The sequence below is a fragment of the Neodiprion fabricii genome, chromosome 6, assembly GCF_021155785.1.
Source record: "Neodiprion fabricii isolate iyNeoFabr1 chromosome 6, iyNeoFabr1.1, whole genome shotgun sequence".
In the NCBI taxonomy this organism is placed as follows: Eukaryota; Metazoa; Arthropoda; class Insecta; order Hymenoptera; family Diprionidae; genus Neodiprion; species Neodiprion fabricii.
In genome coordinates, this window is record NC_060244.1 from 6,952,955 (window position 1) to 7,209,743 (window position 256,789).

At 44.4% G+C, this 256,789-nt stretch overlaps 2 protein-coding genes and 3 long non-coding RNA genes across 8 annotated transcripts; 4 read left to right on the top strand and 1 right to left on the bottom strand.

The window, feature by feature from the left end:
• Nucleotides 1–2,311: 2,311 nt before the first annotated feature.
• On the top strand, nt 2,312–3,440 carry LOC124184691. Of its 2 annotated transcripts, XR_006871240.1 has the most exons (4): nt 2,312–2,383; nt 2,625–2,699; nt 2,940–3,022; nt 3,373–3,440. It is a non-coding gene; the product is annotated as an uncharacterized LOC124184691 (long non-coding RNA). The 2 variants fall into 2 exon arrangements; XR_006871241.1 differs by lacking the exons at nt 2,312–2,383; nt 2,940–3,022 and having other exon boundaries at nt 2,599–2,699.
• Nucleotides 3,441–15,684: 12,244 nt separating this feature from the next.
• On the top strand, nt 15,685–18,362 carry LOC124184551 (DNA-directed RNA polymerase III subunit RPC3). The gene is made up of 8 exons (XM_046574367.1): nt 15,685–16,082; nt 16,181–16,299; nt 16,389–16,519; nt 16,612–16,867; nt 17,180–17,388; nt 17,531–17,684; nt 17,752–18,112; nt 18,206–18,362. The coding sequence occupies exons 1-8, from the start codon at nt 15,936–15,938 to the stop codon at nt 18,344–18,346; spliced, it is 1,518 nt and encodes a 505-aa protein (XP_046430323.1). The 5' UTR covers nt 15,685–15,935; the 3' UTR covers nt 18,347–18,362.
• A 539-nt stretch (nt 18,363–18,901) lies between these two features.
• Nucleotides 18,902–158,237, bottom strand: LOC124184549 (transcription factor Sox-5). 3 transcript variants are annotated; one of them, XM_046574366.1, is made up of 10 exons: nt 155,722–158,237; nt 126,317–126,416; nt 56,324–57,112; nt 52,764–52,968; nt 30,992–31,270; nt 30,004–30,376; nt 28,801–29,019; nt 27,483–27,533; nt 27,078–27,230; nt 18,902–26,775 (listed from the first exon to the last, which is right to left on the bottom strand). In XM_046574366.1, the coding sequence occupies exons 3-10, from the start codon at nt 57,103–57,105 to the stop codon at nt 26,294–26,296; spliced, it is 2,544 nt and encodes an 847-aa protein (XP_046430322.1). In that variant the 5' UTR covers nt 57,106–57,112; nt 126,317–126,416; nt 155,722–158,237; the 3' UTR covers nt 18,902–26,293. The 3 variants fall into 3 exon arrangements, with proteins under 3 accessions (XP_046430322.1, XP_046430321.1, XP_046430320.1); XM_046574365.1 differs by lacking the exons at nt 126,317–126,416; nt 155,722–158,237 and adding an exon at nt 74,226–75,181 and having other exon boundaries at nt 52,764–52,965; XM_046574364.1 differs by lacking the exons at nt 126,317–126,416; nt 155,722–158,237 and adding an exon at nt 74,226–75,181.
• LOC124184552 lies at nt 125,305–141,674 on the top strand. The gene is made up of 3 exons (XR_006871214.1): nt 125,305–125,456; nt 140,921–140,997; nt 141,628–141,674. It is a non-coding gene; the product is annotated as an uncharacterized LOC124184552 (long non-coding RNA).
• A 9,144-nt stretch (nt 158,238–167,381) lies between the features above and the next one.
• LOC124185165 lies at nt 167,382–168,064 on the top strand. The gene is made up of 3 exons (XR_006871347.1): nt 167,382–167,448; nt 167,723–167,810; nt 167,978–168,064. It is a non-coding gene; the product is annotated as an uncharacterized LOC124185165 (long non-coding RNA).
• Nucleotides 168,065–256,789: the final 88,725 nt, after the last annotated feature.

Genomic DNA, 256,789 nt, shown 5'->3' on the forward strand with positions numbered 1-256,789 from the left:
TTGGAAGCACCATGTTCGACACAGTGTCGCTCTGTGTCGTTGCTGGAAAGCTCGCAGAGTGAGATGGCATATGGGCGAAAGAGGAAGAGACAGAGAAAGAGAGAGAGCATAGAAAGTGAGAGATGCACTCGTAAACGAGTTAGATAAAATACTTGGTCATAAACGAGCGCGGGACTTTGAAAGTTACTGGACGTAGAATCGATTTGTGTGACCCTATCCTGACTAATTGGACGCCGAAAAACGCAAAATATGCATCTGATGGAGTGTAGCACCAATAGTAGAGAAGTTCCGAGGAGTACTCACTCGTTTTTTAGCTGTAACTCTTGATCCGATGCTCGCAGCATGTTCGGGCTGCGACCAATCGATTTCTATCGTAGAATTACGTCGATATGGTACGTGAAAAATTGATTCCGAAATTTTTCGAATACGCCACAAGTTTTTCTATAAATCCAAACAGGTTAGTCTTACCACGGAATGTAGTGGCTTGGGTGCTAGTATTCGTGACTGCGGAGCCAAAGGACTCGGTTTCAAATCCCCTACCTTACAATTAGGTCCTGAATGGCATCTTGCAAGATTGTAAGACGGGTCGTTGACTGAAAAATATAAAGACAGTTGCCCTAATGGGCTTTGGTGTGACAACCGGAAACCGTCGTGCGTTGAGAACTTATTGCAGAACATCAGAGAGTTACCGATTTCGATGTGATGCTGGCTGCATTCGCCTTCCGAGTAGCACAGTTTTCGCTATGGTAAGCCTAAGCCAGTACTTAGCCTGTGTGTACTTGCCGGCTTGTCGGCGATACAAGAAATTAATAATGAGCACAAATTTCTTCCAAAATTCGTAGCGAAACAGTGAATTAATTAAGGTAGTGGTACCCAAGAGAAAAATGTATACATAGATCATAAATAATATATCAAATGTGATAATGATGCAGAGACCAAAAAGTATATCTGTACATGCGGTCTGCAGTGTATTCGAGTTGGCATGATTGTTTTCCCACTTGATGATCCGGACTCGTGGACTTGAGAGCTCAGTCTTTATTTAGCCTGTATACGGTATTCGTGTTCGAATAAATCTTGAGTAATTAGTAGTCGACCTTTTATTAATTATTACTTCCCCAAGACATTACACGGTGCATGTACGATATTAATAAATATGATCCGTTTACGATTAATACGTAATGCACACTATAATTTTTATAATTTTTCATGAGACAAACTAGATTGAGCTAGTCACAAGTGAAGTAACTACGTTGGATAGAGGAGCAGAATTGTTTTTCGATAAGTGTTCGTATGGAAACAAATGCGGAGTAACTCTAATACATCACGGATGCGCTAATTTTAATTGAAATGAAATGGATGCTCTGTATATGAGACAGTATTTAACGCAGTGCCCTGATTCAAAGCCTAAAAAGGTGCAGATTGTCGGCGATTTTCTTTTTTTGATAGGGTGAAATAGAACGAAGCTTCTTGAAACTTTGAGTGGATTTCAACACATTTAAAATGTAGGAGCAAACATTTTTATCATTCAACTGCCGCAGAACGGTAGCGTTGTTAGCTGACCCGTTAACTGAAGAATATATCTTTAGTCAAAGGCTGACCATCGAAGGGCCTAGCCGCTTGAGTCTGGAATCGGCAGGAAAGATTGAGTGCGTATTTCTTGTCTGAAATGCGAATACTAAAATCATTATACATTTTATCATATCATCATACATCACATCATACGTCATCATATCATACATAGCATTAAAGTTCGAAACCAAAGTTTGGATGTCGGATGTTCAGAAAGTGACGTCACCCAAAATTTTTTCTATTTTGACGTCATCGATCTGTAGTAATCAGTTAGCCGAATTTCTCAGTCTGGAAACAACCGCGCAGTAGAGCGGACGGATGAGAGTCGCGCTCCGCAGATTTCCATTGCCGGGTTCTCTACCTCCTGGATCCTGCGCTCCGGGTCCGCTTCCTGGTATAACTCGAGTTCAGGACAAGCGGTACGTAGTTTTTACACTCTAGGTCCACTACCTGTTGAAACTCGACTTCCAGGAAAAGCGCTACGTATTTTCTGCGCTCAAGGTCCACTACTTGCGGAAACTTGACTTCCAGGACAAGCGCCCGATGGTTCCTGCGCTCCAGGTTCACTACCTGGTGAAACTCGACTTCCAGCACGAACGCTCCGTGGTTTCTGCGCACCAGGTCCGCTACCTAGTAAAACTCAATTTCAGGAAGAAGTGCTCCGAAGTTTCTGAGCTCAGGTTCACTACCTGGTGAAACTCAACTTCCAGGACAAGCGCTCCGTAGCTTCTGCGCTCCAAGTCCACTACCTAATGAAACTCGACTTCAGAGACATGTGGTGAATAAGGAGGAAGAGGACGAGGATTTCTGCTGAGTGAGTAAAACATTTCTATGATATTTAATGGCTATTGTAATTATATTTTATCTGAAATTTTTTGAATCTTGTCATGTGTACAATAAATCATTTCAATTCATTTTTCACGCAAGCACAAATTCGGTAGCTATGAATGCGCTAATGGAATTAATAATATTGTTAATTACTTAACTGATTATATTAATCCTTACGTAATGTTTTGGATGTGTTCTTATACTGAAAATATTTATTGCTATTTCAGGTAAAACCCGAGGTGGTTAACGGTGGTTGGAAGTGGTCGGAGTTGAACGAGGAGGAGGATGAGGACTTGTGCTCGGTGAGTAAAACATTTTTATAACATTTTATGGCAATTGTAATTATATTTCATCTGAAATATTACAAACTTGTCACGTTTACAATAAATTATTTCAATTCATTTTTCGCGCAAGCACATGTTCAGTAGCTTCAAATGGGCTAGTAAAATTTATTATATTATTAATTAATTAATTAATTCTATTAATCCTTGAACAATATTTTTGATGTGTTCTTATACTAAAAATATTCATTACTATTCAAGGTATAACCCGAGGTAGTTCGCGTTGGTTGCGGGTGATCGAGGTGGGCGAGGAGGAGGACGAGGATGACGAGGACTTGTACACTGTGAGTATAACATTTTTATCATATTCATTAGAGTAGGAGTAGGATCAGAAGTAGGAGTAGTAGGAGTAGAAGTAGAAGTGGTAGAAGTCGGAGTAGGAATAGGAGTAGTCGTAGTAGTAGGAGTTGGAGTAGAGTAGGAGTAGAAGTAGATGTATGCGGTGAGGGGCGGGGAGGGGATATTATCATATCAAGTTATCAGTAATAAGCAATTGCGGGTAAAATATTAGCTTACTTTTGTAAGTATTTATGAATATAGCCTCTATGAATATTCATTGTTGGTGTATAAGGTCTGGCAACGTACCTACCTTCTGTAAGAGATTTTGAAGATTTTCAACATAATTATGTTTCAGTTCTGTGCCCCACGTGGTGATCCACTAGTACACATCCTCCGATGTGACATCGCTGTGCTACGTATAAAGGAGAAAAGATTTATTAAGGTGCAAATTGCTCCTCTCTTCTTGCCATTGTGCTTTCAGCCATTGTTGTGTTGTGTGTTTAAAATTTAGGACAGTACATAATATAGAATAACAGGTACAGCTACGAATATAGCACTGCAATAAATCTTATAGGAATGAGCTCACATTGAGATTTCTCTGTATTTATAACTCGACGCGAGAAGGCAAAAATCAATGTAATGCCATCTGTAAGGTAATTGGACTCGTATTTGCACTACGAGAACTCGTTGGGCATTTTGCAGTGAAATTTGAAAAATTGTTGTACAAGAACTTAAATAACTATAAAAATGGATAAAAAATATTATCTCTAATAGTGAATGTAGCTAATACAGCTGTAACCGTATATTGATTATGTTAATGATCTATTGTGACACGATCGGAATTAGATAAGCTCTCTGAATACTCTTTTCTGGACTATTAATTTATATCATGTATATGTAAATGTATATTTCTTCAGTTTATACAATCACTGCACTAGGATTACCCTTGCCGTGTTTTATGGTGTACTTGTGTAATTTGTATATTATTAACCTTACGTTTTACTCTATTTGCGACAATTTGTGAGTGTTTCTAATTTCTTGGCATATATGTATATATATACTTACGCATGTGTATATACATATATGCACATATTTGAAACTAGACTTTTACAATAAACACAGAGGTTTTAGTATATTCACATACGGATTTCTGTGTATAGGTATACTTGAATTAAAATATCCTTATCTCTAATACAGAGTTCTTAGTAATTCGCATTTGTTTTTGTAACCCAATGTCCTACATACAATGGCAAAAATCGAGATCCAACTTCACTGAGTCTCAAAGCCCTGTTGACATAAAAGCAGCTATTTGATAGAAATTATAGTTTATAGTTTACACAGCCCATTGCATGATATTTCATTATAAATACATATGTTTCAATGTATTTAGGAATAATTTATCAAATATACAAAGGTCATGTGCAAATAATAAATGAATTCGACCGCAGATTGATGTATTCATTGGAGCTTTATCAATAAATTTAAGCTTTGTTACTTCTCTTATTTTATTATGGATAATCAAAAACATTTCCGACTATTCGTGCTGTGAAAGCATGGGGATTAAACCAAATGTAGCAAAAGATTAGAAACAGTGTATGTAGAGTACGAGTATTTTTCTAATGATGCAAATAGAATAGAATACCACGCCTTGCGAATTAGCTTTCCAGATAGAGATGAATGATGAATTTTGAGGACTGCATTACCGTTGTTGAATACTCTATGCCTCATAGGAAAAGAAAATCTGTAACGATAAAATTGATGCACTGGATCATCGTCGACTTTAACTTTTGAAATGTCCTACCATTTTCGAACACCTCTTATCCCCCCCTGCCACCTCCGACCATCAATGACCACTTTCGACCACCCCCTATGACCTTCTGCCAGCGCCGACCTCCTCCTACCATTTCCGAACACTTCCAACCATCCTATTTACCTATATTACTAGATCAGCTATGATATGAAAAGAGAAGAGTTATTCATTTCGAAATGGGATTCTATTCGACGCGCGCTCGATGTATTCCATAACATTAGTATTCACAATTATTCCAACAACTTTTCATTTGCTCTCTCGATCTTGAATTTTCATAGGCATAGAATCGAAACGCTGTTTCAGCTGGTCGCAAGTGAAGTATCTGCGTTGGGTGGAGGAGCAGAAATGTTTTTCGAAAAGTATTCGGATGGAAAAAAATTCAGAGTAACTGCAATACATCACGGATGCGCTAATTTTGAACGAAATGAAATGGATGCTTCGTATATGAGACAGTATTTAACGCTGCGTGGTGATTTAAAGACCTAGAACGGTGATAGGGAGAGAAAGAACGACGCTTCTTAACACTTCGAGTGTATTTCAACACACATTTGCAAGATAGGAGCGAAATTTTTCATCATCCAACTGTCGCAGAACGACTGCGTTATTAGCTGACCCGTTAACTGAAGGATATATATTTAGTCACCGGCTGACAATGGAAGGGCCTGGCCGCTTGAGTCTGGAATCGGCAGGAGAGATGAAGTGTGTATTTCTTGTATGAAACGTGAAAACTAAAAGCATTATACATCATATCATATCATCATACATCATACATCATACATCGTACATCATACATCATCATACATAGTATCAAAGTTCGAAACCATAGTTCGGATGTCGGACGTTCAGAAAGTGACGTCACCAATTCAAAATCAGCTAGCCGAATTCCTCAGTCGGGAAACAACCGCGCAGTAGAGCGGACGGGTGAGAGTCGCGCTCCGCAAATTTCGAGTCTCGGGTTCTCAACCTCCCGGATCCCGCGCTTCGGGTCTGCTACGTATTTCGAGTACCGGGTTCTCAACCTCCCGGATCCCGCGCTTCGGGTCCGCTACGCGGTGAAACTCGACTTCCAGGATAAGCGCTCCGTGGTTCCTGATTCACGTTTACAATAAATTATTTCAATTCGTTTTTCGCGCAACCCAAAATTCGGTAACTGTCAGTCCGCTAATAAAATTTCTCGACTTCCAGGATGAGCGCTCCGTGGTTCCTGGTTCACGTTTACAATAAATTATTTCAATTCGTTTTTCGCGCAAGCCCAAATTCGGTAGCTGTCAGTCCGCTAATAAAATTTCTCGACTTCCAGGATAAGCGCTCCGTGGTTCCTGGTTCACGTTTACAATAAATTATTTCAATTCGTTTTTCGCGCAAGCCCAAATTCGGTAGCTGTCAGTCCGCTAATAAAATTTCTCGACTTCCAGGATGAGCGCTCCGTGGTTCCTGGTTCACGTTTACAATAAATTATTTCAATTCGTTTTTCGCGCAACCCCGAATTCGGTAGCTGTCAGTCCGCTAATAAAATTTCTCGACTTCCAGGATAAACGCTCCGTGGTTCCTGGTTCACGTTTACAATAAATTATTTCAGTTCGTTTTTCGCGCAACCCCAAATTCGGTAGCTGTCAGTCCGATAATTAAATTTCTCTACTTCCACGATAAGCGCTCCGTGGTTCCTGGTTCACGTTTACAATAAATTATTTCAATTCGTTTTTCGCGCAACCCCAAATTCGGTACCTGTCAGTCCGCTAATAAAATTTCTCGAATTCCAGGATAAGCGCTCCGTGGTTCCTGGTTCACGTTTACAATAAATTATTTCAATTCGTTTTTCGCGCAACCCCTAATTCGGTAGCTGTCAGTACGCTAATAAAATTTCTCGACTTCCAGGATAAGCGCTCCGTGGTTCCTGGTTCACGTTTACAATAAATTATTTCAATTCGTTTTTCGCGCAATCCTAAATTCGGTAGCTGTCAGTCCGCTAATAAAATTTCTCGACTTCCAGGATAAGCGCTCCGTGGTTCCTGGTTCACGTTTACAATAAATTATTTCAATTCGTTTTTCGCGCAACCCCAAATTCGGTACCTGTCAGTCCGCTAATAAAATTTCTCAACTTCCAGGATAAGCGCTCCGTGGTTCCTGGTTCACGTTTACAATAAATTATCTCAATTCGTTTTTCGCGCAACCCCAAATTCGGTACCTGTCAGTCCGCTAATAAAATTTCTCGACTTCCAGGATAAGCGCTCCGTGGTTCCTGGTTCACGTTTACAATAAATTATTTCAATTCGTTTTTCGCGCAACCCCTAATTCGGTAGCTGTCAGTACGCTAATAAAATTTCTCGACTTCCAGGATAAGCGCTCCGTGGTTCCTGGTTCACGTTTACAATAAATTATTTCAATTCGTTTTTCGCGCAACCCCTAATTCGGTAGCTGTCAGTACGCTAATAAAATTTCTCGACTTCCAGGATAAGCGCTCCGTGGTTCCTGGTTCACGTTTACAATAAATTATTTCAATTCGTTTTTCGCGCAACCCAAAATTCGGTAGCTGTCAGTCCGCTAATAAAATTTCTCGACTTCCAGGATAAACGCTCCGTGGTTCCTGGTTCACGTTTACAATAAATTATTTCAGTTCGTTTTTCGCGCAACCCCAAATTCGGTAGCTGTCAGTCCGATAATTGAATTTCTCTACTTCCACGATAAGCGCTCCGTGGTTCCTGGTTCACGTTTACAATAAATTATTTCAATTCGTTTTTCGCGCAACCCCAAATTCGGTACCTGTCAGTCCGCTAATAAAATTTCTCGACTTCCAGGATAAGCGCTCCGTGGTTCCTGGTTCACGTTTACAATAAATTATTTCAATTCGTTTTTCGCGCAACCCCTAATTCGGTAGCTGTCAGTACGCTAATAAAATTTCTCGACTTCCAGGATAAGCGCTCCGTGGTTCCTGGTTCACGTTTACAATAAATTATTTCAATTCGTTTTTCGCGCAACCCATAATTCGGTAGCTGTCAGTACGCTAATAAAATTTCTCGACTTCCAGGATAAGCGCTCCGTGGTTCCTGGTTCACGTTTACAATAAATTATTTCTATTCGTTTTTCGCGCAACCCCAAATTCGGTACCTGTCAGTCCGCTAATAAAATTTCTCGACTTCCAGGATAAGCGCTCCGTGGTTCCTGGTTCACGTTTACAATAAATTATTTCAATTCGTTTTTCGCGCAACCCCAAATTCGGTACCTGTCAGTCCGCTAATAAAATTTCTCGACTTCCAGGATAAGCGCTCCGTGGTTCCTGGTTCACGTTTACAATAAATTATTTCAATTCGTTTTTCGCGCAATCCTAAATTCGGTAGCTGTCAGTCCGCTAATAAAATTTCTCGACTTCCAGGATAAGCGCTCCGTGGTTCCTGGTTCACGTTTACAATAAATTATTTCAATTCGTTTTTTGCGCAACCCCAAATTCGGTACCTGTCAGTCCGCTAATAAAATTTCTCGACTTCCAGGATAAGCGCTCCGTGGTTCCTGGTTCACGTTTACAATAAATTATTTCAATTCGTTTTTCGCGCAACCCCTAATTCGGTAGCTGTCAGTCCGCTAATAAAATTTCTCGACTTCCAGGATAAGCGCTCCGTGGTTCCTGGTTCACGTTTACAATAAATTATTTCAATTCGTTTTTCGCGCAACCCCTAATTCGGTAGCTGTCAGTACGCTAATAAAATTTTTCGACTTCCAGGATAAGCGCTCCGTGGTTCCTGGTTCACGTTTACAATAAATTATTTCAATTCGTTTTTCGCGCAACCCCAAATTCGGTGGCTGTCAGTCCGCTAATAAAATTTCTCGACTTCCAGGATAAGCGCTCCGTGGTTCCTGGTTCACGTTCACAATAAATTATTTCAATTCGTTTTTCGCGCAACCCCAAATTCGGTACCTGTCAGTCCGCTAATAAAATTTCTCAACTTCCAGGATAAGCGCTCCGTGGTTCCTGGTTCACGTTTACAATAAATTATCTCAATTCGTTTTTCGCGCAACCCCAAATTCGGTACCTGTCAGTCCGCTAATAAAATTTCTCGACTTCCAGGATAAGCGCTCCGTGGTTCCTGGTTCACGTTTACAATAAATTATTTCAATTCGTTTTTCGCGCAACCCCTAATTCGGTAGCTGTCAGTACGCTAATAAAATTTCTCGACTTCCAGGATAAGCGCTCCGTGGTTCCTGGTTCACGTTTACAATAAATTATTTCAATTCGTTTTTCGCGCAACCCCTAATTCGGTAGCTGTCAGTACGCTAATAAAATTTCTCGACTTCCAGGATAAGCGCTCCGTGGTTCCTGGTTCACGTTTACAATAAATTATTTCAATTCGTTTTTCGCGCAACCCAAAATTCGGTAGCTGTCAGTCCGCTAATAAAATTTCTCGACTTCCAGGATAAACGCTCCGTGGTTCCTGGTTCACGTTTACAATAAATTATTTCAGTTCGTTTTTCGCGCAACCCCAAATTCGGTAGCTGTCAGTCCGATAATTGAATTTCTCTACTTCCACGATAAGCGCTCCGTGGTTCCTGGTTCACGTTTACAATAAATTATTTCAATTCGTTTTTCGCGCAACCCCAAATTCGGTACCTGTCAGTCCGCTAATAAAATTTCTCGACTTCCAGGATAAGCGCTCCGTGGTTCCTGGTTCACGTTTACAATAAATTATTTCAATTCGTTTTTCGCGCAACCCCTAATTCGGTAGCTGTCAGTACGCTAATAAAATTTCTCGACTTCCAGGATAAGCGCTCCGTGGTTCCTGGTTCACGTTTACAATAAATTATTTCAATTCGTTTTTCGCGCAACCCATAATTCGGTAGCTGTCAGTACGCTAATAAAATTTCTCGACTTCCAGGATAAGCGCTCCGTGGTTCCTGGTTCACGTTTACAATAAATTATTTCTATTCGTTTTTCGCGCAACCCCAAATTCGGTACCTGTCAGTCCGCTAATAAAATTTCTCGACTTCCAGGATAAGCGCTCCGTGGTTCCTGGTTCACGTTTACAATAAATTATTTCAATTCGTTTTTCGCGCAACCCCAAATTCGGTACCTGTCAGTCCGCTAATAAAATTTCTCGACTTCCAGGATAAGCGCTCCGTGGTTCCTGGTTCACGTTTACAATAAATTATTTCAATTCGTTTTTCGCGCAATCCTAAATTCGGTAGCTGTCAGTCCGCTAATAAAATTTCTCGACTTCCAGGATAAGCGCTCCGTGGTTCCTGGTTCACGTTTACAATAAATTATTTCAATTCGTTTTTTGCGCAACCCCAAATTCGGTACCTGTCAGTCCGCTAATAAAATTTCTCGACTTCCAGGATAAGCGCTCCGTGGTTCCTGGTTCACGTTTACAATAAATTATTTCAATTCGTTTTTCGCGCAACCCCTAATTCGGTAGCTGTCAGTCCGCTAATAAAATTTCTCGACTTCCAGGATAAGCGCTCCGTGGTTCCTGGTTCACGTTTACAATAAATTATTTCAATTCGTTTTTCGCGCAACCCCTAATTCGGTAGCTGTCAGTACGCTAATAAAATTTTTCGACTTCCAGGATAAGCGCTCCGTGGTTCCTGGTTCACGTTTACAATAAATTATTTCAATTCGTTTTTCGCGCAATCCCAAATTCGGTAGCTGTCAGTCCGCTAATAAAATTTCTCGACTTCCAGGATAAGCGCTCCGTGGTTCCTGGTTCACGTTCACAATAAATTATTTCAATTCGTTTTTCGCGCAAGCCCAAATTCGTTAGCTGTCAGTACGCTAATAAAATTTCTATAACTTTATAATCTTCTCATAATCTTTCTGGTAGATTATATCGATAATAAAATTATATCAAACCTAACACATTATTTTTGATTTGTTCTTATACTGAAAATATTTATTACTATTCAAGGTATAACCTGAGGTGGTTGAAGATGGTCGGAGGTGGACGAGGAGGAGGACGAGGAGGACGAGGATTTGTGCTGGGTGAGTAAAACACTTTTATAATATTTGATGGCAATTGTAATTATATTTCATCTGAAATATTACAAACTTGTCACTTTTACAATAAATTATTTCAATTCATTTTTCGTGCAAGCACATATTCAGTAGCTATGAATAATCTTATACAATTTATTATATTATCAATTAATTAATTAATATTCTTATAATATTTGATGGCAATTGTAATTATATTTCATCTGAAATATTACAAACTTGTCACTTTTACAATAAATTATTTCAATTCATTTTTCGTGCAAGCACATATTCAGTAGCTATAAATAATCTTATACAATTTATTACATTATTAATTAATTGATTAATTACATTAGTCCTTACACAATATTTTTGATGTGTTCCTATACTAAAAATATTCATTACTATTCCAGGACTTACCCGAGGTGGTCGGAGGTGGACGAGGAGGAGGACGAGCTGGACGAGGAGGAGGACCAGGTGGACGAGGCGGAGGCGGGGTGGGTCGTGGGAGAGGACCTCTCCTCTCCTCAGAGGAGAGGAGGGGGAGGGGCGGGTCGTGGGAGAGGACCTCTCCTCTCCTCAGAGGAGAGGAGGGGGAGGGGCGGGTCGTGGGAGAGGACCTCTCCTCTCCTCAGAGGAGAGGAGGGGGAGGGGCAGGGAAGGGGGAGAGGTGGGCGGGGAGGGGGAGGGGGAGGGAGGGCGGGAGGGCGGGAGGGAGGGAGGGCGGGAGGGCGGGAGGGAGGGAGGGAGGTTGGAGGGAGGGAGGGCGGGAGGGTGGGAGGGAGAGAGTGGAGGACGGATGTTGATGCGAGCCTGTCAGAGTTAATAGAGCAGTACCGCCCCCCTACACGCCCGCCCGCCCACCCGCCCGCCCCCTCCCCCTCCCCCCTCCCCCTCCCACCCTCCCTCCCCACCTCCCTCCCGCCCTCCCCCCCTCCCCCCTCCCCGTCCCCCTCCCCGCCCACCTCTCCCCCTTCCCTGCCCCTCCCCCTCCTCTCCTCTGAGGAGAGGAGAGGTCCTCTCCCACGACCCGCCCCTCCCCCTCCTCTCCTCTGAGGACAGGAGAGGTCCTCTCCCACGACCCGCCCCTCCCCCGCCTCTCCTCTGAGGAGAGGAGAGGTCCTCTCCCACGACCCACCCCGCCTCCTCCTCGTCCACCTGGTCCTCCTCCTCGTCCAGCTCGTCCTGCTCCTCGTCCACCTCCGACCACCTCGGGTAAGACCTGGAATAGTAATGAATATTTTTAGTATAGGAACACATCAAAAATATTGTGTAAGGACTAATGTAATTAATCAATTAATTAATAATGTAATAAATTGTATAAGATTATTTATAGCTACTGAATATGTGCTTGCACGAAAAATGAATTGAAATAATTTATTGTAAAAGTGACAAGTTTGTAATATTTCAGATGAAATATAATTACAATTGCCATCAAATATTATAAGAATATTAATTAATTAATTGATAATATAATAAATTGTATAAGATTATTCATAGCTACTGAATATGTGCTTGCACGAAAAATGAATTGAAATAATTTATTGTAAAAGTGACAAGTTTGTAATATTTCAGATGAAATATAATTACAATTGCCATCAAATATTATAAAAGTGTTTTACTCACCCAGCACAAATCCTCGTCCTCCTCGTCCTCCTCCTCGTCCACCTCCGACCATCTTCAACCACCTCAGGTTATACCTTGAATAGTAATAAATATTTTCAGTATAAGAACAAATCAAAAATAATGTGTAAGGTTTGATACAATTTTTTTATCGATATAATCCACCAGAAAGATTATGAGAAGATTATAAAGTTATAGAAATCTTATTAGCGTACTGACAGCTAACGAATTTGGGCTTGCGCGAAAAACGAATTGAAATAATTTATTGTGAACGTGAACCAGGAACCACGGAGCGCTTATCCTGGAAGTCGAGAAATTTTATTAGCGGACTGACAGCTACCGAATTTGGGGTTGCGCGAAAAACGAATTGAAATAATTTATTGTAAACGTGAACCAGGAACCACGGAGCGCTTATCCTGGAAGTCGAGAAATTTTATTAGCGTACTGACAGCTACCGAATTTGGGGTTGCGCGAGAAACGAATTGAAATAATTTATTGTAAATATGAACCAGAAACCACGGAGCGCTTATCCTGGAAGTCGAGAAATTTTATTAGCGGACTGACAGCTACCGAATTTGGGGTTGCGCGAAAAACGAATTGAAATAATTTATTGTAAACGTGAACCAGGAACCACGGAGCGCTTATCCTGGAAGTCGAGAAATTTTATTAGCGGACTGACAGCTACCGAATTTGGGGTTGCGCGAAAAACGAATTGAAATAATTTATTGTAAACGTGAACCAGGAACCACGGAGCGCTTATCCTGGAAGTCGAGAAATTTTATTAGCGTACTGACAGCTACCGAATTATGGGTTGCGCGAAAAACGAATTGAAATAATTTATTGTAAACGTGAACCAGGAACCACGGAGCGCTTATCCTGGAAGTCGAGAAATTTTATTAGCGTACTGACAGCTACCGAATTAGGGGTTGCGCGAGAAACGAATTGAAATAATTTATTGTAAATATGAACCAGGAACCACGGAGCGCTTATCCTGGAAGTCGAGAAATTTTATTAGCGGACTGACAGGTACCGAATTTGGGGTTGCGCGAGAAACGAATTGAAATAATTTATTGTAAACATGAACCAGGAACCACGGAGCGCTTATCCTGGAAGTCGAGAAATTTTATTAGCGGACTGACAGTTACCGAATTTGGGGTTGCGCGAAAAACGAATTGAAATAATTTATTGTAAACGTGAACCAGGAACCACGGAGCGCTTATCCTGGAAGTCGAGAAATTTTATTAGCGGACTGAGAGCTACCGAATTTGGGGTTGCGCGAAAAACGAATTGAAATAATTTATTGTAAACGTGAACCAGGAACCACGGAGCGCTTATCCTGGAAGTCGAGAAATTTTATTAGCGTACTGACAGCTACCGAATTTGGGGTTGCGCGAGAAACGAATTGAAATAATTTATTGTAAATATGAACCAGGAACCACGGAGCGCTTATCCTGGAAGTCGAGAAATTTTATTAGCGGACTGACAGGTACCGAATTTGGGGTTGCGCGAGAAACGAATTGAAATAATTTATTGTAAACATGAACCAGGAACCACGGAGCGCTTATCCTGGAAGTCGAGAAATTTTATTAGCGGACTGACAGTTACCGAATTTGGGGTTGCGCGAAAAACGAATTGAAATAATTTATTGTAAACGTGAACCAGGAACCACGGAGCGCTTATCCTGGAAGTCGAGTTTCACCGCTCAGCGGACCCGAAGCGCGGGATCCGGGAGGTTGAGAACCCGGTACTCGAAATACGTAGCCGACCCGAAGCGCGGGATCCGGGAGGTTGAGAACCCGAGACTTGAAATTTGCGGAGCGCGACTCTCATACGTCCGCTCTACTGCGCGGTTGTTTCCCGACTGAGGAATTCGGCTAGCTGATTTTGAATTGGTGACGTCACTTTCTGAACATCCGACATCCAAACTTTGGTTTCGACCTTTAATACTATGTATGATGATGTATGATGTACGATGTATGATGTATGATGTATGATGATATGATATGATGTATAATGCTTTTAGTTTTCACGTTTCATACAAGAAATACACACTTCATCTCTCCTGCCGATTCCAGACTCAAGCGGCCAGGCCCTTCCATTGTCAGCCGGTGACTAAATATATATCCTTCAGTTAACGGGTCAGCTAATAACGCAGTCGTTCTGCGACAGTTGGATGATGATTGCGAAGACTGTGTTACTCGGAAAGTGAATGCACCCAGCATACGGCCAGCATCATATCGAAATCGTTAACTCTACGATGTTCTGCAATAAGTTCTCAACTCTACAATTGAAACCTCTCAGGGAGCGCAAGCGCACGATGATTTTCGGTTGTCACATCTAATTCCATTGGGGCAACTGTCTACATATTTTTTAGTCAACGTAGGAGGTGTTAGGAGGTGGTTGGAGGTGTTCGGAAATGGTAGGCGGTGGTTGACGCCGGCCGGAGGTGGCAGGGGGTGGTAGGAGGTGTTCGGAAATGGTGCGAGGTAATCGGAGGAGGTTGGGGGTGGTTGGCGGTGGATGCTTCACGCTTCTTGTCACGGGGATGATCGTGCTGATCGACATTTCTAAGTCGCAGTGGACAAGTAGTCTTACGTACTAACTTTGTACCGACTCATTCTCACGCTATCACATCTACACTGCTTTGGCTGCTACGAATGTTGGCGCGTGCCCGTTAGGTAGAGTTGATAGAGCAGAACCCTCTTACGCTCCCAGGTCCACCTGGGCCCACTCGCCCAGCGAAAACTGTTCACCAAAATTTACCCAGGGGTATCCGTCTTCATATTCTTTAGTCAACGTTGATAATACGTGAAACTGCTAATACCCCCAAACCCGCCTAAACCCGCCCAATTGCTACAAAAAATATCTCAGAGCTGTGTGTCTGTATATATCTTCAATCAAAGCTGATGTTGCGTCTAACTCTATTTTCGTGATCAAATTCTGTTTAAACTCGAGGCTCCATCAGACAATGTTAGTCACACATTAACTAGGAGTGTATTCCGAAATATACTTGCAGTACTCATAGACATATATGTCTATGGCAGTTCTGCACGTACTGGCAACCGCGTTCCGAAATCACGCGATAGCGTACTGCCGCCAGTCAGTGACGTCACCAAATTTGTGACGTTCTTGACGCTACTGCGGCTGGGACGTGAGGTAGTTGAAGTACTTGAGAGATGGCCACGTTCTCGGTGTAATTGGAAAGTAGCGTTCCGATTTTACTGCGACTGGCTATTCGGAGTAAAATCGGAAAGCAGTTCGCAGTTGACTGCGTGACGTCACGGTCGGCAGTACCGAAAGTATATTTCGGAATACACCCTAGGGTTTTTCGAGACTAGGCTAGTGCTGCATGATGTTGGCAGCTTTGAAGTTGTTCATGACCCAAAATTCGGCTACTTTCAGTCGACGCTCGTTGTAACCTCAAAACATTCCGATTTGTTTAGAGTTAAAAGCTAAGTTATGTTTGAGGTTGGACCCATGTTTATACCTCAAGTTTATGTCAAATACTGTATTTAATGTGTGAAACATGTCAATCTACCTTTGTAAATTATGTTCCGTTTTATTGCTGGAACATTTTGGACCTGTCGTGCAAACTGTGGGTGACGATTTATTGAAATACGATCGAAGGTCACTACGAGCTATAAAAGCAGCTGTAAATCTGCCGCTTAACAAAGTACGGCGTCGTCAATTTCAGATAATTTGGAAAGAAAGAACGTATTAATTGGAATTAAATCTTATCCCATTAATCTAAACTCTTCTATTTATATACAGATCAAGGAGGTGATGTGCGTTCTTATAAAGTATGGATTTGTTGAACACAGCAAAAATGATAAACTCAACGAATATATTATTGTTCACGAGCGAATTTTGATGATCCTGCGATATCCAAGGTATCATGCTCAATGCTTTGATTAAAATAGCTTCAAGTTATATTCGATTTATTGTCCTGTTATTCTTTTCAAACTAAACTTCCTTCAAGGTACATGTTTTTCGTCAAAAGTTTGCTGGGTGACGAAGCTGAAATTATGCTAGAGGAGCTATTAAGACGAGGCTATGAAACAGCTTCGAAAATAATAGTCAAAACTTACCAAAGAGAGAAGCAACTATTGAGTGAGCGATTGTTTTTAAAAGATTTATTCAACTCTTCGTTGTTTGATTGCCATATGTACATGTAAATTCTGTAATTTTTGTCAAATCATCAGGTGACCGCCAACAACCGGTGGAAATATTGAAAGAAAAATTTGAGTCACTGGTCAAGCATCAATTTTTAATGCGTTCCATTATTACGCCAGCTGCTCTAGAGGACCCTATAGATTTAAATGTAGAAAAGCTTGACTTTAGTTTCCCAGATCTTAATCTCCTGGCACTTTCTCGAATGGCCAATGGCATCGCAGCAAACCCTGGAGACAATAATATATATTGGCGCATTAATTTCGACAGATTCACTCAAGATATCAGGTAACAATTCAAAAACCGCGAGAAATTATCAACTTGCATGAATAAAGTCATTTGCATTCATTAACTTTCTAATGAGACTGAAGTTAGTAATGTTAGAGTAACCAAATATTGAAATAAACGTCCACATTTCACAGCTTCATATCAACTGACGGAGTTCAATTTACCAAATACAAGTTTGTCCGTCTGTATTATGGTTTATTAAATTCCAGAAAATTTCAATATTGCAAAATAACGAGTTTTTATGAAACTGCGTTGTTACGATAACGCTAAGAACTTCAACCTCATACTTTATCGTGGTATATTACATTTCAGGGATCAAATCATGGTCTCTGCTATCACTAAGCGTTTTGATGACAATGCCGGAGAGCTAATGAGGCAAATGCTGAATCTAATGTACTTGCGCACAGCTGAGTGGAGGGCAACGTCAAATCCTATACCTTACGTGGAAATAAAGGATGCAGTTAGAAAGTTGAAATATCCCATGTTAATTCAACACCTAGATCAATATTTGTGCCTTATTGGTCAGTAAATTATTTTGATTATTGACCTGATATCAGTCATTGACAACGACCATTCAAATAGCATTATATCTTCAGAATCTTGAATCTCTAATTCCAGAGATATTAAATGAAACGAAAAAAAAATGAAATCGTGTAATTGCAGAGGAAGATACTTGCCAGTTTTTAAAAAGGGTTGGAGATAGCGGAGGTGGACAGTTTAGCATAAACATGAAACAAGCTTTCACACAGTTAACGTGGACTACTCTGGAGAATATCGTCCTTGAACGATTCGGATCAAAGGCTGCAAGAATATTTAGGTCAGTATTCAACATATTACCAAACAGCACTCATATAACGTGTAAGTAATAAGATGTTCTGTCGCAGATTGGTACGTACAAGAAAATACGTCGAGCAGGAACAGATCCAGCAGTTGGCGATGATACCTGCTAAGGAAGCTAAGCATTTAACGTACACGTTGCTGCAGGAGAATTATATCCATGTACAAGAATTAAAGAAGACGACGGTTTCGAATGCCCCGACAAAAATATTCTTCCTTTTTCACATAGACCTTGATCAGGTTGTCGGAATGGAAATAAGTCACTGCTATCATGCTCTTTATAATACCATACAGCGGCGGGATCACGAAAACACGGTGAATAAGAGGATGATTGAGAAACACTTGCGGGTACAAACGCTCACCAGTAACTTGAAGGAACATGGGGCCACAGAAGAACAGTTAAACGATGTCGGTATTTTGATGGATATAATTAAGTCTTTAACCCGATTTTAAGGAATGCTTATTAAGCTGAAATTGATTTGTTTCCCGTTATATTTACAGATAGCGGAAATGATGACCCCGTCTGAAAAGTTAGAACTGGGTAAAGTACAAGACATAATTAAAAAACTTGGTGCCAGCGAACTACAGATAGATGAAACGTTATTTTTGTTGACAATGTATTCACGGTATCAAGAAAAATAAAAACTTTGATATTCAATCACGTTGTTTGACAATGAGACAAGAATAATGAACAAATTTCATGAAGCCAGTGACCTCGGCGATCCAAGAGAATCTCGAAAGATGACTACCATTGGTAACATAGAGAAAACTAGGAGTTCTTCGATGGCATTCTCGGGATCCAAATATTTTTTTGTTTGTAAGGGCGTTCAAATAAGATTCCAACCCAATGAAATGCGCATAAACACATAAATACATTATACTGTAGATCAAAGCGATGTAAATAAATGAACAAGAACGCTGGTAAGTTTCAAGTAAGTGTGAGAAAATAAATATAACTGTTCAACTGTTCGTTTTATAAATAACCAAGAAGTTTAGTGACTTCATAAATTTCAAGACTTATACGCTATAGTTTCGTTTACGTACCGTTTGTTTTTCGGAAAATCTCGGAATCGTTACATTATTGCATCACGAGCAGACACATCATATTGCGCGCACAGACATATTATTGCAGAAAAACTTTGGCCAATAACTGAAGTAAAAAGGTAATAATAATTATTTACGACAACCGATATAACATATTGTTTATTTCATACGGGTATTTTATTAATATGTAATAATAATAATAATAATAATAATAATAAAAATAATATTAATAATAATGATTACGCATCTAAAATACTAACAACAAAGAGTACCTAACTTTTAAATTATTACAATAAATATAATGATATATCTGTGTGTTTATTATTATATATATATATATGTACACATATATATATACAGATATATATATATATATGTATGTATGTACCGATAGTACTGCTGGTACTGCTCTCCTAAATATCAGGATACAACAGTTCAGCATTTGAGTGTCGCTATTAACTGCTGGAAAGGTCGTACTTTTATATAAGAAGTACCCGAGATTGGGGTGGAAATCTGTTAAAGATTTTTCAACGATTTCATATAATTGTGACTGATTGAAACAAAAATAATAATAATAATAATAATAATAATAATAATAATAATAATACATTCATCATGGATATGTGAACCTTGTCGATTCGGTAATTGAGAAACATAACATTCGTAAGTGTAATATTATTGTTAATAAATCTTAAAAATTGCAACTCATGCGAGAACCGCGTATAATAATGACTTTTATACATCGCACCGTTACAGGCAAATTATCATAAAAATAACGTCTTGTTGCACAATTAATCGGCACTCTGTGAAACTAAACGAGTATAAAACGATATTATGGGCAATCAATGCGGATAATAAACGCTGTGCGTTATGGCGTTTATGATTATCATACTCGACTAGGTATTCGTCGCAAAACGTGGATTTTTTAACTATACTTCATGATAAAATATAATTATAGGTATATATACATCACGAATCTCATCACTCGCCTGGATGCAGAAGCGATTATTTTTCCGGCGTTTTCTTGGATTAAATAATATTCATTATTATATCGTCCACCCAAACACTATTTTACCGGACAGTAATTAATACTCCCGTAGGAACAAATCAATTGTAAATTCTATCTATGCATTATGTGTGCGCAATTGTATGCAGTGATGAAAATCTAAACATGGGTTTCAACAGATATCAAGATTCAATTAGGATTAGCTGCGTTTCACATAAAATCCGGATGGTTCAACATATTATATTAATAGTAATAATAATGGCAATAGTATTAATGGTAATAATAATAATAGTAATAATAATAGTAATAATAATATGTTTTGATTTTGTGCCTTTGATTTATTCGTTTTTTGTTTTTTGCTTTATTCGTAAATATATATATATATATAGATAATAATATATATATAATGTTCTTTTCTCCCTCTACAAGTATTACAGAATTGTAGATTACGAGTGAATTATTATAGTTTATCGTAGGTGTGCAGTGTTTAGATGAACGTTGGAACGTAGGTATAGATTCCTTACACGGTGACCAAACTCAACAAAAATTAAAGATGGATCTGATGCGTACATACCTATCACGTTATTACTATTTATAATAAATGTTCAGTATTCAATTTTCGTACCTCGACGTTATTTCCATTTATCCAGTCAGACAGCGTCTCTATTTACATATATACCATACGTGATTACTTTTTCTATTTTCCTCTTTTCCCCTCTCTTGTACAATCCTCCGCGCAACTGTAGATATTATAGATCTATACGTTTTTAAAGATAATTATTATACATCCTAAAATTAAGTCTGATTTTAGATGAAGCATCATTACTTTGTTTCGTTTTATATAGGTACGTATATACGAATTATTGGAATATCGAGATGGTTGTTAGTCAATTTTTTCTTTCACGTTAGTTTATACGCACAATAATAACGATCAGTACTGTAATTGGATTTAAAATTTATTACGAGATAGATTCTTTTACATTTCGCAGTCGCGTCTGGATATTTTCATCCGTACGCGATATTATCATTACAAGCTGACCAGTTGAAGCGATAACCTGTCATGCAGGTATAAAATTGTGACGTAAATTAATAATATTAAAAAGAAATTACCGATGTAATTGTTGCGCGACATTTTACCGCCAAGAATTTAAACGAAATGCGATCGACTCAATTTTCATAAATTATCTCGTCACTGATCGAGATGAGATAGTAAGTATATATATATATATATTAACAAAATTTGAGGAAGCAGTGACAGCAGTTGGGAAGTCCTATATAAAGAATAATCCATTAGCATATCATCGGATCTATCAGCCCGTGGACGATATTTATAAAAAAATATGTATATGGCACATTGGGCAAATAAAATGTAAAGACGGGCGTAAATTCTGTTCTTTACTGTATCCATCGTGTGACTACGTAATTATTTAGTTTATAAATCAATTACCGTTCCGTTCATTCGTTTCCTCGACTCTTAAACAATGTCAGTTGGTTCAAATTTTTCAATGTTTGTTTGATTAACTATAGCAGAAAAGGAAAAGAAAAAAACAGAAATAAATCTCCAAATGAGTCGAAGATTACTAAATCACAAAATTGATAAAGGATCTATAGATGCGTACGTAAATACTGTATAATGAAATGAAACGGTTATCGCTCATATTAGCAAGTAAAATTGGTCAATATTTATATACCTCTAAGTACATGTAAGCTATGCGCAAGTGTGATTTGTTTTTCTTTTTTCATGGAAATGAATAATTAATAGTAATTAATTACAGGTATAATTGTGTGTTAGTTAGAGGAGGGGTCTAATAGTTAATCGCGGTTACCCGTGACATACACACATATATTATTATGTCGTTTTCTGCGATGAGTTTGTAAAAAAAAAAAAAAACAGATTGTTTTCTTCTTCATTATTATTATTATTATTTTTTTTTTTATTTATTGAGTATTCGAGTATCATCGAGTCTGGCATCTGACCATCCAACCTTTGCGTTGTCGTCTAGACTGGCACATATACAACCTTTTCTACCCCTAGAGTTATTAAAAGACTAATTAATAGCTTACAATAACAACAATGATAGTAATAATAATAGCAATAGCAATAGCAATAATAGTAATAATGACATGACTAATAATAAAAATAATAAATGTAATAATAATGGGTTTCGTATTTGAATTAACGATATATTCTATGAACTATATGTATATATGTATCTAAAGTACTGTATATATATATATACATACATACATATATATATGAATATGTATATGTACATATATATATACATATATATTGATAATTACACGTACGGCTACGTAGGTACATCACAATTAATATAGTTACACTGTACATTAATGATATTGACGCTAATATCGCGATTATATTTTTATATCTGTATATAATATAATATCCGTATCATTGTAACGTGTTTCCTTACGGATGAAAATGCGAATTTTCATTATTTTTTTTTTTTTTAATATAGATGCATACATACATGTATATTTATAGGTATGTCCGTACATGTATGTACGTACCTGTAGGCATAATAATTATGAGTACGAATCCGTTATATATATAAAATAAATATTATTATAAACATATTTTTAATTTTTTTTTTTTATTTTTTTCTTATTTCCTTTTAAGCTATCCTATCTGTCGACCCAAAATGTGCATCCGTGCTGCGGCTGATCCGAGTGTTTTTGACACGAACCGGCATCAGATTGGTTACATCTTGGGGTACAGATATATCAAGGATACTGGCTCTCTTTGTAAAATTATATTAGGTACCTTGTATATAATTGCACTGATTATACATGTATATATATATATATAATATATAATAATATATAATATATCATAAATAATAGAAATGTACGAACGAAAGAAAGGAAGAGAAAAATAAAGGAAAGAGAGAAAAAAATTGGAAAAAAAAAATTAAAAAAAAAAAACAGCATACATTTGTAGTTAGAAGAAAAAAGAAACAGAGCTGAGAATTAAAATTTGTTACAAATAGTAAATGGATATTAGTTTTTCATTCGCCAACGCGATCAGGGTGGCACAGTATGTATTTATAGTGGCAACAAGAAGATTTTAATCGAACTTCAACGGGATTACGGGTGATTATTGTGAGCGATTCGACCCGCCCCACATGCAAGTTCGTTTCTTCTCGAAAACTGTTATTTGGCACATTAGTATTAGATATCACATCAAGTTTCCGTCGTCGCCATAATCCGCCGGACCTTCTCCTTCGAGGAAAAAAGAGCCGCCCGAATCGAGTTTACCTCTACGTAACACGTGCAGCAACGGATTTGCGATTTTTATTTTACGCCTGGTTGGGCTTCTCTTGAAATTATCAGACCGTTAATTTAGAAATGGTAATATCGTCTATCGGAGAAGTGGTCGATGTTAGAAAAAAATAAATAAAAAAATTTTAAAACTGGAAGAATGTCCTTTGAACGGTTTCTGCTTTTTTTGAAACTCGTCGATTCGTCGCTGAGGTAATTTTTAAAATCCGTTATTGCATTGTTCTGGGTCATTGGCCGGGACGCGAATACGATTTGATCGAACGAACGACAGTACATAGGTATGTACGGGTAAGAGTTAAAAAACACAAAGAAAAAAAAAAAAACGGAACAACAAAATATAAGTAAACTAATAAACAAGAAGGTACGCAAAAGGAAGATCGTAAAAAAAATACACACACATATATATAATATATATATACATACAAATTAAAATTGTAAAAGGGTTCGCTCGCAAAGATAGAACGATACAACATCATCATAATATTCAACAGATAATAATTTGAAATTCATCGATTGTTAGTCTATACCGATTAATAAATAGCACTAATAATAATATCAATAATAATAATAATAATAATAATAATAATAATAATAATAATAATGACAATAATAACCGGGATAAAAAGAATAATTTAATAATAACAATTTACTAAAATTCACACAACTCATCTCTCTATTTTTCTTTCTCTCGTTCTCCAGTTTGTTTCTATACATATAACCTGCCTTATAATTACAATAATTACCTACTATTACATAGTTTAGAGTAATATTAAAGTCAATAAATTAATGATGCAAATACTATAAGTACTAAGTGTGCGTGTGCATGTGCGTCAGTGTGTGCGTGTGTGTGTGTGTGTGTGTTTCTGTTTATATTATTATTAATATTATATAATAGGTATAATATTATAGCGTATAAGCCGTTACAGGCTGTAAACGCGTGTTTGTGCTAGTACGGATCTGGCACGCTTTGCTCGGCGTTAGACCGATTCACATTAACCTGCCTTATTACATGGAAACTGTTTAATACATATACATATATAAATATAATACATGTTCAACGTCGATGAGCGATCTCCGTCAAAAGTATATGCCTATTCTCCTCCCTCTCCGTTGAAAGAGAGAAAGTGAGAAAGTGAGAAAGAAAGAAAGAGAGAAAGAGAGGAGAAAAAAAAGAAAGAGAGCGAGAGAGACAGAAAAGACAATTGTTAAAAGTAGATATACATACGTGTATGGCGTGTATTAGGCAAGTGTGCGCAGATTTGAAAGTTATATAATACCTAAGATGCGCGAATGAGGAGTGTGACGATGTGAAGTGTTATAGTTACAATGCGAAACGATAACGTGTCGCTTATCCGTCTGTAGTTTTTCATCGATTTATTTTCATGTTCATTCAATATGTGCATGCAGCCCTTTTCCTTTTGCCAAAGTTCAAACCTGGATTAAACGAATAAAGAAGGGACGCTTGATATGAGACCGGACTCTTCTGATCCGTCATCAAAATCGTACAAGGTTATTAGTCAAAATGAATCATCATTACGAATAGGACTGGGAAGAATTAGGAACAAGATTTTTCTTTTTCTGTACGTGATCTATATGGAAACCCGGCAAATATAACATTCTGGGATACAAAGTAGTGCGCTTTGGCAAACCAACGGAACGTTATATTACGATTACCAATATTACTACTACTATTATTATTACTGTTTTTTTAAGTTATTATTATCATTACCGTTATTATGATTACCAATATTGTTATTATTATCATTATTATTATTATTATTATTATTATTATTATGTATTGCGCGCACTTATTTTTTTTTATTAAAACGCCTCAAAGTGCTAATGCTAGGTACCCGATGCAGTACTCTAGATTAGGCGATTGATGTGTCAAGTGATCTTATAACGTTAAATGTTTAGAAAACTCAAATAAACGAACCATTCTATTTTCAAGTTAATGTTATGCGTACGTTTCTTTCACCTCCCGCTCCATTGGCTACCTTTTCCTGGCTTGAGATTGAATTCTTCAAATATTGCAGTCGTTTTTGAAGGCAAAAAAAAAAAAATTTCAAGTTTTTAGAAAATTATCTATATCACTGCCGATAAGCCAAAGGTTTCGAAGTATAAGATGTCAAAGTAATGGATTATCTTTCTAACCAGTTTGTTTCTATATGAAAAAGACAAAAAAAAAAATGTCAAAGCGAAAATTTTAAAACACTCGTCAACTTTGATTCCGGATAAATGAATTTGAAACCAGACACAACCATGTTCGAGAAACGGTAGGTGAAAAAATATCAGGTGCGCAGTGTTTCTTTTTTCACTCTCATTTTTCTCTCTTTCTATTATTTGCCTGACAATCTGTAACGCTCGGAAATGTTTCAATTGTTTTTCTAAATTTCATTGTAATAAATTGCGTGTGTTTTATTTGTATGTATGTATAGGTAGGCGCGGATCGATATTCGATATACTTATAGCTACGTTATAAAGATGATTTTACATCGCCTAGGTAGTACGTTGCGTGACATACAGTACAGCGCGTTGTGTGTAGCATATACGTATACGTAGACGTACATACAATATATAAATATATTATATATATCTATATATATAAATATATTATATATATCTATATATACGTCTCGAGACGACGTCGCGTTTGCCATTTCATTTCTGCACCTTCTTTCATCGGTTTAGAAAATTGGTTGGAATTTGATTATCGATACCTATACAACGGACGTCGCGACGATGTAGTTCTTCCGTCCAGTCGATACATTGCACATATTCACCTCGTCGATGATGTACACCAAATCATACTTTGAACGCGTTACGATACCAAACTTCCAGCTTCATACTACCAAAGCGAATGGGACCGTTCCTCAAATTCGCACGCAGACAACATACCTATCGTACAGTCATACCGTTAAGTAATCTTTGCTCGCGACCCTGCGTGCCATGTAGATGCAAAATATGCGAAGAAGCCAGTTCTCGATGGCCAGTTGAATAGCTTCTTCCTTCCTACCTTTCTTCCTATCTTCCTTTCTTCCTTTCTTCCCTTCCTATCTTCTTCTCCTCTTTTCCGTTCGCCGTGACACGTTCATACACGTCCTTCGGCGGCGGGGTTGGCGATAAAAGAATAAATAAACCCGGCCCCAGTTCGAACCAGGTTACCAAAAGAGTTCGTGGGCAAGTCTTGCGTTAGCTCCGGGTGGCCACGAGGGCTGACCCGGAGCCGCGGCTCAATCCTCGTCGTGGTGCCGCGGACTGACGTCGTAACCGCCAACGGACCCCGGGTTCTCGGGGGAAAAGTTCATTATGTCACTCGGGGATAGACTGTCCTGGGGGTAGTAAAAGGAACCGTGGTCCGAACTCGGACCGGGGCCCCCTCCGTTGAGGAGCGACGCCGGCGGCGACACCGACGGCCTCGCCGAGGGACCAGGGTGTGGTGACGTCATTTCCGATCCGACCGGCGACAGGAAGCCCATGTCGGGACCACCGCCGTCTCGGTGACACCAGAGCTGCCTCATCTCCTGCCGTCGCTGTCGCATCAGCGACTTGTACTCGGAGATCCGCATCTTCTTCCCGTCGACTATGCATGTCCTTTTCGGACGCGGTCTGTATCTGTAGTCCGGGTGCTTCTCCATGTGCAATTTCGAAAGCCGAGACTGCTCCTCGTAGTACGGCTGCTTCTCCGAATTCGACATCGCTTTCCACCTCGCACCTGTAACGCCAAATTTACACATTTTTCACGCACGGGAAAGTGGCTGAATATTATGAATTTCAATCACGAATGCGAAGAGGATGTAAACTATCGAAGAGAATCTGTCTCCAAATTTAAAGTGCCGTGTAGATTATGCGATAGCCTTTTGCATCTCACAATCAGTGGTCAAGTATAAATTTGCAGTAATCGAAGAGTTTCGCGTTTTCACTTTTACCCGTCGCGGGAAACGACGAGACTGCGGAATGATTCTCGAATGACGAAGAAAGTAAAATTAAAATAGGCAAAAGCGCCGTTGCACTCACCGAGTATTTTCGATATGTTCGAATTGTGCATATCCGGGCACGCCTTGAGGATTTTCCTCCGTTCGTCCTTGGCCCATACCATGAACGCGTTCATAGGTCGTTTAATATGCGGCTTGTTTTCACCGTCCCGTTTCTGCTGCCTCACCATTTTCGCTAAATATAAACGAGTAGGATTATTTTTAACTCGTCGAATATTGAAAGAATTGCCGAAGAGCGCTTCGATCGCACCAAGAGACACGAGAAGGTGAAAAATAAATAGCAAAAAAAAATAAAATAAAATAAAATAAAATAAAAATGGACCATGAAGTTTCTTTCGATTAGTTTTTACAGGATTCAAATATTAGCACGTTCAATCGTCACGTTATTTTAATTTAAAAACAATAGTTTTCATTATCGACTAATCACCTTTTTCTGTTATATCTTCAGGAACCTTGTAGCCTTGCTCTCGTCCCCACACTGTAACAAAATGAACAATTATGCGTTTCGACGAGATTTAACTAAATTGCTGTTAACCGTTGTGTGAAGCGATCGTTGATCAACGAGAACGAGTAGAAAAGCGAAACGAAAAGAAAGAGGGAGAATGAAAGTATAAAAAAATATCTCGGTCCAATTCACGTCATACGCAATAATTTTTCTTTGAAAATTAAATGAACATATATATATATATATATATATATATACAACGTATGCAATACGTTATATGCGAGGATGGCTGCAGAGATAATAAATTGTAAATTTTGTCGTCATGCTGCAGGAACAAAGTTATGCTGCAGTGAATCATCCCAAACAGGCGATCATATACAGACGACGTTACAACGCATGATGTTTCTTCGACACGTGTGGTCCTGATAGATATATATTTCTTTTTCATTTTTATTCTCCATTTTTTTTTCCTTCTTCTTCTTCTTCTTAAACTATAGATAGACCTATCATTGGCTCTAGTTCTCGTTCGGTACGAATCTCGTACGTAGAAATAGACGTTTTGATTAGAGCCAGCCCAGCATCATCCTGACGCCCTGTCCTATGGTATATTTCAAAAGGCAAGAGAATTAGGAGAACGGTACAGTTTATTTTTAGATCACTGCGACTACAGTATCAAGTGGTTAAAGGTCGTAGACCTTATAACCACAATCTTGAAATTTCTTAGCGAACTCGAGTCGTTACACGGTTAAACGACCACTTTCAGAGGAAAATAAACAAGGAAGAAACGGAGAACGAGTGAGAAAAAAAAAAAGAAAAAAAAAAAAGAAACGCGGAAAAACACCTTAATATACACAAATCAAGACTGTTGTTCATCCCGTATGTAACAATCATAAATTTGCTTAATATATAACATTTGCATAAGAATCGCTCGATGACTTTACTGGGCTGCGAAAACAAAACAAGGAACAAATAAGATTTTCACCTTCGTCTTTAGATTGAAAAAAAAAAAAAAAAATATGACGCATTCTTTTTCTTTCGAAACGCTGAGTTTGCCGAAAGACACCGCCCGTTTCGTGATAAAAATGTAAACCTGCAGCTATGATCGGTGACGCCATCGCTCACGGTTTAGTCACTGTATAATATGTATAAGTATACGCATATGCATATAATGCGCATACCCAACTCTTCCATAACACATACAACGTGAAAAAAAATGAAACAAAATGAAAAGACGAACAACCGAGTGTAATAAAAATAGGAGAGAAGGGATAAAAAAAAAGTGACTGAAAACAGCACTCACTGTGCGGAGATGAGAGGAAGTCCTGCTCCTCCTGCGACGGATCCTCCCGACTACCCGAGTGTTTCATACCCCTCTGAGATTGCGGTGATGGAGGCATGCCGCCGGCACTAGACGGCATCCCGTAGATTCCGTGCATGGCGAAGTGTTTCTCCGCGGCCGCCGCGGCCGCCGCGGCGGCGGAACCGCCTCCGGATTCCTCTTTATTCATCACCTTGCCCACTGAAACGTCAACGTCAGAACGTTGCAGCGTATATCGATACCTATGTACAATGTGTACATACATCCATCTCGAATAGAGAGTTAGAGAGAGGTAAGGCAAGCCGACCGTCGAAAGTTGCGTATATCACAGGCGGTAATTTTACATACATACATATATATAAGTGTAAGTAGTAAAAATAATTATAATCAGAAGGAGAAAAATAAGAAGGAAAAATATCAGGATGACCGTCTTGCTCGGAACGACGTTCGTAATTTCACAACGACGAAACCACATCTGGAATCCCGCGTGCCGAGGTTCCTCAGAACGGAATTCGTTCGCTCATCGGACATCGGCGTTGTTTTATCATTATGATTATTACTTCCTTTACTCTCCTTCTTTTCCTATACATTTCACAGTTTCGCCATCCTTTTTCCCCTCCTCTCTCTCTCTCTCTCTTTTGCCAGATTCAAAGTGGCAAGTAACCACCTCTTTGATCTTGAGATAGCACGTCAAAATTGTATACATAAAAGTGGTGGTGGGCCTCCCGCACCCGATATACTATACCAAACCAAACCGCACACCCCACGTTATCCTCAGAATTTTCCAGCTACAGCTTGCGCACAACTTATATAAATTCATTTCGGCTTAATTCCGTCGCGTACTTTACGCAAGTATAACGCATAATAAACTACAAAGCCGCAGGATTAACCGGAGTAATGATATGTTGCACGTAAATGACTGTCTTTTCTGTAAAAAAAAAATAAAAAAAATAAAAAAAACTTGAGCTTTGATCGAAGCCAGTAACATGGGTAACCTGCTATAATAAACTTAACGCTTCTATCCGCAGTTGAAACAACAGCTAGTGTAGGTTCGGTATATAGAAAGAGCAATACCATTAGCTAATCGAACCGAAAGCAACCATCGACCATCCGAAGCCAATGCGTGCACTCCGGCACCCAAGATACCTTACATGCGGATTCGTCAAATCGTAAATTCGTACTCACTGGAGGAGAGGGTGCTGAGATGCGGCGGAAGTCCGCCGTAAGGTAGACTCGGCAGGTATCCACGGGGCATCTGGAGGCTAGAATGGAAGAGTTTCGGTGCCGTCGCGGGCAAGGGTTGCTCCTGATGACCGCTGCTCCCGGCCCCGGTCGAGTGGGAGTCGCTTCCCGGCGAAGAGGAGGCCGTCTGTCCCGAGGACTTTGGCTTGGTAAGGTTCAACGGGGTGTCAGGATCCTGGTGCGTCGGTGCCGCCGGCTGCGAGGATCCGGAGCTCGGCGTCGGCGTCGGCGAAGACTCCTTCTCCATCTGCGTCGTCATCTGCGCCAGGTGCGCCGTCGCCCAGGAACTTGGACCGTCTCGATGCCCGCTTATCATCTGAAACAACAAACGTTCCAAGTTGTTTATCTGGTTTTCGTTATTCGCTCTGAATCCGGTGTTTTTCATTTTGCCGCGCGACGCGGTGACACGGACACACATGGAAACCACCCTCAGGATGAGTCGATCTCCTCCTGCGCTCTCGTTTCAATATTTGAATCGATTTTTCCAAAATAAATTTTGTTGCATCGCGACGATTTATCGTTCGTAGCTCGTCGGCTTGATCGATCGAATGTATTAATTCATCGGTGGAAATTGCGTATCGCGCGCATCGTGCATCGCAGTTACATGAGTTCACATTGAGAGAGGAGTAGATGTGGGTGTAACGATTTTGAAACGCATCTAGGGTGCGCACGGCGGCGTCGTGACATCTGGAGATCTTTTATTGACACAAAAATACCAGCGTAACCGAGTCGGCCTGACCTACTCGTTCGGTAGGAGGCGGAGGCGGAGGCGGAGGAGAGTCTTCCTGTTTCAATATTATCTCGGGAATACCGTGCGTGCAGCGAGCGCGTCGCGAGAATTATTAATCCCCGCCGAATATACATATGACCGTGTAGGACTGTGGAGGAGTATCAACCGACCACGCGGGCCATACGAGGTCGTCATACTCACGTTGGCTATGGAGTTGATATGCTTGTTTCCCGTCATCGCCGTAGAGGTTGGCGGCGGCATGGAGGTCACGGGTAGTCCCCGAAGCTGCTCCTGAAGAAAGGGTAGGAACATGAGGGTCTGAGGCCCCGGCATCGTGACCTGGCCCTTGCTGATTTGCGCCTGAAGCTCCTGGATGTTGTGCTGCATGATGTGCTCCTGCTGGCGCTTGAGGTGCTCGGTTTGCAACCGTTGCATGTCGATCTGCTTCTGGGTCTCGGCGTTCAGGTGCGGAGGGTAAGACTGAAAGAAGGCAGAAGGAGAGACGTTCCGTGAGTGAGAGACGGCGAGAGAGAGAGAGAGAGAGAGAGAGAGAGAGACTCGGACGCACCATGAATCACCTGAAAGCGTGATAAAATGTAGCCGCACGTCGTTTGCAGAAGTACCCGGATGCACGCGGCTGCAACGCTCGACCAAAGTTCCGGTCATCTAACGGCGATCAGAGCCGGGCATACTTCATTATTCATTTGCGAGGCTCGCAGTTATGCCGATGATACGTATCCGTGACAGCTATACCGCCCACAGTGGCTAAATTTAAATAGGCTCACTGCCAGAGGGTTTCATTCACATCCACGTCCACGTAGCCGGCACACCGACGCGCGCATTCGTGGACCGGCAGCCTCGCCGAGTTTGCGTGGATCTCAGTATGCGAGATTCCGCCGAATATCCACGCACACCGCAATGCCGCTCCGCTCGCGCATTCACGCCAACTGCACCGGCACTGCGCCTAAATTTAGCCAGGCAATTACCGAACCGGTAGGTATGCCTCTCATAATCGTTGCCCGATGCCGTGCCTACTCCGACGGCGAAATGTATCATCCTTCCACGACCCGGGTACCTCTGCCCGACGTGCGATTCATTTATCACACGCGCGGGTCCTTCTTATTCCTGCTTCCGACCCAATCCGAGGTCCTTGGACCGCCTCGCGAGCTTGCGCTTTGCGCGTTGCACGCGGACAGGACCAAGGATTGGACTCCAAAGGCTCTCGTACATCTGTATCGTACACCTACGAGCAGCTCTGCGATGCCGAGACGTGAAACGGTCAAAGTACCCGGAAGGAGGATCTGGACTGACGCGACTTTGTGGAGGTGGGATGATCGTCGTCCGGGCGACTAGTGAGGGATGAGTTTGCGCGAGGTTTCGCGTATACACCCTAGGCGTGGTATATTTTCGGACATATCTTTATTAGATGTTTATTATCTGTTTACGGACCGTCCGTCCATGGTCGCCTGTACGTGCCTCTAGTATACCCTTTTGATACCGTGGCACCGTCAGAGTTCACAGATAAACAAATTGCATGTTCGCTAGCAGACGGGTTTCTACCGAGCAATAATATTAATAAATAGCCGCGCGTGTATTCCCGGTCCGCCGGATATTGTACGCTGGAAACTCGGACCCGTGCGTCTCATTCCTCGGACTCTGTAATATATCATGCCGTCTCTCTTATTCTTCGCTCCGTTCGGCGTTCGTCAGGGTCCTCTGCTTCGCCACAAAGGCGACTTTGTCTCGGATATCGTCCCCGTCGACGTGCAGCGGCAGCTTCTACGTTTGTACGCCTGGAGTTATCCTCCTTATCGCCGATTCTTTCCCGCCGCAGCTCGATCGTTCAACCTTTTATAAGAGACATACCGACGCCGTTGTCGTCGCCCGGATATCGCGGGCTTCTGTACAGTATCTTCCCACCAGACTTTGATACTCGGAAATCGAAATCGAAGCCCTTTAGTGCCGCCGGTACCGTACGGATTATACGCGACGACGTTTCGTCTTGATCAAAACGATTATGGATCGGTCGATTCGTTCGCCGCGATAACTTTCTTTCCATCGTCGTGTAATTGGGAAAAAGAAATGAAATTGATCGGCGTGGAAAAATCTTTGTTCCGAAACAACGCGGTCGCGTATTCGCTTTGGAATACCATACGACGAATAGGAGGAACGACAAATTCGCAAGATTATAACTATTGTGGTTTAATTTTGGACCGTAAAACGCGAAGCGGCCAGTTGGCCGGCTCGCAGAATATCCTGCATCTGTTCCCGACCGCCCGAGTTTAACTTGTAACGTACGTGCGTACTTTGGTCCATTGCCTATCCTCGTACAGGGTTACAGCTTCCGTTGCGCAAGATATTTGTCATCTTTCGTTTCTTAATTTCTCACTACTTTTTCCAGCCATTAGGTACCTCGTGACAGACGATAATATCTCCGAGATTCTAACAGCGACCGAATGACTGAATAATATTACACCGCGTGTTTTCTCTTCATCTCTTTGTCATTCTAACGCTGCAGGCCTTAACGCGCTCTTCCATAATGCGAAATGAAAATTTCAATAGGGTATTTATTATTCACTGTCAATGCTGAGGGCTGGCTGTGCGGTAACAATGCGTGCAGCAGGAGAGCATGAAAGGGCCAAGAGCAAATAGAGTTGCGTGAGGGGGAGAATCAAACAGTAGCATCTGTGACCCGTACGAGGTATTCGATACAGTTGGATGATGGTCATAGGAATTCATTTGACACGAAGCGCGGCCACGTGCATTGTAAAAACTCTATCCAAGTACTTACTTACATCGGGGTCAGTAAAAAGGAAAAATATTTATACCGGTACATACTAAGAATATACATGGATTGTCCGCAGAAGTGAAGAACCTTTGTAAATGTCTTAGTTTGCAGGTTTGCACTTTTTGCCGAAGAGCATATTGAAATCGACTGTAAAAACTACCGATCTTCGTGCCCTAATTTTGTCTATTCTCAACGAAATCGAACTTTAATTGTAGATGCCGGCGATCAGAGAATTAAGATTAAGGTAAAGTGTATCGGTTATTGACACGTTTAGACACAATTATTGACCCTTTTATTTGCCAAGGCACAAATTGTGAATTCCTCGATGAATAGAATCAATTGACAAAGGGACGATGCAAACTTATTTTTTTTCGTAATTTTAGAACTAAGGATCGAACAAATACGATCAAAAAAAGGTCAATAACTGGTACCGACACTTACCTTACACGCATGTATATGCATGGTAGACAAGAATTTTTTAGCATCAAGGAATACGGACAGGTGATTTATTTGTGTCTTTTTTTCCATCCCGCTTACGGGCGACCCTTGTTCGTCGCGAAATTGAACGTCAATATTACTTCCGTCTGAAAGCAATTGAACACATCAGGGGTTATTCCGTTCTGCGCCGGAATTGGTGGAGGAAAGTTTGATAAAATTGGGACTTCGATCGACTCCCTCTTCCTTCTATTCCCCACGATCCCAACCCTACGGCGTCCCACGAATCGCGCCACTTTTTATGCTATTCAGTAACCGCGGATCCCACGATAATCCTTGGCTTCCTGGCTCGAGAGAAGGCGGGAGGAGAAGCTCGTGCAGTTGGTTCTTCTCATTGTCGTTTGACGTATCACACGTGCGGAAATAAGTGAAAACAGCTGACTGAAGATCGGTTTTCGCCTAGCTATTTTCATTCAGAATCTCGAAAATATCCGAACAATTATTGTTCAATTTGTGACTTTGGCGTAAAGTTTCAATAAATAAAACCCTGTCTTTTCTTCTCTTTAAATTAAAATTCCCGTTACTCCAAGACGATTTTGACCCCGTTTTTCCAACAACCCAAGTTTAAATACTCGAAAAAATCCGTTCCTAGTCCGCTGCGCCACAGCTAGAGTTGGTTCGGAAATTACCGGAGGATTGTAGTAGACATAGTTCCCGATGTGGTTCCAGCTCGTTATACGAGCTCGCGACGACATCCTCGTAAAAATGTTGACGCGTTCCTCTGTATTCGTGACACAACAAAGCTTCGAGCCTCGGCGCGTTAAAGCTTGAAAGCTCGGAGAAACGAATCCCGCTACACGATTATTCTAGCTGCAGACACAAACTGTAGCTTAGGCAGATGGGCCGGTCTCCGAATCTCTCACACTAAAACTTGGAGTAAGAAAAGCACGTCTTCCTTATGAATGAGCGTGCATAATTCTCCGACTCGAGAAGCCATTCACTTAAGGAAGTCATAAATTTAACTGTTGGAAATCAAATCGTCGATTTCGAGGGACTTGAATGACCGAAATACTTTTTAGAATAACGAGGAATCAATCGAGACAACCGATATCATTAGAATTATTAAAAATTGTTGATAACTTTTGCGGTAAGCGTTAAGTGGTTTCAATTCGTCAACGTTCTATTGCAAATTTCTCATCATATTTCTTGCAATTCTCTGTGATTCTCCACCCTCCGCTGAAACTCGCCTAGAACGTTGAGAAATGATTGAAAATCAACGTTACCGAATCGACATCGTTCATTTGGCAATATCGCAGTTGCACCGTCCCCTCAAATTTTTCTCTCCCAATTGTCAGAGGTACGATGAAAGAAGCGTTTATTATTTCGCCGCATTAGCAGCGGCGAATATTTCCCCGACAGTCAGTCGCGATTCGATTATCTTCCGCTCCGTGATCGGACTCGACGAGGAAAGCCAAGAAGCTCTCTGCAGACGGTACGTGCCTCTGATGCCGGGCGTCATATATCCGTGGTATATTAATAGCGTAAACTAATGCCGTGCGAGGCGTGCACAGGACACCCGGAACGAAGACGTCGCTACTGTGTGTGCACCACCCTCTTAAGGGCTCAGAGTTGTAGCCCGGCGGCGTTCGCGGATCGAGTAGGAATAAGCCGACCTACCGAAGAGACCGACTGTCAAGGGGATTATTGTCCCGGGTTCTTATCTCCGGCGAGTAGCTATATCCCGTCGACTCCGCGGGCGTCCCGCGGGACCCGGAGACGTCAGGACGCGTCCGCGCCGAGAGCGTCACCTCTATTTCCTTCCCTTTGTCCGCACCCCTCGGGAGCCGTCGTCGGAACGCCCGGCGTCGACGTACCGACCTCTTCGACGCCTCCGCGATCGGAGGAAAAATAAAAAGACGAGGTGGAAGACGAAGAAGAAGAAGAAGAAGAAGAAGAAGAAGGGAGGGAGGGAGGGAGGGAGGGGAAAACAGACTCGGCTCCTTATCTCCGTTCACTCTCTCTCTCTCTCTCTCTTTTTCTCTCGCGTTTCACGCCATCGTCGACGTGCAGGCACTCGACGACTATAAGGTGGCGAGAAACGAGGCCTGTTCTCACTTTTGGCACCCGGACTCTCCTCCCACCGTTTTTGCCGCGCGGTGTATAAGTACGGGTATTTTTACCGGGTTTTCACCGGGTCTGTGTTTACGGAAAAATTAAAACAAATATCACCTAGCTACTCCCGCGTATATCTCTTTCTCCCTTTTTTCCCATCGCCCCAAGCACGAAGCATTCTCCTCTCGACTCTTGCTCGCGCAAGCTCGCTCTCGTTCTCTCTTCGTTCGAGTGTTATTCGAGACAAGCGCCCCGCCGTTCGAACCTATATGAGCGATGATCGTCAACCAACGCCACGTTCCGCGTTTAATTTAGCGCACGTGTTTCGGGTATAACGCCGAAGGGTGCAGGGTGTGCACGAGGTATGAGGCACGACGACGAAACGCGTCCCAAATTTACAACAATTTTTTCCATTGCTATTTCACAGGGACATCAATAATTTCATTCACATTCCCGCACGCTACGATCCTCCCTTAATATTCTTTTTACGAGTAAAATGCCTTGTTTCCGTTCTGTCGCGAAAATTGAAACTCAAGCAGGCGATCAGAGGGATCAAGTGCGTGGAAAAGGGATTCGACGATAGTTTAAAATTTTCGCGACTTTCAATTTCGAATATTTGTTATACCTACTCGCGGCGAAGTTTGAGGTAAGCGGTTGAAACGAGAGAGGCTTGCGTCGTGCGAACACGACACAAGAGATTCCTCTTCTTTGCTTTACATATCGAGAGTATTAGTTGGCATGCGGTTGGTTGCTGGAGGCGCTCTTTTTCTTCTAGGCTACCTCTTCTCTCGTCTCTATGCTTTTCTCTTCTTTTTTTTTCGATTCTTTTGGTTCGTTTGTAACAACCTTCCACCGAGACGAAAATAAATGTAATCGTTTAATTTGATTGACTGTGTAGCATATCATATATACACACGCACACATATATATATATTGTATACACCGACCAGAATTGTACTCTCATATACTGATTATAAAAAGTCTCGTGGTTTGTTTATTTCCTTCTCTTATCGGGTTCACTCGACTTTGTGGCCCCAAGCCAACACCGACGTAGAGGGAATAAAAAAAAAGTAATGGGCTTACAATAGATACTTGCCAAGCCTTTTTCCTATCATTCCACTCCGAGGCAACGCAACGCCACGCACCGCAATATCGAAATTCATATTGACACGTAATAATTGTAAAAACAGTTATACCAGAATAATTCGCGCTATTGCTTTTATGCAAAAACTTACAAGGACACAACAGTACGAAGTACAGTATTTTCTACATTCAGGTACACTGTCCCATGTGTATCTCCTGCTGCAGGATTGTCTGCAGTAATTTTCGATTGTAAAATTCCCTAATTTTCCAGACACACTTACCACCTTTAGCATCTTTGTTACAATTAAAGTAACGCAGGGAAACCTCGAATTCGCAATAGTGTTAAGTTTGAGTGAAAAGTTGAAGTTTGAAACGTGGGTATTTACAAAAACTAGATTAATTTTCCACCAGGTATCCGTCACCAAGATTTTCCCACGTAAAACAAAAATCGCCGACCAATCCAAGTGCCTATACGCAGAGACGACAATCGGCCCCTCCGACCCGCATGAATCCGACTTTTCGCCCAGCCGGATCGTCAAGTCGGCTCCTTAATAATTCGCAGACAATTAAAATAACCCGTCCCGCCCGGCCGCGCTACCGCACGAGCTAGAAAGTGATTAATTCTGAAGGGGTGGTTTTCAGGGGGGGGGGGCGCCTACTTGAGCGTCCGCGCGTCTCCTCCTCCTCTTCCTCCGCGGCGGGTGGCGTCGGCGTCGACGTCGGCGTCGAGGGGCGTGGGGCGGAATACAGCTTGTACTGCCGATTACAATGCACGCCACAGGGTTATACCTCAGCAACCGCGGATCACAATGAAGCGCCTCCTCGCCCTCGGGATTCACTGACTTTAATTAATTTCGCGTATGCGCGCAGGCATAACGGGGGCATAAAGTCACCGCGCAACTCGAACCTCTGCTTGCGCGCACACGGACACACACACTTGCGCGTAGGTACGCGAAATATTAACGTGCGTTCTACGAGCAAGGCGGGCGATGTGTGTATAACGTTATAATAATCCCGATACGACCATCGCCGTGCACGGACCGAGCAGCCAGGAGCTGAACAACCACGCGGTGCTCGACGAACCGCATTCAGAGATATCTACGCTGGTCCGAAGAACCACTTGAAACGAGAATAATGCGCCCGTGCACGTGGCCCTGCCCTCCTCCCCCCCCCCCTTACCCCCCCCTTTTCCCTCTTTTCCACCCCGAACCCCGAAAAGCGGATACACGAAACCCCGGCTAGCTGCCGATGTGCAGGACTCGCGTATCGTGCCCCGTCTAGAAATATTTACGACGGGCTTATTTTTCCCACTTTTTAGTTTGCATCCGTATCGCGGTTGCAGGCCATCTCCTTGTTTTTCTTCACAATTTCAAATATATATATATATACACGTATCTGTAAACATGTATTACAGTGTACGGTTCCATTGCAGGGAGGGATGAGGGGATGGACCGCGGTGCAGCCATGCAGACACACGCTGAGAGAATAATATCGGCGGAGGAATGAATAAGGTATAATAATACAAGATGCAGGTTACACCTTGAGCGTAAACTGATACATCGGTGGTTGTCCGGCACCGAGAAGAATATGCGATACATCTACACCTACTTGCGTACAGGTGGAGAGATATTGCTATGGGAACGTTTCGCGAAACGTGAGAAGAACTCGTAGGGGACTGCGTGGCAGCCACGAGAATACGAAATTCACTCATCCGTGATTATTTTATTGTTTATATTGTGTTTCGTCGATGGTTGAACGCACCGCAGTTGCCGTACGATTATTCTGTTTAGGGGAGGAGACTTCGGTAAAATTTTCAAAATCGTTACTAGCAATCGTGTGAACAAAAAATCCTTCCACCAATTTTTCGATTATGCTGGTGTAGACCTTGAAACAAGGTTTCAACCTCCCGTGATGAAATTGTAGGCGCAAGGAATTCTTTGCAGCAGTGGCCACAATCTTTCCTTGAAAGGTTCCTTGTGCATAATATGCATTCTCGTTGCAGGATTTTGAAATATTCTTCCAGAGCATATGATACAGTAACCTAAAAATCAGTCGAAGAACTTTTTTATAATCATGTCGGAATAAAAAAAAAAAAAGAAGTTGATTTTTGTTCGAAATTTCGATGAAGTCTCTTCTTAAAAGTATCGTCATAATTTTTCTATCGGGATCCGAATTTTCTGAAAAATAATCACGATATGACGTGTCGTAGATCTTGCAAGTGCAAAAGATATTTGTAAATGATTCCTGTAACTTGTGAGGTGTTATGTTGAAATTAAAATTTTCTTTTTTCTTTTATTCGTCACGAATTGAACAATTCTTGTAGTTTCGTTTACGCTATTCCACCGATTCATTACCGTACCATCCCCTATTTCCAAAGACCCAATATTTTCCACTGCACGAATAAATCCTTGCGCTTGTAAATGCTCAACTCTCGTATACATCGAGTTTAACAGCATCTCAAGACGAATCTTTAATATCAAACTGTTATGCACAAATCGAAATCTGTGCATTGCACCCCCATAGCTGCCGCAAGAGTTAAACCAAATTTTTGATTCTCCTTCTCCCGCGTACGTCCGATTTAATAAAGCCGAGTCAGTTACTCGAGCGAAAGTGAATTCGGTCTTTGTGCGGGGGATGCGCGAAAAGAAGTGTTTGGCGACGGTGGCGGAACGGAACGAAACGGAATAGAATGGAATGCACAGCTGCGGCACGGGTCCATTCACATTCGTCGGAATTCCTGTGCCATGCATGCCTTCGGGCACAGGTCCGCGGATGCGGTCTCCTCTCTCTCTCGTTGCGGAGCAACCGCGGCCGCCACCCACTCTGCACGGCAGCCGCGGCTTCCCTAAATATAGAAAGGCGTACGCAGAAGAACAAGAATCGCGGAGAGTTTATATTGTCCGCGGAGTCAATTGTCGCGCGTCTCTCGGCAATAATTATTGCGATACTCGTCCGCCGTGCAACGATATTGTACGAATATTGTATAACATTTATAATTGTATTGTAACCCCTCGGACCGATATCCTCATCGACGCCTTTGTCGTCGAATTATATGTGTATACATAACAATGGTGTATATATTGTATAATCTGACTAACAAGAAGACGACGAAAAGTTCGTTCCTTTTCTCTCGTTGTATGTACAGGTATTATGTATGTTATGTAGATATAACAATAATAAAAGCGAAAATTTGTCTAATTAGAGAGAGCGACCCCGGCAATTCACCCGCGGCTTTGTCATGTTCATTCATTCCGCGAGTGCGAATTCACCCCGATGACGATGCCGGTACTCTGTAGAGGGGATGAGGAGTGGGGCGGGTTGGTTCACCCCTCGTCGAAATTTCACACCCCCTGAACACCCCCGGATATCTTTTCCGCAATTGGATCAATTCGGGTCATCGAAGATCGCGCGCGTTAAAAATTATTTCCGCCTGACGTTCTACAGGTTACAATCGTATACAACGATTAACAATAATTTTACAACATCCGATAAACGGAACGACGCGACACGGAGCTTTCTTTTTCCGCACAGGGCGCGTGTGGGGCTTTTTAAGTGATACACTGCGTAACTGATCGACCTGTTCGCCCAGTATCTCGTGATTCTCGATAACGAATAAGGCAGAGCTTTTTAAGCGCGATGTACTTGTCAGGTGTGACATTCGTCCATTACGCAGAGTATAAGATGCATGAGGGATGCGCTCGCTATATCGAGAAGCGGCTTACTAGGTATATTATACGCTTTCCCGCGTTCCCTTTACTACTTGTAGATTACATAGCGAAGATGACTGTTGCCGCAAGCAGCGGCACCGGCATCGCCGCCGCATCAGGGTATGTCAAGTGTATATTTGGAGCAGCTGAAAAAATTGCTTTTTCACAGGGATTATCACTCATATATGTATAGACCTATAACCTATACCTACATAACTTCATCTACCTCCAACTTCAACTCTACCTACACTGCGTGCACGTATTTGTTTTAATCTATTTTCGGATGATGAGAGAGAGCGAGAGAGAGAGAGAGAGAGACGGTGGGAGGGAGGGAGGGAGGGAGAGAGTGAAAGGGAGACTCGCGAGAACGCATTATAACCCCGAGCCTTTGGCGAAGCGTGAAAAAAATTGGTATAATATTTTGTATAAACATACTGGGTGCAGGATTGGAAAAAAATAGATAATGTGAAAAAAAATAAAATAAATTAAAAATACACCGAACATACAGAGTATTCGAAAGAAAAAATCACGCTCGTCCATCTATCTATATACACACTAGGTATACACATATAATATGTATACGATGAAGGGTGAAAAATGACAACCACGGAATTTCTTTGATATCCCGTTGACGGATCGACGCGCCTACTTTATACCGAGGCGTTCAAATGATGATGATGATGATGATGATGATGATGATAACAACAACAACAAAAACAACAACAATAATAATAATAATAACAGGAATGATGATAATTATTATCGTGCCTTTTTTCACCTTTAATGATTGCGTGCAATTATCCGTACGTCGATGGTCTGCGTATACGGTAAGAATAATAAAACGAATATAGTATAATTATACGCACCAAGGCGCCTGTAGTCGAAAAATAAAAAATTGAAGAAATTCAAACTCTCGAATGTATATAATTTTTAAATCGATAAGCTGCGCAATATCGGAGGTTGGCTATTGGACGGATGAACTGCCATGTACCTACAACCGGTGGTTATTACATAAAGTGATATTACGGTAGGAGGAGCACCCGGGTGGCGGTTGATGTAAAGGAGTAGTGAGACGTCTTCTCGCGTTCCTGCATGGAGGGTGTCACAGGTATAGTTACGAGTATAGGTACAGATGCATCAGCGGCGGCAGCAGCAGATATTAATTTCTCTTCCGTCGCGCGAAGCTCATTTATCAACGAGGCGTTTGAAAATTTATTTTTCGAAAGGTTGCAGTGCAAGCGTACGTTATAAGCGCATATATATATACACATATATATATATATATGTATATATGTATACAAGTATATCTACTACCACGGAGGCAATGCCATCGCATAACTGCAGGACTGGCACTCGTTTGCAGCTTGCGGCTTGCAGCTTGCAGCTTGCACACGGCGTATATGGGATCTTCGGTATATAAGATACGGTGTATAATACTACGTACAAAATACATATACACATATAAGTGAAATATGCCATCGTGTTTCAAGAACATATTGCGACACGTCGCTTTTACATATTGGACCGGAAGTCTTGGCCCATTTTTCTCCTCGGGGATGCTGCTGCATACATGGCCAGACCGTAATAGGGAAGAATAGATCCGTAGATCTCTTCCTCCTCCCTTTCCAGTGAGAGAAGAGAAAAAAAAAAACCTACGGGACGTCGCAGCTGCTACAATAGCTGGAAAACGGGAAGAGAACCCCTCACGGTAATTAATTAGCGAGTTAAACTGATCGCGGTTTTCTTTTGATTAGCCGATGTAGATTACACGTGTACACAACAATGTCACCGTGCACTTTGCACAGCGTTGTTATGTACCATGTACCGGTTATGCGACGACGAAGACGATTCATCAAATTTTATTAGTATTGTCATTATCGCTTGTTTACTTTTCTTTTTCATTATTCTCCCGAGCTTTTGCGGTCGCGTTTTTTCCTACCGAGCGAGAAGACGCCGGCGGTTTAACCTCCGGCAGAGCTGCGGATTAAGGAGTAAACGTTAAATTACACTGCAGTCTGCGGCGAAGGAGAAAATGAGAAGTAAATGAGAAGGAACGAGAACGAGAGAAGGAGGATGGAGGAGGGTAGAAAACGGAGAAAAAGAAGCACTCTTTCTCTTAAAGTAACCGCGCGAAACGGGATAAGATTACTTGAGTATAATAATAATTATTATAATTTTTTCTTTTTCTTTTACTGTTTTTTTTTTCTCTTCCCTACCTCATGCAATTTAAACCTAAAGCACGTTATTATTTTCGTCCCCGCGCACGTCGTATGGCGCTAACGATCGTGGGAACAATGAGCACAATGTTAATGAGAAAAGTAATTATGTGAGGAATTCTTTCGTTCATTCTTTCTTCTTCCGCTTCTTTTTTTTTTTCTCTCTCGCTTTCTTTTTTCTTTTTTTTTTTCCATTACTTCTTGCTTCACTTTCATTTTCTTCTTCCTCGTCTCCACCTTCGTTTCCGAGCCCGCGGTATTTTATACGCCCACTACATTATACACATACCCTACGTAGGTATTGTGCACACGGTACGCCGCCCACTTATATTCCTCCTTTTATTTTATGCCCGGAAAATCGGCGAAGGAAATGGAACGCTGTGATGTTTCACCCCGCGAGGAGAGGGATCTTCGAGGGTCTTGAGGGGGAGGAAAACCGCGAACACCAAGTGGTTCACAGCCCTCGTAGTCTGCAGGGTCGCACCTTACTCCTTCTATAAGTCCGTATAATCCGGCGAATTGTTCACCGAACAACGGGAAAATATCACGGAGAACGGCGCGCGGTAAGATTTCCTAATTTTCAATTCTACCAATTTCGCCAAATTCAACAACCCCCTGAATCGCAGCTCGACTCTGCGCAGCTGGTTAAACCTATTGTACACAAATGACAATATAATTTAAACGTTAACATATAGATTTTTTTTCAGCTATTAATTTTACAAGAAAATTTCAACGTCAATTTCAAGTTTCGAATACGAAATTTTCTCAATCAAATTCCTTATCACTTCTACCCCGAGTGCATGGATTTTCAAGTTTATAAATACCTTGTTTACATACATAAAAAATATTTCCCGTTCGACTATATAAAAGATGGCAATACGTAACATTTGCTTTCTCTCTCTCTCTCCCTCTCTTTCTATCTGAGCTTTTAAAGTCAGCGAAACGTATATTATGTAATCAATTAGATGGGTAAACAAATAAATTCCTTATCCCATCACGCTGTGCGGAAGCGCGTAGAATCTGTTGCAGAAATTAGGGATGAAGAAGAGTCGATAAAAGCGTGCAGTAGGATGAATTAAAAGTAGGGGAGGAATCGCTGAGGGATTTTATGCCGGGGGGATGAGGGTAGTGGGATCAGTCGGCGGGTTTAATGAGGTTACCTGCAATTACATGCATTAGTACCGTGCTCGTTGACGGGAACGCGATTCACCTCGTGCGGAAGAGATACCTTATACCTCTATCTCTATAGTTATACCTGTACGAAAGCGCATGCGGGCAAAGATTGCACAGACAATCGTACGATGCGCGTATAGGTGAAGGTATATCCGCGTGCAAAAATGCGCATATTCGCATATTAACACACCGATTCGCGGAACTGGAGTGCAGATTCGAATTAACGGTGGACCTGCAAGTGCGCGAAAGCGCTAACCGCCGAGCTTTAACCTTCGGCGCGAATCGCGGGTAAGCCGTTAAGCTCTCCGAGTTTGCGAATTCCCACTGCAAGCGCACCGCAGCTGCGCGAATTACAAACGCGAAATCGCAGTGAGGGTGGGTGCGGCGTCAGGTGCACCTCAGGTTCACAAAACGCGTCGTAGATACGCCTCGATGCGCCGAGGGCGGTGCGTCGTTCTGACGATCAAACGCGACGGCGTCGCGACGGTTCGCGTCGCGCTTTGATCGCTCGGAGAGATAAACCCGCACCCGTTGCGCGCAGACAAACACAAACACACACCACACACACACACACACACGGTGGAGTGAGACTCGTGCAGGGGATGATAGCGATGGCGCTGCTTAAAAGCACAAATCCATTTAAAAGCTCGGGGTGAAAAAAAAGGGCGGCCAGATTCACAACGCGTTCATGGCTGACCCTTTGCGGCGGAACGACATCGTTACACTTTTATTTACCAACCCCTCGAAATATAAAAAAAGCAAACGTCCCGATACGTATCATTACGGGATAAAAAATCCCAAGATTTATAATTCCTGTATTAGAACTCTTCAAGTCAAAATTCTTTGCGTAGAAAAATTGATGATCCGGTATTCCAGCAGACTATGAACATCTCGACAAATTGAAACGACAGAGAACAGTAAGTAATTTCAATTTCACATCAAACTATGTTCCAAAATTCTGCAAACATCGGCCACTTTATACATGTATCCGTATATGTATACCTATGACGGCGTTGGATTCGGTACACGCTTCACAAACGCTCGTCATGGCCGATGGCCGTTGCAGCGGGAATAATAACGCTTTGCAGTCCGCATGGCCGGCGATCGTCCCCCAAGATTAATTCGGGATGATACCGCGGACGCGTGTCGGCAAACAATCCCCCGTCCCCGGTTTCAGGGAATGCATAGTTAGTCGATCGGCTTCCCTTTCCTGAACTCCTGCAGCAGCCGGGGCGACTCGTGAATCCGGGAACCGACAATACCTACCGCTAATTCCCATTAAACGTCGGGACGTGCTAACGGATGGATGAATCGTCCGTCAACGCGATCTGCGCCCCGTTCGATGTAACGTATACTACACGTGTGTATCTACCTGTGACAACGTTGTAGGATTCACGGCTTCGTACGGCCGTATAAAAATATTCATTTCAACCGAAATTATTGGAAATTTTTTGGCACAGAATCAGACGATTGTCGGTACGTAATAGAAATTACATGAAAATTGCCCTGATATTATAAGAACATGATATGGTTTATTTATGACTCGGTTTATCCAAGATGCGATAATTTTGCCAATTTTTCTTGTCAGGGTGATATTTTTGTGAACAATAATTGTTTAATACATTTTCTTTCAGATTTCTCGCGGTGATAATTACTTAATGTTGTAATAAACGAAAAGCACCCGCGATGCGGAACCTTCTGTGGGGACTTACGTGTATTACACGGCCGCCATATTTGTCATAGCTGGTTTGAGAGAGCGAGCTACTGCCGGCTACGTGGCGCCGTTCCAATACATGTCATAACTGGTTGGCGTTAAAAAATCTGGGAACAAGACAAATTCGTCCGCCGGACGATAAGGACGGTGAACAATATAATTAGTTGCGTATCGATGTCGACGATTATAGATAGCTATTAAACGTATAACGCGTGTCATCCTACACGTCTGTCGGTTTGTGGAAATTTAGGGTCTGTGGGAGCAGGCGATGATTAAGTGGGTTTAGATTTTACGCGGTTTCCATACGCACGTGTCCGTACATCACGTGTACGTTACATGTATACAATTCAAAAGCGAGAACTCTAAATTGACTAATGATACGGAGTCGATAAAAAATGAGCCGACCGATAGAACTGGGTATCTTATAGATTACGGTAGAAGAAGAAGGAGAAGAAGAAGACGGAGAGGAAGAGGAATAAGAGGAGGGCGAAGCGGGTGGAACAAGAAGAAAAGCAAGAAAGAGGTACTTCCTGCACTGGAAACTGCATCATGCGTAGACAAATGACCGACCACGATAAACCAGCTCGTAATAAACTTGCCGAGCAATCAGTCCGCATCAACATACATTTATTTCAGGCGCCATCGTGAACGCGTGCCGCGTTGCCCTGTACGATGAAATAATCTCAACCTACTGATATTTACTATGCTACACGATTCAAGATTTTGAGACCACAAAATCATGGTTAATTTTAGGTGTTGATTAATTTAAGCATTCGTAAAATACGAAACACTTATAATCGTATAAGCAATTACTAAATAACTTAGGTTGAACAGTTGTGGTAATTCTGACTTGACGTGGCGCAATCTTTTTCATCGGTCGAGAGTTCAGCTGTCGTCATTAAGTGCAGTTAGCAAAAAAAGATAAATAAAAACAGCAACTACTTTGACAATCGTTAGACACATTGTACTTTTTGAATAAAGATGTTTAGTTCGTCAGTCCCTGCAACACATTTTAATCCTAGTATCGAAAATTTTTTTCCCATTTTCAATTGTTCCGAAATCCCAGTTTTGCGAAGAGGTCTCGTAAAATTTGAATTACCAAAAAAGCTCGAAGCTAATTATCATACCGAATAACACGCGCCGAATCACGATCCTGAAGTTAGTGACGTTCGTGTATCCACGCATATCAGCGAAATTAAAGATTAAATAACTATTTCGTAACTGCTAAATGATTTTTAAGATATTAAATTGGCAAAATGTCTTCATTAGGTACCTGGTGTACTACTTTATTGCAATTTGAATAGATATAAAGTTTATAAACAAAAATCAAGGTTTGTTCAAATTTAATAAAATGTATTTTTCAAAATAATATTTTTTTTGCCATTCTTTAGTTAACGCGAACAGTTAAATTTCATATCGTTAATAAGTTTCAATAACATGCATTTCAACAAGGTAGTATGTATATATTTTTCGGGAGAAAAATCCACTTATTGGTAACTAAAAAAAACCTCCATTTTTTAAACCAACGAAATTCCTCAAAAATAACCTTTCTTTCTGTATAAAAAAAAAGCACTAATCCGAACAATTCGTCGGTTCAGATCGAACGAACGGATTCGTAAGAAAATAATCTCTTGGAAAAATAAAAAAACAAAAAAAAGAAAAAGAAAAAGAAACAATTCGTTCCTCCAATTGTACAATTATACGAACTTGAATCTCCTGAAGTAAAATTTCCACACCCACCCATATATCCCACAGACTTCTTCCCATGATTCTTCCGTATTTTCAGGTTGTATCGACGGCTGTTAGAGGTAAGAAAAGGCGATCGGGTGGCGGAAGGACGGCGATAGCGATCGATGGTCGTCGGCGATTGGAAGGCGGCGGGGCAGGTGGACGAGGCCTATAAACGGCGTCGGGACGCCGCGCGGTTACTGGCGCCTCTTGCCGGCCGCTCACGCGACTCGCTGCGGCGACGAGGACGAGGAAGGGGGAGGAGAGGAGCGAAAGGAGGAAGAGGAGGAGGACGAGGAGGAGGAGGAGGAGGGCAGGGCCACGGAAGCTCGAGGTGAAAGCGGCGAGCGCCTACCTGCGAGGCTGCTCTAGCCGGGCGGACCGAGCACAATAGCCGAGAGAGAGAGTGAAGGAGAGGAGAGAGAGAGAGAGAGAGAGAGAGAGAGAGAGAGAGAGAAGAAAGAGAGGCGAGGCGGCTGCACCTGTGCCTCGACGGCAGGTAACCCGGGGAGGACGGGGAGGGCGATCCGAGGCATAACAGGTGGAAAGGTGAGGGTAGAGCCTCGGCCTCTAGGAGGAGGAATCCCCACCGTCGGCTCCTCTACGCCCTCCGCACGCGATCGGTGAGGAGGAGGGGGTGGAGGCAGAGAAAACCGGCGACCGCCTTGCCACCTCCCACGTAGAGAGAGAAAGAGAGAGAGAGAGAGAGCGCCTCGCCTCGGCCACCGTTGGCTGTGTCGTGTCCCTCGGATTACAACGTCGTACGTGGCAGGCTCGGGGAAAATCGCCGAGAGAGAACATGATGGAAGTTTTTTCTGGCAGACCAATCGTCTCGATTGACGAAAATAATTTCTCTTCTCTAATGAATGTGATATATGTAACACCTGTCACCGCAAAGCCTAGCAGCTAAGTATTTCGTACGACGAGATTTTTGAGGAATAAATTTTTTTTACACCAGGTAACAAAAACTCTACACTGTAAAATTAGTCGTATACGTAGGTACATAATTGTTAGTCCGAAGTCAACGTTTACAATAACCTCGTGAATTTCACACGTCTAATTAATTGATATACATATATGTATAATGTGAATTGGAATTTCGAAATTTGAACAACTGTTTTGATAATCTCTATAACGCCTAGTGAATGATTTTTTGTTTTGGTTTAAGTTGCGTTCTGCGGGGTAAAGTTTCAAACAAATCTACCGGTGGTGTTGTAGTTGAAAAATATCTGACCTGCAAACTCGTCGTTAAAACGCCACCATTGACTGGTGCGAATTCGCACTGCAAGTGTGCGGATTTCAAGGGTTGAATTGCACGGAAATGAGCACGTAACCAGATCAAAGGTCGTTTGCAAGAGCTGATATTCCCCAGCTTAGAGAATATAATTGCATGACGTAAATTGCCAATATCTGAATCGTCGATCTGTAATAAAATACCTAATTCTGGAAATGATAATTATTATCCTGACACAGGCTGCCTCTGAATAACATTTTACACCGTGAAAAATTAAAATTCCTTCTATTTCCCGGTCCGCGGATGATGGATGTTGCGTTACAGTTTACAGATCGAAAATATAAAGGATCTATTCATCCGCGCGGCGCGTTCTGTCCGACCCACGGCGGTTTTGGATTGTTCTTAAAACAGTGAAGAACAAAGCGCGTTGTTCTCCTCGAAACCGTCCAACATATACATATACCTAATGCGGCGTATTAATAGGGGGTCCGATCTTTATTTCCGGAGTCAAAAACTGACGTGGGCGCAGGTAAAACCGCATGAAAACGAGTTTCGTTGGTGTAACTAAAAAAATCCGGTATAACGTGTTACTAATATTTTTTCCCGCCGCCACTCGTGACTAAATTTCCTTGTAATCGTAGCGAGAATTTGATGTTGGCGCAGGAGATAAATTAATGCCACGACTTTGTTCAATGGAAAATACATAATAATTGTAATAGTCAGAAAAATTTATACAGTAAATTGCCAACTATACTCACAATAAAACTGCAGTTACTTGTACACACATGATATACCAAAATTTTTTTTCTCCAATTCCAACGATACGTAATTTTTTACAGTAAGTATAAGAGACTATATTTCTCCTCGGCGAATTATACACGAGCTGACAAAGCAGACGGGGTGAACCGCGATTCCGCAGAAGCTGACAAGCATGGCAGGGATCAACTTCAGGGCGGTGAATCGCCTATTAATAATACACCGAGCTGCAATGTCCGAAATATCAATGGAATAGATTATACACGCGTCGAATTATAACTACGGACGAAACACCCGCGGATCAATAAATCACAGGGTGGTATATTTAGTTATCGGAGAATCCCGGCTATCCGCGTCCTTCTTATGTGTTATCTCACCGGTATTAAATGATCGGATGTGATATTTTCAGTAGGAATGGCATCGCTCGGTTGTTACACGCCTAAACGTGCCTGCTGCTATTTGTTACATCCCATATTTAACGCTCTGCTTGCTCCCGCTTCCTCTCGTCGACCCAATTATCCATCGATCGTTTCGGTAAGATCATCCGCGCGGTTAACCTGGATCCATCGAAATAAACCGAATTCCAGCATTCTTAAATCTTTTTTGCGATCTACGCAACTGTCGATCCATCCAAAGAAATTTCCGAATCTATATCAGATGACGTAAGAGTAAAACTACGCATTCAAAACCTCGAATATTGTACGATGCGCAAAAAATCCTTCGAAACCGAGTCCACTACTGGTTCAAAAATTCTAATCAACGCTGATTTTTACGGAAAAATCATCCCCTCAATTATAAATGTTTCAAGTTCTTCGCCTTTTACATTGCCGACGATCAGGTTCCGATATTACAACGATATCGCGGTGACGATAAAAATATCCTTTGCTGCGAGTACTCGGCGCACAACGATCGGCTCTGGAGGAACGTGGGTTGCAGAAATATCAGCGATTCCACCGCAGGTATTACCTTGTGTTACCGGTTCATTAGGCTGCGGGCCGTGAGGACGCCGAGGATCGCGTTATTCCAGCCAATGGCCGAAGACGACGAGTGCGGTAGTTATACTCCTGCGGACGTTGCGTGTAAATGTCGTAGAAAACGAGGTCCTCGTTTTACGCTGACGTGTCACAGTGTTCGTAAAGTTTCGCAAAGAGCAGAATATATAACGCAAACAAGAAACGTATGCGGCAAACGAACGCTACTGCGGATGATAGGTTACGATATACGAGTACCCTATATCCTATATATACTCCTCTTTCGCAAGTAGGATGTGTAAAATAGCAATGGCGACTTGCTCCTTGTCTTATGTTGTCATATACATGTTTATTCGCGATATTATTCTACGCACACGGGAATGATTTCGTGAAATTGACAAACTTTATCCGTAATATATTCACCGTGAAGGGATGAAAAAATTACGAAAGAATTATAGACAGATACGCTTAGTTTCGTAGAAGGAAAGGAAATAGTTACTACTAGTCCATACGGTTTATTACTATATATCACCGTTAGAAGAATATAACTAAATATAATGTCCCAGCAGGTTCACTTTATATTTGGGTTATTCGTTACATTTCCGTTAGTGAATACGACTCACATTTTTTTAATTTTACCATTTAAATTATCATATCAACGTTTAGTTTGTAACTTTCACTTTATTTTCAGTTAGTAACAGACTAAGAAAATTATTAAATCAGCCCAAAAATTTTAGAGGACCTGTTGGGACATTTTTTTTTCTAACCGTGTATTCAGCTGCATTTTTTTTTAACAAATTAATCAGACTTTTCCGAATGAAAAATCGGTTCTTCAAAATCGACCCAAATTTCCATGGATTCGTGCGTAGCTTTCCAAAAAATTCCATTCTCGTTGTTCAAAAAACTGTGGATCATTTTCGTTTCCGTTTTTCAAACAACTTACCGATCAAATCTTTTACAATTGCGTATAAATAATTTCGTGCAACAATTTCAATGTAAATAATACATAGGTATAACGGTAAATGTATAAACAGTGTCTCCGCGAGGTAGCTCGACGCGGTGAAAATTAATCCTACAATATCCCTGTATTCTGTATATCCGTAAATCGCGTTGCGAATTTTTCTCAATCCGAATGAATTTACGACATGCGATCGCGAGGCAGCGCGGCGATGGCCTCGACCGGTTAAGAAGTCGGGTTGAGATGACCGCTGCAGGGTGCTTAAACAGCTTGCACAAGCTCGGAATCCTCGCTCGCGGATGCGTCCGATCGGCTAGACTCCCTCTAATATCGTGAATTTCAAACTGACATAAACGTACACGGCCTGCGTAATTATACATACATAGTATAGAATATCGTGCATGAACCGGGAATGACGATGGGCTGATTGGCCGAGAGCGAGTAGCTTCGTTTTATATTCTTACCCTCTATTATACGCGTACATACCGTACAATGAATATAATATAAACGCAATGCAAAAGAGCAAAGACGGAAACTCAACGAGGTGGCAATAACATGTTGCAGCTCCGCGGACAAGCCGGTAGAATTATTTCTTACGATACCATTCAGAGTTGCAGTTTGCATGTATTATGCATACAAATGTAATAACGAAACTTGCGGAGAGAAATCAACGGCACGTAAGTGACTTAGCTGCAGGGATATACCTGCGTTACGCGTAACCTGCCTCTTATTATACGCCTGCCTGCGTACCGCACCGTAATAAGGAGTCGCTAATTGTGTGCAGAGAATTTGCGATAAGTGCAGCAGCTTGCACCTCGTTTACGCGTGAAGGAGAAAAGAAATAAATTTTTTTTTATAAATAAATAAAAATATTTTGCAGCGTGTTCGGTTCAGGAAAATCTTGCGCGTAATTATAAAGTGTACTTGCCTGTGCATAAAATCGTCGCGACGCGCGGTAAAAAGGAAACAATAACGATAATGTTGACAATAATAATAACAACGATTTCGGTACAGGTATACGTATATACGAATTGTCGCCGAAATTATAAACAAACAGTGAAATGTTGAACGGGGTGGGGGGATGAAAATTTGTCTGACCTTGGTCTGGTCCTGCTGCTGGAGCAGCTGTTCCCTGAGCATCTGAAGCTTGAGTATCATCTCCGAGAGGCATCGCTCCTTTTCTACGAAGTTGTCGGCGCATAGAACCCGATGAAGGGCGGTTGCCCCGTCCTGGTGTCCTTCCGTCGCCGTGTTTCTTCCCGCAACCTGCGACGGCGCGACGCTGTTCGATATGCCGGTGCTGCTGAAACAGAGGGTTCGCTTCGTGTGAGACAAGTTCTGTACGAGTGCTATACTGCAGCACACCTGATGTATAATCCAGGCGCGCAGCGTAAGGGTTTTCGGTCAATTTCATCCCTCTCAGGGACGGTGGCTCGGAGGGATCGAGGTGTCTCTTCTTCACGCTTCTACGGAGGGCGTCGGGACGCCGGACGCCTGAATAATTAACGACTCTTGCGGTTTGGTTGCCGCGCAATCTCGACGAGCCGAGTGTGTTTGCCCCTGGCCATTTCTCCTTCTCCTTCTACCTTATTCTACTTCTTTCACGTTTAACCTGAACGCTACTCGTTATTCCCGGACGCGGTGGTCGACTTTCCTCTCTATAGTTCTCGCGTTTTAACGTGGGGGGATAGAAAAAATATTACAACCGAAGGATTTCAATAACGCAGGTAAATATGGGATGAAATGCTTGTTAATTGCTGCAACGGAGATTCGGTAACGTTGCAATTAATTGGCTTGGAAGATTCTGTTCCATCGTACCCTTCAATTTATACTCACGGTGCATCGTTTATACGTTTTTTTCTCAAAGAAGTTCTAGAAAAATATCGTATTATAATATCTACCAATTTTTCAACCCAGTAACAATAACGGGATTTCATATACTTGGTGTGCTTTTGTTGCGTGCAAAGTATATTCAGGCACATAAAATAAGATTAGCTAAGAACGGTGATACTCGAGAAGCGGCGAGGCGGATTCATTTGATGAAATAATAAGAGAGCCGCAGGGGGAAGGACTGTGCATGACCTTCTTTGGCGGATGATATCCTATCGATGACGACGACGGTCTGCGTTGCAAAGAGCGGGATCTTTTTCTTCCTCCTCCTCCTCTTCTTCTTCTTCTTCATCTTCTTCTTCTTCTTCTTCTTCTTCTTCTTCTTCTTCTTCTTCTTCTTCTTCCTCCTCTGTTCGTGCCCAGTGACCTCATTGACCTCTCCGCAGTTGTATATCCGACTAACCGACCAGCCGTGACGAACAAAAGCCTCATTCTGTTATTATTTATTATTATATATTCAACGAGCCGACTCGCGAACGAAGAGCAAGAAATTCTCTCTCTCTCTCTCTCTCTCTCTCTTTTTCTTTCTTCGTTACTTTCTTTCTCTCGCTCTGTGAACGAACCAAAAGGGTTTATAATTCCTACGAAAAGCGGAGATAAACGCACTGCACCGCTTTATACATCGTATGCATTATATACTCGGTCCTTACAATGTCGAAGCAGTTCTTTTTCCCCTCCACCTTATCTCTGGTAATTCCCTTTTTCTCTCTATCTTTCATCGATTCTTCTCCTCCTCGACGCGCCGAGATCTTACACAAAATTTCTCCCGCACGTTTATAGTTACGATATACCGAACGACTCGAGGGCGATAAGTTATATCCGGCACCGTATAATTGTCTCGAGTGTACAACGACAATATTGTACATGATTATACTTTCATCCGCCCAGCTTATGCGTGTAATTACCTCCCATGCCTCGTGTTTATTCGCCTTTTGTCCTTTTCATACGACCACCTGCCTTTTTACCTCACTTTCATGCCTCGTAATAATACTCCACTTTCATTATGCAGCCCTATATTGTATATTATTTTATGCCTTGAGGTACATCGTAAGGAATTCTCTCCCGCAGTGCGGTACGTATAATATCATACCTACAAACCGTGGAAATACCTTCTAATTTATTCGGTTTTTCGGAACGATCGTATCGTGTGATCGATAAACCTCCGGACGGCCGACCAAGAAAACTTATCTATCGTCACGTACCGTCAACTTGATTTTGAACGATTTACTGTCGACAAATTGGGAAATTCGCGGTTCAGAAATTAATCACTTCGTTTCAGGCGAAGCGGCAGCATTTTTAGTAAATCAACATCGACATCTAAATGAATTTGTTTATATAATATGTATAGACTTCTATTGGTCTTGACATATACCTAATAATCATCAGATCTCAATCACTGCAGAAAAATTCCGTGCAAAAAAAAAGAACCAGTTTTCGATCTCGTTTTTCAGGCATGCATGAAATTAAACCCAGTTGCATAAAAATAATTTCACAAACATTCTTTAATCAACGAGACTCAATTCGTTATGGGTGATATATGTATAATAATAACGCATGGAATATCACGTAGCTACAAGCTGGAAATAAATCGAACTGTGAAATTGTGAATGAACGTAGACTTACAATATCGACCTACGCAACTTGCAAGAATACGGTTTTAAGTAGAGGCACGTGATAATCGAGACTATCGTATTATAACTGCGAGGGAATATTTATACACATATGATCGCGACGTCGAACGAGTGGAGGAATGTGTTTGAATAATTGTGGAAATTGCGACGGGAAATCAGCGGAGCGAAATACAATAATTATCGAGTAATTAACGATAAGAAGCAATTAGCACGATCCCGGAGACAACTCGACCGCACATGGCAATAACTGTGTATTCGTATAATAATGTAAAATGTATACAAGCTGGCATTACGTATAATATGCATAAATATATGTATATGTGTATGTATATATATATAGGTATAAATGTATGTACGCTACGCGCAAATGAATGTCATCGGCGGGATGCCTCTGCGATGCTTGACGCGATAGTACAAAGTGAGAGAATGACTGCAGACTGAGGCGACACGCTGTATTGTCGATTGACCTGCGCAAATACATAGGCGATGTCGATAATGATAACTGATTTCCGTTAAGGGTGGATGCATTGAAAATGGAGAAGGATGAGAAATCGGAGAAACAGCCATGTCGAATTTTCACGAACGCGAACGTTTGGTTTACGTGCGAGAACGTAAAAAAGTTGAAACGCAAAAAGCTCGGTAGAAACTTTGAGTACACAAAAAAAAAGAAGCTCGGTATATATTCTTATTCGTTCCTTACGAGATAATTGTACACTTGGACTTTTCGTGTCAACCTGTTTTCACAGATTTTAAAAATCCTATAACGATCTACAGATTCTCGCTTCTTCGAAAATCCGCTAACTACTGTGATCCTTATATTTTCCAATCCATCTGTACAATTTTACCCGCAGCCTGAGAAGTGAAGAAGTATATCGGAAAACAATTTTTGGTCAATTAGTCAAATACGGCGAGGGATATGTTATAAAATCCGACAAGAAGGTGATCGGAACAACAATCCGCGTTAACAAGTTAAAACCGGAATTCATCCGAACCAAAAAAAAAAGAAAAAAGAAAAAAGAAAAAACACTCCTTTCGCCCAACAATCTTACAGTCGGCGTATTTGGATAAATTGACCGTCGCGTGTGTATTTATAAATAAAATAATAATTCGAGGAGCATGCTGCTAACTTTGACTGACCTGTGGGAGTTGTGGGTAAGGTGCAGGGTGTTGGGCGTCGACGATGGCGGCGGTGTCGTCCGTCGCGCGGCGTCGTCCTGGAGGGATAACGATCCGCTGTTCATCTTGCACGTGAGCCTCTTTAGTACGTCGTCCATGGACCGTTTCCCCCCCGCTGCGCTCACGCCCCCGCCGTTGTTGTTGTTGTTGTTGTTGTTGTTGTTGTTGTTTGTATGATGATTGTTGTTGTTCTGCGTAACGGTGTTGTTGTTGTTGTTGTGATGGGGGTTGGCGTGGTGGTGGTGATGGTGATGGTGGTGATGGTGGTGACCGTAGTAGGTCTCCGCCGTCAGGGTGGCGGGGGGCGATCCGCACTCCGAGGAACTCGCCGGCTCGGCCACCGCCCCCGTCGTCGCCGCGGCGGCGTTCGTCTGGAGGTGGAGGTGGTTGTAGCCCTGGAGGGAATCGGCGCTCGTCTGTAGGAACACCATCCTCTGCCGCTTTGCCGCCGGTGGCGAATTAGCCGGCGACGGTGAGGGCGAGTCCCGGGGATCGTGCTCGCTCGGCGTTGCCGGCGACGAACAGCCCGACGACTCGCACTCGCCCCTCTGCAGGGGGTGGTTGTAACAATCCTCGATCGCGCCCTCGGTAGGGGCCGAGTTCTCCTCGGTTGTTACGCTCTCGACAACCCGGAGGACCGCCGACGACGCCGTCTCTTCCTCCTCGTCGGTACCACCCACAGTTCCCGTCCCGCCCCCACCTTCCGATAGCTTCGTTGGCGGCGACTTCCTCTTCGAGGACATTCTTACTCTGCGACAGAAAACATTCGGGGGGAAAAACGTAGGTATTTTTGACGAATTCCAAGCCGTGGTCAAGGATTAATTTATTTCTTTCTTTCTTTTTGTTTGTTCGTTTTTAACAACCCTCGAATACGGAACGAGTAGGTATAATTATAAGATGACAATTACGTGGAGCCGGTATTTTATAAAAGCCACTTTAATTTAATAAAATTTTACCTTCTAAACAGCTTTTCTGATTTTATCTCCCGGCTCGGTTTTTTTCAGTTTCTTATTAAAAACGTGCACATGTATTTCGGGTCCGGAGATGATACTTAAATCTTAACAATCGCGAAACAAAATTTGTCAATTGTTGCACATTGAGAATTTATCATATATTTGGTAAAATCAGTAAATATCCTTGCTCAATTGGGGTGAGTATAGTGGTAGAAAATGACGTGATCAATTGTCGGAATGATTCGTTTTTTTTTTTTTATGTTTTCGCGACACAAAATTTTGATCATCTTTTTATTAGGGATATTTTACAAAAACGAAAATCGAGAACGAAACTAGCTCATCGTCCTATGATTACCTCCTCGTACGTAAGACATTCGTGAAATATTTTCAATATGAAAATTGGTCCCCTTTCACACGCCTGACCGCGTATAATCTCCGTGTGAGAAAACTTTGGCGATGCAATAACATGAGTCTAACGAAAAAAAAAATAAAATAAAAAGAACAAAAACTAAAGGCAAATAAACGAACCCATTCCTGTATAAATTCCACTTTGCGAGGAAGAAGAAATAGATTTTTACTGAAATAACAATCGATCGAACCATTTTTCAATGTCCGCATATGACGCACATGACGCATACATATATCGGTGATTTTAAATTGCGGACCGGTTTTTCAATAATAATGCCATGGAGATATACTCGCGTGCCTCTATATTTCCACGTCTGGCTAAGCGAAGCTGCTAATTATTTTTGACGTACGTCTCCGCAGATTGTGCCTTGCGTACATTCCGGCACTCCGCGCGCCTCGAACTTCGATCACGAGAAGGCAGGTTCGATCCTGAATCATCTAGCTAAGGGTGCAGTGAAGGGCGATTTCGTAATTACGAGAGAGAGAGAGAGAGAGAGAGAGAGAGAGAGATCGCGGGTCCTCAAATTGCGAGTCGCTAGATATTGACCGGAAGTGCAGTATAAGCAACATCCGTTGCAGGTGATTGATTCCAATACGTTATGTATATAGAGAAATCCCTGCAAAGACATTCCGCGATACGTGTTATATGCGTTATACCTTATGGACGGAATAATATCGAGGGCGAGAATCTCGAGATATGCCAAACATCCGAGATGTGAGAGAGAGAGAGAGAGAGAGATATTCTCTCCGATATATATTCGTCGCCTATCCAGCAGTATAATTTCCTTTGGCAAATTAGACAGCTTAATCGCTTGATCGCGTAGTAGCTATAGTATCGGGAATATTACTCGGTAGCAAAACGATTTATGTATATAATGGTTTTGAATTTCGGTATTTTGGATCACGGACAATTAACAGCGGAACAGCGAATAATGAGAGAAAGAAGTTAGGTTCGTACACCTCAAGGGGCGATGATATTTATTATCTTAGTCGGCCGAAACCGCGGGTCCGAAAACCGATGAGAATAAGAATGATGCGATAATCGCGTGTGTCGCAAGAGGCTTCACATTCTTTATACACGGCGTGGCGCGTCAAGAAGCGTATTACATATTCCATTATCTTCGTATATCGGGCAAGACGAGGAGGTTCAGACCGGGGTCACAGCCTGCGCTGTTCGAGTTATACTTTTATTATTCTTCGTATAATAATATTAGAATCGAGATAATAGCGCGCGCAATATCCCGTCACAGAATGAGAAACGGTGGGAGAGAGATAGAAAGAAATTCAAAAATTGAGGAAAGAAAGAGACCGAGCACGCGTCAGCGGGACCCGTTAACGCGTTGTAACAAGGAACGTTGATCGTCATGCGGAGACGAGTTAGGAAACAGAGACGATCACGTTGAAGCTGGGTGTTAGCAAAGTATGAGGAGCGTGTCGCCTAGCTCCGTTCGTTGCATGTCGACGAACAAAAATCGGTGCCCTCGATTTTTAACAACGAGATTTTATCCATCCGTCGAGCGTTGTTCGTTGCTTTTTTTCTTTTCTTTTTCTTTTTTGTCACGCATTTTATTTTTTCAAATCAGAATTAACCGAAGGCTCCGTAAGCCCGTCGAAAACTCATCTTGTTACCTTGTGGTACCTGTACGCGATTTCACTCGTCAAGCGACGTTATTGATACTCGATCGTGCCTACCAAATTTCTGTATAAAGAAGATTAAACAGATAAAAAAAAAAAAAAAAAAAAAACAAACCTTAGGAATAATTCAAACGTTTTGTACGCGCACCTGACGACGAAACATTTATTGAATGTTTGTTCTTTGATTCTAAGATATAAATTGGTTCTGCTTGACGCGATGAAGTTTTTCATTTATTACATCTTCGATGTCCAGTAAATACGTAACTTATTTCGATCGTTAAGAATTTTATTTACTTCGTCAAGTTACTTCACCTAATAATGATATATAGATAACGTAATTTTTTTGACACTGTAAAATCAGTAAAACTTTCGTCAATTTGGTAACATTATCAACAACTTGGTAGAAGCGGCGATCAAATTCTTTAATCCGTATAAAATTCTTTAGCGTTGCAAAGAACAATCACGTTTATCGCTGACGTTTAAACAATCCAACATCACAACGTCTCGTTTCTTCAAATACCAAGGAAAAAAGAAATTCCCAACTTGAGCGAAATTCGATACGCGCACACGGAATTTGGCGGGGTCAAAGCGCCAGCTCCGATGCCCCCGGATTATAAGCAGACCGGCAAAAGATGTGCTTTAGGATTGTCTTTTGGGAGCCGCGGTTATATATAAGGCGTCCTGTGAGAGAATGAAGAGAAAAGAAAACAGCGAGGTGCGGTAAAAAGTTGAAATAAACAAATGAATAATTAACCGAGGAGAGGCAAAAGGATGGAGAGAGAGAGAGAGAGAAGAGGAACAACAGGTCCTGGAAGACGGAGGAGACCCGCAGCTATTGGCTACCCGCTGGGAATCTTTGGCGTTCCGAAGTCTCCGGGGTAATTAATAGACCCGACCAACTATAAGTTACGCCGGATAATGTCCACCATATTTTATTTAAATGGGATTCACCGCGACGATCCGTTTAGCACGAGAGACCCTCGGCCTAATTGCTGCACCAGCGGGACAGAATCCGCAGCAGCAATTTTGCGTGCACTTTTTACCCTCCGATTCTCTCCGACTCATACTTTAAACATTCTCTCCGATGGTTACAGCAGCTTTCGATTAATACCCCGTTCGACTTAGCAGTTTGTCAAAACGCGCTACCGTTTCACTCTCTGTATATTATACGGGTACGATGTGAAAATTAAACTGAGAAACGAATTAGGTACCGGTTCTTTTTTCAGCTTTTAACGCGATACCGTTTTCGGTCAAACGACGCGGAGAAAAATTATTCGTTTCTCCGTCGTCAGAAAAACACGAGCAAAGGATAAAATTTGTCGATACGTCGGCAGTCGGAGGTTATGATTTTTCCTCAAGCATTTAAATACCAAAATCCATACGCGTTGTACGTAATAAATGATACGACTTGCGTCGAACCCTTTCCGTCCGTAGCACTGACACTTAGCGTTAAATATCTCGTGTGTAAATAGCGGAAGCAATATTGACGTTTTGGTAAACATCATTAAGACGACGTCGAGGAAATAATTACTTTCAATCAAACGATGATGGAAGCGAGTGAAAATATTTGTGGTAAAACGCTCGAAAGCACTGTACGTATACGCATAATCCGATCCGATAGTATCTGTCAGAGCGTCGTGCCTACTTCTTCGATCTGACAGTTGTATACAAATCGTCGGACGTTTTTCCTAAAACTTTTTGCATTCGTATTTAACGAGTGTGCGAGATATCGACTTTGAGTGAGATTAGGAAAACTCGAAGATCCATCCTTACGGCAGGGAAATATCTGCAAGCGGAAACGATCCGAATGTATATATTTAACAGTAAATATACATACATGTTATAATAAATTATCGTACACCGTATGTAACAAGCGCTGTAACGCATATCGCGTTGTTGTATAACGGAGACAATATAATGGGGTTTAATCGAGACGTATAAGCGGCGATCGAGCTATCGGTGAAAGGTCAAACACATCGATCCCGCGGTGATGTTACGCTCAGATATACGTACAACGTGTACCGAATACACCCGATACATCGCGTTATATTATTATATTACATTATATTATATTAGGTATACGTATAATCAAGCAGCGATAATGCGGTATCATTGAAAGCGATGTTATGACTATATTTAAAATCACGACTCTGCAGAGCTTTATCAACAGCCTCGGTCTTGGCTGTATTATAATATATACGTATAATTTGTATAATATGCTTGTGTGCAATAATTTGTGTACACGTTAGCGATAGTACAAGTAATGCCGTAGGAATGGAGATGCAACGAGAAATGAAAAAGTTCACCGTCCTCGTCCGTCTCTCTTTACTCCATTGTGATCATAGCAGACGGACCTTTTCCTTCGGCGTGCGTGTGTTACTTATTTATTACACGGTCCAGTATGTCGTACATTCATAAATTCCGCGCACAGGCTAATAATCGCATTAAAAACAACAGCGAAGACTTATACGTACAATAACGATCAGCGGCAATTCAAGAGATTGTGAAAAATCTTTCTCGTTCAAGGTCCGCGATAAGCTGTTTATTCCGGAAAAAAAATCTCAACATAAATTATTATGTAGAATGTGCATGTACGATTCGGACAATTGAACTTGTATGTACTTATACTTCGGTCGGCTGCATCATTTTGCACAAACTTTCGTATTACAACGGTTACGCGGGGTCGGTGTTACAGGCCGACGGGTTCGATTACAAAATCACTCGAAATGTTTTGCGCATGCGCAACGCCATTCTCAAAGAATTTACATTTTTTCGTACCGATCGTACGATGAACGGAAGTCGATGACATCAAAGCCTTATATGTATATCTATAATTCTTGTTTCACTGTCAGTTTCTATCATCGTTTCTTAACGAATTAATCAAATAGTCGCGTAGATCTTAGGAAGACGGTTCATTATTTTATTTCTTCAAGTATCCGGATTAACTGCAGGCAATAGTAGCTTCTTAATCTCGCGGCAAAAACGAACTGCCTGAAAATTTTGAAAACGAATTGCCATTATCAGGGACGAACATATCTGGCAGAGAATTGTATGACACGAGAATCTGTTACGCGGTCGATGCAATCGTATATACATAGATATATATACAATTCGAGGCAAAAAAGAGAAAAAAAAAAAAAACAATCTCATACAACAGCTCAGTAACAAAATGACGAGTAGATAACGGCCGATGAAAAGAAACAGCGAAGAACGAGGGCGTAAAACCATCTACGATTCGAATGATTTTCGTCAAGAGAGGCAAAAGCACGCACCCCGTGGTCTAGGTCGCATTAACTTGAGGGCGAAAAGCCCGAAACTGGCATCTGTTTGGGTTCAAGTAGCACGGAGGGTCGAACCTCGAGTCGACTTCCGCCGTCGAGGAGGGCGCATAAACGCGGGTGCGGTGTGAGAAAGAAGCCGTTCGCCTAATTCGAGAAATAGCAATAGCTGGGTGGGGGTGGTCGGAAAGTGGGTTTGCGGAAGGCTGAACGTCGACGGAAGGACAACCGAGCGCATTGTAATCCGTTTACGCGGTGAAGGCGGTTATCGAATGACGCGGGGGCGATTACCCCGGCCCCGGATTTCACCCTTCAGGAGCCCCTTCCGGTTCGCGAACCCTTTTCGCCCCGACACCATTTTCGAACGAACCGACCCACCTTCCCTTCCGCGTTCCGCTGCGCTAGTTCTGTTCTCCCAATTCCAGTCACAGCCGCAGGTAGGCACGATGTGTAGGAAATTAAATTGGAAAGTATCGAATCACGAATGCGCGTCGACTAAAGTTGGGAAAATTTTACTGCACACAAACGTATGTGACAATTATATGTGCCCGTAGCGCAAGAAGTTGTCATATATTACACGTAATTATACAAGTAAATCGTGCTCGACGATATGTAGGCCGCGAAGAATCCGGGAGAATATAACACATGTGTAATATATAAAGCGATACATTGAACGTTGAAGTTGGATACTTTGTGGCGGGTTGTGGTTATCACCGTTTAATAAATCAAACGCGGTATAATCAGAGTGGAAAATGTTTCTTTTGTGTAGATAAGTTGCACGCGTTTGTTTACGTACACATGTCACGAAATGCGCGCGCGAATTGTCTTGCGTGATCGTTGATAAAATAATCAATCGTCGGTGGGTACGTATGTATAAAATTATACGCTTGCAATACACATGCGGCACCTCAAATCGCAGATCGATTGTCGCGTAAAAGAACAACAACATCCACTTCGTTAAGTAACAAACGTATCAAGTCATTATTCCTCAATATCTGCATATGTAATATCGTTTTAACGAATTAAAAAGCGGTAAACAATTCGTTTTTTTTTTTTTTTTAATAAAAAACAACGCGTGATCTGACCTTACTGAAACGATTACGTTATTTCGCAGCAGACTGTATTACATCACGACTATAAGATACCTTCGGTATTACATCGGTTCATTGTTACATTCTGTCAAATCACGAGATTGAAGTCAATAGCGTTATCGTAACGAAACGTTGGGGAAACAAAAGTCGCTATTTTCTTATTTTAACAATAACTTTGAAGGAACGAAGATTTGAAAACATGAGTACGTTTCGATTCCAAAATCACGGAGTAACGGTTTTATGAACGGTATCAAATCAGCAAAGCCTCGTGAATCAATGATATTCAACGTCTGCAATTAAGATCACTGCTTGATTGTCGATTTAGCGTTAGCCTGCAAAAACACTGTACCTTAAACGCATCAGACCGGTACCATAAACGGCAATAAATCACATTTCAGCTCTCCGTGAACAGGGTAAAAAAAAACAACGGAATAGGTAATTTTTTCGCACGTCACTCCCGCGCATCGGTTAATTTTTATAAACAAAAAGTCGATACCGATCCGGTGTAATCTGCAGGAATACGGTTCCCTGGAAATGATAAAAAAAAAAAAGCTCGACGGCCGTTCTTCGGCAAGAGACGAAGTTCGCGGGGGTGATGGTGGGGTCGGTGTCGTCGTTAGTATTCTTTATAGAAGACAGAGCAGCGTGGGATACGTTCTACATAATGGAGTCCCGGCGTAGCGTCTCTTCTTTTGATGCTCAAGTTCCGTCGACCGTTCTCTCTTGTTTATGTATGAGCGCGCGGACTCCACCCACGCCCTAGCTGCTGCAGCCTCCTCGTCGTCGGGAGATGATGCCGCTGAATATCCACCCTGGAAAACGCCACCCTGCACACACCCGCAAAGTGCACCGCGCCGTGCAAAACCTGCGGCTGCGTGCAACGAACTACGATGACGTCAACCAGGGCTGATTCCGAATTCTGAAATAATACCCGTCGTCTTTGCGAATTGGAATTCGCGTAACGTTGAGGGAGAAGATTGAGACTTTTTTTTTTACAATCACTGTTAATTCGCGAAAGGGTTCAAAGCTTGAGGTTTTACGAATTGTTACACGCATCTACGCTTTGCTCCGTTATTTCTGTATCGTTTAACCGAATTTCAGACGACTCCTTGCGTAACTCAGTGGTTTTTTCGATAGCACACGTTACATGTGCGATGCAATTTTGTGGGGTGATTTCTCAGCTTCTAGGATTCACCATCCGAACTCGCAATGAGAGTATCACGGTTCATCCATTGGCCCGTCTCTTCGCTCTAATTAAAACTGATTATATTGATGAATAATTTGATAAACGAAATCTGTTGTGTGTTTTAACCTGAAATGTTAATTTTCATTGCCCTCTCTCGAAGTTTCAATTACAGTTTTTCATACATATTCGAGTGTGAACGGATGTATTATTATTATCTCAGAGCCGTGGTTAAGTACAAGCTTCGGCTATTCGACAACCCTATGTATGTCTTATAAATCGAATAAAGGTCCGATGGATGCAACTACAAATCGGAAGCTCCGTAGTATAATATTTAACTCATCGCCTATCAAATATCACGACTTCAAAATCTTTCCCTAAATTTTTGCTCACTGCCAAATACTTTTTCACAAACTTGAAGATGATACCTTCATTTTATATACAATTCGATAAACGACTAATTATCATTTTCAAAAATCAGCATAATATTAAGATCGTCCATACGTTTCAATTAACTTTTAATTTTTCCATAATCATTTGTAATTACACGATGCACTTTTCCGGGGGAGTTGTCAGGTACGAAAGCGTGATGCAATGTTGAGTAAAATCATGCGTAAAAAGAGTCCCTTGATTCTACAACGACACACTGTATTATATTAAAAGTTGAAAAAGTCGTTTTGTAACACCGTGGCTATTCTATATCTCTCCTCGCCTCCGAATACGAACGAAGCAGCGACACGCGGAGTCGTCGTTCGCGGATAGGAATGCATAATATACATACGGAAGATGACGATCATTCGGGATTTTTCTAGAGAGTTAGAGGTATAATTCCGGCGTCCGAAGACCGATCGCCGGGCAGCCAAGGGGCTATAAAACCCGCGTTGTTATCTCGAGATGAATGAACTTCCGGCGTCACTAATTTGCTACGGTTTGGTAACGGTATCCGTTGACTAATTGATGGCCCCCTTAAAAACAAAGAATTTCAACAGAGAGTAGAGCAAAAAAAGGAAGAAAGAAAAAAAAAATCCCAAAAAAGAACCGGCATTTCTTTCGAGATATATTGCCTTTCGAATCAGATCCGATGTAGCCGGTAACAAACGGAAAATGCTCCAGTTCCTCCAACCTCCAACGGTCGGTTTCAAATTTCTACTCCTCGCGTCTCTTAACAGCATAAAGTCGAGTTTCTCTGCTCCTCCTACAGCCAGCAGCGGCTTCTTGGGTTTCGGATTGGGGAAACTTTCCGAAACTATATATTCCCTCGCATCTCGGAGTTTAGGAGGGGTTGTGGTTTTTTCACGGCTAATTAAAGTCAGCGGTTGAACGTATACAAGTACAGGGACTAAGCTTCTTCTGCGGAAGTTGAGAAAAAAAAAAAAAGGATGGGGGGTTGGATAATCAAGGAAAAAAAAGACAAACAAACACGGTAAAATTGAGCAGCCACCTTTGTTCTATGCATGTACCTTATTACCCGGTGCATGCACGTACGTACGAACACGCATGAAAAGCAACAACCACGTGTTCGGATAACCTACGTCTTTTCTACACCTCGTCGCTAAGTAGAAGCTGATGGATAGCTTCTCGGGTGACTTTGATTGCCCCTGCGCCTAGTTTCAATCCCGTTGTACCGAAAAGATTTATTAACTCCCAAAGAGAGTAAGAGAGGAGAAATATTTATTCGATGAAAGGAATTTACACGTAGTAGCTGAATCGTTGTGGGTGAAAACGAGTATAATAATAAAAAGATGTACGTTAGAGTGAGAAGTAGAGGAAGAAAAAGGGGCTGAAAAGCAGACCGAGAAAGCTCCCGGTCGAATTTCATAATTGAAGAGTAGACGACGGGCGAAACGGTGCAGTATACGTATATATATATATGTATGTATGTATGTATATATATATATATATATATGACTACCGAGCCGTCTACATTTTCCAGTATTTGTTTTATTATTTATGATCCCGGTAAACGGATGAAAAATTGGCAACCACGAATAATTTGCACCAGTGTCGTTCGTTCGACACTCACAATGAGCAACAACGTCGTATGCAACACCCACCTATAACAGTATAGCCGTAAGACGTTTGTGCATGTACAAATATACATACGTGTGTATATAAAGCATACGTTAGCTGTATCTCGCGTATTTTGTAATCCATTCGCGCGATGTACGAAATAAGTAGGTATAGAACTGTATAAATTTGACCGGTAAAATTGATTATCTTCCTTTAACCTTTGCGCAATCGCACGTCTCCGTGGATTCTCCTCCTATTGTTTTGCAATCTATTTTCATGTAAATACATTAATGTATGGGCATGTAAACACGATTGAGAAATATAAATTTGACAAAAATTCTGGCACGAAGTTTCGATGCTGGCAAAGTGGATACGGAAATTATCTAGAAAAGCTTGTTGTTGCGGACCGTTTCTTGCGGTTATATATTTTTTGGGATAAAGCGATAGATCAGAGGTATAACAAACACAATGCGATGCTCCGCCATGCCGTAGGTATAAGGCGGGTTATACGCAACTAATAATAAAATGAAGATTCTTCCGCAATGAATAAAAATAACCCCGCAAGCGAGCGAATGACAGCTGCTTTGAGAGAAGAGACTAAGGCGAGCCGGCGGCGATTCTTCTAAAATCCGCCCGCAGCTGATATTCCTCTTGCACAACGTTTTTGTTCTTCATCCGCATCGAATAGCTATATTTTCATCTCTGTTTTTTTCTCCTATTCTTAATACCCATACCGTTTCAACAATCGTTCCTAACGATGTGACGGCTTCGGGCCGACGCTGAATAGACGTAAATAATGTGACAAGAACTTCCGACTTCATCTCCGTCTCAATCTGTATAACGGAGAAAAATAAAGGATTAATAAAAAAACCACAATTCCCTCACGCAAACTTGGCCCGTTTTTATTATTTTTCGCAAATCGATCAATTAGCTGAGTTCTCGTACGCGCGGTAGGTACCTACATATTTTATTCATCGTTACAATCATTGTTTTTCAATCTTCGTCGTTTAGTTTCCCTTTTATCATTCTATAAATAATAATATACGTGTGTATTAATACAGCTTGGGCTGCGGTCGTTTATATTTAGATACCTGGTATCTTCCTGAACCCATTAATAGTTTCTCATCTGCCGCCGTAGCTTTGCCAACACGTTACACACACTCGCAGGTATAGTAATATTACATACTCATCCGTATACCCGATTAAAAAATGAATATCCTCAAATTTCCCACATCAACGTATTCAAATATCCATTCCGCACGATCGTCCAAGACAAGGATGGAAACGTGTGCAAAGTTCAAGGTCGAATATCCACCGTAGACGCGAGTAAATTTCCCCTCGTCAGAATATCTTTATACACATATATACACTGGTAGAAATTCCTTCCGAGATCTGGGATCGCAGAAACGCGATATAATCGAAAGGTTCATTAATCGGAGTCTGTAATATCGCTGGAAGTGCGTGACTAACGAAAAATCCTCCGAATTCATTCGCATTATATCGAAACGCCGTGGGTATATAACCAACGAATTCCGGTTGACTCAGTCGAAATCTATTCCTCCTCATTCCCCCTTACCTTTCCCCCCTGCCTCTCTCTCTCTCTCTCTCTCTCTCTCTCAGCAATATCTCCTTACCGCATCGGCGGAGAAATAAATAAATGAATCTGTTTCCTCTCGAAAATCGGTAGGACGGAATAATAGCGTACTCGTCGCACAGGGTATACGAATAAAAAAGAAAGCTTAGAAAGTAGGCCCGAAGAGAATTTCGCTGCTCTCTTGATTTTCTCTCTCCGAGAAGAGTCGATCCGGCTGGTGTCGACTGCCGAATTCTGTACCATCACCAGCAGCAGCAGCAGCGGCAGACGCTATCGGTCCGGACAGTTTCACGACAATCGCTGCATCCGCGAAGGACAAAGCTTAGCCTGTCCTAGAATTGTACGGATCAGATCGTCGTCCCGTGGACCACGAGGAGAGAGGCCTGCTGGCCGAGAGGAGAGAGGGGCGAGGGGGAGAGGGAGGAAAGAGGCGGCAGGTTGGGTTAGGCTCAGCCAAAGTGGGGCCATGTGTTCAGTGTCAAGTTGCGCTAGATGTTGGTCGAGTTGGCCGGGTTCCTCTTCGAATCCACCGTCCTCGTCTTCATCGTCTCTGCTAGCCGAGGTTTTAACCTATCCGCGTTGCGGCTGCGGCTGCGGCTGCGGCTGCACGTGCACGCGCCGCGTTTCTACCGTACTAGAGAAGAGCTTGAGGCACGCGGAGGGCGATACGCGTGCATTTCGAGACGAGACTTGGTCCACGCACGGAGGCTGCGCGCTTAGCGTATAGTCTGGGAACAAAGCTCTCAGCATCTGGAACGCGTTAGAGGTTTCCCGGCCCCCTCCTCTCCTCTCCTCTCCTCTCCTCCTCTCCGCTCCTCACCTCTTCTCTTTCCTCTTCTCTCCGCTCCGCGTCACCCACATCTGCCTTATAGCTATACGCTTTCGGTGAAACTACACACGAAACGCGACGTCGTCGACGGGTCTTTTCGTTACTTGTACGTAGACACCCGCCTGCGTTGTAATATCTTGCGTGTATTGTAACCACCGCCTTCGTCTCTCTCGACTAGGCCGGGGAACGTCGACGAAACAAAGAAATCAGAGCGCCAGCTATGCAGGCCTCCCTTGACATCGACCAACTTTCTCACATTCGTCATACTCTGGAGGCGAATGCTTCGTGCCTGATGCATCTTGGAAAACCACTGCACCGAACACTCTGGGATCTTCCCTCAAGTTGACGGGAAGAGTTCGGGATTTATTTTTTATCGTACTCGTGACTACGATACCAAAATTGTATTACTCTTGAGCTCGTAGAAACAATCGAAACTGCACTCACTGGTAGATCGTGTTTGACACAAGTTGTGTAGAACACGCGTGCGACGTAAATTTGTGTACAATTATACGAGGAAGAAAGACTTAAAGATCGAAATGTGGTTGAAGAATCAAGTTGCACTCGATATGCAAAAATTAGCTATGAAATATGTTCGTTTTGCATTGAAAATGATATCCGTATTTTAACAATTCTCACGATTATTCATCAGTCTAGAAAAATTATGTGTCACATAGGCAAGCTTTCGCTGTTATTTGTATCTTCTTTTCTAACAGTATTCTTAGAATTTTTCATTCTAAGAAATCGGACGAATTCAAACGAATTTCACGCACGACAAATCTTGAGCTCTCGTCTCAAGTACTCTCAATTATATATTTGAACACTAAAAAAAAAAGTTAGTAATTTTTGCGATCCCCTTTGAGCGTACAATTTTCATCCGTTTAAATGTGTCTAACCCAAACGCCAATGTCGTCGGTAATTATCTCACATCTGCATCTTTAAATTTCAATTCCCATGCTCAATTCGGGTATTCTGCAACCGGCCTCCTCACCCCGACATCTGCGGAACACTCAGACGAGGACTCGTACACAAGGGGGTGTCTGAGGGTGAAGGATCACCGAGTAATCGGTCAATATAGGTGGTAGAAGAGAAGAGCCCCGGATAATCACTCGCCGATCATCGGAAATAAGCCGGAGGATTAGTTCTCTTTGCAGGTTGTAACGGAAGATGAATTACGGCCTTCGGAGGGGTTCGAGAAGGGGAATGCGAATGAACGGATCCTGCGGAAATGCGAAACGCTTCGAATGTTCGCGCGCGCTTGTAATCTCATTCGTATTAATCACTCTTTCGTTACACACGACGATTTCGGTTTGTTCCAACGGTATAAAAGTACAACTCTTAGAAATTTAAATCTGTAATTGTGGACGAGTGATCGAACCTGAATATCACCTTGACCATTTTTTTTAAATTATTGTCGCACGGTCGCTGCAGTAGCGAGGAAGAAGAAGAAGACGAGGAAGGATTAGGACGGAAATATTGGTTGTGGAGGGAAGGAGGGGAAGATGTAGTTTGAAAGGAAGAAAAGAATATGAAGAGAATAAAGCCACGGTATCAGAGAAGCGAGAACGAGTCGCAGAGGCGTGTGACACCGTTTTAAGCCTACTTCGTTTGATGATGGTATGAGCTTAAAAATAGGCTAAAAATACCGGGACACATTAGGCGGGCTGGTGACTCTAATATTTACTGTGCCCTTGCAGTCAATTCCGAGATTCGCGTTTGAGGATATAAAAAAAAAGAAGAAGAAGAAGAAGAAGAAGATGAAGAAGACCATCTCTGACACAGAGTTGAATTTTCGAGACTTTATGAAAAGTTTGTGTATAATACCTACATGTATACACGTGTGTACGTATACTGCATGGAAGGAACGGAGAAGCGGGCGACGTTTCGTATACGCGGAACACCGTATAATATTTACCGGTTGACTTCTTCTTTGATTATTATTAACCTCTTCTCGGTAAGTCGAGCGAAAAATTGTCTATCCTCCTAGCTCGGATATACCACGGACCGTATAGATACGTACATGCGTACCACGGCGCATAGATACATAAATCGAGTGAAAAGTATATAAGTCGAAGTAATGTTTCCACGCCGTTCCCTTGATGATAAAACAAACAAACAAACCGCAATTTTCAAACCGCCTTGCCCGCGAGATGATTTCTTTTCCCTCCCCATCCTCTCTGACCCTTTTTTTTTCTCTTCTCTCATTTTTCACGCTTTTTCTTTCATTTTTTTTTTTTTTTTTTTTACCCCCTGACTTTAGATTCCTGACGAGACCTACCAATAATAAATATATATCTTTTACTCTTCAGCGTGGAAAAGTGGCTCTTCATCGGGTCTGATGCGTATTTGGAGGGAGTGAAGGTGAAAAAAATTTTTTAAAAAGAAACGAAACAAAATCTTATGTTTGCCGATGTTTCTTTCCTCGACGCCTAGAGCAGCGTGCAAGCTGGATTGATCGAAGTTTGTGTAATAGAATTTCTTCAAAAAACAAAACCCTCTCTGCTGCAGCAGCTAGAGAGTTGTATAAGAAAAAGCCTTAGCGGTTTTCTTATCTATTAGTCTTCTTTATTTTTAAAATATTCTTTGTAACAATAAATCTGCAAAAAGCCTGCCCGCGTTTAGTTTCATTTTTATTTTCTCCATTTTTTCCGTCTTTTCATCATCATTTTTTTTGTCGTGCTTTTTTTTTAACTCTCCGCTTCCGGAACAGCCGCACGCGTTGGCACCTGCAGCAAGATAGTATATTCGGTGATTTGCAGGACGCGGCCTGCATGTTAAATAGATTTGTTGCAATTGCGCGGGTTTGAAATACCGGAAAGTCTTCTTTACACATTTATCGAATTTTCCGGACCGCTCAGAGGTTATGAAATTATATTATTTATCGAAAAATTTACGCAACGTATAAAGGATGCGCCGCTAACGTCGTCTAGAAAAGAGATAGAAATGCGGGTCATCGGTAGCCATAATTTAATCGTAAGACATTGAGAGTTCGTAGAAAAATGCTGGAATTCTCGGAATCGCATTGGGAAAATGAAGGATCGACGACGACGGGCTTTTTTCAAAACCCACCGCCACTCCGAGCGAGCCTTCAAGTCGTCCGAGAATGAAGATGAGCAGCTCGCTCGGATGTCATAGATCCGATCTCGTCGAGGATTAGCTGACAATGTGCCCGTAATAATACGCACAATGTCAAATCCGGCACGAAGCTCAGGAATAATTGAATTAACAGCTGCAGCAGCAGCGGCAGCAAAAGCTCTTCTGGCCTACGGTCGAGTGGTCAAACGAGACGTCGTTTGTACTCGTCGCGGTCATGTGTGCAGTTCGTCGACGGGGTTTTATTCGCCCCAATTATTATCACACAGCGAGAGAGTTGATCCTCATTCGAGAATATTAATTTGGTCTGTTTTTCTTTTCTTTTTTTTTCGCCGCTCTTTTATTTTATTTCAAATTTATCCTCGCGACGATGAGCGAGGTGCAGAGTTAATGTATTAAGAAGAATATAAACGACAGGCTGAAAATTGACGATAATTGGGAATCGCGGGGGACATGACAGCGCTGGCGTGAAAAGCTGTTTGAAGTAAAACGACGGTGGTTTATGCGCGTATACACAGGCACATACACGCATGCAACCCCATTATTTGTGTACCTACATCGTGCGTGTGTGTAAAGAGACGGATCTGTCGAATTGACGTTCTTTTAATTTATAATGTCTGGGGATATGGGCGGAGGAGAAGGAGGAGAGGAATAGGAAGAAGGTTCAAGCCGAAGAAACGTGACTCGTCGTTTAAAGTTTTATACGGTTTTTCCCCCAACGTCGTGGGATCTCGGTTTGGATTGTTTGAAACACGAACTGTAAATACCCCGTCGGTTGAGTTACAAAAGTCTACACAGGAGTCATTATTCTTTTTTACGATTGCAGGGCCTATTTTAAAACAACAGCATTTCCCTTTCAACGAGCGAGCGAGCGAGTTAGCTAGCTAACGAAGAAAGAAAGAAAGAAAGAAGAAGTAGAAGAAGAAGAAGAACCAGGCTACCGCTGTCTGGCTCGAAAGAAGCTGAAGGAGAAAAAGTTCTGGAGAAGGAGAATAAGGAGGAGGAGGAGGAGGAGGAGATACGGGAGGAAATCGACGCCGATATCCGGAAGTTGTCTCGAGGGTGAAACACCAGCAGCAGTTTTACAAGGCGTCGACGAGTTCGACGGTCGTGAATTAACCGCGGAGATGAATCGCGCGCTTACGATTAGCGGCTTCGGCATGGGGTCACTGGGTCACAGAGAACGCCGCGGCGAGGAGGCACGGAGGTCCCCATTTTCGCTCCCCCCCCCATCCTCCCTCTTCCTCTTCCTCCTCATCCTCCCCTACCTCCTCCACGATCTCCGATGCCCAGAGCACATGGCCTCCAGAGAAAGAGAGAAAGAGAGAAGGAGAGAAGGAGAGATGAGAAAGAGAGAGGAGGAAGACGCGGAGGAGGAAATTGGTCCGTTCGTCACGACGCACGATCGCAGCTTACACGCGTTGTAGAGCAAAATTAACAGCCGATTGTCTCCGCGTCTGGCGCCAGCGGCATATTAAAAACCGCAAAAATTGGCACCCGAACCCGATCATCGGCGGATATAGGTGTCGTACCGAATTTTAATATACCTACACTCTCGAATCGCGTCACCGAAGAGGATCCCGTTTCCAGACTTGCGTCACTTTTCCGGTCTGCTGCCAAATAAATCGGCACACAATAGCCGCGTTCTATAATCTCGCAAATTTCTCTGGTCCGACTGACGGGGCGACCGGTGAGAATGTGAAACTTTTATCGCGAAACACGTTCGTCCCGAGGGTGCGAAATGGGGTGATGGAGGGACTCCCTCCCTCCCGAAGGGTGAAAGTGCACTTACCTGCCGATCGTGTTCATATCATGCTGCACGCCGCTTTTTGGGGTTGGCGCAGGACCGCTCGAGGAGGAGGATCAGGGTAGTAAAGCCGCGGGCACTCTCTCACCTGCACCGCACACTGCAGGTCTCACTGTTTCTGTATATTAATTTCTTTCACTGGTCGGCGATAACGTAAAACACCTGCGTGTATCTGCCTGATAATACAGGTGCGTAGGTACGGTTCACTGGGTCGCGTGTCAACCTCTCTCTTCCTCACTCCCTCTGTTCCTCTTTCTCCGTACGTACAATGGTAAACTTGGAATTTACGTTGCCCGCACGATTATCGATACATGCTTAAAAATCTCTCGATCCGTATACGATCCGGTATTTTCCCCTTCACCCCCCTTATTTAAAAATCCATACAAGGCAACTGTAACCGGGGTGTTTTAACACACTTAATCACAGGTTTATTTACCTCCTGTACAATGTAATTATCCCGATATTTATCACACTTATAGATTAACGACCCGCCCCCCGTTCGGGGAGGGGAATCCCCTTAGTGACGTGATCGCGTGTTGATGTTTCAATATGGGTATAACACTGTATCGTACGATCAACTGGGAATGTTGGTTTTTTTTTTCTTTGCTTTATTCTTGTTTCGTTTTGTTTCTTTTGTTTTTTTTTTTAATTATTTTCTCTCGTTACCACGCGACACGCGGCGGTTCCAGAGGTCCTCCGAACCAGTTGCCGCGGCGGAAGTCACTACCGAGTCTGCAGGGTGCAGTGTATCCGGTTGGCGTCGAGGGGCGCCGGGAGGGACGGGAGGGCGGGGGGAGGGGGTTTGACGGAGGGGTGAGTGGGTGGGTGGGGGGAGGGGGGAGGACGGCGAAACCGATATGCGTAACGAAGGACGTCGTCGCCGTCTGCCTGCGACGCTACAATGGGAACAATCGCGACGTCAGAGCGTCGGCTGACTGACTGAAGCCGCGAGAAGCTTGGCGGCGGCGGCCACCGTCAAACCCTCGGTTCTCCGCGACGCTGCGCGCCGCGGCGCCCCACCCGAGGCCCTCCGCTTGCCGTCGCTAGGACCACACCCCTTTAGCCCGCGAAGCCCCGCCCCCGATCACCGACACCCACGCCGCACTCTCGCTCTGTTCTCTGCCTCCCTCCCCCTCGGATCTCTCCGGCTCTCCCTCTTTCTCCGGTTCGCTCTGGGATCGAGCAGAGAGACGCGTATATACGCGTCGTACGTACGAGAACGCACACGAGCATCGCCGCTTTTTTCTCCGCATACGCGATACCGCGGCACACCTACGTAACGCGTGTATGAAACAGCAGATAGAATCGTGCCCCGCGTCGCGACGCCGATAGTAGCGTCTTGCACCGAGTTGCGGTCGGGTGTGCGAGCTGCAGGCGAACGATGCCGGGCTCCCTTTCGTTTAGTTTCGTTTCGTTTCGTTCCGTTTCGGTGGCTGATTACCCATCCAAACGAGTGTGCAGGTGCTGTGCAGGCTGTCTTTTTCTCTTACGTCGGTCCCGGTCCGGTCGGGGGCGGCACGGTTCATTGTCACGGGCGACGGGGGCGAGGGGAGGGAATCATCCCCCTGCAGGCGCCGCGGCGCCAGAGAGAAAGAGAGAGATAGAGGGAAGGATAGGAGGGAGGGAGGGAGGGAGAGAGAGAGAGGGAGAGAGAGAAAGAGAGCCGGTTCGGCGCGGGTCGGGCGTCCGGCCAATCGGAGCTGCGCGCAAATCACAATGCTCATTGTTGCCGCGGCCCACCCTTGCCGACGTCGGCGGCGACGGTTCTCCAGACTTGCGCGCATGTGCCGACAAAGGGGTTGAGGTCGCTTACCGGTCTCGCCTCCGCCCCCGGTTATAGCCTCGCCGACTCGCGGCTCTCGCTCCTTCGATATCCCGCATACCTACCTAGCCACCTACCTATGTTATACCCGTCAACCCTTCTCCTCCCTCCCCCCCGTGGCTCTCGCCTCTCTCTCTCTCACACCCTCTCTCACCTTGCGCGGCTTCTTCTTATGCACGTAATATACCTGTAACTATACCAACACATCAGCAACGGTAGCCCCGTGAACGCGGTTCGGTTCGCCTGGCTTTCCTCGCGGGTTAGATGGAAAGGGGGATGTGGATGGTGATGCTCGTTCGCCGGGGCGAGCACCCTCCTCCCCCGTAGAGTCCTTGCTTTCGCGGGGGAGGACGCGGGGCTCAGACAAGAATGGCGCCGCTGCGCATCCCTTTCATGTCCTCCGCAAACCGTTCCACCACTCCTCCTCCTACGCCCCCTCGCCCCTTAACCATCCCTGCCTCCACTCGCGGCGTCGGCGGATGGTCTCTTTGTCGTTGAAACACCGCGCGAGCGGCGCCCTTCTTACCCCCCCCCCCCCCCCCATCCCTGTGTTATACCCACGACGTGTGTTCGCGTGTGCGGATGTTGTTTTATCCCGTGCGTATAATGCAGATTATATACATATATGTATATGAATATGTGCGGACGAGCAGCGACTGCGGAATTGAAATAATAATAATGATTATCGTTGCGGTTATATATTATTACTATATCGCATAATCGTGATAACAAAGATAACGTAACACTGTAGTAAAACAGATATGATAAGCCTGCGTATATACGAGTAAAAAATTATTCATGCAACATGTAATGTGTAGGTGTAAATGCGTGCAGATTATTATATGACGATGATCCGGCATGGGTCCAGTTAGTTCACTGCAGGCTGTTATACATACATACGGATAAACTGATGAGAGAAAAACGCGTAAATTTATTTAAGATCTTTGACAACGCTAAACATTCTTACCATTCGTTAATTAGCCCACGACTAATTAATTTCAGAATCGCGCTTAGAAGATTATTTATCGAATTCGTTGTCTATCTTCTTGTAATACAGGCAGGTGCTGCCCGATCGTCCCGGGAGGAACATATTACATGGCTCTCGAGTTAATAATTTTTGCAGGTGAACCGTGTTATCGCCGCCGGTTAGTTGAGCTGAGATGATGCGAGCTGACCGAGAACTTCAAAGCATACGTGCCGCGGTTTCAACCCGCCAAGCTAAACTGTCAGATAAAATCGTTGACTTTATTGAAATGCTCGTGAAGAAGAGAACTCATTGAGCTGCGTGAGGAGGCGAGACAATATGCAGTCGCTGTGTATACCTTATACATATACACATATGTACGTACATATATACGTATATACATAATATGTATATTGTAACTGTAATACTTGCTCTCTGTGAAGGCGAAAGCTCGAGGCAATTAGGCGATTTAACGTAAGCTTGCGAAATATTGAACCGTTGTCGACATATATAACCAGCTTCCTTTTCCTTTGCTCGGTTCTGAAACAGGATTCGCGATATAATGTTACAATATGCAGTATAATAATTTTACGACCTTCGGTCGAGAATTATCTGCATGCCTCTGGTTTTCACGTTCTGTTTTTAGTTTCTGCACATTATTTGTTCGTTGCAGAATACGGGGTAATAATGACCATCGAATTTACTACCTTTACGGAAAAATGAAAAACTTGCATGGTTTTCTTCTCGTTCAAATTACTATAGCTTTCTGTTAAAGTTACTGGAAAAATGCTCCGATTTACTGGATCGACGTTACAATTAACGACGAAGAAACTTGTATGCTACAAAAAATGCGGTAACGTGAGCAAAATTTAAAAAAATAATCGCACTGGTCCCAAAAGTATTAAGTGCAACAGTCATTTCTTTTCACGTATATTCGCGTGGGAGTAAAATCATGCTCTTCTGAATCTTGTCCGGTATTCCTTTCCTACAGTCAATGCCTTATCTTCCTCGATACGTTATGTAGTTGTACCAATGTTTGCTTTCAGATTTAGGTATAAAGTACGTCTGGTATCTAAACAGATATATTACCGGGAAATAAGTATATCGGTCAACGGATCAACAAGATACCTATCTGAACGTTCCCGACTAGCAAATTACAATACGGATATTATAAACGAAACAACGGAAACTGTAACGAGAGAATCAAATATTTTCATCCATTATACAGATAGAATTTTACAGCTCCACAGCAGCAAACAATTATACATCATGCGAATAATCATACGAGATTGTCCAAGCCTAAAAAAAAAAAATTGATGACCGACAAATCGTCGAAACGGGTATTAAAAAATATTAAATAATTTACTTATATTTATTATTTTTGTCTTGCAGTTTAGGGTTTATATCAAGCTCGCAGAAAAAAAAACAAAAAAAAGAAAAACGGGATTAGTACGGTAGATTCGCGCGAGGGCTGACCGAAGAATGGTTTCACTACTGCGACGGGATATTCGCTAGTTAAGATAGGTATTCGAAAAAGCTGAGGTTGAAAGCTGCACCTTGTGCGAGAGACTGCGGGTTACAGAAGGATCTGAGGTTCGTTGTATAAAGGCGAGTGATATATATATATATCGCACTATATATTCCACTCTACATATATATATAGAGTGGAATAGAAGCAAAATAAACAGGTTGATAGTAGTGGCGGCATTGTTGGTCGGGCCGTGCTGCAGTGGAAAAAGATCGCCGCGGACGGTGCGGGAGGAACAAGTAACGTGGGCCGGGTTTCGGGATCGAATGACGAGTGTTTTCCCGAGGCGTTATAAATCCGCACCCCGAATTACATGGCTTAGCTAGACAAACAGCTTGTCTACTGCATGGCGATACGCTGGAAGGTCTGAGATCCGGGCGGCGGGTATCCATCCGTCTTCTCAGACAATGAGATGGCCCCCGGTTGTAGAAATAGATACACTTCATCCGCCTCTCTACCGCCTCCCGCCTCTCGCCTCTCGCCACGAGCTTTCTATTTACAAGCTCCACAATAGTCAATGGCGAAGCGCGCAGCCTCGGGTTGGTTCATCCTCCTCCTCCTCTTCTTCTCATTCTTCTTCCTCGGCTTCCTCATCATCATCATCATCATCATCATCATCATCATGAGCTTCTTCCTCGGAGTTAGCCAGCAGCTCGCATACCGCCCCAAACAAATGACGCCTCTGCCGTAGCACGTGTTTGACTTTGTTCCGAGAACCGGGACTTCTGCTGGTCTGTCAATCTCCTCGGCAGCCTAGCGAGGGAGAGGAAATTTACTCCTTGTTTTAACCCTCCCGTCGCATCTTCTCTCTTTGTTTTTCTTCCTCTTTTTCAACTCACCGTTTTTTATCTACTCTCGAGAATTCTTCTTACAAATGAATATGTAGACCGAGGAGAAACGTTCTCTGCCTAACTACACGAACTCCGTCAATGGGCCGCTCGCATACGGTTTGTTTGACGAACTTTGTTCACCGTCGTCCTACTTGTTTTGTACCCTCTTCGGACTTTTTTCGCACACTCGTAACATCTCGATCCGCGATCGTCTATCTCTTCGCACAGCGAAACTCTTACATACCTATCTAGTGTAATCGCTAGCCAGTCTTCCTTTTCTTTTACTTTTTCTTTATCTTCTGATCTACTTCTCTTGCACCCTTCTATATAGTACTTTACCTAATTAGGATAAGTTTTTCGGAATGCGCACCTCGATCTCGAAAATTGTTAAAATAAAAACCTCACAGCTTGATTCAGCGTACAGATGCACAGGTGTGAAAATACTTTATTCTCTGGCCCGGAAACATGCATTTTTTAATAGCGGACCGCACGTTTTCACGGCGAACCTGCGTTATTCCTGCGCCCTCAGCGAACCGCTGGAATACCCTCGAAAACTTTTGCTCGACCTTGACATCACTTATTATAGCTTTACTCTCTCCATGTTAACTAGGTTGCAGATACGTGATAGCCGGATAGGCATAAGAATCAAGTGAATTTCTTCACAGTATAGTATGTAGTTTCAGAGAAATTATATAAGAGGTCCAGATTATCACTTTTTAAAAACTGGCTGCGCCCAAAAGTTTTACCAAGTTTGACATTTTAAGATAGTCGTTAATTTACACATATTACATACAGAAGTTGGGTATTTCATTGCGGTCATTAAAATGTGATGAATTTTCGACTACGACTACCGCTCGCGATATCGAAATCGGTCGATTCGAATCCTTTCGTAAACCACGATGCAATTGGCAGCTGCACGTGAACACTGGTTACAACTGTTCTTCCAGAGAGAGAGATTGAGAGAGAGGGAGAGAGAGAGGGAGAGAGACGTACGGTGCAAGTACGCTGCACCATGTCGAAGTGTCCGGGATAATAGAAATCAACACTGTACGTACTGGTATGATACCTATACACTTGCGGTGGTATCGGCTGACGATATAATGAGTGGCAAACTAGTCGAAGCGATTGGGTTTCGAACCCGTATTGAAGAGGTGCAGTGCCGTTCGTACGTTACAGACTTACACGAAAGCCGCGTGAGTGTGTGCAGCAGGGTAATGGATCCGAACGGTGAAATTTCAGCCTCGCGGTAATAATACGTGATCGGTGCCCCGATAGGTAAACGTACGTACAGAAGTGCAGCGTAATATACAAGAAGTTGTCCGTGGTCACGTTATAGGAGTATAAGAGTACGTTATAGCTTGCAGGCTCAACACGATGAGCTGCGTTTCAGGTCGCGTTGGAACTTTCGTCTATACTGTACGTACAGTATAAATTAGAGTGGACCTTGTTTAAGGTCTTGACGAATTTTTTTCACTCCACCCCCAAGAAGCAACTTTCGAAAAATTCAAAAACAAGTGCCTAATTTTTACAGATTTTTACCACAACTCTCAAAACAGTTCGCATTGTGATCGAAGTTTCTTGTGAAAATAACGCAGGAAAAAGTTTTTTTTGCTCAGTATATATTTTATTGTAAAAGTAATAATGTTCCAAAAAATCTGTTTTAGTGGGCCTTAGTGTTACTGTCTGAAGAAAAATTCTCATCATCGTACCAGCCAATACAGACGATTTGCACTTATTCTAAATGAACAATTCAGATTTCTATGTCATGCAATCGTCTAGATTGGCTGGTACGATGATGAGAATTTTTTTTTCATATAGCACCACTAACTCCTACTAAAACCTCGCAGTTACAGATTGTTCGAATCATTGTTACTTTTACAATAAAATATACATTGAGAAAAAAAGTTGTTCCCATGTTATTGCAACAAGAAACTCCGACGACAAAGCGGACTATCCAAGAGTCGAGGTAAAAATCTAAAAAAATTAGTCAATTGTTTATAAATTATTTGAAGCTGATTTTGGGGCTTGTGCGTAAAAAAATTCGGACCGCCTTAATATATAGTACGTGTATACGAGTATGTATGTATACATATACATATATATATAAGAAGCGCAGTATGCGTATGTGAAATTATTATTCTATTCTGGTTTGGCGTACGGCGATCCGCAGACAAGAACAATGAGTGTCGGTGTTACAAGTCGTTTCTGCATTCGGCTCGGATCTCAGCAATGATCTCGGTTTCCCTCTCGATGCCAGTGCACGTCCCGCGGCAGCACGTGGAGGCGGCGGAGGCGAGAGATTTATGCCGCACGGCGTTTCGGTCCCGCAGCATCAGAAGCAGAAGCATTCGGGACGTTTTGCTCCCGCTGGTCACGGACGCCGTGTTATGTCCGCCGCGACGTCGACGACGAGGAGCATCACGACTGCAGCGAAGACGACGCGACGGTTGTGAATGAACATTGGCTCGCGGCGCTTCCGGCGGCCGAGCCTCCCCCCCCCCCTGCCCCCATTACCCCCATTACCCCCTTAACCCTCTTTCCTATTTACTCTTTCCTCTTCCCAACGCGGTGCGTCGCCCTCTCGTCCTCAGCTTCGCTTTTCATGAATGAGTCCCCGTTCCGATTACCGAAGCTAAGCGGACAGCTTGTGCGAGACGTATACCCGAGAAACTGGCGGAGAGATGCATCGCGTCGCTGAATTTAGACCATCGCGGTGGGAAGGGAAAGGGAAGGAACGGGAAGGGAAGGGAAGGGAAGGAGGACCATCCCTCTATCTCTCTCTTTCCCCTCACCGACACCTACGTGTCCAACACCTCGCAGCTTCTGCACCGCTGCGACGACGGAGAATCTACTCGAAGTTATAAGCTCAGGATTCCTCGGCCGCCGCTGCGCGCGTTGCTTCCATTATTAATATTGCCGTCCTCGCGGTCCGCGGGTCGCCGGCTAAAAACTCATTCTTTCCCTTCCTCCGCCTCCGCCTCACCCTCCTCCGCCAACCAAATTCATCTTCGCGCTCTTGCAGGCCTCACTTTGGAATTATAAATAGGTGTGCGGTTCCGTCAACCTCTGCTCCACGGTGCGCCGCGGTGCTCTGTAACTGCACGAGCTTTTGTTGCAGCTATCTCTGTTGCAATAATTATACGCGCGGTGTTTCATCGATTACTCACGTACAATTGTCACGTCGTCCGTATCGCTCCAGGGATCGTACAACCAATCGCCTGCGGACGATTCGTTCTACAACGATTAATTGTGCAACGATAGATAAATGAAAAAGATAGATAGATGGACGGATACGTAGATAGATATGGATACGCGTGACACGAGCGAGAGAGCGCGAAGATCGCGCGATATGGGAGCAGAGCAATATAGCTCTAATTCTCGCGCGCGTTTATCGTCGTCTTATGAATGAAACGGCTCTCCTCGTCGGCATGGCAGCAGCGAGCCAATTGCATGACGCTGGGGAATAATGGCTACTCTGTAATAATCCGGTAACATTTGCGCGTGAGTACTTATGCGTCTGAGCACAAGACGTATCTGGTTTACGAAATCTGCGGCATCGCAAAAGTGCGAAATACGTTATTACACGACAAGGAAAATTGAAGGGTGCAACAGCCATGCAGCGTGGGTGCAAAAGCTGCGGGTTCGCAAGCTCGCACCACCGTGCTTATAATTATCTTCTCTCGAGTCGGAGCTTCGCACATACGTACCTACTTATATAGCCCTCCATATGTATTCCGCTGAACGTCTCGCAGGCGCGACGAGGCGGGAAGAAAGGAAGGAAGGAAGGAAGAATGAAAGAGAGAAATAAAGAAAGCGATAAATAAGGAAAGAAAACGTATAATATACGTCAAAGGCGGAAGAATTTATACACAAATAAAACGAGAGGAATAACAAACCGAGGCACCGCGAAGTCAGCTCGTGTGTATCTCCGTTTGATCGAGACACTGCAGCACCGTGTATATAATATAATACAAGCTTGTTATATTACAGTGCTACTAGTGTTGCAGCAGCGATGAGGGGTCACGGAGACAAGCCGCTATCTACGGAAAATATACAAACTACGATGCACGAGACTGCAGCAAAGATTGTACATACATACATATACTCGCACGATGTGATTATTGTCACCGTTTTTAAACAACGTGGGATATTGATGCGCGGAGTCAGTCGCCAGCACTAGTCTTACACCTAAGACACAGTCTCTCAACAAAGTGGCATGAGAGACAGAGGAAAAAAAAAGTCGATTTCACGTTACGATGATTCGAATATTTTGAAATTGTTACATGTATCATCGTACGCTGTAACATTACGACGATTCTCGTATAATAATATACTCGTCAAGAGAATTAATAACGGACGAACCAGCTGCGGTACCATTTTCAAAATCAATATTATTTTTGCCTTATTACTGCGACGATGGGCGCATATGGGATACGTATCAGGAAGTCAGTCAATCGCGTGTGACGGAGAGTTGGACGAGTTAATCGTGTGCGGAAGCACAACAAACAGGGAGATAATAAACGGCGGCTCTGTCCCTCCGTATACGGTTACGATAATAATGCTCCTCCTCCTTCTCTTCTTCCTTCGTCACGGGTATCGATGCAGCTTGCAGCCTGCAGCGAGTGCAGTGCCGGTGCAGCAGGCCGGCCAAAGGCCGCGGGAACGACACGGAGCTTTTTCCGACTAAAAATAGGTCAGGATAGTGCGGTTAAGACGGTGCGGCCTCACCAGATACCCGCCGCACCTTCCTGCGCTCCTCTCGCCTCGTCATCCCGTATGCATGATGTGGACCCGCTCTCTCCTCTCTCCTCTCTCCTCTCCCCCCTCTCCTCTTCTTCGCGGACGCTCTGCAGCCTCGTCGTTCATTTGTGTTTCGGAATATAAGCGCGCGCGTCCGCAACTCTATATAACCGCGCTTTGCTATTCCGGCGAAAATGGAGAAGAAGAAAGACGACGAGGGGGAGAAAGTTGGCTCGCTGTGCATCCTCTCGATTCCCAATGTGCAGCAAGATTTTGACGGGTGCTCGAGAAACTTTCTTTTTCTTATTTTTATACGCCGAACGTCGTTACAATACCTGATTCCACGACCGGAATAAACTGTATATACAAACTTATATCGTACGAATATACTTGTATAATATATTAGCACAAATATCGTTTTATTTATTTATTTATTTTTTTTTTCTCATATTACAGAATCGAATTGTCGGTGGCAATTACAGGCACGTATGCGTCTAAAATATTCACGGATATCCTGTGATTTATACGGGAAAAATATGTTTCCAGTATATTATAGATACACGTGAAAATTTCTGCCTCACAATAATTGTGCGATTCGGGGAAATTGTTCTCTGTTGTGATAGGATTCATTTATCCTGGAGCCGCGAGCCCACGATTTGCTTTTCATTCTAATTAAGGTGCCGGTGCCGTGAATTCGACGCGTCTAAAAGAGACCGGCGGAAGGTCGTTCAAACCCTGAACTTCGCCTATTCAGTCTAATTTAGCCAGCATCACACGTTTGAAACTGCGGCGTGTTGCGTATATAGATGTAGAAACGCACCGGAAGCTTTCAGCGACTTTTTTTTTTTCCTCGAGCTTCGTTCTCTGCTAGAAGTTTCTTTTCGCAGTGTTCGTCCAACGATCAGATCTACATATTTCTCACCGTGCGCGAGTCTATCTGCGTGCACGTCTACAAGTGTGGTAAATTAGCCCGCCGATCGAATCGAATATAGAGGAAACGCGAATATGAGATGAACTGAAAGCCAATTTGTTTTTTTTTTTTTATTTTTTGTTTTTTTTTTACAAAAAACGCGGAGGTCTGCATAATGCGAAGCTCGTAGGATTACAGAATTAATTCATAATTCCGCAATTTACGATTGGTCCGCGTGCCGGAAAATATATGAAACACGGTACGGTATAAGGTAAATAAAAAATCCCGCGGTATTATCCGTATAAAAAATTATCGTACGCGGTAGACGTACGCCTACGTAATTTATAATGCGAAATTGATCCTTGAAAAAATCCTGAAGTGCGTAGGTATAGGAAAGATATACGTATGCACGTACCGATCAAGAGCGAAATAGTTTGGAAATCGGAATCTGCATTACTTCAGGTTCCCGCATTCGCGTGCAGCCGTCATAAATTACGCGTGTATGTATGTACAACCTTCACGTTATTGAGATCCGTCGATATGCATGTAAAGTGTAGGCACACAGGTCTACATAATCGCGATTTCGCGAGCTCCATTTCCCGGGGGCGGATATAAATTAATATATCCTCGTCTGATAAAATTCAGTTTTATCTTTCTCTTCTTCTTCCTATTTCGATTCGGAGGCAACGATTCGCTGCAAACCCATACGTTTACGATGCGACTCGTCCTCGTACGGACATGTTTACACCTTAATAACTCGGAACAAAAAAAAAAAAAAAAAAAGAACCGGGCTATAACCGAGCCAGCTGGGGGAACCAAAATGATCGGGAAACCTGCAACCCCCGAACAAGCTCTGCAGCTACTTGATTTCTAAGCGGAAAAAGAATGTAGCCGTGAGGGAGAAGAGGGAAGGAGAAGAGAGGAGAGGAGAGGAGAAGAGAAGAGAGGGCTGCTTTCGTTGGCAGCGCCGCGGAAGGGGGTTGAGGTTGCGGTGACAGGAACGGGCTGTCGCAATGATTAATGGGCTGGAGCATTAACAGGCTATTGACAAACACGTTTCTCATCCCCCCGGCGTCGGCTCCGTCCACCCTCAGCGGGTGGGGTGGTCACCCATCCACCCCTCCGCCCCCAAGACCTCTTCGTCTCTTGGTCTCGTCGAGCCGCGCCACTGGAGCTATATAATCCGAAACTGAATGGGAAGAAAGCCCGGAAAGAAAGGAGAAGGAGCGGCGGGGTTGGCTTTTCTTAAACGCCTCCCGCAGGTTCGCCCAGCTCGCCCGGCTCGCACACACACCCCGACACCCCCGCACCCGTGGCCAAGAGCTAGAAGGCGATGAAAGAGACGCGGGCGAAGCAAAAACGCGCCCCGAACGATCCAGGAGTCGAGATTATAGATTTTCCCCCGGTTATCTGGAACGCTCACCTCGACTTTCGATAAGATTCACGCCGTCTCTTCTCCTCCTCCTCCTCCTCATCCTCCTAGACTTCTTCTCACGTCGCCACCCTGGATATCCTTAACTCTCGTCAAAGATCTTCCTGGTACACATTATCATGCAAAACGTCCCGCCGTCGCTCGAACCTCGATCGCGAAAACACCGTCCACCTTCCCATTCGGAGGGAGATCGTTCATCGCCTTCAACGTCGCGCACCGAGGTGTAGAATATTTTCCGCACTATGCCGAAGGCGCGAGGAGTGCGAGTCAACCTAAGACGCGGCCGAGATTGATCTGGGATATCCGACTCGTTCGATGGGGAGACCTAGAACCAGGAGTTGAAAGCCGAGCGCGAAATTTTTGTGGAATTCAATTATTTACGCCATGGCTCGTTGCTCGAATCGTATCCAATTGACCGAATCAGCTTTTCGATCTTTCGCTCCGAATCTTTTCATTTATTCCCATATTCGTCACTGTCGCAGTAGCTCATTCGGTAAGCGAGAGGCGAGAACTAATTTCGCACGTTTCCAACTCGCCCGGAAGCGTAGCAACGCTCGGAAAATATTCATCTTCGTTTAACAACCTGCAGGTCTGTGACTGCAGACTCGCCACGATAACCGGTTTTTGGTTGATTAACAGCGTAAGTATAATAAACTGTTGGGGATAACGTCTCGCGTTTATTCCGACGACGTTCTTCGTCTGACCGCGAAGATACGCAGCTGACTTGTGATAAAAAATTATCAACTTGGACTACAAGATTCAATATGTCTTTTCTGACATGTTTAAATAAGTTCTCATCCGTGGTTAGTAAAGCGGTCCGGATCTGATTTCGAAATCTGGCGTTCGTATCCAGAAAACGAAAATGACTAAAGACCGATCGGTATAAGTTGAAATAGTACAAGGAATATTGTCTCGTTTCGGTAGGTATATGATACGATCTATTTCAGCTGGTTTCGTTGTGGTAATTTCGAGTAGAAGAGAGATGCCGACTTCTGGTGTGACGATTTGTCACGCGTGTGTTTTGTGTCAGCCGGTAGTCGGCAGGTCTATCTGTCAGTCATCCCTCGAGCATCGTTCGAAAGTCGCGTAGGTTTACGTACAACAAGAAGCGGAGCTTGCACGAGCTTGCAGCAGCGACGACGTCTACGAGCTTGACTAGTTTTTCTATAAACTCTCCGGCGTTGGGCCGCTTTAACAGTTCCTTTATTCTTTTTTCCTTCTCCTTTTTCTTTTTCACCGGTCAAGAAAACCGTAAAGAGCTTACGCGAAGCGTCCAGTATACCCAAAAGTGCGGACGGTACGAGCTGTTCGAGAAAAAAGGAACTCTGCCCAGCCAAGAGGGCCACAGATGAGCGAGCAGCCGGCGAGCAGATGCTTAAAATATATATTCGAACCGGGGCGAAGGTGTTTTTCGGATTTCACTCTCCGCGTTTAAATAAAGAACAACTAACTCCGGCGTTAATTGTTGTCGACACGGAAGTCATCGATAACCGCGGCCATGTTGCCCGCATTGACGCCGGAGATTCTTCGAAAGGTTGTCGAAATGAGTGCGTAAATACGATCTTGTGCTAAATTATCACTGCGCTGCAGGGAGACTCGTAAACTCTGTTTCGCGGATCGCACACACGCAAGCATTGAACGCGAAATTGCCAGAGTCTCGTCTCGTTAAATGAATTTTTTGCTGTTTCTCTATTTTTTATTCTTATTTATTTGTTAATTTTTTTTTTTTCTTCTTATCCTCATCTTTGTCACTTACCGTGAATATATAAACGAAGGTAGGTGTAGCGCTGCAAAACGATTTACTGCCGAACGACGAGGCGTCCTTCTATTTTCTCTGTTTTCACGGCCCAGCGTACTCCGCACAGCATGCACGCTGTATTCATGGATCCTCGACTCATCGGGTTCTTCTGGCTTTGCCCTCGGCTCGAGGCGAGTAGATATCGGGTTGCATCCGAAGTAACATTTCTAGATTATACTACCGCCGGTTACTGCGACAACGGCACAGCAGCAACAGCAGCAGCAAGCCGAGCCGGTTTTCGATACAATTTATGGTGGCAGCCGATTGAATTATGAACCGATAACGTCTGTCTAATTACGCCGGTAGCAGCGTCGCCGAAGCGTGTCACCGCTGGTCATTTCCACTGGCTCTACGTGTGGGCAGCAGCCCGCGGTTACTGACCAGGTGAAGAGAAACACGGGCAAGGTGTGCAACGATCTCGAATAAATGTAGGTGTCGTCTATTCGCCCGATGCCCCCGTACTCGCATGCATTTTAACTACTGTATTATAACAGATCAGCTATGCGGCAAGTTAAACGTGGGACGTCGACCGGCCAACCTTCTTGCGTAAACGGCGTACCTGCGTTAAAAGATTAAAATCTTCTCTCGATGCATTATTTATACTCAAATGGAATTTCCCATCCGTTGATTGGATTTAGTTTACACGTTTCTTTCACTTTATACGATCAATGTAGAAATACGCGCTGCGTTATCACGTATATATTCACTCGAGTCCGAGATCTTGTATTGTGTTAAAAGCATCTTTTAAACAAACGATGGTAATTTATTAAAAACAATGGCTGGTGTCAGGTATGTTGTATAGTCTCGGATTGTCGTACGGTAGGATCGAATTATCGACAACATTCGACACGACGCATTCGTCGACTCTGTTTGGCACGCTTCTTTGAATAATCTGAATTCAATATAATATCACATGCGTTAAAAGTGCGGTGAAAAAGGCAATCATCGTCACGGATCAAATAGCGATGTGCAAATATTTATACATCATAGAGACCCGTAATTATCGGTATGAAATACATGATGTAAATCCTGTTTGAAATTATCGGTAATACATCGCAACAGTCCTGAGCTTCGCAGGATTCAGAATATACGAAAGAGAGAGCTTTTCGGTCTGTACGACGTGACGTCAAGAGGTATATACATATAGTGTATAGAAACACATGGGTGGGCCACGTGTGCATGGGGAAAATCTCTTTTATCGATATAGATGCAAGGTGGTTAAGAACGCGTGCGTGAAGGTAGAAAGGATTTATCTATAAAGCCGAATCCGCGATAATATTAATAAAAATCGCGGGACGAGCAGAGTCTCAATTCCCGCATAAATAATAATAATAATAAAAAAAAAAACAACATCCCCTCCTCTACGCGTGTATACACGAACCGCTGCGGTTCAAAAGAGAGAAAGAGAGTTCCGGGGTCCAGTTTTTCGATTCATTTTTATTTATCGAATATTTTTTCTCCACCGCCCACACACGTCTACGTGTAATCCACTTTGGTATTTCGCATTGAATCGCAAGTTCGCAGGTTATAACGTAGAGAGAGAGCCGTACGATACGATGCGTGGTAACGAACCGCTAGATGCACCGCCTCTCTCCTTTTATACACCGTATAATGCGAGCGGAATCGTGCCTCCAACCCCACGCCCGATTTCAACCCCCAAGTGACCGGCATCGAGTGTCGACCACTGCCCGCTCAGAGCAGCCTCGACGACCATCGAATCCGAGGTACAAAGTCATTCCCGCGGCTGCGAGTGCCTGCATGTGCACCACGTGTGTGCACTCTCGAGTCAAACGTCATACGCCTTGCAGACAGGTATTTCGTTCAACTAGCAGGTGGGCAGGGGGAGCGGGGCGGATGCCGGAGCTTCGGGGCAATCGGTCGCGTTCGCTTCCTTGCGGGGGTCAAAGGGTGGTGGAAGAGGGGGATGGAAAAATAGAGCAGAAGGACGCGGAGGCGGCGGTTCAACTCGTTCTCTCCATTCATATCGCGGGATGAAAAGGCCGCGCGCCGAACAGACGTCGTGAAAAGAGAAGAGAATTATTATGATTATTATTATTAACGTTTCTATAGGAATGATTTTCCCTTTTCCATCTGTCTTCAACTTTCGGTACATACACCCACACCGACGTATATACATATAACCCAAACTTTCCTCCCTCGCCATTATCTCTGCAGACTTTCTACGTGTTCTCGTATTATACATACACACACACACATACATGTATATCTTCGTCTACTTCTCTGTATGTATACGTATTAATATATGTATGGCGTTGTGCAGCCGACGGATATGGTACGTATACATGTATGTATTATACGTGTAAAGGCTACCGGATCTCCCGGATTTTCACAGAAACCGGGACGTGCCCGACAACTACGACGACCACCAAGACGATCCTCACCGCCACACGTATCCCCGAGCATGGGGTGCACGTATGTGTATGCACGTGCGTGCCGTCACCCCCGAAAATTAACATTCAATCAATGAGACTTAATTTCAAGACGCATTGTTCGGTCGTCGACAAAGGTGTACCGTCATTATTTTTGCTGCTCAAGGTTTACGGAGAACAAAGAAATCGCTACTCGTTTTAACGCTTTACCGAGAGGTTCGACGTTTTTTGAATAACGGGTATTATAATATTATAACCCGATGATTCTTATATCTCGATTTCGTTGCCATCCGCAAATATGTATACCTACTTATATATTAGGATGGTTCTTATTTGGGTTACGTCGCAATTTCTTCGCACTAATTCCCAAAAAGTAATTATGTTTTATGGAAAAAAATCAGGCTAAATTCGAAAAATTTTCAAATAACCTTAACACGCTCCACCGAGGATTCGAATTTTACATGGAAAAATGCATGCATTTGAAATCCAAAATTTTTTGGATTTAGCCAGAGTTTTTTCTATACGACATAATTACGTTTCGGGAATGAGAGCGATGAAATTTCTACATAACCCAAATTCTTGATCTTTGTTAATTGTTGTCAAAACTTTCGACATAAATTCTCAGCCTCTTCCTCTTGTCCACCATTGTCGGAGCAATTTCTTACACTGTAGCTGACTTGTTACTGCATATATATAAATATACATACTATATATTATAAACGTGTCATTGTAACGTGTAGAAGGATTAATACTTATTATACACAGCGTCGAAAATGAATGTATACAACAAACAAAAAGCAGCCCGTCGACACAACGAGAGTGTTGTTTGCCTCTTTTAACACGTGTCGCGTTCCGCACACGCGGCACGCGCGTCTTTACAACTGCACTAGCTTTCGCGTATAAGCGGCGAAATTCCTCCTCGGTAAAAATTCGTACCTTTACAATAGAATAATACACACGGCCGTACTCGTGCAGGAATATTACGGTAATTTTTTCTTCTCCCTCTATTGAAAACATGTGGTCCGTATACTAGCGGGCTGCAAGGGGCTGAAAAAGAGGGTGAAACAGGGAAAGGAGGAGGTGTAGGGTCGTCGACGACGGCCGATCACCCTCAAAAACGAGAGAATGACCAGCTCCTCGGACGCTGCGGGGTGACCGAAGCCGTTTGCCCGTCACGGCAATTATAATATATCCGAGACGTCGACGTATTATAGTCGTCGGGGGATAACGAGCGAGCGCCTCTGTAGGCTCATTTTATTCCCCTTTCCACATTCTTTTTATTCTCCCTTTTTCCTCCTCGGCTCACTCCGGTAAATATATCCGCCCCCGCTCTCCCTCTCTCTCTCTCTCTCTCTCTGTTTCTCCGGTCTCTCGTCCTCCTCTTTCGCCGATCCCGATGCTGCCGGACAAAGAAAATCTCTGTGCGCGACTCGCCGAGGCGCCAAGACAACCGCGCCGAGCAGCAAGACTTTGTAATTAGCGGACTTGCTCTCCTCTTCTCTGTACTTTATACAACGCTTTACGTTGCAACTGCTTCACGTACGTCCGAGGTCTCAGATTTGTTTTTCACATACACTCGAATTGCTCGCGTGTTGCAGAGAGACGGTAAGAGAGAGAGAGAGAGAGACAGAGAGATGCTTGCGTATTATACGGACGTTAACGTATAATGAACTAACTGTTTTATTATTCTCAGCGGTTCTCAGACGACGCTAAATATCCAACAGGCTGCATACTTTATTCCACTCAACAAAGATTCGAATACCTACATTAGTCAGATTATATCGATCAAGTTTTCATCTCCAGAGCGTGAAGAAAAAAAGTTGTTTCAACGTTTCTGTTCTTAATCTCCTCATATTTCATCAAGAAATGTCTCAACTTTGGTTTTTCAGATCATTGTTCGAAGTAGATAGGTACCTACTTCATTCGTTACGACGATACGAAACGTTGTCATGGAATTTTTCTCGTTGCTTAGTTGAAGAAGAATTAATCCATACATAAGGTGTGATTACAAAACGTACGACTAACTGAATTTGTGTGTTCCATCAATTTGTCAAAGTTCAAGATAATAATATGTAGTTATACAGCTATTAGGCAAGTCGCACATATTCTAATTAGCCTCTAATTAAACACGCTAGCTATGGTATATTCGTTGTAAGTAGGCACGCCGTTTCTATATTCGTATAATAATGAACGATTTGCGACATCGTACAGCACACGTGACGGCGATATTAATTCTCGCCGTTAACCCCGCCGCTGTGTCTCGACAATTGGAAATTGGCTACCGCGCGACGAAACCTAGTCGCAGCTTCCACAACGCCGTGACGAGCGTGTCTCGTTTCGTCAAGAACAACATCGTCAATCCGTCACTTGGGGTATAATAATACACGTGGCTATTCTGTCCCGGGTCTCATTTTAGCTCGACGAGCTTTCTCTCTCCTCCATCCATCCATCCATCCATCCATCCATCCATCCGTCCGTCCGTCCGTCCATATCTCTTCCTCGTCGCAATTTTCATCCACGGAATCATGGACGATGCTGCAGAGGCCAATTAGAATCTGGTGAAAAATCTGGTCCTCGTCAAGGGAGCGGCCGATGTGACCGTTGCAGTAAACATTGTGACATCGTTCTGTTCCGCGTTACGAGCTTTCCTCCACCCCGCTCACTTTCCCCGGTATAAGAGATCGGAAATCGGTGATCTATTTATACCCCTCGAACCTTCTTTCTAATCATCTCGCGAATGGCCTGTAATTCTTAGCCCCCCCCCCAGTGTCAGCAGGTTGTAACAAGATGAGGAGGCTGCCCTCACTTCTCAACTTCCTCGCGTCGTATATAATATCGCCGCAGCCTGCGGAGAACGAGCCAAGTCTGTGTGTACGTACATAGTATATTATATATTATATATTATATATATACATATACAATATGAAGGAAAGTATGCCGTAAGAAAGTATAACGAATGACAAGGCGGCATGATGAGCTATTCCGGTCACGGGAGACGCGCGGCGAGTCCTCGGGGCTCCCGGGGGTCCCACAGGAACGGCGGCAAGGGATGAATTGCGGAGCGAAAGAAGGAAGAGGAAGGAAGGAAGGAAGGATGGAGGAGGAGGAGGAGGAGAAAGAGGGAGCCGGAGATACGCGGATCGTCTCATCTCTCCCGCTCTTCTATATCACGTCATAAAAATAATCAACTCCACTCAATGAGCCCAGGGACACTTTGATCTCGGCATTTGTTTCTCCCCAAGGTTCGCCCCGGCGTCCCGTGGCTGGCGGGATTCCTCCTCCTCCTCCTCCTCCTCTTCCTTTTACTTTTTTTTCTCCGTCGTGCGGGGACGCGGGCCGCGGGTACCTGGCCGGTGTTTCTCTGCCGCGAATTTTCGAGGGGACGCCGCCAGCAGCCCTCCTTTCCTCTCCTTTCCTCTCCTTTCCTCCTCCTCCCCGTCATCCTCACCCTCATCACCTTTTCGACATTCACCCAACTTTCACCGACCGACGTTGAATTTCATGCTTTCGCGTACTAAAAAGTTAATGAGAAAAGGGATGGCTATTTAGTCGGAGCTGATGGGTTCAAGTTTCCTGCAAGAAAATCCGTGAGCCTCTCCTTACATTGGCCACTCCGAAATTGAGTTCTCCGAAAATTTCGTACCGCATGAAGACGTTGACGTTGACGTTGTAGACTTTCATTTCCCCACATCGAGGAAAAAAACAAATCCCCTACCTATTTATGGTTGCGGTACAGTTTTCAACGTTTTTTCGTTTCTTTCCACAGCCGAGAATTGTATAATTGCAGGTATGGGTAAAAAACTGAAGAAAATGAGTTTACATCAATATAACCAGAAAATGTGGTATTGGCATCAATAAAATCAGACTCAATAGTCTACTCGTAAGAAAATTAAATTTCTTCGATTGTCAGTGTCGGGAGTTTTTCCTACGCGTCGGCAGTTTTCCCACCAGTTTAACCTTGGTTTGAAAAAACAGTCCTTAACAACCGTCCGTCAAGTCACGTCGGTACAATAAAATAAAAAAAAAAACGAAAACTAACTCGTTTCAAAGCTCCAGCATTCGGTCTTCCGTCAAAGCAGGCTATTAATTTACACAATTCGTACCGCAGGCTGCACGGATATTCGGATGTCTATAGATAGGAATAACGCGGATATTAGCAGAGAGGCGACCACTCCGGGACCATTTATGCAGTTCGTGTAACTTCCCATTGAATACAGACCAACTCCAACTCCGGCGGCCAATCAGAGCTTACTTTGCATTATGCATACCCGTGGAATCCTGTGTTCAGAGTTGCGAGAGTGCATTGCTGTTGCTACTGCATGGCGGGGTGATAACGTTCACTGTGTACCTAATAATTATTATCACTGGGACGACGGCAGAGAGCTAGGCTCGTATGATACACGCGCTTGCATCCGGTTCATTGATCAGCCGGAGCAGAGAGCGAGAGCCAAAGGATTGATCAGCGTATGACAAATTAACATAGCTTCTTGATTGACGCGACGCGTCACCGCGCTTTGGTGTATGTACGTACGTGTGTTATACATGTTGTTGTATAGGTATGGATATCGTACGAGTATGCATGCTGCGCAATCGTATCCAACGACGCAAATGTGTGGACTCGTATGGATCTCATCCCTCTCTCCGCTCCCTCGCTTAACAACTCTGCGGGTATTCAAACAAGAGACCAGGCCGCGGTACACATTCGTTTCGCATTCGTATTGCAGAGTATAATCACAGCGCGATGGCATGGCGACGGAAACCGGAGGACAAAAACCAATCACGAGAGTTCACCCGGTGGACAATGGTGGCGGAATGTTGAAAATCGTTGCTAGGTTGACGGTAGAAATATAATAATTCGACTCGCGGGCCGATGGAAAAAAGTAGAGATATTCTCGGTACCCAAAATAAACCTCGTATCTCGTTTTTTCTCTACTTGTCGCAAAAAGCTTGTTTAGTTGTTACGTCAAGCTTTTGTCAGCAAAAAATATCTTTTTTTTTACCCTTAACGATTTATACTCTACAGTTCGTTTCTGATTTAATAATACAAGTACATACATATACATATATTGAGAATCTCCTGGAACGAAACGGTGTATATTGTATACAAATTTTCTGTTTCTAAAGTTTCTAAGTTTGATCTGAAAATGATTTCCATAAGCAACAACATTTTTATATACGGAAAGATATTCATAGTCAAGCTTGATGTAGGTATTTCAAAACTGACCAATTTCATCGTAAATAACTGATTCTACTGCAACTGACTGGGAATATAATTTTCAAAATAACATGAATCATAAAAATTATGCAAAATCTTCGTGACAAATGAATATTTTTCACAGAACAAGAAAGTCTTGAAGAACGTTTTACGTTTTCTAGGGTCAACGCTTCAGCGGATCAGTGAAGAGAGCGTATTATAAACTCATCATATAATAATGACCCTAATGAAGAGCAGGCGATGGCGTAACAAGTTCCGTCGGGGGTCGGGGGATGAAAAGGGGTGGTTGGGGGTTATCAAATATTCAGACCGAATCAATCCTGGCGCGGCAGGACGGGGGGCGGGAGTTGGCGAAGGGGTGGATCATTCGCGGGGTTGCGGAGTAGGGGGCGAGGATGAGACGAGGGGTTGGGGGCGGCTCGCTTAACCCTTGAGTTTGCGGCCGGGGCTAAAGTAGTTACGTTTGTCCTTTGAGTTGATAGGGCGAGGCCACGGGCGACCCGACTAATCCTTCCGAGCGCAAGGATCCGTCCTGCTAATAGGGGTAACCTCGTCCTCGCCGGTGCCTTACGCCGCCTCCCTTCTTCCCTCTTCCCCCGTTGCCCCTCCGAGGAGGTCCTAGATAGTCCACCTGGACCCGCGGCGTCGCTGCACCGTATAAACTTGGACCCGGCGTCGGGACGGCTCGTCTTTAATATTAAACCAAAATTCAAACTCCGGTCACGACCAGAGATTCCACGCCTAGATGAAAATCCTCGAACCGCCGTCTATATCTACGAAATGAAAGATTCTTCCTGCATGGATTTCGCCTAGGTGACCGAAATCTGTGGTTCGCAACTCGGCGTCGCGTCCGTCGGGCAAATGAAACGAACGTGTGAAACCGAACTTGACGTGAGGTATGAAAAGAAAACAATTATATCATATTTGCAGTACTTTATTTACCTGAATTTTTCCGATTCCAATGTGATTATTTAATTAGATTCTTGCACTCGGAAAAATTTCATTTGTTACGGTAGCTAGAAAAAATCAGTAAAACAAGTATCATTAAAGAAAAAAAAAAAACTCTTCGAATATTGTTGAACTTACGAAAAACGAGGTACGCGTAACCATTTTGCACTATCGTCGATCTGTTTTTGGTAATTGCAACGCAAAATCAGTTTCTTCGGTTTACTCCAATTTTTTAGTTAACCAAGGCTTTAAGACGTCAATCTAACTTTCGATCCTCCCGCAGGATCGCGAGAGGCTTTTCTTCCCGAGGATTGGGTGGCGGATCACCGAGTAGTTAGGGTGAGGATCGCGGCGTGCGGTGGAGGGGGGAGGGGGGGGGGGGCTAATGACTCGCCGAATGATTGATTCGCCGGTTTGCTTTCACTCGGGTGGCTCGTTCGCTCATAGGTAGGTAGGTAGGTGCTCGGCTACACCGGAATCTCTCTTTATCTCTCCGACATGTGCTTCTGCCGTTGAGTTCATTCGCTATTCAAGACCTGTCACACACCGCCCTGTCGCAACATTCAATAAATGTAATATAATCGGCGGGATTCATTCAGCCGGAGCCAGCAGCCGCTCGGAAAGAGGCAGGATTCGCGCGTGTCTCTCGCAATTGTACGAGGTTGCGATCGCGTCGTCATCGTCCCGTATTCGCGATTATTTTTAATCAACGCTGAATATCAATGCCGCACGCTATTTTCGTACACAGTTTGCCGATTCTTCTCCGATTTATCAGAGGAGACGAGATTAAAGTTTGTCGCGGCGGAGTTGGGCGAAATTGTTTCGATAAAGCTCGACCTAACGTACAAGATATAAAGGTTAGTTTACAGTCGAGGCGAACAAGCTTGGTTCCTTCGTTGACGATTATAAATGATCCGATGAATTTGTAATACAAAACGTGCGCGACACGAGTTGACAAAAAGCTGAGTCACTTATCGGCCGGCTTTTCAGCCTCTAAAGTCATGTACCGCATGACACCCCGAGTGTATAGAGAGGATCCGCAGATATCACCCTCTTATTTATCGCACCTAAACGGGTACGGATCGATCGATTATTCATACAGCTTTGGGTATAATATCAAATTTCGTAGCGAGCGTTCATTGAATTTAATCCATCTATTCAAATTACTCTTTACTTTCACACCGAAACTCGCATGGGACTAAAGTTGCAGTAATGCGAAATTAAATCCGTACAGCAATATTTCCTTTGCGTATACTTTCGATAACTTGTCTTTTTTGTCCGTTTTATTTCTCAAATAAAAATGGTAATGTTATGTGGTGCAATTTGACATGGCAAGAGCCACGGAACCAGAGTATTAGGTACAGTACTCGGTACCGGAACCTCGTAGCTGATCGTGAATATCGTTGGGAATTTAGCGGGAGAAGTGTTTCAGCCCGAGTCCTCGGAGCTACGTTCGCAGTATCGGGACATTGTGAGCCTGTCCCGGAGAGATGGATTGCGTGCGGTAATATAATGTACCCAATGTCAGGAAATAAAGGGCATTTTGTGCTAAAGGGATGACAGAGTATTACGCCCTAAGCCGCTGCCGCTGCACAGACGAAACGCGAGCGCGGCAAAACCGCGACGAATTTTAACACAAAGAGATCGCAATATTGGCGCAAGGACTTATATTTTGTTCTATTACGTTTAAAATTATTGTACACGATTTTTTTGAAAATATATTGCTCGGGTAGTCGGGAGAACGGAATTGTTCCACTGTTTGGCAAATTATTTTTATAATTTTCCCATTACGAGTAATATTAACAGCATGCATGGAACGAAATGAGTTGTATTTGTTTTGTTGTTTTGTTGTTCTGAAAGTAGTATCAGCTTTTCATGAGGTTTGACAAAATTTTAATCACTTGGCTTTATATTAACGAGAAAATCAAATTCGGCTGCCAGCTCTGGCTGCTAGTTTTAGCGTCGTTACCTATGAAAAATCGATACGTCGCCTGGTTTCAAGCAGTATATGAGGAACCCGATTCCACGACTTTTCCCCGATTTCCAATACGCGCAATCGAAGCTCCGGACCATTTTGCTGAAACCTGGAAATCGCGTGCATCCATCGTCGACACGTGAATCCGAGTCGCGTTTGTTCGAGGACTCGTTGGCGGGGTAACTCGACCTTGATTGAACCTCGTTACCCGTTGAACCCGGTTGGGAAGTGACTGTGGAACGAGCTCAGGGGGTTGGCTGGGTGACAGCGTCGCTTAATCGGGGGCGTACATATAAGGGATGAAACCCCTGGCGGGTCGGCCGAGCCGCAATTTCTAGGCGTCGGCGTCGGCGTCGCGTCGTCAGGTCGTGACGGAGCGAAGGGCCGCCGCCTATGAACGAACAGGCACGCGACCCATCAAAGGGAATAATTCAAGAGGCGGCAGCATTGTTCGCGCGGCTTGTAGGGCGGCCTCTATACCTGCTCCCGATCCCAAATCCGATCCCTCGGGACTCGCTCGCTGGCCCCTCTCGCCCCCTTTCCGAAAACGCATTAAACAAGTGGAAATAGCGATGCGGAGGGAAACGTCGCCGTGCGGTACAAACCGGAGTCACCAAATTCGAACGGAACGTTCCGTGAATGACACTGCGGATGATCCGGTGGCAAATCGAAAGCGATAAACGCGACGTCGATTTTGATCGTACCTTTTGAGAAACGCCAGGTTTCGACGCGTGTTGTACAACGAATAACGGCCAGTCTGCGGGAAGAAACGGACGAGCAAAACACGTGTTGACATCACCGAGAGCGGCGTTACAGGCGAGTGCCTCCGGAGCTGTGATCCTTCCCCTGTGACCCCTGTTCCATTAGCCCTTTTTGACCGTTCGAATTGCATTAAAACGGAGCGCGCAGTTTAAACATAGACATGCGGGATGCCTGCGTTGTGCGGAATCAGGAACGGGGCGGTTCCCGTTTTTTTTTTTTTTTTTTTTTTTTTTTTATTACGATTTATTTATTCCCTTTTCGACTCTTTTCTACCCGTACGTGTTCGTTCGTTTGTTGTTTTACATACGTCAATATACCTACGGGATTTCTGGGAAACGCACTTACCCCGTCGTGTGGTGTATGTCGCTATGTCAATTTGTTGTACGGATGCGATCAACGTTTCGTTATGTTATACAGCTGACGCCGCGTTTGGCTAGGCTTTTTACCTCGCGATTGACCGGCACGTCGATGTTTCGAAACGAATTAACCCATTTGATCCATTCGCTGCACCCTGCTGCACATCGGTAAAGGAGGCTTTTTTTCAATCGCAAATTTCATTGCCTGCCGTGTACAAACCGCACGTCGCGAGAACGGGGCGGAAAATTCGCTCAAATGAAAAACGAGCGATCGACCGATTCTTCGGTTTGATATTGTTGATTCAGCCCACCGCTGGTCTACCATTGAAAGAGAAATGAAAGAAGAAAGAAAGTTAAGGTAATCGGCGAATTTTCAGTAAAGACATTATTTTTTAATATAAAAACTCACGATGACCCGTATCAGGGAAAAGGTGAAAGGTGAAAGGTTCGAAATTACCGTACAAAATTGTGTTCGTTCCGTGTTGTACCCTAATTTTGAGGGACGATGGGACGAGGATTAATTTCGAGGGACGACGCAAGGTGTTCGACGATCGCAGGGTGAAAAAAACCGTAAATAAATGCTTTCCTCAAACTATACACATTTTCGACTTTCGATTCGCACTCACAGGCACGAGATAATCAAAAAACAAGTGAAAGCGGCGGTAAATTCTTCTCCGACGTGACCGTCCCGCAGTCACCCCCTGTGCAAAAGTAGCCCCGTTATCCGAGGCATTCCTGCAGCAGGTTTCCTGCGGCGGTTGTCACGTCGCGCGCCGGAGTAATTGGGTGTCGTAAACCTGACCGTTTATAGACGAGTCTGACCTCCTCGAGGATTAGACGCGGAGAGCGAGAGAGAGAGAGAGAGAGAGAGAGAGCACGCGTGGCACGCCCGAATCCGATCTCCAAACCCCGTGTCGCGGAATAACGTGGCGCAATGTGTATACAATATACGTGCGGATTATAATCTCGAGTGCGATTTTACCGGAGGAGGGAAAAAAGGGGCTTCGGGAGTAATGGAAAGTGTGAGGGTGAGGGGGACGCGGATCTACTTGGGCCGCAGAAGGACTTGTCTGGAAGATTAGCACCTCGCATAAAAGTGGGTATATACGCGTACGTACCGTATAGACTGCGGGGGGGGGGGGGGGGGGGGGGGGTAGGGGGGAGGAGATGGGGTATTTTCTGTGGCGACGGTGGAAAGGGGGATGAGGAGCCCCGGCAAGCAGCTCTCCTTCCTCGTACCCTTACCGAACCCAAGCCAAGCCATCGTAAGACCGCGCCGCGTGCCCCGCGCGCGAGAACCGGAGGAAAATTAGTTTTCAGAATTTTCATGAAAGCGTTGAAAAGAAACTGTGTAAGGTTCCTTTTCTCATTGGGAGGCTATTTTTGTACGCGAGAGAAGGAACCCGCTACGGGGGAATTCAATAGCCTTTATTTTTCCCTCGTGTTAACTCATTCCACTCTCAACCCTCAGCCCTCAAACCCCCCGACCGCGTGCCGCGCGCCAACGCGAACGCAAACGCCAATGACGTCGACGACGACGGCTACGCCTTTTTATACAACCGTCGACCACGACGACGACGACGACGACGACGACGACGACGACGACGACGGGTGTCGAGCGGAAGAAAGACATCCACCCTCCGCCCGACCCGCCTAGTTTATTATACATGCTTATTTTATACATGACGATAATTATTGCGACTCTAATTACTTGGGATCAACAACGGATGCAGGCTCCTTGCCTCCATCCCCTCTTTCCGCCGCCCCTCGCCGCAGTTTAAATTACGCAATTAACTATATTATCATTATTACTACGGTTTTGTTCTTATTATCTTCTTATATACATATAATTTTCTGCAGTGCTTCTGCTTTAGCTTCAACCAGCTTCTTTGCTCAGACTCAAGTGGGCAAATATGGGGTATAAGCTATACGTCGCGTTTCCATATAAAATCGTACATGCACAACTCTTTCTTCATTCCTTTTCACAACGGCTTACAAAGGGGACGTTTTCCAAAGAATCGTAATCGCGAATAGTTCCAATTACGGTTAATTATTAATTCACATCATTTGATATGCATGTATCCCGACGGTACGTAGAAAAGTAGCCTGATATCGGCGGCAGTGAAAATATGGGTGCCAAAACTGTAAAGTAGAGAAATGGTACTTTAACAAAACAAAAAAACTCGACAATATCCTGCCGCTTCGGACCGTCAAAGTATCCATTGCCAAAAGATGAAAAAATTTCACTGGAAGAATTCCAAACCGTAGTGTTCAAAACTTAAAAAAAGAAAAGGAAGAATTGAACGAAAAAAATATCTAACGCTATGAGAAAACGTGGAATCACTAGCTTAAAATAGTAGCTAAAAGGCCACAAGCTTTGATCAACATCATTCGCCATTTATCTTATACATACTTGGATGTTGTTCTCAGACAACGAATCTGTATTTCATCTTTCATTCTCGTAAAAGCTACAGAAAGAAAATTTCGTACAAGAGCAATTCCGTATTTTCCGATAATATGAGACAGCATCGTCTATACTTCGTCACTTCAAAGAGACCGAAATACCGAACACACACCGCACAAAGTAAGAAAAGATCGAGAAGAAGTTCTGATACGTGCAGTAGGTAGGTATTGCAAGTTGACAGCTTTCATCATGTCCGAATCATCTTGATGGACTTTCGGAAACTGAGCGCAAAAAGAAACGAACAAGAACCGCGTTCAACGTCTCCCCCCCCTCGAACCTACCATCGGCGTACCGATTTCTTACATCGCCAATTTGCACCGCATTAGACAACGAATACAAAGAGTGCAGATACTCGTACATCTGTCCTACGCAACGGGAAAAATGTCTCGACGAGTTTCCGTCTTCGTCAGAGATTAAGGGCGCGTGTAAAGCAGCCCGTCGAATTCCCCTTTCCTCGCACGCGAAACAAGGATGTGCGATGAGGAGACGACGGGAAGGGGTTCGGGGCGGAGGACGGACAGGTTGTACGTATATAGACGTGCACACCGGTTCCAGGAGTGTGGCTGCAAAGCCGCGTCAATACGCTTGCCCGGACGTAGGCAGGGTCGTTGGCGAGGGTTTGAAGGGGGTGAAGGTGGGTGAAGGAGCTGCGAAGGTGGAGGCGGGCGAGCGTATAGTCTGGGCCTCAAGTTCCAGAAGGAGGTGGCGGTTGTCGGGGGCTCGAGGTGAGGTCGGAGTCGGAAGATACCCGGCTGGAGTACCAACGCGCGGGGGGTGAGAGATCACTGCTCAGCCGATATTACTGCCAGCCCGAAGATTACCAATATCCTTGAGAGCGCGCTAGTCCTGTCATAAAAGACGAAGCTTACCAAGATATTACGGGGACCCGACCACCCGACCACCAGCCCCACCTCCGCTCGGTATCATCGCCGGATTCTCGGCTATTCGCGTTCGGCTACCCGCCGGCCTTAACTTCCTTTTCCAAAATTCTGGAACATCCTCATTTTTACCTCGGAAATCGTTCGATCAACTCTCCGCTTGTCTGCGTAATCACGACGAACGTAGTATGGGTTACCGATTTCTGGTGCAAGAAAAATATTCGCTCTTCGCTCTCAATGCCACCGTACCGGCAATTTTTACGCTCGGTATACGGACTGTAATGGTCTCTGACAAGGTGTACTTACGGTACGAAATAAAATAAGCTCGAGGGCAGGACTTCGGGAGTACCGAAGTGCGGTGTAATGATTACCGGATAAACGATGCGGGTTTGAACACTTTGTAGGGTTTGCGAAGTACGGAGATCGTTGCAACGCTTTCCAAACTTGGTACAACAGTGTAACGAATACGCGGTCAACGATCTTCCGAACGAACTCGTCCGTCGTTTCGAACGATCTAGCAATCATTCCAATTAGCAGCATATCGAGAGCTTTTATTTATTATCCGCGCTGAAAATGTCTTTTCATCATTAAGCAATTATCACTAACGATGAGATCAAGAAACCGGTGGAACAATTCCGAGCGTCAAATCACTCGCGCCGAAAGTATCGCAACGAAGAATTCGCTTCGGAACCGCATCGTGTATCGTCGAAACGTGATCCTTTGTACGCGTACTTATTTTTTTTTTTTTTGTTTTATTTTAATTTTTTTCGACCTTCGCCACATAAGCGACGACTTTGCCGAGCGCTATGCCAACAGAGCGTGCCTATACCGGCTAATAATGCGAGATTGGGTATGAATATTGCGGAGCGAGATAGAGGAGTCGCTTTGCCAAAGTATATTCGCATACATAAGGTCAGAGAGGCGAGGTTGGACACAATAGCGGGGTCCATTGTGGGGACGCTTTGTGCGACACAAAGCTTTAATCCGCGACTGGGATCTGCTAATGTCAACATCATTCTACGCCCGTTTTCATAGGCCTTATACGTACCCGCACCCGGAGCACCCGTCCCACCCATGCAGCTTCTATATTTAAGCGACACGCGCACACGGGCGCAAGCCGAGCTTGCGGGCAGCCGGGTCGCCTCGTACGTGCAAAAGAAGGTGCACCGACACTCGCCTGATCGTAGCTGCAGCATTTATCGGCCGAGCTCGGGGAAAGGACAGAAGGTCGTCTCAATAAGAGGACGGTAATCCACCCCAACTTGTACGATCTTCTATCACCGTCCACCCCACTGCCGCTCTTTACGCCCGTCATCCGTTCATCACGTTCACATTATTGTGTCGCGCTTTCAGCTCGGATTCGAGCTGCAGCGCCCTTTTAAAACCTGAATCGTTTCAAGATTCGTGCAAAAATTTACGCTCGCGAATTAAAAAAAGCACCTCTATTAGAAGCTCACATTATGTTGTGAAAATTCACGAAGTTCATACAGCATAAATACCGTCAGAAATTATTTAAGATCTCAGGAAAATATTTTCGCAAATCAGCAGCCCCGCACAGACATCGGTGGTACAAGTTTTGTCGTATAATAGGTAAAAACCTTTTGCAATACCATGTAAATTGGTTTGAAAAATCGCTTCATACATCCAGCTTTTTAAAAAATTCTCTCTCCATACCAAAACGTGGGATACGTTAATTTCCTTGTCAATCACGTCAGAGCTGGGAGGAGATCGGTTTTTCCTTTCTTTTCCTTTTCTATCGATTTCTTTTTTCTTTTCTCTCTTTATTTTTTTTTTCAACCGTTACGTCAACCTGCCTTAATATAAAAGGCGGATCCATTTGACGCGGGAGGAAAGAAAAAAGACACGAGTCACGGCTGTCCGACGCGATCCGTCACCGTGTTTCATATTATAGTATAACCATGGATTGCCGCGTTGTACCGTTGACGGTCATCCCGATGATTTGCCGGGGCCTCCCGATCACTGCCCCCCCCCCCCCCCCCCCCCCCATTCAGACCTGTCGAAGTGTGGCGTCGTCGTTGTCACAATGTAATTACTCCGGTCGCTCTCGCGGGGGCCCGTTGGGGATTACGAAAAGCCGACGACGAGTCGTCGGCTTATTTCCACATTCTTATCGGAGAATCTGAGTGCGGTAATCCCCGAGGCGGGTGCGTAATCTCCCTCCTTCCCACCCCCTCCCCACCCCCCCCCCCCCTCCCCCCTCCTCGTCTCGAGACGATTTTCGCCCGTGCCTCACAGGCGGCCAGGGTTTTGCCGCCTCGCAGACGCACACTCGGTAATCTACTATTAATTGCCACCGCGAATAACATCCCATGAGGATAGAAACGAGCCCGTTGTACGTTACACCGGGACACCGTCGCGTCGCGTCTCCCTGCCGCACGCTTTCAAAGTATGACGGAACCCCCCGCTTCGCCCCTCTCTAATTTAGCGAACCTCCGTCATCGGCATCGTCATCCCTCATACCTCATCCCTCATCCCTCGGCTCTTTAACCGTAATCCCTGTTATTGTCGCCGATCTCAGAGGTCGTTATCCGGTACTTTCGGCACTGTCGCCTCTGGGATTGAAACGCCGTTTTCCGCCAAGTTGCGGTTGTCGTAACGCGGAGATCCTCCTCCCCTCCCCCCTGCCCCTCCCCCTCACGCGTTACTAATTGCAATTAGGAATAAATAGTTGATGGGTTAAAATATGGCTCGTAGCACGAGCGTTTCGAAGCGAGAGATTTAACCGTGGATTTAGAGCGGCGACATTAGAATCACGCCGACTGATTTGCGTTCGCTAAAATTCTTCAAACGCAGCTCGGTAATGTAATCTGTAAACGTCGGTCAGGATTGTCAGAAATTTTTAAAAGCGAAAAAGGTGTAGAAACATCGCGGTACCTGGATAACGAAATTCTACCTGCAACACAAAAGTAAAAAAAAAACTTGACCGCCTCGGAGAATGAAATTTTTACGATCGCGCGGTGATTAGAGCGAAATAATTATTCATATCATATCGCAAGTTGCTTGTGATACGGGAACTTGTGAAAAGTAAATAATTAAAAAAAACTTAAGTTGGTCTGCACTTTGAGTTGAGAAGTGAAACTTGACTCAACTCCCCTCGGCCGTGACGTTGAGGAATGAATACCCCGTAAAATGAAAACATGAAAAATTCATCATTTATCGCGTGTTTGCAGCGGGAGGTGTTATAAGCGGTAAATTCTCGAGCGTATATAAAATTACTGGCCCGTTGATGATAAGAGGATCGCGGATGATGCGACGCGGTTATAACGATACTTCTTGAACCTCGGTTGCGGAAAATGAACGACCTTAGCGTCATCAGCGGTGAGCAGGATCTAAGGCGTCGAATCCGCGACTGAAACGCCGGACCCTTTTTCCGTTTCCACCGGTGCAGTTTAACGGGGCGCATCGATGCGTGCATTCATGTCCTCGGTGGTTTTAAGCATTGCAGAGATCCGCCTCACGTCGTTTAATTTAATTTGACGATTGCTTGTTACGAGACGTCGTGACTTGCGAAAATCCCTATATTATATTATAGTCGAATTCCGCAAAACGTCGTCGCGGCTGATCCACCTTTTGTTCCTCGCCTGCACGCTCCGCCTAAAAGCCCAGCGTTTTTTCACCGAATGCCTCATAATGCAAGATATGCGCATGTTTCTAAATTCGACTCTGCAGCCGTGCCTTGAGTGCATTTCACCTCGTTTTACAATTCGAGTCGTAGAGAAAGATTTCTACCGCGGGACTAATTCCGCAATCGCAATGGTGGATGTACCGGAGCGAATCGCGTTTGTGCAGCCGTGAAGAAGCTGCTCTGTCGTCTGTACACGGAGGCGATACGATTTTACAGATTTATGTCCGCTCGCCGATCGGAGTTTTGGAAAACAACGGTGAAAGCGTTACAACAGTTGTTGAAAAATCAACATATCACGTATCTCTAGGTATACGTATAATATATCCGGACGATTTATCGTCAAGGATTACGAATGAAATTGGTGCGATCAACGTTTCGAAGGCTTAAAACGAGCTTGTAAGAATGATCGATGACACGTTCGAGAAGACTCGAAGTTGAGTTTCTCCTTTTCAAAAATTAAAGAGCACAATCGCGGCGGCAGTTTGTTGAATTTCGGAGAACGCCCGTGTCCGCGGAGAATTAAGCTAATGGAAGAAAAGCTATTCCAGACCCATAATCCGTAACGATGGTTTTTAAAAACCGTCCGGCAAACGATTCGATCGAAATAGAACCGACGGCGCATTACGAGATGATCCTACAAGACGCGGAAGGCGCGGCAGCCAACTCCCAGTAAATCCGCCTCTCATCTTCGAAATTGATGAGCCCATCGGTCTCTTTTTGTTTTAATATTTCCCATTTGCCTCTCGCTCCCTCACCCCTCCCCCCCCCCACCTTCCCCTCCCCGCCCACCTCCGGCGTCGCCTTATCTCAAAACCGAGAGGGATAAATAGCGTCGAGGGCGTCGCGGCGTCGTTCGTGTGCCGTCTGCGTTAATCGCCGAGCTTGCGGCTGCACTTCGCTCCCCGCGTAATATCTTACGCGGCAAGGCATCGCATCGGCCGAAGAAGTCTAAAGTCATCGTTGATGCACGAGGTGCGCCTGCGGCGTCCCGAGTTAATGCCGTCCTAATAAATATCTGGCGTACCCTTCGCTCCGTATCCGGTGATCAGAGCGGCCGGAGCACGTGCCAAAAGTTTAAACCCTTTCCCGATTCCACTTGTCCCTAATTACTGTTGCGTCTGATCGCCCGCACCGCTCGCCGCGTGACACCTCGACGTCACCGGAGCTTTCGTTCCGGCATCCGTGCAAGCTCTATTTCGAGCTGGGACGCACTCGACTTTAGTAGTTCGGAATTAGAATTAGCCCCGGAGTCGGAGAGGTTCTGCCGAACAGGTTAAGCTAGGTCAGGGCCCAATTAAGGCCCGGCAAAAAATCCACTCGACGTGGAAAAACGGGAGGAAGGGGGATGGAAGCAAAAAAATAAATAAATAAAATAAAAATGAAACGAAACTCGAGCCTATTTTGGGGGCCGCTTATACAAACATATAACCGTACAACCGAGAAGGGAACGACCATGCAGTTGCTCACCCCGATCTTCAGACGGCCTTGATGAATTGAACGGGGGTTAAAAAAGCTTTCTCAATCTTCACTCCTCACCCTTGGCTTTTCTTTCACCTTTCAAGCAACGCGCACTTGTCCACTTTTACATTTTTTATACTTGCGGTTTGATCATCTGTTTGAAACCGTCATTTTGAAATTTTGGTTTTTGCAAAAAAAATTTCATCATTGCCAATTCTAGATTTAATTTCAAGGCTTAGGTTATATATTTATAGTACAAAACAAATAGATACAGAAATAAAAAAAAAAAAAAAAGAACATTTGCCTGTTGCGCGAGATAAAAATAATTCTTACATTCACCAAATGTTTATTGAAATTTCCAATATATTCTTGGATTGTGTTCAGCGTAAAAAAAAAAAGGCAAAGAAGAGAAAAATAAAAATCAGTCAACGTTTCAAAAATAAATTGACGAAAATAAATCCACCTCGCGATCATTTTTGCGACGCTTCAAAATTCTAGTATAATGCTGCACGCGGTAATATATAACAAATGTTGTGTTAGAAAAAAAAAAAAAAAAAAAAAAGAATGAAATAAAAAGAAAAATGGCGCCCACGCGTAGTGGCAAGTGGGTATTCAATCCATATCGTCCGCTCGAGCAGAACTTGGGTAGTGAGATTAAAAATCTCGGGTCGGTGTCGCCGCCGCTAACGTAGGTATATAGCTTATACCGCATTACAGATATACGTAGATGCCCAGAAGCATATGAGATATAAATGTGGCTCGTCATATTTTAATGGAACATCGTTGTAAATTCGTCGTTTAAACGTCAGCGTGGCGTAGGAGATACCTACTCGAGTCTTGTCGAGCTATGCGCGTCTCATCTCTCGCCTGGCTATATATTTCAGACAATAATAATTCAGAGTGCACGTGTGAACCATACGCGGGCCAACCCTATGCCATCGGCATAGACACAACAGGGGCGGAAGGCGACCCGGTCGGTGCATCGCCGCAGCACGTGTCACGGATGCGTCGTCGCGGCCTGAGTGACACCTTAGCCCTTCTCTTGGTGCCCTGAGCCCGGAGCTTGCGGGGCGTGGATGTCGTCCGGGCCTTCGGGGTCCCTCTAAGCTCGATGGAGAAACGGCGCGGAATTTATATCAACGATCTCCGCACTCTCACTTTTTATTTATTCTGATTTACCGTCGGCTCTTGGACTTTTCTTTCCAACCGCATATTAAAAGCTCTGCTTTACTGCTACGTATCTGCTACCTCGAGTGGATATCTTGTTATACTGCCGGAAGATCGCTGCCCTCGAATCGTTACTCATACACAATGACGTGCAGAACCGAGTTATTATACTACCGTTGTACGAGGATCGTCTCGCCATTTAAACCGTTCGAACGTTTCCTTCGACGTGTCGAAAAAACAGAAGAAAAAAAAAAAAATTTTAAAAGGAGCGGAGAGGAAACTGGACGACATAACTTCGCTACTACGCGCCGAACGAAGACGTCAGATTTAGTCAACTTTTATTAATTTCTACCGCAATCGCAGCACCGAAGCTACGAGGCATGTACACGTATTAAATTTGGTCTAATTGTTTTTAAAAAAAATTTCCACCCACTAAATCAGTGATGAAATAAATTCTCGTAATGAAGCGTCGGAAGAAGCGTAAATAATCTCTTTCGTTAAATAGGTTAAGTGGCAGGTGAAAGCTATCATGTGAAAGGAAAAAATTAGGAAAAAAAACCGGAACATATGCCGAAAATATGATTTAGAAGGGTTGATATTGTTCATAGTTTTATTTTTTATTTGTGAGATTAAAAGTTTATCTAGTTAATCTAGTCTTGCGAATATATCGTCTCAGTTTACAAGAAAAAAAAAAAAAGAATAACGAAAATTGGCGCGCAAATATACGTCGAACAGCAGCCTCTCGAAAGGAAGGAACGATCCTGCAACCATCGAGTAGACGAAGTGGATTGTCCTTATAGCAACTGAGTTGAGTGGATAAAGGCAGGCGAATAGAATGGGGGGAAGGGTGGAATACGCGACCCGAGACGAAGAAGCAAATAAATACCCGCAGATGTAATCGGGAAAGGAAACAAGCTATGGGATTGTTCAGGGAATAATTGAAAGCACCGCGGCGCTTAGCATTGCCATTCCGGTCGTCGGTCTCCTGGAAGATGCTGGCTGGAGGCTGCCCGCCGGCTCTCGTCTCTCTCTGACTCGTTTTCCTCTCCTTCCTCCTCTCCGAAGATGCCTTCCTCGGGTGGCTGGGCCGACTCGGCTGATCGGATCGCGCCGCATAGCGCTGATCGGCAAATTCTAATGTATACGTTTATTGCCAGGCCGAACCGCGACTGGAAGCTCGCGACTTTTCGACCGCGACCCTCATTAACGCCTCTGCGAAACCGCCCCCGGGCCCCAGGGCCGGGAGACCCGGACTACGACCGGCGATATAGACCTCATGTTTTGTCCTCCGACGACCCACGGACCGTGAAAATAAAAGGACGCAACCTCCTCGACAGATTTCCGATAATATACCTGCCCGCTCGGCTCTCTCCCAGCTACACTCTATATACCTACCCATGCTCACTCCCGGCATACGCGATTTCTTATTCCAACAGTTGCGGCTGCACGCGATACTCGAGAGAAGGCCCGCGGCTCATCCTTAGAAAATAAGATAATGTAAACAGGGTTAATCAATTCTCGTTGAATCATCCTCTCGATAGTTTGTTTTTTAATAACCGCAAAATCGCAGTTTTCAAATCCTTGTGTGTGTTGAATTTTACATTCTGAAAGAAGCTTCACGTTTTTTTTTTTTTTTTTTTTTTAAACGTTATACGCTGGAAATACTTGACATATAAAATGACAGTAGCCGAAACCGAAAATTTTTGTTCAAATTATGCGACTCACTCGTCTAATGTAAAATTTCAGTTTTGACTTCTCGCATATTCGTATACAGAGCGTATAACATTCGAATAACTATAATAATTTCAACGCTGTATATTTCTTCTATTAGATGTCTGTCATGCGAGATATTGTATACCGACGGGTACCTGCACGAATACCATTCGTGTCTTCGTTTTCACTCGTGTAATGTGCAGTACCCGATACCTGTGCCTGAACAGACATGCTAAGATGCCGGGTTTAGGGGCCTGGTTTAACGCCCCAAAACTGAACCCCGGTCAATAAAATTGGTCGGGAGTTTATAACGGTACGATAGGACTTCGTTTTATCTACTTTTTTTTATCGCTTACGATCGTCTTTCGGTCACTTTAGACTCCGGCATTGTCGCAACATTTCGGTGACACGCACTGCACGTAAGTAATACGCGTTATGAGCGACACGTGCCGCGTTTAAAGCCTCAAACGGTACATGATTAATTGAAATTATCGCGTGATCATAAACGTGGAATGATCGCACACATCGGATATATCGAGTAATTGTGGGATTGGATAGAAATACGCGTAGTGCGTGCGCGTGTAAAAAATTCGAATATTTAACGGTATTTGAATAATTCATAAATCGCTCAGCTCTCGGATTCGGAACTTTCTAGTCATCCGATGTTTATCTAATCATCCTATCTTTTTTTCTGACTCTTGTTCTTCTTTTTTTTTTCTTCTTTCTGCCCTTCCGGAACAACTTTTTCTCACCTATTATACGTCCGAAATATGCCCTTTCATTCGGATTTACATGGCAGACCCAAACTCCTCGGCATATTATAGCTTAATAATGTTATTTCCGTATTTCAACGATGAAACATAATAAATGCAACACATAATTCGTCATAAGAGTGGAAAAAAGAAATTTTAGATGACTTTTATTTTTCAAATATTCTACCACCGGATTAGCTGATTATTTTTTTCCGTCCACTTTGTTTCGTTGTTCCAAAAATAACAGGTCAAATTTTTTCTTCAACATCCTGGTGAATTATATCTTCATAGACTCGAGCGATGAAACAAAGCAAATAGGTGTTAAGCAAATGAAGAAAAAATAGAAATATCATCAAGCTTCAAACGTAATTATACGATACATCTGCGGTGATTCCCTCGTGGGTAAATGGATTTAACACGTACATTTGAAAACAGAGGGTGGAATAAATAGGGTTGCGAAATATGCGAACCCCTGCGCAAAGATTGTAAAATTTTTTTCACAAAAATTACAAAGTCCAGTCGGTCGTTTGCAAAACAATTCCTACGTAGACCGCTTGATACGTTGTTTCGTCGGAACGAATCTTGGGCGTTTTACTGCGTCTATACGATCTCCCATGTGGACGAAAACGCGAACGGGGGGAAGAAGTCGGTTTTCCCCGGTTGTATACTCTAATTCATGCAGTGCAGCAGGGGCTGTCGCGGCGATGGAACGGCGACTCTTCATAAAGGTGACGTTAAATATTTTATCAACGCGACTCGTAGCCCCGGTCAGACTTTTTCCCTGGTCCGATAAAAAGCGTCTTTTATTGTTTCCCCCGGCGCAAAGCAGCGGCAGCAGCAGCGGTTTAGCTATCATGCGGTGCATGAGCGTCTGAAAATTCTCTCATAAAAGAACCGATTTGCCTCGATGGCTGCAGGGGTAAAATGGGAAGGGAGAAGGGCGAGGGGGGGTGGTTTGAGACTCTACAAGGAGACCCCGGTTGTACACGAGAGAGTACACGCGTATCCTGCATCAAGGGCCGAGCCGAGCCGAGCCGAGCCTTCAATAATACATAAGGTGGGAAATTGTGATCGAAGGATACTATTGGAAAGCAATACTTTAGCCCCGCCACCGGCTGAATAAGTAATGGGACAATATTTTTAAAACGCCAATAATTCGCGGCCGGGCAGGTCATCCTCCCCTTAACTCCCCTTTCCCTACGCTTCTGGCGTATTTATCGGCCCTCCGAGTATATACCTATATACGTACATACGTAGTAGACACACACACACACACACGCACACACACCCCAACACCGACACAATTCGCGCGTTCTCCAGCACTCGAAAGATAGACGAGGCGAGTTGCCGCCGCTGGACCCGACGCAGAATGTAGCCTGCCTAAGGGATCATGTAGGTACCAGCCGAAGGTATCGGTTCTTCCCTTTTTAAACTGCGCCTAGTCGGCTGGTCGGCCACAATTGCCAGCAGCGCGTATACGCTCGATGCTCTTCTCTCGGTTCCCTCGTTTCTTTATCTCTTTTGCCTCCCGCCCCCCCCCCCCCCCCCCTCCCCCCGTAGTCGCCAAGCTCCTCCGGAGTATACATTACACGATCGCGAGCTCATCTCGCATCGGCTGCAGCCGTCAGGTAACTCTCCGTCTTGCATGGACCACCCGTCGTTCGAATGATTATTCCCAGCGTGTCCGTGCTGCTGCAGCCTCGAATAACCGAATTACACTTGTCGCTGTTTTGATATACGGTAAAGACCGATCAGCCGGCTCCACGCCCAGCTTCAACCTCGGGAGACACTGTTCGCCTGCTGTTAGGGACGGTGCCGATTTGATCAACAGATTAGATTGCCTAATGGACACCTGTGTGTATTTTTCACGGTAGCATTTCGGCCTCGGCCGGGCTGTTCGTACACCGTTAAAAATTATTGTCAATTTACTGCAGGTTTACTGTAGAAACGAGTCGTTGGATTACGATATCGGGTTGAAAATTTACAAATTCGATGCGCCGACGTAAATCACTATACCATTTGCCTTGAATTCACGATAAAAATGTTTCATTTTCCAAATTGTGTGGTAAATTTATTCTATTTATGAATTGAATAAAACTTTCAATACAGCGTGGGAAGTTTCATACAGAAATTTTTTTATCGGTGTAACGCCGGCAAAAACAATTCGTGCAGTGGTACGTGTTCGATTTAACGAACGTAAATTGGTCAGATTCATTAGACCTGTAGTCCGAGGTTATCGGTGCAAAAATGCACAAAGCTAGACATTTTTTGTATACAATAAATTGTATGAAATGTAAAGAAAAACCCCTCTGTATAAAACTTGTTCAAAGTCGGATATGAGACGAGGAATCGAGTAACTGGAGTACAAATTAAAGGTCACAACGACAAGCCCAGCCTTTGACGGATGTGGCCAAAAATTGTGTACGCTCGCGTCTGTACCCCAAGAGTATCAGCCGCTTGCAGTGCGAGAGTACAAGAGAGTTTAGCAATCAAGAAGGGTATTCAGCAGCGGTACAATAACGTAGATCGCGAAGGATTAGGTCCATTCCGAATGATGCAGCGTTCGTTGATGAGAGTTTGAGGGGCGCGGCGGCGTTGTTCGTTAAAAGCCTGGGAGCGTGGATAAAGAGGATATCGAGTCCGGGTCACGAAGCGAGGTGACGAGATCCTAGTTCGAACAAGGTATAACTCGCCGGCTGCAGAGCTACACTTTAATGATTCCGATTGCCTATAAACACTCATCTGGCTTTCTATTCGATTGGTATGTATAAGGCGGATGGACCGGGTACTTTCTCGTGCCCGATGTGGACTGCGTGAAAGCAGGACGCACTTAATTCTTGAACAGAAGCTTAAGGTATGTCCAGGAATCATTTCTTTTGTCATCTCTCGGCCCACTCCCGTAGCCTTCGAGTTTCTCCCTGGTGCACCGGGGTCCGTTTCACGCGAGATTTATCAAAAACGAAATTCAACTTCTTGTTCGAGGGCGACTGATGAGCGGCTGAAACCGTTTCGTCGACAGGATCGGAGAGATACCTGCACACGCAACTGCGGCACCAGCATCAGCAGCAGCAGAAGCCGCGTAACTCCCGGTTATTCGCGACACGGAGAAGACGGCTTGAGGCTATATACAAAGCCTTGTAAGAGGCAAGAAAAGTTACGGAACAACAATGGTAATGCTAAACTTTCCAAGTCTGGATACCCGGTGCCTCGCGTATGTGCAAGTCCGCAGCGGATGCAGGCTGCGGGTATCAACGCGATTTGCTTTTTGCTAAGGACGGTCTTGCGATTCTCGACCACTACGGGGTGCCGGTGTTGCAGACGCGTTCGAGTTTCCCCATTAAGGTCGGAGGGGCAAAAAAGCCATCGTTTTTTCTCCCCTCTCTTTATCCCTCTCCCTTTCTCTCTCCGCCCGTCTCTTTCTTTCCATTTCCCGATCCGTCCGACGTATCCGCGGAAAAATCGAACGGGTATAAAATCTTAATGATTATGGATAGAGTGACGTAAGGAGCGCGAGTCGCGTCGAGTGGGTACCTAATTGGTCTCTTTTTCTGCCGTGCTTTGACTCTGCGTGTAACTCTTCCTATTCGAAAATGTGATGAAAAAATCGTAATATGCTGGTTCTTCGATTCACCTGGTTTTGACACGCGTATGATGAGTGTATACAATAGTATACATGTATGTACATACGCGTATCAGACGCGAAGTGATCTTGACTACTGTTCCCGGAGAGTCCGTGGAGCCCGTGGGGCATGGAAACGTACCTACTGCGCGGTACTAGACGCTGATATAGAGGTATAAGGAGAAGAAGAGAAGGCAGGTACGCAGGGCCGGCTGACTACCATTAAATGTAGCGGCAGGCTCCATCATCATTATCATCGCATCTACGCCGAGCATCAAAGAGTTCTTCTCGTTCTCTACCATCCCCCTCCCCCTGGGCGTCGACACCCACGTGCGCGGTAGCCGTCGAGCGGAGAAATGACCATTTGTAAATTACTTTATCTTCGGCGAGAATGAACAAGTCGTACACCACGGCTCTAAAAGACCGCGCGTGCAGTCGAGAACGGCCGGATTTCCTGTGCCCTTCAACCATCGTAGTCTCTGACCGTTTGGACGTAGTTTTTGAAGGAAGGAAATCGAGAGAGAGAGAGAGAGAGGGAGAGAGAGGGAGAAACGGTCGAAGGTAACATGCAGGACACCCAGTGGCTGCACTTGGCCGAAGAGGAAGCAGTCACGCAACTGTACCGTGCGGGTAACTCTAAACTAAAAATCACAAGTCGCCTTACTTGTCGAGCGCGTAAATTACATTCGAGACGTTCTTATCTTATCCTGTTCGACTATGCAACCTGCGCTGCTTCAATACAAACCTGCAGCAAAACGTGCGGATAATTCTACCTTCTCACGCGTAGGAGGTTCGCGCAATGTTTAATCCTTACCTAAAAACAACCACCGATGTCTGTATAACATTTTCAGAAGAAAAAAAAACAAAAAAAAAAAAAAAAACGAATTAGCTTCAAGACGAATCCACATGTACGGTAATTCCGAATTCGTGGTCAACCGCTTTCGAATCTCGATGATCAGTATCGTCAACGTCGTCACGATGCGGGGAAACGTTTGTTTCGATAAGAATACAACAAACCATCCGCCCGACCAATCGCGCTTTCGAGACGGTACGGAAGGCGGCCAAGAGCTGGAAGGGAAGTGGAACAAGAGATGATCCGCCACATGTTGCACACTCGGCATCGCAACGGTGGCTAATCGCCCTGCGCACAGAATAGACATTTGTCCGAGGTGGAGTCGACGTGTCCCGAGTGGCCTAACCCGTCCAGACGAAACGGTGACGACACAATGGATATAGAAGCAGCTGGTTGATGGATGCTCCAACCGGCCAAACGTAACATCTTTCTCTATTTATCTCATAGGGGGAGGAGAGGAAGGAGGATCGGATCATAACCGGACGAGGTTACAGATTATACCTTATAGAGACGGTCCAAGCATCGCCGACACGCGTTAATGATTTCTCACAGTGTTGAGCATGCCTGAAGAGCATGTTATAATACGTTGAACGCGTGCGTGCCGAAGAATCAATCGACCGTTTGAACCCCCCGTTCACCGCTGAAACCACTCCGAGATAAGAAGGAATCGAGATCTAGAGTTTTAGAACAGGAAACGCAGCTCGGGGTAGAAGGACAAACAAGATGTTTCAGCTGCTGTTTTTGTCTCACAGCCTGATCCGGCCACGACTTGGGGGTTCGCGCTGGTCTGAACACCCCTGGAAAATATTTTCTTCCCCCAAGAGTTGAGCGTAAGTTTTGCGCCAACCGACGTACCGTAGAAAGTCGCCCGAATTCGAAACACAAGGAACGAAATTTCGAGACGATATGGTATCGTCTTCGTCCTCGTCTTAAGGTTCCCACGAGTGAATTTCACGGGATATCCGTTGGGCGCCCGTGAAGCTGCATGCGCGAGGCAACATTCTGTATACGTGCATTCAAGTATCTCTCCCATTGTTGAATCTATTTATTCTTAGAGTATAAATCCTTCCTTATAATCGTTTAATGCTCACATTCACCGAGCCGGCCGAGACTTATTGTCCGTTTAAGGCCGCGGCACGCATGCGCGGCAGCGTTCCACACAAGAGGCTTATGGCGTCTAGAAAGAACCGTCGCGGCATCCCCATATCGCCCCCCTGTCCTCCTCACCCCCCAAGGCACTCGCTGGAGCTAGCGAACTACACGCGCTAAGTCCCCATGTAACTAATTAATCTCCGCATGGAAATTCTTCTCGCCTAAACTGGCCATTGTGTATTCGTGTGTAAGAGAGAGAGAGAGAACGAGAGAGAAAAAAAAACACATGCATGTGTGTACGGTATACATTTCAGTCGTAGGAGAGACGGTACCGGAGGGCTGCGCGGTGAAAAATGACCCTCTCTCCTCTCTCCTCTCTCGACTCGTCGTCTAGCCACGCAATCTACGTTTAGCTTAGAGTTTGGACCTCAGAAGGAGGAGGAGGAGGACAACGACGCTCCACGATACGTCCGGCACAATGCATCGTGTCTCTCTCCGTCTCTGTGTGAACGCGTCTAACGTATCTAAACTATCGCAAAGGCATATAAGTGTACCGGACACGTGAAGAACGGAGCGTTGCAGCCAGCCGGAGCCTGCAAGGCGAGAGAGGCTTTGTGGAGGCTCAAAGAGTACACAATGTCTATATGAGACCGGCCGACAATGGACCCTCTACAACTGGATAATATCAAGGTTGTTTCAAGGGTAGCCTCAAGCTCGGCAAGACCACTCTCGGTTCCTCTGCACCCGGACACGTTGCAAGGCTCGTTTATCTCGCGTCGAGTTAACACCTCTGATTTGTCACCTTCCGGGCTTCGCGGGTGCCTGGGGTTGAAGGTTCACCATTTTCAGGTGACGCTTTACCGTTCTCGTCGATCCGATTCAGCTCAGTAACACGTGATGAAAAATTTTTCAAGAAAAATCACTAGCGAAAATGGAAAACGAGAAGAAGATAAAACGTTACCAAGTTTTTTATGGGGCAGTGGACTCGAACGAGACGAAGAAGAAGAACCTTCGACCAGATTCGCGCTTGATATCGTCATACTTCAAAGAAATCCAACTAAAATTTTTCAAACCAAGATGATGAATGCATTTTCTTTTTCTGTTTTTTTTTTTTTCTTATCAACTGTTTTAATAACCAGAGGTTTTTTTACATGGATCCTCGTCTTATACGGTTGAGAAACAAAAAAAAAAAAAAAACTTGCGAAGCGGGTATAATGAGAATGGGGGAAAAAGAGTGAAGAGGGAAAAAACCGAAGAGATATTTTTTGTCACTATCTTATTTTCCCCGACGAAACTGAACCCCGATAGGTATACGCGTAGGATGCAGACTGCGCGAGGCGATTATATCGAGGGTGCAACCCCCGAGGTGCACGTTTCACGGATCGGCGTAATGAATTGCATACATGTGTCCTTACGGAATTATCATCCTTATCGGTGGATCTCCAAGGCAGTGAATGCATCACGCGGTGTATAATTCAAAAGGGTCGTTCTGCTGTACGTACGCTCGGGGAAAATAGAGAGTTTGGTCAGGTTTGCCGAGAGAGAGGGAGGGGGAAGGGATAGATAAAGCGACAAATGGGGACGGAGAGAGGGGGAGAGATTTTGTCCTCCGGGGAGCAGTCAAAGCGCGTGGCCCTCGTCGTGTCGGGATGATCTGAGCATCAAACGCGACACGAGGATGTATACTCTGTGTATATGCGTCGGGTTCGTAACAACGGGGGTAGCTAACTTTACTGCAGCAAACAGAGAGAGAGAGAGAGAGAGAGAGAGAGCGAGGGAAAGAGATTGTGGGTCGGCGTCTTTGTGTGGATGCACACCTTGATCCTTATCGGATAGTCTTATCGAAGCACGTGGTTAGTTTCATTTTCTCAGCGTTTGTTCAGGATTTCCGTTTCGGCGGATGATCGGTTCATTAACGGATGAATAACGCGTCGAGAGATGATCGAGACAAAAAAAAAAAAAAAAAATACCGATCCGAACGTCCTTCCCACGAGTAATTGTATAGTCGGCGGAATTGAACTGGCGAGGTAAAAACCTATACAAGGGGAAATCGAAAGTCGGATGACAAGAAATAAAAGTAGCAAGAAGAGGATGGGAGAAGAAAAAATAAATAATAAAAAAAAAATAGCCGGCGTGACACCAGACTCCGCGAATAGAGATAGTGGGTATAAGGTGTATACTATAGGTATGGGTGTAGGTGTATTATATACGTAGGCGGGCCCGCTTCCAGACGAGAAAAAACCACCCCCTGCGACCCCCGGGGGAGCAGCAATTTATAAATAATTGACCCGAGTCCGGTAAAAAATGAATTACGTCTCCCTGCGCTGCACAATATCAGGGAGTTACTTTACGGTGAAACGAGGAGAACCCCCTCTCTCTCTCTCTTTCTCTCGCCTCCGCGTTGCACGGGGGCAGAGGATACCCGCGAGACCTCAACCGGCCCCCCGGTAACATAAGCCGCATCAATTTTGCAATTGGAGAATTTTACGTCGCGTGGTTCGCCATATATTATGGGTAGTAGCTACGCTACGGTGAACCCTGTTCCCCGTTTGCCTTCTTCGCGTACTATTTTTTTTTTCTATCCTTTCCACTTCGAGACTGAAGATGTTTTTTCTACTCCCAAAAACGTTTGTTCTTTATTTTTATATTTGTTTTTGTTCATTTGCATTACCACGTGTCATCGCATCGTTTGAAACTAATTAGTGTAATTGGATCGATTTGCGGGCGAGGCTCGATTTTTCATTTCTTTCGAATATATACGAGGTGTGTATCGTATACGTAATACAGAATCAACGTGACAGTGTGTTTAATTGACTAATTAAAGGAAAGCTCTTTGCGCTCGACGTTGTGAATCCACGAGATCGAGGAACAACGATTCTGTGGGACATGAAAGACTTTTCGATGTATATATGCGTGCGCATTCATTTCGTGTAATTCCAAGGTGTTTTTGTATACGCAATTTCAGGGGGGGGGGGGGGGGGGGCGGAGGGTTTGTACAAGATTTGATATACATGCATAAATACTATTCCATCGTTATACATATTCCTTTATATCGTCCTTTCATTCGTTTTTCTCCTTTCTCGCTTATTTTATTTCATATTTCAATTTTTTATTTTTTTTATTTTTATTAAATTCATTTTTCCTCCTGCTCTCAAACGATGTATAAAGAAAAAGTAGAAGAAGACGCACTCTTCTTCTTCTTCTCCTTTTTCTTGACTTAAAATTAAGAAAACAAATACACACACAGGAGCAACGATAAGAGATAAAAGGGAGACCAAGACAGCCCTCTCCCTCATCCCCCTCGACGCCGCCACCAACCTACTTCAGAAGATGAACTTGGTAATGCATTTGAGTTTTGCGCAAACATCATTTTTACCCCCTCCCCCTCGTCCTCCTCCTTTCCGCCCGTCCGTTCGACCGTCTCCCTGCAGAAACGAGGAATAAGAGGACACAGAAACAGGAGAAAAACAAGACGAAAGGTGGGATGGGAAAGAAACGGAATGATTTCCACCGAGGCGGGTAATCAGGGAGGTACATTATTTCTTCTTTGAGTTACAAGGTACAAGGTATGTATGTATGAAAGGACGGTAAGGTGGGTGGTGGTGGGTACGTATATTTTAATGCCCCCGCGGAAAGACATCTACGCGCGTTTGTTTGCATCGCGTACACGCCGTCTCGTATAAATACAACGCGTTTTTTCATCCCGTAATAAAATAAAGATTGGATTTTTCCCCAGCGTACAGAAGTCGCGTACTGACACACGTACGAATCGACGTAATTTACTCGTTGGGATGGAAATGAATTTCTTTTTTTTTTTTTTTTTCTTGCAAAAGATACTACAGTCACCCGCAATACCGACCGAGGCAAGATTATATGTTATTATTGTTATATCATATAATATAGTTGCAGAGTATAAACCGCGAGCAGTTTCACCGCACAACAATAAATAAGCCTTATTCAATTTGTTACGGCGGATATAGTGAAAGTCACTACCGCGCGGCGTGATCGCGGTACCGGGGCGTAAAAAATTAGATCCAAAAAGAAAGAGAGACAGAGAGAGAGAGAGCGAACTGGATTACACGAGCGAGCTCGAGCATTGTTTCACAAGTTGTTGTGGCGTTATACGGCTCGTTCCCCCGCGTAACCTGCTCTCTGCCAGGCTGCATTGTTACCGCTATTGTTTTCTAATTGGCACAAGTAGAACTGCACCCGGTTATACATATCGCACGTGTGGGTGCAGCACGGGAACGTTGCACATTGCGTCGAAGGTTTCACGGAAATACTCCTCGATCTACGTGTTCTACAGGTTCGGTATACGATATGACGAAACAGGAATGAAACAACGTCCATGCTAATTGACATAAAAACTAATCCCGTAGCTACGAGTACGACAAAGTGAGACATGAAACAAATGCAAAAAAAAAAACAAAAAAAATTATCTGACGAAAGGTCTTACGCTCAAGTATAACGTTCGGAATGACCAAACTTGGCAGGTGTTTTTTGTTCGATTCCAATCTCGTTTGTCTAATTTGTACTCTTTACCTCACATCTGATTAAGACAATAATCATGTAAATCGGCGCCCAGGCTGGTATAACAATCGTCAATGTCATAGTGACGTGTTCGAGGGTGGACAATCGGTATTTCGACAAAAGCTTGCCTCTCGTGAAGATTCGCTTGAACGCGATGCTGGATGCTGTGCAGTACCTGTTCGGTATAAGCGATGAGGGTAGAGTGAGAAAAGGTGAGATAACGATGGCGAGAGAAAGAGAGATGGGCGAGAGATTGAAAAGAGGGAAAACCGTTGCGGCCAGGCTCTAACCTGATGATGAAATCTGCAGAAACTGCGAGCTTCGATGGGCGGCAACGGAAGCGCCTCCTCCCATCTACCGGATATTTCCACCGGGTCTCATATTTTATTTCATTTTATTTTATTTTATGCTACATTTTTCTCTCACATTTCTCCATTCCTTTTTTTCCTGATTGTTTTTCTTTTCCTTATTTCTTTTTTCTTTAAAATATCAGTCAACGAACGCTCTCAGGGGATGATTTCTTTCCGTTTAACCCCTCCCTCGTATTTTTCTCTTCATCCTGTAGAGCGAATTGCCGCCGAATTGTCGTGACAGAAAATGACGAGGAATTTCGCGGAGACGGAATGATCGCGGTGAATTCTAATTTTATTCTAAACACTGTCTTACCTATACCTACGATATATCTACCAATACCTAAAAACCGACGCACCGTTACGAGCTCGTAAAAATCCAGTCTCTCTTTCTCCATCTTTTTCTCTTTCTCGGCCAGCCCGAGGCACGTTTATAAATCGCGATGATATTCTCGGATGAAATTTAAAGTTCCAAACGTTTACCGAGATCGGTAGCCATCTTAGTTTTAAACGAGTTTTTACAGACGATCGGTTCAAAGAATGAATGATAACCCCGAAAAAATATAAAACAGCGGTAATAATCTAGACGTTTCCACGAATCTCGAGTTTTTGGTAATACGTAATATATTACGCGTGCAGTTGTAATTCGATAATACGAACCTGTGGTATATATAATAAATTACATTAAATCGCAGGTGCTAAATTGCAATCTGGGTGTGTTCGGATTTGCGCTAGGTACGAAGGTGGCAAAAATCTTAATCTGCGTTAGAGGGAACACAGTGATACCCGCCAACACCGACCACCCAACCTATCGACGAACCAACACAAACGTGGCCATTATTGTCGGTGCACATATTGTTGTATTTACAAATACGAGACAAGCTGCTGCTGCCGCTGCTGTGGCCGATCTCTGTGTGCTCAGCGCGTTTTGCGCTGGTATAAGTAAGTCAATATAACCGGCCTTTCTATATTGCACATAGGCGGATAGCCAACTATAGCCTGTCTATCCAAGCCTGCGATGTGGGATATTATTATACAGGGTACATGCACCGCACAATATTACGAGTTGCGCAATTTCTGTGCGAATATACGAATGTGTGCGTGTGTTTTATAGTTTGCACTTTGGCAGAAAGGTAACGAACACGGATTGACTTTCGCGTGTCGTATACACGCCATGCGGATGAAATGTCGGGAAGTGGGGGAGTAAAATGAAAAAAAAAAAAAAAATATCCATGGTTGTCTCCACACATGCACGGAACCCCAGAGAAAATAGGCTTCGGATTGTGAATTATCGCTTGTTTCCACACGCGGTAATCGCAACCCTTTCTAATCGTATTCTACAGTGAGTCGCTACGTTATAAACCGACCGACCAACGCGGTTCGATTGTTGGATTATTATTCGCGGGACCTACATTGACTAATCGAAACGGTAACCGCTTTGCGTATTGGACTATATCCGATAATTCATTGCGGTATTATTTGTCACCTGCAGATATGACGGGTCGATTGGTCGCGGCGCGGCAGATTAATAATTCCATTAGGTACCCGTGTAATGCGAGAAAATATTAATTGATCGTTCAATCAAGTCTCCCAGACAATTCTCTCACTCTCTGTCGGCTTTTACTTTTTTTTACCTCGACTTCCTTTCGTCGAGAATTTTTCTTCCTACGCGCGATCGCCTTCGCAACGGGTATGATCGACGCTTTGCGCGTTACGTTTATAAAAAATTAGCGTTAATTAAATTCTCTAAAGAGAGAATTTAATTTTATCGTAATTATATAGTTATATTATTTTCCCACGCGCATCTGAAACTGCGTGGAAAATACGACTCGCATTTTTGCACGTCGTTCATCTTCAAAGGGATTGATAACCTTCGATCACTAATATATATGCAACCAGCGTGCGAAAGATGGAAATCTGATTTTTACCTGCTCGCTTGCAGAGCATACAATTTTTTCAATGCCTTATTTTTTTTTACAGCCCTTTTGTTATTTATTGATTTACTTGTTGCTTCGTTTTTTTTTTATCACGAGGCGGTTTTGATAACCTGATAAAGGCGTCGCTACAGTTGGGTACAGGATGAAAGTTAATTCGGTGGCATAAAACGTGTGCGACTAAAATCGAGCGTTGCGCAACAGTGTTTGAAATATTCGTTAATAACCCCAGAATTAATTAACAAACGTGTTGAACTTTTACGTGGATAACAAAATGGGCAGCGTTTATGATTCGTTCGTCACAACATCGGCACTCGAATTTCGAGGCATAATAATTATTACGCAACAACAGCCATAGTCGATAACTTAAGCTCGTAAGTTATAACAGGTATCCACGTCAATGTAGAATTTTCCTTAGATTATTGATTTTATTGGTAAAAAATTGTATGTTTTCTCATTTAAATTTACACCTTATTTCTTCAATACGTTAACGAAGAAGGTATCAAAAATATTTTTAATCCTCGAACTAGAAACAGGATCTTTTAAAAATCTAGGGCGAATCGTTCGAGTTTTAATTTCACGAGAAACTCACTTCTTTTTATCGTCGAGAAAAATGATTGAAGGTGAATATAGATGTTTATTGAGTACCGCACGTTTTGACTGATTTTCAAACTTATTTCACATTTTCTGAGATAGTAATTACAACTTAAATGAATCTGCCTGAGTATTTCACACTTGTCCAATCACCTCGTTTGACGTTCAAAAATAAGAATCAGAAAAAAGCTCAGTAAAAAATATGGAATACAGGTCTGATCTGATCTCGTTATTAAACCACGGATAGCTGAAGGTTTCGCAATGGGAAAATAAATTTTTCAGTCACTCACCGGTGGCGGGGAACCAAGCAAGAAAAAGAAGAAGAAGGATCCGTTTTGGCCAAACTTTCTTGTCGCCGGAAAAATAATCCAACTGTTGCAAAATCGCTAGTCTTGACGCAGAATCTAATTACATTACAACTGCGGCACTTTGACACACACGTGGAGAACTACAAGAGCCATTGCAGAGGGAATTTGCGGAAGCCAGAGACTAATAGGTGAGTGAGTAAGTAAGTAAGTCCGTATACGAGGATGAACGAGTTTGATCGATCATAACCGGGGCCCTAACCGATCGTTGATCTACGCTCCTCTGCACCCTACATTTCCTCAAGTTTACTTTGTCGCCCGAGTCATATTTTCGCAGATTAGATATCCGCCTGCAAACAAACTTCGCTGCTCGATTCCCACTCGTAGACAGCAAACACCCGCCTCGATTTCTGTAAAGCCTACGTAATATATTTCTATATTTCTATGCATTCTGACGACCGTAAGATCCCCGATCGTAACAACGAATCGACCACCTTGTTTTACGATCATCGCGTGCAAGGAGCACCGGAAATTCACGCTTCCAATTTATTTGCAGGCGCCCACTTCGTTGTTCTGCTTGCCGATCGCAGCGTCGTTTCAACTCACGTATATCCACATGTAGCCGTAAATGTTTACTTTTATCCCGTATAATTCTTACTTTTATTCACGTTTTTATTATAGGATTAATATTCACCTTTTAATGAGTGTTTCGAGACAGCTTACAGAGTCGTTTAAGCACGCGATTAGTCGGAATTAATTCGCATAAATTTGACTACCGATTTTGTTCGTAATGAGATCCGACCAAGCTCGGCAATCGTAAAATTTTTACCGAACTATCGGAGTTTGGAACGATTGTTGTAAACTTTTGGCTCAAAAAAATCGTTCCTCAATTTTCAAATACCGCGTGACTAATTCTCCCAGCTATTTCATTCCATGCTCGTTCACAGGTAAGGAAAAGAGCAGCAGATGTGCATACGTAATATTCTGCGAAATTGATCGGCTGGACAAATCGTTGTGAAAATGTTGCACAATCGATACTGAAATAACTTACCGGGTTGGAATCTTCTGCCAGCTGATTCTCGGCTTTTTATCGGCGCTTCGTGCCCACCAACCGTTCGTATATCGGAGGGAACATCAGGACCAGTTCGTTTCTGCAAAAAACGACGAAAAAAAAACGATGTTACAAGAATATCGCAAATCGAGAAAAGATGTTAAGAAAAAGAATTATCGTACGAAAGTCATGCATCTTTGTTACGTAATCGCAAAAAGCTAAATCACACGCCGGAATATTTAATGCACAATGTCACCGAGGAATCAACTCTTGCGTCACAGTTCGCTTTCAAAATCCGTCGAGTGTGTGGATATTTCTTATTTTCCATACACGTTACAAAGGAATTCAACTTTGTAACGAGACGTGCGTCACCAGTCAGCCGATGAGGTTCGCAGTCGCGTACGACGGCCATCGGTCATATTCGCAGAAAAATTTGCAATGTATTAGTAAAAATACCTGCGCCCGTGTGCACAGGCAGGTTATAATTAGGTGTACGTATGTATTTTCTGCAGCGCAGAAGCATATACCGGGTAAATCTCACGGTTGTGGACAAACTTTTTTACCTCATCGCGTTCGGGTACAAATTTTTTACGCTCCCGGATCTTGATTGTGACAAACGAAATACAAACAGAGAAACGAAACGACAATAATTTATGCATATAATATTGCCGGTATTTTATGTACACACATATTATACATGTATATGCAATATGAATTCTACGTATGAAAGCAATATCGTTGTTCTCAAGAAACTATTAGGATACTTATAAAGATCTATGCGTAATCGGGAATTTTAATCGACGATATATATTTCGCTTCACACACGAATAAATCGGTTCTCTTCCCCGTACCATTTTCAGTATTCGTATAATTTTTTCCTTGGTTAAGAACAACGTGAATTGAATTCAGAAAAAAAATTATATCGATTTTGAATACCTATAAGATACGACGCTCGAGTTTACGTATCGGGTAAAACGATCAACCGTTTTGAATATCTATATGTGGTATATTTGACGTTAATTGCATCGTTGCAGGACTGCATAAAAGACGATGATGAAGAAGAAAAATACGCGTACAGCAGCTAAAGTAAGCCAATCACCTGCAAACGTGAGAGTAAAGTATATAATTGGTTGAAAAATCAAGAATTCGAATGGTTGATTAATGCATCATTATTATATTATATACTCTCGGCAATAAATTTATTAGCCAGATAGCTGCGTCTTCATAACAGTTACGGGTGTACAGATGTTTAATACCGGTAATATTTGTCTCCTCTTTTATTCTCAACTCGACTCGTTCCTTTCGGTCGCTGCAGTCGTAGTAAATAATAAGTCGTTGTTATAAATTATTTCTTTTAATTTCCGACATTATAACCACAGCTGTAATGATACAGATGTACGTCTATAATAGCGCAATTTATCCACCCGTCTGCAACGCGGGAAGCTGCCACGGGTATACAATAACGATTATAATCTAGCTCAAGACGACGGCTTGTAGCCGCAGATCGAATCACGCCATTCGATAGCTCGGTACGAAATCGTTAGAACTTACGAATAAAAAATCTATACGTCGTCAATAATTTATGGCTGAAATGGTGCATAATAACGTCGAATCCTGTCGTAGAACAGGTTATAATTCCGAAAGCTGTAGTCGGAATAGACGATGTTCAAACCTGATTCTTCCTGACTTCGTATCCAATTCCAAAAAATTTCATAAACTGCCAATTATCGCCTACCTGAGATTAATCATAATTAACACATTCGTGAAGTCTTTACGCGCTGGCAGTTTTAAGTTGCTATTGTTATGGAATGTAACGCATGTTCAAAAAGATTGAACGAATGACAAGGAGGCCGTTCAATGTGGTTTAGAAAATTCCCGGCTATTTTCCACTTTCACGGATCGAAACCGATCGTAAGCAAGCTTTTTCCTTGACTTATCGCTTCAATGTATCGGATTTGTCTTTTTTCTAAAAACGTCGGATTTGAATAATTCATGAATAAAAAACAGAAGGTCGCGTAAAAACTAGTGACTATGAAGTTTAGACCTTAAACACGCGTATTCGCATTGTTATTAACATCAGCATTATCATGTCTATACATAAATATTCATAATCAAGCTAGCGCAGCGAGTAAAATATAAGAATTGAAAAAATACCCGCACGAGACGTAAATTCTGAACACAGCTATACAGGATGGTCCATCTGACTCTGCGTCTCTGAAGTGATCTTATTATTCAGGGAATCAAGTTCAACCATTTCCAATAACGTGATCTCCGATTGACCTTCAGCTTCAAAATTTATAATTAAATGATAAAGATGGAAATTGAAGAAGAATAAATCTTAACGGCAAAATCGGTACTTTCTTTTTGACTCAATTTATTTCAACACGTGTACAAAATGTCGTCCACCATCCGGAATGCACGTAATAAAGAACTTCCCAGATTGCCTGGATCGGCAATCTTTTATTATATGTATGGACGAGTGGTCTACGAATTTGTGGATCCGACAAACGATCAAATAGTCCCGATATCACGAGCTAAAAAGGGTTAACGTGCAGCAGGAGCATCCGCAGGTATCAAGGGCAGGAGCTCGCCTCTCTATTAATAGCGCAAAGCCTCGATAATATCGAGGCAATTCGCTCTCGCGCATCGAGTAGTAGAGGTACGTAGTTGGGCGGGTACACAAGTTACAAGGCAGGCGAACGTAGACGAGGTCCGTTCGCGGGCGTGTGCGCTCGGAGTGCAAGTTTAACGCTGCGCTAGGATGGGGTAGGACGGGGTCGCGGCGCGAAGGTAGCGAGCGAAGCGAACGAAGCGAACGAAGCGAGCGGCGACTAGGTGGCGCGCGGCTCGCGTCCTGCGTGCCGGCTAGCCGCGGTGCTGACGGCGTGGTCAGGTGGCTGGCAAGGACGCCGGAGGACGACGACCCCGCCACGATCCGGTCACTCGCTGCCCGCTGCCCTCCTTCGTGCCGGTGCTTCGCGGGTTATACCTACGTACCTCCGATCTCGAGTGCGAGCGAGCGAGCGAGCGAGTGGAAGTTGGATTTCTCGTCTCGCGAATCGGCGCTCGATGCGTGTTGTATGTACGTATCGTACCTCTGCACAGCTGATACAACGCACCTTCGGAGAGAGACCTGCAAGTGTTTTACCTCAATCTTGGCGTTATACGTAATACCGAGCGTGTGTCATTCCCGCAGTCTCAACACACGCGCCCGCGCACTCACGCGTGTATGTTGTATGATAAATGCGGTGTGGGCTGTGTTATTGTATCTTACACCCGTATGCGTGTAACTGCACGCAGGTGCGGGATCGAGACGAATGGTTTATTCTGGTACGTTCGAGAGGATAAACGGTTGGGGGTTAAAACTTGGAAGGGTCGATGTATCGAGATTTTAAACATGCGGAGATGAAATAACGAGAGATGAATTCCTCGAATCTTAATTTTTGGTCCTCCGAAATATCGATCGTCACCTGGACAATCCTGATCGCTAATTATACAGTTTTTAGAGAGTCGACGCTGTATGAGTTACAGATACATGTACTTAGGATTATTATATCGTACCTACACAGTAATAAAGAAGATAACAGTATTTTTCGTCACGTCGTCGGCCACAGAATATATAATTTGCATATCCTGGCGGTATTGATCTATGAATTAAAGATTTCACGTCAACCGAGTTTATACAATTGATGAAACTGGTGTGATAAAGTGATTAGAAAGGAAATAAAATCGTAAAAAATATAAAATACTTGTGTCCAAATGGAACGAAGCGATTCAATGAACCATAAATTTTTTAAACCAGTCGAATCGAGCAGATCGTGAGAGCCGATTACCTAACTAGACGATAAGTAAGAGCCTCATCGATCGCGAATGAAATTTGGGACAATTAGAAAAAATGGTGAACCGATCGGATCGACGCAAAATCTTCACTCACGTCTTCGGAAGACTTTCTAAAAATACCGGAAAAGTCATATCGTGCGTTGCGTAGTGTGTACTTGTAACGAAGAAAAAACAGACGACCGACGACGACGGTAAGTGTTCGTTGCCAGGAATTATCGTGAAAAGCCGAAAGAAAGTATAGAAAAGGAAATCACGGACATCGATGAAAATGAATGAAATGAAAGGAAACGAAATGAACGGGGTATAAGAAGATTGCCGGTTCTGGCTGGGCGCGAGAAGTAAGGGGCGGAAAGGGGGCGATGTAACTGAAATAATGGAGTAGGGTGTTCGAGTGTTCGAACGGTTTTTCCCCCGGGGGCTTGTCGAGGGGCATGCGGCACCTAATCACAGGGTGAAACGAGGCTGGAACGCGGCGCTGCTGTCGCGGTACGAGAGAGACGAGAGAGAGAGAGAGAGAGAAACGCGGAGGGACCGTGTGTGCTGATAACCCGACCTGTTATTACATTTCTTCTGGTAATATTCGCCCTGTCACCCGCAGGAAATAAGAAGCTGGCAAAGTCTCGCTTTGTTACCGCTCTCTGGTCTCTCTCTCTCTCTCTCTCGCTCTCCTTCTCTCGGTTTCTCTCCCGCGCGGTGCACAAAGTCTCGACCTTCGCGAGTTTCGGGGGCGGCGATTGAACAGAAATTGAATGATTGGGGCGAGCCTGGAGGGCGCTTGATTGTTCATTCAAACAACAATCGTAATTGCGTTACGCGCCCCGAGGGTGCCGACGACGACGACGACGACGACGACGACGACGAGTCGGGACTCAATCACCGCGGACTTGACTCGCTCCGCTCCCAGGCGACGTGGCCCACCATACCATGAGAACCGAGCCGAACCATAGAGGCGAAAACCTGCCTTGGCCATGATAATTGCTGGCCTCGATAATACGCGAGTGCTCTTCACTCCGGCGGCGTAGCGCCGAGGCCGATTCTCGCCGACTCCTGCTGCACTTGACCGTCGTCGCGTCGGCTTCGAAGCCTTGTTATACCGAATCCGTTAGCTTCGCTGCGTGACGGGACCACGTGCCCCGATACTCGGGATGTCGCTAACGATCCGGGTTCTGATCTCGAGGTCCGAGTCGCTTTTGCGACGTGAAAGACTTGCTGCGGCAAAAGGCTTCTCGTATATTACTATCTTATTTACTCGTGCGTATAAGCGACTTTGAACGTATCATTTTTCAACCAAATCATTGAATATCGATCGGTAGATGCTAATTGTTCGAAGAATCAGCTGCCCGTGTGGAGGATAAATATCGAGTATTCAAGATTTGTATGCACGCGCTTATTTCGAAATTCTACATAGCGAGTGCGTATAAATGAGACGCGAGAACTTGTGCAGCATAAAATTGCTACAAGATCTTGTCAAAATTTTCTATGTTCAATGTTATTAATAATAATTGCTAATGGCGCATGAACTAAAACAGAGTTTGGTATAGCCTGAACCGTCATTCGTGTGAAAGAATTTCAATATTCGTTAGTCGAAAGAGTCAAATTTTTCATTTATTGGCAATTTTAGCCGATCGTATACATACCGGTTATCCATAAAGTTTATCGAATATCCTTGATACCACTTTTTCAAACCAGTTTTTGTTAAAATTTCGGTAAATTAGCTGCCGTTTGTTCCCCCGGCATACATTAAAATTATGTATCTATGCGGAAAGATTCGCGGCAATCATATCCAGGCTTCACACTGAGAGAAAGACATTGAGAATAGGTATATCATAGCTAATTATAGGCATTGCGGTAAATGTCTAAAAATTCAATTCCGCAGTTTGAAACAAAAAAAAAAAAGATCATTCAAATACCTAATGAATTTTAATATTCACAAAATACATCGATTCCGTTAACGTTCCATCTTAAGAGTAAAAACATTTATTCAATCGAACTGAAACTAGCTTTTCTTAAAAAAAATATCATTTGTATGAAAGGAAAGTTTTCGGCACGCAACTGTAATATTTTACTGAATATAATGATAAGCACACTTAACGTTCAATAATAACAATCGGTCAAAAATTAGCGATATCTATTATTAAAAATACTCTGTTTCATTCATTCGTATTATGCGATTAAATTCCCAACTGCAGAAAAGATCGGGTTATACACGAAAATATGGGACCAAGTCTCGTTCGCACGCGTAGTCGTTGACGTGTTGGCATATTAGAGCCGCGTGTCCGCGCGAAGCACGTGGTGCGTTTAACGTGTGTTATTTAATACGTGTGGCAATGATAAAATATTTGACCGACATATACGTGTCGCATACATACGAGCCGTAATATAGTATTAAAAAAGTTTGATCAGCGAAATTTGGCAACGATCGATGATCGCTTGGGTTTTCGGTTTCTCTCGTCCGTGCCGCTTGTTTCCAGACAAAACGCACGCGAGAATCGGTGATCGAAGAATCCCTGCAGCCTCTCTACGTGACCACGAGTAGCCGTGCGAGTAGGTGAAACTATGAGTACGGAACGATTTGCCTAGGTAGGCCAGCCGAGCAAGCCTTGCCGCGGAGTTAGGCAGGTACAACGTTTGTTCAGCTACATGAGTAAATATGTGTGTTAGTTTGAGCCGAACCAGGAACGAAATTGAGGTTGACGTATTGTCACTGCCTTTTCGTGATTAACATAATAATAATGCAAACACAATGACACGAGGCTCGTCCTCGTTGTGTTTTGTTTGACCAGGTGAAAATGGCTCCACGCTTACCGAGTAAGTCAAACACTTGCCGCCAACGGCGGGTAGGGGGAGGGGAACGTCAATGGGAACTTTGGGCAGCCGTTGCGACCTTAACGATAATGATTAAAATATCAAAAAAAAAAGTGTAGGTACACGCATACGCTCGCTGATCAATCGACGGCGAATTTTTCGCTCCCTGCATACGGGAATGGTAAATTTGGTAGTAATAATAATTTCGTACAATTATACCGAGCCGCCCTGATACTCGAATCGATATTCCAGCGTCGTCGGACAGAAGCGACGCGAAGTGTGCGACGGAGCCTTAAATCGGTAAATCCGCGAATCGTTGAGTCGAGCAAGGATCAAAGGGTCGTTTGTACCTTCCATTGAATCGTCGAGGCTGATTGTCGGGCAAAAGGTACGCTGAACGAACGAACGAACGAACGAACCAACGAACGAACGGTGGAGATTTCTCTCATTTCCAGATAATCAGTTTACAATGAGCCGGACGAAAGTGCTAGATGGGGGAGCTAATCCTTCTGTAGCGGAGTCGAGGGTCCCGCCCTCGATCCTTATCCACCCCCGCTTTCACAACGAAAATTCTCACTCTAACCCTCGGTCCCGGGATTTTACACGGTCGACCGGAGGAGCCCTTCCCACAGGAGAAAACAACGCGCACCGACTGCCGGTGACTCCCGACTGACTGATTGTGAGCCGGACAATCTGCTCGAATTACCCAAACAGCGTTTGCCTTGCCCCCTCACCTCTCCACTTATCAAAACAACAGGGGGATCATCCTTCTTTCTCCTTTCACCCATGAAGAAACAAATCTCCGAGCGGTTTTCACCTTTCCAATTGTTTCCGGGGTTCACCGTCTTCGCGACCATTGATTCGAACCGTGACGCAGGACTTTTTGCACATTGGGCCAATCATTGCTTAATTCGTTGGCAAGGTTGCGACGATTTCCGACAAACAGGTGGAAACGGTCGTGTCGCGACTGATGCAACCGTTTAGGATGTGGTTGGTTAGTCGAGATTCGATAGGCGGAGAGACTCGGCATATACTGGATGAATTTCGCCGTTGGCCGAAACCCCGCGGGATGCGATAAGATGACGCGATCGTTCGAGAAGCCTGACCATACGGAGAGATAATCGTCATTCCATTATAACCATACCCGATGAGGACGTGTGAGAGGGACCCCCGGCTATCGGTAGGTAACGACTCTAGGTTAAGATGGCGCGCTTCGGATCAAAACGTTCACAACGACCTACGAACAGCCACATTCACGGCGTTTCACTTCTCTTATTTAGCTCTCAGTCGTAATAGAAATGCCCAGAGGTAAAACTGGTTCCCCGAAGAAATGACCACGATCTCTCGTCACCTAATCGGCCGATCGCCGATCCATTTGTTGTTCCCTGTTATGCGGTGCATTGCTATATTATCATCGTAAACGCTCGCTATTACACCCCGAAATTCATCGATCATGCATACGTTATACCTACATGTACATAGGTATACATATTTTCAATATCGATTGAAAAGATTTTACGCTGCGTTAAAATTTCGTTGCATAACATATGACACGTTGGTATAAATGTATGGGGTATCTAAATCGATCGATAAATATTTGTGTCCAAGAATTCGAAAGCATTTTTAACAAATCGATGAGAATTTTTTAGTTTTTCTTTTATACCTCGAATAGAATCAAACGTCGAGATCGTCAATTAGCAGACGTGGTACGTGGTATGAGCTAGGATTTCACGTGAATTATGATAATGGCAAAAAACGGCCCGAGGTCATCGACGTATTCAGATTAACGGAAAGGGACATTTGCTTGGAAATCGAGCGAACGAACCCGATTGATTAACACTGATTTCGAATGATTTCTACTAATTTCTACCTTATCCAGTGCGTCGTCGTTGGTTCCCAGCGTGTATAAATTGATTTCTTTTTTCATCCTAATTTCCTGCTAAAACCGTTAAATTTATGACCCGATCGTCGAGTGAATAGCCCCTCGAATCGCTATAATTCCGTGCTCTAATCTACATAATTAATGTATCATCATGGCGAGACGTGTAGAAACATAAGCTTCGGATTGAAGGCTGACAGTTATACACCGACAACGAGCTATAGGTGTGAGAAAAAATCTTCCCCGAAGCTTATTCGCCTGTACCTACGTACTACGAATGTCGTGGAAACACGTTCAACTGGTTGTTTCCTCGATTTTTCAACCTTTCCACACTTTTTACTCACCGTCAGCACGCGTCGGCGGGAACGAGCTATTAAAGGAAAATACGGTAACGATCGATTACCCCTCACGGTTGGACGCGGCGACTCTCGTCGAGTTGGGGGGTTGGCTTCTGTTGTAGGGGTTCGCGTGTAATTACCGTCACAAACACCGGGACACGTGAGTGCCTGCCTATCTACGAGCGAGCATCGAGTGCCTGTAACGGCGGCAGGTTCCTGGGGCACGAAGTGCCGCGATGTATCGGAGAGAGGCCGGCACAGATGAAACTCTTAATCGTAAAAATAATTGAAAACACCCGTAAAGCCCTGCCGATGAAAAAAGCATCGTCTGCCGGAAGTTACCGGAAAATGACAATTAGTGGGACGGATGAAGCAGCGCCTCTGTGCCGGACTGTCTGACGTCAACGGCGACCGTTCCGTTCCCCTTTTTATCTCCCCTCGATCGAGGAGAATCGATCGGCGAACAATCCGCGGACACTTTCGACAAAGTCTCGCGCTTCCATCTTCCGGTGTCTCGTTCCTTCGTCTTTTTGTCCGTTTTCGTTACGTCTCTGCGGATCTGATCGCGAAACGGCGTGCAGGGGAGGGTGGCTTGCGTCGAACATGTGTCTGCGTACACGGAGGCTTAATAAGCGCAGCTTTCGCTCGACGAACGAGGGTGCTGCAGGGAGCATCGATTGCTCTTCAACCAAGGGTTTCGTCCCTGCGCGAACGATTTCCTCGTTATCATTGAACGCCGGTAATAAATAGCTCTGCTCGTGCAGTGAATAGATAGACAGGCTCGTACACGGTCGTGTTCGAATATCGGGAAGAAACTTCTGTTTTTCTCGACTAAACATTTTCTTCTACGCTTTTCCGCATGCAATTTTTTACTCCTTTCGATCTACGAATCAAGTTCCCGATTACAATTTTTGTTTTTCACATCAAACTTCCACTTCTTTAGGTGAGAAGCGCAAACTAAAACCGTCGAAGTTAACGTGTTTTTTGAAACCTCGTTTTCTCGCTCCAACCACGCGACACGCTGCACTTCTTTACAGAATAGACCAAACCCCATCTTGCGTATAAATTCGATAATTGCTTTTACAAAATTAATCACAAATCAGCTGTTAACGCGAGTAAAACTTGTAAAAGTTGTCGGATTTCCGATAGTTTTCCGGGCGACAGGAAGTCCTTCATTATTATAGCCAGAATCAAATGGCGTCGAGTGGGTGAGCTCAAGACTTCCTTTACGTACCGATTCAGAGAAGGTAAACGTAACAGCGAATCACAAACGCGTATACCTATACACATATTCGTATCCGTATATACACATATGTATATCATAAGGCGTACGTGGCACGGTTTCAAGAATGGAGTCATGCGCTTTGAATGGAGGCTTTGAATAGCCGAGGCTGCTTGTCTTTTTCGACGCAGAACGATATTGGCTTATACACGTAGTGAAGAGGAATATGAGAGTTATACAAATACTACGCCTCCCGTGTTCCCATCCTTTCCAGCAAGCCTCCCATACAAATGGATTCAACACTGCACGCGACTGCATCGAGAAGTCGACTTGCAAACTTACAACCGATACGTCTTACATCGGCGACTGCGGTACATAAGTAAAAGAGTACACCGCGCCTATCTGCAGTATATATCGCAAGCTTGCAAGCTCCGGACTGCGTCGTATTCACGTCATGGTTGCGAATCTAGATAATGTATTATACATATGTAGGTACACATATAATCTACGCTGAGTTGTAGGTAGGCAGACACTGCGAACCTTCTGTCGTCGAAGCTTTTACCCTGAAAGCCGTCAAAGAAGAGAAGAGAAAAGAAGAGAAGCTCCGCGTTGTTGCCTTTTTATCTCGTGAAAAGAATAACATTCTCTTTGAAACATTAGCGATTCTATGATCACTGGTCTTCATTCGCCAGGTTGAGTTACGAACTCTTTCGTACCTACGTCTCACCTCTTTTACTACAGATGGAATCACCGCGCTGTGCGAAATAAAACATTCCACTAGCTTCTGCGTATATTACGTACCATTGTACGTACCGTATATTTTTATACATGGGTATTTACGATACGATTGCGGGTGTAACGCTGTACGTACATGTGTGCATACATATGCATATACATGTACTTATACAATATACATATACATACACAACGTAAGGCGTCGGCAGCGGGCGCCTCGTTACAAAATACTTTAATTAATGATTCCTTGGAACAAATTTACCTTCGTTATTAGCACATTCACGCGATGGCTGTATAGAAAGCTGCACTGACCCTCCTCCTCCCCCCCCCCCCCCCAGCCACCCATTCCCTTCCACCCCGCCTACGTATCCGTATTGCACAAAGACTCCATTGTCGATTCGTTCATAAAAGACTACTGTGCTCCGAGCTCACTGCTCAAAATAATTCAATTCACCCGGTACGCTTTATATACTCACTGTGCTGCTTGTGTGATATCAGAGATGTGTATGAACGTGAGTGAGTGCGTATATACTTTATTTATAACATCGTAGAGATACCGCGGCACGCCACTCGCCTACACGTACCTTGTACGATCCTTCGAGAGGATCAAAGGAACTCGAGGACTGGACGAACCCTTTCGTCGCCGTTGCGATCGCGGTCGCGATTTACATGTCAACAAATTACCAGCAAAATTATTTATCTGCAATTCGATATCTCACGCGATATTCGTTACACCTTGGATTCGTATCGAGCACGAGTGCGGATCTCAGGTGAAGAAAATAGGAGAAGAAAAATTTCTTTGCGGTGATACGGTTTGTCATGGGATTACTGATATTTCAATCATACGTTCAATGATGCGTAATTCGCGTCAATTTCTTATCAGGGTGTCGGGAAATCGGAATCGACTTCGGAACGAGACTGAATCTTGAAACGTGCAGCTGGCACAACATTAGCTGATCCGATGAAGCAAGTTTTCTAGAAAATAATTACACACAAGTGAAATCGTGACTGAATCCGTATTTTTAAACTTGGTATTCCATTTCAATGTAGGTGCTCTAACTTCCTATCCCATGGTTTTTACAAAAAATAATTGTCCCTCGCTCTGTATAAATTCACTTGTTGGGAAGACCCAGTGATCGGTTTAAAATTTTTCAAGTATTCAGAGAACACGGCTTCGCTTTACGAAAAAATTTTAAAAACTAGAATGAAAAAATAAAATGAAAGAAGAACCGTTCAAACAGCGGTATGTGACTGTACCGAAATACTTATAAAAGCCAGGTGCCTAAGTGAGTGTAAATAAATGATATATATGTATATATATACGAATATAGGTATACGAAATCACGGAACGTTAAGAACTTCTACTCGAATCTATGCCTATACACCAAAAGTAACTTCAAGTGTAATTCTCTTGAACGTTCTATCATATGCAAATATTATTATACCGCAGATCGAAAGATTTGATTCTCGATTGAAATCACCTCGAGTAAAGGAGAAAAATTTCGTGAATAGTAATAATTTAACCGTGTATACCAATAAATATTTCGGATCCGTTTCTCCTTTGCTTTTATTGTTTTCTCTTTTTCTTCTCCTTCTTTATTCTCTTGAACAAAGATATCGTGCCTCTGAAATTGACGCGAGTTGACGCTGCGACACGTTATTTCCATTACCGTGAAAATCACCGTATGTACCGTGCCTCGTGTCTTGCCTTTCACGAATGCACATCACGTATCGGGTACTGGTATATACTATAATGTCTACATTACATATATGTACACGTGTGTATACATATATGTGTATAATATAAATGCGCGTGATATATAGATGCCTAATTATCTAGAGATAATAAATTATCCCGTAACAGAATGCGGCGGAAAAAGGAGAAAAGAAAAAGAAGTACAACATAAACGTTCGACACAGAGCCGGTTGACTTCATTTTCACCGATGTATTTAACCTGGATGATCGAGTTGATCATCGATTGATTCTTCGATGCTTTATGATCGTTCTGAGTGAGTTTTTTCGTAAACTTTTTCCAAGAAGAAGAAAACGCTGCAAACTATACAGAGACTAATTTGGACATTCTGCAGACACATTGAAATGTCGTGAGTCTAAAAGGTTTGTTGTTAAAAAATTAGTTAGGCTCTAATAATTGTTTCTTGCTTGAACAAACGACCTAAGAATGGACGTGAAACCGAAAAAGAGGGAATTGCGTGACGGAAACGGTTTTCAATTGCGACCGTGAAAATGTTTTTCTGGTTTCCCGTGACGCCGGCGTGCACTGGGAAGGAAACATATATATATATATATATATATGGATGTAACGAGATCTAAGAAGTGTAATATATATATGTACAGAAATTATTCTTAAGGAATAATAATTTCGTCACAATAATCCCCCAGACTATTCTAAAGAATAGAAAAAGAAGTAAGAAAAAAAAAACGAGGAGGTAAAATATACATCCTTACCGGTTGTACAATTTTGGTAAAAAAAAAGAGAGAGAGAGAGAGAGATATAGGATGTATAATATATTCATAATGACACAAATGCATGGATCATACGGCGCAGTATAAAAGATAATGTTAATGTCGACTTGAATGTATTATAAATGATTCAGCGATTATTATTACAGCGAAAGCGGTAAGATTAGAAGGACACTTATACCTAAACGCATTATAATAATGTACAAGGATAATTGTACAGACTAGGAGTAATAAATAGGAATAAATTTCGTCAAAGGCGTTGATCGCAGCGCAGCTGTAATAAAGATCCTCGGGGTAAAGAATATCGAGCGTTCCCCGCAAATCTCTCAACGAGAGTGTAATTTCAATGAACAGTCTTGAGAATATTCGCGAGACGTGTCCCCTTCGGTAGAGCAGAAGAGATTCTAATATTGTAAGCACAGGAAGCTATTATACATATATGTGTATGTATATAGATCGCGGCTTGATTCTCCCGCATAACTGCCTGACTAAATTTGCTCTCCCGCTCTTATACGTCGCTTCGTCGTGCGTTGAGCTTTACACTCGCGGCATAACCGAAGCTCGATTTTTTTATTTCCCTTTTTTTTCGTTTCTTTTTTCTTTTTTTTCACCAAAAAGTAAAACGCGAACGAGAACGAGAGTGAAAACTCGCTGCTTCCAGAGCCTGCGCCGTGAAAATCACCGTCGATATAAATGACGTGTGTGAAAACGTATGATGTGTAAAGTATAAAATCATATATAGGTGCGTGAAATTTGTATCAGTATTTTCAGCAGCGATACGTTTCTCCGCGGCAGCTAAATAATCACTTTTATTGACATTTATTACTTAATTAGCTAATTACTCTATCGGTAAACAGCCATTGGAGGTCAAAGGAGCTGGCGAGCTAACGTTTGGTTTGCTTCTCTTCATTATTTTATTATCGTTCCTATATACCTACGCGGGTATAACGCAATATGCCAACGAGTCTTTGCGAGTACTTCAATAGCAAGTATGTATTATGTGTATATACTCTCCGGGGTCAATTCAATCAGGTATACGTCACTGTTTGAAGGAAAAGAGAAAATGATTATTACTTTCCTCTCTTTCCCACTTCCCAATTTATGAAATCTGCTGAAGCTTGCACGAGATTTTGTCGTTTGATGCAAAATCTATATGAAAACCCCGACTATTTTCAGACTCTTTCTCTTCCTCGTGTCGAACAAATGCTGCAGTATTTGTGAAAGCATTAACTATAAGCTTCTCCCCTTCTCCTTCTTATTTTTCTTCTTCTTGTTTCTGTTTTCTGAATCGTCCATATGCCAGTCAGCATCGCCGCAGAGTGAAGTTCTTCGAAGAACGGGAGGCGGAAGGTTCGTTAGAAGGCACTCTCTAATCTTGGGGTATGTAATTAGTTGCCTTATTTCATAATGGATCGTCTTACTTGTCTTTACCGAGATTCGGTTGCTGCAGTTGGAATACCGTGCATATATATACGGACATAAATATAAAATATAAGGCACGTGTACGATTATTTTGGAGCAGTGAAACAAAAACTGTGAATCAAATAAATGTCATTTTCTTATACTTACAGAAGAATTTGAAAAATCCAACTTGTATCTACTGCTTTGCACGTGAAATAAGAAGAATCGCGGTTGGATTGGGAGATGACGGAATATAGTGTACCGATTATTTCATCGTCTCTCCAAAGAACCATAAATTCTTTCGACATGTTGCAAGCGTAATCTCAGTGTTCTTTCGCTTATTCAAATCGTAATGATATGAATAAGATTTCGGAAGATTTGAAGCGTAAAAATAATATCTGACACAAATATAACAACGATTTTGTAATCAAGTTGTTTAGCATCAATGACAGATCAAATTCCTTGACATTTTCCGATTTCCCAGACGAAAATAAATATTTCTGCAAGATTCACTTTTCACTCTAATCCCCTCCGTTCTCTCACGGAGAGTAATTTTCTACATTCCAAAAAAAAAAAAATTACAAATGCTAATTCCTCGATAATTTTCAGGTACAGCTGAAATTAAAGAAGTGAACTTCCCCCCTCGGATGCATCGGATATCAACGATGAAAATCTGTATGCAAGTCCATCTGACGAACGCGGGAAAATTTATAAAAAAGCTCGCGTAGAACGCAAATGGTGTCCGAGTATAATAACGTCGACAATTCTTCACCCCATGCATTTGTATCAACAATGCGTACATACATATTACACACAGGATATATACAAGTGTCCATAACTGAGGCCCTAATTGCAAAGTCAGTTTTAGCACATTTGTAACGTAAAATACCCACGCATCCGATACGTTATACACACGCGTCATGTGAAATTGTTTGCCTAGATATCGATACGTAAAAAAATGATACAGAAAGATGGCTTTTCCCTCCACATATTCGACCGGGAGTCTCTCTGCCCACTCGAATCAACCGTACTACCCATGGTTCGCACAATGAGCCTTTATGCGTATTACACAGGAGACCAGCAGGCCATAGAGACATCGCGTTGCGCACCTTCCCGTTCACGGGTTACACCATACACGCATCTTCGTATCGTACGTATGCGTACGTGTACGACATACGAACGCGTGAGCGTATATTCCTATATATATATATATGTGTGTGTGTGTGTGTGCGTATAGGAATAGACGGAATCGCGTCGAGGATCAAAGGCGCACGGGGGCAACGAAAGGTACCGTGTACGGCAAAGTGTGTATAATACGCAAAGGCAGCCAGCCACCAGGCACCAGGTTCGGGTTCGACTCCGCCGGCAGCCAGCCACCGACGGAGATGTGTGTCTTTGTTGTATCCTCCGTTATGGACCGATGCGATGCGACGGACGGTAGACGTGTAGAAGTGGTGGAGGTAGATACGGTAGTGGTAGACGTCTATCCGTGGCACGAAGAGGCCCCTCGGCCCGTGCTCTCCTCTCGCGCTTCCTTTTATCATCTGCTTTTCTTTTTTTCTTTCAGTTTCTGCTTTTTCTTTTCTCTCTCTCTCCGTCTCTCCGTCCGTAGGCGAGCCGCTGGCCCGTTTGACCCCGACGCAGTGGCTCCGAGGCCTAATTGTTCATTTTAATGTATTCCCCGCATTTAATTTCCGGATATATTAGTTTCGTTGAGGAGTATAATCAATCTTGTACACAGGCAGCGTGCGCGATGATGCACGTTACGATAAATACGGGGACGATATTTACACACTCGTAATACACTGTAAGTGCCGGTTGTGGCAGCCTCGGATAAATAATTATAATCAACTGCGCAAATTGTTGTATTATACCGCGGTTCAAAAATTAAAACACAACGAATCGGATTATTTGCCGTGAAAAAGCGTCACGCGGGCGAGCGGTGAATAATAAAGAGAATCGAGGAGGCGAAAAGAAATAAAAAAAAAACGGCACAAAAGTTTTTGAAACGAGGATGAGAGAGGAGAGAGGGAAAGAGGGAAAGAAAGAAACACAATTCGCGGATTTATTACGTGTTCAAGCCTTGCCGCAGGTACGGTGAACCTTTATTTTATCGCGATTACGCGAGTTTCTTGCTTGAATATTTATATCTGCGTATTACATGCGTACGCACAGGTATACGTATCGTAGGTCGAAGTAACATTGCACTAATGGACGTACATATGACAATTGTGTACGCAAAGTGAGAAATTTTTATGCTTTTTTTTCTTTTCTTTATACACACACCGACGTAGACAATTGGCAAAGAATTTTTTCTCCGTTTCACAGCGTCGCACATTTTCTTGTATACAATACGTAGGCCTATGCGTGTACGTGTATATGTGTATTATACACGTGCCTGTATGAAAATCAATCAAGAGTCAAACGGTGCCCGAGAGCCTCATCTTGGAGTAAAATCCTCCGTTCTCCCGACTCTGACGGCGGTCGCGGCATCGGAGAAGATTCAAGAAACAAGACTGAAAGAATGAACGAGAAGAGAAAAGAGAACGAGACTCGGAATGAAAAGAGAATGTAAAAAGATAAGGAGGAGGGAAAAATCAAAGGAAAGAAAAGACGCTGCAACAGATATAGTACCTGTACCATAATAATATCTAAGTATAATAAAAATGAGAGAGAGAAAGAGAGAGAGAGAGGGAGAGAAGGTAAGGTATACAAAAGAAGAAACAGAAAAATCTGAGAGAAAAGAAGAGAAAAAGAAGAGGAGCAAAGTAGAAAAAAAAATACAAGGAAAAAAAAACCTCTCGCTTCACGGAGAGTCAAGTTGTTGGGCAAGGCTCCTTATTTACTTTATTACAGCCTCCAGAGTCCAGTAACGGTATCGGGTCGGCTCGTTTCCCGCACTCCTCACCCCCTTTCGCCACTCTCTCTCTCTCTCTCTCTCCTCCCATCCTCCAGCATCTTCTTCTTCTTCTTCTTCTTCTTCTTCTTCTTCTCGTTCCTCCTCCACCATTCCCGACGTTCCTCTCTTTAACAAATTCTTCTGTATCGATTCATCCCAAAGGGCTAGCGGCATAGTGGTGGTAGTAGTGGTGGTAGTTGTACAGCTCCACTTCAGCTGTCGTCTCGATCGTTTCTGTTCCTCCTCCACGCTCACATTACACCTATATATATTGTATACGTACGTATACCGGCTCTCTCCGCCCATCTGGTTGGATTATTTGGGTATTTTAGACAAAAAATAAGAAAAAGAAAAAAAATTAAAAAAGATTCCGCCTTGCCTCGACTCGCGAATCGTTAATTTTTATCTCGTCGTTTTCTCACCTTTCGCTTCAACTGTGAGCTGGATCGATTTTGGGGAAAATATAAAATATGAGGGACGAGTAAAGTCAAAGTATGGTATCGCAGACGTTGAGGTAACCAAGTGGAGAAAGAAAACTAACTTTTTTATATATTCGTAATATGTAATCCGTGAAGGAGTTGAACTTAGAAAATATAAGTGTATAATTTTGAAATGCTTCGTGGCCAATTACTGAATTATGTAATTTCAATGGCTTCTATGGCAAGTTCCGTAATAACAATTTTTGCCAAAAATGAATCGTTACAATAACATTACGAACTTCAACCTCGCAAGGAAGTAAACCACGCAAATGGGACGCGAGAAATAAACTGTATCATCCAAGTCGACGGTTTGCGCGTAGGTGAGAATAATTTATTACGATATAATTCGACGTGTAGGCGCAGAAAATTGAGCTCAATTTTTGGCTTTCGCATTTTTCATAATAAACGAAAAAAACCATCCAGGTATACATGTGCAGATATAACAAAGTAAAGAAGCATAAAATAATCGGGTCATTTTTTTTTTCTCTAGTTCGACTGAAAGAGTTTATAATTGGGGATACGTTACAAGCAATTGGTTTTCACCAATCTTGTAATACGTATATGGAGAATTTGTTTGAGTTATTTTGATTTTTCATTTCTGGATTTTGATTGAAATTTCGTGATAGCTGAAGGAAACATCAAAATTACTAACAAAGAATTGTTAATTGGTTGAAAAACTAGTAAGAAGAAATTAGCGTTTTGCCTGACCACTCTGATTTTGGTTTCGATAATTTTGGTTACACAATTTATGTAATTGTTGAAACAACAATATAAGAAATTACGGACAAAATCCAAGAGGGTGAGGGTCAGACCCTAGTCGAATTGACGTGGAATGCCCCATATATATAACGTACATCACATTGGCGTACTTTTCTGCACTTCATTTCATCATTTTTGATTTCTGTAGGGTAATAAGCGTGGATACGAAATTTTTTCGTGGAAGGACCAAATAAAATAATAGGTGCGGACAAAATGCCGAAAGAAAATAGAGGAGGATGGCATGTTTGGTCCAGGCCGGCTTATAAGCACGAGTACATTCTCGTGGAAAAAGAATTTAGAAATCCGTGCCCAAGTTATTTACGAGCGATGGCCGGTTTGGCGGTCATCTTAACGCGTTGTAACAGGTATAATTCCCGAACGCCTTACACCTCGATGATATCCCGAGGACTGCTTATACCGAGACAGCGATTAGAGCCGTGATAATGCGATCCCACGTTTAAATTTCATGAGAATATAAAATTTCTGTCGCGTTGTATTTTTTAAGTCTCTTTACATAATTAGAAATCGGAAACAATTTTAAATTTATAATATAATAACGTTATATTATAAGAGATTTCTCTTCAATTTTTTTTTTATTTAAACCTTAACGATTGATCGATGAATAAAACCTACATCTGTTCACTTTAAAAATTCATTATTTTGGAGATAAGAATTTCTTTTCTATATTGCAGATTATATGATTCGATTTCTTCTCACCGATTTCCTGCCTTCGTAAAAAAAAAAAAACGTCTAGTTCCTTTCCTTATGTTGAAATCTTTTCTGAAATTAGATGAACGACTGGAGGCAACAAAAAATTGATACATAGTACGCGTACAATAGAAAGTATACGATTATCGATTTCATGGTATATACAATATAGTGCATTTATTTTATCATTTCATCGTGGAAATGTACAAACTTGTTGATCTTGTAGAAAAAAATTTTCTCGGAAACCGGGTTGAACGAGTTTACTATGAATAAATTTCAAAAAATTTCGCATGTTTATAACATATGATATAATCGTGTATTGATGTAACTGGATTTTTATTCGAACGTTTTAAAAAAAAACTTTTATAGTTTTGAAAAACAAATTTTTATTAAACGGTTTCAAAACCAGATCATCGATTTAACAAACGACGATACGGAAAAGAAAAATTTACTCCGATTATAATGATTGTATACTAAAGAAGAAGAGATCAAAGTCTTCGATCAACGCGAGGAATCTTATTCACAGAAAGAGAATTGAAAATTTTACTTGCTAGGGGAAAATGATGCGATAATTCTGTGAACCACAATCGGAGACAACCTTATTTGCTTCTCTTCGTCGCAATCAATGTTCCGTTTGGCTAATTGGAACCCCGGGAATTGAAAAAATTCGACCAAGACATCGTAGCTTAAAATAACAAGATATCTCCGTTTTCCCGTCACATTCGACCATCCGTCGATCTAACGGATAATTTTGTCAGTTAGAATAATTGAAAAAAATCATTTTCTAGCCTTTGCAACATCATGAAATATCAAACAGAATCATTCGAATTGTGGCGCCAGAGTTAAAAAGAACAGAATATTTGAAAGAAAAAACAGTGTTCATATTCTGCATGGAAAATGATTCGAATGGAGACGTTACTTGTGGTAACATAATTTTTGTTCTCGGAGGTGGAATTTTTGGTCGAATGATTGCGAAGACGCAGCGTTAAAATTGAAATGTGATAAATTTATACCTACGCCCGATTGAAGATTGGCCAAATTCTTGACGCGCGCGACACGCACGATCATATTCGTGCACCTATAATAGCCACATAATAACGAATTACACTGCGTGTAACAATTTTTGTCAGAAAAAGAAGGAGAAAGATAATGACGACGATGACGACGGTGATTAATTTATCACGCCTTGGAATGCCTTTGGCAAGAATGACAAGGAAAACATTAAATACATAGAGCGAAATAAAAATGACAAAGGCAAGAAGTGACAAATGAAGAAAACTAAGTCCAGCAAGACAGCGAAGCATGCAAATTATCAAATTAAACGAGGAAAACATAAGCATGACAATAAGATAGATAAGGTTGAGAAATGAGTAAAGTAAAGTAACAAATCATGAAAGGACAGCAAACTGGAACCAAAGAGACTCAAGCATCGAAAAGATAACAGTAGCAGCGTGATCGCGATGCTGGGTCCAGTAAGTAAGAACGAGAAGTCGGGGCTTGTTAAATGAAAAAAAGATAGAGAGAGGGGAAAGAGTTAGAATTTCGGGAATACGAGGCGGCACGCACGGCTCATAATTCCCTGGGTTCGCATATCGTGCATAATGTATAAAAGCGCGAGAGGCGAGATCAGCCGAGAAGAACGAATTGAAGCGACGCGCGCGCGCAGATCTCGGTTGACAGCAGCTGGTTTTGGTCCAGCGTTAAGTGCTCTCCCGCCTCCCGCCTCCCGCCTCCCGCCACCCTGATTTACGTTCGCTCACCTGTTCATCCGTTTCAAGAGTGGCCCAGTTGCCGAGTCTTTCCGGCTGCCTCTTCCCTCTTCCCTCTTCCTCCTCCCACCTCGCGCTCTCCGTTCGAGCCTGCTATCCTAACGTCCGTCCCGCTGGGCCAGGGCCGAGACCAAGACCGAGATCTTACGGGTAGAGAGAAGAGGTCGCTGGACCATCCACCCATGATTTATATCCGCGGTTAGGTTCGACTGACCGACCGGCGAACGGACGGACGAACGGAATCCGCACCTCCGTCTTCTTTCTTACACGTCACGATACACCTGATCGTCTCTCGAGTCGCGCTTAACTGCTTACTCGACGTAACGGAGGAGGCGAAAGAGAGAAAAAGAGAGAGAGAGAGAGAGAGAGAGAGAGAGAGGATTTCGGGGCATTTTATTTGACTTGGATTGAATTTACCATGGAATAGAGAATAATGCCTATAAAGTTGGTCCGTTTTTTAAAATTCATTATACCGTCGATTTAACGTTTCGCAAATAATTCATTCGCGGAATCATTTTATTACGTAATTATTTTCTCTTGCACAGTGCAATTGTGAAAGATTAACGAGGAATACAAAAAAATTATAATTGTACCGCTTTTTTTTAAGAATCATCTAGTGTCGGAAAAAATTTCACGCATACTCCCTAGACAGATAAGTATAATTATTAGGCTCGTTACGGTTGGAAACATTTCATTTCCATGTCGCACATACTATGAGGTGATAATTATTAAGTTGAGACTATAATATTCCGGGTCAGTTTACCGCAGAACCGACAGTCGTATAATAAATAATTTTTACGTTTGGCGATTATTTGCAAATTTTTCTGTATTGTAACTGTATAATGTACACACATATATATATATGTATATATGCGAAATTTCCGATTATGCGATACAAGTTTCGGAAAGCCGTAACTTTAGAAGTTTGTCAGAAGATGATAAATGTAACTTCATTTGTATGTAATATAATTAATACATTGGTTATAATTACTGCAGCTAATACTTATTGGTTTCATTTGCGACTATAAAAATGCCCGTTCATCATTCTACGGTATTCCTTCCTACGGTAAAAGTTTAATAATAAGAAGAATATCATCGGACTACGTACGTGAGTATAACACAAGCGTCGTAAAAGATATGCGAATGCATAAGGCGATGGAAGTAAGTTTTGAATAGTAAGTTCCTGATGTTTGCGCATCAATCGCAAGACGTATATTTACCGAATAATAATACAACGAAGTCCGGTATAACATGAGCATCGTCTAGGTGTGTTAGATTTTTGTACACGTATATAACGGCGTTGCTAGTCGACGTTATTATTATTAGTGTTGTTATTATTATTATTATTATTCCTCTTAATTTTTTTTTTTTACGGTAATACTCAAAGTGCAGCTACATTTCCGTAATCTGATCGTACAGGTACGTGCGTACATATACATATATTTATATCTAGAAATATAATTCATGCATAATTTTGAGGTAAGCGTACAATAATAAGCCGGTACTCTAGTATATAATGATATTTACTCGTCAATTACTCAAGATTAGTAAATCAACATATCAACGGATTTCTCGATTGCTCAAGTTTTTTCTACGCGCTGGTGTTCCCGAAAATTTCCGAAGGCTATGCCCAGTAATGCTCTTTCGAAATGACAGATTTCAGTGGTTACAGTGTATCGTGTTTGGCTCGATGCGGCAGCATAATCGTTATAGGTATGATACATATCTGCTTCGTATCACAGACGTAATAGGCATGGTACGAAAACAATTGGAGAAAATCTTGCGAAAAGTTCTACGCGTCGATATTATTTATCCATTACAGCTGGTATCAACCCGAATATGATCGTCCGCGGTGCAAAGGTTCGTTTAAAATTTTATAATAAAATACCCGCGTCGTGCATGATATCCCATAAGCTTAATAAATCGATGAGAAAATAATGTAAAAATAAGAAGATCTGCGTAAACTGAGTAAGATTAAAACGAGCAGAGAATAAAACGTTAGTATACGTGTATGTACGCGCGCATGTGTGTGCGCGTGTGTGCATATAAAGCATTAAAGCGTTAATCTCGCGGGTAGTGGACAAGATAATGCTCGCGAGTCGAAGTCGGCTTTAACGTGAGACGGCTTTGAGCCGCGGCCATTTATCTCCTCTTTAAATCGATTTGTATGCTAATCCCGGTGAAATCCGCCTAGCCGCGTACCAACCAACATAAAACTAAGGAGGCCTACAAAACTCGCCTCCTGAGATTCCAGATAATATATACCTGACTAATTAGGCTCGACCTATGCATCCCCCCCTCTTCTCATCGCCCCTTCAACACTTACGACTATTTTCGGAAGGTCCAGTCCACCGATCAACGCGCGTCATTCGGCATAATTATTGTACGAGGTGCTGCTGGGAAAATTGAGGAAACGGTGAAAAACGACACGAGTTTCGTCTTACGCTGCGGTGTAACACGTTCGCTGGCTAGTTGAATCTCCTTACGATCCTGGGATGATGCGCGAAACTTTTAACGCCGGATAAAAAAGGATCTGTCGCATCGATGGCCATTAGACCGTGATCAATCGTGATTACTCCACGTTGTACCGACGGCTGCTCTACACCTGTTACAAAAGGCAACGATTCGGCAAAAAATAACATATTTGCGAAGCTCCGATTGTTTAAATTTCGAGGTTTCAAATATTATATAGCTGTACGTAAGCGTGGTAAATTCAACTCGAAACAACTTTGTTATTTATTTATTTTTTTCACCCAAATCTTTCGTCGTATTATCCGTTGAATCTCGTTATCGGATGAAGTATTTTTCGTATAATCAAGTTCGTTGACACGCAGAGTCTCTGCAGGTGTGTGAAAAATCACGTATACTTTTAATAATTGTAATGTTCCCGTGACATTTTGAATTATAGAATTTAAGTCAGGGGGAAAAGCTTTGACACTCGACGTGGGACGATTCTCTTGGTTTTGAGCCGCAGACACGATTATACCTGTAGGTATGACTGATTTGTTTAACGGTTCAATTAACAGCGTGAAGAATTATATACACGCTGCTAAATGTCGTTTACAAAAATTACGCACAAGGCGTAGCTGCAGGTTAAATACTACGTATACATTATGACACACGTACGTGTACTATACGCGCGAGTATGATGAATAACATTCAATTATGTACGAGAAAGTTATAATTTATTGACGTAATGAAACGGGTATCATTTGTAAGTTCGTTATAAAACGTTTTAAGCTCTTTACGGTACATTGCAAGGCACGTTATTGTACCGTTTTGTTAAGAGCGCGAAACTTTGCAGTGCTAAAACTTCGAAGCTGACTTCGATTGAGGCAATTTTTAAAAATCGTAAGAATAAACGATAAATTAATCCTGTTACTTCCTCATTCATTCCAAAGAAAATAACAAGACTCAATTTACAGTCTTGAGTTTCGTTTTGTATCTGCGAGGTTTTACCACATCCAATACAATCAAAGTTCGCTGCACTTGCATGATTTGTGTGCGCGCGCGTATCATCTGTAAAAAATAAAACCTATTCTATCCGAGTAGGACAATTAACTATATTCACCGAAGAAATAAATTACAGGTATAATTCCAGCAGAGTGTCCGTGAATCGTAAAAAGAAATTCTTTTTCCTCACCGAACAACGTTCAATTCCGTGAAACTAAATTTATTCGATTGAACGTAATCTTCCTCAATTATTCCCGAGTTTTGTTGTTTTTTTTTTTTTGTTTTTTTTATTCAGCATATCGTACGTGAGGAATCAACAATATTAGACGTCTGTTCATGCGTACGATAATTATCAACCGTCTTATCGCACGTAAACGGGATGAATAGATATTTGCGAACCTCGAGAAACAAACATTCACCGAATTATGCTCAATTGTATTCGGTATTGCTCATAATCCTTTGAAAGGAAATTATTCAACTGTCCAAAGTACGGCTTAAACGGATGTAAATATAACGATAAACGGCGGGTGCTGTACGAGGGTAATGGGATGCATGCCCCGCGACCTTTGGATCGGATGAAAAATATCTCGAATCGCCTCGCGGCCTCTAATTATTACCGAAATTTACGGCGTTCATTCGTCAGATCACGAAACGGCGATGCCACTCGGCGATTGAGCAACGCGACTGACTGAAAACCTTTTGAACAAAAAAAAAAAAGAAAAAAAAAGTCATCCTCCGCTCAGGATTATTATATTTTATTATTCTCACAAATATTATTCACCGGTCCCTTGATCACTTTTCCGCCTCCCGATCGACCGGCACGAATTGAAATCGTGAGTTTTTCAAACGCTTTACGACCTCAAGAGAAATATATAATAATACAAATGTTACGTACCTACTGCATATAGGTATGTAAATGTGAATAAAAAAACAAAAAAAAAGTTGTGGCTCAGTTAGTTTTCTTTCTTTTTTCTTTTTTTTTTTTTCTTTTTAACTCTATTCCGAACCTTCTTACTCTTAGTGTCTTTCCGTGTAAGGCACAGGTGCATTACAGCGCTGTGTTTCCAAATCTTGATATTCATTTAACAAGGATCATAACGGAGATCGTTATCACGCTACACCTTTCTCGTATGCATGTATGTATGTATACATATTATAATACACGGCGCACGCACCGAGAGTTTTATAATAGTGATAAACAGAGGTAGTTTTTTAACGTCGCTTATACTGTTACCGTATATATATATATATATATATTATACAGGTAAAAATGGTGTGCTTTATTTTCGTTCTTTCACAAAAATTTCTCATTCTTCCTCCTTCTCATTCCCGGCTAGAAAATGCATTTTTTCGACGCATATATTATATTATTATTATATATTATATATATATATATATATATATAGTTGAAATATTTCACCATATTTCCAAAGTGTATGCTTATTGAATTTCTTAGCGAGTGACGCAGGCGTGAATCACTTACCGGTAAATACAATAACGTGCGAATGTTAAACGGGTAGAAGCGAGTGAATGTCTTTCGTGTGACGATAATTTTTTACTGCATATATATATATATATATATATGCGTACTATACTTAGTTCTTCCTAATCATATTATTACGAAAACGGAATTCTGGTTGCAGCATCACTCCGGTCAGCAACAGAACGAAAAGGATAACAGATATGACGAAAGTTTATACAACATAATTCACTCGCAGATATTTTCCGCAGAAAATTTCGGGGGCAGCTTGAGGAAGATTACGGATTACGTAAAATTTTCTTAGCAGGTTCTCGACTACGATATTCAAATGGTAGACGCGTATATTTTACGGACGGACCGTTGTTGTTATCATCCGTACGCGTCTTTGAGAAAATTCATCAATTCAGGAATGCAAATAGCGACAGAATCTATTACACGTTGTTATATGTATACCTAAAGCATGTACGCGTGTTTGCAGAATTCTTATTTTTACTCTCCCGTTCCATCCGAAAGGTTGACGAGAAAGAAGATCTCGATGATTTGTTCGCTCGTATAAATGTGTAAAAATAGCGATACGGACATAGAATAAAAAAGAAAATTGGGTGAAAAAACAATTTTCGAAAGATAAAAACGAAAATTGCGACACGTCATACATAAATTAGGCTCTTTTGCGTCCGGCGGTGTCACTTTGGTGACATAAGAATTCAGAAAGCGTAACGCGCAGATCAAACAGATCTGCGAAATATAACGAGAGCGGGGTAAACAAGCATATATCTATCGTACATCCTCTCCTCCGCGTATTATAGGTATGCCTACCTACCGGTACGAAAAACGCTAAACGACCGGCGATCATCACTCACTTTAATTGATTGCTGTAACCCGGCTTTGAATGCCTATCATCCCCGGCCGTGGTGTGAAAATATGACATTATTATAATATGTTACAACGTCGTCGAGATAAAAATTCCAAGCGCGTTTATACGTACGTCACGCATATTATACGAATCGCCGAGAGAGAGAGAGAGAGACGAATGACGAATTTTTCGCTCTCTGTCACAGGTACACAAATCTACGTACAATATCTATGTATAGACGATCCCGATGACGATTTAACCGTTCACAGATTCCCGGCGATCCCATCGACCGGATTTCTATTCCCATCGATTTAATGAAGATCGATGACCGCGCGGACCAAGGCTCGATTATTTTATACGTACCCGCGAAATCCGTGGGCGTAACGAAGATCCTCGATATCTAAAACACGTGTTCGACGATTTTTCCTACATTTCATGCCTCGTAAATTTTTGCTCCTCGGAAAATTATATTTTCAGTATAATAACCGCGACGAAAAAATTAATAACAAAAAGTCCAAGAAAAATCCGTCGCGACTAAACGCTTGGATTGCGTACGTCTATAATGTAATATAACGCAAAATCCGAAAATTTTCTACTACAAACGTGCTTCTCCTTTTTGTCGCACACGACAAACTTCTTTCCTTGCTGCACGGGGATAAAATAATCGCGCGTGCCCTGCGACGAATAAGTAAAATAAGAAAAAAGAAAAATATATCGCAACCTTTTACCGAGTTTGGTTTTATACCGCAGCTCGACAACGTCTCCGGCCAATTAGTGGAGGCCTAATGCCCGTCTACCTCCCTCCGGGTTTACATCGTGTATTAGAAACGGGAACTTTAACCTGGCTTACGTATCCTTGGACAGTGCGGAACGAGTATTGAAAGTTACAACCCTAAACAGGTATGATTTATGTGCATTTACTTATACACTGTATTACGGGTATGTTTGCCTCTAGGTACTTCTGGGCACATTTATCTGGGTACCTTGCGTTACAGGTTGTATACATCCACAGGTATAAGTTCTATTGCAATTTACCGCTGCTGTATAACCGATGCAGCGGCATGGCAGCAAAAGGCGGCGGCACCTGGTCGTAATTCCTCGAGTCCGCGGAATAATGTTTCTTTTCACCCTGCGCTCTTACACGTACGTACGGGATTGTTTTAACGCCGTTCAATTAACGACGTTTATCGCTCTTGACACGTTCGACTTATTATAATCTGCCGTTGTCACCGAAAATTGACTACCTTTTTATTCCAACGTTCGTGCGAAAATTATATTTACGTACAATTGTTCGTCCTGACCGAATGATTTACGTTTAACGTTGCACGTTACACTGTAAACGAATGGAAAAATAAATTATTTGACAAACTATTGCTGTTGTTGTTGTTGTTATTATTATTATTAACATTATCGGACATGAGACTCGGATTTGGAAAAACTGCTGCTGAGACCTGAATCGGTATTCCTTCTATTTTATTTGTTTTATTTATTTTTTTTTTTTTTGTAAAGAGCAATCCGGCGTATCTAATTGGCGCGATTATCTCAGTCGAGTCGAAGAGTGCAAATATCGGCGGTACAATGAGAATGACAATCGTCCAGCTTCGTCATTCGCCTCTTTTAGCTCCATGCGTAGAGAGAATATAAGGAGAAAAACAAACGTCGGCGACGTTATAGAGTCATTACCGTTGCTCCGTTCGAATCCGCGAAGCTGCAACAGCTAGAGATAATCGATTGCAGGCCGTGCAACGGAGTGACTTTTGTCCGCGTAAAGAGCGTGCGAAAACAAAGAAAATTATTATCGCCGATCTTTTGTGCACGTAGATTTCTCTATTGCAACGACAAGGCGAATAATAATATGTGGTATGGATTCGTCGCAATTGCGCGTAACGTAATGAAAATACATAGCGAAGAAAACCTCGTTTCACATGTATATTTTTTCGCGATTCCGCACGACACGTGACAATGCGGATTACGCACTATTGTAACTTGTAATCGTATAACCGTACGAGGAGAAACAAAAACGATTGCGCAACTGTTGCGCAGTCGCAAGGAGATTCTTTTTATTTTTTTCCAACCGTCTGGTGCAGGATTTAAAAATGGCGACGGAGGAACTGAATCAGGTCTCGAAGAATCATCGGGACTCGGATTCGCGCAGTTTTGAGAAGATATCGGATAAAAACGAAGAGCTGCACGGTGATGAATTTGTAGACGACGACGAATATCGAGTTCGTTGGTCGTCCTCGCAGCGAAATTGCATGACGGGTTTATCGTGAATGATGTTGTTTAAAAATATTCAGACTCACCCCGTTTCTGTGCGGCAATTTCCAAGTGAATTTTTTCGTTTCTCAACGTCACAATTCCACTTCCTTGATCACAGAACGAAAAATCGCCACGAATACACGCGTTAATATCCACGATTAATATCACGCACGCGTCGTTCGATTGGCACACAATTGGTTCTTCTCTTCTCCTCAAATTCACACACGATAAACGTTTTATGTTTCATGTAAAGATCACGTGACGGTGGTCTATGTTATTATAAGCTGTGTCGATAATACGCACACTCGTATATATATATTATTCATATAAAATTATTATATCAGCGTTACGACGATTATTTGACACCGTTTTTTTTTTATCTTTGCACATACACATTTTACACACTAATTTTAAAAAGAGCAGATCAGAGGAAGAGACAGAAAGAGAGCGAGAGAGAGAGAGAGAAATTGAAGAAACAGAATGAAGAAAAACCAACAACGAACTAGAATTTTATGTCTTTTCACAAATATGTAACGATCGTTTAATCGTCGGGTTATAACATCATGTGTACTATCACGTTATCGATATTATACGTACGGATCGTTGTGTATTAAAGGTAGGTATTATTACGTATGTATAATATATATATACATGTGTATAATATGTATATCATATATACGTTTTTTTTTTTATTATCACATGTGTAATCACAAATAGTTAAAATATCGTATTATTATACACGATCATGTTAATGATCGCGAAACGTATAAAAACCGCTCAAGTGTTTCTCATCTTCGTTCAAACAATATATACCACACGTATTATTTATACTCGTGTACCTACGTATAGATTTATTAACCACCGGCACGTCGAGGGATAAAACGTAACAACATTATCAACACGGCAGGTGAATATATTCATGCACTCTCAAGATATTGTTAACCACGTTAGACGATAAAAACTAATTGAGCAAAAAAGCAGGGTTTAAAAACGTAGGAGCCGCCGAACGATGTCAAATCGACACCGAGCCGCCGTTTCTTACGGCGTACACACACGTACATGTATTATTATACATGCATGTAATATCAAACGTTTTAATATCGCGGCGAGAAAACAAACACAACTAAGCAAGCACAGCCGAATTATTCATTACACACGTTATTAAAGAGACAAACGCTTGTGTCACAACTCTCACAGGTATGCAATGATGCATGTATAAAACATAACAGAGCGAACAACGTCGGCTGATTGTGAACGTAAGTAAGTCTCTTGCGACCGATTGCCGAAGACGAGCAAGAGAGAGAGACGCTTGCCTCCCGATATTATATTTCACTTCATCGAGACGATCGGCGAGGGCAGACTGACTGATCAGAGAGCCGACGGACTCTCAGCCCTCTCGCGTTGTATCTTGGGCGTCGTAGTTTCAAGGCGAGTGTCGCCGTAAGATCGCCGATCGGTGTATACAACAACGAGGGAGATCGTTATTATTTCCACCTGGCATACGATCCGCCGATCAGTTTCCTCCTTGCGGTGGTGGTGGTGTGCGGGTACGTGTGTTATAACCGTACGCGGAGGGTTGTAAGGCTGCAAGGCGAGCGTGGCCTTCCAGAACAATTAACCCCAAAGTCTAATCGATTTAATTAGGCGTTAGAGCCGCGCCTCGCCGTCAATCCTCGAGCCGAGAAGAGAACCCCTTGTCTGCGGGTCGACGAGCAACACCAGCCGAGTTTCCCCGCTGCCGGCTCCATCCCGTGACAATATCCACGGGAGATGCGTCGTGGAAATGGTTAAGGAGGGATGGGGGTGGTGGGAGAGGGGAGGACACCCTGCTTCCTTCCTTCCTTCCTTCCTTCCTTCCTTCCTTCCTTCCTTATTTTCTTCCTTCCGGTCTCTCTTCGTTTACGAATTTGCCGCCACGGAACCTCGTGCGGCACCGGCGAGGAGCCACGTGTTTCCGGAAAAGAGTGCGAGCAAAGATCGATCGATGTGACTCGGGTGGGTGGTAGACGACGATCTCTGGACGAGCGTTTCTTTCTATCGCAAGATTGGTCAGTTTTATGAGGAATTGTTCATATCGGTACGACGGTTGACGACACGTATCCTTGTGTTGAAATTGTCGATGCTACGACGACGTCGATGAAAATCGGGTGGGGGAAGGAGGGGCGCGATATTTGACGCGGTCGGGGGTGATTCAACCCTCGAAAAACACACGGCGCACAGTTTATTATCAACGTATGTAAACGTAAACTGGACGATCGGCACTGTTGTAACATCGAACAACAACAACAACAACGACGACGTTGATTAGAATTAAGACGACGAGAACGACGAGGAGGAGGACGAGGAGGAGGAGGAGGAACGACGATAAACGATTTATAACAATACACAATGCCGTGCGCTCGCCGCTAGCTCGGATCTTACACTGAAGTCCAAGGTACACATACACACATGACGTCCGACCGCCTCGCCAGGTAGAAGGAGTAGTAGGCCGTGCATGGCGAGAGGGGCCGAAGAAGAGGAGGAGGAGGAGGAGTAGCGTGGAGCCAGCCGAGTGCCGAGAGTGGCGGGAGTAACAGGCACACACGCACGAGGCGAGATGAGAGGAGAGGAGAGGAGAGACAACCGACGTGTGTACGCACCTCGACGTCTCTTCCTCTCTTCCGATCCGAGGCAGCAGCAGCAGCAGCAGCAGCAACAGCAGGCACGAGTTTAAAGTTGGGAGAAGAATTGGAAAACGCCCGATCCGACGATGCGCCGCACCTCACTTTGATCGTTGCCGTTCGTCGGCGGTTGGTTACTTGCGCACCGTCTATTAACGACAAGTAACGCGCCTTTGTGCAACATTGGGAAATAGAGTAAATAAATGAGCGAAAGAACGAGGAACGAGAAACGAAGCGCGAGGAACGGTGAGGAGTCTGACCACCTTCCTCCTCCTCCTTCCCCCTTGGCCAAGGGGGCACGCGGTGAACGGGAGTAGCGAAGAGAGGGGGGAGGAGGAAGGAGGAATCGGGATGAAGTGAGGCGAGGTTGCGGACGGCGGAGCAGTCATGCAAGGTATCGTTCCTTAATGCGGCGCTCCCCTCGACGCCGCTGAATGCCCGCTGTTCCTGCTCCCGCTCCTCCCGCGATCGGATTGTTCGGCGACTCTTCTTCTTCTTCTTCTTCTTCATCTTCATCTCCTCACCTCGCCTCTCCTCTACTCTCCACTTTACTCCACTCCTCTGCGGTGGGGATTATACCCACATTCATTGACCCGGGCCACTGCATCCATCCGTGCCGTGCCGTGCCGTGCAGCAGGGAGAATGCAAAGGCAAAGGCGAGGAGGGACGAGGAGAAGAAGGAGAAGAAGAAGAAGAAGATCAGGCACCGCCACCGCCGCCGTCGCGTAACGTGTCAACGAAACTGCCCACGCTCCGAGCACTTTATCGGACCCCACCAATCCTCCCTCCCTTCCTCCCCCCCCCCCCCCCCCCCCTCCGCCCCTTCACACCCGCCAACCGCGACTTCTCGTTCTCTCGCTCTCTTATAACACACACCGCACCGTGCTCGCGCGTTACACGTATACACGTATGTCACGTATGTGTATATAAATATACAACATACGTACGTATCTCATATATGCCTCTTCGTTTCTGGGATAGAGTATAATACACCCACCCGTACGATGCCGAACGGGCGCGACTACCTGCCTCGAGGAGAGATAATAACGTCGCATGGGTCCACCTGTCATCTCCCCTTATCTCAGTCCTGATCCGCCCATCCATCTCTTTCGGACCCGGTGTGATTTTAACCGCGGCATCTCTCATATATACATGTATATAATGTGTGTAGGTATAACTATAATATACGTATACGTAATATATTATATATACGATACGTGTAACGTGCGTGCGGAGTATGACAAGTGCAGCGTAGCATCTCGCGCTTTTTTATACTACACCCCTTCGTATTTTTATATATAGGTATGGGTGTAAAGTATACCGTAATGGGCGATACGTGCATCTTAGGTGGGTCGGAATGGGAAGGAAAAAAACGCGTCCTCAGTCGAACCTCGCGGCTGTTACGTAATTGACGCCTGATCGACGCCTGATCGACGCCTCTCCATCTCCTTACCTCCGAGAGTCCAAGTTTAATTTTGAATCTTGTGCCCAGCCGCAGTACCCCCTCCCTGTACCCCTCTGCTGATTTCTTGTACCATCGCATCGCGACGATCCGGTTAGACAAAACAAACAAGAGGCCGATACCTTCGAACATTTTTACAGGCAACGCGGTTATGCCCTGCATATTAAAGTCTACTACAGGCGCAGAGATACAATTGTTTCACGTGTGTATCACGTAAGTAATAAATAGAATATCCTTTGGTTTAACTTGTTCGTATAGATATATTTATGAAATTAGTTAGGAACTAGTGGATTTAAGGCCTTAGTTAACCCCCCGTCTTCACTGTGTAGAATTTAGCGCTGACAGCGGATATTGCAAGGCTTTTGTTGTAGCTAATTTGAAGAATTTTTTTCAAAGAATCAGCAAAAGATTTCGACCCAGAACCTGTTTGAGTATGAAATACGTATATTCTTCTGTATTGAGGAATTTTTTCGAAATTTTTTGACGGGGAATTCCCTGTAAAATAAGATTCGAAGGCTAAAATGTCGACAGTGGGAACCTTGTATCAAAAAATTACAGTGGGGATGAAGGGTCAATAGTAAATATGATACAGATATATTGTACAAAAGAGAGAGAGAGAGAGTTGGACAAATAGAAAGATTAGTGGATTTCACGCGTACAAATGTGTCGTTATTTTGTGACGTGCGAAACTGATCCGCGGTAATTACAATTTGCGTGGAATAACGTTGAATCGTGTTCGCAGAGAATCGAATATGAAAAAACAATACGTGCACGCAGTTATTATGAAAATAATTACACAGCGATTTACAACGACAATATTATAAGTACGTACGAGGTTGACTGGCCGTACGGAACCGGTAACAACAAAAATATTGAATCAAAGTATTTGTACGTAAACACTGGTGTGTATACTGTATTATGTTTTTTGAGTGTCGGAATAACACGCAGGACAAACAGTGTCTATAATCAAATAATTGTACACCGGGCGGTTGTCCTGCAGTAACAATCGGGTAATCGTGTTTGACCGTATTTATCACCTGTGTAATACTTGGTGTGAAAATTACAGATCGTGGAAAATCAGTAATAAATTTATTTTGCGCAAATAATCTTATCGGAAGGTATGCCGCGAAGCCTCTCGATCTCTCCTGGCAGTAATCAAAGGTGATCCAGGTAGGTACTACGTTTCGGAAATGAAGAAAATGTTATCAGCTCTAAAAATTGATCATTGTGAATGCCCAACGATTGCATGGTCCGTCGTCTGCTAAAATTCAACGCGCATGCGCCACGATCCGAGAAAAGCCTTTTGCCATGGCAACCGACTGTTTCTAACGTAAAAAATTTTGAAATTTTTCAATTAAGCTCAACCGCCCTGGCGACGACAGCTTTTCTCGGACCGTGGTGCATGCGCGTTGAGATCTAGCAGACGACGGACCATGCAATCGTTAGAAATTCACTCCGTATACACAATATTATAATATATGTCCGAGTTTCATCGGGACTTACATACGTACGTATTGTATTAACGGCTAACTCGCGTAAATAGAAACGTCTCGCGTCGCGATTCTCGTACACAAGCCGTTGTTACAATACACAGGTTGTTTTTCGCTTTCCCGAACTTGTTGTAATTCAAAACAATTCGTTCGTATATTCCTAACCGTAAAGTGTATAGACGGTGTTCCGCAGCCGTTACAGAGACCGAGAAGAAACCCGGCCTCGAAACATTTGTGCAAACACATCGAGGCCGCCGCGGCCAAATGCTCCCGTATTATGCGTGTCACAGGCGTAGGTACAACGACACACGTATGTCGCAAGCCCTCGAAGACACGATTTGACAGAGGAATCTGTATGCCGGTAAACGCGGTTTCTCCTCCGCACACGAGGGTGTATATTTGCCAACGAATTCAGCAAAATTTCACGAATCGCAACGTCCGACATCTGCGCCGTCGGCGCGCAAATATATTACATTATATTATTGTGTGCCGATGTCGCGTAGATGGTGGTACAGCGACTTGGACGTAATACAAGTTCAACGCCTTTTTTCTCTTTGTAATTATGTAACATTCGCGTAATGTACACACAAGAGGAGACGCGCGTGTGTGCGAAAACGATTCGGCTAACAGAGCGGCATGTGACTCGCTTCGGGATGTTCATGCGTGAAACGATTATTTCAGGATTTTGCAGGTGAGTATGGTTACGCGTTCGTACGTGTGTTACGTCGTACGTTACGCATCGGTCAGTTACAGATTTTCAGACGACGCATGTATCGCGCAGTCTCATTGATGGTAATTGTTGTTTAATTGTTTTGCCGATAATTTGGGAATCAACGAACGCGGGGAGTTTACTTTGTCGCATTTAAAATACACTCCCAACTATGTAACTCACTTTGGATAATCATAGAACTATTTACCACACCGACGTTTCGACGTTTCGACTCCGTTTCACTGTTTGCGCATTGTTATTACCTTTAATACATACGCGGGAGTACGTCGAGTATTTCAGCGGCAAACAAAGAATATGGAGAAAAACACCGCGACGAGACACGTGCGTGATACTGTACGGTACAATAACTTGGCTCACCAGTTTCTTGTTTTCCTTATTTTTCAGAATTTTTAATTACCTTGCGTTGTTACGCCTGCTAAAATTTCCCGAAGTATCCAAAACCGTCGTATTCCCGCTTATAACACGTCTCTCTCGTTTCTCTTTCCAGGCAATATTGTACATAAATGAACACCTTGCACGTCGACTTGGGTTCTGGATCTGCAGGACCGAGCCTTACAGGCAGGAAATCACCACGGCAGGAAGAAGAGGCGTAATTTGGGTAAGTGTTCGAAATCGAACTATAAAAATTGTAACAACCTAATTTCGTCGGCTTGTCCCGCGACGGTATAAACTTGTTGAATTCGGCTTCAGTGCGTGTGTGTCGTACCTTGTCGTACACACACACAACCGATCGCCGACTTCCATCGTATAGTATAATAATCGTAAAATCCCGTATCGAACCGCACGCAGAGTGGGAAACACGTCGTTAACCGACAATTAATTATCCCGTCTATGTGTACCAGATAACTCTCATAGAGTCAGGCCGTGAGCAGTATGGTTCAATTCTCTCACGCATTTTGAGCAACAGCAGCAGCACGAAATTCAGAACGCGGCAGCTAGTCCGAAGTAACGGTCTCTGAAGCATGATAATGTTACAGGCGCGAAAATCACACTCACCAAAGTAGGTCCACACATGCCACGAATCGGGCAAAAATCGGTCCGAGTACATAGATGGAGATATATGTATACAAGGAATCTTGCGAGAGAAAAGTGCGGCGAAAACCGATCGTTCACGAATCTCGGCGCTACCGCCTCACTTACTTCGAATCGAAGCTTCAGCCGTGCAGGGGTCGAAAGCTCTCAGTGTTCGCGGTATAATTGCGAGCGGTGCACTGAGGGCCGAGTCGACTCGCCGGCTCGTCGAGATGACAATACCGGGTTTCCTGGAGACGATCGGCTTGCAGGCCGCTGAGAGAGAGAGAGCGAGAGCGAGAAAGATATACATATGTATATATATATATATATAGAGAGAGAGAGAGAGTGTACGTCCATTAGAAAAGCAAGGCCCTCTGTCCGCCGGCGTAGCACGAAAGCGCAAAGTGTCCGAACGGCCGGGTACGACCGCATTGATAATTCGATGAAGCCTCTCCGACGCCCCTCGTCGTTACCTTATTGATTGCTGCATTGTCACCCCGCAGCATCTACCCCGGTCCGTAGCCGCGAGGCTTTCATCCGCCTCGTCTTGGAAATTGATTCGGAAATTTCTGACCGAATGGAAGTAAAGACGATCGGACGATTCGACCGATTTCTCCATAACCGTTCCCCGCCTGTGCGTTACGTATAGCTCTATCGGGCGACACTCCGGCGTATTTATACCGTTTGCGAGACGACGACGACGACGACGCGACGATGATGATGATGATGATGACGACGATCACGATGACGACGATGTTGCATCGCCTCCGCCGCGTTTTGTACGCCGGATGTAATAAGCTGAAAAAATATTATTTTTATCTCTAAGCGAGATACCCGTTTGCGTAAGCTCTACCTCCCACCCCCCCCCCTCTTCTCCCCCTCCCCAACCCCCCTGCCAATTCTCGCGACGCCGTCACGCGTATACCGAATATACATTGTGGAAGCTCGATTCGTCGGGGCTTTTACCGTCTATAATCGAACCCCGATCGATTTAGACCGTTTCTATGGCTCCGCCACCTCGTTTTCACCTTCTATACTTACCTATGTATAATAATATCGCGACACGCGTGTAACTGTGTGTATAAAATATACCCGCGGCTTGACCACCGCCCACGGGAATCCCGAACGTTCGAAATCCCCGGCGTATCGGCCCGTTTTCGCAAATTTCTATGCGAATTTCATTCCATCGTCCGTGCGATTCCGATACGCGTTTTTATCGCTCGCCCTGTGCACGTTTTCATTTTTCCAAAACCCGCACGGCAGCCTTCGACTTCGGGCTGCAAAATGAGCGGCAATTAATCAAACAATTATTATCGAACGCCCTAACAACTGGCTATTAGACAATTAGCTTGACCGGTTCACGTGTATGAATTATACAAGCGAAACGGCTTTTCTCCTCAGGCCGGGCGCAGCTAGATGCTCGAGGTTGTAGAGGAAAGGAAAAAAAGAAGGAAAAAAGAAAAAAAAATCGAGAAAGAAGCGAATAAACGAGAGGAAGAAGGAAGGAGAAAAATTGTCGGTATGTAACGGGTTAAACGTGCGCGAGGCGAAGCTCACATTATTCACGTGATTTCAAAGCAAAGTTTACTCGGTTCATAAGTTCCGCGGTTTACCAATCTCTGCGGCATTAATAATCCCGACGGTGAGACGGGATGCGAAGATGATTTACCAGGTAACGCATAATCTCGGTTATAAGCCCGCTTCGCGTCTCGCGGCCAAGCGACGCTCTAACGCCGTTTTGCAAGAATCGGTATATATTTATTTGATTATTTTATTCCGGTCGTATTCACATAGGTAAATACCTATATTCACGTGTAACTTGGGTATGTGTATAATGGTGTATAAATATATGGCATACATACGTGACGAATTTTAGTATAGATACCTAAACCGCGGTCGATACGATATTTGTTATTACAAGAGATGAATGAAAAATTATGTCACTAGCCTGTTTACCGTTACATTTATAGCGTTATTTTACAATTTCAGAACCATTTTTATTACGTAGCAGTTAAATATTCCCGTATCAAAGATCCATGGAATAATTGTATGCGAAAGTGATTATTACTTGATTTTGTTTCAAATGCAACTGTTCTTACTTCGTTTGTAATTTATTGTATAATTTGATAAATTTTCAAAGCAAGTTCCGTAATTTTTTCATCCACATCCGACGGACACTTGTCTCAGGATCGTTTTTTTTTCGCTCCATATTTACCCACCGCTAGGAAGCCTTACTTTTTCCCATAAGAAAAGCATTGATTTTTGTGATTTTTAATCTTTTTTTTACCGCTGCCCTAATTATCAGCTGAAAAATCGTAAATTCTCAGAAAATGTTGACAGTTACGTTACCTTTTTGTCGAATTTTTTGGAATTCGGTACAAGCAGTTTTGGGCTGGATCGATCACATCTTTATTCTCTGTATGTTGCGAAAAACGCGGAGAAAAGCAAAAAAAGTCACTCTGCCGATTGTTGATTGGAAACTAATTTTCACCATCTTTTCTTCAACGTCACTGTTTAGACAATCGATGAAACACACAATTCCTCACACTTTTGCAGTATCGAAAAGTTTTAATAATACTTCCGTAAGAAAACGTTCCTTCGAGTTTGGTGTCAAGTAATTTTTATTCCGGTAAACGAACTGAATTACTGTTTTATATACCGAGAAAATATCTTGGAAGTTTGCAATCCGTCACCACCGACTCGGCATCACTCAAGTTCTTCATTTGTTTCTCGCAGGTTGGCCAACCCATTTTTAATTTCAAACTGTGAAAGATCGTAAAATTATTGCATCGACGACAATAACGACGATTATGTTTCAATTTTATTTACGGGGCATTCATTGGCAAAACATAATCGTCGTATTTGTCGATGCAATCATTCTACGGTCTTTCACAGTTTAAAACTAAAGACGGGTTGGCCAGCCTGCGAGATACAAATCAAGAGCTCGAGTGGGTGTCGAGTCGGCGGTGGCCGAATTATCGAATAAGATGAGAAGAAAAGATTCAATTTATAGGCAAGCAAGTTACTTTAAATCACTTAATACAACTCGCAACCACCTCACTGTTTGAATAGAAAACAAACATGTGCGTACGCGACGAAAGTTTACGATCCATTGAAGCCGATCATAACATTGATGCGAGTCTCGAAGGACGCAGCGATGTAAACACGCTCGAAATGTTGACCGACAATCGGTGCTTCTTCTTCGAAATTCAGTGTTCGACTGAAGCCGGCTTCGAACGCATGTAGGTACCGAAAATTATTCTCGTACTACGTGACTGTACAAAAACGGGCCAAGTATATAAGCTCAACGATTTCTGTTACGTTGTATTACGTAATTAAAGGTGAATTTCGTGTCCCGAGTTTTCATTGTTTTGTTCAACTGTAAACCTGAGATGCTTCGAGAACTACTACGTGTAAAAGTGTGGAGCAGCCCAGATTCCAGGTAACGATACTCACTTTAATTATTGATTGATAATTCGATGTCGTACATTTGAAGCCGGACATTTGTTACAGCGTGCAATGCGTGAATATTAAACTAGACAACGGTAACAATTAATTTGAGAAATGAAAAGCCGATATGCTAAATTAATCCGGGCCTCCTTTTCCGTTCTACCGTGCAACTTCAGGTCTCTGCGAATTCGATTCTCGACTCCGCGTCGCGTGTCGTTTGTTTGTTATTTGTTTGTGCGGCCGACCTTCGGTGAGTGCGTAGATGCATCGTTGACAATTTCAACTCACAATCAGTCCTTTTAGGTAAGCAGCTACGACGCAAAAAGTGGAATCGAGTTTAATTATCACGCTGCAGATTTTTAGATTTTAGCGTTCCGGAGCTTGCCGAACAGGCTAACAACATATCGAAATTCCTCTCGGGCAGACTTTTGACGCGTCAGAAGCGTTTTGTGACAAGAAAATACTCCGATAATATTCCGTTGCGGTTTTCTTTCTGATATTCTTTAAAAACGGGCCTTCCGGAAGGTGAGCTTCGTTTGACAATGAGTTCGTAATGCAATTGTAACGTGTTTATCAGTGAGTGGTTCATTTAGGCGGCATTCTTTTTGTATAAAAATATATTATCGGTTCGTTAACCGAATACGGAAGTGTGTTATTATACACGCATGTGTAGCCGTGTCGTTACATGTTCGTCACTTCGGAGGTTTGTCTTTCGGTTAAACTTTATCGGTGTTCGGTCTTTGATTATGTTTTGTAAAAATGATCGCTAATTTTCAATAGAGCGTGAATCTATTTGGAACATGGAATACTAACAAAATGTTATCTCTTATCTGACTACAGGGACGAACTACATTTCAGTGTGATTGACCAAATTTAGCAACGATCCCAAAGAGTCGGCTCGATCGATTGATCTCTGGAGATAAGGTGAAAACTAGACCATCCCCTACAGTGGATAAAACCGGAAGGTACGTAATAAATATGATTCTTGATTACATTGTCGCTTTTGGTCGTAAATAGTGGTAGGCTGTTCACAGGCCTTACTCATACATATTTAATACTTGTGTCTATTTAATTAGCTTTCTATTATTCGCTTGTGGAATTCTTTTATTAACACATCGGAAACCACTGAAATGTTGTGAAAAAAAAATAATAATTATTTTGACACACGCAGTTTCTAGGGACATGAAATCTGATCCAAGTATGTTCAATGAGTAATATTCTGTTATATTCTTATCGCAGTGTAAAAAGTGCGACGCTTCACCATTCGACCAGATTGTGAGTTGTTACGCGAACTACTACATTTCAAGTGTGGAGCAACCTAAAGGAGGTAAGAATACTCATTTCAATAACCGTTTGATTGTTCAAGGTGGTACATTTGAAGCATAATTTTAACCCTTGCGTAATCTGTAAACAACGGTGATAATTAATTCGAGAACTGACAATGCAGCTTTTATACATAAATATTAATTTGGGCCTCCTTTTTTGCTTTTCCAGATTTAAGCAGAGACATCCGAGCAACTTCTCCATTACTCGGCAACGTCGGTGAGTTTGCACGTATTTAGGTTACGGGTATTTCCCTGGTATTCCCCTGTCACGTGGCGTGGCGGTAACAATTGTTACACAAATCTTGGATTTCTTAGCTGCATGGATAGGCTCATTCGCGATCGCAACGTGCTTGACTTTTGGTCGAATAATTTTCGTTTCGCAATTTAATTAACCGTAGCTTACTTGAAGTTAGAAATTTTACACGTTGCTAAAAGTGGAATGAGCATCGCGACAGGTAACCATCGCTTGCTCGGCACTCGCGAGATCGAATTGTGTTTCGCAACTGATGTAATAATCTACGTTTGAATTTACCGACGATGTCTTTTAAGCGGTGGGTTCACCTGAGGTTTCAACGTATTCAAATATTTATTGTTATTTCGATAAAATTCCAAAGTCTGGCATAACGTAACGTAATCAAATTGCATATTATATTATACGTTATTTTCAATACTTTAACATTCAACAAGTATAGATCCAATTCTTTTTTTTCTTAGCTCGCTTAGAAAAATGCTAATTGGCATACAGGATGTTTTTAATCACTTTTACAAAAGGTTGATGTACCGATAGTCTGCCAACATTTGCTAAACTGATACATACGATATTGTACCGCGATACTGTATTCCGAGTAGGCAGACTACGATACAAAAACATTTTGCTCCCGACAGGTAACCAACGAAAATGTAAGTCAGTGACCACGGCGCGAATGACGAAGAATGACGTGTGTTGGAAAGAATGGAGAATCGTTTAGATCGAATATAGGTAACCGGGTAGGTAGGCGAACGTTTTGGGATCCGTCGCGGGGTTTGTGCGTGTGTGTGTGCGTCTCTCTTTTCCGTTGGGTGGTTTCGTTGGGAAACAGGCAAGGGTAGGAAGGTCGCGATGTATCGCGATGTACCGCGATGTTGCTAACTTTTCTAATCCACAGCGTCGAACGATCGCAGAGATTTTTTTGCCAAGAGACTCCGTATTCGAGTCTCTCGACCGTTTGTAAACGTTTGAATATTAACGAGATAGAATTTTCCATTTCTTGTCACTCTGCAACCATTTTTCCATTGTTGTTCAATTCAATTATTCAGTCATCACCGATCGTTATTCCATTCGATTGATTTCTGTGATCGTCCGAATGGGCAAAACGCATCTCTGGACCATCCATCGCGTTCCGTGGTACGTTGGATGGCGAGATGCTGAGCTCGAAGACTTCGCGTCGAAGAGGAACGCCGACCGTCACGCCACACAATATAGGTAATGCATGCCCTCCAACCTCCCTCCCGGACTTGACCCGCATCTCGGAAGAACAATCCGCATCGCGACGTGTCGGATTCGAAAAGACACGGATGCGGATTGGGTTTCTGCAGAATTTTGCGACAAGTTCTAGATGTTTAAGGTATTTTGACAGGTAAATCGGTCGCGCCCTCTTGCGCGTGTGAATTAATCACGGGAATCGGACGCGCCTTTTGCGCGATTATTAATAATCAGGGTGGCGACAAACCGGGAAAACCGGAAGTAGTCGGAGAATTTTGTCTATCGAAAAAAGTTAAGGATTCATGACGAACCATTGGAAAGAACGCATTTTTCTATAAAATGTTTTCAAACTTCAGCCGTGCTTTGTAAATTCAGCCAAGCTAACTGCCGGAAATAGAATTGTACAATTTCTAATTATTCGTGTGAGACGAAGCGATATTATTTGCGTTTTTTAGATCCAAATTAATATATGTATTCAAGATGTACATTGTATAACTTCCGGAGCTGTAAGATCGTAAAAGCTGCTCAACAATATTAAAGTTTCGTGGGAAAACGTCGGGGAGTTCTGAATTTTTTTACGGGAAAAGTCAGGGAATTTTATTTGAGCACAATCGGCGCCATCCTGCAAATGATCCAACGATCCAGTGGTCGAGGGATCGGTGGGATCCGGTAATCGACTCCATCCAGTGGTTAAGGTGTCCAAGGTGATCCCAGTGATCGAGTGATCGAGTGATTAGTCCGGGAGTTAACGACAGATTTCGTTGCACAATTTTCACGAGCTTCATTTTTTTTGTCCGGGTTATCCGTGTTACATACAATAGAGTAGCACGAACGTCTTCCAATGCACCCCCACGACGGGGGGTTACACGAGGGTTAGCCTTACAGCAAAAAATGAAGAAAAAAATGTGTGGCGGAATACGCGAAACTTATGTTTCAATTAATGCGTACGATAAGTTTCGCGTATTCGGCAATACGTTTATTTCTTTAAATTTATTTTGCTGTAATTGTAACCCTGCCGCAACCCCCCGCCGTGAGGGTGATTTGACAGACGTCCGAATTAATATTATGTGTTACACATTTAACTTAAAAAAGATGAAGCTTGCGGAAATGACCTGGAATTTTTAACGCTGCCTCCGGGACTAATCGAGTGATCGAGTGATCCAGTGGCCCAAAAATGGATGATCCGGTGACCCGAGTGATCTGAGTTTCGATTCGAGTGAGCCAGTTGCATCGAGTGATCCAGTGATCTAGTGATCGAGCAGCGTGGTGAGAGACTTTTAAAACCGGGAAAAATCAGGGAGATATGATTAATCAAATGGAGAAACGTACTTTTTTTTTCATAAAAATCGTTATCAATCTTGAGCTACGCTTCATAAATTCAGTTAAACCGACCATCGGAAATGGAATCGTTCAATTTCCAATTATTCGTCTCAAACGAAGCAATGCTACGTGTTTTTTAGATCCAAATTAATATACTCAAGGTGCACAACCTCTGGAGCTGTGAGGTCGTAAAAACTACTCAATAATACTCAAGTTTCGCGGGAAAATGTCAAGGAATTCGGATTTTTTTTACGGGAAAAGTGAGGGAAAAGTCGAGGAATTATACTTTAGTAAAATTGTCGCCACCCTGATAATTCGAATCGAACGATCGCGCTTTTTGCCTAGCGATTTCGTAAACGGTATATGAAAAAGTAAAGAACCTTCGATGTGTTAAGTCTGCAGCTCTTCGATCAATTTTTTTTTTACCAACAATTGAGTTTTCAAACTTCAATTGACCGCGCCTGTTGCGCGTCGGCTTGATAGTTTTTGGTTCTGAGAGAAAGCGCGGCGTTTCCAAGCCGGCGGCCAATTCACGGGGATAAAAATCGCGGAGTGTGTAGTGATTGTGAAGAATCTTGGCGTAAGTATTTATGAAATATATCTGAAATATACAGAAACACTCGTTTAACCGATCGTATTATTTTCTGTTTCAGGGCAACAAAATCAATTTTTTAACAAATGCACTGACAATGGGAACTGTAGAATGTTCAGTCGAAAAGGATATTCACTGTAATAATTTAAAGCACAAAGGGATGTCGATTCAAAAAAGTAGAATGTTTTTCATTCATCAATACAATTAATAATCGAAGCCACGAATATTAAAGCGCATATCATGTTGGACTCGATCCATTTTTCGTCAGTGTATGGACTTACGTGATTGTGCTAACCATACCATCGGTTGTTTCAGGTAATAAAACTTTTGCTTCTTTCAGCTAATCAAATTTTTTGCCTCTTTCAGTTAATCAAATTATCTGTGTGTTTCAACTAATTAATATGTCTCTTTTTGTTAATTATATATTTTTTACCCATCTAAGCTAGGTATATTTTTGTCTTTATCGACATATGTCACTAATTATATTTTCCTCTGATCCAGGTGACTGAGTTTTATTCACTATGCTGAAAAATGAACGTTCCATTTTTTGGGTTAAAAAAAAAAGTTTGTGTCAGCTCCGACGCACAACTGGAGTTTACTCCTTACGAACGATAATTATGATATATATCGAATAGAAAAAGAGGGTAAAGGAACGCATCTTCCAAAATGACAAGAGGAACAAACATATACACTGTAATTATTCAGATTATTTATATTACTTCAATAAAAGCGTAGTACATAAAAATACACGTATCAATGCATAGAAGTAGAAGAAAACTTTAAAATGAAAAAATTAAAGGTTGATGGTTAGGTTGCTGTTTGTGTACGTTGTATCGATACCATAAATGCTACATATGCATTTATTATACAGCATGCATACCCTGTACTCGGCAGCAGTATGCAGAACTTCGTAATACGTAGGCACACAACACATACCTACAAACATACGCACACATTCAACTCTCAGAGAGACTACGAAGCATCGCCCAAAGAGTAGGCCCCGCCGAGTATAGGATACGCTGTGTAATATATTCCATCTCATTCTTTTGCACGTTCAACATATATGCTTGTCTCTTTCTATAACGCCTCAAGTTTCCGTGTTATACTTTACACCCCATAAAATTTCCGTACCGGGCCCTATAACTCAAATCGTTTCTCAAGTAGTAAACTCCAAAAAATCCCGTCAGGACGGTAAGAGACGGGCGAAAGAAACGAAAACCTGCCGATTTCGCGTGAAAGAATTTCAATTTCTTTCGGCTCGTGGCTATTCGGTGTCGTTCACGGTTCGGGATGCCGTTGCAATGCAGCCAGGGATAGGCTGGAGGGCGTGGAATGGGGATCGAGGAGCGAGGGGAAGGCGAGTGCTATTTCAGCACAGCTTTCATTCATAACTCGGTTTTTAATAGCTTCTTCTCGCCGCTAGAGCAGAGCCCCTCTCGGACCCGGGTTTCCTCCTCCCCCCCACCCCCGCCTCCTCCTCCTCCTCCTCCTCATCCCTCGGGCGATGCGCCCCTTAAACCCGTGCACGCGTCATCATCTCCGGACTTTGAATATACCTAAGCATGTATCCAGATATTTGGTTTTTTTTTTTCATTTTTTCTTTCAACCTAATCGGCGCGAATATCGAGCGAGAGTGATTAAACGGCAGATTTTTTTGCATCGGAGATGAGGTTTTACTTTCCGTCCCGATGACGTGGGCAGCACAGCCCGGAGGCGTTGCTCGATGTGACGACGAGTTAGTGTAATCCTGTTATTCTAGTCGGCGGGGATTTCGCAATGCCCGGCAGACCGGAAGCCAGGTGGTGATAAATATTCCGCTGCAGCGCGGTATGTGTCAAACGAGATGTAAAATTACAAGGCCCAATGCCAGACTCCCGCCCCGCGATCTTCTTCTTCTCGCTCCGCAAGCTGCACTTCCGGCGGCGCGGCGTTTCCTCGACAAAGGGTTCGAAGACCGCGGGAATTCGAGCGTGCAAGCTCCGCGGCAACGTCTACGAGCTTCTGGACCGGGAACAGAGACGCGTTCGTCGTTTTATACCTCACGCCGAATCTGATCCATTCTGAGACTCCGGCCGGCTATTTCGGCTAATTAACCGAAAAGCTGCCGCCTCCGGGCGGCTGGAAATCCGTCGACCGGTATTCTGATTATTAAATTTTCATAATCGCCCAGCGGCCGTGCAAGCTCGTTTCCACGTTGTTAGACGGAGCGGGAAAAGTCACGGGGACACGTGTTCTTTCCGGTCGAATTATACAACCTGCACTCGATGACAAAGTGCCACTTTTGCTGTGGCTCGTTTTATTTATCGCCGTCTCGCTCCTCGGCTTCTCCTATTCCCTGCGTCTTTTCATCTATACGTATTATACGTTGTAACGAAGGTACCTTCTCACCCTGTATATTGGAACAAGGGAATAGTAGCCCTTTAAGATAAAAGCACGTTACTTGGTTGCGTTTGCTCATTTATCGGAGAACCCACTTCATTTTCTAGTAAATCAAAGTTACAATATATGTATATTGTGCGCATTCCATCCGTTTTATACGCATCGACGAATATCTCTCACCTCGCGCGGCGAGCATCCACGGGCACAAATTAAACCATAAACGCGTGGGCGTTTAAGTCGACGTCGCCACGTCGGCGACAACGAGTCAATTACGCCACCGGATCTTTTTCTAATTGCGTCTCCAAACCACTTGACAACCTCAAAATTCTTCCACTCAATTTTATCATTCATCTTTTCTGTAACACCTCGTAACCGGCTGTCTCAAGCTTGTGAACCCGAATTATCGCTCTCGTTCCTCGAGCGACGTTCCGAGTTCGTATATCGGTAATCACGTGGATCTTGATTTGAGAATTGCCCAACGTATCCTGTTTGTCGGAAGTTCTCATCGCACAGCTCAGTCTCCGAATAGAAAACTCGGAGGACGATCGATGGAACAAAAAACCGAATTAGAAAAACGAACGAATCATCGTCGTTCCAAGGTATCCGTGATTCGCGAGATGAGACCGCGGTGCGTGGACGAACCTTGTAGAAACACGAGGTGGGAATTTAGGGGGAGGGCCGGGAGAATATAAATAGACACGCGGATAATCACCGAGGATTTATGGTTAACCACGGATTATCAGGTTGTACAAGAGGGTATAACTCATAACCCCGCGGTACGTATAAGCATGCATGGTGGAGGAACGCGCTCATGGGGGCTTATTTCAATGGACAATACTCTCTGCCCGTTCCTCTTTGTACCTCAGTCGTGTTCGCGTTCAAGCTCGCACCGATGGGAATAGGTATCATGTCGATGCATGCACGCGGCCACTAAGAACCTACGTTATTATACCCGCTCGGGATATCTTGTACAATAATTCTCCGACACACGCGTAGGTACGTCCAACGATCGCTACATCATCGGTATATTATATACACCTCCGATTAATTCCCACGATATTTAACCCCTGTCGAAGTCCATCGTGCAAACTGATTTTCATAGTGTAACTTGGACGGAGTGAAAATTCTTCGATATTTTACAAGGTCGGCAGAATGCTTGGTCAGAATTACGGGTCATGGAAGTTGGTTGGAACTTTGCAAGGTTCGTACGAATTATACTCGCACCAATTAATGCCAGCAAAAAATGTCCAGACGATATCGATCGTCCAATGTCTGCAAAGTAATTGTTCGAAAATATTGATTTCCCTTGGTTGTCCAAGTCAAGTACCTAATGCATTGTCATCAGGGACAGGGACGGTCGCTTTATGTTAATTTCAAGTTCGTACGCAACGTTTATTGATGTATACTTCTGATCATTCTATGTTCGAAAATGTCGGGTTCATTTCAGTATAAATACGTCAAAGAGAGTGATAAGAAGCGACAGCAGCTCATGCTGTCAACCCGGGACTGTTTTTACTTTCGATTTGAACTTCCCAATGGAATGAAAATCACGTCGATGACCAGGTTACTAGGATCGAAATAAATAAAAACACCGGGTAGGACGTGTTAAATTGGCGCCGTGGTTACTGTATACATATGTATATACATATATATATATATATATGCAGGCGTAATATAACCGAAGGATGTTTCTTCAAAAGAATATACCGACGATACGAACACGCACGTAGTTTGGGCATAGCTGACACAATGCTCGGATGCAGCCTAACGACCACAAATGCCCGCAATGTAATCTATGATTTACGGGGAGTCTTTTATTCCCGTTTCTCTTTTTCCCTCCTCCTTCTTTCTCCCTCCGTTCCTTTCAACTCCGACAATCGGATTATACCGCGCTTCCGTGAAAATTGACGGGGAAGTCGAAGGAGGCGGAGGAGGACGATAAGTAAGTAGACCTTCGAACGCCTCTCGATTTGAAACAATTAATTCGATCGAACTACGGAGCGAAGAATTAAAAGGAGGGGAAAAGAAGGTTTTACAAAAGACGAAGTGGAAATTCCTCCCTTATCTCCCGTCTATATCTTATTCCAAAAGACTCGGATTCCGAGAGTCGGGAACGGGTGGGGGGTCCCGAAGGATGAAGTCCCGTCGAAGAAGCGGGAAGAGGCGGGGAGGGGTATGAGGGAATCAAAGCCGATTTTATCGAGCTCTATAAAGGAGGCGACAATAGAATATAGTCTTGGCTGAGTTCCCACGGTTCCCTGGACTCCCGGACGAGTCCTCCACCCCCCTTTTTCCCTCCACCCAGGAACCGGCGGAGGCTTCCCATTGTCATTTCACGTACGCGCTTACCATACGCACAATGCCCCAATATTCCTCAATATAAAACCGGGTCCCCGTCTTCGCGAGTGTTGATGCTCACCTACGTCTCCGTTCTCCGTGTTAAGCGCCCGTCTCTGGTCCACCCGATTGTTATGTACGACCCGCTCTCCATTATTCCCCGGGCCCTTGGACTCCGGATCAAGTTGCCCGATTTTCAGTATCAACGCGAAACCTTCACCAAACGCGATCCGCACGGTATTCACGATTATTTATTCTTCTCTACAGCATAAACCCAAACACGTGTACGCCTAATACCTACAAGCCTGATTTTTTGCTCTTTATTGTTAGACTCGTTGTCGGGTGGAAGGAAGAATGAAATTCGTAACAGGTAAAATTATGTACGTTAAAATTTCACTATACCGTTAAATCAAAAATTTTATCCGCTTCAAAAATGAATTTCCCGAGTGAAATGCTGCTTGAATTTGTATACGAAAAGGTTCTTATCTAAAATTGAGATCAAATGAATAATCAATAAACCGAAACGTGTGGTATATACTGCCAAGTTGTCTCGACGATTGTCAGTGAAAATAACGCGTAACTCATTATTTGTTTTACCGATTTGTCAAAATGGCCAGATCGATGATTGGCATTAAATTTACGAGTACCTAAATCATCGACGATTTTTTTCCAAATATTTCATAAAGTCGTTCGGGACTTCATCAGTCCGAATGAGTATATTAAAACGAATCTTAAACGGGTGATCCCAAATCCCTGGTCTCTAATGCGTTCCGTGTGTATCTTTTTCTTCCCTACAATTCCGAGTGCTCTACTAAACCATACGTAAATAATAGGCGAGAGAGAGACAGAGAGAGAGAGAGAGAGGAAGATAGGAGCGGGTGGGTCCCGCCTCCTGGGTATTAATTTTCACAGAAGCTCGAGGCGGCTGTGATTCGTGGTCCATGCGGTTCGGCTCGTTAATTGAGATCGGCCTAGGATATTTTCGGTGGCGCAATAATTCTCTCGTGGGCGGGTAGCGAGAGCCGAGAATCGCCGTGGTGCGAGACGGAGGTTTGGCCGTGATCGAGGAGGGCACGCGGAGGTTAGAGAGGACCTCGAGGAGATGACGAGGAGGAGGAGGAGGACAGGGCGCGAGGCTTGGGTGCCGTTGCACTTGGTGGAAGACGTAACTCAGGCAGAAGTTACCGCTATCTTTTTTAACCCGTCCGCCGGAGCGTTATATATATACGCCCAGAAGAAAATTACTTATTTTCAACGACACGTCTAGGTGCTTACTCCTCTGCGCGCAGCGGCTCGTCTTCAACGGTGGCCAATTAAATTCCTAGACAAACCTCGACCTGGCCTTTATCTACGGCCACCTCTCTCATCCTCCGTTCTCATTCTTCTCGTCCACCTACGAGTCTCTCTATCGACTACCCGAGAGGCTGTTTCTCGGAGGCAAAGCCCCAAACCAGATTACAAACTCGGGCTATAAGATCCTCGGCCCCGAATCCCTGACCAATAAATAAATTATTGACTTCTAGGGTCGCGCACGTCTCGAATCGAGCCCCTCCAGCGGCTCACGAACGTCGAGGTTTAACAAACCGCGATAAAAAAGAGAAACACCGCGTTGCTAAGTTTTTTCAGCTTTATTGTACAGTCCGTGCGTCAGACTTTGCTAAAACACAAATACCCCCGAGGTTTTTCTCTTCAATATTGTATAATCGTCGATACTAACAGATTTTCCCATCTGCACTCTAGCGGTGAACCGACGAATAGAGTCCTCCGAAGGTAGTTAGAGTGCGCGCTTTACGGCCTTGGAAATGCGACAGGTTCCGAATCGTCCAATTTGCAGAAGGACCGTCGATATTCATCGGTAACCAGATCTGGCTCAACTTCCGTAGTATCGAAGCAGCGATCGCGTGTCGAACAACATTCACATACTTCTCACGGTCCCACAGATTTCTCTCTGTTATTCCCGGTGAAAATCACGCTGGAGAAAAGGTAAGGAATAAACGGGCAAAGCGAAGAGAAGACAGGTGTATTCCAAATCCGATTAGAAGCCTGTGAAGCCGTTTCTACGCATGACGTTTAAATTGGTTATTGGCTAATCGTAAGGGTCGACCGTGACCCCTGGAGGCTGTGTCAGGAAGCCGGATCGAGGAGCTACCGTACGGTCTTGACTGCCTCGAAAGATGCAAACTCATCCCGAGGTGAAATATTATTTATACGCCGGCTCATCTCGACGCCCGACTCTCATCGCGCCTCTGGGCCTGCACCGCATCACGCTCCGGCAGCTTTATTCTCAACGGCTGCTGGCTTCATGGTGCGGAGGCTCGACTGACTGACTACACAAACTCGCTTTGCTACTGTCCAGCACCAGTTACAGCCCCGCGCCCCTATCCCGACAATCCTCAGGCGGATCTCCATTCATTCCGCGTCTGCTACCGACTCACTCCACCTGATCCTCCTCCTCCTCCTTCGTCGAAACTTCTCTCCAGTCCCACGTTGTGTCTATTGACGGTAACAAGCGTGTTATTTACTTGCAAAGGATTGCAGAGTATTCGCACTGGATGCACGGAATCCAACGAGTGGACGACCTCCGTCGTATTCAATTTGGAAACCATAAGCGTCACGGGTGCCGGATGAAGAAGAGTCCTGGAACACTGCTCGAGTCACGGCATGGTAACCGTTACTTAATATTAAAAAATGTCGTTCTCAGAGATCACGGAGCTTCCGATTTTCGAATTCTTACCACCGTTTCCAGTCCAACCTTTGGACCGATCGTTCGGGAGTTGATTCGAGGTGCAGCATGTAGGCGCAATAAGGAGGATCACCGGGTAGACCGGAGGATCGGGACAGTGCTCGGTAAGTGCGAACGTGTGTCTCGTTCGTATAGGTGTGCGTGCGCCAGTCGAGTGCCTCGGACGCGTGCATGTACGAACCGGGGCACCTCTATCCCGGAGCTGTCCGAGTCCGGTGTTTCGCGAACAAATGGGAGAGCATCGCTACCCGTTCCACCGGTCCCCATTCCTGAGACGCGGTCCCGTTTCAGACCCCGCTGCAGAGCTCCCTGCGGAGTCCATGCATTGTCTCGATCTCTCTCCTCTTCTCTTCCGTCCTTCTCGTTCGGGTTCACCCGAGGTTACAACTATTCTCGTTCGGTAGTTAGGGAATACAGATTCCGCAGAAACCGTTGTCAGTTTCCTTCTGTTCGCCGTCGAAACGTGATCGAACACCGACGTGCAAACGGTCCCATCGTTTTTCGAACGGATCGCAGATGCGAATGGTTCGAAAAGGGATGACCAGAAATCGCCGAGAGAGATCCGCTGCTCGAGAAGATCAAGCGGCAGTTGTTCGCGTAATTACCTTAGGTACCGGCAACTTTCCGTTTCTCCTGCACCAACGTCATCTTTGGCGCAGAGGTCCGTCAGCCTCTCTCTCTCTCTCTTCGTCTTGCGAAACCATACGTGGGCAAGCGCGTCGAGCCTCAGGTGCCCTTTTATTGTTAACAATGATCGAGGGCTCGGGTCACCTTCCGCCTGTCCCTCGTCGGCACCCCTCTACGTATACCTTTTGGCCTCTTTACTACATGAATTTACCATTATGGCGTGGGACGTCTGAGACGGCGGACTTATATTCTAAGGATTCACCGACGCATTGTCTTTTCCCGCTTTATTCCGGACCGTTCCCCATTTTTCTCCACCATCCCTCCCTACCCCCGCCCCTCATATCCTTTTATCCGGACAATGGATGGTCCTGCTATATCTCGAGTCGTCCTCCCGTCGGCGTCGAGGAGAAGGAGGATCGCTGCGGTGAGCCGCACAGGTGATCGGCTACCTCGTCGCGTTTATCGTACACACGTAGAACTCGCGAAGAAGCCCACGGGCTCCGATCGTCCCGGTATGGAGGGGGATAAATTGTTATCCCGCCGGTTATACACGTCGGTTGGTACTCCGTACACCTGGCCACACTCGGTCCATCCGCTTCCTCGATTAACCTTCTTCGCCCGAGAGGTCTTCTCCGTGCCGTCCAATTCCCTCCATGCGAGAACGCGATGAAAAAAGAAGGGATTAAAAAGGAAAAAATCACCGGGATTCGACGTCACTCGGAGATCCTGGTCCTTCGGGACACGGTGAGCAGGTTGCAGGGAGCCGTGCATGGTATCATCGACGAAGGTCGCTCTCCGCAGGATTGAAACACTATCCCGGCTACATCTCAGCCGGTTCGCGGCTGGTCAACACGGCCGGCACCTCTCCGCGATCCCTCGACCGGACCTGTGGGAGCGACGGGAAGAGGGGGGAGAGGGAGAGGGGCACCGGCCTTAGTCACGCCGGATCAGAATCGCATATTATCGGCCGGAGAGAACCGACGCTAAGGCAGGTGTATTGTGCAGCCCGGGCAATTCTTATCTCCCCGTGTATCGTCATTTCCACTCCTCGATCCACCGCGACGGACGCCATTTCTGCATCCACGCGCTTCGTTAACGCTCCGACTCGCCCACCGAACACCTTTGGATCCTGTATTTACAACGCGGAATCGCATCCCGAGCCTTCTTATCCGCTGTACTCTATATATACTCGTTGAACACTTTCAGCTCCTTTTATACACATTTTATGCCGTCCGTACGAGATTTTCTCGCCTGAAATTAAACCTGGAAGTGATTTTTTTCTTCAAGTCGACGCAGTTACGATACAAGTGTTTCGATCACGTTTTCCCCGTCCGCCGGACTCTCGAACAACATTTTTGTCGTCCGATCTTACAGCGGTAATTACAATTATACAAAGCTCGGAAGATTAACGGCTGCTCCGCGTATCCTTGATTTTTTGGTCAAGGTGCGAGGCCTCCGCTGCAGTGGGTAGATATACCAGTTTTCTAGTCTCGCTGGTGGACAAAGACCGAGTCAAAGACACGCCGGAGTGGAAGAATAGAAGCCGGAGGCAGGTGCGCGTGTATCTTGATACAAATTGTCCGTATTCCCCCGGCGAGATCTTTCCTCAATCTTGGTTACAGGCGTACTTTATACGCGGGTACGCAAGCCGTAAGCCATAGGTGGAACACGGTGATAAGGTCGTAAATTCCGAGGTATCATGTGAAACCGACTCGGTTTCATAGTTACGCGTATTTTTCATTCTCCGTTGACGAAGGCGAGTGCTTCGAAAGTCGAGGACGAGTCACTATACGCATCGGTTGTTTAAATATTCTCAGCTAGTCACGGCGTTTGATTACTCCGACACACGTTACAGGCGCAGGTACTTGCGGGTGCCGATTAATTAAGGGTGCCTGAGTTATGCGGGGGACCTCGGTGGTATACTTTTAGCGAGATTTAGCATAACACGGAGTTAATTAGCCCCCCTGGAATCTAAGGCATCCCGGGATGTCGGAGGCTCCACGCCGGGCTCTCCCGGTTTCCGACTCTCTCTCTCCCAGGAGAGACAAAGAGAGGTAGAGGGCGGTCATGCGCCGGCTACATCTCCTTGGCGCCAGGTTGGTCGTTCAGCAACCCGGCCACCACCGCACCCTGGTCGTGGTAGTGAATTCACACACCGGTGACTCGCAGCGCGGCCGCGACGCGAGGGGGAAAAGGAGAGCGGACATGCGACCCGGGGACAAAACTCCTCTCCGTGCACGCCGGCGTCCTGCACCTATAATTGTTCGCCGTCACCGGCGGTCCTCGGTATTCACGATTTAAACCAATTCCCTCCTCGTCCACTTCTTTTTCTTCTTTTTCTTCTTTTCTTCTTTTCTTCTTCTCTCCACCTCGGTGAGATCGAGGCACGACTCGTGTGTGGGTAATCCTCTCGCCGCTGCGTGTCGCTTGTTAAACGTCACGCGCGTCCTGAAGGATATTTAAAGACTTAGGCTTTGTGCGACACCTGGAGAAAAATAACACCCCGACCTGTCCTCGCGGGGCGATGGAATATCTGTTTTTCATTTTATTCTCCTACTTTCGTATCCACGCATGTGTGGTTGTAACGTATGTGGAAACTTCCACGTGCAGGGGTCGCAGTCGCGATATACCGAGCATAAGAAATCCTTCACCCTTGATACCTCCTGGCATACCTAATTCACGACGATATCTTTAATTACGTAAAACACCCTACTGCGAAACAGTGTTCAAAGAAAGTCAAGTGTTTTTTTTTAAATCGAACAAAATTCCCCCAGACTACTATTTTCATTTTGAACCCCTTTATAACTTCAATCCCCGATATATTTGTCGATAAAATCGGTGATATCGCGCAGACAGAGAATATTACAGGAACTTGTTACCGTCCACACAACGCCGCATTACGAATGTTCAACAATTGCGGCGTGGCTCGTTTTTATACCTAATTTGCGCAAAACTTTGTCGTCATGACACACGCGATAACGTAAACGAAATAGTCTTTCACCTCGCTCTCTTCTCTCTGGGTCCGTGTTTGCAGCACGAACGCTTCAACAACGGGGGAACTGAAAGCATGGGAGCAATCTATATTCCATCGCGTATACAAAGGTGACGCACGTCACTCGTTTATTGTGCAAATACAATTATTCACCGTACACGGTTTGGAAAAGAGATGGAAAACCGCAGGGCGGTGAATTACATTGTCAGTGCGGTATATGCAATAACCGTTTCGCCGATTAACCGTGCGTGCGTATTTGTGCGGGTATTGTTTGCGGAAAGACAATCGTCCGTGAATCCCTCAGGAGCGAGGTGGAGAGATCCTGAAAATGGTCCAACTGCCGCCTCGATCCCCGGGGATGAAAACGCTGTGAAACCCGTACGTGCAAGGAGACAGCCAGGATCGCAGCGCTCCGTTACTTACGTAATTGCAGCTGTGCTGCAGCCTCTGTGCAACCTATTATTAGGAAAATACATATGCATACTGTACCGAATGAATATATTTACTCGGTATTGTTGTTTTTTCTCATCTCTCTCTCTCTCTATCTCTTTCTCGATTGTCGTGCAAGATTTCCTCCTGTTATTTTCTCTCTCTACTTTATCGCCTGCCGCACTCGATCGTATCTTTGTCTCTTTCTCGTTCTCGTTTCGTCAAACAATTAGTGTCTCGATCAAATCTTTATGCGTATATATCCGCCATCGGTATACGTGTAATGCTGCAGAAATCGGGGAGTTATCCTACTTTCACAAAACATTTGCGCCGAGTTTACTTCTTCTACTTTGATCGTAATCACGATAATCTCAGCTTGTGTCTACAGCGTTGATATAAATTCAACCGGTTCGCCGGGAGAAAGGAGGATCACACATTTTTTATTAATCCGTCTCTCGGATCATCGCCCGTTCATCACTCGACGAATGGTGCCGTAAAGATAATACATATCCGACAATTCTTTCAACGTTTATTATTCTCCTTATTCCCGTTGGCGCCGTGCACGACGCTTTTCAAGTTGGGCACCCACCTTTTTACCCGTTCAATCAGCTAATTGGCTTGATTGGTTACTATACGAACTGCTCGAGAGGAGCGGTCGCGCAATGCTAGAAATATTATAATATACCGTACACAGAGCGCGTATCGCGCTGAAATTGCTTGCATAATTAAACGGTTCGCTGATTCCGCGTGTGTGCACTTTGCGTATTATATATAACACACGTGTATATAAATATGTATAACAGATTGATAACGGGCATTTGACAGCAACGCCTTTGCAACGGTCAAACTTATTTTCCTTCCTTTTTTTTCCTCGTGTCTGTCGATTAATTTTTCCCTTTTCTTTGAGTTTCCTTTTTTACTTCTCGTTTTTTCTACCTCTCCTATCGTTGCAGAGCTCAATATATCGTACACGTTACGTACATTATAATACAGTTATACCCATGTTTCGCTGCATTTGCAAACCAGGTAATAACTGCACCCCTGCAATTGCATGCATGCACGTACGTGCGCCATTCTCTTTGATAAAAGTATGATAAAATACGCATTTGTTACGAACCGCGGCCAGATCGAGTTACATATCCAGTCTCTCGCTTCGCAGGTGCGGGTATAAAAATTTTCGACTCAATATCGAATTAATTGACGCTTTTTAATTCGTTCGTAGAATTGAATTCGATGAGGGAGGCGGCGGGACGATTAAAAGTGAAACGCGAAGTAAAATTTTGAAGATGAAGGTAAAAAGAAAAAAAAGGAATAAAAAAAAAAAAGAAACCAAACGCAAACGAACACGGAAAACATTGAGAAAAATAACGCCGGCACGTCACGATTTACAAGCCGCGTACTTTCACTTCGCGCAAGCGTTTGTTGTAATAATAATTCCCGCAGGATCAGAAGTGCGGACTGTCCGACGCGTATAAGGCAAGACGCGGTGTATAAATGTCTCAGTTTTACGATAAGCGAGGCAGTACGCGTTATTACACGCACTCCTCATATCCGGCACGCGATCTGACAAGGATCAGCTGAGGGTACCTCGGCTCCTTAATAGTCCTGGACGGCAGGCGAGAGCGCTCGACTCGCGCATTGTGACACCCATGGAGTACGGTAGGGTCCGCGTAAAATGAAACGGAGAAAGACCGTGTCGTCATTGTAAACCGGGAATTACACGCCCGGCGATGCAGTTTATTCTAATGCCGCGAGATGGGATTTTTTTTACACCGCCCCGCGCGCATAACGAGATGCCGAGTTATTACCACCGATAAGACTCTCGAATGCTCCGTGCGTTGCAGACTCGTACCTACGTGTATCCCTGTTACTCCGTGCTGCAATCCTGATTATAAATCGCCGGCTTACAATACCTAATCCCGACTCATTCGTGACTCGGAGGTATTATTATTACCCCGTCCTTTTACCTTCGTACCTACATATGTACGTGTGTATACCACCTCGCGTTACCCTGGTTTAGAAGGATTCCGCCCACGCGTCGATCGATCCACCAACCGTGCACCGTTCGATAAAGGTTTCCCGCACAGCTCCGAGCATGATAATACGGTATGTCCGCTCTGCAATGCACTTTGATAAATCATAACTCTCCAGCGACTAAACTGATCTTTATTATCCACGACACACGCTACCTGCCTGTCTCTTATCTCTTAATCGGTGCTACGTTTGCGCCTTTTCAATCGCCGCATTCAATTAATAACGTAATCATAGTCATGACAATCGCTTACGCGCAATAATCAATTTTTCCGGACCATATACGGACGTTCGTTTCTTTTCTTAAATTCTATCCGATAGAATGGATTTTCTTTTTACGCACCTTTAAAGGAAAATTGCCCGATTAATGTAATAATACAGCTATGTCGTAAAGTTACAAATTGCATTTCAGTTCTCTTCGCCGTCGTTATACCTACCTGTTACAAGATTATTATAATTATTTATTTTACGTTTCTTGTTCCCACCAGGTTCGTTATAAATTATACATACACGTGCGTACGTGTGTATCCTATACGTGGAATCGGTTCTACGAGGCGTGGGTGTTGGCCCGTGTGTAACGGCTAGTTGACGAAATATGTCATAAATCAATTCGAGTGGCTGCCAGGAGGGGGGCGGGTGAGAAAGTTTTCGGAATACAAGAGAGATGCGGAGGGAAAAATAAAAAGAGGCGAGATGTTTTTTACACACGTACGATGTACGTATACCTATACATACATGTCGTAAACGCGTGAGGAACAAGAAAGGAAAAGGGAATAAAGAAAAGGAAATAAATGGCAAACTGGACCAGTCGCGTTGCTGCGTGCTGCCGCGGATCTACGCCGCTATATACGCGGCTCTCTACACGTTGCGTATATAATACAGAGGCGGTGATCGGCAGCGATCGGTGAACGTTCTCGTTCTTTACACTTATATACTTGAGGATTGAATGCCGAAGCGACGTCGAACGGGAGTCAAGTGCCTTCAATCGTTAATCATTGCCTGTTCGCGAAAAAGAAACTTTACTTCTCAAGAGAACACCGCGCTCGCAACTCGTATATATATGCACGTCTGTACACACATACACGCACACGCGTGCCTATAAACGTTGGTACCTATATATATATAGTACATATACGTATGTAGTTCGACAGGCTGGTACCTTCGCGATCAGTTGTATTTGCGTACAGGGCTGTTCAAAGTCGGATCCTGAGAGCGTTTCAGACTTTATGAAAAAAATCGCCCAGAGTTACAAGGTGCCTGTGTTGTACGGCAATTGACGGCCATGACACAAGGTAATTTCATCTTTCTTTATTCCGACAGGAATATGAGAATTTAGGTGTGTCTCGTATTCTCGTTGTGAGAAACGACGATTCTTGTCTTCGACGTATTTTTCCTGTTCCTCCCCCCCCCCCCCCCCGGCCCTCCTCCCCGCCCCTTCCCTTTCTCTCTCTGTCACTCTCTTTTGAAGCCAATTAACGCTCAGCGTGAGGCGTCGGTTGCATCCTACTCGTGTAGGTACGCATCGTGCCTGAGAAAAATCTCGCACGCGATATCGCATCAAATTAGTGTTAAGTGTTGCATCATTCGAAAACGTCGTGAACCGATCGGTGGGCATCGTCCTGGCGCTCGACACCCTCGCACTGTATTTTTACTCCAACGGGTTGGACAAACGTATTTAATACGATATATTTCGATTTACATGACAGAGGGAGAATTTTCTTTCCCGCATTGCAGTGAGCAAAGAGAATCGATCAAACGACGACGCGGCGCGTCTCCGGGTGAAATTTTTTCCCGTCACGGACTCTCGAGTTTCGGTGAAACTGTACGGCCACAGTCACTTCTGACGTGCCTCAATCACTGGACCACCCTGCCTTGTTATTTGTACATATCGTGCAGGGTCGTATCGTCGGCGTGACGCGAGTACTCGGAACTTGACGGACATATAGCTGTGTGTACGGTGTGTGCGAGAGGAGAGTCGGAGCCGACGAGGTGGATTTGGGATATGAAGAGAGAGAGAGAGGGAGAGAGAGAGAGAGAGCTGGGCGAGGGACCAACACGTAACCAATTGTGTTGTATCGAGGCATTGTCGATTCCTCTCGCGGCGTACGTACCTTATGCATGTATGGACCGCCTCTGATCGTTGGGAGCTAATAAATCTTCCACGGTTTCTCCTACGAGAAGCCATTACCAAACCCGCGTGTTTCGGGGGAGCGAACTAATGCTCGCTTGCTCGCTCTCGGGAATTCTAGCCAGCGGAGAATACAACGGCGCCACTCTCCGCGAGAAAGCGGAAAGGGACATTCACGGGTTCGACAATTTAATGATCCCGTCCTCCTGCGGGATCCCGAGGCAGCCGGCTCGGCTGGACCTCTGGTGTTAAACCGATACCTATACCATTTGTTCCTCAATTATGCCCTCTGATTTATTGATTCCTGACTCCCTATTTTTTAACTCGCCTACCCCCGCCTCTCATGCCCCCCTTTATACATCGATATCGGGGAAACCTGTTTCGTACTGTTCGGCCGCGCTAGAGCAGCTGAATAATTACCCGTATGCAAGAATGTACTGTCGGATAAATTTTTACTATTTCTTCTTTTTCTTTTCGTCAGCAGGATCAGATCGAAGTATCGGAATTGGAATACGCTACATTTTTTGTATTCCGATATTATGTACCGTGTGTGTTACTATCTTTCACAGTTCGCAGACCAATTGAGGAAATTCATATGTAATAGCATATAAAAGTATGGATTGCGTTGAAGTTTACGGACCAGATTGAGCAACGAATCGATCAAAAATTGAGTCAGGTACGATTCGTTATTCACGATCACTTGTCGATCTACATCACGCAAGTCTCTTAATATCATGCCTTAGGTTCTATCGGTGAACTCATTTTCACCCACTTGCTGATATAATTGATGATCAGGCCTCCCACCGGCCTTATAAAGTCACGATATCGTCTCATTCATCTCAGCTTAACGATCGCGCGGTTCGATCGTCAGAGTTGAATTTCGAACGACAGGTTCAATCCTGTCGGTAGTTTACTCTTGCCAACGGGTTCAACGAGTCCTTTTTTCCCGAACCGTTTATTTCCGTTTCCCGGACCGCTGCCGCTCGTCTTCGAAATTCGTAAGATCCTCTGAAAAAAAAAGTTACAGTAAAGCTCGAGGGGAAGAATCCGGGTCTCATCAGCGCGGTCCAAGCGAGGCGTATAATCCAAGCGTCGAAAGAGCTTTGAACTGACTATAATGCGGCCACGGAGGTTTGGTTAATTACGAGTAAAACCTACGAGGAGGAGTAGGAGGAGGGGGAGGAGGGCAAGACTCGCTGCGAGTGGAGCGGCGAGGACAAGAGAGCCGGGGAGATGACCAAATGAGATGCTCTTTGAGACACCGAGAGGTTCCAATAAAGCCGGACCAATTACTAACGGGCGTCCTTCCCCCTTTAGTATCGATTTGCATTCAAATAGACGTTATACTCTCCTCGAAGTAGATCCTAATGGATTATCAGCGAGAGTCATCGCGAGGAGTTTCAAAGCTCGGCCGGCGTCCTTCTCCTCCTCGTCCGCGGAACTCCTTTCCTCTCTGATATATCCTCGCTCACCGTTGGTTCCGTTTCCATTTCAATTTCCATTTCCTAATGAATTCTGCCCACTTTCTGCCCCTTTAATTCCCCGAGCCTGTAAGCTCGAGGTGACCCCTCCTCGATCCTTTTGTCTTCGGACGTGTCTCCGATTCTCCTCCGCGTCTCGTTAGCGGGTTTCTGTCCTCCGCGAGTGTTACACTCGCCTGCCTAGCGGAGCGAGTAACCAGTTGGAATCAGTTTCGAATAATTGCGGAGCTTTCGCCTTCCCGTATAGGTATAAATGCCCGATGCGATGCTCTCTTCACGCTGGGGCCGAGACCCACGTGTCCGGTATCTCGGTGCTAATTAGCTTCGAGGTGGGATAAAGAGTGGTCGAGTCGAAAACACTAAAGGACGAGAGGGTGAAGAGCCTCCGCGTTCCTGCGGGCAAATATTCGCGACGGCTCCGAGTCCTGGCTGCGCGGCTCTCTCCCTTTTTTTTTTACTCTCTTCCCTTACTCTCGCATTTCCCTTCATTTTTTTGATACGGAAAAATCATTCCCGTCCAGCCGGACACACTTCGTGCACAAATTAAAACGTAAAAAGATCCGCGCCGGCAGTTCGGTCTCTCTGTGCCTCCTCTCCATGCTGCCTGACTGAAAGAGCCGCTTTTCGTTCGTCGCGGAGGGTTGGAAAGGGGGTGAAACCTGCTGCTGCTGCTGCTGTTGCTGTTGATGCCACGTATTCGGGGGCGCCAGTAGGCCATCTTTCATCTAATTACCGACACAAAATGCTGCAAGAATTTTCCCATCGTCACCGGTGCGTCTGTATTCATATTTTCTTCTCTTTTTTTTCCCGATTTTCAACATATACGTGCATCTCATATATTCCGCGTACGCGAGTGGCGAGTCGTTTTTTCTATAACTCTGTGTTTGTTTCATTTTTCGTTTATTTCATCTTCTTCTCTTTTTTTCTCCTCTCCGCGCCCCCCCCCCCCCCCCCCCGCCGCGTTCGGCTTTGGTTTAATCTTTTTCCGCCTTCAATTCATGCTTGTTTTTTGCCAACGTCAGTGGAGGCACGGCACCCGCCTACTTCTTTCGTCTTCTTCCTTTTTCTCCTCTGCGAAGTAGAAAATTTTCAATTCCATTCATGCAAATTATTGTAGCGCACCGACTCTCGACATGTGCAACTTGTATTAATGACGCAGTAAAGGAGCAGACGGGCGGAGAGCTGCCCATTAGCGGATGAAAGCGGAGGGCCCTCGGCGCATAGCCCGATAATAGCCCGACTTATACTAGCGAGGCTGTGTAGTTTAGCCCCGCGTTACGACGCTCCGCCGTCCTGGCCGCTTGCCCGCCGCCCCCGTCCCACCCCCGACCACCCCCAAAGGCCAAAGGATCGTGCACGCATTCCTCGATTATTCACGTGTTATTACTTATCCATCCGCCTATCGAATCCCGCTAGGCTCGCGGAGTTTCCACCCCTCCCCCCCTCCCCCTCTGTCCCCCAATTTTTGAAAAAAAATATGCATTTCGCGCATCGATTTCCTCTATCGGTCCTTAAGGAGGTTTACATTCTTTGCCAAAAATCGATGAGTTGGATATTTATCAACTCGTTATATTCGCAAGCTACGAAGTGGATCCCTGCAAAGATCCGAAAATAGAAAATACTGGAATTATAAACGAAGCAGCCGTGGAATATTGATGGTACGTTTTGAATCGCTTCGAAATTGTTAAACATTTACTAGATTCGTTCGGCTTCATTTTACGATGGGTCATTTTATTAGTATCTTCGTATGATTCATCGAGTTAGATTTTCTTTTTTATATCGTCCGTTCAACATTGCCGTTTGTCGATCACGATCAATATCGGTGCTGCGTTGTACTATTGAATGGAATTTAAAAATTCCAACGTAATGACGAAAAATTGTTTCAGCTAATGATTAGGAAGTATGGTCTTCGGAATAAAACGAGGCATCGAACAAGAGTGAAATCGAACAAATCTACGAGATATTCAACAACTTGAAAACGAATTCCAAATATTGATCTTCGACATTTGAGTTTTTACATTTCTAAAAAGATCCAACTCGTTGTTACGCTTACGAATAAAACAATTCATCAATCACTCGATATACGACTATCTTGCGATAAAGGTGAATAAAAAGTATCAATTTTGGGTCAAACAATCGCCTACAATTAAGTCTTGAGGACTGCCATAATATTTGAGGTACATGTTCTCACTGTTCTTTCATCTCACGTATCTATCGCGTATATGGCGTGAAAGGCTTTCGGGGAATTTAATTTCCCTCCTCCCCCCTCCCGTCCAAGGAGCAGGGGGGCGGCACTGACCCGACTCAATTCCAACCTTGGCTAAAGGGCTAACGCCGTTGCAGCGTCGAGGGCGAGGGTTCGCCGTCAACCTGGAAGGGTATCTGTCGCGTGTGCGACGAGTGAGACGTGTGTGTGCATTAGGAATACCTCACGCACACACACGTTTAGGAAATGTTTTTGCAATTAATTTATTTATTCACACGACTATACACGTGTATAAATTATATTTACTTACATATTTAATTTTAATTATTTTTTTTTTTTGTTTTTTTTTTCCATCTACGTCTCCATTTTTCTTTTTCTTCCTTTTTCCTTCCGCAGCCCTTATACGCGATGTGACGGAGACGAGCTGTTTTGCTTATATAAGGTGAAATTAACGCGCGCGTTTCGCTGCTCTTCACGTTATCCCTCATTACGTAAAGGCCGTTGCTAGAACGTCGCCTCGCGTTTAAATCATCCGCTTGTGCACTCGTTTGCGCGCGTGTGCGTGTGTCTCTCTCTCTCTCTCCGTGTGAGTGAATTATCTGTGGTCGGATGTGTTGCTATCCTATCCGGCGCTCATGTAGCCATCCGTCCGTCTGCTTGTCTCTCTTCCTGTCAAGCTTGTCCGTCGTCGTCGTACGTTGAAGGCTACTCAGTCGCTTTTCTTTTTCATCACGGTTTGTAAATAAAAGTTTCCACGCTTTTTCCACGTTTACAACGTTATTTAACTTGTCTCTTTTACATCCAGGAAATTAGAAATTTTATCCATTCCCTTGTACATCTCGTCGTATTTCTTTTCATCCATTTTTCTTGCCTTCGCATACTTTTGCCGATCTTTATAATTACGTCGATCCAAATATTGGGCACTCTTGTGAGAAGTATTTTCACGATTAGAATCTTCCATAAATTGTACAAGTATTTCTTAAGTAACTTTTTAACTCTCACTGCTCGACAACACTTTTAAACTTAACGTCAGTTTCACGGGCAGTTATCGCTCTTGAATCGGTATTTCTTGGACGATATTTCATTTACAAAAAATAAGAAGAAAAAAAAAAGTCTACTTCGTACAAACGATCATTTTACCTTCTTTCTTCTCATTGAAAAATTAAAGATGCGTGTTAAATTCTCAGTCACGTTCTTCAAAGGAACCATAACAAGTTTACATTTTCGCCCGTCGTAATTTCAGCGTGTTCAGCGTATTTGTTTCGCGAGAGTCACATATCCCGTAAATCGAATCCTATCGCCGACTTCGGTCCATCGACGAAGTTCTACTCGAATGTAATTCGAAAGGCGGTCCCGGGTCACCGGGGCACTTTGCTAGTTTGAAAATGTATTTATCAATCGGCGAGCTTTCCCTCTCATTCCGTGACACTCCCCCATCCGTGCCTTACACATCGAGCCGTAATCGAAGCGTCGTCGTCGCGACGCCTGCGTATCGATGAAGAGGATGAAGATGTGCATCGCCCGCTCGAGGATACGGACTTCGGGAAAGGCGAGCTAGCCGAGTTTCGTCTCCTGCCCTGCATCCTCCCCCCCCAGATATAACATAATACATCACGCGCGGCCAGACAATACACGGAGATTACCCGACAATGGACGATGATTTACTCGGGCTCTCATTACCCTGCTTTGTCGCCGCTCAGGTCGCCCGGCCAGGCGCCGTTGTCATTAGAAAAGCAACGGAAACCTCCCGTTCCCTCAGCCCTCACCCCTCGCCATCCAACTCCGGACTACGTCTACACTCTTATATTATCCGAATCCCAATCAGAATCAGCGAGAGTTGCAGCGATAGTCGAGTCCCCGAGGCGCCGCGACGCCCGGCCGAGGGGCGTCGGACAAATTAGAAAGAATCTCGACTTCTACCCTCTGTGTATGAGAGAACGTTCTTGATCAACCCTGCGGTCCGGAGATCGGCGCCCGGGCTGCGGCCACGGATTTTTATCTCTCTTGACAGCCTGTTAACACCCGTGAACCCAACGCATTTCTCCGCCACGCCCTGGAATACATTTGTATTAATTACTACGGACGGCCGCCGTCACCGAGATATAAACACTTTTCACTTTCCATTTCTCGTTTGTAACTCGCTATGCTATATTTCTTGCCTCCTCGTGTATCCGGCTTTATAGGCTCGGCCCGTTGCGCCGAACGGAAACGGGGAAAAATTGCTAAAATCTCGGTGTTTTGTCGGATCTTGTCGGTACTGCGAAAAATTTCAACGTCTTTCAAAGTGTTTTGGATGGTCGTATTTTAATATCATTCTGTTCAATTATAACCTATGCTAATTCTGTCGAAGGTATAATCGAGACAAGTTACTTTGTTTAGAAATTTTGAAAAATACGAACCGTTTTGACCAAATCGAGGATTTCAAACTTTACGAATGCACGGATGATGTAACTTTTCACGATCACGATTGGACTACTTGACCTAAAAAATACTTAGAACACATGCTTTTAAAAGTAAATATTTACTTGACACACCAAAAACAGTGAATTACTTTATGACGCCGTTTTGCGACTTTTGACAGCCAAGTGGTTATGAGATTTGCTCATTTGGAAATTCAATTATTTGGAACATCGAATCCCCGGAGATAGTACATCACTTATAAATCAGACCATCCGGAAAGAGTTTTGACTCTTTCTTTAAACAACCCCGTGAGTTTTGACCTCACGAAAATTGGAGCTTCAACGACGCGACGTATCGACGTGTGGGACCTACGACCTTTGCCATAATGGTGAATCCGCGTTTTTTATAACGACTCGGATTTTGACTCGCGAGGTCTCCGCTTCTCCGCCTCCTTCTTCGCAGCCTCCCGACTAGGTACGTACATCCGAGTACCGCAACCCCGGCGTTGACCTTTACCGGTCAGTACATCAGCGCTGACCTCTGGTGCGAGAACGTGTTGAACAAGTTATGCTACGCCGACGTCGAATAACGCATCTGGCAACATCTACCTACGCGGTTGCTATCTCGACTCTGGAGGTTACCCGCAGCTTCTCGTCCCGCTCTTCGTAGTCCAGCTGCGGAAACGCGTCCCGGCTTAAGGTTTAAGACTGCAGTTCGGAAATTGCCTACTTCCAACGTAAATCGTACCTACCTATGTCGAATTACCTCAAACGCATCGACGCCACTTTTCCAGTCTTACGTATCCAACGCAGCGAGGATCGTCGCTTCTCTTATCCTTTTCTTCACCTCACCGATGGGAATCCCAACAATAAGAAGACGTGGATATCCTCGTGCACGAAGTCGGGATTCTTTTTTTCTTCTCATCTTTTTGCTTCCGCGATTGCAAATCTGCATAACGGGCTGCTGAATGAAGCAGTTGCTTGACCATTTGAAAAAAAAAAACAAAAAAAAAACAACCTTTCTACCACCTTCTCTTGCTCGTCGTAACGGCAATCTGAGGTCTCTTTTTCGACTCCGTCGCTTGTCGCACACCGAAGGAAATTACCTACCGGTAATTGCTGTTTCTATTTTTAACTTACCGACTTTTTTTTAGAATGTCTGGACTGTTATACCAAAGCACAATTTCCGGATATGTAAAGGCGAAAACTATTTAACTAACTGTTCCAAGATTCTGGAATGCAAATCATTTTCTTCACGCTCTTCGGAGAAGCTTCGAGTGTTGAGCTCATAATTCCAGTTTTCCAGCTCGGATCAAAGACTCCGACCACAAGCGTTTACGGTAATAGACGAATAAATTTTTTCAAACTCCCCGAGGCCAAGAATAGCAACTTGGTTATATATCAAAACGTAAATAGACCTGAGCGATGTTTTCGCGAGAAAAATGTCAGTTGATGATAACGAAGCTGAGATACGGGGTCGTGATGATACCGGTAATAATTTGATACAGCCAAGAGACGCCGGATTGACGCGGCTAAAAATTTTGTTTATCCCCAATTTTCAACGAGGGCTTTCAATAAATTCCGGGTGAAATTATTTCTCCCCGCATGGGTTTTCCCGTCACCTTATAATCGTATACCTTACGATGTTTTGTTATTTTTTTCCCTAAAATTTATCGCACATTCATAATGTAATACCAGCGAGTTGAAAGGAGCCGAAAAACCCCGGTGAACTCTTCGTCGCGCAATATCCTGCGTGATATTTAAAATATTTGCTATGTTTAAGTTAAATCTGATTTACGGCCGCGGTACGCGTACGTGTAACGCCGTCTCTGTATCCGCGGCTCGCAACGCAACGCAACGGCCTGCGGTTTATACCCGCGCAAATATCCTCCCTCATAAATCATTATTCCTCGTCTCTGTATACACATGTTGCCGCAAGATAATGGGCTGAGCAGGCGCGACGAGGTCAACGGACGACCCCTGACGCCGCGGTAATACGGGGTGGCCAACCCCTTTTTCGCTCATCCTCCTCTGGAGCGAAAAATTCCACGTCTTGCGAGAATTTTGCAATTTACGGATTCGTTATTCATCCGAGAAAGTCTGCACTTGTTCTCGGTAATGGAGGAGGCAATCGTCCGGGAATAAGGATCGCGTACGTCAGGACTGATACTTTCAACGTGGAATTCACACCGCGGTCATCCTCTCTACCCATAAAATTCACGCAGACTCGTCGTGCGGTCGGAGAGGAGAGCGCGAGACGTACATTATGGGTTTTTTAGAACACGCGGGAACTGAGTTGTGGCAATTTTTTAAATGAATAAAATCCGCGCAAGTATAGAAATGGAAATTTGTTTCATGAAAAGTCCATCTGGAAAGAGTGCTTTTTAAATACTGTGAAACCTTTAGTGTTGGCTTTAATATTTTCCTTACAAAATGACACAAATTACAGAAATGTCGTGCCTAGCCAAATTAGGACTCCTCCCTTTTCTTTCTAAATTTGGCGATTTTTCTTCCGGATATACGATACACGCATGTTGTATGTTACATGAAGAGTTGCGCTACGCCGAGTAATTGCCAGAATAATCCCATTTAGTACGGCTAATTAGACCGCGCAAAAGTTGTTGGCTGGTGGGTGAGAGGGAGAAGGGCGCGTGATGTCGAATCAGATACCGAATTGTTCTCGCACTCGAGGATGATAAAAATTCATTTCATTCAGTTCATTCCGGCGGGCAGGGCTGACGATTCTTGCAGTCGCTTGTTACCGCGTAATAGACAATAAACTATACGAGTGGCGTAAATTTTCGCGAGGATCAGGCGCGGACAAAGCGTCTCGCCATTCGTAAGACTCTGAACAGAGGCGCGTTTATGTCAATCAGATAGATTTACACTTCAGCTATTCAACAGGCTGCGGTTAGTTTATGCTGGAATTATGTTCCTGTAGCGCACTTTCTTCTGACAATCGGTCATCTTTAATTACACCGTTGGAATACGTCTGGTAATCTCGACGAACAGTATGACGAATAGAAAAGTTACTGGCGTTCGAGTTTCAAATTTAAACATTGTACGATACAACTAAAAAAGATCTTGTGAGAAGAGGAAAAAAGTTTAAGCGTTGAATTTAAAGTGTCAAGACTTCGTTATATTATTTTAACATGATCAGAGAAATAACATTATTCGACAATTTTTCACCGAAAAGTTTACATTGTTTGTCCAATTTGAATTATATGATTTCACTCGCGTTGTTAATGTCAACAGGTTGTTTAGTGTGGAAATTCAGTGATTATATTCTTTTTACCTAATGTTTCATTTTCGTTACATTTCTTAACCGACTGCCGTACGTCACGCATACGTACATCCCTAACCCTTATGCTACACACCTCCTGTGTATGACACTGACTTTACATCGGGGTCGCTGGAGACCCCACGTAAAAAATAATTGCGTGAAAAGGGAAATATCGGTTCGATTAACTTGAAAAATTTCTGGGATACACTTTATCTATTATATTTCAGGGCAAACTAGCTACTTTTAGAAAATGGATCATTCTACTCAGAAAACCACAACGGCTGAATTTTCAATAATTCGAGCTGAAAATTGACTGATATACTCTCAACACACAGTCATTCGATTGATTAAAAAAAAAAAGAAAAATACATGTAGATGCCGCGCGATGAAAAAAGGTATTTATTTGAGTGAGCGAAGTCGAATGTTTGGCAAAAGAATGAATGTACGTCTTACGCGATACTTCATTATTTATCTTGAATCAACTCGTCAGATTAATTTGAATGTTTTTCATATAGAATTTACGGTAAAGATGCCGCGGGGTGATTTTGACCCCGTTGTGCAGCGCAAGGGTTAACTTAACTAAACGAAGTATTCTTGAGGGGGAAAAACTTTCATTACGTCTCACGATCCTCAAACCCGAATGAGAAAAAAAGAAAAGGATGAAAGGGGGCGTCATTCGTCCGTGTTCGAATCCGAGTTCCACGTACGATCGAAAGCCCGGGCTTGACGTTCGTCCGCGTGTGCATTCGGCGGTTTGTGTGCGGATGCAGACAAGCTGTGCGGCGTGGTCGCAAATGCAAACAATTAAAATTAATGTATCACATGCCGACGGGCTGTACACGGGGTTTAAATAAATACGGTTGTCATACGGCGATTACCGGGGTGGTCGGTGCCCGGGATGATCGATGGCTCGCATAAATAATGGATCCCCATGAAAACGCCACCCCTCGACGGCAGCCACCCCGCATCGCGGTTTCGACGCACTCGTGGAGGCTTAATACCCGCGTTCCGTACCCACACAGAGTGACGAGCTTGCAGTCGTCCTCCTATACCAACCAAGTTTCTTCTCGCCCCGTCAACGGGGCTCCTGGCATTCATCGCTTCCTACTCCGATCCGGGTGTGTTTTCGACGTCGGTCCTTCGGTTCGCTCCTCGACCCCTCTCAAAGCCATTTCGTTACCGGATCAGGGTTATTAATTATTAATTAACGTCAACTTCCATTATATCTCTATACCGTCATACTTTACCCGCGTCACGCGAACGCGTCTTAGTTTATTAACTTTGAGATAATCACCGCGCGCAAATTTAGATTTACAACGAATCAACTTTCTTTCAGAATTCGTTCAATGCGGAGAATCTGGAATTTTCAACCGCTGTACCTCCAGAGGTTACAAATATTCAATATCATTTAATATTTTCGAAAATCTTTGACCAATCGATATCCACAATTACTGCCAAGAGTTCGGCAAAACGGAAAAATTATACTTCTGAGGACCATTCAAGTACCACTAAATTTAATTCAAACTGAGAACTATTTAGAAATGTTAATATTATACTCCAATGTCAGTATACTGCGATTCTGAGTATTTCTTGGCAAATGTTTCTGCTCCTTTCTATCGACAGAGGGCACAGCGTATATATAATAACGGATTCCGCAGTGTCACCACGGACTTTGGCTCGAGTGAATTTGAAGGGCTTTCTTGGATAGAGTCGCGAGGCGGAGGCGAGGCGAGGCGATGGGAAGACGTAGAGGAACCCCGGGGCTATTGAAAGGTATTGGAAACCATTGGTGACAAATCGGCGGTACCAGGGAAACTCCATTCTTCGTGCCGGAAGCTGGGTCCCTGGATTTATCGCGGGCGATTTGCTTGAATCTTCCCGGCATAAATAACCCGCCAATAACGGGGAGATATTTATGTCGAAAACAATTCGACGCGAAAAAACGCGGACGCGGATTTGCGACGGTTCTGTTATTTTTCTCTCCAGTTTCACCGCTCTTGTCTCGACCGTCGTTGTCTCAGCTTGCGAGGGAAACTTCGCGGCGATAAAAAGGAAATAAGTATCGCGCTTTTCAACCGAGCCAAGGGTTGAAAAGTTCCGCGCAAAAAGTCCGCGCGCCAGTTTTGGCAAAAATAGCCAAGAGGCAAGAGGTGATTTAGGTGACTGATCCCGGGGGTTTGTTTTTCATCCGCGGCTCCGTTGAATAAAGTCTCTTTTAAAGGGGGAGGCAAGAAGTCCGGCGCGATATAGGCGCAAGAAAGGAAGAGACGGGAGGCCGTTTCCGTTGCGGCCTTATTCAGCCGTTGGAGCGTTTGCCGCGTGGTGAAGCGACACCACCGGTAGCTAGAGATCCTCTCCTCTCCGCCCCCGTCGCACACATTGTGCATAGACAGAAGCGCACGCACACGCGCGTGCGGTAGAGAAACGCGCGGCGTGTCTCGTAAGTTATTGCCTCTGGTCGCGGTGCATATAAATCCGGCGAGCGCGGCGTATTGTTTTCCAGATCAGGAGAAAATATATGTACCCAAAGAACGGCCTAGAGGAGCGATCGCTTTCACGTATTTATACGTACGCCTGCCTCTGTCTCTCCCTGCACTTTGTATTCCCGCGGCGCGGTTTCTCCGGAGGCGGCGGAGGCGGACCACGAGGGGGAAACGACGACGCCCGATGGACAAACGCCCTGAGGACCTCGGCCCTCTCGAGAATACAATGCGGCGGAAGAAAGCCGATTTGCTCCCCGTAGATAAGCGACCCTCTCCTCTCCTCTCCTCTCCTCTCGTCTCATCTCGTCTCATCTCATCGCGCTGTCGCGCCCTTGTAAAAGAGCCAGTCGCCAGGGGTCATTTCTTCCTCTGTGTAACGCGTATGCATGTGTATATATATACATTTATACGGGGACGCGTGTCCCGTTTACTTCCGTTTTTATTTCGTCGTTTCCTTTCATCGGCTTGACAATGGTCCCTTGCCCGACGTTTGACGACACCACCTTCCGAAAACAATTATATTTCACCTTGGATGATTTGGTCCGTTTTTTTTCTTCTTTAAGGGAGAATGGACCGTAGAATCTTACGATTAGTCAAAGATCAAGAGTTGGTCAAACGTTCGGAAAATCTCCAGCCACGAGTTACAATATCCGACAAATCTTATCGTGCAATGACGTAAGCTTATACCATGTATAAACAATTTGAGAAAAGGTTACGTAGTAAAAAAAGTTTAAAATGTTTTTTTTTTTTTTATATTGTTCGAGTGATTTTTGGCTTACTTTGTCTACCGTAAAGATAGTCCTAGGATAGTATGAAAAATTTATTTATTTTTTTTATAAACAAGTATGTCCTGAGTGGATGAAAATATAGATATGTGGAAATACGGGTGTTCGTCGATGATTATATTTGCACGTAAAAATTATGTTAATATTTTTTAGACAATTTGTGGAGATATCGCTGCTGCAGATGTTTCGAGTGTTTTTTTCTTCTCCTTTTCTGTTTTCTGATTCAGACTCTATGGTCTATTAATCTTTAAAAAGAAAAAAAAAAAAATTGACTCATAGTCGGACAGTTTAAAAAGTAGTTGCACACGAACTCAAAAATAGTTTCTTACCTCATAGATTCAACGTAGTTGAATCAACATTGATATATCGGAGTCTCGATGCTTGTCCGAACTCGATTTGTTAATTTTCAACAAATTTTATTTATCACCTGAACCGAGAGTAATGAATACTCTCTCGTATCGCTGCAGCGTAACATGGAATAGTCGCATTCACATGGTATAGAATTAAGTGGCAGTAATCGGCAAACATATGGTGGGGGGGAGATACGAGGTGCGGGGCACCATACTATTCGAAGAAAGGATCAGCAGACACCGCATAGATAGGAGATATAAATCAAACTGGGCCCTGCACTTATCGTTGCCCGTCATTAGAACTTCTACTATGAGTACAACGGCGCATATCGACGTGGTCTATCCCGTGCCGTCGGACAATAAAACTACGCGACATAAATCATCCCGCAGCTCCACCTCGCTGCAGGTACGATGTGAGTCTGCAGCCGAGGAATATTATATCCGTACGGTATGTATGCCTTATCGTGCATTGACTTAGTAACTCGAAGAGTATTATAATCCTAGTATATAATACTTATGTCTGGTACAGCGTAGATGTAGGAGGCATAACACTGGCGAACAGCAATGGTCAAAGGGGTTTCCGCGTGACGCGCATTCGATGTACACGGTGGTCCGTTGTAATTGCCTCAGGCGAATTTTTCAAAAATGAAAAAAGGAGGACAACTCTTTGCACTAAACTGGTCGGATGAAAACGTCGCTTGATTTGGGAATTTTGCCACTTTCTGATTTCAGATGAAAAATGTGTATCTCGGGTATTAGTACCAGCTGATTATCAGATCGAATACAAATTAACACACTTTGAGGAAAAGTTTACTGAACGTGCTTTTTGAATTTCTGTTTTATTCGTAGCTTATAGCTACGGCACGCATTCATTTTAGCTCAACTTTGTTCGAGAATTTTCGTCCAAGTAGAAAATTGCAGAATTTGAAACGAAATTTGTGAGTTAATAAGGGAATCGATAATTAACCGCATGATTAGCGCACTCAACATAATTACGCTGACAAAAAGTTCAGTCTCATGTAGGACTAAAGTCAAAAATTGTGACTCTGTGAAATCGAATCAAAAATCAATAAAAGGGCTGTTCAAAAAACATCAGAGCACAATGTCGAAAACAGATTTACGAACCTCCAATAAAAAAAAGCAACATTCGAGTAAAACATTTTCTCTTCTAATTTTTATCTCTCACAATGAGATATTCGCCTGAAATGATTGAAATGGACCATCCTCTATACGCGCAACAGAGGGAGCGTTGCGCATATGCCTACATACATGTAACCGTGATTCGTCATGCGTGTATGCAAAAATTAAGTGAGCAGGTATAATACGTACGTCCGTAAGTATCGAATGCAGTCGCGGGGATCAGAGTCTCGCCGTTTGGCGGTTGAAATGGCAGGTGGCACTCAATCGGTCGAAAGACAGGGAGAAACAGAGAGAGAGAGAGAGAGAGCGAGAGAGAAAGAGAGAGAGAGGGCAAGATTCATCCATTGGTAAATATGCACGTAACGGGGCCCGCGAGAACGAGTCCCATGCATACGACGCTGATCACTGACAGGGCCCGCTTTTCAGACGTCAGAGGGCGCAGATAAGCCGCGTCTTTATATGTGCGGCACAAAGCCGCGATCATATTCGATCCGCGTTCTCTCCCCTCGAGAGAGAGAGAGAGAGAGATAATGGATCGAGGCAATTTTCCGAGGCTTCGATGACCGCTCGTCGCCTTGTCGTCCTCGTCGTCATCGGCGATGGTGGTGGTGGTGGTGATGGTGGCGTAGAAACGCAGCCGAGGAATCCCGACGCTCGGTATTCGCATCGGCTATATATAGCGACCCGCGGGTTGATTGCCTTATCTGCCTAATGAAACGTTTCGCTAACTAGCCGCCTCCGAGTGACGGGGCCCGCCGGTTTATGCAGATATTGTTATGGCCCTTTTTGCAATGGTATTTCACTTCGCCTCAGTCAGTCGCGAAACGGGGGAATTTACATGCCCTCTCCCCCCCCCCCATAGGATGCCCGACGCGACGCTCCTTGCTCGGCAAACCTCGCAAAAACGAGACGCGCAATGCGGTATATCTCATGCGTAGGTATGAGGTATGAGGCACACATGTATCCAGCTTAGGCCCTTTTCTTGGGCCCCGCAATGCCGCCTCGCACATATTATATCCTGCCTCTGTGCTCCTGCGAGGCACCCGATGCTGACCAGTTGTTATATCCGCCTTAAGGGGCTTCTCCCTCACCCTCTCTTTATCTCTCCTCCCTTTGCCTCCCCCCACCCACCCCCATTATACTCGGCTGCTCGCCAATTAATTATCCAATCCGTACCGCCGACGGACGATTCCCGCTTATATGTTCGTATAAACCTGACGCCGAGACAATGCACCTACTCTTCGCCAATTCGTTCGATCGCCGCACGCGCGAGAACACCCGGATTCGAATGGCGGAGGAGAAATGGAAACCAGAGAAAACGGTCCGGATTTTATTTGGCATTGCGTGGTGAAAATGAGACGGGAATTGAGGTGGAAGGGAATGCAGGACTTTTGAAGTAACGTTCGATTAATTCATTATACACTCTGAAAGAAATTATTTTGGTATAAGTGGTTATCCTCGCTTGTCGTTGCAGCTTCAAATTCGTTCAGTCCATCGAACTTACTAAAATCCATTGTTCAGTGTAAAACTGCGATTTTATAATTTGACAAATTGAGAATATACAGTAGGGTGGTCCTTATATGGGGTCAAAAGAAAAACTCACAACGAAGCCTGTCGAATGTACCAAAAGGTGAAAAAAGACTTCCTTAATTTTTTCAGATATTTATTTCATTCACCTAGTCTCCCTATTTAAGCGGAAAATTTCAAATTATTTAAAACTATGCTCATTCGCTGTTATCTCTTACCAACTCAATTTTATTTCAGTTGTTAAGTTTCGGTTCGAAAGTCAGAATTTCTAATTAATCGTGACGGTTATTCTCGATGAATTGATTAAGCGTTCAAGTCCAGCGAACGCAGCGAAGCTCACGGGTTCGCGTAGGTCCGCAAACGCTCGAGAACCAGTCTGTTTAATTTCGAAACCAGGAGCGAATGACGAGCGAAACGAGTAGCGTCCGAATGAATGGGGAGCAAATGGGTAGGAAAAAAGCGCTAATCAAAGACGGTGTAACCAATAACCAATATAACGAGTTACGCACCGCGTTACGACGAGAGGCTTCCGAGAAGAGCAAGAATAACGCTCCGCTAAAGTTGCGGAACGGGGGTTGGATGCGGGCAGCTCTGAGAGAGCATAACAAAACCCAACAACGCGTGGCTAATAATGTCTTCAGGCAAAGTGCAGCCGGTCGGTTCGCATCGCGGGATAAGTGCACGGCAGCTCGGGTACCTGTGTAATGCATAGTAGTAGGCATAAGAATCACCCATCGCCAACTATACGACCGACTATACGACCGCGTCGCTTCTGTTCGAAGGCAGCGGCGGCGGCATTTGCCGAGAGAGAGACAAAGAGAGAGAGAGAGAGACGCAGCCTCGACATAACCGTGCAGCATCATTACCCGCGCGGACGCTCGCGGCGTCCTTTTACGGTTCTTATTTCATCGGCTCCATCGGCATTCGGCATGTTTACTCTCGCTAAATAGCCGCGCTTGTTGCACCCTTCATCCCCCGCTACAGCCACTCCATAGACCCCGCTAAAGGGTTGACGGAGAATAATAAACTCGGAGCTTCGCTGCGCCGGCATATAATGCCTGGGTATATACGTGTGTACCTACTGCAGGGATGATCCACCTAGGTGTACGAGGTACGCTAATTACTTTCGTTCGGGGAATGACGGGCCAACTCCTCGTGGCTCCTTAACGAGTTTACAAACAATTCTTGCAAGTCGTCCCCGTGCGCAAAGCCGAGGAGGAATCGCGAGAGAAAAACCCCCGAGTCATTACGAGTTCCGAGTCTTCTTCGTCTCCTGCGATAAACGAGCCTCGTTAAAACCCTTGCCGATTGTTCAACTTTCAACCTATTTTGCATCGCGCGCTGACCTCGGCTCGTCGTCGGTGTTTGTAATATCCTTTATCCGTTCGAGTATACGCTGCACTTTGCGGGATTTCTTTCCCCCCGTTGATTGTTCTTTCGTATTCACGCGATAATTCCGTCTGCTCGGATGAAACCGTGAACGATGCCTATCTCGACACTCTCGTACTCCTCGTACCGTAGTAATTAATTACTCAGATTACAAAGGCCGCTTTTACCGGGGTGCGAGCGGTTTTTCAAGACACCGGTTCGTCGGATTCCTACTTCGATTCAACGAATGAATTTACCCAGCGAGAAACAACCACGCACGGCTCCACGCTGCGGATGCAAGGAGCAGCGCGTTTAGTTGCCATTAATAAAAGGGTGAACCGGAGATTCCTGCGTGACTGCGTCTTATCTCGGTTCGAAGAAGAAGCGGAGAGTCGATGTGGAAAACATGGAAATTAGACGCTCGAGATATATTACACGCGCCGTCTTGCCGTAGCTTCGTTACCTCGCGTCGCGTAAGTGTACACATATACATGTATACAATACATATGTATATATATATTTGTGTATACATATATACTTTGCATACTTTGATATTTTCCGAGGAAATGAGAAAATACGGGGCAGGGGGGGGGGGACTTTGTTTCCCGTCGAATATCCGTAACGTACGTATAACAGTAACGGTGATAATTCATCGCTGATTAATGGCACAGAGAGAAACGTGCGGAGGTTTTTGGTTATTGAAATCGCGATTGGTGGGAGGCGAGGGACGCCGCCACCCTCGTGAAAGTTCCCTCTTTACCTTGATGATAAAGAACTGGGCGAACCGACGAACCTCACTCAATGGAACGGCCGAATGGTTATGGAAACAGCATTTAATTTGCATAGAAGGAGTTCCTTTGTCGGGGGTTGAGTGGCGCGGGGTTGCTGGGCGGTGGATGAAGGGGGATGAAAGAGGAACGGCGGAGGGGGATGAGGGGGGACTCCTTACTCTCAACGCTGAAAAGAGCATTGTCCTTTTATCTATTGATTGATCATATATATTTTTTATTCAGATTTTGTGACTGCCGAGGGTGAATATTTACGTCCGAGGCATCGACTCATTGAACATCGTCGTTTATTACGCGAGGCGATACAGCGCGCTGCACGCTTATACGCGACATTCCCTGTACAAGGTATTGTATATACATGTATACATTTCGTGTCTTTTGTACGCTGCCTGTTTCAACTCCCCGACACGCTAGACCGACGGAATACCTACCATTCTGTCTCCTCTTGTTCTTCTTTTGCTTCTTTTACTTCGTTTACTTCTCGTCGACCTCCTCCACCTCCTCCTCTTGCAGTTGTTTCACTTCCTCTTTTATCGCCGCCCGGAAAGTCGACTCTATGGAACCTCGGGACCAGAGTGAGAATTCCCTGGTTCGCGTGTACGTAAAGCTATTCGAATCGCGGCGGCGGCGTCGCTCGGAGTTCTCAGGATGGATAAAACGAACGAATAACGTGGGGCGGTTAAACGCCGGTTCAAATTAACCATGCGCATCTACATATTCGAATGACTGAGACTAAGTACTAATTAACAAGATTGATCAACCATCTGTCGCGAGAACTGGTTTTTAAAACGGGTCACGTGGCTCGGGATATTTTAACTTTGGTAACGCGGTGGTTGGCCGCATCCTATATATATACATACACACATATATTCAGTTTATAAATGATTTTTTCTACTTCGCCATTAGTCTCAGGCTACGATACCGCGTGTGTACTCAAGTCGTAACGTAGCACAGCCTAATACACATTCGGTTAATTTTAATTGAGCGAACGATACGCGGTCATTGATTCTAATTCGATATTTCAAATTCTGAAACTTCTTGTTATTATTATATCCGAGTCACGCGTTAAAACGGTGCCAGGGATTTTCAGAGTTACGAAAGTCATGGTTTCGCGTTACGATCGATCAATCCTACTCTCGGTGCGAAATTGAAGATTTTTTTTTTTTTAAGTAGATTAATCGCCGTTGCAATTTATGACGAATAGAAAAAAAACTCTGCCGATAATCAAGTCGAATTAACCTTTCAAAACGTTCGCGTCGACACGAATTCGAATGTTTCACAATCTTAATGTCAATTCTGTTCTCAAGTCGGTCAAGAATGTAGATAATCACGTATTCGTCTCTTACTTACGTTAGAATCCATTTATTTCAATACCCGAGTGCATCGCGCGTCACATCCAAGATGGAATTACGACCCATATTATAAAAAATTTCTCTTAAATTTGTATATCCGAAATAACATAACTTACAGCGCGTACCAATATCCCAAGAGCATCGACATCCGCACACACACACACACACCCGTATTGTTTTATTTTTCCTTCTTTTTGTGCGAAAATCGCGGATTGTTTATCGAGAGTAATCAGCCGACATCAAACGGGCCGATCATCAAGTGGAATTGTTTACCTTAGTGACCCCTAACTCAGATGGCTCCCCCCCCCCTTCTCTCAGATCTGAATCCCGTTTTCCGCAACCCTCGATATGGGCGAAGGGTGGTAACCCCTGCACACGCACACTGCACTATATCAGTCACAACAATAATGTTAATTTAACTCCCCCCCCCCCTCCCGAAAAGGATCGACAATTTGCCAGGCATACAAAAAGAGTTGACAACTTGAAAGGGAAATGGAGCCTATTGACACAGGAAGGGAAGGACGGGGGAAAGGGAAGGAAGAGAGGCGCCGTTCTACCGCCGGCTGCAGGACCACGACGAAGAGGAGCTCGTAGACAGCTCGGAGCAGTTTGGTCAACACGACAACATTATCGTCCGGTTCGAAATCCCTCGGTTCCCCGTCCCGGTCCAGGGACGTCTCTATGCGCGCCGCCGGATGCCAGCGTGTTTGCGTATCCGTGTGTTTGTGTACATAAAAGTAAACCCCGGGTGCGGGGGGCCGCAGAGTCGATGTCGAGGTGTGGAGAAGATCGGGGCGTAAGTCCCGCTCGGCGGCGGTATCAACAGGCTGAATCTCTGCTGCGGGCCCCCCTGATCAATCACCGTGTACTCTTTGTTCCAGGCTTTCTAAGCCCGCTTTTGTATCTTTACGCGGGCTACAATCATTCTGCATTCATTATACACCGCGTCGGCTACGGGCATCCACCGCCACCCCCCATTAACAGAGATTGCGTTTTGTAATCCCCTTTTGTTCGATTGACAGAAAAGGTGTTTCGTGCTCGCTCGAATGCCGTATAGCAAAGCGCGTATTTTGCTTCCGGTACAAACATCGCGCGTGCCTACCTTTCAACGCAGCCTCCTGATCACCTGGCGCGATTACAGATTAATCGTTCTATCCTACGGTCCGAACGAATTCGTTGCAATTTTCTATTGATATTACGCACCGAAGGCGAAGAAGAGAAAAACCGGGCCTCCTGCAACCCGTCGTTGGTAATATGAAAAATTTCGAAACATTCCGGGCAAAAAATCGTGAAACAATTAGTTCCGAGCGTAGGAGTAATTATACATGTTCCGCGAAGAATTCCCTCGAACTTCGTGATGCTCGAATTCGAGTCTGTGCTCGCAGTGTTCCGGGTGACTTTCGTTTGAGGAAAAAGACTACGCGCCACTCACAAGCTGCCAAGTATTCGGAGACGCAAGTTTGCTGTCGCGGGACGAAACTCCGCTGCACTAGGAAATGGTTCCGGGAATCTCGGTAGAACAAAGTTAACCGTGGAACGAACGGACGTGTCTGCCGGTATCGTTGTACATATTTGAGTGCACGCAGACAGTCCGTCGGCGGTGCAGCAGTATGGCAAAAGAAGCATCAGCTACAGCGGCTTCGGTAGTGCAACATGGCAGCAGTCGAGATACAGGCGGGGCTGCGGAGAAACCCTTCGACTTGCACACCGTGTTACGTATATATGTATGCAGCGTACAAGTTTCGCAGGATGGCTCGTTGCCCTCGTCTCATCCCCCTACCCCCTTGCCCCTCACCCGGCATCCCTCCGCCTTCATCCCCAACCGCGATAGCGACAGTCGCATTCCGCCCCGCCGTGACTCCTTCAACCACCGACGCGTATCCCCGTTGGAGTGGAGCCGCCTCTTCGTTACCGTCTCTTTAGTATCACATGAACCAATAAACATCTTCTTTGATGTACCGGGGGGCGCATTAATTAGTAAACGACAAAATTGTATTTAAACAATGCCGGAAGACTGGGAAACTCGCGCAAAGTAAGCGCGCAAACAACGCTGCGGGGGTGGCGGGAGGGGCGGGAGGAGAGGAGAGGGGAGGATGTGCCATGCTCGTTACCCACGCTACCGTCGCTACCGTCGGACCGACCCGCGCCACTCCGGGGGTGGAGGACGAACCGGAAGGGGTGAAACTACGATAGATCTTGTCGATTCATGAGGCCACCTCTTAGCGTGCTCGAATAATTGTTGAGCACGGTACGTGCATACCTCAGTACACTGCACGGCTCGCTGTTGCAACGGTATACGTCGTGTGTGGATGTAGTGGAGGGATATCGGTGAGCGGAAATCGCTGCTACTGGTCCGTCCGCAGGGAAGAGGGCGGCGTCATGCCGCAGAGACGAATGCCCGAGTACGCGACACGGAAGACAATGGGAATCAAGGTTGAACCGCGGCCCTCATTGGTCCTCGCGATCCTCTAACGCTGACAATGATACCGTCTCCGTTTCTCCGACTCGTCGCTCTTTCCGTCGTTACAATGCTCGATTTAAGGCGCAGGTCCGAGCATGAGCGGTGGAAAATGTTGAGGATTGCTCACCGTGAACGGTGCAGCAGGTCGGGAAGATGGTTCAACGGAGTTTCGCCTCGGACCACCATGAACAACGCTTATCCAGCCCCGACGCCGAGTGCGGGATGACAATGGTTACGGGGGATTTGTTTGGGTGAAAGCAGGGACTCGGGGTTCCGGACGATGCCACGGGTGGATCACGGGCAAGGACTCATCTACAAATGGGTAGGTATCCATCCATCCCGTTCCGCAGACCGCCGCCCCAAAACCCCGGAGCTCCTGCAGGCTTCACTGATTGCTAACATCCCACGTCTATTTATATAGCTTAACTGAACCGAAACAGAGGCCGAATATCCTTTTAAAGGATTACCGCATACGCCGATCGGATTCATTTGTATCTGTCACTGTAGGATAAAAGGTTAGAGGTTGGCTCGCCGAACCGCTTGCCCTACGCAGATCAACGAACCTGGAAGCTCCTCTGCGGAGGTTCGATTTCATCAATCGAAAATACGCGCTTTGCGCCGTTGTAAATTCGTCGAACCGGAAATGCCACCGCAGATGTAATACTGCAACCAATTCCACGACCGATCACTCCGCCCGGACGAGTTAGTTCATCAACTTTGACGCGCGTCGACGATGCGTTTTGTTTCAAGTTTGATGATTATTCGGTTCATGACCGTTCCCCGTTATCCCCCTGTCCCATATCATTTTCGCAAAACTTACAGGCATCCGGATATCTCTGAGGAAATACATAAAACGCGAAATGTAGTCCCTGCTCCTGGATCGGGTCGACGGTTGTCTTGCGAGAGTCATTTCGAGTTTAATTGGCGTAGGAAACTTGGCGTTGAAGACACTCAAGTATGAGCTACTCTCGGAAAGGTTGAATCAATCGCAAGTTTCCTGCAAGCACAGATGTACATCAACAGAGATATTAGTTTGCGAAATATAATATTTGCAAATGAGATAGAAGCGTCTCAGCATCCTCGCCGGGTTCCGAGGCTGCTTCTGAATGCCTAGAACAAACGGGTAACGTCTACTTCGTATCCAAAGACGCTCCGCGGTACGTATATCTCTTAGGAATACCTCCAACCGACGGGCTTGTGTGTGTTTGCGTGTGTTTAGATACATGTATAAACATACATAGACACACGTATATGTATGCAGAGAAGCGTATCGCGAGGTAACTGTGACGCTGAGGGCGTTGCGCGGGGCGCCGGGGGCGGAAGGGGGATGCTGTTTGTTCTATTCGTAAGATCCGCACGCTGTGTATCTTGGCCCGTCGATATCTCAGTCAGGAATATTTAGTCAGATGACGAGACTCGAACAAACGCCTCTAAGGCTTTCTATTAAGCCGACTCTTTGATGTGAGCTGCTGCCGTAGAAGCGCTTTGGTACCGCCTCGCCTCGCCTCTCCTCTCCTCTCCTCTCCTCTCCTCTCCTCTCCTCTCCTCTCCTCTCCGCTCCTCTCCTCTCCTCTCCTCTGCTCTACTCTTCGGTCGCTTCCTGCCGCCCCCGTTCGTTACCATCGAGTCGACGCAGGCCCCCGACTCAGGTTCGAGACTCGCTGTATACAGAGAGGAGACGAGAGGAGCGGAGAGGAAGAGGGAGAGGGAGAGAATATCCTCGCTCTCTCTCTCTCTGTTTCGCCACCCCCGCCTTCTCATCTCGGTATTTGTTTCCAGTAACTCGGAAACTCGCGAACCCCAAACCCTGCATTTCATCCGCTGGTTTGCAGCCTTCGTCAAAATCGTTTTCCGAAGTAACGCCAACTTGACGAATTTCAACCGGATTTATTATTCCCCTCGTACAAATATATACGTATATATCATCCCCCGGCTCACGGCCTCAATTTTACTCGCTCTTTCTCCATTAAAACCCCGCGATATCACTGTATTTTAATACACGGACGCACACACACACATAAATCTGCAAGGCGAAAAACCTTTATTAAGCAATCTTTGGCATTAATAATACAGCGGTTATTTAATAGCATGAAGTTTATTTACGTTTGAGTGTTAAAATTCGGTTCATACAAGTACGACGCGTGCGTGTGAGAGAAGAGAAATTAATCGACACAGTGGCATCCTGATTTGCTTACCTTAGGTACGTTACCTCTAATAATAGACGCGCACTTGACGTATAAGATGTAAGGAAAATCAAGGCATGCTGCCGACTGGATCGACGATTGTTTATACTCATTACGCGGGGTAAATTGGCGTATACCTTTGCCTACCCCATACGTATGTCGCTGACGATGAGACGATGCACGCACGCACGTGTCGCGTATGCCAAGGTGTGCCTGATTGTAAGCTGGAGACGGATAAGAAGAAGGCTGCAGAAGCCTCGCGATGCGAGGATAGCCGCACAAAGCGGGGCTCGAGGTCTACTATATGACACCCTAATAAGTGCGGTCAGGAGGAATTTAACGAATGTATATACGAGGGGCAGCGCATTATAAACCTACCTACGTTCGCATTACACGAGTCGAGCATGTTTACAACGCGCATTGTGGTCGCTAAAATGGCTGCTTGCGGCGTGTCCGGTATGCCAATGGTCCTACTCCCAGTGTAACCATTACATCCCGAGTGTAGTTAACTCTGAAATTTCAATGCCGATTACCTGCCTGCCTGCCTGCTTGCCTGACTTCATGCTGTGCACATGTAATCTACCCGCGTGCAAGAAGCGCGCAGGCTCTCTCCGTGCCCGCCTCCCTGTCATCCGGGGAAAAAACTACGAATATTTCTGCACATCCGTTTCTAACAGGCGAAACCGCCTCGTGCCCGATGCATGCCGCCCAGCTTCTCGCTTCTCGTTTCTCGTTTCTCGATTTTCCCGTCTTCGTTATCCGCGCTTGCACATCCATATGCATCGCCGTCCATGCGGGGATTTTTTCCAATGAAACTAAAAGCGATTTTTCCTCTTACACGCAAGTGCGCTGTACCCTGAATGTACGGTATATGACGCAATTTTGCACGATTCACACGCTTCTTTTAGCCCGTTAAAAATATATTTATAAATACAGTGTGTATGTATATTAGGTGTACGCATAACCGTTCTGATCCGAGCGTGAGTTAGATCTTAAAGGAATTAGAAAGAGAGATAGATAGAGAGAGAGGAGAACGAAACGTTTATTTGCATTCTATGATAGTCGACACCTGCTATTACCTGCCATCAACTCTGTAAGGCCGGGCCATAGATATATCGTTACCTATAATAAAATCTCGACCGAAGTTGAATTCTAATTAAGTAACGAAGCCAGCCCATATAAACATGTTATATTATACACACTACGCGTATCCACTGTCCAGACATCCGCGCGCGATGCCTGTGGAAGAATGAATAAATTAAACGTGACAATAAAATAAATAAAGTCAAAATAGTAGAATAAAAAGACCTTTTTTTTCTTTTTTCTTTTTTAACAACAGTGGGAATAGAATTTTCAACTGGCATAACACATACGTACATTTATGTATCATACGCGCGTGTGTGTGTCCGTTTGCTCGTTCTCCTTCCTACACGCTGAGCGAATATAATAGCGCAGACGGCGCCCCGTAAAAATAATGGTTCCTAACGTTTGGATCCCCGGAATGGTGTACACCTTTAAATTTTTCGACCGTCGTCAGAGATTCGTTCATGTGGATACGGACTGTGATATGCATGGATTACACGAGGACGACGACGAAGCACGGAGAGACAGCGAGAGTGGACCCACGAATGCCTCGGGCGCTGCCGGATGCTGGACGGTCCAGCGGTAGGCCGGCTAGAAAGTAGGTCCCTTTACCTCCCTCCGCCCCTCCCGCGATGAGGCAGAGGTACAGTCCGGACCTAAAGTAGGCAGGATATATCCTAGCGTTGCGATATAGGCGGTGCGCCACCGCCGCCTGGAAAACAAACACACGAGCACGTCAAATACCTATGGTGGAGGGAGGAAGAGGGGACGAAAGAAGAAAAAGAAAAACGAAGGGGGAAGGGGAGAAAAAACATAGTAGTAGGCAGGCTCGCACTGTTTAAACTTGCCACAAAGCAAACTAAATAATGTAAAATAGCGGGCGGTCGCACGGAGCGAGCCGCTGGTGGTGTGCTTGTTTGTTATAACATTTACTTTGGTGCGCCACTGTTGGGTATTTTACTGCCTCGCCGCGGAAACGTGCGCGCCGCGCCGTAATATATCCTTTGAATTTTCGGCCCCGTTTTTGCTCGAGCTCGCTAGCTCGCGTAACTCTTTTTCTACTTTATGCCTTTTCCCATACCCGAGCTAGGCGGCCGGCTCGCGACTTGGAAATCAATATTTTCCAATTTCACGCTCTCGAGCGGCGTAAAACGCGCGCACCTACTAAGTTTCGTCCGGAAACTGTGCAGAAGCCGCGTTTCGGGCGGCTCCTCTTATTCCTCTTACGTATCCTCTTCGGCGCCCCCGTCTTCGGCCGTAAATCAACGCCTGTAACTCAGGCTGCCCTCCGCGAGTCCATTAAGCGCTCAGCTTTGTTAGAGAGTGTACGCGGAGGATCTCGGAAAAACAAACACTGCCACCCCTCCACCCGCGGCATCCCAGCCCGCGTACTGCCACTCGCTGGTATCTCCGGGAAAAGCTTTTCCTAACGTAATTAAAACCGTCCGGTATGGTTTACTAAATACGCGAGACTTGACTTCGCTTTGAAGTGTTTTACAACAGGGGACCTGCACCTCGTCCTCTTCTCATTCCTCTCGACGTGATCGTAATCCTCGCCGATGGTTCACCGCGTCAAAACCCGTCCCATGCAATAGCAACGATCACAGCGAGTGAGCGCAGGTTGCTCATACGGCGACCCCGTCGTGGGCCGTCGGCCCCTCAACGTCCGACTTGGAAGAAGAAGAAGAAGAAGAAGAAGAAGAAGGAGGAGGTGGAGGGGAAGCGTTTGCAGATAGGAAGTTGTTGATGTTGATCGCGAATAAGGATGCGGAATGACGCAACGGGGCCGGTGCCGCCGTGTTTCCTGACAGAAATACCCGGCTTACAAGCTCGGGACTCGCGAGGAATCCTCCTCCCTCCCTCCCTCCCGTCCTCTCTCTTCCTTGCAAGTTGTACGTCCGTCCGTCTGTCCGTCTGTCTCGTCCGTCTGTCTCGTCCGTCTGTCTCGGCTCGAGAGCGAGAAGCTGGCGAGCGTCTCTCGTCGAGTCGCGCCACCCCGACGATGGCGAGATAGCTGCGGGGTTTCTCGGGGTGCAGCAGCGGCGAAGAACGCGGAGGACGTCCGGGGACCGCGAGGAAGACGAGAAACAGCAGCGGGGCTGGCCTAACCGATATCAGTCTGTCGGCGCCTCCTTTGCTCTTAAGAGCCAATTGTTAAACTAAGAGTACCAAATGGCCGCCACCGCCAGACGAAGAAGACCAAGAGGAGGAGGAGGAGGAGGAGGAGGAGGAGGAGGAGGGAGAAGAAGAAACAAGAAACGCCGCTCCTGCAACCTCTGCGCAGACTTTATGCTTTAATACGCGCGAGGCAAAAGCCGTTTTATTGGCCACATACCACCTGCATATTTTACCCACTTTGTAGGTGCGTATAACACGCTGCAAGGCATTAATACCTCGGAATAGGTGAGCTTGTCGTTTTAATTTATCCCTATGCGCGTTACCGGTATCGCGTATATTATACGGCCGAGTAGCAGTATCTCGTCTCGTTTCATTCGCGGCTATACCAGTTAAAACGACTCGATACCTCCGCAGCTTGCAACTTTTCATCAACTCTTCACCGCCTTTTATTGCGATAGGCTCTCCGTCGTTTACTCGGCTTCTTCTTATTTTCGTATTTCTTTCTCTTATCTTCGAATACCTCGCGCGGCTCGATAAAAGTGGGCAGGTGCCGATGTAGTCCGCTGTCGTATTAAGCACAAAATTGTTATCTTCGAGATAACCGGTCGAGCGGACAGTTGATTGCAGCTGACAGTCAGCTCGGCTTAAACCGCGTGTATGAATGACGTACGTATGTTGATACGCGAGAAGAATTATCGAAGATTTTGACAATTCGTCCGGCTAGTTGGATGTGCACTAATTATATCGTCATTTAAATATTCCGTCAGCATCGCGTAGTAATTGTGAATAATAACGAATTAACCCCGGCAGGCATTCGTCATGCTTTATATTCAGCAATACGATTAAGCTCATTAGCTGCGGACTTATCTGATCGTTGAAATTTCATCTGCGTTTCAGGTTTCCACGGTCCTTATTTTACTCTCGTGAGAATTCGAACTGACCGTCGTTTCTCGTTATTCCACCTCGAGTATTAAGTCGTGTCGCATCCGATACACGTACACATATTCCGAACTTGTGTACGCATATCCGTACGTATTTACGATATACAAACATACGTATACCTGCATAATATAGGAGCGCGCTGAGGACTGTCGAAAAATGATTTGGACCTTACATAATCCCTCGAGATACGAAGAGAGAAAAGAATGCCATAAACTCTCTTGGCATTCGGCGGTATGTATAATACGCGGCACCTGCAGTATTCGTACAGACACTCGAAGACGTGCTTGTGGTATAACACGTATGTGAACGGTGTATTTATAGCAGCGTATTCCACTACTCAAACAACGTCGGGATAAACAAGCGGGCTTAAACTTTCACGCGGAAGGGGAACGAGAAGAAGAGTAAAAAGAAAAAAAAAATGACAGAAAACAAAAACACACGCCTAGAGACGGTATAGCTAAAGTGCATTTTTATACACTTGTCACAGTTATTACAATACAGATGACAGATCGATGTCACTCTATCAAACATCATGGTATTAAATAAATATCTTCCTGCCAAATCTTGCTCCTCAAAGCTTGAAATGATCAACTATGTATACGTAATGACATAATTTTCTCAGCTGCGCCGCTTCTAACAGTTTAGCCCGATACAAGCATTGGCGTAAAATACGTGCGAAGTGTGTGTTATTGCACCGTTTGAGCGCGGCTATTCAACGATTTTCGATCTTTTATAGTCATGAAATTCCAATTACCCGGGGTCTCATCTTCCATCGCGTACAGGTGATAGTCGTACGGAACCGCGTGATGCGCTGGGTCAAACCTGTCTGAAACCGCCATCTTTATTGCGTGCTGTAAAACAGCTCGTTCAAAGAGACGATGACGTCGTCGGTGTGCGGTTTGAGGTGCGTGCATACAATAAATACACACGCACAAAGGTTCGCGTATTACTACGAGCTGCAAGGTGGGCAGGGAGGGAGGGGGAGGAAATTTCGCACATAGTAAAACAAGACGCCGCCGCTTCGGCATGCCGGGCAGGTTTATATCCGAGTGTGTACCTACGCGATGTAGACGGCAAATTGACGCGCGAGTGTAATACCGTACGTAACATACATCGGTCGAGTATAACGCTGGGAAGCTGCGGAGCAGAAAAGCGCCGTAGCGGTGAAAAACCGCCTGTCCGTGTTACGGCCTCGGAATCGCGGACCGCTCAAAGGGCACTCCAGCGTCAGCCCTAACGATTATCTCTAATGGCGCATGATACTATAAATCGGGCGCGAGTACGGCCGATTCGATCGGATGAGCGAGACCGGGAGAGTGCGGGAATAGAAACCGCTCCTGGCGATCCGCGCCGCGATCAGCTCGTCGGCCGTATCTTACGCACCTTATAACGCGCGTCCAGGACGAGAGACGCACGCCCGATATGCGGACGACGGTCCGGGCAACTCGGACCAGGAATCCGCCAGTTGTGTAAGCCCGCGCACCTGACTGCACTCCTGATCGGTTGGTCCCGGGGACCGTCCACGCTCCGCACAGAAGGCGTCTCGTCTAGTCCCCGTCGACCGAGGGTCCGGATCTGCACGTGTTGCGCGGACCCCGTGGGCATGCGGTCGTGGACGGACTCGGGCTCTTCGCGGACTCGACGCTATGCTGTTCCTAGGCGCATACCTACGCATGGTACCTGTACTGCAGATGAAAGAGAGCGCTGGCGGAAATTGTTATGGTAACGATCTAATTACTGGAGAGCCTGCCATGCCGGCCGTAGTTGGAGATGGAGAGATGGATAGATAGATAGATGGATGGATGGATGGCTAGATAGCTGCTGGATAGATAGACTTGGGATATAATGGACCGGCGTGGTCGTGGCAACTGTATACTGTATACCGCTGTGTAATACCTGCTCGATGCGTCGACGCGGACTTCGTGATTTTGCATTACAATTATTACGTACACGCGTATGGATCCGAAGAGAAATACCGGGCGAACTTTATGAGCCAGTTGATCGTGGTTAGTCAGAGCGGTCGTAAAAGCTAGACGTCGTCATGCTGATTTACAGAAATGTGCAGGCCATGTTTCGCCACAGTCACGTAAAAGTGTTGCGGTACGTAATGTCATCGGTGTACGATTTCAGGTTCAACTGGCTCGATGGTGCTTCTCGGCAAACATCCTGAGTCGCGGAATGATTAGAGATCTTTGGATCGTTGCAAACCTTGTTGGACAGTGCAGCGTCAAATTTGCCAATATCTCGACTTTGCAGTTCGAGCTGAACTCTTAAATCGCAATACGATCAGAGTACTCTTAACCCTCTGACGGGGTTGTAAACTATCGCGTACGGGTGTGTTCAAAACGTTTTGAATTCTGACCTAAGTTAGGCAGAAGAACATGTTTTTTTTTTGTTTTACTTCAATCGCCTCTTCGGCAAACGTAAGAGTAGAATAACTTGAAATTTTGGTACTTGAAAAAATAAGCGGAACGAGACTCATTCGCAGGTAACGAATCAGACCGGGGGTATATCAGGTACGTAAGCATCCAGTTATATGGAATGCTCTATACGCGTATTGTAATGTAACCCCGTAAAAAGAGGGCGAGGTGTATAAGAGTACGGGTCTGAGCATAGGCCGAGTTAAGATTTGCACTCGACGGTTTGTACTTAGCAATAAATAACTGCACAGCGGCTGGTGTTCAGGGTCTCTATATCCACTAACCAACGAACAACGCGAATGGAAGACATACGTAAGAAAAAGAAAAAGAAGAAGAAGAGGAAGAGGACGATGAGAAAAGCGCGAGGGCAAGGAGAGACGAGATAAGAGGAGGACGGAGGAAGGTATCACAGGATGTACCACGTATCGTAGGTACACGTACCTACACGTAGCAGTGGAACCGCGTGTGCGCGGACGATGTTTATACATACCGTCAGATTTCCACCTATCCCCCACCGTTCCTCCTCCCCCTCTGTGTCTCTCACGTCTCGTGGCGTGCCAAGGGCCTGTGTTACAATGCCAGAGAAGTACGAGTGGCGAATGATTTACATTATCCTGCACAACTACCATCCTACGACGGCTTACACCGCGTGCCTTATATCCATCCCAACGTCGCCTGCGCCACCTAACCGCGAGCCGCTTCTTCTTCTTCTTCTTCTTCTTCTTCTTCTTCTTCTTCTCGACCTGCTCTCTGTAACGCGCGTCAAGGTGTAGGTATGCACATGCATTTACGCTTTGTGAGTAGGCACATGCGCCGCGCGGTACATCCTCTCAGGGATAAAGATGTACCTATGTTCGAGTTTCACTTCGGATACGTCTGTCCGGAATCGTTTCAAATCTTCGCCAACGACTATCGCGTCACTTCTGCTGCTGCGCTATACTGTTAAATATGCCTACAGCCTGCAGCCGGCTGAATCATCGTCCTTGTTGCATTCTCACGAGTATCTTTGTCGTTTTGTTTACTCCGCGGACACGTCCGGAGTCGATATTGTTTAAAAGATGGCGGGTATGTTCGCGGTTTATCACTTAGTCAAAGTTGTTGGGCTCATTTGGTACGTTTTTAGCCGTTGACCGAGATTAAAGTTATTTCGTTTCCACTGAAACATGTCGCTTGATAGACTTGGCTAGACCTGTTCCAACGGATCTTCGCAGTTCCAACCACGTGTGGACAGATTTTCAGTCTCTGATCGTGACACTTTGACAGTGATCTCCGATTAAGTTAATTGAGGTGCATGGCATCAAGAGAACCGTGAGCCGAAAATACTACGGAGCTGAGAAGAAAAACGGTTTAAAAAGAACCGGCGAAATCTGTGAATATGAAAAGACTTTTTTCAATCGAACGTAAATCCGAACCGACACTCGCCACTCTGTACGCATACGTGTATCGTCTTCAAAAGATTTTCTCAAACGCTATTCCCCCGTTCCAAATTTCCGCCATTACACGTGTAGGCCACGTGGCTTCAATAACATTCTCGCCTTTTTATCCGTGGCGCTGCACTCCGACGTGTGGTAACAAAGTCGAAGGACCGCGTGCTTCAGCGGGTAGGTAATTGGACTTTGATTCGAACGATTCGGACGGCGATCGTCAGGCTAAGCAACAATAACTTTCCGAGTGCATCTCGACGGCGGTTAAAAGGCACTGCGGGGCATCGAGAAGGTTCCTTCGTCAGGGGTACTTATAATTTAAGCAAAAAAGGCCGACGTTGCGGCGCTCATTGGTGCTCGAGGAAGACTTTGCGGCGGTGCATCCGAAGAGCGCTGGTAGCGCGGAATTCCGAGTGTGCGTGCGGACGCAGGTGAAGTGGAAGAGGACGAGGATGAGGGGCTGGTCCTTTCCATCCTCGGAAGCTCGGCTCCGGGGGTTACAGGGGCATTGTTGTTTGTCTTGGTTTGAATATTTTAATTGGACGCGCGTCCCTCGCTCCGCGGTCCGTGGTGTTATTTACCGTCTAACAACGGTCGGAAGACTGGTAATTAATTATCTTGTTTTGCGTTGCTTTATATGAAGAGATATAGCCGCTGCACGCCGAATCCCGTAACAATGCGCAATTAGCCGGATACGCGAAAGAACAATGCCCCGAGAGTCAGACCGCGGTCGGCGTGCATTAACGATTGCGTGCGGCGCACGCGAATTCGCGCTGATGCACAACTGCGTGCACTCCGCGAAAAACCGCCTCTCGACAAACACTCGGAGGACTTCCCCGTGTAAACGAGGACTTTTGCGTGTGCGAACAGAGGGGACGCGATCACTGCTGCTGCTGCTGCCGACGCTTGTCCTTGGACGATTGCTCGGATGCTCTACGCGGCTTTAACGAGCTCTCGCGGCTCTCCGCTGCGGCAGCATCTCGCCAAGACCGATTGTTCGCCGCTCTGCGAACTGCTGTGGGAGAGTTTAAAAAAAAAAAGGCAGACGGAATAAGGAGTTGAAAAAAGAACCCTGACGGGCTGCTCTTTTGCCGCATCAGAATCCGGCGTCCCTTCGCGGCCTTGCTCCGTCACCCCTTTGAACCCGTAATCGTTGTTGAGGCGTGTGCCCGGGGAACCAGCCTCCGGAAAGATAAATCCTGTAAAAAAAACCGGGAGACGTTGGATGGATCGAACCGCCCACAGGACTAATTGTCATGTCCCCTAATCCGTGACCGATTGAAACATGTTCGGCGGGCAGCTCGTCCGAACCGGCTTGACGACGTTCTGGGGAAATTTGACCGCAATTGAAAAACCCGAACCGGTAGAAACCTCACAACGGGGAGTAAATCGTAACATCTGGTAAACTTTTTCAAGCACGAAAGCAGGCGGTGTTGGCCTGTGTTAATATCGGAAGAATCTGCAGCGAAGAGAAATCGCGGGAGGGAAGTGAGGAGGCGAAAATTATATTTTACGAATTGAATTTCGCGATGAGAAAAGAATTTGTTTGCTATTAAATCTGCGGACGAATAATTAAGTGACGTTTTCATTTCCCAATACGGCGGATTGTTTCCTGTCTGCACTGCGGCGGGAATCGAAAGATTGCACGCAGCCAGCTAGGGAGGCTGGAACACGGAGTGACGGGTATACGAGCCTAACGAGAGCTCGACGAGATCGAGGAAAGACAATAAACTGCAGTGAAGTCTATAAGCGTGTGCACGCGGCGGAGGGCGCGTGTATATTAATGAAAGCGCAGGTTGTATCGCCTCTAAATATAGACCGGCGACTGTATAAGGCGTAGATACACGTATACAAGTGTATAAACGACCGTAGGAAATGTGAAACGTTCTGTCCCGTGACGCTTCCATTTTTAACCTGGCTTTAATCTCGTCAGCGGGACGCGGTAAGTTTCATTTTTCTCGAACCGTCCGAGAGTGTAAAGTAGTTTTGGAATAATAGACACAGAGGAAGCATTATATCGAGGCCACGTGACGCGGAGAAACGGACCGCGTGGCTCTTAACTCGCACCGTTCGTATAATGCGGGTTCGGTGAGTCGAGTAGGTGTTCCGAACCGCCTTATCACTTTAATGAGGCGGTCTCAAATATTTGAAGTTTTCAATGCTAATTGCCCGCATGCAAATTGCTGACAATTGCCTTCGCATCAACTGTTTATCGACTCTTCACAAATAAGTTGAACAAAGAAGCTTGCGTCACCTTCAAACTTGTTTGTTGTAAACTTCCTATATTTGCTGGTCAGTTAACTCACTTGCCCGGGCACAAAACAGCTCAACGCGTTATAATATTGGATCGTAGGCCGACTGAGCTCCGAAAAATCGAGCTTCCTATTTTTTTTTTGATAATTATACACGAATCGTCTGCAGATCATTTTACACCCAGTTTTAAAACGACTTATTCGTCATGTTACCAATTGAGGAAAAAAAGATAATTACGCAGACTAGTCTGCTTTCCGCAAGCGGTGAATAAGAAGGTGCACGTAAGTTGTAGAAAAAATCAACGGAATTGTCATTTTCTGAAACAAGGTAATAGAAAATATAGTGAGTTAGAAAAGAAGAAAAAAAAAACTGTAACAGGCATTGTGCCAATTGAACTTTCGTCACTCCTGTGCAAGAATAATCGTATGAAAATCCATCTACGCGGCGTAACATGGACGAATTGGCAATTGTTACGGGGTACGCGAGCTGCGTGCAGAAATTGAAATTGGCGAGGGTGAGGCGCCTCGGTTGGGGTTGTGACAAAGGTTAACAACGACGTGCAAGCTTCCGAGTGGCGGAGGGTGGTTTGCCCCCGTGGGGTTAGGCTAGGCGAATGACCTCGAGTTCAATGTCAATGTCAGTGGGTTTCTGGGCCTCGGAGAGAGCGAGAGAGGGAGGGCGGGACGGATGGAAGAGAGTGAGATGTCCGTGTCAGCGTCGAGAGGAGAGAGCGGACCCGAGCAAATGTAATTATGTTGGAATCAATGACAGAGCCGGAGGATGTCCCCAGCGTATTGATCGACGAGGTGCTCGGACGATGTCCTGCCGGTTGTGACGGTGGCGCACCTGCGTCGAGAGAGGCGAAGATCTTCCTGCCGTTGTGCGACGCCTTCGACCGCCGGTTATGTAACCAGGTGACTCCTACACCGCCGCAGGAGCGTAATTTCATTACTTTCTATATCGCTGGTGCAGCGACCGTTGGATTGATCTTGACGAGCGTCTCTGTGTGCGTGTGTGTGTACGAGGTGTCGGATCTCTCTCTTCCTCTCTCCTCCTCTCTCGGTCTCTCGCTTTAATTAACATCGTCGAATAACCTGGCACAAAAACTAATCGTGCCCCGCAGGGGTCAGCCTGATTTTTCAATTACATTCAATGCTGAATGCGTTAATGAAACGTCAGTGCCTAGACACAATGCAAACAAACCGTCGACGTACGTTGTTTTTCATTCTTTAACTTTTATTTTTTGTTTTGTTTTTTCTCTCTTTTTATCTCTACGTACGAACGAGTAAAAAACCTTTTTACACCGATTTACACACCTCGGCGTTATATCATCATCACCATCATCATCATCATCATCGTGCCCTCGATTCGACGGTAATAGGTTAATTTAACCAGACGTCAAACACGCTGTGGGACAGGTGCGCATGTTGCTACAAGCTTATACGGTGCGAAACAATTGTATTAACTTAGGAGATACGGGAGAGAAAGCACGAAACTTTGCGTTTATACCTAGAGGGAGGAAAAAAAAATGAGAAGGTGATTGAATAATGTTAATTACATTGAGATTAGCTGTGTCCTGATTTAACAAACGTTGTCCGCAGTTCGGGTGGAATTGTATTAAAACCATGGTCCGACATATTTTATTCAGCAGATAGATATTCTCAGCGATCGGGTAACTCGATTAATATAAGGAACGATAATCACAGGAAGTTTTTACGACGGAGGGAACCGTTTGATATTTGAAATCAGAAAACGAAACAAACCGCAATACTAGTTTTGGTGTCGCGGATAACAACCCGAAGTGCCGATAGATGTCAAACAACGGTGCTCGGTAATAGTGACGCATCGTGATTTTTTTTATTTTTCGTTTTATTCATTCGTTTGAACGTATTCTTTACAATTTGGATTCAACAAGTTTTGCCAAAAGTTATTATCACAATAAATTCGCAGAGTTATGTCCTTACTTTATTGTATAATAAACGTGTAACGCAAACGGAGACGTTCCTTAATAGAAATTATCGCAGTCATTTGCCGTCGAATATACATATATTACAGGTATGTCAGCTTCCATACACACTCGACCTTCCGAAAACTCATTGCGAATAAATCTTGCAAAATATCGTGTAAAGAAGTTGATTCCGATGCTAATCGGTGGCGCGGTTCGACGATCATATGCGAACGTATACGTAAGAGGTTTTTGGAGCTGTTGTACCTGTTCAGTCACGGATAGTTAATCACCCATGGCTGTACGTTTTGCGTCAAAGAAAATAGGCGAAAAGAAATTCAAGACTTAAATAGACGCTACTAAGTACTTAATACGAGCAAACGTGCAAGGCAGAGGCTGCGTCATTTAACAGTGAGGACGCCGAGCGCCGTGACGACGTGCTAATTGCGGCTGCTTCTCCTTCTCCTTCGTCTTCTCCTTCCTTCTATTTTTTTCTGTCATTTTAATCCTTTTTATTTATTTATTCTTATCCACCGCCGTTTCCCTCCTCCTCATTTCGTTCTCTCATAACCGTGAACCACCGAGGACCGTGTGAACTCGAGCTGCAGGAATCGAGATTACGAAGATGCCGTCCGTGTGCGCAGACACTTCCATGCTCACATTATACGCCCGTACAACCATGCCATGTGTATAATAAACTCTCCATGCAAATCGACAGCACAACGGCGGCCTTCCGCGATCGATGCCCACGCGTCTTTGAATGGGCTTTGATTGCGACAAACAAACCATTCCGATGCCTTGTTTCTTACGCCCTTCCACCCCCACCCCCGCCGACAACCTGTGTCTGTATACCTCTGCTACACCCTTCCTTTATACCCTTGGTTATACACTCGTGCCAACAAACCCAGCAGCGTTCTCGCATCGCTCGAAACCCACGTCACGAAATGCCGTTGGATCGTAATATTATATATATATATCGTAATATTACATATATTATATTTATATATATATATCAACTTTGACAAATTGGGAAAACACGTAGCGTCGTAATCGTTATCGTCGACGAATCTCAACGGTTGTTATCTGCAAGATTTCGGGACGAGTGGTCATTCCTTTGTTATCAGGAATTCGTCGCTAGTCCTTTCGAATAATTCCAAAAAATGATGTTTCTACACGAACGTTTACTGTACATATACATATACACGTATATATGAGAATCAAAAGTAATTCTCTGCTATTCAGTCATTATTTTTCTGACATCATCGCGATTCATTTACACTTGGGCAGGAGAAGCGACGATGAATGAGGGAAAAAAGAATACAGGGAGAGGTGGAAAAAAAAGAACGTATCATAAAAAAAATGTATAAAATTCCGTGAGACAAACGAACGTCGTTGAACAATATTCCTCCTCTCGCTCCCTGCAGGGAAGTCGGATGAGGGGGTGGGGTGGGGGTGGAAGGGCGGGAGGCTGCAGAAGCGAATGGGAAGAATAACAGGCGTCGAGGGGCGCGAGTCGCGGTCGACGAGGTGCCGAGTGACACAAACGACACTTCATCAGTTTGAACGGGAGAGCTGTCGACATTGTCTCTGGGTTGAGCTCTGAGCTCTGAGCTCTGAGCGACGTTCACGGTCCCGGTGTCCTCCTCGTCCTCCTCGTCCTCCCTGGAGCTCGGTGTCTCCCGGCTCCGTCGTCGTTAGGCTCACCGAGGATCACAATATCTCGCTGGCTACGACGACTCGACGAAAAAACTCTTTAGAAATTCAATTCTTTGTTTTCTCCTGCTTTTGTCGAGCTGCCGCTGCTGCTGCTGCTGCTGCTGCTGCTGCTGCTGCTGTTGCTGTTGCCAGAGCGTGCCGAGATACACGCTGGCTTAGAAAACTACCGGCTTCGTCCTCCTCCTCCTCCTCCGCCCGCCCCAACCACCTCTCACGCTCCCACACTCACCGTTTATCTCTCCGTCGGAGACCATCGGAGGATTCTCCGAGAGCACCTACGCACCGAATGCTAAAGCTAGGCGGCGATACCGTTTATCCGTTTCTATTGTCGTCAGAAACCCGGCGGCGACTGCTTTTCGAAATTCTATGACACTTTTGTGGGAACCATTCGGCATCTGGTTGGCACTTTTTACAGGCGCAGCTAGTATGCCTTCTCGCATGATTCTAGATTTCGAGATAATTGTCTCGAAAGCATTTGGAGATCTTTCGGATGAGATCATTTTCAATGACCATCCGAAGTGCTTGGACTGTTGCAATAAACATTGTATGCGTAGTAATTATAGAGTGACGAGTGAATAGTTGTGAAGGAAATTTTATTAGTGCATCCCGTGTCTGTGAAATTCAGAGAATAAGAAGATATACACGCGAGAGTCTTGTGACGTCACCGCAGTGTTGGCGAATCTTGTGACGTCATAGCTTTCGGATGGTACGAGTTGACTCCGAAGAACGAAACGAGGCGAGTTTACTTCCGAATTAAACTTCACCTTTAAAAATTCCAAACACAAGACTGTTAGTATCGTCTTGTATATTTCTGTGTACACGTATATGGAAAATTCGATGCGAATCCAACCAACGTCTGACCCTAACTATTTTTGATATTGTTTAAAAATTTTTTACCCTATTGTCCCAACAATGAAACAGTTCAGATTTTTCATTCAATTGACTAATTATTTGTAAATATTGACAGTTATTTTGCAGAAGAGCCTTTCTAAATTATCAAAAATTGTATTTTCATATCGAAACATTTGAAGACCGGGATGTGTATGTACAAAAATCTTGCGGTACCTACGTAAACGTAAACCCAACGATAATTCTCAAAAATGGCTCTAAATTTTCCCTTTCGCGCATCGAAATTGAGGATATCGATCACCGAATCGCTGCTCGACACGCGCTTCCATTCGCACCCTTGGTAGAAAGGTGGCGAACGAAGGCTTCGCGGGGGGGTATTATGGGTGCGAAGGAGCTGGTTTCCGTGGAATAATTGCAATAATCGGCTTTCGGCACTCAGAGGCTGCCCGGCGCCTCGTCGTTGCCCAGAGGCGGAACAAGCGGTGGGCTGATTCCGGGCTGATTCGTGGCTGATTGTTCCATTCTGAGAGCCGGCATCCCCCTTCGTCCCTCGACCGCGGGGGGCTTCGCGGTGAAACAGAGAGGTGAATACGAGCATAACCGCATCGCATTCGGAGAGGCCGGATGGCCGCGAAGTCACGAAGCCCCCGATGAACGGGGGTGGAGGGGGCGGGAGGGGGGGGGCACACACCCTCGCCTCGCCTCGCCTTTCTACGTGTCGGACAAAGTTGCGGATACAACAGTCGAGGGTGTCGGGAGGGGCGGAGGGGGACACAATCCAGCCGCTCGCGAAACAATCACTGATTTCTTCACGCGTGATTGCCTCGCATTGTTTCTCGCCTCACAAAGGCCTCCTTCTGCCGACCGTGCAACGATGTAGGTTATACGTATACGTATATGTATATACACACATGCATAACTACAAAGGATACTCTCGGATCGAGGCTTGTCGTCTTCTCGACGTTTATATACCCATTCATGCGTGCTAAAACAATTTTTTATGTATTCTAGTCTTTTGTTCGTCGTCGGATTATTCGATTCAGCCGATTCGGAGGATCGGTTTGTAAAAATAAAATTCTTTACTATGTTTCCGGTTCTTAATGATCAGCGTGTTATTTCGAGGATACGTTTTAGCTGTGGCATGGATAAAGAGAGAAACGTTTTATTTCATCCGAGACAGATTTACGTTGTACTTGTACCTTCTTGAGAAAAGAAAAGAAGATGTGATTATGTGATTAGTGTAATGACATTTTTCGATTCCTATTTACCGTTACTCTCAACTGAGATACTGATATTTCTAAGCTGAGTTAAAAATATTTTGGTGGTTAAAAAAAAAATAAAAATGTTGTCTCGTCAAATTCTTGACCCGCCTCGAACAAAAGATATCTCGAGACGGTTCGTTTTAAAAATCTGAATAATTTCAGGATTGATTTTTTCGATCAGTCCTTTAGCCTGGACAATTAGAAAAAAATTAAGAAGAGCAGCTGTGCGTGGAAGGTATAATTGAGGTAAAAAATAAATATGAATCGATCGTATACGCGTTCGAAGACAGAGCAACGCGTTATACACGTGAGTGAATTGTAAAAAGAAAACGCAGGTATGATAATAATTGAATTAACGAATAACCGAGTGATTGGAAACGTTAAGAAACGGCGAAGGGAGAAAAAAAATTTTAAAAATTAGAAACAGCGTTCCTAGGTGACGGTATTGCGTATCGTACCGTCGGCGTCGAGAGCGGGAATCAGCAGGAGGGAGGATGACGGGCGCTAAGTGGTCGTTGGTCGGTCGACTGTCGGAGGAACGAGGAGCGCGGTCATAGTCTTAGAATGCAATCTCATCGGCCGGCGACATCGCCATTATACGACGGTAAATAAAAATAAAAGCAATTAAATATCTTAATTAAGGCTATTAATCAAGAGCCTCGGACGCACTTTCCGTGAGGCTCGATTCAGGTATGGGAGGCCTCTGAGCTATAGGCATTCGTGTTATTCTCGTACGCGTGCTGCGGCTTCGCTACGACGCCGCGATGCAATATCTTGGCATATCGACGGGTATGCGTGCATCGATTGCATTTTATACAGACTCGCCTACGGCGTTTACACGCGTAAGTACGTATACGGTACGTGAATATACCGGGGATAAAAAAAAAAAATTCCCTTCAAATGCCAATAATTATGCGGAAATTGTAACATCTCGTAATTAGTCCCGCTTTATGTACTGCGCGGAGAGCAGCGCGGCTTGTTCCAGATTATATAACTAATCTCCTTGGGGAATATTCTTGTAATTGCAGTCTAATTAATATATGATGTATTCCGTTAGGTCGATATTTCTTTACAAACGATATTATTACATCGCTGACTCCAACCCTCCGAGATAAAGAAAACTGTATCACCCGACGTTGCGCGTATAGAAATCGATTCGCGAAATAAGATCAGTTTTTGCAAATCTCTTTGAAGTTCGATAACTGCGGATGAGAATTTAATTCCCTGTATTACAGTCTCGCAACCATTAATCGCGGATATTATTATCTGTGATAAGAATCTTCAAAGGCGAATCGCCCCGCGACTCTTGTTACTTCGCTGACTTGCAGTCACATTATTTAACGAAAGTAAGAACGATTGAACAACTCTTGCGGTTCCCGTCCGAATTATGGGGTTTTTGCCTCGGGATTTCGAGCGGAGGTTGTCACATACGGTGCATAGAGATACCGGGCAGCATACCGTATCGGTTGTTCGGCGATTACCGCCCGGAGTAGGCAGTTGGCACGGCAGAATGACCGGGAGGTATATAATAAGAGTCGCCAAGGAGGAGGACGAGGTTCTCCCTCTCTCGCGGAGAGTCCGCCTTATAAGCAGGAACTCGTCGCCGTAATCCTCGCGTGTAGGTATTTTATACAACCTCATACGCCATAAAATATCGATATTTATTGACATTGCATAAGGAATCTTAAGTCTTTATGCCCGCACCGGCGAGGCGCGCAGGGATAAGGCGAACCTGACCGGCCGTTGCGAGCTTCTTTGCCTTGCTCGTTTTATTCTCAATGGAACCAGCCTGATCGCACAAACACACACAAAACGCACACAAATTGACTCGCGAGCGAAAAACGACCAATTAATAAAAGAAACAAAAAAGATCCGGGGGAAAAAAACTCCAAATGATACAAGGCTTTCGATTCCCGCGTTATTACGAAGAGGAAGAAGAAGAAGAGGAAAGGAGAGGCTGAAACCACGTGATATAACTTACTCGGTATTTCCTGACGGAAGAACTTACAAACCGGAAGATCATTGATCAAGTGCGGGTGGTTAATTTTATCCCTGTATTTTCATGCAAGGATCATAAAACTAATCGATCATTCATTCTTACTTGTTTCAAATACTAATTTATCCCCCCCTTCCCCAATTTCGGCGTTCTTCGAGTTTTTAGTCTCCGAAAAAATTTATGGCCAAACTTGTAAAACGTATACTTGTTTCTGGTGGAATAAATCTAATCAATTATTGAATTATAATCACTGAACACAGGCGACAGCGAATACCGAGAGGATGTTTTAGGCGCACGATTGATTAGAAAATAAAAATTTATCCGCCATGACCATTTGCATAAGTTGATAGATAGATCCATCGGTAGGCAAGGTCGCCCGGAATCGGTGGATCTACCACCTCGAGGGTCGTAATCGCGCCGCCTCGTCGTTTCTGCGGAGCCGAGGTGTCACGTCACGGCTTGAACACCTCGAAGCTGCCAGGGGGAAGTCGCGGCATTCGACGTAGGTACGTGTACACCCAGGCGTAATTAGGTTGTCTGAAACACTCCGTGTCTCCAGGATGCCGGGGCGCCACGCCGAGACATAATGCACTCAATGTCCTCGGGTGGTGGTGGAGCTTTTTTAGAAAGACCAGAAAATAGAAGGGTCACAATACACGTGAATTTTAAAACGTCAAAAGTCCAAGTACAGAAAAATCTGAAAAATTCTGGCGATTCTGTATTCTGGCTTTCTATACTTTGACCTTTCTACATTCCGGTTCTCGATCTTTCTACATTTTTAACTCCGTGAAATTTACTCTGTCCTCTTGTCCATTCTCGAATTCTTCCTTTTTTTTCTGTCGACGAACATTTCATCGATCTGCAAATTTTCATCTCTCGTTGTTATCGGTATAATAATTAGAATTATTCCGCTGTGACGCTGTACAACGATCATTTTTTTTTTTTTTTTTCAAGTTCATTCAGACTTTGCAATGTTTTAATAGGAATTTCTTATGAACGAGAATTTTACAGATAAGTATTCGATATTTTTTTTTATTTATTTTTTTTCACCGAGATTGACGCACCCTTTCAGTGATTTTCTTGTGACCTTTTTTGAAATCCTGTGAGAAATTGGAAACTATGAAATATGAACTATGAATACGTGCATAAAATTGTCTATTGAAAACAAAAAAACAAAAAAAAAAAACACTCTGAATTTCACACGTGTCACGAGACTTCCTTGCGAATTTCCGTCGGTTTAAAACGAAATAAATTGACGACAGTGGCGATAGACGGGTTTCTTTTCGGCGTTTTTCAGTAAGATAATACAGGCAAAGCAGAGGCGGAAATTAGTATATTCTATCGAGGGTACGTCATAGGTGCTCCGTGCAAGGACTCGGTGCTGTAGGATCTAGGCAGAAGCGGCAAGGTGATCTCAGCGGTGATTATATATATCATACGCGTCGCAATAGTGTCGCCCATCGTGTTGCATACGGTCCGTGGAAGATGCTGCGGGAGTGAACGCGAGTAAATGGAAGGCAATTTTTATATTTCCGCGAGTGTAAAGGAGCTGACGATGCGGCTGACGCCCCAGGATATGAGTTGGGAACGAACTTCGCCTTACAGCTCTCGCTCTGCATCCTTGTCTAGCCGCCGCCGCGACGCCAAGCGCCGCATGCCAATCTAACTACCGGTAAGAGCCAACTTCCGCGAATCGAATGTGGGAGCTGCAGAGACCGTCTACGTACATACACATCTAGGTTATCCTCCGCCTGGTAAAATCGAGTTCCTATAACATTCGATCAGCGGCTGCCTCCTTCGTCACTTCTCTCTCTCTCTCTCTCTTTCTCTCTCTGATCCCCCGCCATTCCCGCACCTACCTAACTTCGGGAAAGTTATTAGCCGCGCTCCTTGATTGTTATCGCCAACTTCCGGCAGCCTGGTCGCGCGAGCTTCTTTTCGCTATTTTCCTTCCGATGTCAACTTCGCGACACAGTTTGGAAGGTGGAGTTGGTCTCGTCGCGTATATACTTCCATTTTTGGACTCCATCCTGACTTTCCGTTTATAAGGTATTTTTCGTTTTCGACGATCAAGAGCATCGACGTCTGCTACCAAATTTCACTCGGAGCTTACCCGCAGGGTTACACACTTCAAATCTGTGGTCTTCGATTGCTCGATCAACGACAATCAGGCCGCATACACGCCGCGGATTCCAGAAGCGTGAGACGATTCTGCAAGGACCGGGGAATTTCGGGCTTAACTCCGTTCGTTCGTCACTTGATCATTGTTTTGCTAACGCAATATCCACGGGTTATACAATCAGACGTCGTTACACGGCGCTGCTAAGGCTGCTGGGTTCCTCCTCGACCTCGACATCTCGCTCCACGGCATATATGCGTTTGCCCGTGTGTGTTCGCGAAGGATATACATATACGTACATACACATACGCGAGACATTCTACTCGAACTGTATATATACATAGACACATTCGCCGCGATAATTGTATTTCCCTGATTACGGGAGGCTGAAAAGGCCCCGCCGAATCCCCATTGCCAAGATGCCGCCGCTGCGAATTGCTCCAGACGATAACGCATAATACCCGTCAGGAGGCCGCGTGCATCGGTGTTTCGCATTTTCCACTCCCCGGCAGAAGCGTGCTTTTGATTTCGGACGACGACGTGAATCGGCGTATAATCGATTCCTCGGGCGGCTGATTTTGTTCCATTCTCCCGGTCCTTCCCGACTCCTGCGGACGGTTGAGTTACATCGAGAGTCGCGGATAAGTTGCTGCCAGACAATTATCGGCAACGTATCTACGTGTATTACACATAATGGAGAAGCGGCGAATAATGCCGGGAGCATAATACTCGGGTTATAATTTACGGACGATCGGTTTCTTCTCCCGCGATTTTACGGAGATAATCGAGGTAAGTGCACCTCGCGTTGATACTTTTCGATCCTTTCGTCCGATCGTTGAACTCTCGAGCCGCGCGCGGAGCGAAACGGCGACTTAACAATTAATTCGTCCGGTAGGCTGGTATCCCGTACATGTGTGTGATATGCAGGCATCCAGCATCACGATTTACAGTAGACACCGTGGACCATGGTGAGGAGTAATTATAGCCGATGGACGATGATATTTACGACCACAAAATGAATTAGGCCTGCAGACTCGCGTGGTGCGGTTTCGATCGTTTATACCTAGGTATGCCTGCATGACCGTCGAGGATGGGGAAAGAATTCGATACGATTGCAGGCACCGGATTTTTTGGTAAAAACACCTTGTTTACGACCAGTTATAAAAGCCTTCCTGCATACACGCACGTACGCATACATTCATACATATTATATGTATGCATAGGCGAGCGTACTCATTTTTGTTTTACTGATTAACGTTTTACCGTTTTCGAGAGCCCGCGTTTCGGTTCTACAAATCTCATAACACCCGGCAACTCGGGCCTCTACCAGTCACGTTACAATCTCGAACAAATAATGTGTGTCGCAACTGTATAATTACGAACGTTATTTTCTAAAACACCGTTATATGCCGCATCTTCTTCTTCTTCGTCCTCGTGCTCGTCTTCCTCTTATATTCCGCTTGTTCTTTCAGATACACTTACGGTCGTCATTCGTTGCAGCGGCAGCAGCAACGGCAGCAGCGACCGCCGCTCATCTTTCAAACGTAAAAATCCTCGGTTAGAACGAAAGCCTCTTGAACCAAACTATTGTGTTCGCGGTTACGCAACGACCCCGGGTACCCAGTTTCCACACATACCTTTACCATCTCCAAAGAGCCACTCAATCTTCAGCGTCCAACAACGAACTGCCTTGGAATACTGTACAACCGTGCGTACGTATTCCGGGACGCAAGCTCCGGCTCGACCGTTGCACACGTACCTTTGTATTATATAACCAACGCGCACTCGGCCAACGGCCGAACGCACTTTCCTTCGATCTTCAGCCTTCGGGTCAGTCAAAAAGTCCGATTACGTTCTTCCTCATCGTTGATCAAGATTGTTATTCTCGATTCCATCGCGCTGCCTCTCCTCGGCCAGATCACAAAGATTACTCACTCTTCGTCCGTCGAAGAATCTTCCTTTTTCTCGCTTCTTCTTTCGTATACTTGCACGGGGCAACGTCGATTGCAATGTGAATTTTGTTACGATCGATCGACTTCGCCTGCAGTTGAAATTGACTTATTCTCGTTTCTCTTCAAGTTTAGAACTGTAGAATAGAATGATCTGTTAGTTATCTTAAAGATGCACGCGCTGTTACACAGGTATTTATGAACCAAGAAATTCCAACGGTACATTGCAACGTAAGCTTTGAAAAATTATAACACCCGTGAACCGCTAACTTGAATTATTTCTTTCGATATTCAGAGAAAAAAAATAAATAAATATTAACGCTCTCGCATACAATATACCAGTGAAATTAAACGCGCACGTCCGATTGGAAAGCGTGTCCCTTTGAAGTATCAAGGGACTGCTGATGCACCTGGGTGTCCGACAGATCACAGATGTATATTCTGGGCGAAGCCTCTGAAACATTTTGGTTTACTTGCCTCTTCGTTCTATTTGCTAACCTCAAGGATTCAATAACACTTGGCGACTGCGTAATACGCGTATACGTGTTGACTGTGTGTGTTCGTTTGACGAAGCATATTATATACCGTCATGCATACGTCATTCTCAGGTGTTCTCTTCTCTGGAACAGACCTGCAGTTTCCTGTTTTTTATTTTTTCGATACTCATAAGTATTTTACCCTGCAGGTGATCGATTGTCTCTGCGCGATTGATATCGACGAAAAATACAGAATGACAAGCAGCACGGAATTATAATCACGGGGTTGAAATCCGCGCGTTTCATTTAAACAACTAATGACAGAAGTGCCTCGTAATATCCCCCGATATAATAATGATATACGAAGGGAACGTCGCCCCAAGCTCGAGTGAAAATAGCGGGCCTCGAAAGCCTCTGTCGAACCCATCGATACAGCGGAAATTTGAGGGAGGATTGCGGGCGGCGAGTGCGAAAACAAATCACATTAGTTCTGTCTAATGGTTCAACTTTAACAATTTGCATGGGATTACCGTAATCCTTTGCTGATGGCGCACAACCGCAGGACACAAATAATAAATGCTTCTTTGGTTGGTATAACCGAATCTGTATTACCTATACCCGTACCTAGGTATGTACCTGTAGCCACACGTATACGTACAAACGATGATAAGACTCGCGGCGCGGAATTGCGTCAGCAAAATCCAACAGGATTCAATTCCAGCTAGCGATCGTCCCGTTTCTCAAGGTGTAGGTATGCATCCTGTATTTATCGACGTTTCTCCGGCGTTCCGGCCCTTTGATTTATTTACGTAGACCATCGTCGAAATCTCCGCAAAAATTACGCCCGCCGCCCGCATTATTCCGCTTTCGCTTTCCCGCCGATGTCAAAATTGGCCGGAAGACGTCAAGCTTCGCCTATGAGAACCGGAAGTATCTAGCTGCAACCTCGCGTCGTCCACCCCAGGTTCGTACGCGTGTTCGTGAGGTCACCTGGCAAACAAAGCCCGATGCCCCGGCCTCTAGCCGCATGTACCGCGTCCGTCAATATTTGCCAATTAGTCGACTACTATATTTGGGACTCGACTAGCACCGTTCACCAATCACCACCACCCGTGTGTACCGGCTCAACTCGCCGAGAAACGCCTCGATGCCATCGCGAACCGGAACTTCAAGGGCTCTTGGCATCGATGATCGTGCCTCCGAAGGTTCCGTCGATTGAAATTCGACTTCTTTTTCGTTCTCGGATCAGCTCGCGACGCGAATTTGACGTCACGATGTCCCGACTTTCCGATATTACGTCGACGAGGCGATAGAACGTAAATGTGAAGCTCAGAGGTATCACAAGAAGCGGGTAGTTGATATTGTAATTATCTTGATTATAAATTGGTCGTCACTTTTTATCGTTTAAGATTGCGCGGATGATGAATGCGGAGAGCATCCGGCAAACCGTTACCTTCACCTATGGTAGTGGGCACACATCGCGCATACAGCCGTAACCTACGTAGGTATAAAACACATCTCTTACCCTCGCGCGCAAGTTTCTTTATTATACTCGACGCTGCTGTGAGCTTCGGCCGATAAATTGCTCAACAGAGAGAGAGAGAGAGAGAGCGAGAGTGATAGGGGGGGAATGGAAAGGAAGAAAAGACACGGTGAAAATAAAAAAGAGAAATGATTTTCTTTGGCTAACACAGCCGCGTCCGAGACCCGCGCCGACGACGACTCGCCTCGGTTTACACTGGCGCTGTTCAAATACTTTACTTTGTTGTTATAACAAGAGGCAGTTTTCAACTTGGACAGTCGGAGAAGAAGGACGACTCAAGGAATAAGACGGCCCTGCCAGGAACGTTCGGTCGGCCAGCCGCCCGTCTAACGTTGAATCTTTTATGGTTTAACCCGAGCCTAAACCGTTATAATGAACTTAATGGATACCTGCTCGCCTCTGCTGCAGACGTGCGGCTTACTCTCGCCGCTTCGTGACGAAATAATTGTACATTGTTGAAAACTTTCTGCCTCATCTTTTTTCACCTTTTTTCCACTCTTATTCCCTTTTCTCTCTCTCTCTCTCTCTCTCTCTCTCTCTCTCTCTCTCTCTCTCTTATCTGTATCTCTTGGGTTTAACGTGTATTTACATGTATATGTAGGTATATTATATACGGCGTGCAAGCGTGATCTATGGCTAATTGCTTTTCTATAATCAAGGCTTGTCCTCCTCAACCGTCCACTCCTTTCTACCTCTGGTTCTCTCCTTATCTCTATTTAACAGCCTGCTAATTATTCCGCGACTTGTAAGAAAAAAGTTTTTGCCAATCGCAGACTCTGAGCCAAACGCGATGTCGAGGATATACGTGACAAAAATTTTTATACATTTGTTTTTATATATTCTTCGGGACGTGGAAAGAATTGACCTTGCATTGCATAAATTTTAAACCAAGGTTGAAAATAGTGTTATACAAGAAAAAAAAAAATCGTATTTTGTAATTTTGCTCTCTTAGCTTAACTTCAGAGTTTTGTATAAAATTTGCCAAATCGCACCGATCGCACCCAATGAAAAAAAATCCAAACACGTGATACCTCGTTTCCTTTTTTTTTTTTTCTTTTATTTCTTCCCTCGTTCAGGATAAAATTCTCACGTTGTACGGAAATTTTTTACTCTACGAAATTGCAGAGTGCAACAAACTCGCCGATCGCATGCAATCAATCGCTAAATCCGAACAAGCATATACGTATAGCTATTAGCCTCACTTATAGTTTCGGCAAAACCTATTATTTTCGACATTGTAATGTGATGTGAAAAGAAAGAAAGAAGAGACAAAATAAATTAAAAAAAAAACAAATAAATAAATAAAAAAAAATTGGCCCGATCGCCTGACAAACGATGCGTGCGCGAGTGGATATCGGTGTATACCAACGGATGAAATGAAACGAAATTAAAAAAAAAACAACACGCAACACCAACGCGAGGTATAACGTGCCTACATCGCGCGTCAATTGGAAAGAGTGTGAAACGTTCGGACAGCTTTCTCCAAAGTATAACAAGGTGTATCGCCTTGGGTATATTATCATCCTTCTCCGGAGAGGAGTTACGGGAGGAGTGACGGGGGGAGATAACGCGTGACGCGGATTTCACACGCGAAAAAGGACGTCGCGTCCGCGGCAATCGGTCCGCAATTAAGGAGAGAGACGCGCAAACGCGAGCCGGCGCGATGCGATGCGAAGCAAAAGCGAAGCGACGAGAGCGAGTCTGAACCGAACTGCCGGTGCAGCAACGCAGCGCGGAGCGGAGCATTGGGTTATATGAAAGGTGTTCACAGGTGTACCGCTTATATACGTATATGATCTTCTCGCGAGTTTCATACACGCACGAAGCTTTCTGGCAGGCAGGGTCGGTTGGGGGAGGGGGAAGGGGGAGGGAAAGGGGTGGGGGGCAAAACGGGGGTCGGGCATCTCCCGCTGCTGCGGGCGCGAGTTTATACGGCGAACCCTGATGCCTGTGGGACGCTGCTGAAGGTACGCGATCAGCGCCCAAGGGAACGCGAGTGTATACCTGTATATATATACCTGTGTGTGAGTGTGTATATATATGTATATGGGTACGTATGGGAGGTACGGGGTAAAAGGATCGGGAGACCGAGGAGAGTAGATAAACCGGGGCGAGCCTCCATCAGCCCGGCTATTTCTTCCCGTGACAATAAAAATTATAGGCTATCTGGAGTGGAAAACAACAGGTCGCCATCCCTCCTCCCCTATCCCCCTATCCTTCTATCCTCGTCCTCCTCCTTGTCCACGGTACAGGGAAGAGGGGATCAGCCTCCAGCATCCCGTGGACCCGAGTCAGCGCTCCACGTCGCCTCTGCACGCCCGGATCGTGGTTTGCATTCATTAAGGCTCGACACGCAAGCGGTGGCTTCTCCCCCTCAACCCCGGCAAACTAACCCGCTGCAACTGCACCGCGTATGCACCACCTCCCCGTATTCCTTCCATTACCACTTTACATATTACACATTATAAATTATACCGATCCCTCCCCTCTCGCAGTTCCGTACGTCCTCTTCTTGTTTCCCATCCTTCCTTACCTGCCTCCCTATCTCGCTTTCTCTTTATTCTCCGTCTTTCTCGACAACTCGACGTACGTGTGTGTGTGTGTGTGACTATAAAACCAGCAAATATATCAATGTTTCGAAGGACGCGTGTATGTAGGTATGTATGGGCAATGGGCATCCATGCCGGGCTCTTCTCCTCTTCCTCCTCCTCCTCCTTCTGGTGTACGTTTCTCGTTATTACACTTCTCTGTACTGCTGACCACTGCATCTTCGGCGCCCGTGTATAATGCACGCGCTCTGCGGGGATTCAACGCCGATTCGCCTCATTTCGCATATATTATTGTGTACTCTTCTTATAGGCTACAATTTCATTATTTATAGACCGATCGTTCAGTGGCTGGTAATTTCGATTAAACGGGTAAATTAAGTATGGCTAAATTGGAGTGATTGCGAATTTCGTTATAAATATCGAGTAGGTGATTTTTTCTTTTTTGGAGAAGTAATTAGCTACTGTAGCAATAGAGACGTTCGAAATCGTTAAAACTTGATTGCGTTTCGTTTGAAATGCTGTTTCAGGGCAGCGTGAATTTTTGACCGAAGTAAACCTGCGGAATCAATGAAATTAAGTAAAAATCTAACGAAAAGTTTATGTTGCTTTCAACTCAGCGAGTTTATACTCAAATTGTAGGAAAAAAAAATGTATCAATCACTTGTATCGTTAGTTTGTAAAAATTTTGTAATTTAAGGGAAAAGATCAGAATGTTTCGATCGTTTCAATCCATCAAAAAACAAAACATGTCAAAAACGTATATCTTGCAACGGCTCACTTTGACGTCCGGTCTCCACCATCACTGCAATTTTACCAAAAATTTTACTCCTGAACTACAGCCCTTTAAAAATTTGCCTCATTATCAGTTTCCAGATAAATCGACGAGAAGAATAACGAGCTTCCGAGGCTTCGAGTCGTCCACCTGTACGTGCGAAACATCTTTTTTCGTTGTCTTTTGAATCACACTTACACGAGGCAAAACAATCGAATAAGGAGGCCCCATTACGCATACGCGATTAAGCAGAAAGGACGAAGAGAAGGGATGGATGCTGGACGAGTGAGGAGGTACTAAGTAATCCGGTTATCCGTAGGATCGACATCGAAACACAGGTTGGTTATAAGCTGTTCTTTCCACCGGTCCGCAGGACCAGGCATACCTACATACATATGGATCGGGGTATAAGGCGTACGTGTAATAATTATACATAAAACAGCATTGCCTTGCAATAATTCTTGTGTTATTGCATTATTTAGCGGGACGCCCCGCTGCGACAGATGGAGAATCTTTCCCGGTACCGCCGTGCGACTCGGGGGTATTATATTCCGCTTATTTATCGCGAGCGCGATGAAGGATCCTCAAAAAGTTAGCGCAAGCGATATTCTATCGGGTAAAACGATCGGTATCGCTGTATCGCTGCGGGTACGGACGACCGGTGACTTGGAATCATAATCGTACGTTGAGTTGGAAGCTGCGAAGCTTGTTTCGAGTCGGGAATTAATATTCATCTCGAATGAAACGGAGCGCAGGTGTACTTTGCGTTGTACGACGTAAGGAGCGGAAGGCGGGAGCAGATATTCGACTTTCAAACACTCGAGTGAACAACGCACTCTTCCGATAACGCGTACCGCTTCTTGCTCTCCGTTTAGAACACTTATCGAACGCTTTATAAGCCGAGCTTGCGTTAACAAGGCAAACTCACGTACCTGCATGCCGCTCTGTTGGGAGTATGCGAACGGTACTTTACACTTTGGGGCGGGGGGGGGGGGGGGGGGGGGAGTTGGAGAGAGAACGCGTCCGGTGGCTCCGGGTTTTCCTACTTCATCCTCGCCGGAGGAGCGGTCCCGAAAAAGAAATATTTAAAAGGTGATAGATAAATAACAAAGCAATACGGCCTGCGTGTATCCTGCGGGATGCGGGATCTCGGCTCGCTGCAGCTCGGCTCCAAAAAAAGTACATTACATTTATAAGTCATTTATTATGAATTACACGATGGCATATTTAAAATGGTAGGCATGTCTCGCTGCCTGGATATATGGGATACCGAGATTATAACACACGCGGCAGCTCCGCTCCGCTACCACCCCGTGAGCCGCATGATGCAGCTCGCTGCGAATCGGAGACGTTGTGAATAATTATCACGAAGATACGTCGCGCTGACCGCCGCTCCTTATGTTTTTCAGAAGAAATAATAAACGCCCGGACGCGGCGCAAAATATCTCGCAAGGATCAGTAAACCTACCACGCGAAGGGGAAAAGAGATCGCCGAAGAGATTTCCAGATTTTAATTGATTGCGAAAAATTTGAGACAATTTGCTCTGGCGACTTGAAGAAAAAATAATTAATCATCATGCAGAAATAATATTGCTGTGAAATGTGGTGAGAGACGCGTTCGATATATTATAGACTAAAATCCTTTTGTCTCCTATATAGTATAACGAAAAATAATTCGACTAGAAACGCTTTTCCGAGCACTTTGAAAGAAGCGTTGAGAATTGTTCCAACAAACAATCAACTGTTAATTTTGATAAAAAAACGACCAAGACAAACAAGAGATTTATCCTCGGACATGTCTCGACTCTTTTACTCCGTGCGGATAATCGTTGAAGAATCGATTAGGAAATAATTTACGAACTTGAGACCATCGCGCGACGCGTTAACGCTGATGAAATTCGTGGTTATAAGTGCTTCGAGATCGGCGAGATTATCGCGAGACGAGCACGTCACGCGCGTACGCGTAGAAGGTACGTAAATACGTAGAAGCTCGCCGAGATGGGATTCGGGTAGGGGAAACGGCCTCCCGACAACCTAGACGTGCCTTGACCTGGGAGTTTTGGAGAACAGGTGCTCTCTCGACCGTTGACCGCTGCCGCGTTGGATTCCCTGCTGAGTTATGCTGCAGTTTCTCTCGAAACTCTTTTATTAACCGTTCACCATCTCCTTCGGACGCCTCGCGTCCCGCCGCCCGGAGACGAGAGGAGAATCCGGTCTCCGCCGCTTTTAGCGCTGCTGTAATATCTGCCATTTAATTATTAACACACAAGCTACGTGTGCGAATCGCTTTGTTTTTACACGTGTAACAATCGACTCGCTCGCTCGCTCGTCGCCGCGTTCGCGCAACTTTCGGCGTGCTCTTTCGGCCACTTGTTATATACCGTGTATATATATATATTATATATGTGTGTTTGTGTGCGTGTGTGTGTTGTACATGTACCCACTATCGGCTCTCTGCGACGAAAAAGGCGAAACGGTATATCCGCACGCTCCAATCGCCGCCACCGAGCTCTTTTGCTACCGTAAAATTGCCCCCGAGGATGTTCGTCGAAAGGATATTTTATCGATCAATTACATCGAGTCAGAGCTCGTTTTGTTCACCTCGCGAACGGTTTTAAAGGCTGTATTTTATACCGAAACCGTTTTTAATGAAGACGATTAAACGATGAATTATTTTTTACAGACCACGATATAATGCCGATGCTTTCGTATTATGCACGCGCGTCTTTAACGCGGGACAGGTTTTCGACCGTTTGGAACAGGCTGAAAAGATGCCGAGTCTACACCGCGGCTTATCCATTTTTTTTTGAATCGTTATAACGATCTTCCAAACTGATTGCTTTGTCGTTCCACTTACGGACAAAACTGCCCCGAAGGAAGACCGTTTGAAAATTTGCGGTACCAATAGAATTCCAAATCATTTGATGTAAAATTCAACACCATCGGTGTCAATTGTGTCAAATTTTGACTTATCCGCCCCCCAAAATTGGTTGCAAATGAATAAATAAAAATCTCCGAGGTACATTTTTATCAAATAGTAGAATCAATACCGAGTAATTTCTTACAGTCTGAGATTTTCTACAAACACGAGTTAGTCCGACGATCAAATATACAACATATACTGAAAGTTGAGTAAGAATGTGTATATTTTAATCTTCTATCTCGACAGAAATTGCGAGAGGCTTTTAGGGTTAAAATCGAGACTCGTGGTTTTCTGGAGATTTTTATTTATTGATTTGAACCAAATTTTGGGTGCGTCCCGGTCAACTTTCGAAAAAGTTCAAAACAAGCACGACTCCGGTAACCGCAGAGGATGGCCTGTGCCAACGAACCAATACCCAAAATCGTTACAATTTTGATTCTAAAAGAAACGAATCGATTCAGAGGCAGTGTTGAAGATGAAGCGAGTGTACCTATAAAAGGTTTGTATCACGGTACCGGTGTTAAAACGCGTCATCTCGGAATTTTCTCTATTTCAACACACTCTTCTCGGGCTGAAACCCGCGGGACACCTGTTCCCGTAGCAGTCCGAAGGAGGCAAGAGAGCGGCGGACATGGACCGGCTACGGCTGAGGTTGTGGACTCGTTGAAAACGCTGGGAACGAGAGACGGACACGGCCGTGCTGCGGGGACCGGGACGCGCGGGGGATTGACACGCGTCTACGACTAATGACGTCTGCGTGCACTGCACGTGTGCGCGAGGAAACAATGTTGGCCGGCTATCGTAACGGTGTGGGTGTCGGCGATGCCGCGATGCAGCCTCTTCCACCCTGGACCAGGAGCGCGGAGGGACGGAGAGAGGAGAGTGGTGAACGAAGAGAGGAGAGAGGAGAGAGGAGAGAGGAGAGAGGAGAGAGGAGAGGCGGCGGTGCCGCGCGTGGGCTGACGGCTGACAGGCTGACAGCACGCCGAGCCGGCTGGCCGACACCTCGGTGTCAGTAGGGGCCCATCGGCCACTCTTCTCTCCCTCTCTCTCTTCCCCTCTCTCTCTCTCTTTCTCTCTCTCTCTCTCGCGCGCGCGAAGCGAGGCACGAACTCGACACCGCGAGAACCGCTCGATTGTACCGAAAGAATAATGTCCCACTGTCTCGGGAGACAAGTCGACCGCTTTCGTCTCGCTTAGGTATATACTCGCTGCAGCTCGTCGCCACCCCGCGACTCGACGCTATTAGAACCACGCTCCCAGCCTGCGCCTAATTCATGTAAAGTGTTCGATCCGACACGGGGAAATCACTCTCGGCTATTTGCTCGACGTCGAGAAAAAAAGGACCCCGCATGGGAGTCTTCGGATGACTGTAGACCGTGTGGATGTTTAAAGTCGAGAAAATTTGTTAGGAGCGGTGGACTCATTTGTGTAACGTCAAATCGCTTGTCGAAGCGTGTGTCGAGATTTGGAAACTTTTTAAAGATATATACATATCACTCTCCCTCTCTCTCTCTCTTTCCGAAGGACAGTTGCGAAAACAGCGGAGGTATCGACTTGATTACCTAATTAGCGTATAATTAACAGTGAAAATTTCCTTTGAACGGATGAAGCTGTCAAATTTCTTTCGAGCCAAGCTTCGCACGCAACGTACTATACGTATACGCCTATCGAGAAACTCATTATACGTTATACAGGCAGCTAGGCGCGATGTAGATGTTTGGTATACGAAGTGAAATCGACGGTGTGGACTTGATGTGTGTGGGATAGTCATGTACGTGGCCGTAGATAGTCGGAGTAACGATAAACGTGACTAATTAAAGGAGAATCATCGATCAATACCGGAATGAGGTAATTGATTGGAGACACAATTGATCAGTGGAAACATTAATCGCCGAGAGTACGTACGTACGTACGTAATACGTACCGTAGATCGAACGCAGGCAGCCGGCGGATATGTTAGGAAGTAAATTAACGTCTCTCTACGCGGAGGCGATTGCCCGAGACTCTCGATTACACGTAGGATGTGCCTCAAATGAAGCACACTCCAGGGTTTAGAAAATCTTTGGTTGTTGCGTGTAATACCTGCATCGGGGCGCCGGTTTGTTCGCAACACGCGCATACTTTCCTAGGTACTCGTATACACGGACCTCTCGAATATATGCAACGATTCGCAAACGCTGCACCGGCTGCATTGTCCGGTACGTGAGGCATGATCCGCACTACATCAATTCAAAAACGGTGCGGTTCGAGGCCGACCCACGCTAAGGATGCTGGATCGAGCGAATCCCCGGCTTATTCATGTGTGCATTAAAGTATAAATATACAACCTGCGAATGTTCTCCGCGGGGCTGTTATAGATAGTACTTATATATAAAGAGGGAATGATGTATGCCGGCCGATCGGTAATATACCGTAGGCGGATAACGAGAAAGGCTTTTGCACTATCCTTCGCGGTGATCGATGCGTCGATGAATCTGTACTTTAAGAGCATACCGAGATCTCACCGCGCAGACCTCCGATTATCGCCCAACCCCAACCTCGCACGTCCGACGGAATTATCTCTTACGTAGGTACGAAATTATACCCAGACCGTTTCTGCCCTTCGCGCGCATTCCCGTGAAATTCATAGATCTCTCGCGAAGTTGGCGTAAAAGAACGATTTCTGAAGTCTTGGCACGAGGCGAAGTCTTTCGCGAATCGAAGCGCAGGTGCGAAGACGAGTGGTTTCCGTAAGCTGTTGCGAAAAACCACTTTTAGATCGAGGCGACATTTTCCCGTGCACGACTCAATACCGTCCACATATTACAACCAGGCACGCGATGCGGAGTGAAGAGATTTCTTTGAATATTATAATGCTTCCGCACGCGGAGGACTGAAAGAGCGGCGTGAATAGATGAAACCTCGACGAACCCGAGACTCGGAATCAGATCAGGTACCGGAGATTAACCGGTCGCGTAATTCCGTTTAGTCCCGTCAGTCATATTACACTGTCCGATCAAAGGCACGGGGGCACGGTATCGTTATTCCGCTATCGGTTGCCCGCTGTCTCGGATCATCAACGTCGGGTCTAGATGCAACGATATCGCTTGTCGAGTAACAACGCTACTCCGGCGATAAGTCGAAAAGTCAGCGATGCGTGGACTCGGATTTCTCTACGCACGCGGAGCAAGTGTCCGTAACAGCCGCACATCCCGCAGATATCCCTGTTCGCCGTTCGCGTATGTTGGCGCGGTTCAAAAATCGCCACACGGACGTGCGTTCCACTTTCTATAATATAACGCACGATACGCGGACTGCCCGACGTTCGGTCTTGACGTCGGATGGACGCTATCTCGCGACGTCCGACGGGCATCTTCTTGTTTTACGCGGCGCCGCGCGGCCGCACCGTAGAACGGGAATAAACTTGGCCGGGAATCAGCGGAAGGAGGAACGTATCTTCCGCGGTCGCGACTCATCAGCCCTTTTTTGCAAGCCTCTTCCACGTATCAACTCGTGGGTAGATATCCAATGCCGGCTGCACTCTGCTTCGCGGGAAGAAGATTAAAACCTCCTCCAGGTAGTAACGTAATCGACTGTACACTCGGCCACTCGTTCGCTCAATTTCACCGAGTGGGATGATTTTCGCGAGTCAACTCGTCGAGCCAGAATTGATCTTACTCGCTGTTGGCTCGCTTTTTCTTCACACTCGACAGTTCATCCTTCGCTTTGATACTCGAAACCTCGGTCGTTTGGACCGGTAGGAAGATAATGACTTTCGGACTTATTCTCAACGGACCAGTTGCACGGTTTGTCGTTAAAGTCGATACGATAAAAATCTTTAGTTGGAACAAAAGTGGTGGGACTAGATGTTACTCTTATCTAATTCCATTGTCGGACATTCTTTCTCTTTTCGTATCAACAATTCGTATCAATGACCCCTGAACCGCAGCCCGGAAAACCGGGTGTACGTGTAATACGTAATAAACGAAGATCAGCGGCTGACTCCAGATATACGTCCAATTAGTTAGACCGTCGGATAATGAGTTTTAGTATCTGTATTGGCAGCTCGGTCGGATGTACGCGATCATTAGCAATTCTGAATGGTATAAGGTACGCGCCTGTCTGTAGTAGAACCTCTGTGCATGCAGCCTGTCTTCTTTGGAGAAGTTGAGCGCGTAAGAGCTGCGCAGATCGTTAAAAGCAAACGTAAATAATAATTACACGTTGAGAAACAATCACACCGCCGTTCGATCGTGCGGCCAGCGGCCTCCCCGTATACGTACACCAGAATTCCCGGGTACCAACACCTTTCCCTTGGTAAACGAAGAGGCCGGACTCTCGAGTCTCGCCGTAACGTCAGCTCAGGCTCCGCACCTTGGCTGCTAAATAAAGTAAAAGTTTAATGGCGCACATCCGTTGTTTCGATAGATATCTTAATGCGACCGGATTTTCAAGTCCCTTCGGATGACTCGATGAAACTCAACGGATCCCCTCCTCATTCCCAGTTTTAACGGCGAATGGACATCGGATTTTTTCAAACTCCCTGCGACGCGGTTTAACGAGTTCAACTTCGTTGCACCGCCGCTCATCGACGCTACGAAAGACTGTATAATCATTATCGGGTAAGCGTCGCGTGCATGTGTGTGTGTTTGTGTCTACAGTCACTCGCGCGACTTTATTAAATCTATACGTCGGTCCGTAACTCCTCTATAGTCTCATGCTCCCAGTGGATTCTATCCGAGCTAATGCGACGACTGATCGATCTTCGACTGGTTCTTCATTAGTCCGAAGACACGAGACAAGCGAACCAGCGTGGAAGACGAAATTTCATCAGGATCGAACGGGTCACGTACGACGCGATCACTTCCGAAGGAAGAAGACAGCGGGAAACAAATCGTGATCGTTAGATCGTTCCTTGTTAAAAAACTCGGAGTCAAATTTTAAAAAGGTTGTTCGCGCTTGGCTATAATCACGTCTGAACTGTTTAATCGCTTCAAGTCGACGCTGACTCTGTCGGTGAGTTCTCAACTCTGATTCCAGAAGACCAATTTGACGACTCCGGTGCAATTCTTCGTGCACCTGCGCTTGTCGTACACGCTTCGGATACCCGGCGCGCATTTAGGATGTACGAATCGGCGGGCGGTGAGAAGAGTAGCCGTGTACTCGATATTATTCCAGTTTAAACGGTCAGTCAAAGTCACCATTACCAGTTTCTTTCAAGCAGAGCATTTATTTATGCTCAAGCTGGCCTTATTTATAGCCTCCAATTAATTATCGCTGAATAATGAGCAGACATCTCCGGAATACATTAGCCTCGCTGCCATTCTTACACGGTATACACGTATGTAACCCTGCCTCCTTGCGCTGCCGCCGTTCAACCGCCAACGAGGCACCAAACGATACATTTCGCTCTCAGTGCTGTTACACGCGATTGGTAACCCGGACGATCCTGCTGCTGCGGTTCCGGAACTGCGAAGACGAAAGTGAGCGCTCCGCGCTTCTTCTTCTTCTTCTTGGCATATGTGCCGCTTGGCAGGTGAGTGCCAGTGCTGTAGGAAAATTTGAAAATGGTGCTTGATTGGAAAGGATAAATCTAAACTTGGACGTGGAGAGTTCAGAGTTACAGGGTAAAGACTGGGAACCACGGGGAAATTTCGTGCTTTGTTTCTCCGGAGGATGACCAGCCGCGTGTCTCTGTGTGCGTATAGGTACGGTTGATTTCACAAAGGGAAGAGATGAAAACTGACACCAGTTTCGAACGGACGACAATACCAGGGGAATACGGGTTCGTCGAACTCCCTGATATCTTGCTAGATATAATAAGTGACAGAGGCACCGAACGTCAGGTGCAGACGCGGTTAGCCCGGCTCTCAAGGTGAGGGATAATCGAGTGGTGATAAATTTCTACCTAATCGATTTTCCCCGACTATAAAGATTTCGTTAACGTATAATTGCGGCTTGACGTGCGGCAATGCATCTCGGCCCGAGTACCTGCGCCGTGTTTTTCTCCTTCTCCCAGCGTGCAATCGTCTTCACCAACAAAAGGACGGATCCGTGGCTGCAGCACACGCCCAAACGCCGAGGCTTCTCTCGGAGCTTGAGGAAAGCGTCTCCGCGTGACTGAGAGCAAAGTTCAACGAGTTACCGTATGTCTCGTGACAGGCACGCAGGGGAATTCCCATTCATAAAAACCTGGAGCATGGCGAGGCACTTCGGAGAAGTCGGAACTGGACGCCGAGGAATGGTGGCCGAGGGCACCGACCGACCTGAAGAAGAGCCCACTTTTCGCTCGGTTGACTTTGTACCGTCCATTTCTTTTCTCGGATGGGTTCCGGTGAGACGGACGTCGCGATGTGTCGAGTGATTCCCGGGGAGTCGGAATCGCCCGGGTGTGTAATAAAAATGCCCAGCGTTCAATTTCAAGGCTATTTCAAAAGTCAAACCTTACACACACACACAGGTACAGACACCGGCTCGGGATATTCATATAGTTACCGTGTCCATAAATATTATCCAACATTCCTGCGGGAATACAGAAAAGGAAAGGGTAATGAATAACCAGCGTGTACACGGGCGTTAGCTGTCTTCGTGTATACACGCGCTTAGTTTATACGCACGAATTAGACGAGAACCATTCAACGTTCATAAATTTTTGACCTCAACCCGCACTTTCTCTCAATGCTGCGTGTGAACGCGTCCGTTCATTGCTGCACTTCATTTTGCACGTATACGGTAGTTTTGTTTTTTTAAATCGTTTTATTGTTATTACTGTTAGTCTTTTTTTTAACACGCCGGAAGCAACTTCGCCGCTTGTTCATCTCGCGCGGAATCGGTTAGTCGTTAGTAGTAAAACCGTTGGTAGGTATGTTTAGAATTGCTGTACATGTTGGTACACCGCCATCGAGGAGCGAAACAGCTCGCACACTTTGCAAACCGTGTCGGCCAATTTGTTAACGAACATAAAGAGCAATCGCATCGACTCACGCTCATGTATCACGACTTGTAGCAAGAAAAACAAAAACATGAGTGTAGATTCTGCAAGGAATATGTGAGAACGATTTTTAAAACCTGCACGTCTGAAATTATCGTACAACATGATTTAGCTAGTCTCGTGCTGACTAGCCGTAATAATATATTTCGGGGAAGAGAATCGGTCGGCGAATTTGGACTTCCTTATTCCTCAACATCAGGGGCATTTTTTTTCTGTAATTTTCTCTCGTCTAACAGCTTTATTTTTTGTATTTCATGTTTGCATATCGATATAAAAGACTATAAAAAAAAAAAAAATACATTGTATTACATGTTATCTTTATAAATTGAGATGAATGGATAGTGAAAGTAGGTAATAAAATTACACAGTTTCAAGATTGCCGCATACTGAAGCCTGACAATTAAGCTCTTATTGAAAATTGACGAAATTTTGCTGGATGTTTTGAAAATATTTATGCTTACCGGATACGAGTGCGAGTTTTATTGTACAAGCCTGGTGATGAGATTCTCAAATTTCACGCGAACGCATCATTCATTATCCCCGAAAGAAACATCGAGTTGAGTATGTTTTTTGAAAAATGGTTTCATATCTGACCATCCAGCCAACGAATTCAAACGAACCGTGACAACGAGACGTTGACGTTGATTACAATACAGAATCGCGTAGAAGTTGAAAGAAGAAGGCGCACGGAATAAACAGTAAGTCCGGGAAGTGTCCCTGATCGCTCCGTTGCATCTGAACATCCCATTTCATCGTCGTCAAGCGGTAGATTACGCTTTTTGCGACAGGAAGGGGGAAAGATTTTATCAAGGTGCGCATCAAGATATCGGTCGAGGCATGCGTGCATCAACCGACCACGTTTGCTGATGCCGGGCGAAGGGGTGAGGGGGAGGGCATGTAATCTGCCTCGGATGGCCCTCCCGGTATAATGACTGCCACTTCTATGCATTATCGTACCTCTCGAGCCTCCGTCCGTTGGTCCGCGAGGCTCGCGAGATGATCGGCGGGCCGTTGGGGAGATGAATAATTTCAAGACAGGCGCGCAATTACGCCCGGTGCGTCTCGCGTACCAAGTAGGCAGGTAAGTCGACTCGACTCGGCTCGCAAACCTGGGAGGGGGAGGAAAATACGTCCCTCCGTGCAACGGGCGCAAGGTGCACAACGGGTATAGATATCACTCGTATTTCACTCCGGGCAATTATTTTCGGCTCGTAGAGGCATAATGCTCGGTGACCAATAAATTTGAGGGGCGAGGAGGTGGGGAGGGGTCCTCTCGCACAATGATCCGCCGCCGCGGCGAGAAATATCGCTCGTTATTATATCGTACCAACGGAGTTGCATGCGTGGCACGGCATCTTAGCCGTACCGGCGAGCTTCGGGTCCTCCTTGAGTGGTCGTTAACTGCAACGACGGGACGTCGCTTCATGCGCGTATAACATTTATACAGGTACATACCTGAGCGGGAATCAGCGGCGCAAGCTTCCTCTAACTACACTGCATCACCTGTTCCTTGGATCGGTTGTGTCCGAACGACTCCGCGAGATAACGAGCTTCGTACCTGTAATACACTCGTTCAAAATGCAATGGCGCAACTTCCGCACGGGGATATTCCGTAGTTGAAAGGACGAGACGCCCGGTATTACCGCAACTTTCAACCCTGACCGACTGTTTGTAATCTTCGAAATTTCAGGAAATTTTTCGCTCAAGAATAAATTGCTTCCCGACAGATCCAAAGGGTTTCGAACGCTTGTTGGAAGATATACGCGAGTGTCAGGGACTTGTTCCCGGTTTGTACATCGGCACCTCGAAGCAGTGGTTGATCGACTGAAACAATGTCGCCTCACGCACACATTCACTCGCTTTTTCTCGCTCCCTCCATACGTAGAATATGTCGCCGACGTTGCAGCGAGCGGTGGACCAGTTGTGGAGGATATAGTAGATAATGTATTATAATAATGTGGGGCACAATAGTTTCGCGTCATATCCTGGGCTCGTCCCCAGTTCCGATCAATTAGATCAGCGCACCCTATCCATAACACGAATATATCTCGCGCCCACCCATCGTCGCATCGCGTACGTTGTACGTACGATGTGTTTTCATAGTCAGCCGGACTTATATATCGGACCGGTCCTTCGATCAGCTCGTTCTTTCAGTGATGAGAGTTCTACGCTTGGGTCAGGGTATCTATTGTCGTATACGAATGGAAACTGATCGGAAATCAAAAATCGACAGATTGGACGCGAACTGAAAGAAGTGCATGGATCAATGTCGCTCGCTGTAGTTTACAGATGTTCGGAAACAAACTTTGGTAAGTTTGGACACATACGGTAGGTACTGGAAGGATTGAACGCCGAGTAAGTTTTTTTTTTTTTTAGGAATGAACGAGCGTTGAAAATGGTAGTCTTATTCTTTCTAGATTTTTCGCTGAAATTTCGAACAGAGGCGGCAAATTATTTATCGCGTTACGACACACGGCCTGCTAGTTAATAGCACACAATGACAAGATGTGAAAATTATTTTACAACCTATCCTTGTTACGTCGTAAACCAATTTGACAAAATGTGTAAATTAATGTTAATGTATTCAAGATGACTGTTTAACGTATTTGACAAGCCTCGCGTAGTCGCGGAGCCTCGTGTATATCTACAAATTTAGACATTACTCTCTTGTCGCGCATATATCATAATAACCAAGGCTCGCCATCGTAGGTGACCAGAAATTTAAGCGAACCCACTTTCCATAAACCTATTATTGAAAAGACTGTGCTCGCTCGTCTGTGTGCCCGAGGCTTAGAGAAGAAGAGGTACACTGGAAAAAAAGAATGAAAACGACGTGGAGAAAAAGAGAACACCGACAAAAAACCACCCGCGACAAAGAGACTGCTTTTAGACTTTTTCAGAACGTGATTAGCACCCGGAACTGCGGCTACAAGAGACGCGCTCGCTTGAGATGAAAGAAAAAGAACAACAATAATCTTTTGTGATACTTCGACTTGCAAGAAAAAAATAGTCGGAAAAAAAAATAACTTGCAAGACGAGCGGTACAATAGTAATAACAAAAAACAACAGCGATAACAATAATAGTTACAGATAATCGTAACGATCGAAGCATGCAAAAGCACATTGTGCTGTTATAAACGAACGCCTTTTTTATTCCGTAGTATCCTCACAAGGCCTCTGCGTGAGATTCTCAACAGAAAAATTTCAGTCTATATTAGTTTCAAGCAGCATCTCTCGTTTCTTTTATTCCGTTTGTTTTTTTCATTCTTCTTCGTTCCTTTTCTCCCTTCTCCTGTATATACTCTACGTCGCTGCGACTTATCAACTAGCTCAAATACTTAACCGTCTGTCTAGTCACTTTCAAATAATAACACAAGTTTCTAGACTGACAAATTTGTCCACCATAGCACCTCGGTGGAATGTTAATTTATAAGGAATCTCTGTAGAAACAGGATACAAGATAACACGACGATTACTTACGATTGAAAATTAAAAATACCATGGGTTAAAAAATAGTTAAACACGATTGAATGAATACTAGATTTTTTTTATGAACAGCAACGATTAGTCTTGATTATCATTACTATTTTCTTGGTTAGCAAATTACGAAAACGGAAAATTGCGCTGCATTACATCCTGTAATTTGCATTATCCGCATAACTCCGATACCTCGGATGAAACAGCGGTAAAATCAACGGTAGAATCAGCAGCAGCATCAATTAATAAACCAGATTACCAGAGATTTGCCAATGGCTTAACCGCGGGCGAGCAGCTTCTGTAGGCTTGAAACGCGGGGCATGTATGTCAACTTGTAACCGATTCGCGATTCTAATTAGAATTAATGCCCGGCCATTACGTTGGGAAAATCTTGCCTGCCCGGAGAGAACACAATCCTGCGGTAGGTACATCCAATTTAAAGACTCGGCCTCGCACAGCTCGATCTCGGCGATTCGATTTCAGCGCAAGATCGCGATCGATCGCGGGTCGTTACATCGTACATCCGGCGTGAATTTCCTCGCGGAAAAATCACATATCATAATATAAAATATAAAAATTGTCGCCGATAATACAGGCACTTTTTTGCCGGCCGTATAGAAAACGAAATCAGACGGAATATGCCGCCGTGCGATGTTCACCCTCGCAAATAGAAGAGCCGGATTTACCAAGCTGGTGCTCGGGCACCAGGAATGGGGATAAACAAGCGGGTATTAACCGTCTCGCATCCGATCGGCACCGCGAGCTTCGAGCCTGCAGCATCCGCCGCCGCGGCCTTTCTTCTATGGCATGACAATGGCTTACTAAGTTCCATGCGTAAAGAGATAAGCCATCTGGACAAGGCTAACCATTCAATAGTGATGAACTGGTTTCTCGATACGAAGAACAGAAGCAAAACGGACCCGTGCCGCAGCAGCCAAAGCCGAAGCGAGCTGCCGTATTCCTATAACCGTACCAGAGCACGAATCCAGAAGCTGAAGATCGCAATGACGCTGTGGGAACGGCTCTGATACTCGATCGATTTCTCCGTTCCTCGAGTCCGCGTCTTCAAGGATCGTATCACGAGGAAAGCATCGTGCAGGTGGAATTAAAAATTATTTACCGGCTTGTCAATCGTGCGTGTTGAAAAGGTGAACCGATTTTTTGGTGGATCAGATCGAGCAAATTTCAACCGCAGAAAGCATCCAGTTTCTACGTTTCGATTTGCCGATTTTTTATATGTCTGCAATTTCTGTCCATTTTCTGAAATTTTTCAGAAACGTGTCGAGTGTGAAAGAAATTTTATCATTTTCCAAGGGAAAAAAAAAAAACAATCCTGATGAGAGCGTTTCTCGAAAACTTATCAAACGTCGGGGAGTTATAACCTCTGAAACGAATTGCTTGGAAAACTATAATTTTCCGTAACCAAAAGTCAACATTTTATAGGAATATAACACATTGCGGAAATGATGAAAACAAGGCATCAGAAAACGTATGAAAGTTCAAGAAAAGATCTGTATTTTCGCGAAAACACCTGTACTTTGCGATTTTGCTCTAAATGTTTCATCGAACGCTCATGTATATCAACAAAAAATCCTCCCCACTTCGACGAATTGAGGTTAGCGATTAAAGAATAAATAAACTTCTGAAAGATTGTCACATCGAACTTCAATTAGCATTCTTGTCAGCTACTCAATTTTTTTTTTCTTCGCTTCATCGTCAATGAAAACCAACCCCCGTTGAAAACTCGCCCACTTTGCAACAAAAATTCTCTGAAACCGAAAGTTCTTTTTAAAAAACGGTGACCCGGCGTGTTCGGGGTTGTCCTCGGTATCCGGCGGGAGGAGATGGACCCTCCGGATGGCACGGAAGAAGCCGGAGTCGAAGGATCGGACGCTTCAGCCGTGCGACCGGTTTGTTTCACCCCGCTCGCGCAATGTGTAATGCTAAGCGAACTTTTTCGCCCGAGGCTTATACCGGCGCATCCACTCTCTCGTATCAGTGTATCAGCGGCTTCTTTACTGCCCTAGGAGAGCCAATTTTGTCCGATTCGAGCAAACCGGAGCGGCCTCCTCTTTAGTCCCGGCTGCAAGAAGAACCGCAGCCTATGTATCCGTTGAGGATCAGCCGGCGTCGAGGTTCTCCTTCGGAAAATATTTGTACACATTTGACGGTCGGGTGTTTCGTTTCTTTCTCCTTCTTAAGAAATCGGAGATATCAGCCGTTTTTCCCTAACGAGCCGCGGTTATGTCATCGCAAATCATTCCGAGCGTGCTTCGCGCGGGATATAAATTAAGTAGGTACGTATCAAATGTGTCGCGGAGTTGCTTTTCACCGTGAGATTATCTAAGAGTATGTATAGCTGGTATTTTACGAGAAAGGAAATAAGCCGCGAGGCAGAAGCGGTGCGCAGGTACCTACGACCATTTGTACGATACGTCTAGTGAAATTAGTCGGACGTAAAAACTGCGGTGTGTTCAACGTTCGGCGAGAGCATCGTGTAACGGTGAGCTTTAATTGAAATGCTTGATAATTGCGAATACAAGCGAAGCTGGAGAGCCGCAGACGGTTGATAATTGTTCCCGTCTAGATGCGAAACCCGCGGTGCACTTGACGGTTTGCGTTATTTTCGAAAACGCGGCGTGCGGGACAAAGGGGGATAACAATGACGATGAGAACGGGAGTCGTAAGTCGCGTATTATCGCGGAATATCAGCTAATTGCAGTACGTCGGTAAAACATTGTTTGACGGGTCCCTCGGCGCATTAACATCACAATATCCGAGTAGGATACAGGCTAGCCTACTAATTAGAGCCGTATAACCTTTCCTTTATAAATAATTTATGACTTTTTCCATTGCAGATTACAGGAGGTAACAATACCGCCACGTATCAAGCAGAAGGGACAAGAGAGCGAGGTGAAAACTACGTGCCTCGTCTGCAAATCGCTCGCGCAGCTTCGCACTTTTCATCCCCTCTTCCTTTAATGTACACCTAAAATTCCTGCGCAGCATCGACGACTGAGAAGCATCGTTATAACATTTGGAATTGGGTCGCAGGTCGGTCACTTATCTCGACTGTTTACAGATTGAATTTTAATGAGCGAGAAACGATAGTCGGTGATATTCCAACCTCAATTAAAACCGCTGCTTCTTCTTCGTCTTCTTTGCCAGCTCCTCTCCGGCCTTCGCCACTTTCGAAGTCTGAACTCTAAATGCAATCGTTGGCGAGACTTTTTTACCACGGGCCACCATGTCGACGATGAAACAAAACGACGAGGACGAAGAAAGAACCTGCGATAAACTATATTGCTTCGGCCGCATATCGTCAGAGATAACTGGACGAGAACAGGTATGCCGTATACGTATTGTTGAAATTATACGTTTATACCTTGACATTTTTTTAATTCCTTGACAGGTTCGTTCGGTGATTTAAGGTCAACCGGAAGATTGACACAAATTTAAGATTTATATTTTTACATCGTTAGGAATGATTTGAATTTCGCAGTTGAAGATAAGAAGACTACAGATGTTGTTTCGGGCACAATTTATACTCGATTAAAATTTGTCTCACTTTAATTGAATAAAGAAAATCTGCCATGTTTTGAATGTGTATAGAACTCCGGACACGTTGATCACCTTTAATTTTATCATGTTTTCAATATTGATATTTGAAAGAAAGTCAATTTCTTAAAGTATGAAAAATGGCGAGATTTCGAACGTGGGACGTTTCCTGGTCGCCTCGCCCGGACTTGGTTAATATGCGAGTAATGTTCTGCAGCTAAAAGGATTTTGAACAGAAGGCAGAAAGACGGGTGCGCGCGTACAGTAGTCGCTAAAAGTATAAGGTGGACTACCTATACAGGGGATGAGGTGCGGGTTTGCGGGATGGGAATAAATAAAAGAGGGACAAGGGGATGAGTTGCGTTTGTGTCACCCCGCCAGGCGCGGCCTTCTAAGTGGCGTCGAAAAATCTGTTCTTTATTCCACCCGAGGGGAGGTACAATGGACCGACAATGGCTGGCGCGTCCTCAACGCGGTTGCACAATGCTCCCCGCGATACAAGCAATCCGAGATTTGTCCCGGTCTTGTCCGCCTAGCCGACGAGCATTTGGGTTAACGCTACTCACCGTGAATCGGAAAAATTCCCCTGGGATCACGTGGGAAAGAAACACGTTCCGAATCCTAACTGCACGAGCAACCCGCAAGAGCGGCAAGTAAAGCCGCCCCCACGGAGAGAGGAACCGCTCCGGATAAGCCGCCGAAGCTTATCCGCTGCATCCGCTTTCATCTCGGTCATTTGCCACCTCCTATGACCACCGAAATACATACCCGATTTTCTTGGGCTTCTGATTCACCCCCCTCGTCGATTCCACCGGGAGTTTTTCGCATTTTACGAACAGGGTCAATTTCAAGAGAAAATTATCTCTTTCGAGTTTAGACTGTTTTCGACGTGTTACGGAGTAGATTGGACGGCTTGAAATTCACCCGTATTTTTTTCAAATCTATTCAATTTTTCGAGTCGTGTACGAATTGGATGAACAATTTTTTATTTTTATTACAGTTTGTGTAGTTTCATTTCAGGGATTTGAGACGGGGTTCGGCGGCTTGATTCTGACATTGGGTAATAATGTAATTCGAGAAGAACTCAAATATGTACACAGGTGTGTTTTATCATATGGACATTACGATTTTCTACACCGGTCGAGAATGGAAATCAATTGTAAATTGATAAAACGGTTAATAACGGTAATCTTCGAATTGTTAAACAATTTGTACGGTTTCAATTTTCGTTGCGTGTTAATCGATATACCTCCCACATCCTCTGGGGCTAATATGTATAGTTGAATGAAATTGTTGAATTATACGACGCCTGGAGTGGTTCACGCATGCAAGCGTGTACAAATTACACACACACACACACGCGCGCGTGGCTTATAGTTACGTATATACGAAAAGTGATAACGACCGTGTAATAACACAGCTGTTTTCCATCCGAGCTTTATGACTGTGCACATTACACATAAAGGATTGCCTACCTAACCAACCCGGCGCGATAAAAACAGGAAGAAAATAAAGACAATATAATTACATCGGTGATGGGTCAGCGTCAGCGGTAGCCGGTAAATTACGATTCAGAGTCAGGGGACTCCCGGAGGAGTTGGAACATTAGGAAAGGTCGCAGGGAGCCTTCGGCTTGATCTTCGTGACCGCCGAGGGCCAATAAAACGGAAACGCGGCCCGATGCGCGGACACGCGTGCCACAACATTCTACGTAATACAGATCAAAGACGCGGCGTCGGAGAGGCTGAATGAAGCCGGTGCAAAACCGGTGAATGAAACGCGTCCCGG

Bases quoted from the DNA above. Each gene is read 5' to 3' on its own strand.
- LOC124184551 (XM_046574367.1), top strand. From the start codon at position 15,936: ATGTCAATCTACCTTTGTAAATTATGTTCCGTTTTATTGCTGGAACAT. The intron at 16,868-17,179 runs GTAACAATTCAA...ATTACATTTCAG, and splicing joins AGATTCACTCAAGATATCAG to GGATCAAATCATGGTCTCTG. The intron at 17,685-17,751 runs GTCAGTATTCAA...GTTCTGTCGCAG, and splicing joins AAGGCTGCAAGAATATTTAG to ATTGGTACGTACAAGAAAAT.
- LOC124184549 (XM_046574364.1), bottom strand. The intron at 30,377-30,991 runs GTGAGTATGACG...TTGTTGTTTCAG, and splicing joins ATATCAACTCCATAGCCAAC to ATGATAAGCGGGCATCGAGA. The intron at 26,776-27,077 runs GTGAGTGCAACG...TTGGCGTTACAG, and splicing joins GAACATATCGAAAATACTCG to GTGCGAGGTGGAAAGCGATG.